This window comes from Panthera pardus, unplaced genomic scaffold (assembly GCF_024362965.1).
Source record: "Panthera pardus isolate Hobbes unplaced genomic scaffold, ASM2436296v1 HiC_scaffold_27, whole genome shotgun sequence".
Lineage (NCBI taxonomy): Eukaryota > Metazoa > Chordata > Mammalia > Carnivora > Felidae > Panthera > Panthera pardus.
In genome coordinates this window covers 77,848,693-78,137,050 of record NW_026526843.1, presented here as the reverse complement: position 1 = coordinate 78,137,050, position 288,358 = coordinate 77,848,693, and the positions used below count along the sequence as shown (strand labels likewise).

At 39.6% G+C, this 288,358-nt stretch overlaps 5 protein-coding genes, 1 non-coding gene and 1 pseudogene across 15 annotated transcripts; 5 read left to right on the top strand and 2 right to left on the bottom strand.

The window, feature by feature from the left end:
• The first annotated feature begins 3,500 nt into the window (after positions 1 to 3,500).
• LOC109259227 (endogenous retrovirus group K member 7 Env polyprotein-like) lies at positions 3,501 to 11,025 on the top strand. Its single transcript, XM_053891578.1, has 2 exons — positions 3,501 to 3,559; positions 9,627 to 11,025. The coding sequence occupies exon 2, from the start codon at positions 9,671 to 9,673 to the stop codon at positions 10,862 to 10,864; it is 1,194 nt and encodes a 397-aa protein (XP_053747553.1). The 5' UTR covers positions 3,501 to 3,559; positions 9,627 to 9,670; the 3' UTR covers positions 10,865 to 11,025.
• Positions 11,026 to 67,174: 56,149 nt separating this feature from the next.
• LOC109259223 (elongation factor 1-alpha 1-like) lies at positions 67,175 to 68,628 on the top strand (annotated as a pseudogene).
• Positions 68,629 to 77,768: 9,140 nt separating this feature from the next.
• On the top strand, positions 77,769 to 88,176 carry TRO (trophinin). The gene is made up of 12 exons (XM_019436670.2): positions 77,769 to 78,031; positions 79,335 to 79,407; positions 79,701 to 80,891; positions 81,542 to 81,646; positions 81,762 to 81,825; positions 82,082 to 82,161; positions 82,675 to 82,766; positions 83,478 to 83,557; positions 83,651 to 83,693; positions 84,112 to 84,174; positions 84,745 to 84,859; positions 85,867 to 88,176. Exons 2-12 carry the CDS (start codon positions 79,363 to 79,365, stop codon positions 87,775 to 87,777), a joined length of 3,789 nt encoding a protein of 1,262 aa, XP_019292215.2. The 5' UTR covers positions 77,769 to 78,031; positions 79,335 to 79,362; the 3' UTR covers positions 87,778 to 88,176.
• Positions 84,379 to 84,507, top strand: LOC128774014 (small nucleolar RNA SNORA11). Its single transcript, XR_008418494.1, has one exon. It is a non-coding gene; the product is annotated as a small nucleolar RNA SNORA11 (small nucleolar RNA).
• A 1,360-nt stretch (positions 88,177 to 89,536) lies between the features above and the next one.
• Positions 89,537 to 202,808, bottom strand: PFKFB1 (6-phosphofructo-2-kinase/fructose-2,6-biphosphatase 1). 7 transcript variants are annotated; one of them, XM_019436667.2, is made up of 15 exons: positions 202,499 to 202,808; positions 154,310 to 154,424; positions 135,191 to 135,316; positions 130,664 to 130,757; positions 129,767 to 129,833; positions 128,804 to 128,878; positions 128,237 to 128,293; positions 125,448 to 125,569; positions 121,414 to 121,621; positions 118,638 to 118,784; positions 114,763 to 114,867; positions 94,130 to 94,259; positions 91,389 to 91,451; positions 90,260 to 90,324; positions 89,537 to 89,903 (listed from the first exon to the last, which is right to left on the bottom strand). In XM_019436667.2, the coding sequence occupies exons 2-15, from the start codon at positions 154,353 to 154,355 to the stop codon at positions 89,844 to 89,846; spliced, it is 1,365 nt and encodes a 454-aa protein (XP_019292212.1). In that variant the 5' UTR covers positions 154,356 to 154,424; positions 202,499 to 202,808; the 3' UTR covers positions 89,537 to 89,843. The 7 variants fall into 7 exon arrangements, with proteins under 7 accessions (XP_019292212.1, XP_053747548.1, XP_019292213.1 ...); XM_053891573.1 differs by lacking the exon at positions 135,191 to 135,316 and having other exon boundaries at positions 202,499 to 202,807; XM_019436668.2 differs by lacking the exon at positions 154,310 to 154,424 and having other exon boundaries at positions 202,499 to 202,804.
• Positions 202,809 to 204,088: 1,280 nt separating this feature from the next.
• Positions 204,089 to 213,450, top strand: APEX2 (apurinic/apyrimidinic endodeoxyribonuclease 2). Of its 3 annotated transcripts, XM_019436644.2 has the most exons (6): positions 204,089 to 204,668; positions 205,685 to 205,768; positions 207,778 to 207,958; positions 208,489 to 208,635; positions 209,378 to 209,447; positions 212,170 to 213,450. In XM_019436644.2, the coding sequence occupies exons 1-6, from the start codon at positions 204,512 to 204,514 to the stop codon at positions 213,073 to 213,075; spliced, it is 1,545 nt and encodes a 514-aa protein (XP_019292189.2). In that variant the 5' UTR covers positions 204,089 to 204,511; the 3' UTR covers positions 213,076 to 213,450. The 3 variants fall into 3 exon arrangements, with proteins under 3 accessions (XP_019292189.2, XP_019292191.2, XP_019292190.2); XM_019436646.2 differs by lacking the exons at positions 204,089 to 204,668; positions 207,778 to 207,958; XM_019436645.2 differs by lacking the exons at positions 204,089 to 204,668; positions 205,685 to 205,768 and having other exon boundaries at positions 207,882 to 207,958; positions 208,401 to 208,635.
• Positions 213,451 to 214,226: 776 nt separating this feature from the next.
• Positions 214,227 to 240,427, bottom strand: ALAS2 (5'-aminolevulinate synthase 2). 2 transcript variants are annotated; one of them, XM_019436642.2, is made up of 11 exons: positions 240,330 to 240,427; positions 234,189 to 234,384; positions 233,380 to 233,502; positions 231,729 to 231,839; positions 228,401 to 228,623; positions 227,662 to 227,846; positions 223,301 to 223,480; positions 220,635 to 220,799; positions 219,780 to 220,048; positions 218,507 to 218,669; positions 214,227 to 214,516 (listed from the first exon to the last, which is right to left on the bottom strand). In XM_019436642.2, the coding sequence occupies exons 2-11, from the start codon at positions 234,367 to 234,369 to the stop codon at positions 214,353 to 214,355; spliced, it is 1,764 nt and encodes a 587-aa protein (XP_019292187.1). In that variant the 5' UTR covers positions 234,370 to 234,384; positions 240,330 to 240,427; the 3' UTR covers positions 214,227 to 214,352. The 2 variants fall into 2 exon arrangements, with proteins under 2 accessions (XP_019292187.1, XP_019292188.1); XM_019436643.2 differs by lacking the exon at positions 231,729 to 231,839.
• Positions 240,428 to 288,358: the final 47,931 nt, after the last annotated feature.

Below are 288,358 nucleotides of genomic sequence, written 5' to 3'. Positions count from 1 at the left end.
AAATAAACTCAAAATGGATAAAGGACCTGAATGTGAGACAGGAAACCATCAAAACCTTAGAGGAGAAAGCAGGAAAAGACCTCTCTGACCTCAGCCGTAGCAATCTCTTACCCGGCACATCCCCAAAGGCAAGGGAATTAAAAGCAAAAGTGAATTACTGGGACCTTATGAAGATAAAAAGCTTCTGCACAGCAAAGGAAACAACCAACAAAACTAAAAGGCAACCAACGGAATGGGAAAAGATATTTGCAAATGACACATCGGACAAAGGGCTAGTATCCAAAATCTATAAAGAGCTCATCAAACTCCACACCCGAAAAACAAATAACCCAGTGAAGAAATGGGCAGAAAACATGAATAGACACTTCTCTAAAGAAGACATCCGGATGGCCAACAGGCACATGAAAAGATGTTCAACGTCGCTCCTTATCAGGGAAATACAAATCAAAACCACACTCAGATACCACCTCACGCCAGTCAGAGTGGCCAAAATGAACAAATCAGGAGACTATAGATGCTGGAGAGGATGTGGAGAAACAGGAACCCTCTTGCACTGTTGGTGGGAATGCAAATTGGTGCAGCCGCTCTGGAAAGCAGTGTGGAGGTTCCTCAGAAAATTAAAAATAGACCTACCCTATGACCCAGCAATAGCACTGCTAGGAATTTATCCAAGGGATACAGGAGTACTGATGCATAGGGACACCTGTACCCCAATGTTTATAGCGGCACTCTCAACAATAGCCAAATTATGGAAAGAGCCTAAATGTCCATCAACTGATGAATGGATAAAGAAATTGTGGTTTATATACACAATGGAATACTACGTGGCAATGAGAAAAAATGAAATATGGCCTTTTGTAGCAACATGGATGGAACTGGAGAGTGTGATGCTAAGTGAAATAAGCCATACAGAGAAAGACAGATACCATATGGTTTCACTCTTATGTGGATCCTGAGAAACGTAACAGAAACCCATGGGGGAGGGGAAGGGAAAAAAAAAAAGAGGTTAGAGTGGGAGAGAGCCAAAGCATAAGAGACTGTTAAAAACTGAGAACAAACTGAGGGTTGATGGGGGGTGGGAGGGAGGGCAGGGTGGGTGATGGGTATTGAGGAGGGCACCTTTTGGGATGAGCACTGGGTGTTGTATGGAAACCAATTTGACAGTAAATTTCATATATTAAAAAAAAATAAAATAAATAAAAAAAAAAGAAGATGTTGTTTATATATACAATGGAATACTACTTGGCAATGAGAAAGAATGAAATCTGGCCATTTGTAGTAACATGAATGGAACTGGAGGGTATTATGCTAAATGACATAAGTCAGGCAGAGAAAGACAGATACCATATGTTTTCACTCATATGTGGATACTGAGAAATGTAACAGAAGACCATGGGGGAGGGAAAGGGGGGAAAAAGTTACAGAGAGGGAGGGAGGCACACCGTAAAGACTCTTAAATACTGAGAACAAACTGAGGGTTAATGGGGGTGGGGGAGAAGGGAAAGTGGGTGATTCAGGGGGGCACCTGTTGGGATAAGCACTGGGTGTTGTATGAAAACCAACAATAAATTATATTTAATAAAATAAAATAAAACTAGAAAAAATGAAACAGCTTTGCTGGATGTAAAGTTATTGATTTACAATACTTTTGTTTAAGTACTCTCCATATTTTATCCCACTGCTTCATGGCTTGTATTGTTTCTCCTGAGATGTCATTTATTAATCTTTCTGAAGTTTCCTCTTAAGAAATCATTTTTATCCGGTTGCTTTCACAATTTTCTTCTTGCCTTTGACCTTCAGCATTTTTACCATGGTTTGTTTTTAGACACAAGACCACACAAATGCCATTCTTATAGACATGCTGCAGTTCCCATAGAGTATTTTCAGTTAAAACTATTTCCTCTAGACCATACACCTGTTTATTTTTTTCTCACTACAATGGAAACTTCTGTGTATAACTTTTTAACTGGCACAATTTCAGTTTGGAATTTCAGCGGCTACTTGGGAATCTTTTCAGATATGACGAAACTTGTTCATTTGAGAGGTGTTTTAGAAAAAAAAAGAACGAAGTGCTGACTGCATTTGTGGTATGCTTTCTTTAATTGATATGAGAAAGCTTCTAAATGCAATTTGGACTAAAAAAATGCCTCTTTAAAAGATTCTTTATATAAAGCTAATGCAAAAAAATGAGAAAGTTAAAATTATTTCCCTTCTGGATATATCAAATACCAATTCAATTCTCCCCATTCCTTTTTTTACCCACTTTGCCTTCACCATCAGAATCTTTTTCAGCTATCAAGTAATCATTACCTGTATCTCTTTTCCCTTTAAATCAGTTGTATTACCTTTTCCTCAATGTCCTTTAAAATTACAACCATCATGGAAGAGAGATCCTCAAAGTGCCTGGTATGCATATTTTAAACCTTGGTCACCTTCATATCTCTATGCAATTTTTAAAGACTTACTTAATTCCAGAGATAAAGAAAAGAATTCAATAAAGGATGTAGACTTATTTTTGATATCTTCAGCCCAGTCCTCTTTGAGCTCTACCAACAAATCTACTTTTTTTATTGGGCCAGGAGATATAAAGATGTGGTTGAAAAAGGTTATTTCAAAACACCCACAAGATTATTTTAAAAAATGAGGAAACGCATTTTAATCCATTTAAGGATATCTTGAAGCACAGCAAATAGGCTGGAGCCTTTTGAAAACCATAACACAAGTTTTTCTAGTCCAAGCAGAAAAACAAGTTCCCTGAGCCACCAACAAAATATTAAACACACCCTCTCTTGGCCAAAATGAATGGCGGCTACATCTTTACAACTTTATCCTCACTCTGGTCTCTCCTTCTTATAGATTTAAAACTGCCATCCCTCCAATGGATCATATATCTTTCAAAAGAATATTCAGAAGCTTCCAGAATGAGGCTAGTGCATTCTATTTAGGAAAGCCCAGGAGGCATAACTGTGGGGGACCGGCCCCGGTGACAGGCTGAGACCGGGTCGACCAACGTTCCCTGTAGACTTAGCCAACCTGGTGGTTCCCCCTCCCATTCCCCCACTTTCAAGGGCATACGAAAGCCTTGTCAAGGCTGAGAAAGTTAATTCCTGAAGCCTGTGGTCTACAGGTGTTGGCAGTAATGCTACCTCCCTTTTTCTAACCCGAGTCAGATAGAAACAAACATGGGAATTGTGTTTTGCTAGCAATCTTATCAACAAGGTCTTGTTGTGACCCGTCTAGAAAATGCACAAGAAACACAGAACTAAATGTTTTGGTTGGCAGCAATTATGTGAAACCTGTTTATTCTTAGAATGGCCTGACCCATAAGAGTCTGGATATAAAAGATTGTGTACAGCAACAATAAAGCCGTCACTTGGGCCATCAGCCCAGGGGACCCTCTTGTTCCCAAACTTTCTCTTCTCTCTTTTTTCTTGCATTCCCTTACCCTCAGGACCCTGACCTCGGTGTTTGTCGTGCCGGTCGTGACAAGTGGCGCCCGAACAGGGACCTGAGACAACAAGGAGGAAAGCGAAAGCAGACTGCGCGGCGTCTAATTCAGGTAGGGGAACTGTGCCAGCAGCACAGACGACGGGAGTAAAACTATGGGACAGAAACAGTCTATGGAACAGGGATATTTTATAACTGCCTTGCAGGCTCTTATGAAGGAAAAGGGAATTAAGGTTTCTCAGTCAGCCCTTAGGGAATTTTTTGACATAGTGCATGATTATTGCCCATGGTTTCCAGACGGGGGTACAGTTGATTTAAAGGATTGGCAGCGTGTTGGTCAGGAACTTAAAAATCAAATGAAGATTCGTGGAGCTGCAGTTCCAGGGACTTTGTGGTCTACTTGGACCTGTATTAAAAAGGTCCTTGATCCTGGAGGTCCTTGATCCGCAGGATTCTATTGAAATAGTTTCTCTTAGCTCAGAAGCAGCCCAACCCTTAGTGACTTCAGATGCTCCTCTCCCTCCAGAAACTACTTTCAATGCCCTTTCGGGACAGTCACGGGTGCCTTCACCTTTACTTCCTCTCCCCCTCCTAGAACAGTTATCTGTGCAAGATCCAGAAAATAATGATTACTTTCCTTTTGGGGATCAGGGAGATGATGGGCCATATTTGGAAGATCAGAGGAAGCCTGCCTTCTTGACCCCTCTGGTCCAGAAGGTACCTTTCAAACGACCTTCTTTTCAGGCACAAGATAGAGGCTTACCTCGGCTGGCTTTCCCTATTACTCAGAATCAACAGTCCACTGAACCTTACCCCATTATGGGAGCTACTCCTTTGCAGCAGACTCTGTATCAAGCAACACAGTATGGGGAAGACACCTCTGCTTTTCACCCTTACCCTGTTATTCAGCAGGGGGGACAGAGAGTGTACTCCACCCTAAGTTTTAAATTGCTGAAAGATTTGGAATCCTCTACAGCCCAGTATGGTCCAACAGCTCCCTTTACCCTGTCTATGCTTGATAATTTGAGCAGGGAGGCATTATGCCCAGGAGATTGGAAGGTCATTGCTCAGGCTTGTTTGAGTGTGGGAGATAACCTCTTGTGGAAAGCAGAATTTGCAGAGAATGCTGAAAAACAGGCTATGTATAATAAAAGAACTAACATACCAGTGGGTTTCAGCATGCTCACAGGTACAAGACAATATTATGATGTGGGCCTCCAACTGAATTATCCTGAAATTGCATATAATCAAATTAATACCTGTGCCATTACAGCTTGGAAAAAACTCCCCTCCACAGGGGGCAGAACTGAGGAATTGTCTAAAATTAGGCAGGGCCAGATGAGAAGTACCAGGATTTCGTTGGGCGCCTTTTGACTGCAGTCAGTTGTATCGTTACTGATGGGGAGGCAGGTACCATTATTGTAAAACAACTGGCTTATGAAAATGCTAATTCTGCATGTCAGGCAGCCATTCGTCCTTGGAAAAATCAGGGTACCTTGGAGGATTATATCAGGCTATGTGCTGAGATTGGACCATCTTATATTCAGGGCATTACCTTGGCAGCCGCCTTAAAGGGAATAGACCCCTTACAGGTGCATGCCCAGCTTCAGGGTAAAAACGTAAAAACTAATCCAAGGAAGTTGGGTGGAATAGTGTGTTTCAAATGTGGCCAAAAGGGCCATATGAAGGCCCAATGTCGTAGTACAGAAATAATTCCAACCACCCCCGGTTTGCCAAGTGGCCCTAACATTAATAATAAGGCGGCAATTATTTGTCCCAGATGTAGATGGGGGTATCACTGGGTCAATGAATGCCGCTCTAAAACTGATTGTAATGGCAAATCTCTTCAGGGAAACTGGAAGCGGGGCCAGCCGCAGGCCCCTCAAACAATTGCGGCAATGTTCCCACAGGTGCCTTCCCACCCATTGTGTCCAACACTGGAGACCTCCCAGGTATTAGCCAACTACACTGCGGTACCCCCGCCAGTGCAGGACTAGATCTTACCCCAGCTCAGTCCGTTTACCTAGAAGGAGAACAGCCCCCTAAAGCCATCCCCACAGGGATATGGGGGCCTCTACCCAGGAATACTTGGGGGTTATTATTGGGAAGATCCAGCTGGACTCTTAAGGGACTGATGATCTATCCTGGAATTATTGATGAAGATTACACTGGAGAAATAAAAATTTTGGCCAGCTTAACTGTGGGAACTTTGGTGCTTGAGCCCAAGACTCCCATAGCACAATTGATCTTGATACCCCGGATATCCTCCAATAATAAGGTTGCTAAACCTTATCGGGGAAATCAGGGATTCAGCTCCACAGATCTTTATTGGGCTAAAGTGATCTCTGTAGAAAAGCCCATGCTTACATTGCATATCCAAGGAGTCCCTTTTGAGGGACTAGTGGATACAGGTGCAGATGTCTCAGTTATTGCTCAAAAAAATTGGCCTGTCACATGGCCTACTCAAGTGACTAATATTCCAGTTAAAGGTGTTGGTTATGCCTCTGCTCCGTTGCAAGGCTCTGATTATTTACATTGGAGACTGCCTGATGGTATGACTGGAACTTTTCAGCCTTTTGTTTTGAATATAGATCTTACTCTCTGGGGCAGGGACATATTAACTGCAATGAATTTGACTCTGGAGACTAAGGCAGTCCCGATTCAAAAACAGACTAATCTTGCTATGCACCTTATGAAGGAAATGGGCTATATTGAGGGGAAAGGCTTAGGGAAGGAGTTGCAGGGGAATCCTGAGCCATATGTCCCCGAGCCTAAAAGAGACCATTTTGGATTGGGTTTTTCCTAGGGCCATTGGAAACTCCCCACGCTATGCCTCTCCAGTGGATGACATCCACTCCAGTGTGGGTTGACCAATGGCCCTTACCTACTGTTAAGAGGGAGGCTGCTGCTTACCTCATAGAGGAACAACTGCAATTAGGTCATTTAGTTCCCTCCACCAGTCCCTGGAACACCCCAATCTTTGTGATTAGAAAAAAGTCAAATAAATGGAGGTTGCTGCAAGATTTGAGAGCAATTAATGCTGTCATGAAGCCCATGGGGGCTTTGCAACCTGGCCTCCCTTCCCTATCGGCCATTCCTTTACAATATCAATTACTAGTTTTGGACTTAAAAGATTGTTTTTTTACCATTCCGTTGGCCCCTGGCGACGGAGAACATTTTGCATTCTCCCTGCCTTCCACTAACTTACAGGAACCTGCTAAGCGGTATCAGTGGAAGGTCTTACCGCAAGGCATGGCTAACAGTCCGACTTTATGTCAAGAATTTGTGGCCAGAGCAATTACCCCTTTTAGACAGAGTTTTCCCCATGTATATCCTATCCATTATATGGATGACTTACTTTTGGCTGCTGAAACTGAGGAATTATTACAGGAGGCTTTTATTTCTCTTCAAAGATGCCTTAAAGCATATAATTTGTTTTTTTTTTAATTTTTTTTCAACGTTTTTTATTTATTTTTGGGACAGAGAGAGACAGAGCATGAACGGGGGAGGGGCAGAGAGAGAGGGAGACACAGAATCGGAAACAGTAAAGCATATAATTTGATTGTTGCCCCTGAGAAAGTTCAAAGGGAAGCACCTTTTGAATACCTAGGGTATCTCATCTCCAAATCAACTGTCTAACCTCAGAAAGTATCAATTAGAACCGGACATTTGACTACTCTAAATGATTTTCAGAAATTATTAGGAGATATAAACTGGATTAGAAATACACTAGGGGTCACCACAGAACAATTACTGCCTTTGTTTAATATTCTAAAAGGAGATAGTTCTCCAGCGTCCCCGCGAAGTCTCACTCAAGAAGCTAAAGAAGCTATACGACATATAGAACAGGCCATTCAGCAGGCCCAAGTCACTAGAATTGACCCTTCTCAGCCTTTGTATCTAATAATATTAAAACCTCAGGTCATCCCCTTTACAATTCTGTGGCAATCTCATGGCCCACTTGAATGGCTACATTTAGCCTTACACTCTGTATGTCATTAATCCTTTACTATTTATGGTTTGTCTTCTCATCATTAGAGGAAGATCCCGAGCTGGACACAATCCAGAATTTATTGCATGTGCCTTTCTGACACAGAAGCTGGTGGACGCTGCTTTTGCTCAGTCCATCGAATGGCAACTTGCCTTGGCTAATTTTACAGGTCAAATTAAATTTCATTTACCTTCTGATTCTTTAATACAAGGTTTCAATCTTATAGATATTTTGCCCTATAATCCTATTGTTTGTCAGCCAATTGAAGATGTTGCTTCCATTTTTGTGGATGCTAGTAAAGAGGGTAAAATTGCAGTGTATTATGTCACTTCTCAACATAAAAATTTGATCACTTTAAATTATACGACTAAATCTGTCCAAAGGGCCGAGCTTTATGCTGTACAGGTAGCCCTAAAAACTTACCCAGAATCTATAAATGTCTATTCTGACAGTCAATACGTTGTCAAAGCCGTGTTGCAGCTTCCCACTGCCTTTATACTGATAGCAGATGAGGAACTTTATCATCTATTTCATGCTATACAAAAACTTCTTAATTTACGGCACAGTCCAATTTATATTTCCCACATTCGAGCTCACACCGATCTGCCTGGTCCCCTAGTTGCTGGGAATCAGATAGCCGATGCAGCAACCCATTTATTGCAAGCTCTGCCCATTACCACTCCTTTGGAAACAGCCAAAAGGAGTCATGATAATTTTCATCAGAATGCGGCAGCCTTTCGACGAGAATTCAAAATATCTCGTGAAGCGGCCAGACAAATTGTTAAACAATGCGGCATCTGTCCACAATTCTTCCCACAGCCGGTCTATGCCATTAATCCCCGAGGTCTTCAGCCCAATGATTTGTGGCAAATGGACGTCACCCAATATTTACCTTTTGGGAAATTGCAATATATACATGTGTCTGTAGATACTTGCTCAGGCTATATACATGCTTCAGCCCACTCAGGAGAAGCATTTGTTGATGTTCAAAATCACCTATTTTCTGCCTTTGCAGCAATGGGCAAACCTCATAAAATAAAAACTGACAATGGTAGTGCTTATACTTCTAAATCTTTTACAGAATTTTGCCGCCGACTCCAAATTGAGCATACAACTGGCATTGCTTATAATTCCACAGGACAAGCTATTGTTGAGCGAGCTCATCTGACTCTAAAACAGTATCTGCAAAAACTTAAAGAGGGAGATATTAAAGGGAAAGATAAAGTACTCCCCACATGTACATCTCACTCTTGTGTTGTATGTTTTAAATTTTTTAAATGTCAATGAAGCAGGGATGACTGCCGCAGATCGTCGCTGGGGAAGGAATCAAGAACCTCTCTTGATGGCTAGATGGAAAGTTATGCTGGAAGGCATTTGGCGAGGCCCAGACCCAGTCCTTCAAAAAGGGGGAGGGTGTGCTTGTGTTTTTCCACAGGATGAGGAAGCGCCACGCTGGGTCCTGCTTCGGCTCCTCAGAGACATTATGGTTGCGCCGAAAAATGGCCAAATTGACAGTGACAGAGCCCCCCCCAGAAGCGACAACGGCGGAGTCATAAGGTGGGTACACCCACCTGGGGACAGATAAAGAACCTGCTGACCCAGGCCACTGATGTAGTGATGGCCTCAGGTAGAGAGGTAATGGTCACACATGTCTTCTTGGCATGCCTGTGCATTTTCAATACAACCGGGGAGTCTGCTCTCTATTGGGCATACATGGTAGGTCCTCCTACAGTACAACCTGTAACATGGAGAGACCCCACACCCATAGTATACACCAATCTCACCTTTATGGGAGGGGAAGATGCAGGGTTTTTGCCCACTGTGTCGGCCTCTATAAATTGGACGGCACTCTCTGCAGGAGTACCCATCTGCCTGCAAAGGGAGTCTATGCCGTACAAACTTGTTTATGGGTGTTTGGGTACAAAACCAGTAGGGCGGTCTATTACTTATACTATGTGGCAAAATGGCAATCGTCCTTCTGAATGGGTACCCCGCTCCATTGCTGCTTATTGGCAAAAGAGAGAATTATTAGGAGAATGGATGTTTTTTGGACCGCGTGATCCCCCTCAGAGTCTTCCTATATGTCCCTCAGCTGGTCAAGGCCTTACTGGGGACTCACTTTGGGGTAAATGTGCCCAATCCTCTTCATTGAGGATGACTCCTAAAGGCATAAACTATACCATTACAGATTATTCCTGAAAGGCCTGGCATTCATTCCTTCAAGAAACACCTATGGCTATTTTGGAAGTGCAAAGGGAAACAAGGAGACCTTTAGTGGCTCCTTTAAGAGATATGGGTCCACCTCCTAACAAGGTACAGGTACACCACAAGATTATCCCACAAACCATTTTGCAATCCCCTGAAGGAAGAATTCATTCTGATCTTTGGAAATTATATGCTACCTTTGATAAAATATATACTAATGACAGCTTTAGTTTTCCAGAATATTATGTTTCTCCAGTTCTGCAATTGCGTGCCTGTGTTCCTCCACCCTACTATCTGATTGTTGGAGATGGGACCATTACTCCAGTGAAAGAAGATGGTCATCAGTTATACCGGCTGACGTGTCCTGCTTGTGCTTTGACCAATTGTCTACCAGTAGATGGACCCTCTAGAAGTGAAATGAAGGTTTATCTGGTCTTACAACCTCCCTATTGGATGTTGCCAGTAAATGTTACAGGACCTTGGTATCCTAATTATGGGATGCAATTGGCCTTAGAAATCAGTAAACGGCTACTCAGGACCAAACGGTTTCTTGGACTCTTAATTGCTGGACTCATAGCAGCAGTGACTGTAATTGCCTCTGCAACTGTATCTGTAATATCCTTACTTGAAAGTGCCCAAACGGCATCCCATGTAAATGAATTGGCTCATAATGTATCCAAGGTGTTTGCCACTCAAGAACGAATAGACCGTAAATTGGAAGCCCAATTAGAGGCACTACAAGAAGCATTAATGTATCTTGGTGATCAGTTTGCTGTTTTGCATACCAGACTTTCTTTAATTTGTCATGATGCATATAAGCATATCTGTGTTACCCCTTTAGAGTATACCAATATGACATGGGGACAAGTGCGTCGTCATTTACAAGGGGTTTGGCATGATGCTAACACTATCTTAGACCTCTTACAGCTACAAGAAGAGATAAATGCTGTTGCAAGTAGCTCACTCAGTTTCCCTGACCCTGGAGATCTCGCTGAAACCATATTGCACCAACTTAATGGGTTTAATCCATTTAATATTCTTCAGCATTCCTTTTGGATCTTTATTGGAATTGTTTCTGTAATATCTGTTATACTTGTCTTGCTGTGTTATTTCTGGAGATGGGGTCTTACTGCCTTTACCACATACCAAGCCAGGATGCACATGTTGCAATTACAAACAATAGGGGGACATGTGGGAGGCCGGGCCCCGGAGCCAGGCTGAGACCGGGTCGAGCAACGTTCCCTGTAGACTTAGCCAACCCGGTGGTTCCCCCTCCCATTCCCCCACTTTCAAGGGCATACGAAAGCCTTGTCAAGGCTGAGAAAGTTAATTCCTGAAGCCTGTGGTCTGCAGGTGTTGGCAGTAATGCTACCTCCCTTTTTCTAACCCGAGTCAGATAGAAACAAACAAGGGAATTGTGTTTTGCTAGCAATCTTATCAACAAGGTCTTGTTGTGACCCATCTAGAAAATGCACAAGAAACACAGAACTAAATGTTTTGGTTGGCAGCAATTATGTGAAACCTGTTTATTCTTAGAATGGCCTGACCCATAAGAGTCTGGATATAAAAGATTGTGTACAGCAACAATAAAGCCGTCACTTGGGCCATCAGCCCAGGGGACCCTCCTGTTCCCAAACTTTCTCTTCTCTTTTTTCTTGCATTCCCTTACCCTCAGGACCCTGGCCTCGGTGTTTGCCACGCCGGTCGTGACACATAACTGATTCCTTCTTTATTGTACTCTATAAACTGGAATTTTCACAGTTGAAACAATACAACTAGAAGAAGTTGTTTGAAACTTGGGACTTACTAAGATATCCAGTTGTAGAATTGCACATGCTTTATGACAGCATCTAATCTAGGGTGGAGACCCATTCCTTAGACTTCCCACACCATCCATCCAAAGTCCAAATCCTATAATAGGTTCTTTTTAGCATCCTTCTACTGAACCATCCCATAATTCCCTGCTGTGTGTGTTCTCCTTCCTTGAAATGAATAATAAACCACAGCTGCATTCCTGGTAGTCTTTGGCTGGAAGATGTTGTCAGGTATTCCCTTTTCATATGGGCCTCAGAGAAAGTCTCTTTCCATACTCTTTTGCTTTTCCCAGCAGTAAATTGCTGTTAGTTGTTATTTAGCATGTGCGAGTCTATTTGGGGGTGGGGGAGGCATTCTCTGTTGTTCTGATTCAGCTGTTGTTTTAGGCATGCACTGTGTCCCTGCCATGTAGTGTGAACTTCTCACTTATTCTTCCCTCTCCCAAATGTAGGACACCTCTAATCATACTCAGTACACATTCCTGACTATCTCTAGAGGTAGAGGCTTTTTATCTATGTTCCTTTCTCCTAGAATCAGAGTCTTCAATCGTGCTCTATGGACATCAAGATTTTTTTTTTTGCCCTTCTAGCAGCTTAAGATTTTTGTTCTGTATTTATATTAGGGCTGAAAGATTTAAGATCATGTGTTGCCTTTACTGTTCATGTCTGTCTCTTTTAATCTGAGCAGTTAATTAATTATTCATTACCTTGATAGATGTGAGAACTACAGGGCATTTTTTAGTAGAATGTCTCTCTTTATTTTAATGAACTTTCCTTGCAATTAAATCCAGGAAATACATTTTTTTTTGTAGCAGGAATATCACGCAAGGAATGTTGTGTCATTGATGCATCATATCAGGAGGTACATGATGTCTACTAGTCTCATTATTAGTAATGTTAAATTTTATCACTTGATTAAAGTGGTATCTTCCATGTTTCCCCATTCTTTGTCACTAATAAATATCTTTTTACCTTTGTGATTAATAAATATCTTGTGTGAAGTTGAGGTTATTTACATATCTTGTTTCTCGTCAAACTTTCCTCTACTGAGGAACACCTGGACCCAAGGAAACAAAATCAAAACCAGGAAGCAAATCTCTATCTCCTCACCTCTGCAAGGTCTGGGCTCCTTGGAGAGCTGTCTTTCCTCCCTACCACCCTGCTGAGCCAGGCATCCTCCTTCTGTATCCTGGAGTGCTGCTGACAGATGAGGGACTCTGTGAAGATTAGAAGACAAGAACCCCAGATGAGCTTTTCACTCCCTCCTTGGCTGGGTCCCTGACCAAATGGCTGTGGTGCTTCACCTCTGACCAAATCTCAGGGTGTGCTTCTGGACTAGGAGAGGCAGGTGGCTGGCACAGAATGATCACCATCTCAGGAAAATCAGGGGTTTGCTGAGGGCTCCATTATTCCCTACCTGCCCTTTCTGTCTCTTGAAAATATTCCCACGCCCAGCCCTTGGCTTCAGCTGCTGTTATGCCCTCTTTTCCCCTCTTTTCAGAAGGGATGGCAGGGGGGTAGCCAAGATGGCAGAACACCATAGAATTTTTGTGTGTGTCTCGTGTCCATGAAATATAGCCACACCAACACCAAACCATTCTGCACACCTAGAAAACTGATTTGAGGATTAACACAACAATTTGCATTACTTGAACCACAGACTTCAGCAGGTATGCAGTACAGAGAGGTGAATTTGGAGAGCGAGAAGCCACGGTGGGCAGGGAACTGCTTTTGTGGGGGAAAGAGGATGGAGATGGGGGAAGGAGAATACAGGAAAAGAACCCTTCCCCAAAATAGCAGGAGAGAAAGTGGAAAACTGGAAACAGCTGCAGGGCCTAAACTAAAAAGGGAGAAAGGAGAAAGGAGAGGGTTTAAATTCCATTAAGACTGTAAACAAGGGGAGTGAAGAGTCTGCAACTCCGCAGCTCAATACCTGGTGGTGCTCTGGTGGAAAGGCAAATCCTCAGGATAAGAGTGGGGTATGGGAAGTTCTTGGGCCACATGGGAAAAGGTGGATCCACTGCTGGAAGGACATTTGGTAGAGACTGTTGAGGCCACCTGGTCCCAGCAGACCCCAGAGAACTCCCACATTCACTGGTGCTGGAACAAGGTTGTTAAGGGTGAAGCCTGGTGCCAGATGTGTGTTGTGATTTTACATAATCCCTGAAATGCTGCTGCTACACTATCTCGTGAACTTTTTCTGGGGCAGGCTGGCACCTGGACATAGTCTTGGGACACAGGCAACAGCAGGGTCTAGCAAACATTCCTGGATGCATCCCACATTCGGCCATTGCTATGTGAGACCCTCCTACAGAGGGGCTGAAGAGGTCAAAGCTGCAGTCCTTCAGAAGTAAGGGGACAGGGAAAACAGTCGCATCTGAGACAAAACTTGGGAGAGAGGTACTGCCTGGGGCTTGGTCACGGACAGTGAAAAAGCAGGGAGTGGACGAAAGCTGAAGACAGAGGACGGGTGTGCAATTGCTGATTGGGGAGAATAGAGTTCTGATACTAGAGGCTGGGTAGCTGGGTGACCCCATTTTCATCACTCCCACGCATGTGCATACCCACCTACAAGTGCCACAACAATCCACCCCAGTAGGCTAAGAGCTCCATCTAGTGGAGAACGGAGTCCTTACACTAGGCCCTGCCCAACTGGGCCAACCTCACTCTTCAAGAACACAAGTCTCACTGCTTAGTTTATGGACTATAAAGCACTTCATAGTCTGACTTTTAGGGGAAAAAGGAAATAATTTCAGTCGTATTTCAATCTGTTAGCAGGTCCATCTATTCAATTTTCTTTTTTTCCCTCTTTTTCACTTCTTTTCTTTATTTTGAATAAAGAGAAAAAATTCTGTTTTATATTCAGTTTTTATTAAAAATATTTTTCTTTAATTTTTTACACTATATTTTTTACTATTGTGTAATTTTTTTCAAATTCTATTTTACTTCCATCATTGTATCTTAGTTTACCTCAGTGTATTCACTTTTTCAAATTTTCTTTTTTTTTTTTCTTTTTTTTAATTTTTTTTTATTTTTTAATATATGAAATTTACTGTCAAATTGGTTTCCATACAACACCCAGTGCTCATCCCAAAAGGTGCCCTCCTCAATACCCATCACCCACCCTGCCCTCCCTCCCACCCCCCATCAACCCTCAGTTTGTTCTCAGTTTTTAACAGTCTCTAATGCTTTGGCTCTCTCCCACTCTAACCTTTTTTTTTTTTTTCCTTCCCCTCCCCCATGGGTTTCTGTTACGTTTCTCAGGATCCACATAAGAGTGAAACCATATGGTATCTGTCTTTCTCTGTATGGCTTATTTCACTTAGCATCACACTCTCCAGTTCCATCCATGTTGCTACAAAAGGCCATATTTCATTTTTTCTCATTGCCACGTAGTATTCCATTGTGTATATAAACCACAATTTCTTTATCCATTCATCAGTTGATGGACATTTAGGCTCTTTCCATAATTTGGCTATTGTTGAGAGTGCCGCTATAAACATTGGGGTACAGGTGCCCCTATGCATCAGTACTCCTGTATCCCTTGGATAAATTCCTAGCAGTGCTATTGCTGGGTCATAGGGTAGGTCTATTTTTAATTTTCTGAGGAACCTCCACACTGCTTTCCAGAGCGGCTGCACCAATTTGCATTCCCACCAACAGTGCAAGAGGGTTCCTGTTTCTCCACATCCTCTCCAGCATCTATAGTCTCCTGATTTCTTCATTTTGGCCACTCTGACTGGCGTGAGGTGGTATCTGAGTGTGGTTTTGATTTGTATTTCCCTGATAAGGAGCGACGTTGAACATCTTTTCATGTGCCTGTTGGCCATCCGGATGTCTTCTTTAGAGAAGTGTCTATTCATGTTTTCTGCCCATTTCTTCACTGGGTTCTTTGTTTTTCGGGTGTGGAGTTTGATGAGCTCTTTATAGATTTTGGATACTAGCCCTTTGTCCGATGTGTCATTTGCAAATATCTTTTCCCATTCCGTTGGTTGCCTTTTAGTTTTGTTGGTTGTTTCCTTTGCTGTGCAGAAGCTTTTTATCTTCATAAGGTCCCAGTAATTCACTTTTGCTTTTAATTCCCTTGCCTTTGGGGATGTGCCGAGTAAGAGATTGCTACGGCTGAGGTCAGAGAGGTCTTTTCCTGCTTTCTCCTCTAAGGTTTTGATGGTTTCCTGTCTCACATTCAGGTCCTTTATCCATTTTGAGTTTATTTTTGTGAATGGTGTGAGAAAGTGGTCTAGTTTCAACCTTCTGCATGTTGCTGTCCAGTTCTCCCAGCACCATTTGTTAAAGAGACTGTCTTTTTTCCATTGGATGTTCTTTCCTGCTTTGTCAAAGATGAGTTGGCCATACGTTTGTGGGTCTAGTTCTGGGGTTTCTATTCTATTCCATTGGTCTATGTGTCTGTTTTTATGCCAATACCATGCTGTCTTGATGATGACAGCTTTGTAGTAGAGGCTAAAGTCTGGGACTGTGATGCCTCCTGCTTTGGTCTTCTTCTTCAAAATTACTTTGGCTATTCGGGGCCTTTTGTGGTTCCATATGAATTTTAGGATTGCTTGTTCTAGGTTCGAGAAGAATGCTGGTGCAATTTTGATTGGGATTGCATTGAATGTGTAGATAGCTTTGGGTAGCATTGACATTTTGACAATATTTATTCTTCCAATCCATGAGCAGGGAATGTCTTTCCATTTCTTTATATCTTCTTCAATTACCTGCATAAGCTTTCTATAGTTTTCAGCATACAGATCTTTTACATCTTTGGTTAGATTTATTCCTAGGTATTTTATGCTTCTTGGTGCAATTGTGAATGGGATCAGTTTCTTCATTTGTCTTTCTGTTGCTTCATTGTTAGTGTATAAGAATGCAACTGATTTCTGCACATTGATTTTGTATCCTGCAACTTTGCTGAATTCATGTATCAGTTCTAGCAGACTTTTGGTGGAGTCTATCGGATTTTCCATGTATAATATCATGTCATCTGCAAAAAGCGAAAGCTTGACTTCATCTTTGCCAATTTTGATGCCTTTGATTTCCTTTTGTTGTCTGATTGCTGATGCTAGAACTTCCAGCACTATATTAAACAGCAGCAGTGACAGTGGGCATCCCTGTCGTGTTCCTGATCTCAGGGAAAAAGCTCTCAGTTTTTCCCCGTTGAGGATGATGTTAGCTGTGGGCTTTTCATAAATGGCCTTTATGATCTTTAAGTATGTTCCTTCTATCCCGACTTTCTCAAGGGTTTTTATTAAGAAAGGGTGCTGGATTTTGTCAAAGGCCTTTTCTGCATCGATTGACAGGATCATATGGTTCTTCTCTTTTTTTTTGTTAATGTGATGTATCACGTTGATCGATTTGCGAATGTTGAACCAGCCCTGCATCCCAGGAATGAATCCCACTTGATCATGGTGAATAATTCTTTTTATATGCTGTTGAATTCGATTTGCTAGTATCTTATTAAGAATTTTTGCATCCATATTCATCAGGGATATTGGCCTGTAGTTCTCTTTTTTTTACTGGGTCTCTGTCTGGTTTAGGAATCAAAGTAATACTGGCTTCATAGAATGAGTCTGGAAGTTTTCCTTCCCTTTCTATTTCTTGGAATAGCTTGAGAAGGATAGGTATTATCTCTGCTTTAAATGTCTGGTAGAACTCCCCTGGGAAGCCATCTGGTCCTGGACTCTTATTTGTTGGGAGATTCTTGATAACCGATTCAATTTCTTCGCTGGTTATGGGTCTGTTCAAGCTTTCTATTTCCTCCTGATTGAGTTTTGGAAGAGTGTGGGTGTTTAGAAATTTGTCCATTTCTTCCAGGTTGTCCAATTTGCTGGCATATAATTTTTCATAGTATTCCCTGATAATTGTTTGTATCTCTGAGGGATTGGTTGTCATCATTCCATTTTCATTCATGATTTTATCTATTTGGGTCATCTCCCTTTTCTTTTTGAGAAGCCTGGCTAGAGGTTTGTCAATTTTGTTTATTTTTTCAAAAAACCAACTCTTGGTTTCGTTGATCTGCTCTACCGTTTTTTTAGATTCTATATTGTTTATTTCTGCTCTGATCTTTATGATTTCTCTTCTTCTGCTGGGTTTAGGCTGCCTTTGCTGTTCTGCTTCTATTTCCTTTAGGTGTGCTGTTAGATTTTGTATTTGGGATTTTTCTTGTTTCTTGAGATAGGCCTGGATTGCAATGTATTTTCCTCTCAGGACTGCCTTCGCTGCATCCCAAAGCGTTTGGATTGTTGTATTTTCATTTTCGTTTGTTTCCATATATGTTTTAATTTCTTCTCTAATTGCCTGGTTGACCCACTCATTCGTTAGTAGGGTGTTCTTTAACCTCCATGCTTTTGGAGGTTTTCCAGACTTTTTCCTGTGGTTGATTTCAAGCTTCATAACATTGTGGTCTGAAAGTATGCATGGTATAATTTCAATTCTTGTAAACTTATGAAGGGCTGTTTTGTGACCCAGTATATGATCTATCTTGGAGAATGTTCCATGTGCACTCGAGAAGAAAGTATATTCTGTTGCTTTGGGATGCAGAGTTCTAAATATATCTGTCAAGTCCATCTGATCCAATGTATCATTCAGGGCCCTTGTTTCTTTATTGACTGTGTGTCTAGATGATCTATCCATTTCTGTAAGTGGGGTGTTAAAGTCCCCTGCAATGACCACATTCTTATCAATAAGGTTGCTTATGTTTATGAGTAATTGTTTTATATATCTGGGGGCTCGGGTATTTGGCGCATAGACATTTATAATAGTTAGCTCTTCCTGGTGGATAGACCCTGTGATTATTATATAATGCCCTTCTTCATCTCTTGTTACAGCCTTTAATTTAAAGTCTAGTTTGTCTGATAGAAGTATGGCTACTCCAGCTTTCTTTTGGCTCCCAGGAGCATGATAAATAGTTCTCCATCCCCTCACTCTCAATCTAAAGGTGTCCTCAGATCTAAAATGAGTCTCTTGTAGACAGCAAATAGATGGGTCTTGTTTTTTGATCCATTCTGATACCCTATGTCTTTTAGTTGGCGCATTTAATCCATTTACATTCAGTGTTATTATAGAAAGATATGGGTTTAGAGTCATTGTGATGTCTGTATGTTTTATGCTTGTAGTGATGTCTCTGGTACTTTGTCTCACAGGATCCCCCTTAGGATCTCTTGTAGGGCTGGTTTCGTGGTGACAAATTCCTTCAGTTTTTGTTTGTTTGGGAAGACCTTTATCTCTCCTTCTATTCTAAATGACAGACTTGCTGGATAAAGGATTCTCGGCTGCATATTTTTTCTGTTTAGCACACTGTAGATATCGTGCCAAGCCTTTCTGGCCTGCCAAGTTTCAAAGGAGAGATCAGTCACAAGTCTTATAGGTCTCCCTTTATATGTGAGGGCACGTTTATCCCTTGCTGCTTTCAGAATTTTCTCTTTATCCTTGTATTTTGCCAGTTTCACTATTATATGTCGTGCAGAAGATCGATTCAAGTTACGTCTGAAGGGAGTTCTCTGTGCCTCTTGGATTTCAATGCCTTTTTTCCTTCCCCAGTTCAGGGAAGTTCTCAGCTATAATTTGTTCAAGTACCCCTTCAGCACCCTTCCCTCTCTCTTCCTCCTCTGGGATACCAATTATGCGTATATTATTTTTTTTTAGTGTATCACTTAGTTCTCTAATTTTCCCCTCATACTCCTGGATTTTTTTATCTCTCTTTCTTTCAGCTTCCTCTTTCTCCATAACTTTATCTTCTAGTTCACCTATTCTCTCCTCTGCCTCTTCAAGCCGAGCCATCGTGGATTCCATTTTGTTTTGCAATTCGTTTAAAGCGTTTTTCAACTCCTCGTGACTGTTCCTTAGTCCCTCGATCTTTGTGGCAAGAGATTCTCTGCTGTCCTGTATACTGTTTTCAAGCCCAGCGATTAATTTTATGACTATTATTCTAAATTCACTTTCTGTTATATTATTTAAATCCTTTTTGATCAGTTCATTAGCTGTTGTTATTTCCTGGAGATTCTTCTGAGGGGAATTCTTCCGTTTGGTCATTTTGGAGAGTCCCTGGAGTGGTGGGGGCCTGCAGGGCCCTTCCCCTGTGCTGTGGTGTATAACTGGAGTTAGTGGGCAGGGCCGCAGTCCGACCCGATGTCTGCCCCCAGCCCACTGCTGGGGCCACAGTCAGACTGGTGTGTGCCTTCTCTTCCCCTCTCCTAGGGGCGGGATTCACTGTGGGGTGGCGTGTCCCGTCTGGGCTACTTGCACACTGCCAGGCTTGTGTTGCTGGGGATCTGGCATATTAGCTGGGGTGGGTAGGCAAGGTGCACGGGGGCTGGAGGGGCAGGCTTAGCTCGCTTCTCCTTAGGTGATCCACTTCAGGAGGGGCCCTGTGGCAGCGGGAGGGAGTCAGATCCGCTGCCGGAGGTTTGGCTCCGCAGAAGCACAGAGTTGGGTGTTTACGCGGAGCAAGCAAGTTCTCTGGCAGGAACTGGTTCCCTTTGGGATTTTGGCTGGGGGATGGGCGGGGGAGATGGCGCTGGCGCCTTTGTTCCTCGCCAAGCTGAGCTCTGCCGTCCGGGGGCTCAGCAGCTCTCCCTCCCTTTGTCCTCCAGCCTTCCCGCTTTCCGAGCAGAGCTGTTAACTTCTGACCTCCCAGACGCTAAGTCGCGCTTGCTGTCGGAACACAGTCCGTCCGGCCCCTCCGCTTTTGCCAGCCAGACTCGGGGGCTCTGCTTGGCCGGCGAGCCGCCCCTCCGCCCCGGCTCCCTCCCGCCAGTCCGTGGAGCGCGCACCGCCTCGCTGCCCTTCCTACCCTCTTCCGTGGGCCTCTGGTCTGCGCTTGACTCCGGAGACTCCCTTCTGCTAATCCTCTGGCGGTTTTCTGGGTTCTTTAGGCAGGTGTAGGTGGAATCTAAGTGATCGGCAGGACGCGCTGTGAGCCCCGCGTCCTCCTACGCCGCCATCTTCCGGAACCCCCACTTTTTCAAATTTTCAAACAATTTCCTGTTTTTCTTTTTATTTTTTCTCTTTCTCACTTCTTTTCTTTTTCTTGAATACAGAAAGAGAAAAAAATCATTTTTATTTTCAATTTTTATTAAAAATACTGTTATTTGATTTTTTTCTACTATATTCTTTACTTCTGTGTAAATATTTTCAAATTCTATTTTACTTCCATCATTTGATTTAGGTCTACTTCAGTGTATTCATTTTTTTCAAATTCTCAAATGATTTCCTTTTTCCCCCTTTTTTCTCTAATCTATCAAACTACTTTCAACACCCAGACCAAAACACATCTAGTATCTAACATCATTTATTCAATTTTGTGTGTGTGTGCTTAATTTTTAATTTTAATATTTTTTAAAATTTTAATTGTTTTTAATTTTAATTTTTCTACCTCATTAATTCTTTTTCTCCCTTCAAAATGATGAAACAAAGGAATTCACCCCAAAAGAAAGAGCACGAAGAAATGACAGCCAGTGATTTAACCAACACAGATACAAGCAAGATGTCTGAACCAGAATTTAGAATCACAATAATAAGAATACTAGCTGGAGTCAAAAATAGACTAAGATCCCTTTCCGCAGAAATTAAAGAAGTAAAAATAAGTCAGGATGAAATAAAAAATGCTATAACTGAGCTGCAATCATGGATGGATGCAGCAGCAGCAAGGACAAGAATTAGCGATATAGAGGACAAACATATGGAGAATAATGAAGCAGAACAAAAGAGGGAGATTAAGGCAAAAGAGCATGACTTAAGAACTAGAGAAATTAGTGACTCATTAAAAAGGAACAACATCAGAATCATAGGGGTTCCAGAAGAGGAAGAGAGAGAAATAGGGGTAGAAGGGTGATGTGAGCAAATCATAGGGGAAAACTTTCCTAACCTGGGGAATGACACAGACAGCAAAATCCAGGAAGCACAGAGGACCCCCATTAGATTCAACAAAAACCGACCATCTAAAAGGTGCGTGATAGTCAAATTCACAAAATACTGAGGTAAGGAGAGAATCATGAAAGCATCAAGGGAAAAAAAAGTCCCTAACCTACAAGGGAAGACAGATCAGGTTTGCAGCAGACCTATCCACAGAAACTTGGTGGGCCAGAAAGGAGTGGCAGGATATATTCAATGTGCTGAATGAGAAAAATGTACAGGCAAGAAGTCTTTATCCAGCAAGGCTGTGATTCAAAATAGAAGGGGAGATTAAAAGTTTCCCAGACAAACAAAAATTAAAGGAGCTCGTGACCACTAAATCAGCCTTGCAAGAAATTTTAAGGGGGACTCTCTGAGGGGAGAAAACATTAAATAAATAAATAAATAAATAAATACCAAAAGCAACAAAAATTAGAAAGGAGCAGAGAACACCACCAGAACTCCAAATCTACAAGCATCATAATGGCAATAAATTCATATCTTTCAGTACTCACTTTAAATGTCAATGTATTCAATGCTCCAATTAAAAGACATAGGGTAACAGAATGGATAAGAAAACAAGATCCATCTATATGCTGTTTACAAGAGACCCACTTTAGACCTACAGACACCTTCAGATTGAAAATGAGGGGATGGAGAACCATCTATCATGCTAATGGTCAACAAAAGAAAGCTGGAGTAGCCATACTTGTATCAGACAATCTAGACTTTAAAATAAAGACTGTAACAAGAGATATAAAAGGGCCTTATATCATAATCAAGGGGTCTATCCACCAAGAAGATCTAACAATTGCAAACATTTATGCTCCAAATGTGAGAGCACCCAAATATATAAATCAATTAATCACAAACATAGAGAAACTCATTGATAATATGCCATAATAGTAGGTGACTTCAACACCCCACTTACAACATTGGACAGATCATGTAATCAGAAAATCAACAAGGAAACAAAGGCAGTGAATGACACACTGGACCAGATGGACTTCACAGATATATTCAGAACATTTCATCCTAAAGCAGTGGGATATACATTCTTCTCCAGTGCACATGGAATGTTCTCCAGAATAGACCGCATACTGGGGCACAAATCAGCCCTCAACAAGTACAAAATGATCGAGATCATACCATGCATATTTTCAGACCACAATGCTATGAAATTCGAAATCAACCAGAAGTAAAAATTTATAAAGGTAACAAAGACTTGGAGACTACAGAACATCCTACTAAAGAATCAATGGGCTAACCAAGAAGTTAAAGAGGAAACTAAAAAGGACATGGAAGCCAACAAAAATAACACCACAACTCAAAACCTCTGGGATGCAGCAAAGGTGGTCATAAGAGGGAAGTATATAGTAATTGCAGGCCTTCCTAAAGAAGGAAGAAAGATCTCAGATACACAACCTAACCTTACACCTTAAGGAGCTGGAAAAAGAATAGCAAATAAAACCTCAAACCAGCAGAATATAGAAATAATAAAGATTAGAGCAAATTAATGCTATCAAAACCAAAAAAAAAAAAAACACAACAACAACAACAAAAACAGTAGAACAGATCAATGAAACCAGAAGCTGGTTCTTTGAAAGAATTAACAAAATTGATAAACCACTAGGCAGTTTGATCAAAAAGAAAAAGGAAAGGACCCAAATAAATGAAATCAAGAATTAAAGAGAAGAGATCCCAACCAACACCAGCAGAAATACAAACAATAATAGAGAATATTATGAGCAATTATATGACAATAAAATACGCAATCTGGAAGAAATGGGCAAATTCCTAGAAACATAACACTACCAAAACTGAAACAGCAAGAAAATTTTAACAGACCCATAACCAGTAAAGAAATTGAATTAGTAATAAAAAATCTGCCAAAAAACAAGAGTCCAGGGCCAGATGTCTTTCCAGGAGAATTCTACCAAACATTTAAGGAAGAATTAACACCTATTCTCTTGAAGCTGTTCCAAAAAATAGAAATGGAAGGAAAACTTCCAAACTCTTTCTACGAAGCCAACATTACCTTGATTCTGAAACCAGAGACCCCACTAAAAAGGAGAACTATAGACCAATCTCCCTGATAAACATGGAAGCAAAAATCCTCAACAAGATATTAGCCAACCAGATCCAACAATACATTGAAAAAGTTATTCACCATGACCAAGTGGGATTTATTCCTGTGATGCAGGGCTGGTTCAATATATGAAAAACAATTAGCATGATTTATCACATCAATAAAATAAAGAACAAGAACCATATGATCCTCTCAATAGATGCAGAGAAAGAATTTGACAAACTACAGCATTCTTTCTTGATTAAAACCCTCAAGAAAGTAGGGATAGAAGGATCATACCTCCAGATCATAAAAGCCATATATGAATGACACAACACTAATATCATCCTCAATCGGGAAAAACTGAAACATTTCCTCCTAAGGTCAGAAGCAAGACAGGGATGTCCACTCTCACCACTGTTATTCAACATAGTATTGGAACTCTTAGTCCTGCAATTAAACAACACAAAGAAATAAAAGACATCCAAATTGGCCAAGAAGAGGTCAAACTTTCTCTCTTCACAGATGAAATGATACTCTATATGAAAAACCCAAAAGATTACACCAAAAAACTGCTAGAACTGATTCATGAATTCAGCAAAGTTGCAGGGTATAAAATCAACGCACAGAAATAAGTTGTATTCCTATATGCCAACAATGAAGCAACAGAAAGAGAAATCAAGGAATTAATCCCATTTACAATTGCACCAAAAACCATAAAATACCTAGGAATAAATCTAACCAAAGAGGTGAAAAATCTATACACTGAAAACTATAGAAAGCTTATGAAAGAAATTGAAGAAGACACACAAAAAATGGAAAAATATTCCATGCTCCTGGAATGGAATACAAATATTTTTAAAATGTTGATACTACCCAAAGCAATATACATATTCAATGCAATCATATCAAAATAACATGAGCTTTCTTCACAGCGCTAGAACAAATAATCCCAAAATTTGTATGGAACCAGAAAAGACCCTGAATAGTCAATCTTGAAAAAAACAAATCAGGAGGCATCACAATCCCGGAGTTCAATCTACACTGCAAAGCTGTAATCATCAAGACAGTATGATTCTGGCACAAGAACAGACACTCAGGTCAATAGAACAGAATGGAGAACTCAGAAATAGACCCAGAAACGTATGGCCAACTAATCTTTGACAAAGCAGAAAAGAATATTCAGTGGAATAAAGAGTCTTTTCAGCAAGTGGTGCTGGGAAAAGTGGACAGCGACATGCGGAAGAATGAACCTGGACCACTTTCTTACACCATACACAAAAATAAACTCAAAATGGATGAAAGACCTAAATTTAACACAGCAAGCCATCAAAATCCTCAAGGAAAAAGCAGGCAAAAACCTCTTTTATCTTAGCTGCAGCAACTTCTTACTCAACACGTCTCTGGAGGCAAGGGAAACAAAAGAAAAATGAACTATTGGGACCTCATCAAAGTAAAAAGCTTCTGCACAGTGAAGGAAAAAATCAGCAAAACTAAAAGGCAATCAACAGAATGGGAGAAGGTATTTGCAAATGACATATCAGATAAACGGTTAGTATCCAAAATGTATAAAGAACTTATCAAAGCCAACACCCCCAAAACAAACAATCCAGTGAAGAAATGGGAAAAAGACATGAATAGACACTTCTCCAAAGATGAAATCCAGATGGCTAACCGACACATGAAAAACTGCTCAACTTTGCTCATCATCAGGGTTATACAAATCAAAAAAACAATGAGATACCACCTCATATCTGACAGAATGGCTAACATTAACAACTCAGGCAACAACAGATGTTGATGAGGATGCAGAGAAAGAGGATCTTTTTGCATTGTTGGTGGGAGTGCAAGCTGGTGCAGCCACTCTGGATAACAGTATGGAGGTTCTTCAAAAAACTAAAAACAGAACTACCCTACCACCCAGCAATTGCACAACTAGGTATTTATCCAAGGGATACAGGTGTGCTGTTTCGAAATGACACATACACCCCAATGTTCATAGCAGCACTATCAACAATAGCCAAAGTATGGAAAGAGCCCAAATGTGCATCGATGGATGAACGGATAAAGAAGATATGGTATGTATATACAATGAGTATTACTCAGCAATCAAAAAGAATGAAATCTTGCCATTTGCAAGTAGGTGGATGGAATTGGAGGGTATTATGCTAAGTGAAATTAGTCAGTCAGTCAGGGAAAGACAAATATATGACTTCACTCATATGAAGACTTTAAGAGACAAAACAGATGAGCAGAAGGGAAGGGAAACAACAATAACATAAAAAAAGGAGGTGGAAAAAACAGAAGAGACTCATAAATATTGAGAACAGATCCTGGGAAGATGGTGGTGTAGGAGGACACTGGGCTCACCGTGCGTCCTCCTGATCACATAGATTTCACCTACACCTGCCTAAATAACCCAGAAAACTACCAGAAGACTAGCAGAATGGCATCTCCGGAGCCAAGCACAGACGAGAGGCCCACAGAAGAGGGTAGGAAGGGTGGAGAGGTGGTGCACGATCCATGCACTGGTGGGAAGGAGCCAGGGCGGAGGGGCGGCCCGCTGGCCAAGCAGAGCCCCCTAGTTTGGCTTGCAAAAGCTGAGGGGCAGGAAGGAGTGTGTTCTGACAGCAGGTGGGACATGACATCTGTAAGGTTATAAGCTAACAGCTCTGCTTGGAGAATGGGAGGGCTGGAGGACAACGGGAGGGAGAGTTGTTGAGCCCTGGACGACAGAGCTCAGCTTGGCAGGGAACAAAGGAGCTCGTCAGCGCCATCTCCCTCGCCCATCCCCCAGCCAAAATCCCAAAGGGAACCAGTTCCTGCCAGGGAACTTGCTTGCACCACGCAAACACCCAAGCTGTGCTTCTGTGGGTCCATCCCTCTGGCGGGTCTGACTCCCTCCTGGTGCAACAGAGCCCCTCCCGAAGCAGATCTCCAAAGGAGAAGCGAGCTGAGCCTGCCCCTCCCGCCCCTGTGCACCTTGCGGATCCACCCCAGCTAATATGCCAGATCATCAGCACCACAAGCCTGGCAGTGTGCAAGCAGCCCAGACAGGCCACGCCACCCCACAGTGAATCCCACCCCTAGGAGTGGGGAAGAGAAAGCACACACCAGTCTGACTGTGGCCCCAGCGGTGGGCTGGGGGCAGACATCAGGTCTGACTGCAGCCCCGCCCACCAACTCAAGTTATTCAAGACAGCACAGGGGAAGTACCCTGCAGTCCCGCACCACTCCAGGGACTATCCAAAATGACAAAAGGGAAGAATTCCCCTCAGACAAACGTCCAGGAAATAACAACAGCTAATGAACTTATCAAAAATTATTTAAACAATATAACAGAAAGTGAATTTAGAATAATAGTCATAAAATTAATCACTAGGCTTGAAAACAGTATAAAGGACAGCAGAGACTCTCTTGCTACAGAGATCAAGGGACTAAGGAACAGACAGGAGAAGCTAAAAAATGCTATCAACGAGCTGCAAAATAAAATGGAGACAACTACGGTTCGGATTGAAGAGGCAGAGGAGAGAATAGGTGAACTAGAAGATAAAATTATGGAAAAAGAAGAAGCTGAGAAAAAGAGAGATAAAAAAATCCAGGAGTATGAGGGGAAAATTAGAGAACTAAGTGATGCACTAAAGAGAAATAATCTAAGCATAATTGGTATTCCAGAGGAGGAAGAGAGAGGGAAAGGTGCTGATGGTGTACTTGAAGAAATAATGGCTGAGAACTTCCTGGATCTGGGGAAGGAAAAAGGCATTGAAATCCAAGAGGCACAGAGAACTCCCTTCAGATGTAACTTGAATCAATCTTCTGCACAGCATATCATAGTGAAACTGGCAAAATACAAGGCTAAAGAGAAAATTCTCAAAGCAGCTAGATATAAACGTGCTCTAACATATGAAGGGAGACCTATAAGACTCGTGACTGATCTCTCTTCTGAAACTTGGCAGGCCAGAAAGAATGGCAGGAGATCTTCAATGTGATGAACAGAAAAAATATGCAGCCGAGAATCCTTTATCTAGCAAGTCTGTCATTTAGAATAGAAGGAGAGATAAAGGTCTTCCCAAACAAACAAAAACTGGAGGAATTCGTTACCACTAAACCAGCCCTACAAGATATACTAAGGGGAATCCTGTGAGACAAAGTACCAGAGACATCGCTACAAGCATGAAACCTAGGGGCATCACAATGACTCTAAACCCACATCTTTCTATAATAACACTGAATGTAAATGGACTAAATGCGCCAACCAAAAGACATAGGGTATCAGGATGGATAAAAAAAAACAACAACAAAACCCATCTATTTGCTGTCTACAAGAGACTCATTTTAGACCTGAGGACACCTTCAGATTGAGAGTGAGGGGATGGAGAACTTTTATCATGCCACTGGAGGTCAAAAGAAAGCTGGAGTAGCCATACTTATATGAGACAAATAGACTTTAAATTAAAGGCTGTAACAAGAGATGAAGAAGGGCATTATATAATAATCACAGGGTCTATCCACCAGGAAGAGCTAACAATTATAAATGTCTATGCGCCGAATACAGGAGCCCCCAAATATATAAAACAATTATAAACACAAACATAAGCAACCTTATTGATAAGAATGTGGTCATTGCAGGGGACTTTAACACTCCACTTACAGAAATGGATACATCATCTAGACACACGGTCAATAAAGAAACAAGGGCTCTGAATGATACATTGGATCAGATGGGCTTGACACATATATTTAGAACTCTGCATCCCAAAGCAACAGAATATACTTTCTTCTCGAGTGCACATAGAACATTCTCCAAGATAGATCACATACTGAGTCACAAAACAGCCTTTGTAAGTATACATGAATTGAAACCATACCATACATACTTTCAGACCACAATGCTATGAAGCTTGAAATCAACCACAGGAAAAAGTCTGGAAAACCTCCAAAAGCATGGAGGTTAAAGAACACTCTACTAAAGAATGAATGGGTCAACCAGGCAATTAGAGAAGAAATTAAAAAAATATATGGAAACAAACGAAAATGAAAATACAATAATCCAGATGCTTTGGGATGCAGCGAAGGCAGTCCTGAGAGGAAAATACATTGCAATCCAGGCCTATCTCAAGAAACAAGAAAAATCCCAAATACAAAATCTAACAGCACACCTAAAGGAAATAGAAGCAGAACAGCAAAGACACCCCAAACCCAGCAGAAGAAGAGAAATCATAAAGATCAGAGCAGAAATAAACAATATAGAATCTAAAAAAACTGTAGAGAAGATAAACAAAACCAAGAGTTGGTTTTTTGAAAAAATAAACAAATTTGATAAACCTCTAGCTAGGCTTCTCAAAAAGAAAAGGGATATGATCCAAATAGATAAAATCATGAATGAAAATGGAATTATTACAACCAATCCCTCAGAGATACAAGCAATTATCAGGGAATATGATGAAAAATTACATGCCAACAAACTGGACAACCTGGAAGAAATGGACAAATTCCTAAACACCCACACTCTTCCAAAACTCAATCAGGAGAAAATAGAAAGCTTGAACAGACCCATAACCAGCGAAGAAATTGAATCAGTCATCAAAAATCTCCCAACAAATAAGAGTCCAGGACCAGATGGCTTCCCAGGGGAGTTCTACCAGATGTTTAAAGCAGAGATAATACCTATCCTTCTCAAGCTATTCCAAAAAATAGAAAGAGAAGGAAAACTTCCAGACTCATTCTATGAAGCCAGTATTCCTTTGATTCCCAAACCAGACAGAGACCCACTAAAAAAAGAGAACTACAGGCCAATATCCCTGATGAATATGGATGCAAAAATTCTCAATAAGATACTAGCAAATCGAATTCAACAGCATATAAAAAGAGTTGTTCGCCATGATCAACTGGGATTCATTCCCGGGATGCAGGGCTATTTCAACATTCGCAAATCAATCAACGTGATACATCACATTAATAAAAGAAAAGATAAGAACCATATGATCCTGTCAATCGATGCAGAAAAGGCCTTTGACAAAATTCAGCAAACCTTTCTTAATAAAAACCCTCGAGAAGGCCGGGATAGAAGGAACATACTTAAAGATCATCAAAGCCATTTATGAAAAGCCCACAGCTAACATCATCCTGAATGGGGAAAAACTGAGAGCTTTTTCCCTGAGATCAGGAAAACGACAGGGATGTCCACTCTCACCGCTGTTGTTTAACATAGTGTTGGAATCCTAGCATCAGCAATCAGACAACAAAAGGAAATCAAAGGCATCAAAATTGGCAAAGATGAAGTCAAGCTTTCACTTTTTTGCAGACGACATGATATTATACATGGAAAATCGGATAAACTCCACCAGATGTCTGCTAGAACTGATACATGAATTTAGTAAAGTTGCAGGATACAAAATCAATGTACAGAAATCAGTTGCATTCTTATACACTAACAATGAAGCAACGGAAAGACAAATAAAGAAACAGATCCCATTCCCAGTTGCACCAAGAGGCATAAAATACCTAGGAATAAATCTAACCAAAGATGTACAAGATCTGTATGCTGAAAAATATAGAAAGCTTATGAAGGAAATTGAAGAAGATATAAAGAAATGGAAAAACACTCCGTGCTCATGGATTGGAAGAATAAATATTGTCAAAATGTCAATACTACCCAAAGCTATCTACACATTCAATGCAATCCTAATAAAAATTGAACCAGCATTCTTCTCGAAACTAGAACAAGCAATCCTAAAATTCATATGGAACCACAAAAGGCCCTGAATAGCCAAAGTAATTTTGAAGAAGAAGACCAAAGCAGGAGGCATCAGAATCCCAGACTTTAGCCTCTACTTCAAAGCTGTAATCATCAAGACAGCATGGTATTGGCACAAAAACAGACACATAGACCAATGGAATAGAATAGAAACCACAGAACTAGACCCACAAACGTATGGCCAACTAATCTTTGACAAAGCAGGAAAGAATATCCAATGGAAAAAAGACAGGCTCTTTAACAAATGGTTTTGGGAGAACTGGACAGCAACATGCAGAAGATTGAAACTAGACCACTTTCTCACACCATTCACAAAAATAAACTCAAAATGAATAAAGGACCTGAATGTGAGACAGGAAACCATCAAAATCCTAAAGGAGAAAGCAGGAAAAGACCTCTCTGACCTCAGCCTTAGCAATTTCTTCCTTGACACATCCTCAAAGGCAAGGGAATTAAAAGCAAAAAGGAACTCCTGGGACCTTATGAAGATAAAAAGCTTCTGCTCAGCAAAGGAAACAACCAACAAAACCAAAAGGCAACCAACGGAATGGGAAAAGATATTTGCAAATGACATATCAGACAAAGGGCTAGTATCCAAAATCTATGAAGAGCTCACCAAACTCCACATCCGAAAAACAAATAACCCAGTGAAGAAATGGGCCGAAAACATGAATAGACACTTCTCTAAAGAAGACATCCGGATGGCCAACAGGCACATGAAAAGATGCTCAACGTCGCTCCTCATCAGGGAAATACAAATCAAAACCACACTCAGATATCACCTCACGCCAGTCAGAGTGGCCAAAATGAGCAAATCAGGAGACTATAGACGCTGGCGAGGATGTGGAGAAACGGGAACCCTCTTGCACTGTTGGTAGTAATGCAAATTGGTGCAGCCACTCTGGAAAACAGTGTGGAGGTTCCTCAAAAAATTAATAATAGACGTACCCTATTTCCCAGCAATAGCACTGCTAGGAATTTACCCAAGGGATACAGGAGTACTGATGCATAGGGGCACTTGTACCCCAATGTTTATAGCAGCACTCTCAACAATAGCCAAATTATGGAAAGAGCCTAAATGTCCATCAACTGATGAATGGATAAAGAAATTGTGGTTTATATACACAATGGAGTACTACGTGGCAATGAGAAAGAATGAAATATGGCCTTTTGTAGCAACGTGGATGGAACTGGAGAGTGTGATGCTAAGTGAAATAAGCCATACAGAGAAAGACAGATACCATATGTTTTCACTCTTATGTGGATCCTGAGAAACTTAACAGAAACCCATGGGGGAGGGGAAGGAAAAAAAAAAAGAGGTTAGAGTGGAAGAGAGCCAAAGCATAAGAGACTCTTAAAAACTGAGAAGAAACTGAGGGTTGATGGGGGGTGGGAGGGAGAGGAGGGTGGGTGATGGGTATTGAGGAGAGCACCTTTTGGGATGAGCACTGGGTGTGTATGGAAACCGATTTGACAATCAACTTCATATATTGGAACAAAACAAAACAAAACAAAAAAACACAGCCAACACAATGTCAACATACAAAAAAAATATGGAGAACAAACTGAGGGTTACTGGAAGGGTTGTGGGAGGGGGGATGTACTAAATGGCTAAGGGACACTAAGGAATCTATTCCTGAAACCATTGTTGCACTATATGGTCACTAATATGGATGTATATTATAAAAAAAATTAAAAAGAAGGGAGGACATCATTCTCCACACGTTAAAAAACAACAACAAAAAACCTTTCATCTACTAATTCTACCATTCATTAGTGATTCATGCCTGATACACCTAGCACTATGATAGTTGTCAAATAGTGATTTTCTAATTTCATCATTTGTTATACATTTATTAGTTCACATTTTACTATAAGGAAGAGCTTTTCTTTATCCTCCATTTATTTATTTTTTAATTAATTTATTTAAATTCAAGTTTTTTAACATACAGTGCAGTATTGGTTTCAGGGTTAGAAGTCAGTGATTCATGATTTACAAAAAACACCCAGTGCTCGTCTCAACAAGTGCCCTCCTTAATGCCCATCACCCATTTTCCCCACCCTCATCAACCCTCAGTTCTCTGTATTTAAGAGTCTCTTATGGTTTGCCTCCCTCTCTGTTTTTATCCCATTTTTCCTCCCCTTCCCCATGTTCATCCATTTTGTTTCTTAAATTCCACTTACGACTGAAATCATATGATATTTGTCTTTTTCTGACTGACTTATTTTGCTTATTCATTTATATATTTTTAAACAGTGTGGGTTCATATATTTCTATTTTAGTCAATGTGTTTTAAACCATTGTAATTATTATTTTGATGCTCAAATTACGCAGATTTGGCTATTATGGGATCCTTTCAGGCTAATACTAGTGTTCTTTTGACATGTCCCCATCATTATTTGAGCATCTCCTTAATTTTTGTACAGGAAGTTTTTCTATCTTCATTTTATATTTCATAATCTCAGCCATGATATCAGCCATTTCTTTAGGGAGCAATGGTTAGTTTTAGAGGAGGCTGATATAAAAAATAAGGCCAGATCATTGGCAATGCTCACAGCTTTTGGGAGTTTAAATGCTCTTATGCTCTCTTAACAGACAGAAAATAGTAAATATATACCAACATTCACATATACTTACATCCTCTTCACATCTCATATACCCTTATTGGTGTCTGAATGTATGCATGCTTGTATTATGTATCATCTACCTACCTACCTACCTACCTACCTACCTACCTACCTACCTATTATAATCTTGTTATTAAAACCATGATTTAATGGAGCACCTAGGTGGCACAGTTGGTTGAGTGGCCAACTTTGGCTCAGGTCATGATCTCGTGGTCCGTGAGTTCGAGCCACGCTTCGGGCTCTGTGCTGGCAGCTCGGAGCCTGGAGCCTGCTTTAGATTCTGTGTTTCCTTCTCTCTCTGCTCCTCCCCTGCTTGTGCTCTATCTCTCTCTGTCTCTCAAAAATAAATAAATGTTAAAAAAACACGATTTAATAACAATATCCTCAATTCCAATCCAACACCTGAGGGTTCGTTGTAGTTTCTTTTTATTTGTTACCCTCACAGTAAGATACTTGGCCCTTATTATAAACAATATTATATTTACTTATTTTCTCAATGTTACAATCTATTAAAAAGAGTTTTAGAATTTCTAACTCATACAATTAAGGAAAACAATGGAATTTAGTTCTCATTATTTGTTTATAGTTTCTTTTATCTTTATCATGGGAGTCAAAATAAGATATGCATAATGTTATTTGAAAAACAAGTTCATTTGTTTCTATATACATTTTCAAATTTAGGATTTTTCCTTGTCCTTATATAATTTTATTTTATCTTTTGGCTCTGTGAAATAGTAGCATAGTACCAAAAGTCAGAAAAAATACAAAAAAGTACATTGAGAGATGTGTCATTTTCCCCTAATCTCTTTACCCCATCCCCAATCTTCAATATACCATCATTTCTACCCTACACCCACCCATTAGATAACAAATCTCAGTATTTTCTGATTAATCTTTCCTGCATTTATTTTTCATAAATGGACAGGTGCATACCTATTTTCTTATCATCTTTACCTTTTTTATTTTTATTCTTTTTATGTTTTTTCCTAATTTCAATTAGCTAACATACAGGGTAATATTAGTTTCAGGTGTACAATGTAGTGATTCAACACTTCCATATAATGCCTGGTGTTCAACACAAGCGCACTCCTTAATCCTCATCACTTATTTAATCCATCGTCCAACCCATGTCCCCTTTGATACCATCAGTTTGTTCTCTATAGTTGATTCTATTTCTTGGTTTGTCTCTGTCTCACTTTTTTCTCTTTGCTCACTTGTTTTGTTCCTTAAATTCCATGTATGAGTGAAATAATGTGGTATTTGCCTTTCTCTGGCTATTTCACTTAGCATAATACTCTATAGCTCTCTCAATGTGATTACAAATGGTAAGATTTCATTTTTTATGGCTGAGTAATATTTTTTTGTATACATATACTGTATCTTCATTATCAATTAATCAGTAGATGGACACTTGGATTGTTTCAATGTTTGGCTATTGTAGATAATGGTGCTATAAATACTAGGGTTCATGCATACCTTTGAATTTGTATTTTTGTATCCTTCTGGTAAATATCTAGAAGTGCAATTGCTGGATCATAGGGTAATTCTATTTTTACATTTTTGAGGAAGCTCCATACTGTTTTCCAGAATGGCTGCACCAATTTGCATTCCCACCAACAGTGCAAGGAGTTCCTCTTTCTCCACATCCTTGCCAACACTTGTTCTTTCTTGTGTTACTGATTTTAGCCATTCTGACAGGTGTGAGCTGATATCTTATTGTGGTTTTGATTTGCATTTCCCTCATGATCGGTAATGTTGAGCATCTTTTCATGTACCTGTTTGCTATCTGCATATCTTCTTTGGAAAAATGTCTATTCATGTGTTCTCCTCCATTTTTAAATTGGATTATTCAGTTTTGGGGTGAAGAGTTTTATAAGTTTTTAAATATATTTTGGATACTAACCCTTTATCAGATATGTCATTGCAAATATCTTCTCCCATTACATAGGTTGCCTTTTAGTTTTGTTGATTGCTTCATTTGCTGTGCAGAAGCTTTTTATTTTGATTAAGTCCCATAGTTTACTTTTGTTTTTGTTTCCCTTGCCTCAGGAGACATATCTAGAAGGAAGTTGCTATGCCTGGTGTCAAAGAGGTCTTCCTGTGTTCTCCTCTAGAATTTTTACGGTGTCATGTCTCACATTTATGTGTTTAATACATTTTGACCTTATTTTTATGTATGGTGTAATAAAGTGGTCCAGTTTCATTCTTCTGTATGTTGCTGTCCAGCTTTCTCAACACCATTGGTTGAAGACACTGTCTTTTTCCTATTGGATTGTCTTTCCTGATTTGTCAAAAATTAACTGGCCATATAGTTGTGGTTTCATTTCTAAGTTTTCTATTCTGTTCTATTGATCTATGTGTCTATTTTTGTGCCAGTACCATATTGTCTTGGTCACTACAGCTATGTAATATAAATTGAAGTCCAGAATGATTATGCTTCCAGCTTTGCTTTGCTTAAGATTGCTTGGCTATTTGGGGTCTTTTTTGGTTCCATACAAATTTCAGGATTGTTTGTTCTAGCTCTGTGAAAAATGCTGTTGGTATTTTGATAGGGATTGCATTAAATGTGTAGATTGCTTTGGTAGTATACACATTTTAACAATATTTGTTCTTCCAGTCTATGAGCACAGGATGTCTTTCCATTTCTTTGTGTCATCTTCAATGTCTTTCATCAGTGTTTTATAGTTTTCAGAGTACAGGTGTTTCACCTCTTTGGCTAGGTTTATTCCTACGTGTCTTATTTTTAGAGCAATTTTAATGGACTTGTTACTTCATTATTAGTGTATAGGAATGTAATAGATTTCTGTACATTTATTTTGTATCCTGTTTATCAGTTCTAGCAGGGTTTTTTTGGTGGAGTCTTTCTGGTTTTCCATATAGAGTATCATGTCATCTGCAAATAGTGAAGGTTTGACTTCTTTCTTGCTGATTAGGATGTGTTTTATTTATTTTGTTGTATGATTCCTGTGACCAGGATTTCCAGTACTGTTAAATAGCAGTGGTGAGAGTAGACATCCTTGTCTTGTTCCTGACTGTTGAGGAATAGCTCTCAGTTTTTCCCTATTGAGGATAACATTATCTGTGGGCTTTTCATATATGGCCTTTGTCTTGTTGAGGTATGTTCCCTTTAAACGTACTTTGTTGAGGGTTTTTATCATGAATGGTTGTTGTGCTTTGTCAAATGTTTTTTTCTGCATAATATGGTTCTTATCCTTTCTTTTCTTGATGTGGTGTATCACATTGGTTGATTTGTGAACATTGAATGAGCCCTGAAGCCCAGGAATAAATCCCACTTGATTGTGGTGAATGATTTTTTTAAATGTATTGTTGGATTAGATTTGCCAGTGTTTTTTAAAGAATTTTTGTATTTGTGTTCATCTGAGATATAGGCCTGTAGTTCTGTTTTTTAGTGGAGTCTTTTTCTGTTTTTCATATCAGGGTAATAGTGGATGCATAGGATGAATTTGGAAAATTTCCTTCCCTTTCTATTTTTGGAATAGTTTGAAAAGCATAGTATTCAACTCTTCTTTAAATATTTGCTAAAATTCATCTGTCAATCCATCTGATCCTGGACTTTTGTTTGTTGGTTGATTTTTGATTACTGAATCAATTTCTTTGTTAGTTATCAGTCTGTCCAAGTTTTCTATTTCTTCCTGTTTCATTTTTGGTAATTTATATGTTTCTAGGAATTTATCAATTTCTTGCAGTTGTCCAATTTGTTGGCATACAGTGTTTCATAATATTCTCATATGATGTTTGTATTTCTGTGGTTTTGGTTATTTCTCCTCTTTCATTTGTGATTTTATTTCTTTAGATCCTTTCTCTTTTCTTTTTGAAAAGTCTGGCTTGAGGTTTATCAATTGTATTAGTTTTTTTCCTGCTCCTGGTTTTGTTGATCTGTTCTGTTGTTTTCTTAGTTTTTATATCATTTATTCTCTAATGTTTATTATTTACTTCCTTCTGCTGGCTCTAGATTTTATTTGTTGCTTGTTTTCTAGTTCCTTTAGGTGTAAGATTAGGTTTTTTTTTTTTTTCTGGCTGTTCTTGCTTCTTGAGGTAGGCCTGTATTGCCATATACTTCCCTTTTAGGACCACTATGCCTCATCTGATTGGTTTTGTACTGTTTTCTTCTCATTTGCATTTATTTTTTTTATTTCTTTGATTTCCTAGTTGACCAATTCATTGTTTAGTAGCATGTTGTTTAATCTCCAAGTATTTGTGAACTTTCCAGATTTTTTTCTTGTGGTTGACTTCCAGTTTCATAGCATTGTGGTCAGAAAATGTGCATGGTATGATGCCAATCTTTTTGTATTTTTTAAGACCTTTTTTGTGATCTAATATGTGATCTATTCTGGAGAATGTTCCATGCACTCTGAAAAGGATATTTATTCTGTTATTTTAGGATGGAATGTTTTGAATAATTGTTAAGTCCATATGGCCCAGTGTGTCATTGAAAGCCATTGTTTCCTTGTTGATTTCTGTTTAGATGATCTGTCCATTCATATAAATGGAGTGTTAAAGTCCCCTACTATTAATGTATTATTATCAGTTAGTTCCTTTATATTTGTTATTAATTGATTTATATATTTGGGTGCTCCCATATTATGTCTGTAAATATTTATAGTTGTTATATCTTTTTGTTAGATTGTCCCCTTTACAATCATATAGTGCCTTTCTTTATCTTCTCCTACAGACTTTGTTTTAAATTTTAGTTTGTCTGATATAAATATTTCTCCTCTGGGTTTAAATTCTTCATCAGGCATGTTATTTATATATGTTTCACTTAGATCTCTGGCAGTGGCTTTATCTTTTTTTTATTATTTGGTGTATATTTTTCTGTCTTGGCATTTTATCTGTCTCTACCTTCTTCTATGTGTTAGAAAAACCGGTTATGTCTCCTGCTTCTTTATGAAGAAAAAGTCATGTAGTGCCCAGGGTATTTTGCTTCAGGAAGTGTCTCTGGTGTGAGTTGTGTGTGCTCTGCTGTTGTGTTTTGGCTTCTCTATGTTTCGGGCTGTTATCTACAGAAGCTCTCTTTGGCTGCTCTGGGCAATGTTTGGTCCTTTACCTGAAAATGGCGAGTTTAACTAGGTGAGCTCTGATCTACTTGTGAAATGAAACTGACACTCCCTCCACCAGAACTGAGGTTCTGTAGAACTCTCTGATTGGGAGGCATGGCGTGGGCATGTGTTTGTACTGGTCATATGTGGGGTCTTTTGTGTTGAGACTGAGGCAAGCTTGATTGAGAAGAAAAGCCCCACCACTGCACAGGTGGATGGGCATTGGTGTATGCAAGTTAGGCAGCCAGTGTTGGCACTGTGTTCCTTCCTGCAGATGACTCTGTGTTTGTGCTGAAGGTCAAGAGAGGGGAATGGCAACAGCCAGCTCCTTTTGTTCCCAGAGGGATATATCCATAAAAGCTGCCTTTCAGGGACATGCTCTGAGAAGAGCAAATAATCTCCCCTCTTGTGTGCCCCATGTGCTCTTCAGATGGCTATTTCCATGCTCTGTGCCCTCAGGTTGTTTGCCTGCCTTCTCTTTAAGAGAAGCAAAGTGCATTCTGGGCTCTAGCCCAGTCAAGCTCACTGACCTTTAAAACTTCATGCTTTAAGCCCTGCTGGTTGCAAGAACTCTTGATATTCAACCTCTGTCATTTTCCAAATCAATAACTTTGGGAAACACTTTTCTTATGTGTTCTCCTCTGTGCTTCTTTCTTTCTCTCTCATCCTTCTCTACAACCATGGTTTCCTCCCCTCCACAGCACCCATGATCTATTTGTCCCATAAATGATGTGTCCATACTTTCTAACTTCTTTGATGTGGTCTCTTCTTTCCCTTTTGTTGTGGAGTTTGCTCTTCAGGTCTATTTCTGTGGTATATAAGATGATTTGATAATCATCTAGCTGTGTTCATGGGAAAAGGTGAACCTTGGGTTCTCTTACTCTACCACCATCTTCTCCTGCCCCAATTTTTTAAATCTAATTTTAAGGGTCTCTCTGATGCCTTTAACACTTTTCTTTTCCTTTTTTCCCCTTATTTTTATTTTGAGAGCAAGAGAGAGGTACAAGCGGGGGAGGTGCAGAGAGAAGGAGAGACAGAATTCCAAGCAGGCTCTGCACTAATAGATGTGGGGCTCAAACTCATGAACCATGAGATCATGACCTGAGCTGAGATCAAGAGTCGGATGCTTAACCGACTGAGCCACCCAGGTGCCCTCACTCTTTTCTAAAGTCCAGTGAGTATGTTTATGATAATTACTTTAAATTCTCCATCAGGGATATTACTTGTCCCTGTTTTGCTTAGTTCTCTTGCTGTGATTTTGTCCTGTTCTTTCATTTGGGACATGTTCTTTTATCTCCTCATTTTGTCTACCTCTTTGTGTCTACGTGTGTGTGTGTGTGTGTGTGTGTGTGTGTGTGTGTGTGTTAGGAAATACAGCTACATTTCTGGCACTTGAAAGTAATGGCCTTGTGGAAAAGATGTCCTTTAGTGCCCTGCAGTGCATTGTGCCATGTTCACCTTACTTGGCACTTCAGGGTTGTTCCCTATGTGTGTTGTGTTCACCCTGCTGTTGTGGTTGAGCTGGTTTTTGCTTCAGTCTAGTCATTTGTAGTGGCTCTATTTTACTGTTTTTGGCAGTGTTTAGTCAAAACGTTAGTGGGCCAGTGTGGAGCTACCTCGTCCTTGAGTTGTCAGACCAGGTGTTTGCCAGAGATGCAGTAGCACCAAACTGTAGGGCACTTTCCTCCTGTTTTGTCCTCTGAGAAGCTTTTATTGGTGGGTGGGGTTTTCAGTCATATCAGTTGTCTGTCCCCAGCCCATTGCTGGGGCAGCAGTTTGACTGGTGTGTGGGCTTATCTTTTTCTCTCTTTAGGTCAGGAGTGATGCTGGGCCCTTTAAGTCCTTGTACCCTAGTAGGCATGTGATACTGCCCTGGATGAGCTCTGACCAAGAGCATATTGGAGGTGTTGGATCTGCAATATGTATGAAGGAGGGGATGATGAGGCAGTGTGGCAGTGTTAGTAAGGTTTATGTGCCACAAGTCCTCTGTTGGAGGACCCTGCAGTGCCAAGACTGAGGCTGGCCTGGCTGGAGGGGGTTGATCCACCAAAGCAGGAGGGAGGAGGGATGGTGTTTGCAATTTAGGTAGCATGATGCTGTTTCCCACAGATCACTGTGTTTATATGCTGAGATGTTGGGGAAGGAAATGTTGCCTGCCAGATCTTCTTCTTCTGGACGATCTCTGTCCTACCGGGACATGCTCTCAGATTAGTAAATAACTCTCCTTCCCATATGTCTCATGTGTTCTTCAAACTGCTGCTTCTATGCTATATCTCCATGGATTGTTTACTGTACTCTCTCAATTAAGGGCATGGGCTCAGTTTTTTCTTGCTCTCTTAGCTCTAAGACCCCTGACTTTTAACATCCTAGGTTTTAAGTACCACTGTTTGTAAGAACTCATGAAATTCAGAAAAATTCTATGGGAGATTCCTCTTCCCCATTCAGGTTCCTCAGTGTGAGGGTCTTTTTCTCTGCTCTTTCCATGACCTTGGGTCCTTCCCTCCTTTGCACATCGCTGCAGGTCCACTTAATTCCCAACCTTGTCTCCACCCTTTCTACCCTCTTTGATGTGGCCTCTTTTCTACATTTAGTTGTGTCATTTGTTCTGAAAATCCTCAGCTCATTTTCTGGGTAATTTACACTGATGTGAGTGTTATCTAGTTGTATCCATTGGACCATGGGACGAGGTGAACTTAGGTTCCTTTTACTTTACCATATTCCCAGCAATTGTAAACCTTTCTTGTTTCTTGATGAGGTCTGCATTGCTATATATTTCCACCTTAGAACTGTTTTTGCTGCATCTAAAAAATTTTGGATTGTTTTGTTACTGTTTTCTTTTTTCTTCTTGTATTTTTTTATTTCTTCTTTGATTTTTTTATTGATCCATTTGTTGTTTAGTAGCATGTGGTTTAACCTTCATATGTTTGTGGGTTTTTTTCCAGTTTTATTTTTTGTAATTGATTTATATTTTCATAACGTAGTTGGATAGATGCAAGTTAGATTTCAATTTTCTTAAATTTATTAAGAGTTGTTTTGCCTTCATAGTAATGGTGATGTAACCTTTATTAGTTATGTACTTTTCTTGTAATTAAATTTATCATTTATTTTGGCTTTATAACTCCATTAAAACTATAAGCATAAGGAACTTAAACTTTGTTTTATATTTATACATATTTAAGTAACAATGATAATAAAATAATTTAATATTGAAAAAAAAGAGTTGTTTTATAGCCTAACATGAGATATATTCTGGAGAATGTTACATGTTCACTCGAAAACAATATTTATTCTGTTATTTTTCAATGGAATGTTCTGTATATATCTATTATTTCCATCTGGTCTAATGTGTCATTCAAAGGCACTCTTTCCTTATTGATTTTCTGCCTGGATGATCTACTCATAGATGTAGGTGGGGTGTTTAAGTCCATTACTATTATTGTATTACCATAAATTTCTACTTTTATTCTGCTGATAATTAAGTATTTGTGTGCTCCAGTGTTGGGTGCTAGGCATTTGCAATTGTTATTGAGCTGATATCTCTTATTTGATCAATCCCTTTATCATTATGTAATGTCCTTCTTAGTTTTTTATTATAGTCTTTGTTTTTAATCTATTTTTTTCTGATATATGTATTGCTACCTTGATTTTTTTTCCCCTGCTTTTATTTGCTTGCCAAACGTTTTTCCATCCATTCATTTTCAGTTTGTATGTGTCTTTAGGTATGTGTTGCTTCTCTTGTAGGGAGTATATACATGGATCTTGTTTTTTTCATCTATTCTGTTCTCCTATGTTTTTTTTTTTTTTTGAAGCATATAAGTCATTTATATTTAGAGTAATTATTTATAGATATGAACTTATTGCCATTTTGTTAATTCTTTTCTGGTTGTTTTGCAGTTTTTCTCTGTTCCTTTCTTCTTCTCTTACTGTCTTTGTTTTTGATTAATGCTTTTTTGTAGTGCTATGTTTGACTTTCATTCTCTTTTTTTAGGTGTTTTATAGGCTTTGGGTTTGTGGTTACCACAAAGTTTATAACATCTCAAATGTATAACAGTGTATCTTAAGTTGATGGTCTTTTGAATTCAAACACATTCTAAAAATACTTTTTTTTAACTCTCTCTTCAATGTTTTATGTATATGCTGTCGTATTTCTATCCTTTTATTCATAATTTTCTTATATCTAATTATAGCCTTTTCTTTTCCACTTTAAGAAGCCCCTTTAGAGGTGCCTGCCTGGCTTAGTCGGTAGAGCATGCCACTCTTGATCTCGGGGTCATGAGTTCAAGCCCCATGTTGGGTGTTGAGCTTACTTAAAAAAAAAAAAAAGATGTCCTTTTAACATTTCTTGTGAGATTATTTTAGTGGTGATATCCTCTTTTAACTTTTGCTTGTTTAAAAATCTTTTTTACCTCTTTTCCAAATCTGAATGTTAACCATGCTGGGTATTCTTGGTTATAGGCTTTCTCCCTGCAGTATTTTGAAGACATCATGCCACTCCCTTCTGGCTTGCAAAGTTTCTGCTGAGAAATTAGCTGATATAGGGTTTCTTTTGTATGCAACTTTTTGCTTCTCTATTGCTGCTTTCAAAATTTTCTTTATCATTAAACTTTAACATTTTAAGTTTTATGTTTTGTGGTATAAACTTCCTTGGGCTCATCTTGTTTGCAACTCTATGCTTCTTGAACCTGGATGTCCATATACTTCCATAGGTTAGGGAAAGTTTTTCACAACCAGGGGTTTCTAGGGTACCCTACATAGGGGCAACCTGATGGGGCAGATATATCTGAAGCAGATGTCACCCAGAAGGTCTCAGAGTGCCCTGCATTGAAGGTGCCTTAGCAAGCTATCTGAAGCCAAAGTGATGTGGACCTGAAGTGTTCCAGGGTGCTTTATTCCTGTGTCCTTTGGTGCAAAGGCTGGAGCTGTAGTGAGCAATGACCAGGGATGTCCCAGTGTGCACTGTCCTGTGGCCACTTCAGTGGAATGGCTGGGTCTAGTGTGGGCCAGGGGCCTAGGCACTGAGTTGGCAGGCTAGTTGGAGTGCCCAGGCTCTGTTCCTGTTTACATTATTAAGATAAAGGGGGAACATAAACTGTGTCCTCAAACTCATCCCACCAGAAGAGAGTGCTAGCAGTTTCCTCATCCTCTGATGGAGTTTTAGGGCTGGCTCTTTTATATGCTAGTTGCTCTTAATTTACAGCTTTTTTTTCTGTGCCAGTATGTCCAGGTCCAGTGTGGGCTAAGTATCTGGGCATCACTGAAATATAAAAACAGCTATGGTGTCCAGACCCTGCTCTGGTCTGTAGTTTGAGGGTGGTGGGGAAGTCTAAATTGTGTCACTCGCCAGTCCCTCTGACTCAGAGAGAGTTCCAGCAGCTTCTCAGCCATTTGGCAGAGTTCTAGGGCTGGATTTTTATAAAATACTTGCTCTTTTAAGCTGTGGCTTACTTTCTGTACCCAAGGACAAATGAATCTGCTCCTGGTGGCTATGTACTATCACTTTCCCAGTTTGCAGCATCAGGGTTTGTGGTTCCCATAATTGTGTCTCCCTCTCTCTTGCTGTTCTGTCTTTTGTTGTGAAAAAGTTATTCAGTCAACCCTCAGTTCTTCAGGAGTAATTGCCCCATAAATAGGTATGATTCGGTGTGTTCCATGGGCGAGGTGAATTCAGGAACTTCCTACATCACCATCTTGGACAGGAACTACCAACACTTGTTATTTTTTGTCTTTTGATACTAGCCATTCTCACTGGTGTGAGGTGGTATCTCATTGTGGCTCTGATTTGCATTTCCCTGATGATTAGTGATATTGAGCAAATTTCATTTGTTTGTTGACCATCTGTATGCCTTCCTCAGAAAAATGTATATTCAGGTCCTCTGCCTTTTTCTTTTTCATTGGATTATTTGCATTTTTTGTATCATTATATAAGTTCTTTGCATATTTTGGATCTTAACCTCTTATTGGATATATTATTTGCAAATATATTCTTCCATTGAGTAGGTTGCCTTTTTGTTTTGTTGATGGTTTCCTTTGCTGTGCAGAAGCTTTTTACTTTGGTTTGGTACCAATAGTTTATTTTTACTTTAATTTCCTTTGCCTGATGAAACATATCCATAAATATGCTGCTAAGGGGGATGTCCAAAAAGTTACTGCTTAGTTACTTTTAGGAATTTTATGGTTTCAGGTCTCACATTTATGTCTTTATACTAGTGTGAGTTTATTTTTGTGTATGCTGTAAGAAAGTGGCCCAGTTTTTTCTTTTGCATATAGCTTTCCAGTTTTGCCAACATTTATTGAAAGACTATCTTTCCTCATTGTAATTATTGTCTCATCTGTTGTAGATTAATTGGCCATATAGATATGGGTTTAATTCTAGGCTCTGTATTCCGCTCCATTGATCTATGTGCCTATTTTTCTGCAAGTACCATACTTTTTTGATTGCTAAAACTTTGTAGTATATCTTGAAATTTGGTATTGTAATATTTCCAGCTTTGTTCTTTCTCAAGATTGTTTTGGGCATTCAAAGACTTTTGTGATTCCATACAAATTTTAAGATCATTTGTTCTAGTTCTATGAAAAATACTATTGGTTTTTTGATAGGGATGGAATTGAATGTGTATCTTGCTTTGGGTAGTATGGATATTTTAACCATATTAATTATTTCAATTAATTAGCATTGTATAGCTTTCTATTTGTTTCTGTTGTCTTCAATTTCTTTCATCAGTGCTTTATAGTTTTCAGAGAATAGGTCTTTCTAGTCTATGGTTAAACGTATTTCTAAGTATTTTATCCTTTTTTGTGTAATTTTAAATGGGATTGTTTTATTAATTATTATTTCTGCTACCACATTAGTGGTGTATAGAAATACAACAGATTTATGTATATTAATTTTATATCCTGCAACTTTACTGAATTCATTTATAAGTTCTAATAGTTGGGTTTTTTTGGTGGAGTTTTTAAGGTTTTTCTATATGTAGTATCATGTCATCTGCAAATAGTGACAGCTTTACTTCTTTCTTTGGTTGCCTTTTAAAATTTTTCTACTCTGATTGCTGTGGTTAGTACTTCCAGCACTATGTTGAATAAAAGTGTTGAGAATGGACATCCTTGTCTTGTCCCTGATCTTAGAGGAAATACCCTCAGTTTTTTTTTTATTGTTGAGTATGATGTTCACTGTGAGTTTTCATATATGGCCTTTATTATATTGAGATATGTTCATTCTAAAGCCTCTGTTGAGAATTTTTATCATGAGTGAATATTGTATTTTGTCAAATGCTTTTTCTGTATCTATTGAGATGATTATATGGTTTTTACCTTTTCTCTTGCTAATGTGATGTGTCACATTGATTGATTTGCAAATAGTGAACCTCCCTTACATCTCTGGAATAAATCTCACTTGACTGTAGTGAATATTTTTCATTAAGTTTTTAATTATATTTCTAGTATAGTTGAATACAGTGTTATGTTAGTTTGAGATGCACAATATATGATTCAACAATTTTATACATTACTCAGTGGTCAGTATGATAAATTAATACCCATAACCTACTTCACCTGTCCCCAAACCCACCTCCCCTCTGGTAACCATCAGTTGTATATATGTATATAATACATATATATGTAATATATATTATATACATAATGTTTATATGTATAGTTTTCCTTATATACATATAATACATATGGTATTATATATATACATATTATACATATATACTATATACATATTATATATGTATATATACATATTATATATATGTATATACGCATATTATATAATATGTATATATACATATATAATATGTATATAGTATATATGTATAATATATATACATATGTATAATATATATATATATATACATATTATATATGTATATGCACATATAATCTTTTATTTATCCATGGGCACTTGGGCTGCTTCTATAATTGACTTTTGCAAATAATGCTGCAATAAACATAGGTGTGCATATATCCCATTGAATTAGTATTTTTGTGTTTTGGGGGTAAATACCCAGTAGTGTGATTACTGTATTATAAGGTAATTCTATTTTTAACATTTTAAGGGAACTCCATACTGTCTTCCACAGTGACTGCACCCAGTTTGCATTCCCACCAACAGTGCATGAAGGTTTCTTTTTCTCCATATCCTTGCCAACACTTATTGTTTCTTATGTTTTTGATTTTATCTATTCTGACAATTGTGAGGTGATACATTGTTGTTGTTTAGGTTTGCATTTCCCTGATTATAAGTGGTGAATATTTTTTGAATGTATTATTGGATTTGTTTTGCTAATATTTTGTTAAGGCCCTTACCATGTATTTCCATGAAGGATACTGGGCTGTAGTTTTGTTTTGCAATGTATTTATATGGTTTTGGTATCAGGGTAATGCTGACATTATGGAATAAATTTGGAATTTTTCTTTCCTCTTCTTCTTCTTCTTCCTTTTTTTTTTTTTTTTTTTTTGTATTCGTTTGAGAAGAATTGGTATTAACTCTTGTTTAAATATTTGGTAGAATTCTCCTGAAACCAAATGATTCTGAACTTGTTTGTTTGTTGAGAGTTTTTTGTTTACTGATTCAATATTATTACTACTAATTGGTCTGTTCAAATTTTATATTTCTTCCTGATTCAGTTTTGAAAGATTGTTTGCAGGATTTTACGCATTTCTTCTAGGTTGTCTAATTTGTTGGCATATAACTTTCATAATATTCTCTTATAAGTTTTATATTTCTGTGGTGTCGGTTATTATTTTTCTCCTTCATTGGGTTTTTCTACGTGAGTTTCTATCTCTCTTTTTCAATGAGTCTGGGTAAAGGTTTATCAATTTTATTTATCTTTACAAAGAACCACCTTTGGGTTTCATTGATCTTTTCTATTGTTTTTCCTCTCCATTTTATTTATTTCTTTTCTAATCTTTATTTCCTTTATTCTACTATATTTGGGCTTTATTCTTCCTTTTCTAGCTTTTTTACGTGTAAGGATAGGTTGTTTATTTAAGATTTTTCTCGTGTATGGAGGTAGGCTCATAAGCTATAAGCTTTCCATATAGAACTGCTTTTGGTGTATCCCAAACATTTTGGACATGTTTTCATTTTCATTTGTCTCCATGAAATTTTTGATTACCTCTTTGAATTCTTGGTTTACCCATTTGTTGTTTAATAGCATGTTCTAAATGAACGATGTGTTCGTGTTTTTTCCAGATTTTTTTCTTGTGATCTATTTCTAGTTTCATACTGTTGTGTTTGGAAAAGTTGATGGATATGATAAATTTTGTTTTTTAACAAAAAAATTATACGGAGACAAATGAGAACACAATGGTCCAAAATCAGCCTACCAGTGTTGTCTGCTGACATCTGAATTAGGAGAAAGTGCAGTGCTAACTAGCCTTGTCATGCACTGCCTGTTCAATTTTATTGATGTTAGCTGGGGGTAGAAGCTAAGTTTATTGCTGAATCCTACTGACACTACCTTGTTTGGGTGACTTGGAACACCACCACGACTTAGTTCCACCAAGTAGGAATGGAAGATCAGCTTTCCCTTCATTACTCTGACAGGGAAATTGGAGAGCTGTATTCTGCTAAGAAGGGAATGAAAGATTAGTTCACAGTTTGGTCCTGTTGACACCACCAGTTGAGGGAATTGGAGCAATGCTGTCTGCTCCCATGAATGGGATGGAATAAGGTAAAAAATAAGCTCCCTGCTTAGCTCTGTTTACATTATGGCAAGCCTTTGTGGGGGAGCAGGGAGAGTGGGGTTTGGCTGGAGTGGAATAGTCATTGCTAAAACAAGTTATCTGTTGTAAGGTCATCCTTGTTTCAGTTCTTTGTCTAGAGATAATAGGCTTTTCTCTGAGTTTATCTCTCTTTTTCTTTTTCTTGTGTGTGTGTGTGTGTGTGTGGTTTTTTTTTTGTCTGTGTTGGTGGGCTGCAGGATTCTGCAGTGCCATGTTTGGGATATATGGGAGCTAAAACCCAGAGAACTCACAGGAATGTTTATCTTAAGTCTGGAGGTGCTTAGGCAGTTTGTCTTCTTTTGATCTTGCAGAATCTTTCTATGCTTCTTTTCTGTATTATGCCTAAGGATCTTTAGTTGTAAGAGGAAAAATCCGGAAGGAAAAGGTCTATTCCATATTGACTTAAACCAGAAGTCCATCTCACAGATATTGATATGTTGTACTTTCATTTAGTTCAAATTATTTTTCAATTTCCCTTGAAACTTTTTTTGACAGATGCTTATTTTAAAGTGTGATTTAATTTTCATATATTTTGTTATGCTAGATATCTTTCTGTTATTGGTTTCTAAGTTTTATTGTGGTTCAAGTGAATATTTTCCACAATTTATATTTTTAGTTTTTTAATTTAATGAGATTTGTCTTATGGGCCTGAATGTGTTTTGTTTTTAAAAATAAACTTTCTGTGGGAATTTGATAAGAAAATGTTTTTTTTCCCTGTTATTGGTCTATTGTTTTCTATGATTTTGAATTATATCTAGTTGATTAGTAATGTTGTTCAGGTCTTCTATATCCTACGTGTTCAACCAGTTATTGAGAAATAAGTGTTAAATTCTTCAACTATTATCGTTGGTTTATCATTTTTATTTTAAATTCTATAATTTTTTGTCTCATATTTTTTGAAGCTCTGTTGTGTTTTGCATACAAATTTAAATATGTTATATATTTTTGAAGAATTAGTTTCTTTATGATTTTATAACATTATTCTTTATCTCTGATAATATTTGTGGTTCTGAATTCTGCTTTTTACCATTGTTTCATAACAATTTGTTGATTAGGCTTTTCTTTCTCTATTGAAATATCTTGGCACCTTTATTAAAAACTAATTGACCATTGGGAGAGTTGGAGAAGATAGTAACAGAACAGGTGGGCTCTAGGATCACCTCGGCCCACGAACACAACTAGATAACTATCAAATTATCCTAAATACTCAAGAAATCAACCTAAAGACTGACAACAAAAGGGAGAGAAGAGGCCACATTGAAGAAGGTAGGAAAGCTGGAGATGTGTGTTAGGGGAGAAACAGATAACAGGTGCTATGGAGGGGAGGGAGCTATGGTCATGGAGAAGGACAACAGAGGTGCACACAGGAAAATTCACAAGGAGAATGTTTCCCTGAAGCCATGGCTTGGAAGATGAGAGGGACTGAATTTCATGAGTTCTTACAAGCAGCTAGATTTAAATATGGAGTTGTAAAGGTCAGTGGGCTTGGCTGGGATACAGTCCCAAGGGCACTTCTCTGCTCCTGGAGAGAAGGCAGATAACCCACAGACAGTATAGAAACAGCAATCTAAAGAATGCCTGGGACACAAAGTGGGGAAATTATTCTCAGAGCACATCCTTAAGTTGCAGGATTCACGTCAACCACTCTCTGGGAACAAAGGAGCTATCTGGTGTCATTTACTTCTTCTGCTTTTCAGCATAAGCACACAGCCAATTGTAGGAAGAAGCACATAGCCAACACTGGCTGCTAACTTGCATACACCAAGCCCCAACACCTGTACTCTGATTAAATGCCTTTCTCAGTCACACTTGCCTCAGTCCCAGTGTGGTGGGCCTCTCCCTCAGAAGACCAGCACAAACCCCTGTCCACACCATGTTTCCTGACCAGAATTATGTAGGCCACAGTTCTGGTGGACGTAGTGAAAGTTCCCATTTTTAAGCAGACCAGAGCACACCTAGTTAAAACTCACCACATTCAAGCCAGGGACCAAACACTGCCCACAGCAAGCAAGAAAAGCCTCTACACATGACTGGCCTGAAAGAGCAGCCAAAACCACAACAGCAGACCACAAGCAGCACACACCAGAACCACTCCCTGAAGCGCCAGGCCCTGGGCACTAACCTGTACTTTAAGGCCATTACTTTTAGGAGCAGGAGATATGACCAGTTTTTCTAACACACGGAAGAAGGTAGAGACTTACAAAAAATGTGAAAGTGGGAAAATTTATCACAAATGAACGAACAATATAAGGTCAAAGCCAGAGATCTAACCAAAACAGATATAAGTAACATGACTGATAAGAAATTTAAAGCTACAATCAAAAGAATACTCACTGAGTTTGAGAAAATAATAGAAGGCATCAGGGAGACCAGGGAGACCATTATCACAGAGATAAAAGAGTTAAAAAAAGAATCAGTCAGAGATGAAGAGTGCAATAAAAGGAGACTGGAAATAGGCTTGCTCCAATAAACAACAGGCTGGAAGAAGCAGAGGAATAAATTAGTGAACTAGAAGATGAAGTAATGAAAAGTAATGAAGCTGAACAAAAGAGAAAAAGAAGAATGATGCAACATGAGAATAGACTTAGGAAACTCAATGATTCCATCAAATGTGATAACATTCATATTATAGGAGTCCCGACCAGACAGTTCTGCAGGGCCATAGAGGTGGTATCAGATCTCATTTCACAAACAGAGGTTCCGGAAGATGGCGGCGTAGGAGGACGCGGGGCTCACAGTGCGTCCTGCCGATCACTTAGATTCCACCTACACCTGCCTAAAGAACCCAGAAAACCGCCAGAGGATTAGCAGAAGGGAGTCTCCGGAGTCAAGCGCAGACTAGAGGCCCACGGAAGAGGGTAGGAAGGGCGGCGAGGCGGTGCACGCTCCACGGACTGGCGGGAGGGAGCCGGGGCGGAGGGGCGGCTCGCCGGCCAAGCAGAGCCCCCGAGTCTGGCTGGCAAAAGCGGAGGGGCCGGACAGACTGTGTTCCGACAGCAAGCGCGACTTAGCGTCTGGGAGGTCATAAGTTAACAGCTCTGCTCGGAAAGCGGGAAGGCTGGAGGACAAAGGGAGGGAGAGCTGCTGAGCCCCCGGACGGCAGAGCTCAGCTTGGTGGGGAACAAAGGCGCCAGCGCCATCTCCCCCGCCCATCCCCCAGCCAAAATCCCAAAGGGAACCACTTCCTGCCAGAGAACTTGCTTGCTCCGCGCAAACACCCAACTCTGTGCTTCTGCGGAGCCAAACCTCCGGCAGCGGATCTGACTCCCTCCCGCTGCCACAGGGCTCCTCCTGAAGTGGATCACCTAAGGAGAAGCGAGCTAAGCCTGCCCCTCCAGCCCCCGTGCACCTTGCCTACCCACCCCAGCTAATACGCCAGATCCCCAGCAACACAAGCCTGGCAGTGTGCAAGTAGCCCAGACGGGACATGCCACCCCACAGTGAATCCCGCCCCTAGGAGAGGGGAAGAGAAGGCACACACCAGTCTGACTGTGGCCCCAGCAGTGGGCTGGGGGCAGACATCGGGTCGGACTGCGGCCCCGCCCACTAACTCCAGTTATACACCACAGCACAGGGGAAGTGCACTGCAGGTCCTCACCACGCCAGGGACTCTCCAAAATGACCAAACGGAAGAATTCCCCTCAGAAGAATCTCCAGGAAATAACAACAGCTAATGAACTGATCAAAAAGGATTTAAATAATATAACAGAAAGTGAATTTAGAATAATAGTCATAAAATTAATCGCTGGGCTTGAAAACAGTATACAGGACAGCAGAGAATCTCTTGCCACAAAGATCGAGGGACTAAGGAACAGTCACGAGGAGTTGAAAAACGCTTTAAACGAATTGCAAAACAAAATGGAACCCACGATGGCTCGGCTTGAAGAGGCAGAGGAGAGAATAGGTGAACTAGAAGATAAAGTTATGGAGAAAGAGGAAGCTGAAAGAAAGAGAGATAAAAAAATCCAGGAGTATGAGGGGAAAATTAGAGAACTAAGTGATACACTAAAAAAAAATAATATACGCATAATTGGTATCCCAGAGGAGGAAGAGAGAGGGAAGGGTGCTGAAGGGGTACTTGAACAAATTATAGCTGAGAACTTCCCTGAACTGGGGAAGGAAAAAGGCATTGAAATCCAAGAGGCACAGAGAACTCCCTTCAGACGTAACTTGAATCGATCTTCTGCACGACATATCATAGTGAAACTGGCAAAATACAAGGATAAAGAGAAAATTCTGAAAGCAGCAAGGGATAAACGTGCCCTCACATATAAAGGGAGACCTATAAGACTCGTGACTGATCTCTCCTTTGAAACTTGGCAGGCCAGAAACGCTTGGCACGATATCTACAGTGTGCTAAACAGAAAAAATATGCAGCCGAGAATCCTTTATCCAGCAAGTCTGTCATTTAGAATAGAAGGAGAGATAAAGGTCTTCCCAAACAAACAAAAACTGAAGGAATTTGTCACCACGAAACCAGCCCTACAAGAGATCCTAAGGGGGATCCTGTGAGACAAAGTACCAGAGACATCACTACAAGCATAAAACATACAGACATCACAATGACTCTAAACCCATATCTTTCTATAATAACACTGAATGTAAATGGATTAAATGCGCCAACTAAAAGACATAGGGTATCAGAATGGATAAAAAAACAAGACCCATCTATTTGCTGTCTACAAGAGACTCATTTTAGATCTGAGGACACCTTTAGATTGAGAGTGAGGGGATGGAGAACTATTTATCATGCTCCTGGAAGCCAAAAGAAAGCTGGAGTAGCCATACTTATATCAGACAAACTAGACTTTAAATTAAAGGCTGTAACAAGAGATGAAGAAGGGCATTGTATAATAATCACAGGGTCTATCCACCAGGAAGAGCTAACTATTATAAATGTCTATGCGCCAAATACCCGAGCCCCCAGATATATAAAACAATTACTCATAAACATAAGCAACCTTATTGATAAGAATGTGGTCATTGCAGGGGACTTTAACACCCCACTTACAGAAATGGATAGATCATCTAGACACACAGTCAATAAAGAAACAAGGGCCCTGAATGATACATTGGATCAGATGGACTTGACAGATATATTTAGAACTCTGCATCCCAAAGCAACAGAATATACTTTCTTCTCGAGTGCACATGGAACATTCTCCAAGATAGATCATATACTGGGTCACAAAACAGCCCTTCATAAGTTTACAAGAATTGAAATTATACCATGCATACTTTCAGACCACAATGCTATGAAGCTTGAAATCAACCACAGGAAAAAGTCTGGAAAACCTACAAAAGCATGGAGGTTAAAGAACACCCTACTAACGAATGAGTGGGTCAACCAGGCAATTAGAGAAGAAATTAAAACATATATGGAAACAAACGAAAATGAAAATACAACAATCCAAACGCTTTGGGATGCAGCGAAGGCAGTCCTGAGAGGAAAATACATTGCAATCCAGGCCTATCTCAAGAAACAAGAAAAATCCCAAATACAAAATCTAACAGCACACCTAAAGGAAATAGAAGCAGAACAGCAAAGGCAGCCTAAACCCAGCAGGAGAAGAGAAATCATAAAGATCAGAGCAGAAATAAACAATATAGAATCTAAAAAAACTGTAGAGCAAATCAACGAAACCAAGAGTTGGTTTTTTGAAAAAATAAACAAAATTGACAAACCTCTAGCCAGGCTTCTCAAAAAGAAAAGGGAGATGACCCAAAGAGATAAAATCATGAATGAAAATGGAATGATTACAACCAATCCCTCAGAGATACAAACAATTATCAGGGAATACTATGAAAAATTATATGCCAGCAAATTGGACAACCTGGAAGAAATGGACAAATTTCTAAACACCCACACTCTTCCAAAACTCAATCAGGAGGAAATAGAAAGCTTGAACAGACCCATAACCAGCGAAGAAATTGAATCGGTTATCAAGAATCTCCCAACAAATAAGAGTCCAGGACCAGATGGCTTCCCAGGGGAGTTCTACCAGACATTTAAAGCAGAGATAATACCTATCCTTCTCAAGCTATTCCAAGAAATAGAAAGGGAAGGAAAACTTCCAGACTCATTCTATGAAGCCAGTATTACTTTGATTCCTAAACCAGACAGAGACCCAGTAAAAAAAGAGAACTACAGGCCAATATCCCTGATGAATATGGATGCAAAAATTCTTAATAAGATACTAGCAAATCGAATTCAACAGCATATAAAAAGAATTATTCACCATGATCAAGTGGGATTCATTCCTGGGATGCAGGGCTGGTTCAACATTCGCAAATCGATCAACGTGATACATCACATTAACAAAAAAAAAAGAGAAGAACCATATGATCCTGTCAATCGATGCAGAAAAGGCCTTTGACAAAATCCAGCACCCTTTCTTAATAAAAACCCTTGAGAAAGTCGGGATAGAAGGAACATACTTAAAGATCATAAAGGCCATTTATGAAAAGCCCACAGCTAACATCATCCTCAACGGGGAAAAACTGAGAGCTTTTTCCCTGAGATCAGGAACACGACAGGGATGCCCACTGTCACCGCTGCTGTTTAATATAGTGCTGGAAGTTCTAGCATCAGCAATCAGACAACAAAAGGAAATCAAAGGCATCAAAATTGGCAAAGATGAAGTCAAGCTTTCGCTTTTTGCAGATGACATGATATTATACATGGAAAATCCGATAGACTCCACCAAGAGTCTGCTAGAACTGATACATGAATTCAGCAAAGTTGCAGGATACAAAATCAATGTGCAGAAATCAGTTGCATTCTTATACACTAACAATGAAGCAACAGAAAGACAAATGAAGAAACTGATCCCATTCACAATTGCACCAAGAAGCATAAAATACCTAGGAATAAATCTAACCAAAGATGTAAAAGATCTGTATGCTGAAAACTATAGAAAGCTTATGCAGGTAATTGAAGAAGATATAAAGAAATGGAAAGACATTCCCCGCTCATGGATTGGAAGAATAAATATTGTCAAAATGTCAATACTACCCAAAGCTATCTACACATTCAATGCAATCCCAATCAAAATTGCACCAGCATTCTTCTCGAAACTAGAACAAGCAATCCTAAAATTCATATGGAACCACAAAAGGCCCCGAATAGCCAAAGTAATTTTGAAGAAGAAGACCAAAGCAGGAGGCATCACAGTCCCAGACTTTAGCCTCTACTACAAAGCTGTCATCATCAAGACAGCATGGTATTGGCATAAAAACAGACACATAGACCAATGGAATAGAATAGAAACCCCAGAACTAGACCCACAAACGTATGGCCAACTCATCTTTGACAAAGCAGGAAAGAACATCCAATGGAAAAAAGACAGTCTCTTTAACAAATGGTGCTGGGAGAACTGGACAGCAACATGCAGAAGGTTGAAACTAGACCACTTTCTCACACCATTCACAAAAATAAACTCAAAATGGATAAAGGACCTGAATGTGAGACAGGAAACCATCAAAACCTTAGAGGAGAAAGCAGGAAAAGACCTCTCTGACCTCAGCCGTAGCAATCTCTTACTCGGCACATCCCCAAAGGCAAGGGAATTAAAAGCAAAAGTGAATTACTGGGACCTTATGAAGATAAAAAGCTTCTGCACAGCAAAGGAAACAACCAACAAAACTAAAAGGCAACCAACGGAATGGGAAAAGATATTTGCAAATGACACATCGGACAAAGGGCTAGTATCCAAAATCTATAAAGAGCTCATCAAACTCCACACCCGAAAAACAAAGAACCCAGTGAAGAAATGGGCAGAAAACATGAATAGACACTTCTCTAAAGAAGACATCCGGATGGCCAACAGGCACATGAAAAGATGTTCAACGTCGCTCCTTATCAGGGAAATACAAATCAAAACCACACTCAGATACCACCTCACGCCAGTCAGAGTGGCCAAAATGAAGAAATCAGGAGACTATAGATGCTGGAGAGGATGTGGAGAAACGGGAACCCTCTTGCACTGTTGGTGGGAATGCAAATTGGTGCAGCCGCTCTGGAAAACAGTGTGGAGGTTCCTCAGAAAATTAAAAATAGACCTACCCTATGACCCAGCAATAGCACTGCTAGGAATTTATCCAAGGGATACAGGAGTACTGATGCATAGGGGCACCTGTACCCCAATGTTTATAGCGGCACTCTCAACAATAGCCAAATTATGGAAAGAGCCTAAATGTCCATCAACTGATGAATGGATAAAGAAATTGTGGTTTATATACACAATGGAATACTACGTGGCAATGAGAAAAAATGAAATATGGCCTTTTGTAGCAACATGGATGGAACTGGAGAGTGTGATGCTAAGTGAAATAAGCCATACAGAGAAAGACAGATACCATATGGTTTCACTCTTATGTGGATCCTGAGAAACATAACAGAAACCCATGGGGGAGGGGAAGAAAAAAAAAAGAGGTAGAGTGGGAGAGAGCCAAAGCATTAGAGACTGTTAAAAACTGAGAACAAACTGAGGGTTGATGGGGGGTGGGAGGGAGGGCAGGGTGGGGGATGGGTATTGAGGAGGGCACCTTTTGGGATGAGCACTGGGTGTTGTATGGAAACCAATTTGACAGTAAATTTCATATATTAAAAAAGAAAAAAAATAAATAAATAAACGTTAAAAATTAAATAAATAAATAAAGGCTAAGTTTGGGGGAAAAAAAAAATCTCATTTCACAAACAGACCAGAGCACACCTAGTTGAAACTCACCACATTCAAGCTAGGGACCAAACACTGCCCATAGCAGCCAAGGAAGTCCCTGTAAATTATTGGCCTGAAAAATAGAGCGATCAAAACAAAACAGCAGAGTGGATGCAACACAAACCAGAGACACTTCCTGAAGTGTAAATCCCTGGGCACTACATGACCTCTTCTTCATAAGGCAATAATTACAGGAGCCAAAGACATAACTGGCTTTTCTAACACAGAGAAGAAGGCAGAGTTGTAGACAAGATGCCAACACAGAGGAATACACCCCAAATAAAAGAACAATATAAGTCCACGGGCAGATATTTAATTGACAAAGATGTAAGTAACATGCTTGATGGAGAATTTAAAGCAACAATCATAAGAATACTCACTGGTCTTGACAAAAGAATGGAAGACATGAGTGATACACCACAGAGATAAAAGAATTCAAAAAGAATCAAAGATAGAGTGCAGTAAAGTAGATTGGAAACAGGGTTGATGCAATGAACAGCAGGCTACAAGAAACAGAGGAATGAATTACTGACTTAGAAGATAAACTAATGGAAAGTAATGAAGCTGAACAAATGAGAGTAAAAAGAATAGACTTAGGGAACTTACTGACTCCATCAAACATAAAAACAGTCATATTATAGGAGACCCAGAACACGAGAGAGAAAGGGGGGGGGGGAATTTTAATGGAAAAAAATATTAGCAGAAAACTTCCCTAATCTGGGGAAGGAAACTGACATCTAGATCCATGAGGCACATAGAACTCCCATCAAAATAAACAAAAGCAGGACAACACCAGGATATATTGTAATTAAATTTGCAAAATATCATGATAAAAATAAATCTTTTAAAAAAGCAAGAGAAGAAGTCCATAACTTACAAGGGAGAACAAATAAGGCTAGCTGGAGATTTTCAAAGAGATACTTGGAAGCCAGAAGGGAGTAGCATGATATATTCAAAGTGCTAAATAGGAAAAATGTGCAGCCAAGAATTCTCTATCCAGCAAGGCTATCATTGAGAACAGAAGGTGAGATAAAAACATTATCTCAGGCAAACAAAAAATAAAGTATTTCTTGGCCACTAAAACAGGCTTGCAAGAAATATTAAAGAGAACTTTTGAGTGGAAAGGAGAGAACAAATGTGAAAAAGACAAGAAAACATTAGGGAAAATCTCCAGAAACAATGACAAAACAAGTAATAAAACGGCAATACATATATATCTATCAATTATTACTTTGAATGTAAATGGACTAAATGCTCAAATCTAATGACATAGGGTATAAAAATGGATTAAAAAAAAGATGCATCTATGCTGCCTATAAAGTTTGATTTTGGACCTGAAGTCACCTTCAGAATGAAAGTGAAGGGATGGAGCATCATTTATCACACAAATGGATGTCAAAAGAAAACCAGAGCAGCAAAACTTATATCAGACAAACTAGACTTTAAAGTTTGTTTTGATTTTTTAATGTTTATTTATTTTGAGAGAGAGAGAGAGAGACAGAGCATGAGCAGGGGAGTGGCAGAGAGGGAAACAGAATGAGAAATAGGCTCCAGGCTCTGAGCTGTCAGAACAGAGCCTCATGCAGGGCTTGAACTCACGAGCTGTGAGATCATGACCTGAGCCAAAGTTGGACACTCAACTGACTGAGCCAACCAGGCACCCAAGACAAACTAGACTTTAAAACAAAACCTGTATCAAGAGACAAAAAAGGGCACTGTAGGAGAGTAGTCAACATGGCGGAGAAATAGGGGGATCTGAAGTTCACTCGTCCCTAACACAGCAGTGTTGAGGCCAGAGGACTTGGAATTCCAAGAGTCCAGGCTGCAGACTGGCAGAGACATCTCCAGGGGCCCACAGGGATAACTTGGCAAGTCATAGGTGCATGATTGCAAACTGAAAGAAATAAAAGAGGCCACATAAGCACAGAGGGCAGGCATCCCCTTCCACGGAGAGACAAAAGGAAGAAAAAGAAAGGGTGTGGAAGTGTAGGATTGTATTTGGAAAAGAGAAAAACCATGGACCAGGGATAGGAAAAAATGGAGAAAGTTCCAATTTATTTATTTTTATTTTTAATTTTTTTCATTTTTTGGAGAGAAAGACAGAGCATGAGCGGCAGAGGGGCAGAGAGAGGGAGACACAGAATCTGAAGCAGGCTCCAGGTTGTCCGAGCTGTCAGTGAAGAGCCTGATGTGGAGCTTGAACTCACAAACCGTGAGATGATGACCTGAGCCGAAGTTGGATGCTTAACTGATTGAGCCACCCAGGTACCCTGGAAAGTTCCAATTTCTGAGAGTCTCTGGATTGACAGCCCTGTTTGCACTCCTGGGGATTAGGGGAGCCAGACCCGGGTCAGTAACTAGCTCAGAGGTACAGTCCACAGTGGGAGAAAGCAATCCCCTCTCCTGAGTGCTGTGGGAAGAAGGTATATAGCTGTTCCAAGGACAAAGGGCCCTGCCTGCATTTGCCAGCCAGAGGCCCTTTATTGACAGGATGGAGCGGCACTTTCTCAGAACTGGGGCATGTGGAGTGAGATCCTTTGAGACATCGGGGCTTGAATCCCTGCAGAGCGGCAGGGAGGTGCAGGAGTGGGTGGAGTGAGACAAACTGTGCCTGTGCAGCATTGTAAGGAGCAAGAGGTCCTTTGTCAGCAAGGTGGAGTGGCTCTACCGTGGAAGCAGGGTGTGCAGAGCAGGATCTTTTAAGACTTTGGGGTTTGAATCCAAACCAAGAGCCTGGGAGGCATGGGAGACTGTGGAGCAGGAAAACAAAACAAAACAAAACAAAACAAAACAAAACAAAAAAACAGCCCAATCGTGCCCACGCAGTACCGTGAAAACAGCTTGAACAGAGTGGTTTGGGACACCCAGTCTGGGGAGGAGAGACTGAGGTGTCACCATTTTTCTCCCTATCATCAATAAGGCGGGGCTTCAGGGAATAGACAAGGGGCCACAGTGGAAGTGGGGCCCACCTGCACCAAACCACGCCCATCCACACCTGGTAACCATGTATATACCAGAGCAAGACTGACACTGACCAACCAGACAGCCCCTCTTCCAGACCAGTGCAGTCACTGGTTCCAAGGCACCCAGCGGTTTTGCATTTTCTGACTTAATTCTTGGTCAATTCTTATTTTATACACACACACACACACACACACACACACACACACACACTTCCTTTTCTTCCTCTTATTTCTTACCTTTTCTAGTCTAGTTATTCTGGTTGTTGGTTTGTTAAAGCAAACATATTTAATCTATTCTCCTTACACGTGTTCTGTATCTCCTTCTTTATTTTCCTCTCTCTCTCTGGATTAAGCCATATAGTTTCTCAATTTTCTTTTCTTTTCTTTTCCCCAACCCCTGTCATTTCTGTCTTTCTATGGGAAAAGGCTTCTTCCACCACGACCACCCCCCTCTTTTTAAAAACTATTTTTTCAGGGTTATTTTAATGAGCAAATCAAAGCACACATAGTGGAGGGTCCAAATCACCACTATGAGTAGAGAGAGAAAGCAACCAGTCACAACAACAGAGAACATGAAACATGCTTCAAACACACCTACTGAAGGGCCAGGCCCTGGAGTGTGTGACCTCTCTTTAATATAGTAGTGCTCACAGGTGCAAGACACGTAACAAACTTTTTAAAACACACAAGGGACAGAAAACTAGACAAAATGATGAAATGGAAGAATTCTCTTCAAAAGAAATTCCAGGAAGAAATGACAGCTAAAGCATTGCTCAAAACTGATATAAATAATATACCTGATCAAGAATTTAGAATAATAGTCATAAGATTAATTGCTAGGCTTGTAAAAAGCATAAAAGACAGCAGAGAATCTACTGCTACAGAGATCAAGGAACTAAAAGATAGTCATAATGAATTAAGAAATGTTGTAAATAAGGTGCAAAATAAATTGGATGTGGTGACAGCGAGGATGGAAGTGGCAGAGAGGAGAATAAGTGAAACAGATATAAGTGAACTAGAGAATAAGTGAAATAAATTATGGAAAATGATGAACCTGAGAAAAAGAGAGATAAAAACATATGAGAACACTAGGGCAGAATAGAGAAATAAGTGATTCAATGAAACATAATAATATCTGTATTATAGGAATTCCAGAAGAAGAAGAGAAAGAGAAAGGGGAAGAAGTTTTACTTGAATAAATAGCTGAGAACTTCCCCAATCTGGGAAAGGAAGTGGATATCCAAATCCAGAAGGCACAGAGAACTCCCTTCAGACATAACAGAAATAGGTCTTTTCCATGACATATTATAGTGAAACTAGCAAAATACAAAGATAAAGAGAGAATTCTGAAAGCAGCTGTGTACAAATGGGCCTTTACATACAAGGATAGACACATAAGTGCAGTAGCATACCTGTCCACTGAACCTTGGCAGGCCAGAAGGGAGTGGCAGGAAATATTCAATGGGATGAATAGGAAAAATATGCAGCCAAGAATCCTTTATCCAGCAAGGCTGTCATTCAGAATAGAAGGAGAGATAGTCTTTCCCAAACAAAAACGGAAGGAGTTCATGACCACTAAACAAGCCCTACAAGAGGTCCTAAGAGGGACTCTGAGTGGAATGCTGCAAAGACTACAAAGATCCAGAGACATCACCACAAGCATGAAACATAGAGATAACACAATGACACTAAATCTTTCAATAATAACACTGAATGTAAATGGACTAAATGCTCTAATCAAAAGACACAGGGAATCAGAATGGATTAAGAAACAAGATTCATCTATATGCTGTCTACAAAACACCCATTTGAGACCTGAGGACACCTTCAGATTGAATGTGAGGGGATGGAGAACCATCCATCATGCTACTGGAAGTAAAAAAATAGCTGGAGTAGCCATACTTATATCAGAAAAATGAGATTTTAAACTAAAGGCTGTAATAAGAGACAAAGAAGGACATTATATCATAATTATGAGGTATTTCCATCAAGAAGAGCTAACAATTATAAATGTTTATGCACCGAAACTTAGAGCACCCAAATATATAAATCAGTTAATCACACACATAAGCAATCTTATTGATAATAATACAGTAATTACAGGGGACTTTAATACTACACTAACAGCAATGGACAGATCATCCATGCAGAAAATCAATAAAGAAACAATGGCCCTGAGTGATAGACTGGACCAGATGGACTTGAGAGATATATGCAGAACTTTTTATCCAAAAGAAGCAGAATACACATTTTTCACTAGTGCACATGGAAGATTCTCTAAGATAGATCACATACTGGGTCACAAAACAGCCCTCAATAAATATAAAAGAATTAAGATCATACCATGCATATTTTCAGATCACAATGCTATGAAACTTGAAATCAACCATAAGAAACAGTTTGGAAAACCTCCAAATGCATGGATGTTAAAGAACATCCTACTAAAGAATGAATGGGTCAACCAGTCAATTACAGAAGAAATTAAAAAGTATATGGAAGCAAATGAAAATGAAAAAATGACAGTCCAAATGCTTTGGGATTCAGTAAAGGCAGTCCTCAGAAGAAAATACTTTGCAATCCAGGCCTATCTCAAGACACAAGAAAAATCCCAAACACAATATCTAACAGCACACCAAAAGGAACTAGAAGCAGAGCAGCAAAGACACCCCAAAACCAGCAGAAAAAGAAATAATAAAAATCAGGGCAGAAATAAACAATATAGAATCCAAAAAGCAGTAGAAAAAAATCAATGAATCTAAGGGCTGGTTTTTTGAAAAAATAAACAAAATTGATAAAGCCAGACTTCACAAAAAGAAAGAGGGCCCAAATAGATAACATCATGAATAAAAAAGGAAATATCACAATCAACTTCACAGAAATAAAAATAATTATCAGGGAATACAATGAAAAATTATATTCCAACAATTAGACAGCCTGGAAGAAATGGACAAATTACTAGACACCCACAAATTACCAAAATTCAAACGGGAAGAAATGGAAAATTCGAACAGATCCATAACAAGTGAAAAAATTGGATCAGTTATCAAAAACCTCCCAACAAATGAGAGTCATGGGCCAGATGGCTTCCCAGGGGAAATCTACCAAATATTTAAAGCAGAGTTAATACCTATCCTTCTCAAGCTGTTCCAAAAAATAGAAATGAAAAGAAAGTTTCCCGAATCATTCTATGAATCCAGCAATACCTTGATTCCCAAACTAGACAAAGACCCCACTAAAAAAGTACAACTATAGGCCAATATCCCTGATGAACATAGAAGCAAAAATTCCCAACAAGATAATAGCAAATTGAATTCAATAGCACATGAAAAGAATTATTCACCATGATCAAGTGGGATTCATTCTTGGGCTACAGGGCTGGTTCAATATTTGCAAATCAATCAATGTGATACATCACATTAATAAAAGAAAGGATAAGAACCATATGATCCTGTCAATCGATGCAGAAAAGGCCTTTGACAAAATACAACATCCTTTCTTAATAAAAACCCTTGAGAAATTCGGGATAGAAGGAAAATACTTAAACATAATAAAAGCCATATATGAAAAGCCCACAGCTGATATCATCCTCAATGAGGAAAAACTGAGAGCTTTCCCCCTGAGATCAGGAACACGACAGGGATGTCCACTCTCACCACTATTGTTTAACATAGTGTTGGAAGTCCTAGCATCAGCAATCAGACAACAAAATGAAATAAAATGCATCAAATTTGGCAAGGAAGAAGCCAAACTTTCACTTTTTGCAGATGACATGATATTCTATATGGAAAACCCGAAATATTCCACCAAAAAGCTGCTAGAACTGACACATGAATTCAGCAGTCTCAGGGTACAAAATCAATATACAGAAATCCGTTGCATTTCTATACACCAATAATGAAGCAACAGAAAGAGAAGTCAAGAAACTGATCCCATTTATAATTGTACCAAGAACCACACAATACATAGGAATAAACTTAACCAAAGATGAAAAAGACCTATATGCTGAAAACTATGGAAAACTTATGAAGGAAATTGAAGAAGACACAAAGAAACGGAAATACATTCCATGCTCACGGATTGAAAGAACAAATGTCAAAATGTCAACACTACCCAAAGCTATCTACACATTCAATGCAATCCCAATGAAAATTGCACTGGCATTCTTCTCAAAGTTAGAACAAAAAATCCTAAAATTTGTGTGGAACTACAAAAGACCCCAAATAGCCAAAGTAATATTGAAGAAGAAGACCAAAGCAGGAGGCATCACAATCCCAGAATTTAGCCTCTACTACAAAGCTGTAATCATGAAGACAGTATGGTGTTGGCACAAAAACAGACACATAGACTAATGGAATAGAATGGAGAACCCAGAATTGGACCCACAAATGTATGGCCAGCTAATCTTTGACAAAGCAGGAAAGAGTATCCAATGGAAAAAGACAGTCTCTTTAGCAAATGGTGCTGGGAAAACTAGACAGCAACATGCAGAAGAATGAAACTAGACCACTAGACCACTTTCTTACACCATACACAAAAATAAACTCAAAATGGATGAAAGACCTAAATGTGAAACAAGAAACCATAAAAACCCCAGGGGTGAAAACCGGCAACAACCTCTTTGACCTCAGCCACAGCAATTTTCTGCTTGACACATATCCAAAGGGAGAGGAAATAAAAGCAAAAATGAACTATTGGGATCTCATCAATGTAAAATGCTTCTGCACCGCAAAGGAAACAATCAACCAAACTAAAGGCAACTGATGGAATGGGAAAAAAAAGTTGCAAATGACATATCGGATAAAAGCTAATATCTAAAATCTATAAAGAACTCACCAAACTCCACACCCCCAAAACAAATAATCCAGTGAAGAAATGGGCAGAAAACATGAATAGACACTTTTCCAAAGAAGACATCCAGATGGCCAACAGACACATGAAAAGATGCTCAATGTCACTCCTCATCAGGAAAATACACATCAAAACCACACTGAGATACCACCTCACGCTGGTTAGAGTGGCTAAAATGAACAAATCAGGACATTATAGATGCTAGAGAGGATGTGGAGAAATCGGAAACCTCTTGTGCTGCTGGTGGGAATGCAAACTGGTGCAGCTGCTCTTCAAAACAATGCGAAGGTTCCTCAAAAAATTAAAAGTAGAACTACCCTATGGCTCAGCAATAGCACTAATAGGAACTTATCCAAAGGATACAAAAGTGCTGATTCATAGGGGCACATGTACCCCCATGTTCATAGCAGCACTTTCAACAATAGCCAAATTATGGAAAGAGCCTAAATGTCCATGAACTGATGAATGGATAAAGAAGATGTGATTTATATATACAATGGGATACTACTTGGGAATGAGAAAGAATGAAAACCTGCCAAATGCAGCAACATGGATGGAACTGGACAGTATTATGCTAAGTGAAATAAGTCAGTCAGGGAAGGACAGATATATGTTTTCATTTATCTGTGGAACTTGAGAAACTTAACAGAAGAGCATGTTGGAAGGGAAAGGGAAAATTGTTACAAACAGAGAGGGACGGAGGCAATCCACAAGAGACTCTTAAATACAGAGAACAAAATGAGGGGAGATGGGGGTGGGGGAGAGGGGAAAATGGATGATGGGTATTGAGGAGTGCACTTGTTGTGATGAGCACTGGATGATGTATGTAAGTGGATAAATCACGAGAATCTACACCCAAAGCCAAGAGCACACTATATACACTATATGTTAGTCAACTTGATAATAATGTATATTTTAAAAAGGCACTGTATAATCCTAAAGGGGATGATCCAACAAAAATTTATGGCAATTATAAATATTTAAGAATCCAACTGGAAATACCCAAATATATAAATCAATCAATAACTGATATAAAGGAACTAATTGATAGTAATATAATAATAGTAAGAGTCTTTAACACCCCCCCTACATCAATGGGAAGATATCTAAACAGAAAATCAACAAGGAAACAAAATGAGAACCACACTTGATGGAATGAAAAGTATGATAGAACACGCTAAGAAACAAATTAGTACTTAGAAGACAGAGTATGGAAAATAAGCTGAACAAAATAGTGAGAACAGAATTGTGCAAAATGAGAGTAGGCTAGGGAACTCAGTGATTCCATCAAACATAATAACATTTGTACTATAGGAGTCTCAGAAGAAGAAGACAAAGAAAGGGGGACAGAATATTTATTTGAGGAAATAATAGTTGAAAATTTCCCTACTCTGGGGAAGGAAACAGATATCCAGATCCAGGAGTCACAGAGAAGTACAATCAAAACTAACAAAAGCAGACTGACAACCAGACATTTTAATTAAATTGGTAACATTTGGTTATAAAGAAAAATTCTAAAAGCTGCAAGAGAAGGCCAGTAGCTTCCAAGGGAAAGCCCATGAGGATACTGGAAGATTTTTTAGCAGAATCTTTACAAGCCTGAAGGGAGTGCCTGAATAGGAAATGTCTGCAGCCAAGAATACCCTATCTAGTAAAGCTATCATTCAGAATATAAGGAGAGATAGAGTTACCCAGACAAGCAAAAACTGAAGGATGTCATGACCACTAAACTACGCCTGCAAGAAATATTAAAAGGGATATTTTGAGTGGAAAGGATAAATCAAAAGTGACAGTAAATGTAGGAAACACAAAAAATTAAAAATAGAACTACCTTACAACCCAGCAATTGCCCTACTAGGTATTTAACCAAAAGATACAAAAATGCTGATTTGAGGGGCATGTGCACCCCAATGTTTATAGCAGCGTTATCAACAATAACCAATACTATATATATATATATATATATATATATATATATATATATATAGTATACTATATATATATAGTATACTATATATATATATAGTACATATAGTATGTACATATATATACACACACACACATATATACTATACTATATGTACAGATACTATATATATACATACTATACATATATAGTATAATATATATATATGTACATACAGTGGAATACTACTCAGCAATCAAAAAGAATAAAATCTTGCTATTTGCAACAACGTGGATGGAACTAGATTACTATGCTAAGCAAAATAAGTCAGGCAGAGAAAGACAAGTATCAGATGATTTCACTCATATGTGGAATTTAAGAAACACAACAGATGAACATAGGGGAAGGGAAGCAAAAGTAAGATAAAAAGAGTGAGGGAGGCAAACCATAAGAGACTCTTAAATACAGAGAAAAAACAGGGTTGCTGGAAAAGTGGGTAAGGGGATGGGCTAAATGGGTTATAGGCATTAAGGAAGGCACTTGTTGGAATAAGCACTTACATATATAAGTAATGAATCACTGGATTCTACTCCTGAAACCAATACTGCACTGTATGTTAACTAGCTTGAATTTAAATAAATAAATTTCAAAAAAAAAAGATGTAGGAAACATAAAATCTAAATGGAATATTTCTGTAAAAAAATAATCAAGGAACTCACAAAATAAAAGGATATAAAATATAAAGACAGGCATCTAAAATGTGGGCAGGAAGGAGTAAAGAATGGGTTCAAACTTAAATAACCAAGTTAATAGAGATGGTTATATGCAGAAGAGGTTATATACAAACCTAATGGTAACCATATATAAAAACCCACTAATAAATATGCAAAGGATAAAGAGAAATAAATTCAAATATATCACTAAAGAAAATCAGCAAAACATGAAAAAGGGAAAGACAAGGAAGAATCAGAGATTTCTTCAGAAACAATCACCAAAAAATAATAAAATGGTAATAAATACATGTCTATCAATAATTGTTCTGAATGTAAAATAAGATAAAAACAAGACCCATCTATCTGCTGTCTACAAGAAACTCATTTCAGACCTAAAGACAAGCATTAAAAATGAGGGCATGGAGATTTTTCGCAATGGGTTTGCCACTAGAACACAGGTGTCATGAAAACCACCGCTAAACCTAAACCAAAATGGGAAAGGAAAAGACTCATACCAACATCGTCGTCATTGGACACGTAGATTCAGGCAAGTCTACCATTACTGGTCATCTGATCTACAAATGTGGTGGGATCGACAAAAAAACTATCGAAAAATTTGAGAAGGAGGCTGCTGAGATGGGAAAGGGCTCCTTCAAGTATGCCTGGGTCTTGGATAAACTGAAAGCCAGACGTGAACGTAGTATCACCATTGATATCTCCCTGTGGAAATTCGAGACCAGCAAGTACTATGTGACCATCATTGATGCCCCAGGACACAAAGACTTTACAAAAAATATGATTACAGGCACATCTCAGGCTGACTGTGCTGTCCTGATCATTGCTGCTGGTGTTGGCGAATTTGAAGCAGGTATCTCCAAGAATGGGCAGACCCGTGAGCATGCCCTTCTGGCTTACACACTGGGTGTAAAACAACTTATGGATTAACAAAATGGATTCCACTGAGCCACCCTACAGCCAGAAAAGATACGAGGAAATCGTTAAGGAAGTCAGCACCTACATTAAGAAAATTGGCTAAAACCCCAACACAGTAGCATTTGTGCCAATTTCTGGTTGGAATGGTGACAACATGCTGGAGCCAAGTGCTAACATGCCTTAGTTCAAGGGATGGAAAGATGGCAATGCCAGTAGAACCACACTGCTTGAAGCTCTGGATTGCATTCTGCCATCTATTCGTCCAACTGACAAGCCCTTGAGTCTGCCCCTCCAGGATGTTTACAAAATTAGTGGTATTGGTACTGTCCCTGTGGGCCGAGTGGAGACCGGTGTTCTTAAGCCAGGCACGGAGGTCACTTTTGCTCCAGTCAATGTTATAACTGAAGTAAAGTCTGTTGAAATGCACCATGAAGCTTTGAGTGAGGCTCTACCTGGGGACAATGTGGGCTTCAATGTCAAGAACGTATCTGTCAAAGATGTTAGTCGTGGCAATGTGGCTGGTGATGGCAAAAATGACCCACCAATGGAAGCAGCTGGCTTTACAGCTCAGAAGATTATCCTGAACCATCCAGGCCAAATCAGTGCTGGATAGGCACCTGTGCTGGACTGTCACACAGCTCACATCTCCTGCAAGTTCGCTGAGCTGAAGGAGAAGATTGACCGTCATTCTGGAAAAAAGCTGGAAGATAGTCCCAAGTTCTAGAAATCTGGTGATGCTGCCATCGTTGATATGGTTCCTGGCAAGCCCATGTGTGTTGAGAGCTTCTCTGACTACCCTCCACTGGGCCATTTTGCTGTTCTTGACATGAGACAGACGGTTGCTGTGGGTGTCATCAAAGCAGTGGACAAGAAGGCAGCTGGAGCTGGTAAGGTCACCAAGTCTGCCCAGAAAGCTCAGAAGGCTAAATGAATATTATCCCCAATACCTGCCACCCCAGTGTTAATCACTGGTGGAAGAACAGTCTCAGAACTGTTTGTGTGAATTGGCCGTTTAAGTTTAATAGTAAAAGACTGGTTAATGATAATGCATCATAAAACCTTCAGAAGGAAAGGAGAATGTTTTGTGGACCATTTGTTTTTGTGTGTGTGTGTGTGTGGCAGTTTTATTAGTTTTTAAAATCAGTAATTTTTAATGGAAACAACTTTGATCAAAAATCTGTCACAGAATTTTGAGACCCATTAAAGCAAAAGTTTAATGAGAAAAAAAAGTGAGGGCATGGAAAAATATTTATTATGCAAATGTATGTCAAAAGAAAGCTAAGGCAGCAATACTTATAACAAACTAAAGAGGTGTTTCCTAAATTCAAATTTTAGTTAATATACAATGCAATATTGGTTTCAGGAGTAGAATTCAGTGATTTATCACTTACATACAACACCCAGTGCTCATTCCAACCAGTGCCCTCCTTAATACCCATCACCCATCTAGCTCATCTCCCACCCATCAACCCCCTCCATCAACCCTCAGTTTGTTCTCTACTGGTAAGAGTCTCTTGTGGTTTGTATCCCTCTCTTTTTTCCTCCCCCCCATGTGTTTATCTGTCTTGTTTCCTAAATTCCACATATGAATGAAATCTACGGTATATGTCTTTCTCTGATTGACTTATTTCACTTAGTGTATATATATATATATATATATATATATATTACATTCTAGCTCCATTCACAAACTAAGCAAACTTTAAAAGACTGTAATAAGAGACCAAAAAAGACACAATATAATCATAAAGGGTACAATCCAACAAGAAGATATAACAATTATAAATATTTACTCACCCAACGTAGAAGTGATCAAATACATAAAACAGTTAATAACAAACATAAAGAAACTAATCAATAAGAATACAATAATAGTAAGGGACTTTAACATTCCACTTACATCAATATAGAAATCATCTAAACAGAAAATGAACAAGGAAACAATCAATGGCTTTGAAAGACACATTAGAAAAGATGTACTTAACAGATGTATTCAGAACATTCGATCCTAAAACAGCAAATACACATTCTTTTCTTCTGCACATGGAACATTCCCCAGAATAGATTGCATATTAGCCCACAAAAGAAGCCTCAAGAAATTCAAGAATATTGAAGTTATACCGTGACTCTCCTCTGACCACAACACTATGAAATTAGAAGTCAACCACAAGAAAAAATCTAGAAAGACCACAAACACATGGAAGTTAAATAACATACTAGTAAACAATGAATGGGTCAACAAAGATATATAAGAATAAATAAAATGAAATTTGAAATGAAAATAAAAACACAATGCTCCAAAACATCTGGAATGCAGTGAAAGTGGTTTTAGAAGGGAAGTATACAGTCACACAGGCTTACCTCAAGAAGCAAGAAAAATCTCAAATAAACAACTAACCTTACACCTAACAGAGCTAGAAAAGGAACAACAAATAAAATCTGAAAGCAGCAGAAGGAAGTAAATAATAAAGATTAGAGCAGAAATGAATGGTATAGAAAATAAAAAAATAAACAAAACAGATCAATGAAACCAGGAGCTGATTCTTTGAAAAAATATAAAAAATAAATAAACCTGTAGCTAGACTTATGAAGAAAAAAAAAAAGAGAAAAGACTCAAATAAATAAAGTCACAAATGAGAGAGGAGAAATAACAACAAACATCACAAACATACAAAATTAGAAGAGAATATTATGAAAAACTATATGCCACCAAACTGGGCAACCTGGAAGAAATGGATAAATTCTTAGAAACATATAAGTTACCAAAAATGAAAGAGGAGAAACTAGTAAATTTGAACAGACTGATAACCAACAAAGAAATTAAGTTAGTAATCAAAAAACTCCCAACAGGGAGTGGTGGCTCAGTAGGTTAAGCATCTGACTTCAGCCCAGGTCATCTCATGGTTCATGGGTTTGAGCCTTGCATCAGTCTATGCTGACAGCTCAGAGCCTGGAGCCTGCTTCAGATTCTGGGACTCCCTCTCCTTCTGTCCCTCCTCCACTTGTGCTCTGTCTCGCTCTGTCTCTCAAAAATAAACATTAAAAAAAAAATCTTCTCTAAAGATATAAAGAAATGGAAAAAAGTTCCATGCTCATGGATTGGAAGAATAAATATTGTCAAAATGTCAATACTACTCAAAGCTATCTACACATTCAATGTAATCCCAATCAAAATTGCACCAGCATTCTTCTTGAAACTAAAACAAGTAATCTTAAAATTCATATGGAACCACAAAAGGCCCCGAATAGCCAAAGTAATTTTGAAGAAGAAGACCAAAGCAGGAGGCATCACAATCCCAGACTTTAGCCTCTACTTCAAAGCTGTAATCATCAAGACAGCATGGTATTGGCACAAAAACAGACACATAGACCAATGGAATAGAATACAAACCCCAGAACTAGACCCACAAACGTATGGCCAACTAATCTTTGACAAAGCAGCAAAGAATATCCAATGGAAAAAAGACAGTCTCTTTAACAAATGGTGCTGGGAGAACTGGACAGCAACATGCAGAAGGTTGAAACTAGACCACTTTCTCACACCATTCACAAAAATAAACTCAAAATGGATAAAGGACCTGAATGTGAGACAGGAAACCATCAAAACCCTAGAGGAGAAAGCAGGAAAAGACCTCTCTGACCTCAGCCGTAGCAATCTCTTACTCGACACATCCCCAAAGGCAAGGGAATTAAAAGCAAAAGTGAATTACTGGGACCTTATGAAGATAAAAAGCTTCTGCACAGCAAAGGAAACAACCAACAAAACTAAAAGGCAACCAGTGGAATGGGAAAAGATATTTGCAAATGACATATCGGACAAAGGGCTAGTATCCAAAATCTATAAAGAGCTCACCAAACTCCACACCCGAAAAACAAATAACCCAGTGAAGAAATGGGCAGAAAACATGAATAGACACTTCTCTAAAGAAGACATCCAGATGGCCAACAGGCACATGAAAAGATGCCCAACATCGCTCCTCATCAGGGAAATACAAATCAAAACCACACTCAGATATCACCTCACGCCAGTCAGAGTGGCCAAAATAAACACATCAGGAGACTATAGATGCTGGAGAGGATGTGGAGAAACAAGAACCCTCTTGCACTGTTGGTGGGAATGCAAATTGGTGCAGCCACTCTGGAAAACGGTGTGGAGGTTCCTCAAAAAATTAAAAATAGACCTACCCTATGACCCAGCTATAGCACTGCTAGGAATTTACCCAAGGGATACAGGAGTACTGATGCATAGGGACACTTGTACCCCAATGTTTATAGCAGCACTCTCAACAATAGCCCAATTATGGAAAGAGCCTAAATGTCTATCAACCGATGAATGGATAAAGAAATTGTGGTTTATATACACAATGGAGTACTATGTGGCAATGAGAAAGAATGAAATATGGCCCTTTGTAGCAACATGGATGGAACTGACGAGTGTTATGCTAAGTGAAATAAGGCATACAGAGAAAGACAGATACCATATGTTTTCACTCTTATGTGGATCCTGAGAAACATAACAGAAACCCATGGGGGAGGGGAAGGAAAAAAAAAAGAGGTTAGAGTGGAAGAGAGCCAAAGCATAAGAGACTGTTAAAAACTGAGAACAAACTGAGGGTTGATGGGTGGTGGGAGGGAGAGGAGGGTGGGTGATGGGTATTGAGGAGGGCACCTTTTGGGATGAGCACTGGGTGTTGTATGGAAACTGATTTGACAATAAACTTCATATATTGAAAAAAAATCTTCTCTAAACACAAACAAGCAAACAAAAAACTCCCAACACACAAAGCACATAACCAGATGGCTTTAAAGGTGAATTCTATGAAACATTTAAAGAAAAATTAACACCCTTTTTCCTTAAAATATTTCAAAAAAATACAAAAAGAAGGAAAGCCTCCAAATTCTTTCTATGAGGCCAGTATTATTCTGATTTCTAAACCAGATAAAGACACTACTCAAAAGGAGAACTACAGGCTGATATCCCTGATGAAAATAGATGCAAAAATGCTCATAAACCAAATATAATACAATTAAAGAATCATTCATCATGTCAAGTGGGATTTCTTCCTGGGTGGAGATGGTGGCTCAGTATTCGCAGATCAATCAACATGATACATCACATCAATAAGAGAAAGGATAAGAACCATATGACAATTTCAATAGATACAGAAAAAGCATTTGACAAAGTACAACATCCATTGACGATAAAAACTCTGAACCAAGTACATAATCAGGGAACATACCTCAAGATCATAAAGGCCATCTATGAAAAACATACAGTTATCATCCTTAATGGGGAAAAACCGGGAAATTTTCCTCTAAGGTCAGAACAAGGATGTTCACTCTCACCACTTGTACTCAACATTGTACCAGAAGTCCTAGCCACAGAAATCAGACAACAACAAGAAATAAAAGGCATCCAAACCAGTAATAAAGAAGGAAAACACTCACTATTTGCATATGACATGACACTATATATAGAAAACCCAAAAGATTCCACCAAATAATTTCTAGAAGTGATAAACGAATTCAATAAAGTTGCAGGATAAAAAAATAAATGCACAGAAATCTGTTGCATTTCTATACACCAATAATTAAACAGCAGAAGGAGAAATTAAGAAAACAATCCCATTTACAACTGCACCAAAAATAATAAGATACCTAGGAATAAATCTAACCAAAGAGGTAAAAGACCCGCACTGTGAAAACTACAAAACACTGGTGAAAGAAATTGAAGATGACACAATGAAACGGAAAAATATTTCATGCTCATGGATTAGAAGAACAAATATTGGTAAAATGTCTTTACTACCCAAAGCTATCTACACATTCAATGCAATCCCAATCAAAATTACACGAGCATTCATCTCGAAGCTAGAACAAGCAATCCTAAAATTCATATGGAACCACAAAAGACCCCGAATAGCCAAAGTAATTTTGAAGAAGACCAAAGCAGGAGGCATCACAATCCCAGACTTTAGCCTCTACTACAAAGCTGTAATCATCAAGACAGCATGGCATTGGCACAAAAACAGACACATAGACCAATGAAATAGAATAGAGACTCCAGAATTGGACCCACAAAAGTATGGCCAATTAATCTTTGACAAAGCATGAAAGAATATCCAATGGAATAAAGACAGTCTCTTTAACAAATGGTGCTGGGAGAGCTGGACAGCAACATGCAGAAGGTTGAAACTAGACCACTTTCTTACACTATTCACAAAAACAAACTCAAAATGGATAAAGGAAACCATCAAAACCCTAGAGGAGAAAGCAGGAAAAAAACCTCTCTGCCCTCAGGCGCAGCAATTTCTTACTTGACACATCTCCAAAGGCAAGGGAATTAAAAGCAAAAATGAACTATTGGGACCTCATGAAGATAAAAAGCTTCTGCACTGCAAAGGAAACAATCACCAAAACTAAAACCAACGGAATGGGAAAAGATATTTCCAAATGACATATCGGACAAAGGGCTACTATCCAAAATCTATAAAGAGCTCACCAAACTCCACACCCAAAAAACAAATAATCCAGTGAAGAAATGGGCAGAAAACATTGAAGAGACACTTCTCTAAAGAAGACATCCAGATGGCCAACAGGCACATGAAAAGATGCTCAACGTCGCTCTTCATCAGGGAAATAAAAATCAAAACCACACTGAGATACCACCTCACGCCAGTCAGAGTAGCTAAAATGAACAAATCAGGAGACTCTAGGTGCTGGCGAGGATGGGGAGAAAAGGGAACACTCTTGCACTGTTGGTGGGAATGCAAACTGGTGCAGCCGCTATGGAAAACAGTGTGGAGGTTCCTGAAAAAATTAAAAATAGATCTACCCTATGACCCAGCAATATCACTGCTAGGAATTTACCCAAGGAATACAGGAGTGCTGATGCATAGGGGCACATGTACCCCGATGTTTATAGCAGCACTTTCAACAATAGCCAAATTATGGAAAGAGCCTAAATGCCATCAACTGATGAATGGATAAAGAAATTGTGGTTTATATACACAATGGAATACTACTTGGCAATGAGAAAGAATGAAATATGGCCTTTTGTAGCAACATGGATGGAACTGGAGAGTGTTATGCTAAGTGAAATAAGTCATACAGAGAAAGACAGATACCATATGTTTTCACTCTTATGTGGATCCTGAGAAACTTAACAGAAGACCATGGGGGAGGGGAAGGAAAAAAATGGTTAGAGAGGGAGGGAGCCAAAGCATAAGAGACTCTTAAAAACTGAGAACAAACTGAGGGTTGATGGGGGGTGGGAGGGAGGGGAGGGTGGGTGATGGGTATTGAGGAGGGCACCTGTTGGGATGAGCACTGGGTGTTGTATGGAAACCAAGTTTTCAATAAATTTCATATTTAAAAAAATAATAAAAAACAAAATAAAAATCAAAAATAACATTAAAAAAAATAAAATAAAATCCAACAGCATTTTTCACTGAACTAGATCAAAGCATCATAAAATTCATAATGAACCACAAATGACCCTGAATAGCCAAAGTAATCTGAAAAAGGAATAGAAAATCTGGGGGCATCACAATATCCAACCTCAAGTTATATTACAAAGTTGTAGTGATCAAAACACTATGGTACTGGCACAAAAACAGACACATGGATCAATGAAACAGAATAGAAAATCCACAAATGAACCCGCAACTATAGTCAATTAATCTTCAGCAAAGCAGGAAAGAATATCCAATGGCAAAAAGACAGTTTCTTCAACAAATGGTTGGAGGGTAACATACAAAAAAATGAAACTGGATCACTTTCTTACATCAGATAGAAAAGTAAATTCAAAATGGATTAAAGACCTGAATCTGAGACCTGAAATAATAATAATCATAGAAGAGAACACAGGCAGTAACTTCTTTAACATTGACCATAGGAACATCTTAATAGATATGTCTCCTGAGGTGAGGGAAACAAAAGCAAAAACAAACTATTGGGACTACATCAAAATAAGAAGTTTCTGCACAGTGAAGGAAACAGTCAACAAAACTACCAGGCAACGTGCAGAATGGGAGAAGACACTTGCAAATGACATATCAGATAGAGGGTTAGTATCTAAACTATACAAGGAACTTATACAACTCAACACTCGCCCCCCAAAACACCAAATAATCCAATTAAAAATTGGGTAGAAGACATGAATAGACATTTCTCCAAAAATGACATATAGATGACCAACAGACACATGAAGAGATGCTCATCATCACATATGATGGGTGAAATGCGAATCAACACTACAGTGAGTTATCACCTCATATCTGTTAGAATGGCTAAAACCTACAACACAAGAAACAACAGGTTTTGGTGAGGATGTGGAGAAAAAGGAACACTAGTGCAATGTTGGTGGGAATGCAAACTGGTATAGCCACTGTGGAAAACTGTATGAAGGTTCCTCAAAAAGTTAAAAATAGAGCTACCTTACAATCCAACAATTGTACTAATGGGCATTTACCCAAAGAATACAAAAACACTAATTCAAAGGGATACATGCACCCCTATATTTATAGTAGCATTATTTACAATAGGGAACATATGAAAGCAGCCTAAGTGTCCATGGATAAAGAAGATGTGGATAAAGAAGATGGAATATTATTCATCCATAAAAAGAATGAAATCTTACCATTTGCATTGACATGGATGTATCTAGAGAATGTAATGCTAAGTGAAATAACAGAGAAAAACAAACACCATATGACCTCACTCATATGTCTATTTAAGAAACAAAACAAACAAAGGTAAAAAATAAGAGAGGAGAGAGAGAGAGACAGAGAGAGACAGAGAGAAATCAAGAAACAGACTCTTAATTATAGAGAACAAACTGATAGTTACCATAGAGGAGGTTGGTGAAGGGATTGGTTAAAGAAGTGATGGGGATTGAGGAGTGCATGTGTGATGAGCTCATGGTGATGTATGGAAATGTTGAATCACTACATTATACACCTGAAGTTAATATCACACTATATGTTAACTAACTGGAATTAAACTAAAAATGTAACAAAACAAATTAATTAAAATAATATTTAGAAAAAAAGAATAGATTTGAGATCTTTGAAGACAGCTACTATCGTTTTTTAAAATTTTTATTTAATTTATTTTTTTAATTCACATCCAAGTTAGTTAGCATATACTGCAACAATGATTTCAGGAGTAGATTCCTTAGTGCCCCTTACCCATTTAGCCCATCCCCCCACCCACAACCCCTCCATTAACCCTCTATTTGTTCTCCATATTTAAAAGCCTCTTATGTTTTTGTCCCCATCCTTGATTTTATATTATTTTTGCTTCCCTTCTCTTATGTTCATCTGTTTTGTACCTTAAAGTTCTCATATGAGTGAAGTTATATGATATTTGTCTTTCTCTGACTAATTTTGCTTAGCATAATACCCTCTAGTTCTGTCCACCTAGTTGCAAATGGCAAGATTTCATTCTTTTTGATTGTCGAGTAATACTCCATTGTGTGTGTGTGTGTGTGTGTGTGTGTGTGTGTGAGTGTGTGTATAGCTATCCTATCTTACTTGTCTTTGCCCACATCCAACAAGCACCTTGACACAGCTGTGTGCTCAACATATAATTAATGATTGAACGAATAAATAAATGCCCAAGAACTCTTTGCTGAGGAGCAGTGCTCCATTTCACAAGAGAGAGAAAGAGTCTAAGTATTTGTTTAGTGCACCTGTAAAGGGAGAACATGGTCCTAATAAAGCTTTTCAGATAAGTTGATATTCTTTGAAAGCATCAATATAGTCATCAGGGATAAATTTAAAAACGTTGGTAGGTTTTCTTACCCTTCCTGTTTTTATTCTGAATTGCATATGATGTGGCACACCCTATTTTTTAGTGTTTAGAGATTCTAAATGTTTTAATCTGGTCATACTTGAGAAGGAAATGAATATGACCTAGACCTCTGGCCCCAGAACAGCTCCCAGGGCGAGAGACCCAGACACACACTACAACAACACACTCTGTAATTAGTGTTGGCATGCGGGGGTGCTGTAGGAAGGATTGGTATGGGAGCTCAGAGAAGCACAGTCCTCTTAGGGGGAACAGAGGAGTCAAATAAGAATGGGGATACAGAGTGGGGGATAGAGAAATCAAATGGAGAATAGGAGAGAGCGATAGCTGAATTAGAGGTAGTATGCAGAAAAGCGACCACACTGAGGAGAATGGAAGGTTGAAAGTAGTGAGTAAGGGTGGAGGTTGACAGGCAAGGAAGGAGACCCCTCTGGAGGTGGAAAAAGGCAGGACCACTTCCGGCTGGGGAGGGGAAGCTGACAGGCTCAGACCTAAGGAGAGGCTTGAAGAGAGCGGACGCCTTCTGGACTCCAGAGCACAAGGTGAGCTAAGGTGCCCAGCTTTAGTGAAGACCCTGCGGGGGCCTGTGGGCTGTGGCTTCAATGTGTTTGACTCCACACACCCTAAGCCTTGAAGAAAACCTGCTACGGGTTTGGAAACTAACCACATTAAAGTGGTCTGGTTCAGAGGTGCCTGGACCCTATTCATAAGGGAGATAGAGGGGGCAGAATCCCCTTTGGGCCTTATTAATGGAGGGATCTGGAATCTGTTCAAGCCGCAGAAAGGAGGGATGCAGACCCGGTTCGGACTGCAGAAAGATCAATCAAAGGTTCAGGCAGTAGAAAAAGAAGCAGCACCCGAGTCGGGAGGGAGATAAGCTATGGCAGGACTCTAGTAGGCTGGCGAAAGGGGACAGGATCCGGTTTGGGCCACCGAAGTAGTGATCAGGACCCAGAAATGAGGGGCAAAATCTATTTTGAATAGCTAAAACGACCTAACTCAGACGGGCAGAAAGAGGGGCTAGGACCTGGTTGATTATGGTTTGAAATGGGAAGGGATAGAACCTGGTAGTATTCGGGAACAAGGAATACACTATAGCGTAATATCGTTGGATGTGTGGGTGGGGTATCCATGTCGCAGAAAGGGCGAACCGGTCACTTGTAAACGTGGAAGTGTGGGTGCGGTTTGGGGGAAGGGGAGGTGCAGGGACATACTGCAGAGAGAAGGGAAGGGGCGTATTAGGGAAAGAGGAGGTGTGGAGAAATACTGCAGGACGGAGGGAGGGGGCATATCAGGAAGGGGCGGGTGCGTGTCTGTACCACAAAGAGGAGGTGGGCTGTGTTGGGGAAGGGGCGGTGCAAAGTAGTCCTGCAGGGAGGGAGCGGGCTGGTGTTGGGGGATCGTTTGGACTGAAATATGATGCAGTTAGGAATAGGATGCAGTTAGGCTGGCCGAGATGTTCTGCTGCTCTGAGAGGAGGGGGTGTCTGTGGGATTGAGGTGGTCTGACTGTCCAGTCCACCAAAGCGCATGTGCATGAAAGCATGAATACATACTACTCTTCCCACCCCCGCACCACTTGGTGCGCATGCGCACTATTTAGTTGCAGTAGGGGGCGTGTGTAAGCTAACGGGGCGGGGCTGTATAACTGACTTGCAGTTTCTTGGAGGCAAAAGGAGCTAGGGTTTGGATAGGTGGTCTGGGTTTCTAGGTGTGAGAACCCAGTCATTGAAGGGTTTGGGGTCCAAAGTTAGATGAGATTCCGCCTTCCTTCAGGATAGGCAGGAAGTCAGGTGAATCTCCCTCTTCTTCTCATTCTTCCCTAACTCAGACCCCTTCCCCTCAGGCTCAGCTGTTACTCGGCCTTTCAGAAAATGGATAGGAGAAATGACTACGGTTATAGGATGCTCCCATTCCAGGTGAGGTCTCTTTATATTCTCACCAGTCCATCTGTCCCGTACTGAGTTCATTTATTGCTCTTGAGCCCCCTACCACTCTATAGTTGAAGAATTTCCTGCCTAACCTGTCTCAGCCCTCCCCCTATCAGGGGAAGGAGGAGGGGAGGAAAACCTGCTTTACTCTATCTCCTGCTCCCTTTCTCTTCCCTCATGCTCCCCTTCAATCACTGCGCAGAGGAAGGGGAGGCCTTCGTGGAAAGGGTGGGCTGTAGGGAGGCCAGATGGCTCAGCAGATCATAATCCTAAGTGTGTAGGGCCCTCTGTTTCCCCCTGGGAGCCTGGGGCTTCACTTCCCTCCAGATATACAGACTGGGACGACAGAAGAAGACAGAGTCTTGCTGATGCATACCCTCTTGGCAGCAACCAAGGACCCTCTGGCCATGGACCCACCAGTTGCCAACCAGCCTAAGAAAAGCAAGACCAAGAAGTCCCCTAGTAAGGCTATTACTAAGACCATACCTGCTGCCCCTACAGTCTCATCTACCAATGTGATTCCCACTATCAAGCCTAAAGTAACTTTGCAGGCTTTAAACCTGCCTGCCATCCCCCAGATCAACCAGGCTGAAGATACCACTGAAACAGCCAATACTCAGGCTTCTTCAGTCACTGCTCAGCCTACGAAAGCCAATAAGACAAAGAGTGTTATGGCTAAGGCAGACCAAGTCTTCCAATCTCTAACTGGCAATGAGAGTGTTACTGCACAGATCAAGACACCCTTACAGGCCCTCAACCTACCAGACATCCTGAAGGCTATCCAGGCTCCAATTACCATTGAGTCAGCCAACTCCCAGGCCTTGATAGCCCCCACTAAGCCCAAGAAAGCTTCTAAAGCTAAGAAGGCTGCTGATAAGGCTATAACTAGTGCTACTGATATCTCACTGGCTTTAACCACCACCCACACAGCTATTACCCAAGGCAGAATTACTAATGAGGCAGCTACTACTCATGCCACAGCAGCCTGCATTAGAACTAATAAAGCCTCCAAAGCCAAGAAGGCAACTGTTAAGGGCATACATAGTGACACTGAATTTCTAGAGGCCCCAAATGCCACTGAGACAGCTACCAGGCAGATTGAGGCCACAGCAGCAGCTATCTGGCCCAAAAAATTCAAGGGCAAGAAGACTGCCATTAAAGGCCCAAATTCTGCCTATGAGGCCTCTGAGGCTCCACCTGCCACTCAAATGGTCACAAACCAAGCCCTAGCAGCCACCCTCCAGGTCAAGAGAGGGTCCAGGGCTCATAAGTCTGCCACTAAGGCCAAGATAGATGAAAGCCAGACTAAAATTGTTGACCAAGGGGCCCAGGCCAAGATGGCCACCTTTAAGACCAACATAAATGCCCTTGAGACTCAGGTTGCTGCTGCTGTCCAGGCCCTGGCAGATGACTACCTGGCTCACTTGAGTCTGGAGCCTACAACCAGGACCCGGGGCAAGAGGAAACAAAAGGTGAGATCTCTGACATTACCACCCTTAATTTTCATTTCTTTCCCATTCCTATCCTCATAGTTTGTTCATTTGTTCTATAAAAGTTTACTGAGACTTTTTAGTCTGAGCCAGTACCTGTGTTCAGATAGGCTGTGAGAGATGCTGAGAAGAATGCAATATAGTTCCTGCTCCCTGACGGTTCATAGATTGGTGGGGAAATAATACATCCATACACTTAGCTACAACCTGGATATAATTCAACTTGTATTTTCATAATAGTTACCATGAAGCAGGCTTTATCTTGGGTACAGTCATATAGGTTCTGTCTTTATGTTTTGAAAGTAACTTTTGCTATCTGGGGATCACAGATACAGTGTTACAGATAAGAAAGCTGAGTTTCAGAGAGGTGAAGTGACTTGTCCAGTCAGTGGTGGCCAACGAAGAGGAGGAACCCCAGGTCCTGCCCTTGGGTGGCTTCTGTCCTGATAGGGAAATGAAACTCCTGCCTGGAAGACAGTGAAAGACAAATCTGGGACTCAGGGTCGCTAATTGTAAGGTCAAGACCCATTACAGGGAGGGTTTAGGGGATTTTTAGGAGGAGGTAGGATAAGGATACAGAGCTGTCTCTTTCACCTGGTGACTCTGGACCTTCCTTCTTTCTAATGATGTAGTCCAAGCATCTGAATGGGGATGAGAGAGGTGGCGATAATTACAGGTTGGTCCCATGGGGCTGGAGGCCTCCGCCACCCCGAGATGTGGCTCTTTTGCAAGAAAGGGTAAGACTCCAATGCTGTCCAGTCTCTTCTTTTTTTCACCTTTCTTCTTTTCTGTCATTCTTCCAAGTTTTCTAAAAACATATTGAGATCTCCCCATGTATTCCTCTTCTCCCAGGCAAATAAGTTGGTGAAATACCTGTTGGTTAAGGACCAGACAAAGATCCCCATCAAGCGCTCAGGTAGAGTCATACCAACCCTCCTCCCTGAAATCTCCTGTCGATTCCCATCTCTCCCATGCCCTGGGGTAACCATTTACTTTATAGCTCCTCATTCTCTCATATGTCTTCCTCTTTCCTTCTTACACTGTGCCATGGCTGGCATCTCCTGTTAACATAGTTCAGAACTCAAACTGCACTGAGCCCACAGGTTGTCAAAAGGGCTGCAGCTCTGTGGCCCCTGCTTAGCCCAGCTGCTCCTACCTTTCCCTTCTTACAGACATGCTGAAGGATATCATCAAAGAATATGATGAATATTTTCCAGAGATCATTGAACGAGCAAGCTACGCTCTGGAGAAGGTGAAGGGGCAGCCCTGGGGGATGGGCGCAACGGGGAAGCCTTGAATCAAAGACATACATGTCCCTTCCGGGATAGACCACAGAGACTCACTAATCCAACCCCATCACTGTCCATATGGGCAGACAGTGGCCTAAGTGGGAACATAGACTAGCCCAGGGTTACACAGCAAGTCAGTGGTAAAAGCACAGTTAGGACCCATGCCTCCCAATTTAGTCCTGTCTGCTGCTAGACATGTCCTGTAATGTATTTCAGATGCTCACCTCTCCCTTTCATTCCCCATTCTCTGTATCCCTACATCCCCACTAATTACAAAGGTGATGCTGATAATAATAGTACATTTCTTACCTGCTTGCTGTAGTGGTGGCAACTTAGCTAAGTGCTTTGCGTGCATTATCTCACTGATTTTGCACACACACTTGAAACTCTACACAGGGAAGTGTGGGATGCTCAAGAAGATCATTGATGCCTAGGCTGAATTTTGTGATCTCACAGGCTATTCTTTTACTTGGCAGATGTTTCGAGTCAATCTGAAGGAAATTGATAAGCAAATTAGCTTGTATATTCTGATCAGCACTCAGGAATCCTCTGCAGGCATACTGGGAACGTAAGCTGGGAAAGGGCTGGGATGGGAGGGAGGCTCTTCTTCTGTCTATGGCCCTATCCCATCCCTGTCATCCCTCCCCATATCTCCTTGGAGAGGCAGGAAGACAGGGCTGAAGAAGTCCCCGTTCCAGCTCCTACACCCAGTTGGAGCCCTGCACACGGTAGTGGTGCTTGATTATGATTGAATGAAGGTGTAGAAGCCTGAAGCAGTGCATTCCTACTGTCAGGTTTTCTGTTTCTTCAGAAGCTTCCCAGGAAAGTAGACCTGTCATTGCTTGTCTCTTCCTACTGGCTTTGGTAGAGTGATTCTCAAAGGAGGGTTTCCTAGGGTAGGTGAATCATGATTCTTAAAGGACAGGGGCCACCACTGGGGCCGTTCCTAGAATTCTCTTGGAGCATAAGGATCTGGGAGAAAAAGAAGGGACTCACATTGGCTGGGTACCTGGGTTGTACCAGTTTAACAAGCATTCTTCCATCTTATTAGAAACCTGAGGCAGGGGAAGATTGGATTCTCCCATTTTACTGAATAGGAGACTGGGACTCAAGAGTCTAAGTGCCTTGCCCAGGGTCACATAGAGCTTGAAGCATAGACTGGGCAGATTTCTCTCATGTCTGAGGAATCTGGGAGAGGCTAGCTTAGTGAACTGACTGGTGTGTTATTTGCAGATGGCTGCTAGACATAAACCTCCTCTCTACCCTGTTATTCCCCTAGGACCAAGGACACACCCAAATTAGGTCTTCTCATGGTGATTCTGAGTGTCATTTTTATGAATGGCAACAAGGCCAGTGAGGGTGAGTGGCTGAGCATGCACCTGAATGGGTGGCCACAGTTGGAATTCCACATGTTCATTTTCTGTCCCTGTCTCCTCTTGCCTCCCCTTGCAGCTGTCATCTGGGAGGTGCTGCGAAAGCTGGGGCTGCGCCCTGGGTATGATTGGGCTCTTTCAGTGCTTGCTGTCCATGTTGTCCTTTGACAAGAGAGGAATCCCAGGAATTCATCAGTCTGGTGGTCTGGTGGAGTGGGCAAGGGTGCTGGACTGGGTAGAGGGTCCAGGGTTCTGACCTGGGTGGATGATGAAATGGTCCTGCACTCTCTGGAGTTCATTCTCCCTATGTAATTCCTATGTCATTCTAAGCTGAGATATAAGATAGAACTTCAGGGGCATCCCTGACAAAGAACCATCTGGCCTCAATTTCTTGCTTCCAGCGACCATGTGTTCACTACTCTCCCGGCTTCATTGGGACTGCTGCATGTGCTAGAGAGGTCTCTTCCATGTTGAGAAATGCCTCTGCTCTCATTTGGGAAGTTTTCATCTCTGTTTATGGGTTATTTTTCCCATTGTCAGGGTGAGGCACTCTCTTTTTGGGGAAGTGAGGAAGCTCATCACAGACGAGTTTGTGAAGCAGAAGTAAGTGGTATTTGGGGGCTTTGTTTGGCCCTGAAATGTTCTGAGTGTGCTGGCTTGGTTAATAAATTGCTTTATCAGCCATTTTATTATACTAGCTTTAGATGTAATAAGAGCATCCTATGCCCTAGAACTGAGTTCTGTCCACCATTCCTATAAGTGGACAATTCCAGGACTGGGCTAGACCAAAGACAAGACCCTTGCTTTGGGGTGTGCTCAGAGCAGGGTGCCTGAAGAATGGCTCCTCTGTTTACAACACACCCAACAGGAACTTGGGTTTACTCCTCACAGGTGGCAAGATACTTTGGCCTTCCTGTGACACCATGCCCTATACATTCCTTCTCTGAAGCATCAAGTGACTGCTTTGCACAGAGCCAATGGGAAATGACTCCATATTAGAGACCAAGATCATGAACTAGGTTTGGGAGTGAGTCTGGGGAAGACGGGTCTTAGAAATCCTTCTCCAGGAGCTGAGTTTAGTATTTGTTTCAAAGAGGTTGCCATCTAGTGCCCAGTGGTTACACAGCAGATTTGCTTGGTTAGAAGAAGCAAGTTTCATTTCCTTTCTCCAAGGTACCTGGAGTACAAGAAGGTCCCTAACAGCAGACCACCTGAATATGAGTTCTTCTGGGGCTTGCGCTCCTACCATGAGACTAGCAAGATGAAAGTCCTCAAGTTTGCATGCAAGGTAATAGGAGAGAATTCTGACTTGTTATATTAAGGGTACTGGATGCCCCCAGCTGGGGCAGGCTACATGCAGGGATGGTCAGGCACAGGGTAGCCTGCAGTTCATATACAAACATATGTGGAACTTCATTGATGTTTGAGAATGCTGCTGAACATAAAGTTTAATTGTTTCATTCCTTTTTCATACTTTGTGTTAGTCTGCTTGCACCGCCATAGCAAAATACTACAGACTAGGTGACTTAAACAATAGAAATTTATTTTCTCACAGTTCTGGAGACTGGAAGTCCCAGATCAAGGTCCAGTAGGGTCAGTTTCTGATGAAGCCTCTTTCCGGCTTGCAGATGAATGTCTTCTTGCTGTGTTCTCATGTGGTAGAGAGCCTCCTCTTTTCTTAAATGTTTATTTATTTTAAGAAACAGAGAACACGAATGGGGGAGGGGCAGAGAAGGAGGGAGGGAGAGAGAGAGAGAGAGAGAGAGAGAGAGAGAGAATCCCAAGCAGGCCCTGTGCTGTCAGCACAGAGCCTGACACAGGGCTTGATCCCACGAACTATGAGATCATGACCTGAGCTGAAATAAAAAATCAGATGCTTAACCGACTGAGCCACCCAGGTGCCCCAAGAGAGAGAGCTTCTTTTTATAAAAACACTAATCCTATTGGAGTAAGGCCCCGCCTTTATGACCTCATTTAGCTCTACTTCCATAAAGGCCCAATCTCCAAATACAGTCACATTGGGGGCTGGTGCTTTAACATATGAATTTTAGGGGGACACAAACATTTAATCCATAACTTACTCTCTTATCATTTTCCATCTTTTCCATGAGGTTAAGTAACTCGTCCAAGATCACACACAGCACCTTAGTTATCAGAGCTGAAATGGATATCAGGACTGACCCATGATTAGAAAAAAAAAATACTACTATTGCTTTTATACAAAGCCCATAGTATGTACTTAATATATAATTACAAATGTTATTATCCTCATAATGATTATCATCCCCATTTCAGGTGCAGAAGAAAGACCCCAAGGACTGGGCTGCTCAGTACCGGGAGGCAGTAGAGATGGAAGTGCAAGCTGCAGCTGTGGCTGAGGCTGAGGCTGAAGCCAGGGCTGAGGCAAGAGCCCAAATGGGGATTGGAGAGGAAGCTGTGGCTGGGCCCTGGAATTGGGATGACATGGATATCGACTGCCTAACAAGGGAAGAGTTAGGCGATGATGATCAGTCCTGGAACAGATTTTCATTTGAAATTGAGGCCATAGCCCAAGAAAATGCAGATGCCAGCACCAACATCAACTTCAGCAGAGGAGCTAGCACCAGGGCTACCTTTAGCAATAGTGCTAATATTAGCTTCAGTGATGCAACCAGCCCCAGTGGTGGCTTTGGTGGCAGAGCTGGCATTAACTTTGGTGGCACACCCAGCACCAGTGCCAGCTTTAGCAGTACAGCCAGCATTTGCTCTAGTGGCACACCCAGCACTAGCACTAGTTTCAGTGGTGCAGCCAGCATTAGCTTCAGTGGTGCAGCCAGCACCAACTCTAGTTTCAACAGTGAAACCTGCATTAGCTTTGGTGGCACATCTTGTACCAGTGCCAGCTTTGGTGGTGGGATCAGCTCCAGTTTCAGTATCCCACTCAGCACCAGTCCCAATTTCAGTGGTGGACTCAGCTCTGGCTTTGGAGGGACACTCAGTACAGCTGCTGGCTTCTGTGGTGCACTCATTACCAGTAGCAGTTTTGGCACTATACCCAGAACCAGCACAGTCTTTAGTGGTGCACTCAGCACCAACACTGGATTTGGTGGCACACTCAGCACTAGTATCTGCTTTGGTGGCTCTTCCAGCTCTGATGTCAGCTTTGGTGGCACACTTAGTACCAGTATCTGCTTTGATGGCTCTCCTAGCACCAGCACTGGTTTTGATGGAGTACTCAGCACCAGTGTCTCCTTTGGTAGCTCTTCCAGCACCAGTGCTGACTTTGGCGGTACACTAAGTACCAGCATTTGCTTTGGTGGTCCTTCCAGCACTGGTGCCAGGTTTAGTGGTTCATTCAGCACCAGTGTTGGCTTTGGCAATGCACTCAACACCAGTGCTGGTTTTAGCAGTGCTGTTAGCACTAATGCCAGCCTCAGCAGTGCACCTAACACCATGTCTGGCTTTGGCGGTGTGTTCAGCAATAGTACAGACTTCAGTGGGGCACTTAGCACTACTACTGACTTTAGCATTTCTCCCAGTGCCAGCATTGGCTTTGGTGGACTTCCCAGCACCAGCCTCTGCTTTGGCAGTGTATCTAACACCAACCTATGCTTTGGTGGCCTTCCTAGCACTAGCACTTACTTTAGTGGTGCTACCAGTGCTAGTTTTGGTGATGGATCCAGTACCACTGCCGGTTTCATCTTTGGCAATGGCTTAAGCACCAGTGCTGGATTTAGTGGTGGACTGAGCACCAGTGCTGGCTTTGGTAGTGGACTAGGCACCAGTGCTATCTTCGGTAGTGGACTGAGTACCAGTGCTGGCTTTGGTGGTGGACTGATCTCAAGTGATGCCTTTGGTGGTGTACTGGGCACCAATGCTGGTTTTGGCAGCACACTTGGCACCAGTGCTGGCTTTAGTGGTGGCCTCAGCATCAGTGATGGCTTTGGTGCTGGGCCTAATACCAACTTCAACGGAGGACCAAGTACCATCATTGGCTTTGGCAGTGGTTCCAACACCAGCACTGGCTTTATTGGTGAACCTAGCATCAGCACCAGCTTTAATGGTGGACCCAGTTCTATCATTGGCTTCAGCAGTGGACCAAGCACAGGTTCTGGCTTCAGCAGTGGACCAAGCAGTGGTGATGGCTTTGGCGGTGGACCAAGAAATGGTGCTGGCTTTGGTGGTGAAGCCACCAGCCTTGTTGCCTGTAGCTTCTCCTATAGCTAGTGAGGTTTCAGGTAATTACAACATTTCCACAGCATGGCCTATGGGAATGGGTATAATAGCTGGGAAATTTTAAGAAACCTTAAAGTAGGAGGGTTGGGTAGGGAGATGAGGACAATGATGGAAGTATGAGAAAACATTTGTTGCTAAAATGTGCTTCTGTTTGGTGTTTTGTTTTCAGATCCCAGGTTTACAGATAATGCTAATTAATTGCAGCAGTTCTTCCCATGGATCCAAGGTACATCCTTGGAATCTTTGTCCATACAGCAGTATAAGCAGATATTATCAATCAGCTGAGGGTGACACACTATGAAAAATCTGCTTGCTGATCCTGCTTTATTGTTTGCTTTTTGTGTGCTGTCATATTTTGGTATCGGAGTTATATTAAATTTGCAAAATGAATTGGAGTTTTTTTCTGTCTTTTAATGTGCTTAGGTTGTTGTGAGGGACATTTTAGGTTCATAAAAGAAAGATATCAGCATAGCTTTTCAGAGATGGTGGGCTCCAGCTTTAGGTTAAAATGAAAGTATGATTTCAATGGGATAAAGACCTGGGGAAAGCATGGCAGGCAAGAAGATTATAGCTTGAGCAAAGATGTCAAGGGGGAAATGCTAGAACAGAAACTTGAGGGAGAGGGTTCTGGAAGTAAATATAGATTCATTTTTAGACATTTGTATGGGAATGGAGAGATAGAGTGAGACTAGAGGTAGACACGGGAGCAAGGGAGGGTTTTCTTGAGATAGGAGAGAGACATATGAGTATGTTGCAGAGACATATAAAGGACATATAAAAGCCAATAAAGGACAAGAGATAGATAAGGAACAGTCAACAATTGACTGAAGTAGCCCATGCCTGAGAAGGTGGGATGAGATAGAGTGCCAGAGAATAGAGGGTGACCTTGACTTTGAATAGGATTTAAGGGTGGCTGTGGAAGCAAATAAATGTAGGTTTGTTTCAAGTGGTAGATTCTCCCCCCAAAAAGGTAATATGTATTATACAAGGTTTGGGTCTTGCTGGAGGCTATGATGGAAGAACAAAGGAATCAAAGCAGTGAGTATACGAGTCTGTCTCTTCACCACTGGGTTGCCAATACCTAGGTGCATAGAGAGTGGTTGAAGAAATGGAATATAGAATCCAAGCTGGTTAGGAATGGAAGAACAATGAGGAGGAAGAGGACTTGTCGATTAGGAGACAATGGAGGAATCCAAAGATTATACTCTTGATGCAGTATAAGAACAAATGTTGTTCATTCAAGAAATATTACACACATGCCTCCTATGTGGGAGGCATGCTGCTAGGGATCCTATGGATGATACAGAGTTGTAAGGACTGGGGGCCAGTGGTCAGATAGCAGGATCCTTGTACTTAAGAAGTCATACTGGGAGAGGGGTGTCTAGATGATGCCAAGGTCTATGGAATGGGTAGCTGAGGGGGAAATGATCACTGGAGTTGAGGGAGTCAGGGGACTTGGAGGTCAAGGTATGGTTTGGATAATTTATATGAACATGAAAATCACTAAGGATGGCAGCAGGAGTTGGAAAAGAGAGGAACACTATGGTCTAGGTGCAGATTCTTCTGAGTGTATGAATGAAGGTATCATGTCCTCATCCATGCTGCCCACCAAGGAACAAGGCCCATAGGTACTCACAGAGACCTATATCCTCCCTCACTTTTAGAAGTGCTACCCCAAAACCCTACCCTTCAGGAAGCCCTCATCCATTCCACACCCCACAGCAACAGAGGCATTTCACAAAGTAAGATCTTAAGAAGATCTTGTAGGAGAAGTCTCACAATGACTTCCTCTCCCTCCTTGTAGGCAGCAAGAGAAGGCTTTATTGATAAGGAACTAGGAATTAAGAAAGAAAAAGCTTCATTCATAACTAGACAGCTCCTTGGTTGTAGTTGGAAATTGAGACCTGTTTTGGAGATGCTGAGGGCTTCTTCACTAGAAGCAGGGGTCTTCTAGTAAGACCAAGTCCAGCGTCTTGAGGTAAGAGAAGTGCAAGGTAAGCAGCACTTAAAGGTGGGAAACAGTGGAGACAAAGGCAGTTTGACTTCTTGGAAAGGGCTCAGTAATGGGCAGGGACAGTGTCCAGGGCTTCCTCAGGTTCTCGGGTGATGTCCACATTCTGGGGGAAGAGAGCCCAGGATTAATAGGAAGGAGATACCACTATGGAGCCCCAGACCCACCCCTGCCTCTTGTCCTTTCGTCCCAGGCTCCTCTATTTCAGCCAGGCATGGATCCTGACCCTTTTCTCAGGCAAGCCTCTGGGGAATCTCAACCTGAGGTATTTTGGGTAAGGGTTGCTCTAGTCCCTCATCTTCAAGTCACCTCAGGCCTGGGCCATGGTTCCTGCATTTCTGGGTGCTGGTTATTCTACCTGTTGGTATGAAACATCCAAACTATGTGGGATTGGAGTGGTCTTTCTGTGCAGGTGGGTGCTTTCACTATGTGCCAGCTTAGGCCATAGAATCCCTCACCTACCTCAGGTTTCTCCCGGTGTGTGTTTACAGCTTCCACATTCAGGTAGATGGACTCCACTTTGCAGCCTCAGAAAAGAACAACCAGTCCATCCATAAGCCCCCAAGGTAAGCACAGGTCTTTCCTAAGGTGTCATTCACTCCCATGCCCATCACCACCGATACCCCCAGCTCCACACTGTGTGCAGATTGTGACTGGGCTGTAGGGAGGAGAATGTAGACCAGCTGTGTGACATATGGGGAAGACACCAAGTCTAAGAGGAGTCAATGGGGTGTCCTCCCACCTGTCCCTGATAGTCTTAGAGTTCTCTGAGCCTCAGTTGCTCAACTGGGAATGGGAAGGAGATGAGAATACATGATCTCTGGGGCCTCCTTCAACTCTTGTGGTCTATGAGGCAGCAATCTAATATATATAATAATGATGGAGTTCTGTGGATCTTCTAAGCTGTGTTAAATGCTGAAGTGGTGGAAGAGTTCTGGGGCCATTGCCTTGGGGCAATCAATCCCAGGTAAAGTTCATTTAGAGGCAAAATGATTATGGCAACACCAGAGGTGTGGAAGGTCACAAGGGAGTTCTGGGAGCCTGAAGAAAAAGGAGAGTGATATCACTGGGGTCTGGGGCTGGCAGAAGAAGCCTAATGCCTGTAGAAGCCCCCCCTTAGCTCCATCTCTGTGGATTGCACCCTGCTCAGGGCTTCAGTGTGCTGTTTGCCCTGCTCACATCCTAGAAGATAGTAGAGTCTCTGTCTCTCTCCTGCTCATGAATATTTCATAGAAAACTAATGCCCCAAGAGATAGTCTAAACTGACCAGGCCAATCTTTGAGCCCTTTCTTCAATTTGGTCCCAAACTACACTTATTCCTCTGGTCCCCTTTGGGGACCTCTTCTACAGCTAGTTCTCCATGCTCAGTGCTTTGATAGAGCCAGAGAAAGTTGAGGCCAAGCCCTGGATTTAGAGGCCATCCCCGTTCTTCCCTGTTCTCATTTTATTACTGCTAATCTTTCCTTCACCAACACATCCAATTACATACCCAAGAAACCTCCCCAAGGTCTCTGCTGTACAAATGGTATGCACTGGAGGTATGCTCATGCTCTCTATGTGCCTTTCCTCAGATGAGGGTAGGGGCACTCACCATAAGCCACAGGTGTGAGTTTAAGCACTGTGTGCAAAGGACACTTGAGATATGGCAACTCATCTAGAAAGGAGGAGAAAACAGCCATCAGAGACAGGGTAGTGTGGAGGGTACCACCTCCCCAGGCTTCTTCTGCCACAACCCCTTCCTTATGGTCAGCTTCATCAAGGGCACACTCCCCACACTCTGCAGTGGGTAGTGCTGAGAGTAGGGTGGGCAATGACAAAAAACGCAGAGAGGTGGCCTCTAGAACAGGGAGAAAAGAGGTCCCTGGGGAATGTGGACAGATTGTGAGTTCTCCAGGAGGGACAGGCTGGTCATCTGGGAAGTGGTTGGTTTATCTCCTCATTAACAGGGCAAACATGAGACTAAGGCAGACCTCTATCCTGCCCCAGCCTCAGGCTTTCCACAGGCCTCTAAATGAAGGCACACAAATGTATGTCAGCAAGTTTTCTGAGACCTTGCTATGTGCCAGGACCCTTGGATAGGTGTACATGCACCTTCACAGCTCCCACAGTTTTTGCTCCAGCCCAGGCCTGTGCTCTCTGATTCCTCTCACACTTGTTGATGGACAAGCATTTCTTGATTCACTTGTTTCCAGTTGTAGACTATTGTTCATAAAGTTGTTTTGAATATTCATGTACCATTTCTTATGTGGGCCTAGGTTTTATTAGACATCCCTGAGAGGAGGAGTTGATCAGGCCCAATTCAATGGATGAGGACATTAAGCCTCTGAGAGGGAAGACATTTGCCTTATGTCACCCTCAGGAAGTGGCAGCACTGGGACTTGAACCTAAGACCCTCAGAGACTAAATGCGTGCTCTGCCCACTGCAGCCAACTACCATTGCCTTGGAGGGGCTCATAGTGTCATGGGAATGGCACCCTCATTTGCCACTATTCTCCAACGACAGTCACTCTCACTCACCCAGCATGCACTTACCACTTCCCATCTCCCTTCACTGAGCCAGAACCCCACCCCTCATGGCTTCCCTGCCCCCAAGGTTGATCCTGGTCTTTTAAGGTCACCACCACCCTCCTAGCCTCCTGAGGCATCAGGTTTGGTGATATCCTGGGCATCTATCCTGCTCCTCCTCATCTTTGTCATCATCATTGTCAGGCTCTGGGCCCTCTGGTTGCATTTGGTGCAACATCTCATTCCACCCTTGCTGATACTCTGCAGGGGTTACTGTTCCCCTGCACACATGACACACATGGCACACATGACAACTGGACTCAGAGAAGGGAAGTGACTGACTTGTCTGAGGTCTCTGACCTAGCTCTGCCACCACCTGGACAACTGACCTTGGCCCAGCCTTTTCTCTCTCTAGCCTTCAGAGTTCCCATCTCTCATAGGACAGGATTGGACCAAATGTACTCTGAGCGTGCCCCAGCTATGAGGCTCCTGGGGGGTCTGCTTCCTGAGTCACATCATCTCTCTGGGCCTTAAGTTTCCTCACGGAGTAATAGGGGTAAAAGCATGCCCCGAGCACTGCCTGGCCCAACTCCCAGGGCCTCTGTGAACAACTGGTATGTCCTGTGCATGAAAGCATGTAGGAAGTGGGTGAAGCAGTGTGAGAATGACAGGTGAATGTACCACTCCCCACCCCACCCCCTACAAATCTATGCATTAACTGGGAATCCTCTGGAAAGCACCTGAGATTGACACCCCTCACTGACCCTCTGAGCCCATGATCTTGGGTAAATCACTTTACCTCTCAAAGCCTCCATTTCCTCATCTGCACAGAGTTACAGTGCTTGCCTCATGGTCTCAAAGACAGTACCAAGCAATGGAGATTGGAAGCTGTCAGAAATCTAGTAGCACAAGAACCCTCACCCCAAGCCCCATCATGTTTTCCAGTGAGGAGACTGAGAACCAGGCAGAGGAAATGACTTGTTCAATGTCAAGTTCTCAAGTTCCCTAGGTTTCGATTTTTGATGACTTGATATTATAAGTGCCCTTTATTTGGAAACTACCATAGTAGAAAATATTCAAGTCTGCAGGACATCGCACAATATAACTTTCAAGTATAACTTTTCAATGTCCTCACATACTCAGAGTATCCTGGAGATGCTCATACTTCAGCATCCACATCAGAAATGGACTCTTACACCCAAGGTTAACCTAACAGTCCCTTTCTAGGCTCTCTGCCCTAATTTGCATTGCAGCATATGTTGTCAGTGTATAGATACTCTGTAAATTATAATGTCTAGATATATTTTTAAAAAGAAATTATTTAAGAAATAAAATGGAAATATCACTATCTTGGGAGAAATCATCCCCACAACAAAGACAGAAACCTATAATCAGGATCATTAGGCAACAAAAAGTTCCATTACCACCTGACGACAGCATGCTTCATAGAAAAACTGGCTCAGCTTTTTCATGTTGATGCATACTGTTAGTGTTGGCTTTTAAAACATTAGCTCAAAATAATACTAATAGCAGCAGCTAACACATATAGCCCATACTATGTGTCATGAATTGCCCTCACCTCTTTACATATGTTAATGTATTTAAACTTCATCATTATTTCCCCATTTTACAGATGAGAAAATTGAGGCCAGAGAGGCTAAAGTAATTTGCCAAAGCTAGTATGTTACAGAGCAAGAATCTGAACTCAAGCATCTTTGTTCTAGATACTGTGCTCTTAACCACTAAGGTATAAACCACAGACTGCTGGTGTAAGGGTTCCAAATCATACCCAGCTCCCTATGCCAGGAACAGAGAGGAGAGTGGTACCTGAGCTCTTATCCAAGAAGTAGGCCAGGAGGCACCGCATGACAGCCTGGTGGCAGATCACCAGTACATTTTCCTGCCGTTCTAGCTCCATTATAACTGGCTCCAGACGCTGAACCAGATCCTCATAGGACTAAAAATGAGAGAACATTTGGGTTAAAAGAATAGATGAGGCACATTTGCCCAGAGAACTCAGGACTAGAAATCAGGAAAAGTTGGATCTGGTGCCAGTTCAGTTATTGACCCAACAATATTGTCTTAGGCAACTCACTTCTTTTTAGGGTCTTAGTTTCTCATGTACTAAATGGGGACAATCAATACAGTGGACTAAATAACAATAACAATAATAAAACTTCTTAATATAAAATTCCTAGAAAAACCACATAAAATAAATGGTTGCACTGCTGACCTTTTAACAAAATAAAGGAAATATGAATGAAGGATTCCAAAATGAAGAAAAACTTGGGGAAAAAGAGAAATAAGTGGATAGAGAAGCCACAATACTCTGGGGGCATTTTTCAATCACAATATCTAAGAGGCTTGAGATTTTAAAACCTCATAGAGACAGAAGACAAGGTCTTAGGTGTGTAGACGGTGGAGAATCAGGACTGAAACTTTCACATACATCTGAGACCCTCAAAGGGCTACATCTTTTTTAATTTTTTTAAATTTTTTTTCAATATATGAAGTTTATTGTCAAATTGGTTTCCATACAACACCCAGTGCTCAACCCAAAAGGTGCCCTCCTCAATACCCATCACCCACCCTCCCCTCCCTCCCACCCCCCCATCAACTCTCAGTTTGTTCTCAGTTTTTAAGAGTCTCTTATGCTTTGGCTCTCTCCCACTCTAACCTCTTTTTTTTTCCTTCCCCTCCCCCATGGGTTTCTGTTACATCTTTTTAAAAATTTTTTAACCTTTATTCACTTTTGAGAGACAGAGAGAGACAAAGCATGAGCGGGGTAGGGACAGAGAGGGGGACACAGAACCGAAAACAGACTCCAGGCTCTAAGCTGTCAGCACAGAGCCTGACGCAAGGCTTGAACCCACAAACCATGAGAGCATGACCTGAGCCAAAGTCAGACGCTCAACCGACTGAGCCACCCAGGCACCCCAGGGATACATCCTTAATAGAAGTGTAAACCAGAAAAAAAATATCCATAGGAGGAGGGGCAAACATGGCAGAGAAGTAGGGGAATCTGAGGTTCCCTAATCTCTCAAATAAAGAAGTGTTGAAGCCAAAGGGCTTTGAACCCTAAGAGTCCAGGAGGAACACAGACAGAGTCGCTTCCAGGGAACCACCAGGACAACCTGATGGGCCATAGATGTGTGATTGGAAACTGGGAGAGATAAAATGAGTGGAGCGGTGGGATCCCCTTCTGCAGAGGGGAGGGATCCCCTTTTGCAGAGAGACAAAGGGAAGAGAAAGAGAGGCTGGGGAAGCATAGGACTGTATCTGGATAAGAGAAAAAACCACGGACTGGGACAAAGAAAGATCCAATCTCTGAGGGGCTTTCTCAAGACTGGGGCTGGCTGCCCGGTTCATGCACCTGGGGAGGAGAGGAGCTGGTTTGGGCTCGGTGGCTAGGTCAAGGGCACAGTCTGTAGTAGGAGAAAGTGATCCCCTCTCTGGAGTGCTGTGGGACAGGACAAAGCCTGCCTGCATTTACCAGCCAGAGACCACATATTGGGTGGTGCAGAGTGGCACTTCTCCAGTACCGGGGTGTGCAGAGTGAAAGTTTGAATCCCAGTCAAGTGCCAGGGCATGGGAATAAGCAGAGCGAGACAAACCACCTTGTTTGTGCCCACAACAATGATGACGGCTTGAACAGAGTGGTTTGGGACTCCAGGTCAATGGAGGAGGGACTGGAGTGTTGCCATTTTTCTCCCCACCACCACCAAAGTGGGGTCTCAGGGATAGGATTGGACAGTGTGGCCCACAGTGGAAGCGGGACCTGCCTACAACCAAACCTCTCCTGCATGTGGCAACTGCATATCTACTGGAGCAGGATTGATGCTGATGAACCAGACGAATCCTCCTCCAGACCAGTGCTGTTGGATTGCCTGGTTTAATTCTTGGATAATTCTTATTATATAGATATATTCTCCCTTCCTTTTCTCCTTCTTATCTCTTCCCCCCTCTAGTCTGGTTACTCTGGTTGTTGGTTTGGTTAAGCAGACATATTTAGTCCATTCTCTTGATACATGTTCTACAGCTTCTTCTTTATTTTCTTTTCTCTCTCTCTGGAGTAATTAAGCCTTATAGTTTCTCTGTCTGGACAACATTATCTTCTTTTCTTTTTCCCCGCCTCCTTTTTTTCCTTTCTCTCTGTATTAAGCTGTATAGTTTCTCTGCCTGATTAATGTTTATTTTTTTCCCTGCCCCTGTCATTCTCTCTTCATATGGCATGAGGCCTCTTCCATCATCACTGCTTCCACCCTGTGGTTTGCTTGTAGCTGGTGCTTCTGTTTTGTTTTTGTTTTTGTTTTTGTTTGTGTTTGCGTGTTTTTGTTTTCTGTTTGTTTTTTGTTTGTTTTCTTTCCCAGGGCTACTTCAATGAACAAATCAAAGCACACTTGGTGGAGGGTCCAAAACATCACTATAAGTAGGGAGATAAAATAACCAAAGTCACAACAGCAGAGAGCAAGTAACACTCTCCAAAAAACACCTCCTGAAGGGCCAGGCCCTGGACAATGTACGACATCTCTTTAATATAGTAGTGCTCACAGGTGCAGGGTACATAATAAGCTTTTAAAACACATAGGGACAGGAAACTAGCCAAGATGATGAAACAGAGGAATTCTCTTCAATAGAAACTCCCAGAAGAAATGACAACTAAAGAATTGATCAAAACAGATATAAACAATATAACTGAACAAGAATTTATAATAATAGTCATAAAATTAATCTCTGGGCTTGAAAAAAGCATACAAGACAGCAGAGAACTTATTGCTGCAGATTTCAAGGAACTAAAAAACCCTAGTGATGAATTAAAAATGCTATAAATGAGGTACAAAATAAAATAGAGGCGGTCACAGTGAGGATTGAAAAGGAAAAAGGGAGAATAGGTGAAATAGAAGATAAAATTATGGAAAAAGAGGAAACGGAGAAAAATAGAAACTAAAAAAATTCTGGATCACAAGGGGAGAATTAGAGAACTAAGTTATTTATGAAATGGAACAATATTGGGGTGCCTGGGTGGCTCAGTCAGTTGAGCGACCGACTTCAGCTCAGGTCATGATCTCACGGTTCATGGGTTAGGACCCCGCATCGGGTTCTGTGCTGACAGCTCAGAGCCTGAAGCCTGGTTTGGATTCTGTGTCTCCCTCTCTCTCTGCCCCTAACCCACTCGCATTTTGTCTCTGTCTCTCTCAAAAATAAATAAGCATTAAAAAATTTTAGAAATGGAACAATATCCGTATCATAGGAGTTCCAGAAGAAGAAGAAGAAGAGAGAGAAAGGGGCCAAAGGTGTACTTGAACAAAACAAAGCTGAGAACTCCTTAATCTGGGGAAAGAACCAGGCAATGAAATCCAGGAGGCACAGAGACCCCCTTCAGACATAACTTGAATCAATATTCTGCATGACATATCATCATGAAACTGGCAAAATACAAAGATAAAGAGAGAATTCTGAAAGCAGCTACAGATAAATGGGCCTTAACATACAAGGGTAGACACATAAGGGTAGTAGCAGACCCATCTACTGAAACTTGGCAGGCTATAAACGAGTGGCAGGAAATCTTCAATGTGATGAACAGGAAAAATATGCAGCCAAGAATCCTTTATTCAGCAAGCCTGTCATTCAGAATAGAAGGATAGGTAAAGGTTTTCCCAAACAAATAAAAACTGAAGGAATTCATCACCACCATACCAGCCTTACAAGACATCCTAAGGGGGCCTCTGTGAGTGAAATGTTGCAAGGACCACAAAGGACCAGAGATATCACTACAAGCATGAACCCTACAGATAACACAATAACTCTAAATACATATCTTTCAATAATAACCCTGAATGTAAATGGAATAAATGCTCCAATAAAAAAAAATAGGGTATAAGAATGAAGAAAACAACAAGACTCATCTATTTGCTGTCTATAAGAGACACATTTTAGACATGAGGACATCTTCAGATTGAAAGTGAGGGAATACCATCTATCATGCTACTGGGAATCAAAAGAAAGATGGAGTAGCCATACTTATATCAGACTAACTAGATTTTAAACTAAAGGCTATAACAAGAGATGAAAAAGGAATTTATATAACAAATTACAGGGTCTGTCCATCAAGAAAAGCTAACAATTATAAATGTCTATGCAACCAATTCAGGAACACCCAAATATACAAAACAATCACAAACATAAGCAATCTTATTGGTAAGAATGTGGTTAATTGCAGGGGACTTTAATACTCCACCTATAAAAATGGACAGATCATCTAGACAGAAAATCAATAAGAAACAGTGGCCCTGAATGATACACTGGACAAGATGGACTTGATAGGTATATTTAGAACTTTCCATTGTAAAGCAGCAGAATATACATTCTTCTCAACTGCCCATGGAGCATTCTCCAAGATAGATCACACACTGGGTAACAAAACAGCCTTTAATACATATACAAGAATTGAGATCATACCATGCACTTTCAGATCACAATGCTATGAAACTTGAAATCAACCACAGGAAAAGGTCTGGAAAACCTCCAAATGCATGGAGGTTAAAGAACATCCTACTACAGAATGAATGGGTCAACCAGGCAAAGAAGACATTAAAAAATATATAGAGGGGCACCTGGCTGCCTCAGCCGGTTGAGCGACTGACCTCAACTCAGGTCATGATCTCATGGCTTGTGAGTTTGAGCCCCACATCAGGCTTTATGCTGACAGCTCTGAGCCTGGAGCCTGCTTCAGATTCTGTGTCTTCCTCTCTCTCTGTCCCTCCCCCACTCATGCTCTGTCTCTCTCTGTCTCAGAAATAAATAAACATTAAAAATATTTTTAAAAAAATATGGAAACAAATAAAAATGAAATCATGACAGTCCATACTCATTGGGATGCAGCAAAGGCAGTCCTAAGAGGAAAATACATTGCAATCCAGGCCTATCTCAAAAAAAAAAAGAACAATCCCAAATAAAAAATCTAACAGCACACCTAAGGAAACTAGAAGCAGAACAACAAAGAAAGCCAAAACCGAGCAGAAGAAGAGAAATAATAAAGATCAGAGCAGAAATAAAGAAATAAGGAATAAAAAAAATAAAACAGTAGAACAGATCAATGAAACTAAGCGTTGGTTTTTTGAAAAAATAAAATTTATAAACCTCTAGCCAGGCTTCTCAAAAGGAAAAGAGAGAGGACCCAAAGAGATACAATCATGAAAGAAAATGGATTCATCACAACCAATCCCTCAGAAATACAAGCAATTATCAGGAAATACTATGAAAAATTATATGCCAACCAACTGGACATCCTGGGAGAAATGGACAAATTCCTAAACACCCACACACTTCCAAAACTCAAACGGGAAGAAATAAAAAATTTGATCAGACCCATAACTAGTGAAGAAATATAATCAGTTATCAAAATCTCCCAACAAATAACAGTCCTGGACCAGATGGCTTCCCTGGGGAATTCTACCAGACATGTAAGGCATAGTTAATACCCATCCTTCTGAAGGTGTTCCAGAAAATAGAAATGGAAGGACAACTTCTGGACTCATTCTATGAAGCCAGCATTACTTTGATTCCCAAACCAGACAGAGACCACACACACAAAAAAGTAGAACTACAGGCCAATATCCCTGGTGCATATGGATGCAAAAATTCCCAACAAGATACTAGCAAATCGAATTCAACCATATAAAAATAATTATTCACATGATCAAGTGGGATTCATTCCTGGGCTGCAGGGCTGGTTCAATATTTGCAAATCAATGTGATAGATCACATTAATAAAAGAAAGGATAGGAACCACATGATTCTTTCAATAGATGCAGAAAAAGCATTTGACAAAATACAGCACCCTTTCTTAAAAAAACTCTCAAGAAAGTAGGGAAAGAAGGATCGTACTTAAACATCATAGAAGCCATTTACGAAAGCCCACAGCTAATATCATCTTTAATGGGGAAAAACTTAGAGTTTTCCTCCTGAGATCAGGAACATGACAGGGATATCCACTCTCACTACTGTTGTTTAACATAGTGTTGGAAGCCATAGCCTTAGCAATCAGGCAACAAAATGAAATAAAAAGCATCAAAATTTTCAAACGAGAAGTCAAACTTTCACTTTTTCAGACGACATGATACTCTACATGGAAGACCTGAAAGACTCCACCAAAAGATTCCTAGAACTGATACATGAATTCAGCAAAGTCGTAGGGTACAAAATCAATGTACAGAAATTGGTTGCATTTTTATACATCAATAATGAAGCAACAGAAAGGGAAATAAAGAAACTGATTTCATTTACAATTGCACCAAGTACCATAAAATCCCTAGGAATAAACCTAACCAAAGACGTAAAAGATCTGTATGCTGAAAACTATAGAAAGCTTATGAAGGAAATTGAAGATACAAAGAAATGAAAAAACATTCCATTCTCATGGATTGGAAGAATAAATCTTGTTAAAATGTCAATACTACCCAAAGCAATCTACACATTCAATGCAATCCCAATCAAAATTGCACCAGCATTGTTCTGAAAGCTAGAACAAACAACCCTAAAATTTGTATGGAACCACAAAAGACCTCAATAGCCAAAGTAATATTGAAGAAGAAAACCAAAATGTGAGGCATCACAATCCCAGACTTCAGCCTCTACTACAAAGCTGTAATCATCAAGACAGTATGGTATTGGCAGAAACCAGACATATAGACCAATGGAATAGAATAGAGACTCCAGAATTTGACCCACAAAAGTATGGCCAACTAAACTTTGACAAAGCAGGAGAGAGTCTCCAATGGAAAAAAGACAGTCTCTTTAACAAATGGTGCTGGGAGAACTGGACAGCAACATGCAGAAGATTGAAACTAGAACACTTACACCATTCACAAAAATAAACTCAAAATGGATGAAAGACCTGAATGTGAGTTAGGAAATCATCAAAATCCTAGAGGAGAAAGCAGGCAACAACCTCTTTGACCTCAGCTATAGCAATTTCTTGCTCCACACATCTCCAATGGCAAGGTAATTAAAAGCAAAAATGAACTATGGGACCTCATCAAGATAAAAACCTTCTGCACTGCAAAGGAAATGATCAACAAAACTCAAAGGCAACCAGTGGAATGGGAAAAGATATTTTCAAATGACATATTGGACAAAGGGCTAGTATCCAAAATCTATAAAGAACTCACCAAACTCCACACCTGATAAATAATCCAGTGAAGAAATGGGCAGAAGACATGAATAGACACTTTTACAAAGAAGCCATCCAGATAGGCAATAGACACATGAAATGATGCCCCATGTCATTCATAATCAGGGCAGTACAAATTAAAGCCACGCTGGGATACCACCTCCCACTGGTCAGAGTGCCGAAAATGAACAAATTGGGAGACTCTAGATGCTGGCAAGGATGTGGAGAAACGGGAACACTCTTGTACTGTTGGTGGGAATGCAAACTGGTGCAGTCACTCTGGAAAACAGTGTGAAGGTTCCTCAAAAAATTAAAAATGGAACTACCCTACCACCCAGAAATAGCGCTACTAGGAATTTACCCAAGGGATACAGGAGTGCTGATGCATAAGGGCACATGTACCCCAATGTTTATAGCAGCACTTTCAACAATAGCCAAATTGTAGAAAGAGCCTAAATGTCCATCAACTGATGAATGGATAAAGAGGATGTGGCTTATATATACAATGGGATACTACTTGGCAATGAGAAAGAATGAAATCATGCCATTTGCAGCAACGTGGATGGAACTGGAGGGTATTATGTTATGTGAAATAAGCCAGTCAGAGAATGAGAGATACCATATTTTTCACTCGTATCTGGATATTGAAAACCTTAACAGAAGACCATGGGGGCAGGGAAGGGAAAAAATAGTTATAGAGAGGGAGGGACACAAACCATAAGAGACTCTTAAATACTGAGAACAAACTGAAGGTTGATGGGGGCTGGGGGAGAGGGGAGAATGGGTGATGGGCATTGAGGACGGCACTTGTTGGAGTGAGCACTGGGTGTTGTATGGAAACCAATTTGATAACAAATTATATAAAAATTAAAGAGAAAATATCCACAGGCAAAAGGAACAATGGCATTTATCTGTCTCTGCTTGACTCTTGGTGGAAAAATAAGGAAAATATTCCTGTAGTAATATATTAACCACAAACCTACCATCAGGTGTGTTTGTGGTTCAGAATTACAATACCCATGTGCTTTGGAAAATGCTAAGATGAGAGTTTAACAAAAAGTGACTTCAAGTCATTAGTTCCCAGGATTTTATGGAAGAAGCAAATGGGAATTATCCCTGAATTCTCTCAATGTAGGCTGTGGGATTCTTACATATAAATTTTGCCCATAGAAGCTCACCTAACGCACAAGGGAAATAAGCTACCATGAATGAAAATAAGCAGAAACAATAAGAGAAGAACTCTAAAAACTTAAGATAAAAGATCCAAAACATAAAATAAATGTTTTAAATTTATAAAGAAATAGAAGATGGAAGAAAAATGTAAGGAAGAAAGAAGATGCTATTAAATATAATGTAGATTTTTAAAAAGTAACAGAATTTCTAGAAACAAATTATATATTTATTAAAACCGAAAACTCATTGCATTGAGTAAACAAAAGATTAGATACAAATTAAGAAACAGTGATTTAGAAGATAGTCCTGAAGAAATTACTCAAAATGCAGCAAAGACTTTAAAAATAATAATAATTTAGGAAACATAGAGTAGAGGGGCAGGATTCACACACATTAAACTGTACTTCCAGAAGGAGAAAATATGAAAAAGGAGTAAGACATAATGTCTTAGAGTTTTCTAGAATTGATGAAGAATCCCAATCCTCAGATTCAGGAAGTTTAATCCCAAGCAAAATAAATGAAAAAATATTCAGACATATCACAGTGGAACTTCAAAATAATGAAGATAAATGACATTAAAGGCAGCCAGAGAGAAGAGAAGCAGCAATTAACCTGAGTGGAGACTTCTTAGCCACATTAGAACACAGAGGACAGTGGTGGCAATATCTTCAAAATGCTGAAAGAAAACAACGGTCAAGGTACAGTTTAATTTTTTTAATTTGTATTTCAGTTGCTGTACAGAGCAAATTGATTTTACAAGTACAATTCAGTGATTCATCACTTACATACAACACCCAGTGCTGATCACAAGTGTCCTTCTTAATACCGATCTAGCCAATCTCCCTCCCACCTCCCTCCATCATCCTTCAGTTTGTTCTCTATCACTAAGAGTCTCTTGTGCTTTGTTTTCCTTTATTCTCTCACCCCTCTTTCCTATATGTTCATCTGTTTCATTTCTTAAATTCCACATATGAATGAAATCATATTGTATTTTTCTTACTCCGATTGACTTATTTCGCTTAGCATAATACATTCTAGACCTATCCACATCATTGCAAATGGCATTTTTTGATGGCTAAGTAATATTCCATTGTGTATATATACCACTTTTTTTTTATGCATTCATTGGTCCATGGACATTTGGGCTCTCTCCATAGTATAGTCATTGTTAATGATGCTGCTACAAACATAGGGTGCGTATAGCCTATCGAATCTGTATTTTTGTATCCTTTGGGTAAATACCTAATAGTGCAATTGTTGAATCTTAGGGTTGTTCTATTTTTAGTTTTTTGAAGAAACTCCACACTGATCAAAGTGGTTGCACCAGTTTGCACTCCCACCAGCAGTGCAAAAAGGTTCTCCTTTTTCCATATCCTTGCCAACACCTGCTATTTCTTGTGTTGTTAATTTTAGCCATTATGACAGGTGTGAGGTAGTATCTGATTGTGGTTTTGATTTGTATTTTCCTGATGATGAGTGATGTTTAGCATCTTTTCATGTGTCTGTTAGCCATCTGGGTGTCTTCTTTGTAATAGAGTCTAGTAATGTCTTCTACCCATTTCTTAACTGGGCTGTTTGTATTATGGTTGTTGAGTTTGATAAGTTCTTTACAGATTTTGAATACTAATCATTTATCAGATATGTCATTTGCAAATATCTTCTATTCTATGGGCTGCCTTTTAGTTTTGTTGATTGTTTTTTTTTCCTTTCCCTATGTGGAAGCTTTTTATCTTGATAAATATCATTTTTGCTTTTGTTCCCCTTGCCTTCAGTGACGTGTATAGTAAGAAGTTACTCTGGCCAAGGTCAAAGTGGTTGCTGCCTGTGTTCTTCTCTAAGATTTTGATTGTTTCCTGTCTCACATTTAGATCTTTCCTCCATTTCGAGTTACTTTTGTGTATGGTGTAAGAAAGTAGTCCAGTTTCATTCTTCTGCACATTGCTGTCCAGTTTTCCCAACATTTATTGAAGATACTGTCTTTTCTTCATTTGATATTCTTTCCTGCTTTGTCAAAGACTACCATATAGTTGTGGGTCCTCTTCTGGGTTTTCTAATCTGTTCCATTGGCCTATGTGTCTGTTTTTGTACCAGGACCATCCTGTATTTATGACTACAGCATTGTAATATAGCTTGAAATTCGGAATCATGATGTTTCCAGTTCTGTTTTTCTTTTTCAGGATTGCTTTGTCTCTTTTGGGTCTTTTGTGGTTCCTTACAAATGTTAGAATTGTTTGATCTATGTCTGTAAAGCATGCTGGTGGTGTTTTGGTAGGGATTGCATTAAATGTGTAGGTTGCTTTGGGAAGTATAGACATTAATTTTTTTAACATTTATTCATTTTTGAGAGACAGAGAGAGAGACAGAGCATGAGCAGGGAAGGGGCAGAGAGAGGAAGACACAGAATCTGAAGCAGGCTCCAGGCCCTGAGATGTCAGCACAGAACCTGACACAGGGCTTGAATTCATGAACTGCGAGATCATGACCTGAGCCAAAGCCGGACACTCAACCAACTGAGCCACCCAGGCGCTCCAGTATAGACATTTGAATAATGTTTGTTCTTCCAATCCAGGAGCATGGATGCCAGAGTAGCCATACTTATATCAGACAAACTAGATTTTAAAACAAAGACTGTAACAAGAGATGAAAAAAGGCGTTATATCATAATTAAGGGGTCTCTCCACCAAGAAGATCTAACAATTGTAAATATTTATGCCCCCAATTGGAGAGAACCCAAATATATAAACCAATTAGTAGCACATATAAATAAACTCATTGATAATAATACCATAATAATAGGAGACTTTAACACCCAACTCACAGTAATGGACAGATCATCTAAGCAGAAAATCAAGGAAACAATGGCTTAGAATGACACACTGAACTAGATAGACTTAACAGATATATTCAGAACATTTCACCCTAAAGCAGCAGAATACACATTATTCTTTGTGTGTGGAACATTCTTCACAATAGATTACAGACTAGGTCACAAATCAGCCCTCAACAAATACAAAAAGCTTGAGATCATACCATGCACATTTTCATATCACAACACTATGAAACTTGATGTTAACCACAAAAAAAAAAAATTTGGAAACTCTTCAAATACACGGAAGCCAAAGAACATCCTACTAAAAAATGAATGGGTTAACCAGGGAATTAATGAAAAAAAATTTAAATACATGGAAGCAAATGAAAATGAAAACACTACAGTCCAATCTCTTTGGGAATGCAGCAAAGGCAATCCTAAGAGGAAAGTGCATTCCAATTCAAGCCTATATCAATAGGCAAGAAAGGTCCCAAATACACAATCTAACCTTACATCTAAAGAAGCTAGAAAAGCAACAGCAAATAAAGCTTAAAGCCAGAATAAGGGAAATAATAAATATTAGAGCAGAAATAAACAAAATAGAAACAAACACACAAACAAAGAAACAAAAACAATGGTAGAACAGATCAATTAAACTTAATAGCTGGTTCTTTGAAAGAGTAAACAAAATTGATAACCTCCTAACCATACTTATTAAAATAAGCAAGGACCCAAATAGTTAAAATCATGAATGAAAGAGGAGAGATTACACCTAACACCACAGAAACATAAACAATTAAAGAGAATACTGTGAAAAATTATATGCCAACAAACTGAGCATTCTGGAAGAAAGGGACAGGACAAATTCCTAGAAACTCACAAACAAACAACACTGAAACAGGAAGAAATAGAAAATTTGAATAGTCCCATAACCAGCAATGAAATTGAATTAGTAATCATAAAGCTCACAAGAAACAAGAATCCTGGGCCAGGTGGCTTCCCAGGGGAATTGTAACATATATTTAAAGAAGACTTAATACATATTCTTCTCAAGGTGTTCCAAAAAAGAAGAAATGGAAGAAAAAGTTACAAACTCATTTTATGAAGCCAGCATTACCTTGATTCCAAAACTGAAGACCCCGCTAAAAAGGAGAATTAAAGACTGATATCCCTGATGAAAAGGATGCAAAAATTCTCAACAGGATACTAGTATACCTAATTCAACAGTACATTAAAAATATTCACCACAATCAAGTGGGATTTATTCCTGGGCTGCAGGTCTGGTTCAAAACTCATAAAACAATCAAAGTGACACACCACATTAATAAAAGACAGGATAAAAACCACACGATCCTCTCAATGCATGCATAAAAAGCATTTGACAACATAAAGCATCCATTCTTGATAAAAAAACAAAAACAAAAACTAGGGACAAAAGAAATATATCTCAAGATCATAAAGGCCATATATGAAAGACCCACAGCTAATATCATCCTCAATGGGTAAAAACTGACAGCCTTTCCCCTACAGTCTTTAACAAGACAAAGATGCCTCCTCCCTCCATTACCATTTAATATAGAAGTGGAAGTCTTAGCCTCACCAATCCATCAACCTCGAGTTTTATGCTCAGGCAAATTATCACATGGTATTGAGGACTTCCCCAAAGACACTTATAGACAGAAAGATTACTTTGTTGCCAATAAATCCTCACTGAAGTAATTTTTGTAAGTTTATTTGTTTATTTTGAAAGAGAGAGCAGAGGAGGGGCAGAGAGAGAGAAAGAATCCAAAACAGGCTTGGCAACAGCAGCACTGAGACTGATGTGGGGCTCAAACCCACAAACCACAAAGTAAGGACCTGAGCCAAATCCAAGAGTCAGACACTCAACTGACTGAGCCACCTTGGCTCCCATCACTGAAGTAATTTCTGAAAGATGGAAATTGAACACAGAAGGAAAAACTTGAGATACAAGAATAAAGAATGATTGGACTCAGAGGGGAAAATGGTGGCATAGGAGGGCGCTGGGCTCACCTCGTCCTGCTGATCACTTAGATTCTACCCACATCTGCTTAAATAACCCAGAAAACCTCTAGAAGACTAGCAGAATGGACTCTCCGGAGCCAAGCATAGACAAGAGGCCCACGGAAGAGGGTAGGAAGGGTGGAGAGGTGGTGCATGCTACACAGACTGGTGGGAGGGAGCTGGGGCCATGGAGGGTCAGCCCACCTGGCAAGGCAGAGCCCCTGAAGTCTGGCTTGCAAAAGTGGAGGGGCCTGATTCCGTGAGTTCTGAAAGCCAGTGGGACTTAACATCTGGAATGTTAAAAGTCAAGAGCTCTGCACTCAGAGAGCAGGGAGGGCGAGAGGATGCTGGGAGGGAGAGTTGTTGAGCCCCAGAACAGGGATTAGTTCGGTGGGCAAACAAAGGTGCTAGCAAGTGCCATCTCCCTCTCCCATCCCCCAGCTGAATTTCCAAAGGGAACCAGTTCCCGTCACCAAACTTGCTTGTACCAAGCAAACGCCCAATGCTGTGCTTCTGTGGATGCATCCATCAGAGGGGCCTGCCTCCCTCCTGGTGCTGCAGGGCCCCTCCCGCAGGGGACCACCAATGGCAAAGCGAGCAAAGCCTGCCCCTCCCACCTGTGCACACGTCTGATCCATCTCGGGTAATATACCAGATCCCATAAGCAATACCACAAGCTGGCAGTGCGCAAGTAGCCCAGACAGAGGCCACACCACTCCACAGTGAGTCCTGCCCCTGGGAGAGAGGAAGATAAGGTACACACCAGTCTGACTGTGGCCCCAGCAGTGGGCTGAGGGCAGACATCAGATCTGACTGGGGCCCCACCCACCAACACAAGTTACTCCGAACAGTACAAGGGAAGTGCTCTGCAGTTTGGAGCCACCACAGGGACTACCCAAGATGACAAAAGGAAGTAATTCTCCTCAAAAGAAACTCCAGGAAGTAGCGATGGCTAACGAAGTGATCAAAAATGATTTAAGCAATAAAACAGAAAAAGAATTTAGAATAATAGTCATAAAATTAATCACAGGGCTTGAAAAAAAGCATAGAGGACACCAGAGAATCAATTGCTACAGAGATCAAGGGACTAAGAAATAGTCATGAGGAGCTAAAAAATGCTATACATGAGATGCAAAATAAAATGGAGGTGTCCATAGCACAGATTGAAGAGGCAGAGGAGAGAATAGGTGAATTAGAAGATAAAATTATGGAAAAAGAGGAAGCTGAGAAAAAGAGAGATAAAAAAAATCCAGGAGTACGAGGGGAGAATTAGAGAACTAAGTGATGCAATGAAACAGAACAGTATCTGTATCATAGGAATTCTAGAAGAAGAGGGAGAGAAAGGGGCTGAAGGTGTACTTGAACAAATCATAGCTGAGAACTTCCCTGATATGGGGAAGGAAAAAGGCATTGAAATCCAAGAGACACAGAGAACTCCCTTCAGACGTAACTTGAATCGATCTTCTGCATGACATATCATAGTGAAACTGGCAAAATACAAGGATAAAGACAATATTCTGAAAGCAGCTAGGGATAAATAGGCTCTAACTTACAAAGGTAGACCCATAAGAGTAGTGGCAGACCTATCTACTGAAACTTGGCAGGCCAGAAAGGAATGGCAGGAAATCTTCAATGTGACAACAGAAAAAATATGCAGCTGAGAATACTTTCTCCAGGAAGTCTGTCATTTACAATAGAAGGAGAGACAAAGGTTTCCCCAAACAGACAAAAAACTGAAGGAATTCATCACCACTAAACCAGCCCTACAAAAGATCCTGAGGGGATTCTGTGAGTGAAATGTTGCAAGGACCACAAAAGTACCAGAGACTTCACTACAAGCATGAAAACTACAGACATGACAATGACGCTAAACCCATCTCTTTCTATAATAACACTGAATGTAAATGGACTAAATGCTCCAACCAAAAGACATAGGGTATCAGAATGGATAAAAAAAGAAAAAAAAAAAAAACAAGACCCATCTCTTTTCTCTTCACAAGAGACTCTTTTTAGACCTGAGGACACCTTCGGATTGAAAGTGAGGGATGGAGAACTATCTATCATGCTACTAGAAGTCAAAAGAAAGCTGGAGTAGCCATACTTATATCAGACAAACTAGACGTTAAATTAAAGGATGTAAAAAGAGATGAAGAAGGGCATTATATAATAATTACAGGGTCTAACCATCAGGAAGAGCTAACAATTATAAATGCCTATGTGCTGAATATGGGAGCCCCCAAATATATAAAACAATTAATCACAAACATAAGCAACCTTCTTGATAAGAATGTGGTAATTGCAGGGGATTTTAATACCCCACTGACAACAATGGCTAGGTCATCTAGGCACAGGATCAATAAAGAAACATGGGCCCTGAATGGTACATTGGATCAGATGGACTTGACAGATATATTTAGAACTCTACATCCCAAAGAAGCAGAATATACTTTCTTCTCGAGTACACATGGAACATTCTGCAAGATTGATCACATACTGGGTCACAAAACAGCCCTTCATAAGTATAAAAGAATTGAGATCATACCATGCACACTGTCAGACCACAATGCTATAAAATTTAGAATCAACCACAGGAAAATGTCTGGAAAACCTCCAAAAGCATGGAGATTAAAGAACACCCTCCTAAAGAATGAATGGATCAACCAGGCAATTAGAGAAGAAATTAAAAAATATATGGAAAAAAATGAAGATGAGAATACAACAATCCAAACGCTTTGGGATGCAGTGAAGGCAGTCCTGAGAGGAAAATACATTGCAATCCAGGCCTATCACAAGAAACAAGAAAAATCCCACATACAAAATCCAACAGTACACCTAAAGAAACTAGAAACAGACAGCAAAGACACTCCAAACCCAGCAGAAGAGAAATAATAAAGATTAGAGCAGAAATAAACAATATAGAATCTAAAAAACAACTGTAGAGCAGATCAATGAAACCAAGAGTTGGTTTTTTGAAAAAATAAACAAAAATGATAAACCTCTAGCCAGGCTTCTCAAAAAGAAAAGGGAGATGACTCAAATAGATAAAATCCTGAATGAAAATGGAATGATTACAACCAATCCCTCAGAGATACAAGCAATTATCAGGGAATGCTATGAAAAATTACATGCCAACAAACTGGACAACCTGGAAGAAATGGACGAATTTCTCAGCACCCACACACTACCAAAACTCAAACAGGAAGAAATAGAAAACTTGAACAGACCCATAACCAGCGATGAATTTGAATCAGTTATCAAAAATCTCCCAGCAAATAAGAGTCCAAGACCAGATGTCCTCCCTCGGGAATTCCACCAGGCATGTAAAGCAGAGATAATACCTATCCCTCTCAAGCTGTTCCAAAAAACAGAAAGGGAAGGAAAAGTTCCAGACTCATTCTATGAAGCAAGCATTACTTTGACTCCTAAACCAGACAAAGACCCAACAAAAAAAGAGAACTACAGGCCAATATCCCTGATGAATATGGATGCCAAAATTCTCAATAAGATACTAGCTAATCGAATCCAACAGCATATAAAAAGAATTATTCACCATGATCAAGTGGGATTCATTCCTGAGTTGCAGGACTGGTTCAATATTCACAAATCAATCAATGTGACACATCACATTAATAAAATAAAGATAAGAACCATATGATCCTGTCGATCAATGCAGAAAAAGCATTTGATAAAATTCAGCATTTTTTAAAATAAAAAAACCTCAAGAAAGTCGGTATAGGAGGAACATACTTAAACATCATAAAAGCCATTTATGAAAAGCCCACAGCTAATATCATCCTCAATGGGGAAAAACTGAGAGTTTTCTCCCTGAGATCAGGAACACGACAGGGATGCCCACTCTCAGCACTGTTGTTTCACATACTGTTGGAAGTGCTAGCATCAGTAATCAGACAACAAAATGAAATCAAAGGCATCAAAATTGGCAAAGATGAAGTTAACCTTTCACTTTTTGCAGATGACATGATATTATACATGGAAAATCCGATAGACTCCACCAAAAGTCGCTAGATCTGATACATGAATTCAGCAAAGTCACAGGATACAAAATCAATGTACAGAAATCAGTTGCATTCTTATATACTAATAATGAAGCAACAGAAAAACAAATAAAGAAACTGATCCCATTCACAATTGTACCAACAATCATAAAATACCTAGGAATAAATCTAACCAAAGATGTACAAGTTCTGTATGCTGAAAACTATAGAAAGCTTATGAAGGTAATCGAAGAAGATATGAAGAAATGGAAAAACTTTCCATGCTCATGGATTGGAAGATTAAATATTGTTAAAATGTCAATATTACCCAAAGCTTTCTACACATTCAATGCAATCCCAATCAAAATTACACGAGCATTCTTCTTGAAGCTAGAACAGGCAATCCTAATTTGTGTGGAACCATAAAAGGCCCCAAATAGCCAAAGTAATTTTGAAGAAGAAGACCAAAGCAGGAGGCATCACAATCCCAGACTTTAGCCTCTACTTCAAAGCTGTAATCATCAAGACAGCATGGTATTGGCACAAAAACAGACACATAGACCAATGGAATAGAATAGAGACTCCAGAATTGGACCTACAAAAGTATGGCCAACTAATCTTTGACAAAGCAGGAAGGAATATCTATTGGCAAAAAGACAGTCTCTTTAACAAATGGTGCTGGGGGAACTGGACAGCAGCATGCAGAAGAATGAGACTAGAGCACTTTCTTACACCAGTCATGAAAAAAAAAACTCAAAATGGGTAAAGCATCTGAATGTGAGACAGGAAACCATCAAAACCCTACAGGAGAAAGCAGGAAAAAACCTCTCTGACCTCAGCCGCAGCAATTCCCTACTTGACACAATCCCCAAAGGCAAGGGAATTAAAAGCAAAAATGAACTATTGGGACCTCATGAAGATAAAAAGCTTCTGCACTGCAAAGGAAACAATCAACAAAACTAAAAGCAACCTATGGAATGGGAAAAGATATTTGCAAATGATATATCAGACAAAGGGCTAGTATCCAAAATCTATAAAGAGCTCACCAAACTCCACACCTGAAAAACAAATAACCCAGTGAAGAAATGGGCAGAAAACATGAATAGACACTTCTCTAATGAAGACATCCAGATGGCCAACAGGCACATGAAAAGATGCTCAACGTCACTCCTCATCAGGGAAATACAAATCATAACCACACTGAGATCCCACATCGTGCCAGTCAGAGTGGCTAAAATGAACAAATCAGGAGACTATAGATGCTGGCGAGGATGTGGAGAAACAGGAACCCTCTCGCACTGTTGGTGGGAATGCAAACTGGTGCAGCTGCTCTGGAAAACAGTGTGGAGGTTCCTGAAAAAATGAAAAATAGATCTACCCTATGATCCAGTAATAGCATTGCTAGGAATTTACCCAAGGGATACAGGAGTGCTGATGCATAGGGGCACTTGTACCCCAATGTTTATAGCAGCACTTTCAACAATAGCCAAATTATGGAAAGAGCCTAAGTGTCCATCAACTGATGAATGGGTAAAGAAATTGTGGTTTGTATATACAATGGAATACTACGTGGAATGATAAAGAATGAAATATGGCCTATGTAGCAACGTGGATGGAACTGGAGAGTGTTATGCTAAGTGAAATAAGTCATACAGAGAAAGACAGATTCCATATGCTTTCACTCTTATGTGGATCCTGAGAAACTTAACAGAAGACCATGGGGGAGCGCAAGGGAAAAAAGCAGTTAGGGAGGGAGCCAAACCATAAGAAACTCTTAAAAACTGAGAATAAACTGAGGGTTCATGGGTGGTGGGATGGAGGGGAAAGTGGGTGATGGGCATTGAAGAGGGCATCTGTTGGGAGGAGCACTGGGTGTTGTATGGAAAACAATTTGACAATAAATTTCCTATTATGAAATGAATAAAGAATGATTAAAGGAAGTGGTTAATGTGGTTAAATCTAAATAGGCATTGGCTGCATAAATAGTTTAATTATAACAATATAATTCATTTGAGGATTAAGACACAAGGTTGAACTAAAATACAAAACAATTAATATGTAATTTAGGTGAGGGAAGGACAAGAGTTCTGAAGTTATTATATTGTTTTAGGGGAAAAGTGAAGATACTGATTTTAGATTTTGTTGATCATGTATATAAAAATTTTAAGAGAAATCTCTAAAAGAATGAAACTGATTATATATCTTAAATATAGATGTAAAAACTCAGGAGCACAATTGTAAAGAAGAGAGAAACAGAAAAATAAACTAAGCATAAAGAGCTCAAAATAAGAGACTAGAAATAAGGTCAAATAATTCAGTCATTACAATAAAAGTAAATGTGCCAAAATTACCATTCAAAAGGCATATATTTTCAGTTTGTATTAAAAACAACAAAAGCCAAGTATATGCTGTTTACAAGAGACATTAAACAAAAATAAATAGAGAAGTTGAATGTAAATGAGTAAATAAAGATTAAATTGGCAAATACTAAGCAGAAAACAATTATATAGCTGTATTAATCTTACATAAAATACACTTTTAAGCAAGGAATATTATTAGGGAAATATTATTATTAATAATAAAACATGCAATTTGGTCAAAAGATATAATTACTTTAAATTTGTATGCCTCCAATAATATAGCCTTCAAAATATGTAAAGGAAAATAAAGGCAAACTCAGACTGACTTTAGAATGTCATTTCAAAGGATGAGGATAAAAATGTGAAATGTTGTTTGTAACATATGATATCTGTTGTTTTACCTTCGCTGGTGTCCTGCTTTTCTGATAATTGTTCCCAGGAATTTATTTCAGAAATGGAGTATGACTAATAAATAATTTCCAGTGTGGAACTGGCTAAATGGAGTCTGGGTTGAAAGCAATAAGGACCCACCTGATATGGGAATAGGGAATTGATGGTCTGGTTCATGTGGTGGCAAAGAATTTAGTTAAACTATTAGCCATTGTTCCTTGGGTCTTCAACCCACTTCCCAGAGTGACCGGAGCTTTAGGCAACTTGGCAATAATATGTCAGGAGTATGCTGAACTATATGAAGTGTCTTTAGTGAAAATAAACTAGAGACAACATGTAGGATAAAGTGAGCCCTCCTGAAAGCAGATGGAAAAGAAGCAGGCAAGAGCCAGATTATCATGTGCCTTGTGGGATGACAGCTGCTACAAAATATGCTTTACTCTACTTCTAAAGCTGTCCAGGAGACTGTGGAATTCTGGTAGTTGGAATGAAGATACTGGCAGGTGTTCTAGGAGTCGGGCAGCCCTTCCAACCCTTACCTCTCCCTTGGGATAGCGGTAGCGATATTTATCTTGGTCCCGTAGTGCAAATTCCTCAGGGTAATGTTCCTGGATTTCTTCATAGGTCATCTCCTCACAGACACCCTGGAAAAAATTATTTGGGAACAAATTCACAAGGTGAAACCCACAAGCCTTTACCATAGTTCTGAGGCCAATGATTGTGAAACAACAGCACACAATAACCTGGGTTTCTGTAAACACAGATCTAAGTTTGTGCCTGTTGTCTGAGTGTGTGTGTGTGTGTGTGTGTGTGTGCATGAGGTGTGTGGATGTGAGACTGTGTGCATATGTACAGATGTGTTCATGGTTGAGCATATAGTATATGGTAGGTACCTGTGGTGTTTCTTTGTGGTTGTCCCAATAGGTTTGTATATGTACATTGTATAAGTATTTTTTTGTAAATATATGGGTTTAAGGATTTGTAACTGTATTTGTGTGTGTATGTGTAGCATGCTGGTATGTTTAAGGACCTATGTCTTGTGTTTGTGTATTTGTCTCAGTATTTTTAGTGTGTTTGTGTGAGTGTGTGTGTGTGTGTGTGTGTGTGTGTACAGAGTGTCTAAGCATCTGAGAATGTGCTCGTGTGAGTGTCTGTATGGTTTGTCTCTCCATTTGGGTCCCAGTGTGTCTGTGGCATGTGTTTCTGTGAGTGTGTATGTCTCTGATTATGTCTCTGGTGTCTATGTGTGAGTATCTGTGTGCTTATGTTGGAGGTCATGTGAATTTGTGGTAATACACTTGAGGTTATGCATCTGTACTACATACATTTCCAACCATAGTATGCTTCTCCGTGTCTATGTGATATAGTATCTTTGTATACAAAGACTGAATGTATGTCTATGGTGAGTTTGTCTATATGTATCTCTAGGTGTCTCTATCTGTGAGTGTGTATGTGTGTGCATGCATGGTGTGGGTGTAGATTGGTAGATGTGTCTGAGAGGGATTCTATGTCTGACTAGAATGATCAATGTGTCTGTGAAGTGCATGTCTGTGAGTGTAAGCATATTTATGGAGGGTGTGAGCATATTTGTGGTGGGTGTCTATGACTGTGTATGGAAGCACACACATGTGCTCACATACACAACAGTATGCTCCCATTTTATAGCAGTTCCCATCTCCTCTGCTCCTACATCTGCTTCAGAACCGCTGGCAGATAAAGAAATAGGTATCCACAGACATATCAGAAGGCAAAAATTAATGAATTCTTAATGCTTTCAGAATGGGCCTTGGGAAGATATGGTCTCCTCACCCAAAGAAGGAATCCAGAGATAAGAGGAGTTTCTCAGGAGCACTTGAGAGCTTCCCAAGTTCACTGAAAAATCCCCAGAAGTGAGGTGGCTGCTGGGAGTGGGGGTGGGAAGCATTTAGGTTTATAAAGTTTCCTTTTGATTGTGTGCATTCCGATTAGACTTTCCTGTAAGGGGGCAATTGGCTCTTGTTTTTGTCTTTTGAATCATCTAACAGCCTTCCATTAGGGGTGAAGTTTGCCCCTGACACAGCTCACAAACAGCTGTGCAGTGTCAAACTTCTCCATCGACACTGTCCATGGGAGAAAGCATACCCTAATGGATACACAAGGTCCTTCCAGATTGGTTTTGACTTTCTATTCTGACACATACCTGGAGCCTTTTTCCTGTGGAAATGGTGGAAATGGCCACTGACTTAAAAAAAAAATTAATGTTTATTTATTTTTGAGAGAAAGAAAGAGAGCACTAGCAGGGGAGGGGCAGAGAGAGAGGGAGACAGAATCCGAAGCAGCTCTAAGCTCAGAGCTGTCAGCACAGAATCTGATGCTGGGCTGGACCTCACAACCTGAACCACGAAATCATGACCTGAGCTGAAGTCGGGCACTGAACCGACTGAGCCAACCAAGTGCCCTATGGCCACTGACTTCCTATTGACTTAAGGCAAATTGCCTACCTCTCAGAATTTTATTTTCCTCTACTGAAAAATGAGGAGAATTACAGCTACCTCACAAATGTGTTTTGAATATTAGAGATAAAATATATAAAAGAGATGAGCACAGAATGTACAAGTCTCATTTTAAAGACTCAATCAGTAGTACTAATTGTTAATATATTATTGATCACAGAAAATAAACCAGAAACTTAAGCATTATTTTAAATTCTTACTTCTTCCTTACCCCTCTCCCATAGCCAGTTTCTAAGATTCTATCTGCTAAATTTCTCTAAAATCCATCCCTTTTTCTTTCCTGTCTCCACTGTTACAATCTTAGCAGATCTACACACACACACACACACACACACACACACAACCTTTTTTAATTATTATGATTTCTCCTGACATATCATTCCTGATCTTCTCTACCTGGCTCACTGTTAATTAACTCTTAGCTAGGTATCACTTCTTCCAGGCAGATCCTGTGTGGCTCAGATGCCCTGCCCTGACATCTGTGCATAGATGGTCTAGCCTATAGCACACATGCTGTTTTGTATTCCTCTGTTTTTTTTTAAATCAACACTGTTTAGACTGAAAACTCAGTGAAGACAAGAATCAATCTCTGTCTCCAACACCACCCCAGAGCCTGAAACAAAGTAGGTACCCAATAAATGTTTACACCACATATACACCAGAAACAAGTAGTGACTGATCTCTTTATATATTTGCTTGAATGTATTTTACAGCAAATATATGTGATTTGTAGAGCAATACTATATATTCTTTTTCTAAATATGCATATCTCTGTACATCTATATCTAAGTACATATGTATGTATGTATACACACATATACCTCCCTGTATTTATAGAAGTGTATCTACCAGGCAAGCAAGTTAACCTACCTACATGCAAGTTATCTATGTTTGTGGTAAAGCTTTTACTTTAAGGCCTAACAATCATAACCTATGGGATGCTACCTGATGTCAGTATACCTATAGTGCAGATGAGATAATGGGGAGGAAAAAATGCCTTCTTAAAGAGCTCATGGGAAAACCTGACCCTGAAGAGAGATTGCCATGTCAAGAGAGTCAGATGAAGTTTTTCTTTGATCTATCTTCAATGCCACTACTCTAGTCCCTCATACCTTCACCTCTTGCCTGGACTAATGCAGCCATCTCCATACTAATCTACATGCTTATTCTTGCCCTCTTCCCACCTAGTTTCCACACATGACCAGAATGGTCTCTTATTTATTTATTTATTTATTTATTTATTTATTTATTTATTTATCAAGTATCATTAACACACAGTATTATATTGGTTTTAGGTGTATAATATTCAAAAATTCAACAATTGAATATAGAATATTCAACAACTCTATACATTTCTCAATGCTCATGAAGATAAGTGTACTCTTAATACTCTTTATCTATTTCACTCATCTGCCCACCCACCTCCCCTCTGGTAACCATCAATTTGTTCTATTTAAGAGTCTGTTTTCAGTTTATCTCTTTTTTTCTTTGTTCATTTGTTTATTAAATTCCACAATTTATTGAAATAACATGGTATTACCTTTTTTTTAAAAAATGTGAATTACATTCATGCCACTCTTCCTTGACTTAGACTACATCATTGGCTTCCCATTTTTAAAGCAGTATCCAAATCCCTGAACATTAATTACAAAACTCTATGAGCTGCCTTCCTTTCCAACCTCATCTCCCTTGTACTTCCTTTGTTACAACACTTGTCACAGAAAATGCAATGTCTTATTTATGGCCTGCCTTTGAGCTCCATGAGGACAGAGAACATGTCTGTTCTGGCCTTCAATGGATCCCCCAACACACAGAACAGTGTATGGAACATGGCTGGTTGTTAAGCAGCAGAAGCAATCCAGGGGATAATCCCAGAATCAGGTCCTATAAATCACCAGGAAATCCATCCCCTTCCATCTTACCGCATCAATTTCGTTCAGGGCCTTCCACTGCTCATAAGGAACACCCAGGGCCTCAGCTGTCTGGATAGTCCTCTTCATGTGGCTGGTCCACACCTTCAGGGAGCTGATGCCCTGGGACTGAATGAAATTGGCCAGGGCATAAGCATACTAGGAGGTGGGGATGCAGAGAAGGAGGAGGGGAGAAAGAGAGAGATGAAAGAAGACAGAGTAGCTGTAAGAATAAACTCAGATCTACCACAAATGGTGAAATAATAATGAACAAGAAAGTATAATTTAAAATTTTCCAATTTATAAACAAGGATATGACAAGGATTAAGGGAATAGAAAAGGGTATGTGTGCTTATGTGTGTATATGTTTATATGTGTGTGTGTTCATTGATGCTTATTAAACCCCCTACTTGATTGTTCATTCAAATAGCCCAACTCTGGCATTTCTGGAGCCTAGGACAAGAGTACAAATGAAGGCAGTCCACAGTCAACCTCTCTTCTATTCCCATTTCTGCCTCCATCCTGCACTTGTAGATGCCTTGAGTACATGTTTGTACATGACAAAGTTCTGTCCACATCCTATCTTCACTGATTCCCATGATCCACAAACAGTGACCCCTTGGCTATCCCTTTGCCTAGGGGTAAACACTACTGTGACATGGTCTGCTCTCAGGTGAACAGACTCTGGGATAGGCCCATACAGACATGGAAAAAAGACTCCAGTACAGAAGGACAGGAGATTCTGGGTTCTGGATACTCACAGTGTGGTCTAGAATTAGGGGATATTGGATTTGGGGAACATTTCTTTTTGACCATGGGGGTCTCAGTATTCAGCTTCTAAGGGCATTCAAACATCCATAGTGTGTGTGGTCATGTGTGGGTATCAGGATGTCCTGTTCTCAAGACACAAGTCCAGTGAGGGAAATGATGACAGCACTGAGAGGAACCAGGAAGAGCTGTGGGACCCCAAATGATCAAGTGATTCACTCTTCTTCTGCATTTAGGCATGTTATTAGTCACAGAGGGTGTGTGAGGAATATCAACACAAATGCAAAAATCTATATACATATGCATATGTACAAATATAGGCATTGTGTACACACATTCTAATTATGGATGTGAGTCAGCAGTGTTCTCTGGTGGAAAAAGCCTCGTAGCTCCTGCCTGTAAGATGCAAACAGCATTAACTCATCAGCCTGATTCTATGAGTGTCATGTTAGATAGTGAACAAGGAGCACACAGAATGCTCCCTGACACACACAAGGTGACAGACTCTGTGATTTATTATGGATGACAGTCAATGGTAAAGTGCTTTGTAAACTGTTATGATTCACTGTTCCCATAAGCATAAGGTTGGTGCCAGGCATGTGCATGTATATGCACATGTTTGTGTGCAAAGGTGATATGCATGGTGGAGGTGGCATGTGTCCAAAATGGGCATTGTGCTGTGTAAGTAGGGAATTAGCTGGGCAGGGCAATAGCTGGCCCCAGCCAAAAGACTCTGGTTGCAGGTGGTGCCATGTGGCAGGGGTGGGTGATGCCACCAATACCCTCTATTCAGCTCTAAGGAGTGAGAGGGGTAGGAGTCAGAGGTCTGAGTCTACCTCAATGGGAGGCTGCCAGTCTGAAGGTAACAGAAAAGGAGTCATGGGCCTTCCAGTGCAGTGCCTTGCCTAGGACACCACCACCTCTGCAGTGGAGAATGCTGAGGGGCAGGCAGGAAAGCATGGTTTCAAGTCCTGGCTCTCTCTTCTACTGGCTGCATGACCTGGGACTGCTCTTTGCTCCTCCTTGGGCCTTAGCTTCATCAGGTTTCATAAACCATTAATGGTAATGCCCACCCCACAGAGCTGTTGTGAAGATTAAATGAGGCTCATAGCAGATGGTGCTGTGACTGTACACAGGTACCCAATAAAAGATAGTGCTCCCTCCCTCCTGCACCTCATTTCCCATTTGTCTTACCCAAGCCATCCTCCCAGCAAGAACAATAGCTGTGTTAACAAGCCCAGGCACAGGGCCAGACACTAAGGCAAACATGTGTCTTTATTTTATTTTATACCCATAATGTACAGGTTTACTATGCTTGGCTGGAGAGAAGAGACTAATGCCACAGAGTCAGAGATGAGCCAGGACTGGGAGATATGGGGCCCAGGGCACAGTGACCTGCCTGGGAGGGCAGGGGAGGACAGGGGAGGGTTTCCTGGACCAAACCATGGAGCAGGAGCTATACCTTGGAAAGGGGTGGGGGATGGAGGGCAGGAAAAGAGCTGTAACTGGTGGGGGACAAGTTCTGACAGTGAAATAACCTGTAATGGGGGCTGGGGGCTGTGGCATCAGCCCTAAGTAAGGGAGGAGAAGATGAATTCAAGGATCCAGGGAAGCTGTCTGTGCAAGTGATGATGACCAGATGACAGAGGAGGGCAGGCTAGGTGGGAGAAATTGTACAAGCAAAGGCACAGAGTTGTGAGAAAGATGAGAGGACAAGTCAGGCAGGAGTGAAGTGTTCTCACTGTAATGGGGCTGGAGGTGCAGCCAGATCTGAGCAGGCCTTAAGTGCCAGGACCAAGTTATCAGACTTGCAGATGCTGTTGATACATGGAAGCCATTCAAGGTTGGGACAACACTGAGTGGATGATGGAGTGGAAGAGTGGCTGTGACCAAAAACTGCTTTTACTCTGCCACTGAGTCTCCCTCCCATCCTCAGGGCCCAGCCAGTGGCCACACCACCCACCCATGGCCCACCTGGGCCAGATCAGTCAATGCCTTGGATACATGGGGCCCTTCCTACCTGCTTGCCCCGAGCTGAGAGGCCAGAGTCACCTCCAATGCGGCCTCTGAGGTTGAGTTCACTCTCACCATGCCGGCATAGGTAGATGGAGCGGGGTGTGACGTGGATGTTCATGAGATAGTAGACTGTGCGGCTCTGGATGTGGTCTTGCACTCGGTTCACCATGTAGCGTGTGCCCACATCGAAGATCTTGATGTAGGAGAGGTGGCTGGGCCAGCCCAAGCAGGAGCAAGCAGCTCAGGGGATGACAGTGGAGAGGTTGATCCCAAGACAAAGCCCCAACCACACACCCTGCTTTCAAGCTTCCTGTACAATGAAGCTTTCACTTAACTTTTTCCTCTAACAAAATGCCATGCCTTGCCCTGTTCTAGGTACACATTCTAGAGACTAGGCTCTTGGCCACCCCAAAGAGCTCACTGCCTGCTACCATCTCCCTCTGTCTCCTTTCCTCAGTTTCATCTTAATACAGGATATCTCCTAACATTATTTTTTTACACTCCAGGCATCTGGGCTCTCTTCTCTGTGGTTCACACTCTTGACATACTCAGAGAAAAGCAGTAGTCCTCTGTGTCCCTGGCTGCCTTCCACATCTCACTGGCAGCTCCTCAATTGTCCATTCACTCTTTTAAATCTCAAGCTGACCTCTGCATCTCTATTATTTAAGCCTCTGATATGATATATTGTATTTGACATTCTACAAGTAGCTACCAGATTGTGTCTGGGTGCACTTGTGTCTGTGTATATGTCTCTCTCTTCACTCAGAAAGGGAAAAGGATTGGGATTTCTCTCCCCATCTGTCATGCAGTCAACAAACACACCCTCTTCTGTTCTAAGCATTGTGCTTGAGGTGGTGACTCAGCATCTGCCCTTTGGGAGCTCTTAGGCTAGTCAAGAACACACACTTGGAAACGCATCATCAATGCTCAACACCCCTTCCATAAACAGTCATTTACTCATAGGTGTGCCAAGTATTGGGGTATGGGGATGCAGAGGCTCTCCACAACATTAGTGGGAATCTTGTGGTCCTTGCTTCAAGCCTCTTTTTTATCCCCTCAATTCTCTGTTCTAGGCATGAACTAATAACTACACACAGAGTGATAATCAAACTATTCAACAACCTGTCTGCAGAGAAGCTGGGAATGGGCAACACTGACTAATCAGAATACTAGAACCATGGAGTAAGTCTTCTGAGGACCCTGACAAACCAGGTATGAATCCTTTAGTTGCTGGACTATAAGGAGGTAAGATCCCTGGGAAGAGGTGAGGAAGGTTGCAGCAATGGGGTGACACACCAGCAACCCTGGGTACACACTAACAAAACCAAGTAAATAGAAATAGCTGCACTACCCCAAATCATGTAAAGCAGTGGCTGAGGGGTTTGGTTTCAGAAAGCCTCTCCTCTGATTTTCCTAGAGAAGGCCTTTTTTAGCTGCTCATTAAGCATGAGCTTAATCATGCCCATCCCTGTCATCTATGTCCAATGGTTCCCAAAGGACACTTGCACTTGCTGAGAATTTTCTTTTGTGCATTTTCTTTTGTCCCACTCCCTGGGGACTTCAAACTACATGAATCATTATAATCATCCTAGGACTCAGAGATTATTAGCTTCATTTTATAGGAGAGGAAACTAAACACAGAAAGAGGAAGTGATTTGCCTAAGGTTAACCTCTCCAACTATCTTGTCTAGGATCTCAGAACCTAGGGGTAGAAAATATCTGGTGTAGCTTTTTTGCCTAATTACTGACTGTTCCTGAAACTAGGTCCTGGGTGGCTCTAGGAGAACTTCCTATTTGCTCAGTTTAGTCTGACATTCCAGGTGCCTTCAAGCATTGGCCCCACTTGGCCTGACATCATGGTCCCATGACCTCATCCATGCCATGATTTCTCTGTTTCAATCTAGCTTTCATGCTTTTGCTGGAATATTCTCTGCACCCTCTACTTTCATTCAGATTTAACTAGGCCATTCCAAAATGCTGTTCTCTTTGCTTGAAAAGGCATTCTTTGCCTGCTTTCCAAAGCTGAGCTCCTGTGCAACCATCCTTCAAAGCCAGCACATTCACTCTCTCTAAGTTTTCGTTGAGTCTAGGATCATGTGAAGTCATTTAGAGGTGTTTCCCACCAAAAGTATTATATTAGTTAATGCCCACCTCTACCATGTGTAATGTAAAGTAAAAATTATAAACTGTATGATAATATGATAAGGTCCTATGAAATTCTGTTTTTTTTCCATCTTGATCACATTGATGCTGGTTTGGAATTAAAATATAAAAAAGCTTTCCAGATTTTTTTGTTATTTTTGGTAGCCTCCACCCTTCTGGTACCCCAAACATGTGTCTTTTCTACTTATACTAGGTAAACCTGCTCTTTCAGATTTTTTCCAAACTGTGCTGGGTCTTCCCCTCTGTGTTCTTCTAGCCCACTTGGTTTATCATTTCCACAATTCTGATCAACTGCACATTGTGTATCATCTTCTCCAACCAAGCGGGTATTTTGTCAAAGCAGGGACAGCCCTTTCCTCTTTGGATTCCTGGGGCACAGGTTTGGTTGGACCCTGATGCATGGGCTGTAAATGTCTGTTGATGTAAAAATGATTAAATAAAACCAACCTTCAGAATCTGTCACCTTCAGGCCCAAACTGATTAATAAAACACTAACTGAACACCTGCAGGAGTCTAGGCTGAAGGCTAGGGGCTTTCTTAATGCCATTATTTCACTTTAACTCCCCTTCTTCAAGCTTCTTTCACCACATGGTGCTAGCCTATATGGTGCATTTATGGACACTTGAAAAAGTTACACTGTCATCAGGGCAGAAACAGCCTCACTCCAGCACACATGCTTGGGGGAAAAAAGAAAGTGTGCCCTTGACCTGGTTGTCCTTGTACAGTGAACAATTTTTACAATTGTACATAAAGGTCTTGCTCCTTGCACTGAGTGTCTAAGCCTGATGTGACACTTCTTTATGATTAAGGAATATGGGAGGGGGAGAACCAGTCTGGAAGTTTGAAGATAAGGGTTTGAATAAATATTCTAGTGACTCATTATGTGGCCTCAGGTAAGTCCTTTCCCTGCTCTGGGTCTCAGTTTACCCACCTAAGGACTGAGGCAGTAACAATTCTTGCCTCATAAGACTTTGGCTGGGCAAAGCAGTAAGGCTGCTCTTTAAACTTCCTAAGGTTTGAATGACTATTTGAAGCCTCCTTATACTTCTCACTTGGAGTCCAAAGGATATGGATGACCAGAGTCTCTGATCATCACAGCCCATTTTGAAGAGTAGGATTCTGGTAATATCCTGGTACACATTCCCTGTACTACCAGATAACATCTTTCTAATTTTTAGCTGGCATTATGAATGAGAGTTTCATATTTTTTATGTATCTTCCCATATGTCAAGTCATGATGGAAGCTACCTGAGGATAGAAACCACCTCTCTTACCATTATTTATACCCCCTATGTACACCACAGCCCAAAAGGGCAAAATACTTATTGACTGAAAAGGTACGTGGGTTTTGTGAAAAGAGATATGAGTAGGAGACAAAATATATTGTTAGAATCTGAATTCTATCCCCTGATTTGTGCCAGAAGCTTGAACAATTTCCTCTTCTTGAAAATTTATGAACATAAGATCTATTTTGGCTTCCTTTATAGGGGTGGTGAGGGTATTTGATGAAACAAAGAAGGTGAACATATTTGGAAACTTAAGTGTCACCCATGTGTGAGCAATAATTTTGAAAAAATAATAGCAAAAACCATAGGAGGGGGGCATTTGTTACCAGAGATCAGCATCCTGATCTATCCATATCGTTCAGGAAGGCACTACTTTAACACTTCAACGGACGTTTTACATATCAAGGAATCACCACCTCAGATAATTAGAACTTGGAGGGTTCTTGAAGACAAATCATCAAATCTAGCTCCCTGATTTTACAGATAGAGAGGTTGATGCCCAGAGAGGGAAGTTATTTTCCCAAGTCCTAAAGGACATCACAATAGGGTTAAGGATCCAGTCCTGGGCTTTAGGGTTCTGGGTTCTTACCTGTCCAGTTCATCATCCAAAGGTTGGTAGTTGATCTCATAGCACTCAATTCTCTTTAGAAAGTCTTCCAGAACCTTTTCCCGGTCACAGTCTATGTAATCAGGGCTTCCAAGTTTTACTTGCTAAGAAAAGGTAGAATAGAGGAACTATGAAAGACAGAGACTCAAACAGTGCCCTTTGGAAGTGCCCTTAGAAATCATTGAGTACAACATCCTTCATAACAAAAATGAGGAAATTGAGACTTGGACAAAGGGTCTTGCTCAAGTTTACAAAGTCAGTCATTTGAAGAAAATTTGGACTGTGTAACTCCTCATTTCTTATCTCTATGTGATTAAACAAGGCCTGTTATATTGTACTCAGTTCCAGAGAACACACTGTTTAAGAGGAACACTTAAAAGAGGAGCAGAAATTGTGATGTGAGAAATGGATGAAGAGGGACAGAAGATTTTGGCCAAGGTTCATAATGGCTTACATGCGTTGAGTGTTTAATGAGAGAACATAGCATGTTGGCTTTAAATTTCTGAAGGATTCACATCTCTTAATCCCCCAATGCCTATCTTCTCCATCTACATTTACTATCTCAGTGAATGGCACTATAATCCACTCAGTTACCTGAACGTAAAAGGAATATAGGAGTCATCCTTGATGTGTCTTCATCCCCCACCTCTCAGTAGGCTGTATCTTCATCCCCCATCGTCTTCACTTTATCTTCTAAATATCCTTCCTATTGATTTCCATTCTCTTTTGCCTGGATGCTTACTCTAGCTTTTGGCTAATTACTCTTGTCTACAGTCTTGTTACTTCTGATGTATTCCTCAAACTAGTAGCCAGAAAGATATTTTTTAACACGCACATCTGACCATGGCATTTCCCTGCTTAAAACTGTGCACTATTTCCTTATATCTTTTAGGGAACAGTATGAACTATTTCACTGGGTGACCCATTTGTCATAATTGAGCCCCAAATTATTTTTTCATCTTATCTCCCAATTCTCTCTCATTGCTTTGCTCTAGCTAACTTAAACTACTTATAGTTCCCTGGAGATACCATAATTAATATATGCTGTTCCCTTATGTCCAATTCTTCACCTGCCAAATTCCTATGCATTCTTTAAGATTCAGGTCAGCTATTGCTTTCTTTGAGAATTCTTCCCTGATATACCTCTATCCTTCCCATGCAAGGTTAGTTTCTCAACAATGTTCTCCCACAGCCTCCTTTATTTCTTCATCTCAGCACTGATCTTATAGTTATGTCTATAAACTTGCCGCTATCTCTCATTAGACTGTGAGCTCAAGGTCAGGACTCTCCTCTATGTCTCTAATACTCAGAATAGTTCAGTTCAGTTGTATAGATTCAATTCGTGTTGAATCAGTAAATGGGTAGAAGGGTGGATGAAGAAGAAAGGGATTGTAGATGGTCTATGCTCCAAGAAGCAAAAATAGGACCAATCAGTGAAAATTTCAGGGAGGCATATTTCAGCTTCAACTGACTGAATTTGATGAAGGCAATGAGTCTCTTGTCACTGGAGGTATGAAAAGAAAATATAGGCAAACATTTAGCTGAAATTACAAGTATCTGAGGGAGGGTTGAAGGGGGTGACCTTTAAGGTCTCTTCTGTCCCCAAAATCCAGTAATTTCATGAAATAGGGGAAAACAAAATGTGGTGGGCAATCCAGTTCTAGGCTATGGGCCTAGAATCTAAAGGCAGTTCTTAATGCAATTGTGAATGGGATCAGTTTCTTTATTTCTCTTTATGTTGCTTCATTATTGGTGTATAAAAATGCAACCGATTTCTGTACATTAATTTTGTACCCTGTGACTTTGCTGAATTCAGGTATCAGTTCTAGCAGTCTTTTGTTGGTGTCTGTTGGGTTTTCCATGTTGTCTGCGAAAAGTGAAAGTTTGACTTCGTCTTTGCCAATTTTGGTGCCTTAACAGAAGACCACGGGGGAGGGGAAGGGGAAAGAAAAAGTTACAGAGAGGGAGGGAGGCAAACCATAAGAGACTCTTAAGGAGTGAGAACAAACTAAGGGTTGACGGGGGGTGGGGGAGAGGAGAAAGTGGGTCATGGGCATGGAGGTGGGCACTTGTTATGATCAGCACTAGGTGTTGTATAGAAACCAATTTGACAGTGTATTATATTTAAAAAAATAAAAGCAGATATATTCCTGATACAAGCCTGAGCTCCAGTCCCAGTTCTACCTCTTTCTAGTTGTATGAATCCTTGACATGTCGCCTATCTTGGAACCTCTATTTTTCTCTCTCCAACAATGAAATGATTCCTAACATGTAGGTTTTTTGTCACAAATCAGTAAGAGTCAAGCTTGGTGCCTAGTGCATGTTAAGGACTTTATATTACATTGGCTTCTTTTTAAAAGTTTATTCATTTATTTTGAGAGAGAGAAAGACAGAGAGGAAGAGAGAGAGAGAGAGGGAGAGAGAGAGAGAGGGAGAGAGAGAGAGAGAGAGAAAGAGAGAGAATCCCAAGCAGGCTCTACACTGCCAGCACAGGGACCCATGTAGGGTTCAAACTCACAAACCATGAGATCATGACCTGAGCTGAAATAAAGAGTTGGACGCTTAACCAACTGAGCCACCCAGGCACCCCACATTGGCTTCTTTAAATTTCTTAGGATCATTGTAGGCAAGGATGGCCAGGGAATACTTCCTATAGGAAGTAGAATAGAGAACCTCAGAGAAGAATACCACCTTTAACCTAATAGAGGTATTTTTATACATTATCCAAGCCAGAGGAAAAGTAAGGAGGAAAGGTAACAGGTGTTCCTTACCCTGATGTTTTCTGCAATGATGCCAGGGTCATTACAGATGGACTCAATGAAAAAGACCTATAAGAGAAAAAGAAGAGAGATTTCTGGCAGAGAATTATGTTTGGTATGGCCAAACGTAGCTTGACTTCTTCTTGGTGGCTCTGAGTCATATCTAGAGGCATCTCTGACAACATAATTTCATTCGGTGGTGCTTTCCATGATTCTGAGTTTTATGAGGCATATTGACTCTAAACTGAATAGCCCTAGATTAATTTTTATGTTTTTACTGGTTTTTAGTTCTTATATATTCTTATATATCCACTATAAGTGGCTGTCTTCCCTCCTTCTTCATTTCCACCCCCCACAGTGTCAGCAGCCTGTCAGCAATTATCTTCCATTGCCTAATGTAACACCTCTTCTTTCTTATTCTGTTTCTTTGCTTCTGTGATATGAAAAACCATATAACCAAATTAAAATGTTGAGCCTGATTTGTAGCTGATTTGGCATCTTGGAGTTCTCTGGTTTGCCTTTCTTTTGAGTTTGTACTAGATAAGTAGGCCTTAGATAAGAGTGGGAATGTAACTATACCTTGTAACCATGTTCTTTCGCAAACTGCAGAATTAGTGACCGTCGTTCTCTAGTAGTGTTGGTGGCATCAAAAACCTAGAGGCAAATGATGAGATTGATTTACTCTGAATATAGTGCTGAAAGAACACCTACTCCTTGACTATCCTTGTGCTAAGTGGAGGACTTCCAGGGTGAGATAGAACTTGAACTGAGTTTTGAAGGATAGGAATGATTTGGAGTTGACTTATGCCGATTTCTCAAGCATTCATTGAGCCTTTGTTGTCTGTCCAGAAATGTAGCAGACTTTAGGTATAAATAAGAGGAGAATTGTAAATTTTTATTAAGGTCATTTTATAGGTAAAATAGCTGAGGCTTAGATGAAATATTTGCCTTGATCAAGGCCACCAAGAGTTGCTGACAGAGCAAAGCTAGAATAGATTTTTTCAACTCCTAGTTGAAGCTTCTTCCTTCCCCAACACTTTGGAGCTCTTCAAGAACAGGAAACTCTTTACCCTCAGCACTTTAGATGGGACCATTTGAGGATTTATTCCCCTTTTAGATTTCACAAATCTTATGCCCAGGGTCTATGGGATTAAATTGAATAGATATTTAGGTAAATCTCTAGAACTAAGAAATATTTGTATGGTACTCTTAAACTCTAGTGTAGTCTTACTGAATTCTTGGAGGTAGAGTGGTAAAGCATAGTGGTTAAAGGTATAGATTTTAGAGCTATACAACCTGAATTCTAGTTTTGGCTTTGCTGCAAACACGCTATGCCACCTTGGAAAATTATTTAATCTCTGTGTCATTCTTCTGTGCTATACCATGGAGTATAACAACAATGCCTGCCTCTTGGAAGAAGGCAGAATTAAATTAATATTTGCAAATTACTTAGAATAATGTGTGTAACATAGTAAATGTTCAATACATATTAGCTGTCATTCATACCAGCAGAAACTTTAGGAAAAATGCAAATTTCTTTACCGCAACATGACCTTCCTCACGGCTGAGATAGTTATGGACATCCTTCAGGGCTGCCAGGGCACACTGCCTGAAAAAGATGGAAAAAGAAACAGAGACAATCACTATCCCCAAGATGAGTTCCTCTGTATTTTTCTCCATTATCTTTTACACCATCTGTAAGATGTTCCACATTATTCATCTATGAAACATCTACACAGGGTATCCTATGTTCTAGGCACTATGAAGAGCACAGACAGGCCACACAGTTGAGTGGCTCTGTGTGCACATCTTAGGGGCAGGGATAAAGTGGAATACCCAGGAAAAGTAGACTAATGACAGATGTCATAATATTAAAAGATCTATCCCTTGAACTGACAGACCTCAAGTAGAACTGGTCCTTAAACCCAAGAAGAGTTCGGGTATATGGTCTGTGAAGTAGAAGGCATTCCTGGAATGGGTACAAGCACAGGTATGATGGTGGCAATGTATTTATGTCTTTGGCAAGAATCTATCTAGTGATTACTCTTTGATGGGTTATATTATAAGGACATGGATCAATGTATGAGTACTGGAAGTGCTCAGTGTCTTGTAGAGGAGAGAGACCTTGAGGTTGAATAGATAGGGTTGGAAAGACTGGAATGGACCAAGCTATTGAGACTTTTAAATGTTAGGCTTAGAATTTTCCACTCTCTCTTGTAAGGAGTAGGGGATTATTTGTTCCTAAGTTCTTAAGTAGGGGATGGTTACGACCAGAGACAGACTTTGGGTAGGCTAATGGAAGGGCTTTCCCAACCACCCTTTGAGAGTCTAGAAGACCTCCTTACTAACCTAAATTGCTCTCCCCCATGTCCCCATCATCTGAAAAAAGCCCTCCTTCAGCCATTGGCAGTACTGATCTCTAAAATGTTAGTCACTTACTTCCTGATAAGTAGGGCCTCCATGTTGTCTGGAAGGAAGAATTCATAGTTCTTGTAGCTCACTGCCTCTCGTCGGTACTGGCCTAAATTAAACACTGAAAGCAGGGAAACCTGGTGAAGAGGTTGGAAAGAATCTAGTGGAATAAAATATGTCCTTTCTAGTATGGATTTCAAAAATAGAAGATATGATTTAGATATAGGGAATATGTTTATAAAGGTTCAAATTATGGCTACCAGATTACTTATTCCTCACACATAAGAATTATGATCCCATTTTACAAATGAAGAAACTGAAATTCAGAGATAGGAAGTAACTTTCACAGTTAGTAAGTGGAGAGCTTGGATTCAAAACCAGGTCTGTTTGGCTCCAAAACTAGTCACTTTCCATTATTCTATTTTATTAGAAACCCCAACCCTTTCAATGCCTTACTCTATTGGAAAGGTAAGGAAACAAATCCAGTGAGTAAAATCAATCATAAAGGATAAAATAGTGAGTCACCAGGTAGCAGAACTAGACTGGGCCTCCTGAATCCTAGTCTAATGTTATTACATTTTCCTGTATAATGACAGAGAATCCGAATTTTTTGCCCTCTCTAAGCCATACTTTGTCATCAGTAATAGTGAAAAACCTGAGAGAAGGTAAGGAAAGGAAGAGAAAGAGTATAAAAGGCTAATGCAATATTTCATTCCCCCATTAAATAAATACTTTCTGATGCACACTCTATAAAGCAGGACATGAGTTCAGAAGTCTCCAAGATAGACCAAATATGCATGATGGGGCCCCAAGGAGGTCACAATCCAGCAGGTAAGACAGACAGTAAACCAGTAAATGTAGAGTTCCCATCCAGTTTGTTAAATTCTCTGACAGACCCATGGAAAATAATAAGGGGGATGGACAGATTAATTAAACTTGGGTAAATCTGAGATTGTTTCTTGTAGAAAGCAGCATTTGAACCAGCCCTTTTAGGAAGGAAGGCCTTTTATAGGCAGCCATGGAGAGTGGAAGCGGGTAACAGACATTCCACGTAGAGGAACACCATAAGCAAAAGTATGACATTGGCATAAGGCAGAACATGTTTGGGGTATGTTAAGTCATTCTCTATGACTGAAGACTGAGAGACTGGTAGGGGAGGATTGTGGAGTGCCTTGAACAATAAGCTAAAAGGCTTGGTCTGAAACTTGCAGGCCAAGAAGACTCTTTGAGGCTGTAAGTATGATAAGCTTTGTGCTTTGAAACATGACTCTGAGGGCTTCTGTGAGAATGGACTGGACTGGAGCAGATGAAAAACATGTGCATTAGAGCAGAGATCCATCCACCACCATCTCATGTACCCCTAACATCCAACAGAGGTTCCTTGGAGCCTCCAGTTCTCCACCAGAACCGTTCTTTCTCTCCACTTCTGCCAATATTCTACTCCTCCCACAGGACCAAGCTTAAATATACCCTATCTGGAAGCTTTCACTGCCTTCCAGTTGATGATTTCTCTGTGAACACCTTAGTACCCTGCTGTAAGATTCTTTATGTGACACGAGGTATTGAGGTATTCGTATGCATCCCAGACAAATAGAAAACTCTTCAAGGGTAGGGCATGAATCTCATTCATTTTTGCATCTTTTAATGCCTACCATGGGTTTTGGCACATAAAAAATAGACATTGGAAAACCCTTCACCAGTGAATTAGAGAAATTGCATAAAGGGAAAGGAAAAGCAACAGAAAGAAAGGAAGAGAATTGAAGAGAGAGAGGGAAGGAGGGAGATAAATAAGGTGCTGGGATGGATAAGAGAAAGGAGAGGAAGAGGATGGAGAAAAAGAAAGTATAAGACCAATGTGGGATTCTTTTCTCTTCCCATCAGTAGAACCAAGTATCAGACCTGCACAGTGAGTATCAGGCTTTGGAATCAACCGGATGTGGGTTCATTTCCTGGTTCTGTCACTCATTGGCCATGTGCCTCTAGACAAGGCACTTAACTTCTTGGGCATTAATTTCATCAACTGTGAAATGATGATATTTTTTGAGGAACCTCCACATTGTTTTCCAGAGTGCTGCACAAATTTGCATTCCCACCAACAGTGCAAGAGGGTACCCATTTCTCCACATCCTCTCCAGCATCTATAGTCTCCTGATTTGTTCATTTTAGCCACTCTGACTGGCATGAGGTGATATCTCAGTGTGGTTTTGATTTGTATTTCCCTGATGATGAGTGATGTTGAGCATCTTTTCATGTGCCTGTTGGCCATCTGGATGTCTTCTTTAGAGAAGTGATGAATGGATAAAGAAGGTGTGATTTATATATACAATGGAATACTACTTGACAATGAGAAGGAATGAAATATGGCCTTTTGTAGCAACGTGGATGGAACTGGAGAGTATTATGCTAACTGAAATAAGTCATACAGAGAAAGGCAGATACCATGTTTTCACTATTATGTGGATCCTGAGAAATTTAACAGAAGACCATGGGGGAGGAGAAGGGGGAAAAAAGTTACATAGAGGGAAGGAGGCAAACCATAGGAGTCTCTTGAAAACTGAGAATAAACTAAGGGTTGATGGGGGGGTAGGAGGGAGGGGAAAGTGGGTGATGGGCATTGAGGAGGGCACCTGTTGGGATGATCACTGGGTGTTGTATAGAAACCAATTTGACAATAAATTTCATATTAAAAAAAAGAAATGATGATAATACTAGTTTCTCTTTGATGGGCAGTTTAGAACTTAAGAATAGATGTTAGTACTTTGAAGACAGACATCCTCTTATTTTTATTTGTTTGCCCAACATCCAGCAAAGGCTTTGCCACAGCTGTATGCTCAATGAATAATTAATGATTGAATGAATAAATAAATTCCCAAGAACTCTTGGCCGCACTGGGGAGCGGTGCTCCATTTCACAAGAGTCTAAGTACTTGCTTAGTGTACCAGAAAAGGAGGGACATGGTCCCAGAAAAAAATTTCAGGTAAGTTGATATTCTTTAAAAGCTTCAATATAGTCATCAGGGATAAATTAAAAAAATGTTGGTAGACTTTCTTACCTTTACTGTTTTTATTCTGAATTGCATATGATGCGGAGGCACCCTATCTCGTAGTGTTTAGAGCCTCTAAATGTTTTAATCTGGTCATACTTGGGAGATAAATGAATATGACCTAGTACCCTGACCCCAGAACAGCTTCTGGGGAGAGAGACCCAGGCACACACTACAACAATACACTCTGTGATTAGTGTTGGCATAGAGGGGGCTGTAGGAAGGGTTCGTATGGGAGCTCAGAGAAGCACAGTCTTCGGGGGCAAAAAGGAATCAAATAAGAATGAAGATACAGGGTGGGAGATAGAGAAATCAAATGGAAAATAGGAGAGAGCAATTACCAAATAAGAGGTAGTACGCAGAAAAGAGACCACACTGAGGAGAATGGAAAGTTGAAAGTAAGGAGTGAGGGAGGAGGTTGACAGGCAGAGAAGGAGACCCCTCTGGAGGTGGAAAAAGACAGGACCACTTCCAGCTGGGGAGGAGAAGCTGACAGGCTCAGACCTAAGGAGAGGCTTGGAGAGAGAGTGGACGCCTTCTGGACTCCAGAGCACAAGGTGAGCTAAGGTGCCCAGCTTTAGTTGAGACTCTGTAGAGACCTGTGGGCTGTGGCTTTAGTGTGCTTGACTCTGAAATCCCTAAGGCTTGAAGAAAATATCTTAAGATTTTGAATAAATGGTAATGCTAATCAAAATAGTAATGTTGTTGTTGTAATAACAGTAATGGTAATAAAAAGTAGTTTATTAATAATAGGGATGTTTGTGGGGAAATAGGTTCTACTTACATAAATGGGTTAGAAAAAAAGCTTAGGGCAGAAATCCACCACCATGGGGCAAAAGTGCCTGAGGTTACCTAGCAAGATATTGAAATGGGATCAGGAGTAACTTCTTATATAACTGCAGGAAATTACTTTCCATCTGACACCAATATACTATTGTATTTTGATCACAAACTCCACTTGCTCACCCCCACCCTTTGCTTCTTACACAAGTTAATGATTACTATCTGATTATTTCTTCACGTTCACCATGTTTGTAAGATCTTGTTTTCTTCACGTTCACCATGTGGGTAATATTTTTGAGCTCAATAAATACAGAGATGAAACCCCTGTTTGGGGCTCTTGTCTCCTCCTGAACATTAGCCTCTCTCGGATTGCATGTCCATTCTCTTGCTGGACAAGAGAACTCCAGACTCATAGTGTGCAACAGTTGTTTTAAAGTCTTGCAAAACTAGAGTTCCCTGAGAATAGACATTTAATCTTACTAGTTTTCCTGTGCCTAGTACCTAGAATACAGTTTAGGCACAGAGCATGTGCTCATGAAATTATAAAACTTATAAAAGTGTAATGCTAGTGGTGGTAGTAGTAGTAGTAGCAGCAGCAGTCATCCTAAGACTGGTAATGTTTTGAGGCATTCCTAGTACTGAAGTAATGTCTTTTCTGACATGCTACCTTACTTTCTTCAGTCAGTAGCCTGTAGGGAGCTGTAGAACAAAGGGTGTCACAGACATACCTTTAGTTGGTGTTCCTATCCAGTTGAGATATCGCGTGAGCTTCATGGAGATGTAGGTCTTTCCTCGAGCTGGTAAGCCAACCATGATCACCATTGTGGGGGAATTGGTAAACTGGGGTACTGATGCTGGAAGATAAGCAGAGCCTTAAAAGCTTATCCCCAGGCTCCCATGATCTACTGGTATCAGCTCAGAGACACAGAATTGGAAAATTATCTTTCCTACCATTATAACAGCAACAACAATGACAAATACCTGAAAATTTTCTAACTGACTTATGAATTCATCAAAAACTGCTGCAAACAGGAATCTGATAGGCCAAAATGGTGGAGAAGAAGGGGGATCCATATTTCCCACATCTCTCAAACAAAGAAGTGCTGAAGCCAAAACTTTGAACCCCAGGAGTCTGGGAGGAAAAGAGGTTGAATCTACCAGGAAGAAAATGAGACAACTTGAGAAAAGATAGGTGGGTGATTGCGAACTGGGGGAGATAAAATGGGCCAAGTAAGCATGGAGGGGAGGGATCAAAGGGAAGAGAAAGGGAGAGACAAAGGGAAGAGAAAGAACAGGTGGGGAAGTGTAGGATAAGAGAAAAATCTCGGACTGAGACTGAGAGGGATCCTGTCACTAACTGTGGAACTTTCTTCGGCCTGGGGCAGGCTCCCTGTTCGTGCACTTGGGGATGAGGGGAGCAAGCCCTGGGTTGTGTGGTAGATCAGGGGTGCAGTCTGCAGTAGGAGAAAGCGGCTCCCTCTCTGGAGTGTGGTGGGACAGAACAAAGCCTACCTGCGTCCGCCACCCCCAGGCTTGGCGGCAAGGTCAGCGGTGCAGTCCGCAGCAGGAAATGGCGGTCCTCCCTGAAGTGCAGTGGCACAAAGAAAGCCAGCCAGGACCACATATCAAACCATACAGAGAGGCTCTTCCCCAGTACCAGAGCACACAGAACAGATCTGTGAATCCTAGCCAGGTTCCCGGGCAGGGGAGTTGGTGGAGTGGGAAGGATTGCCCCATCTGCTCCCATAGCACAGTGAGGACAACTCGAAAGAAGTCCAGTGGGTCATGGAGAAAAGACTGGGGTGTCGCCATCCCCCCCATCAACCACCAAGGCAGGGCCTGAGGGATCAGTCCTAGGGCCCATAGTGGAGATGGGACCAGCCTACACCAAACTATGCCCCTCTGTGTCTGGTAACTGCGTTTCTGCTGGAACCAGATAGATGCTGTGCAACCAGAGAGCTCCATCATCCAGACCAGTGATGATGCATAGCCTAGATTAATTCCAGGAAAATTCTTGTTATTTAGATATATTCTCCCTTCCTATATCTTCCTTAATCTAGGCTTATAACTCTGATTGTTGGTTTAAGCAGATGTATTTAATCCATTTCCCTGATACATGTTCTACATCTCCTTCAGTACTTTCCTCTCCCTCTCTTGAGGATAATCAAGCCATATAGTTTCTATGTCAGTAACTTTACCTTCATTTTTTTTTTTTTTTGCTGCCTCCTTCTTTATTTTCCTTTCTCTCCTTCTGGATTAAGCCGTTTAGTCTTTCTGCCCAGTCAATGTTTATTTTCTCTTTGTCCCCACTGCCTCCGTCATTTCTCTTTTTATATGTGCTCTTCCATCAGCACTGCCTCCACCCTGTTCTTTACTTGGAGTTGCTGTTTCTTCTTTTTCTTTCTTTCTTTCTTTCTTTCTTTCTTTCTTTCTTTCCTTCTTTTTTGCTTTTGGACTGTTTTTGTTTATTTGTGTGTGTGTGTGTGTGTCCATTTGTTTGTTTTATTTGTCTGTGTGTTTGCAAGTCTCTGTTTCCTCTTAGTTTGTTTGTTTTCCTTTCCAGGGCTACTTTAAGGAACAAATCAAAGCACACTTTGTGGAGTGTCTAAAATATCACTACAAGCAGAGAAATAAAATAACCAAAGTCACAACAATAGAAAGCAAGTAACACTCTCCAAAAAACACCTCCTGAAGGGCTAGGCCCTGGACAGTGTATGACACCCCTTTAATATAGTAGTGCTCGCAGGTGAAGAGCTAAAACAAGCTTTTAAAATTCATAAGGGACAAAAAAAATAGCCAAAATGATGAAATGGAAGAATTCCCCTCAAAAGAAATTCCAGGAAGAAGTGACAGTTAAAGAATTGATTAAAAAAGATGTAAACAATATAGGTGAACAAAAATTTAGAATAACAGTCATAAGATTAATTGATGGGCTTGAAAAGGGCATAGAAAACAGCAGATAATCTATTATTGAAGATATCAAGGAACTAAAAAATAGTCATGATGAATTAAAAAATGCTATAAATGAGGTGCAAAATAAACGGAGGCAGCCACAGCACAGACGGAAGAGGCAGAGGGGAGAATAGGTGAATTAGAAGCTAAAATTATGGGAAAAGAGGAAGCTGAGAAAAAGAGAGATTAGAAAAAACCAAGGATCAAGAGAGGAGAATTAGACAACTAAGTGATGCAATCAAATGGAACAATGTCTATATCATAGTAATTCCAGGAGAGACAAAAGGGCTGAAGGTATGCATGAACAAATCATAGCTGAGAGTTTCCCCAATCTAGGGAAGGAAACAGACATTGAAATCCAAGAGGCACAGAGAACTCCTTTCAGATATAACTTGAATCGATCTTCTACACAACATATCATAGTGAAACTGGCAAAATACAAGGATAAAGAGAGAATTCTCAAAGAAGCTAGGGATAAACAGGTTTTAACATACAAAGGTAGAAGCATAAGGGTAGTAGCAGACCTATCTACCCAAACTTGGCAGGCCAGAAAAGAATGGCATGAAATCTTCAATGTGATGAACAGGAAAAATATGCAGTCAAGAATCCTTTATCCAGAAGGCCTGTCATTCAGAATAGAAGAAGAGATAAAGGTTTTCACAAACAAACAAAAACTGAAGGAATTCATCACCACTAAACCAGCCCTACAAGAGATCTTAAGGAGTACTCTGAGAGTGAAATGTTCCAAGGGCCACAAAGGACCAGAGACATGAATTCAAGCATGAGCCCTACAGACAACACAATGACTCTAAATACCTATCTTTCAATAATAACACTGAGTATAAATGGACTAAATGCTCCAATCAAAAGACATGATATAAGAATGGACAAAACAAGACTCATCTTTTTGCTGTCTACAAGAGACCCATTTTATACATGAGGACATCTTCAGATTGAAAGTGAGGGGGTACCATCTATCATGCTACTGGGAATCAAAAGAAAGCTGGAGTAGCCATACTTGTATCAGACAAACTAGACTTTAAATTAAAGGCTGTAACAAGAGATAAAGAAGGGCATTATAGAATAATTACAGGGTCTATCCATCAGGAAGAGCTAACAATTATAAATGTCTATGCACCAAATATGTGAACCCCAAAATATATAAAACAATCACAAACATAAGAAGCTTTATTAATAAGAATGTGGTAATTACAGGGGAATTTAATACCACACGTATAGCAATGGAAAGATCATCTAGACACAGAATCAGTAAAGAAACAATGGTCCTGAATGATACATTGGATAAGATGGAATTGACAGATATATTTAGAACTCTACATCCCAAAGCAGCAGAATACACTTTCTTCTCCAGTGCACAATAAACATTCTCCGAGATAGATCACATACTGGGTCACAAAACATCCCTTAATAAGTATACAAGAATTGAAATTATACCATGCACACTTTCAGACCACAATGCTATGAAACTTGAAATCAACCACAGGAAAAAGTCTGGAAAACCTGCAAAAGCAGGCAGATTGAATAAAATCCTACTAAAGAATAAATGGATCAACCAGGCAATTAGAGAAGAAATTAAAAGTTTTATGGAAACAAATGAAATGAAAATACAACAATCCAAACCCGTTAGGACAGCAAAGGCAGTCCTAAGAGGAAAATACGTTGCAATCCAGGCCTATCTCAAGAAAGAATAACAATCCCAAATACAAAATCTAATAACACACCTAAAGAAAATACAAGCAGAAAAGCAAAGACACACCAAACCCCACAGAAGAAGAGAAATAATAAAGATCAGAACAGAAGTAAACAATATAGAATACCAAAAAACCCAGTAGAACATATCAATGAAACCAAGAGTTGGCTTATTGAAAAAAAATAAACAAAATTGATAAACCTCTAACCAGTCTTCTCAAAAAGAAAGAGAGGGAGGACACAAATAGATAAAATCACGAATGAAAATGGAATTATTACAACCAATCCCTCAGAAATACAAGCAACTATCAGGGATTACTATGAAAAGTTATACGCCAACAAACTGGACAACTTGGAAAAAATGGAAAAATGCCTAAAGTCCCACACATTATCGAATTCAAATGGGAAAAAATCAAAAATTTGAGCTGACACATAACTAGCAAAGAAATTGAATCAGTTATCAAAAATCTCCCAACAAGTAAGAGTCCTGGACCAGATGGCTTCCCTTGGGAATTCTACCAGACATTTAAAGCAGAGTTAATACCTATCTTTCTCAAGCTGTTCCAAAAAATAGAAAGGGAAGGAAAACTTCTGGTCTCATACTATGAAGCCAGCATTACTTTGATTCCCAAACCAAACAGAGACCCAGAAAAAAAAAAAAGGAACTACATTCCAATATCCCTGATGAATATGGATGCAAAAATTCTCAACAAGATACTAGTGGATCGATTTCAACAGCATATAAAAAGGTTTATTCACCATGGTCAAGTGGGATTCATTCCTGGGCTGCAGGGCTGGTTCAATATTTGCACATCAATCAATGTGATACATCGCATTAATAAAAGAAAAGATAAGAACCATACGGTTCTGTCAATATGCACAAAAAGAATTTGACAAAATACAGCATCCTTTGTTGATGAAAACCCCCAAGAAAGTCGGGATAGAAAGAACACACTTAAACATCATAGAAGCCATGTATGAAAGCCCACAGCTAATATCATCCTCAATGGGAAAAAACTGAGAGCTTTCCCCCTGAGATCAGCTAAACGACAGAGATGTCCACTATCACCACTGTTGTTTAACATAGTGTTGGAAGTCCTAGCATCAGCAATCAGACAACAAAATGAAATAAAAGGCATAAAAATAGGTAAAGATAAAGTCAAACATTCATTTTTTACAGACGACATGATACCCTACATGGAAAACCCGAAAGACTCCACCAAAAGTCTGCTAGAACTGATACATGAATTCAAGAAAGTCTCAGGGTACAAAATCAGTGTACAGAAATTGGTTGCATTTTTATACCTCAATATGAGCAACAGAAAGAGTAATAAAGAAACTTATCCCATTCACAAATTGCACCAAGAACCTTAAAATATCTAGGAATAAACCTAACCAAAATGTGAAAGATCTATGTATGCTGAAAACTATAGAAAGCTTATTAAGGAAATTGAAGAAGATACAAAGAAATGGAAAAATATTCCATGCTCATGGATTGGAAGCATAAATGTTAAAATGTCAATACTGCCCAAAGCAATCTACACATTCAATGCAATCCCAATCAAAATTTCACCAGCATTCTTCTGAAAGCTAGAATGAACAATCCTAAAATTTTTATGGAACCAAAAAAGACCCTAAATCCCCAACGTAATATTGAAGAAGAAGACCAAAGCGGGAGGCATCACAATCCCAGCCTTTAGCCTCTACTACAAAGCTGTAATGATGAAGACAGTATGGTATTGGCAGAAAACAGACACATAGACCAATGGAATAGAATAGGGACCCCAGAATTGGACCCACAAATGCAAGGCCAACATGCATGCCATTTGACAAAGCAGGAGAGAGTATCCAATGGAAAAAAGACAGTCTCTTTACCAAATGGTGCTGGGAGAACTGGACAGAAACATGCAGAAGAATGAAACCAGACCACTTTCTTACACCATACACAAAAATAAACTCAAAATGGATGAAGGACCTGAATGTGAGACAGGAAAGCATCAAAACCCTAGAGGAGAAAGCAGGAAAAAAACCTCTCTGACCTCAGCCGCAGCAATTTCTTACTCAACACAACCCCAAAGGCAAGGGAATTAAAAGCAAAACTGAAATATTGGGACCTCATCAGGATAAAAAGTTTCTGCACTGCAAAGGAAACAATCAACAAAACTAAAAGGCAACTGAAGGGAGGGTGGGTGATGGGTATTAAGGAAGGCACCTTTTGGGATGAGCACTGGGTATTGTATGGAAACCAATTTGACAATAAATTTCATATTAATAATAAATAAATAAATAAATAAATAAATAAATAAATAAATAAAAAAGGCAACTGAAGGAGTGGGAAAAGATATTTGCAAGTGACACATTAGATAAAGGGCTAGTATCTAAAATCTATAAAAAACTCACCAAACTCCACACCTGAAAAACAAATGATCCAGTGAAGAAATGGGCAGAAGACATGAATAGACACTTTTCCAAAGAAGACATCCAGATGGCCAACAGACACATGAAAAGATGCTTAACGTCACTCCTTCTCAAAGAAATACACATCTTTTGTAGCAACGTGGATGGAACTGGAGAGTGTGATGCTAAGTGAAATAAGCCATACAGAGAAAGACAGATACCATATGGTTTCACTCTTATGTGGATCCTGAGAAACTTAACAGAAACCCATGGGGGAGGGGAAGGAAAAAAAAAAGAGGTTAGAGTGGGAGAGAGCCAAAGCATAAGAGACTGTTAAAAACTGAGAACAAACTGAGGGTTGATGGGGGGTGGGAGGGAGGGGAGGGTGGGTGATGGGTATTGAGGAGGGCACCTTTTGGGTTGAGCACTGGGTGTTGTATGGAAACCAATTTGACAATAAATTTCATATATTAAAAAATAAAAAAAAATTTAAAAAAATTAAAAAAAATAAAAAAAATTAAAAAAAAAGAAATACACATCAAAACTACAATGAGATATCATCTCATGCCAGTCAGAGTGGCTAAAATGAACAAATCAGGAGACTATAGGTGCTGGCAAGGATGTGGAGAAATGGGAACCCTCTTGCACTTCTGTTGGCAATGCAAACTGGTGCAGCTACTCTGGAAAACAGTGTGGAGGTTCCTCAAAAAAATTAAAAGTAGAACTACCTTATGACCCAGCAATAACACTGATAGGAATGTACCCAAAGGATACAGGAGTGCTGATGCATAGGGGCACTTGTACCCCAATGTTTATAGCAGCACTTTCAACAATAGCCAAATTATGGAAAGAGTCTAAATGAACATCAACTGACGAATGGATAAAGAAGGTGTGGATTATATATACAATGGAATACTATTTGGCAATGAGAAAGAATGAAATCTGGCCATTTGTGGCAACGTGGGTGGACCTGGAGGGTATTATGCTAAGTGAAATAAGCCAGGCAGAGAAAGACGGATACCATATTTTTTCACTCATATGTGAATCTGGAAAAACTTAACAGAAGACCATGTGGGAGGGGAAGGGTGAAAAATAGTTACAGAGGTAGAGGAAGGCAAACTCTAAGAGACTATTAAGGACTGAGAACAAACTAAGGGTAGATGGGTGTGAGGGAGAGGAGAAAGTGGGTGATGGGCAGGGAGGAGGGCACTTGGGATGAGCACTGGGTGTTGTATGGAAGCCAATTTTACAATAAATTATATTTTTTTAAAAAGTGTTGCAAACAGCTAACCCTTAATCTGTATAAACAGTTAAACATCTGCAGGGAGCAACAAAGTCCAGGTATTTGCTTATTTTTCATAGATCCTACTGCTCAACATACACTCATAAGTAGACTCAGCTAAAACTTTTTAATAAATTGCTAACGTGGTTGTGGGCTGGTATGAGAATGTGAAGCCCCTGGGGGCTGAAGACCTAGGTGGTTTTGCATCCTCTTGCAGACTTCCTCTACGAATTCCACCAGGTGCTGACAGGGAAGACAGAACAATCCTGAGATGTCCTATAGTTCTGGTTTGGGGAGTAAAACAGAATAGCAGCTATTGCTGAAATTGTGCCCAGACCATTCTCCTTTTATATCCTATGAAACAAAAGCTTTAGTCTTCACAGAGAAAGACAATGCAACTGTAACTTGAGAGTGGTAGTGGAAATTAACTGCAGCTGACAGAGGGAGTAGCCAACACTACTGAAACTCTGCCCAGACCAATCTACTCCATCTCCCCTAAAGCAAATAAACCTTAATGTGAAGGAAGAAGGGTGATGTGCTGGGCCTACCACTGTAGTTAGAGAAGAGGCAGGAACACATGGGAAGGTCACACCTCCAAGACTGAGGATAAGCATGCCTAAGACTGAGGCTTAATCAGACTAACATGAAATGTCATTAGTCACTTATTCCCTACTACCAGGGTAAAAAAAAAAAGTAGAATAATAGATTACATCTTCACACAAATAGAAGATTCACCTTCATACAAAGACAAATTGTCTCCAGAGAGAAGCAGAAAGGGAAGAATCAAGGCAAGAAAGAAATAGTCTGAAGAGAAAAATAAATCATCAGGACCAGATTCAGGTATAATACACATATTGGAATTATCAGGCAGGGAATTTAAAATAGCTATGATTGATAAATTTAGAAAAAACTTTATTGGAAAAGGTAGACAACATGAAAGATCAGATAATTTCAGTATATGGATGAAAAGTATAAGAAGGAATCAAAGGAAAATCAAGAGAAAAAAAACTACAGTAATAGATCTGAAGAATATCTTCAATGTGTTCATAAGTGAACTTAACATAGCTGAGGAATCAATGAACTTGAGGATATATTACTAGAAATTAAACACATTAAAATGCAGAGAGAAAAATTAGTAAAAAAAAAAAAAAGAAAAAAGAATAAAACATCCAAAAATTTTGGGAAAGTATCAAATAGTGTAATATATATGTATATATTAAATATATGCAATATATAATTAGAATGACAAAAGGAGAAGAGGGAGATAATGGGAAAGAAGAAATATTTGAAGAAAAAATTGTAAAAAATTTCTAAAATTGAGTTATTGATACCAAACCACAGATCCAAGTATCTCAGAGAACACCAAGCAGAGTAAATAAATTTTAAAAAGAACCACACAACACCCAGATGTATCAAATTCAAATTGTAGAAAATCAGACAAAAATAAAATATTGAAGGAGGCCAGGAAAAAGGAGTGGCAGAAACACCTTACCTACAGAAGAACAAGGAGAAGAATTATGCTAGACTTCTTGTCAGATGCCACATAAACAAAAAGACAGTGGAATAAAAATTTTAAATTATTGAAAGCAAACAACAGTGACAACACCACAAACCCTGCCAACCCAGAATTCTAAATTCAGCAAAAATGTCCTTCAAAAATAAAGGCAAAGTAAATGCTTGTATTTCAGACATACAAAAACAGAAAATTCATCACAGGCAGAACTGACTTATAAGAAATATTAAAGAACAATATTTAGAAAGAAAGGATATGATATAGGTCAAGAAACTGGATTTACATAATTAAAGAAGAGCATTGGAAAAGGAATAAGTGAAAGCAATATATACCTTTTATTTTACATATTCTTAATTGTTCTAAAAGATAATTGTTTTAAAAATTGTTAATGCTTATTTATTTTTGAGAGAGAGAGAGAGACGCAGAGCATGAATGGGGGAAGGGCAGAGAGGGAGGGAGACAGAATCTGAAGCAGGTTCCAGCCTCTTAGCTGTCAGCACAGAGCCCAATGTGGGACTCAAACCCACAAACCATGAGGTCATGACCTGAGCCAAAGTTGGATGCTTGACTGACCCCAAAAGATAACTGCTTAAAGCAATACTAGTAATAATGTATTGGGTGTTTATAACATATATGAAAATTAAATAAGTACAACAATGACACAAAGAAAGTGAAGAAGATTCTGGGAATATTCTGTTATAAGGTGCTTGTTCTACATGTAAAACAATATAGTGTTATTTGAAGGTGAACCCAAATTACTTTAAAATACACATTGTAAACCCTAGGGGAACCACTAAAAAGTTAAAAGAAGAGAGATAAATAAATAAATAAATAAATAAAATGGAATCATAAAAATTCTCAAATCAGATGAGAAAAAGCCAAAACAAAATATTAAAAAAGAAGCAAAGAGGTCTGGGAAGATGGTGGTGGAATACGAAGACTCTAGGCTTGCATTTCTTTGTGAATGCTACTAGATAACTATCAAATCATCCTAAATGACCCAACAATAAACCTAAAGACTGGCAGAACAAACTCCACAACTAAAGGTAGAGAAGAGGTCACACCAAAGAAGGTAGGAGGTGTGGAGACATAGTTTGGTAGAGAAACGGATCATGGCTACCATGGTGGGGAAGGAGCTGAAGTGGTAGAAAAGGGTAAGAGACAGACTAGCACACTGAGAAGCCCATGGGGAATACAAGCCACCATAGAAATTGGCTTGGAGAGCAAGACAGGATGAATTTTGTGAGTTCTTGCAACCACCTGGGTTTAAAGTCTAGAGATTTAAAGGTCAGGAGGCTTTGGCTCTGGGAAAGCACAGAGGGCATTGGGGCTGTTCTTGGAGAGAAAGCAGGGCAGGTAACGTGTGGACATACAACATGGAAACAGCAATATGAAGAGTACCTGGGGTACACAGTGGGGGAGGATATCTGCATATCTTGTAGTGTGTCAGCATTCAGGGAAAGACCCCTCTGGTAACAAAGGGCAGGCACCATTTTCCTCCCCAGCTTTTCAGTTTAAACACAAGGTCACTTGCAGGAACCAATTAGACTATACTTGACACAAAACTTGCTTACACCAAGCCCCAACCCACCCCCCCCCCATGCTGTGGTGGAACCACCCTTCTCAGTCATGCTTGCTTCAGTCCCACTGCAGTGGGCTCCTTCCCCTAGAAGACCAGCTTAAAGCCCTGTCCATACTGCATCTATCAAACCAGGAGTTTTTCAGGACCTTGGTTTTAGTAGCAGTGGTGAAAGGTCTTATTTCACAAGGAGACCAGAGCACATCTAGTTAAAACTTGTCACATTCAGGTAAGGATCACATATTGCCCACAACAGACAAAAAGAGCCTCTGCAGATGACTGGCCTGAGGGTAGAGCACCCAGGACACAATGGCAGAGCACTTGCAGCATACATTAGAGACACCCCCTGAAGCACTAAGCCATGGGGTACTATACTACACTACAGAGCACTACATCATAAGACCATTCTTCATAAGACCATTACCCTCAAGAACAGGAGAAGTAGCTGACTTTCCTAAGACATTGAAACATGCATAAAGACTTAGAAAAAATGAGAGGACAGAGAAATCTATCCCAAATGAAGGAACTGTATAAGGCCATGTTGTATTTAAACTGCTGAGTGGGAAAAAAACTGCAGCCAAGATACTCTACCCAGCAAGGCTACCAACATTGGAAGGAGAGATAAAAAGTTTCTCAGACAAACAAAAACTAAAGGAGTTACTGATCACTAAACCAGCCAGCAAGAAATATTAAAGGGGACTCTTTGAGTGGACAGGAAGAACTATAAATGAGAATATGAAGATAGGAAGCACAAAAGCAGTGATAATTAATGTTTCTGTTAAAAAAATCAGTCAAGGAACCCACAAAATAAAAGGTTGTCAAATATGACACCATATACCTAAAACGTGGGAAGGAGTGGAATAAAGAATCAGTTCAAATTTAAATGACCATCAAATTAATACAGATTGCGATATACAGAAGATGTTATGTACAAGATAATTGTTTTTTCTTAATATATGAAATTTATTGTCAAATTGGTTTCCATACAACACCCAGTGCTCATCCCAAAAGATGCCCTCATCAATGTCCATCACCTACCCTCCCCTTCCTCCCACCCCCCATCAACCCTCAGTTCTCAATTTTTAAGAGTCTCTTATGGTTTGGCTCTCTCCCACTCTAACCTCTTTTTTTGTACAAGATAATTGTAACAATGAATCAAAAACCACTAATAGGTATGCAAAGTATAAAGAGAAAGGAATATAAATGTACCACTAAGAAAAAACAGCATATCATAAAAGAGAGAAAGAATAGTAAGAGAACTTCAGAAACAACCACAAAACAAGTAATAAAATGCCAATAGATACATATATATCAATAATTAGTTTGAATATAAATGGACTAAACATTCCAATCAAGACACAGGGTGATAGAATTGATTAAAAAGCAAGACTCACCTATATGCTGCCTACAGGAGATTCATTTTTAGACTAAAAGACACCTGCAGATTAAAACTGGGAATATGGAAAAAAATATTTATCATGCAAATGGATATTAAAAGAAATCCAGAGGAACAATAATAATGTCAGACAAAGTAGATTTTAAAACAAAGACTGTCAGAAGAGACAAAAACAGACTCTGTCTATATAATCATAATGGGGACAATCCAACAAGAAGATATAACAATTGTAAATATTTATGCACCCAATATGAGGGAACCCAAATAAATAAAACAGATAACAAGTATAAAGGAACTAACTGGTAGTGATACAATAGTAGTAGGGGATTGTAACATCCCACTTACATCAACGGACAGATTATCTAAACAGAAAATCAACAAGAAAACTATGACTTTGAATGGCACACTGGACAAAATGGACTTAACCAATATATTCAGAACATTCCATCCTTAAACAGAAGAATACACATTTTTTTCAAGTACACATGAAACATCCAGAATAGATCACATATTAGACCACAAAATCAGTCTCTACAAATTAAAAAAAAAAAAATCAAAGTCATACCATGAATCTTTTCTGACCACAACTTTATGAAGTTAGAAATAAACCACACACACACACACACACACACACACAAATTGGGAAAGATCATAAATACATGGACATTTGATAACATGCTACTAAACAACTAATGGGTAAAATAAGAAATCAAAACAGAAACCAAAAAGCACGTGGAAACAATTGAAAATGAAAACAAATGGTCCAAAACATTTTCGATGAAGGTAAAGCTGTTCAAAGTGTGAAGTTTATAGCAATACAGGTCTACCTCAAAAAGAAAGAGAAATCTGAAATAAACAGCCCAACCTCACACCTAAAGTAACTAGAAAAAGAAAAACAAACAAGGGGAACCTGGCTGACTCAGTCGGTAGAGCATGTGACTATATTGGGGACATGAGTGCGAGCCCCATGTTAGGGGCAGAGATTATTTAATAAATAAAAGTTTAAATTTTTTTAATTTAATTTAATTTTTTAAAAAATTTTAATGTTTATTTCTGAAAGAGAGAGAGACAGAGTGCTAGTGGGAGAGGGGAAGAGAAAGAGGGAGAGAGACACAGAATCTGAAGCAGCTCCAGGCTCTGAGCTGTCAGCACAGAGCCCAACGTGGGGGTTTGAACCCATGAACTGTGAGATAATAACCTGAGCTAAAGTCAGACGCTGAACTGACTGAGCCACCCAGGCACCCCTAAAAACTTTTGAAAAATGAAAATATCTTTAAAAAAAGAAAAAGATAAACAAACCTTAAAATAGCAGAAGGAAGGAAATAATAAAGATTAGAGCAAAAATAAATGGTACAGAAACTAAATAAACAATAGAACAGATCATTAAAAATAGGAGCTGGTTCCCTAAAAAAAATCAATAACATTGATAAACCTGTTGCTAGACTTATCAAGAAACAAAGAGAAAGGACTCAGATGAATAAAATTACAAATGTAAGTGCTAAATAACCAACACAACAGAAATACAATCATAAAAGAATCTTATGTAAAATTATATGCCAACAAATGGGACAATCTAGAAAAAATTGATAAATTCCAAGAAACATATAACCTACTAAAGCCGAAACAGAAAAAAAATAGAAAATTTTCATAGACTTATTACCACCAAAGAGATTGAATCAGGAATCAAAAACCTCCCCACAAAAATCCAGTACCAGACATCTTCACAGGTGAATTTTACCAAACATTGAAGAAGAGTTAATACCTATTCTTCTCAAACTATTGCAAACAGAAGAGGAAAGAAAACTTCCAAATTCATTCTATGAGGTTAGAATTACCCTGATACCAAAACCATATAAAGACATCACAAAAAAAGAGTACTAAAGACCCATATCTCTGATTAACATAGATGCAACAATCCTCAACTAAATACTAACAAACTGAATCCAACAATGCATTAAAAAAGCATTTGCCATGATCAAGTGGGATTTATTCCTGGTATGCAGAAGTGGTTATGTGGGGAAATAGGTTCTACTTACACAAATGGGTTAGAAAAAAGCTTAGGGCAGAAAGCCGCCACCATGAGGCGAAAGCACCCAAGGTTAGCTAGCAAGATATTGTAATGGGATCACGAGTAACTTGTTATATCACCTGCAGGAACTTACTTTCTGGTGCCAATATACTATTGTGCTTTGATCACAAGCTCCACTTTCCCCCCAAACCCTTTGCTTCTTACACACACAAGTTAATGATTACTATCTGATTTCTTCACGTTCATGTGTAAGATCTTGAGTGCTCAAAATACAGAGATGAAGCCCCTGTTCAGGGCTCTTGTCTCCTCACGGACATTAGCCTCTCTTGTATTCAGTTATGTGTCCACTCTCTTGCTGGACAAGAGAGAACTCCAAACTCATAGTCTGTGACATGGTTCAATATTCAAAAACCAATCAACATGATACATCATACCAGTTAAGAGAAAGGATAAAAACCATATGATCATTTCAATAGATGCAGGAAAAGTATTTGTCAAAGTACATCTATTCATAATAAAAAGCCCTAAATAAAGTAGGTTGAGAGTGAACACACCTCAACATAATGAAGGCCATATATGAAAAACCCACAAAGAGCATCATACTCAATAGGGAAAAAACAGGGCTTTCCCCCTAAAGTCACGAACAAGACAAGGTTGTACACCCTCACCTCTTTTTTTGAACATAGTAATGGAAGTCCTAGCCACAGCAATTAGACAATGAAAAGAAATAAATGGTATCCAAATTGGTAAGAAAGAAGTAAAACTTCACTATTTGCAGATAACATGATACTATATATAGAAAACCCAAAAGACTCCATCAAAAAATGACTAGAACTGATAAACAAGTTTAGTAAAGTCACAACATACAAAAACAATAAACAGAAATTGGTTGCATTTCTATACACAATAAGGAAGCAGCAAAAAAAAAAAATTAAGAAAACAATCCCATTTACAATTGCACCCAAAATAATAAGATATCTAGGAATAAACCTAACAAAAGAAGTTAAAGACCTGTACTCTGAAAAATAAAAAACAATGACAAAATAAGTGGAAGAGGACATAAAGAAATGGAAAGACAGGGACACCTCTGTGGCCCAGTCGGTTGAGTGTCTTGCTCTTAATTTTGGCTCAGGTCACAATCCCAAGGTGATGGGATTGAGCCCCATGTTAGACTCCACACTGATTGTGGTACCTACTTAAGATTTTCTCTCCCAAACCCTCAGCCCCAATTCCCCACTCACACACTCCCTAAAAATAATTTAAAAAAAGAAATGGAAAGACATTCCATGCTCATTGATTGGAAGAACAAATATTGTTAAAATGTCCATAATACCCAAAGCAATCTACACATTTAATTCAATCACTATCAAAATACAAATAGCATTTTTCACAGAATTAGAAGGAAAAAAGTCCTAAAATGTCTATGGAACCACAAAAGACCCCAAAGAGCCAAAGCAACTTTGAAAAAGAAAATCAAAGCTGGAGGCATCACAATTCTGTACTTCAAGTTATATTACAAAGCTGTAGTCATTAAAACAGTATGATAGTGGAACAATAATAGATACAGAGATCAATGGAACAGAATAGAAAACCCAGAAGTAAACCCATAATTTTATGGTCCATTAATCTTTGACAAAGCAGGAGAGAATATCCAATGGGAAAAAAGTCTCTTCAACAAAAGATATTGGGGAAACTGGTCTGCTACATGCAAAAAAAATGATACTTGACCACTGTCTTACACCATACACAAAGATAAATTCATACCAGCATAAAAATCTAAATGTGAGACCTGAAACTATAAAAATACTAGAAGCGCACACAAGCAGTGAGGTCTCTGACATCAACCATAGCAATATTTTTCTAAATATGTCTTTTGAGACAAGGGAAATAAAAGCAAAAATGAACTATTGGGACTTCATCAAGATCAAAAGCATTTGCACAGCAAAGGAAACAATAACCAAAACTAAAAGGCAGCCTACAGTACAAATGAAGATATTTGCAAATGACATATCTGATAAAGGGTTAGTATCCCAAATCTATAAAGAATTTATCAAATCCAACATCCAAAAAACAAATAACCAAATGAAGAAATGGGCAAAAGATATGAATAGACACTTTTGCAAAGAAGACATACAGATGGCTAACAAACACATGAAAAGATGCTCAACATTACTCATTATCAGGAAAATGCAAGTCAAAATCATATTGAGATACCACCTCACACCTAAAATGGACAACTCAGGAAACAACAGATATTGACAAGGATGCACAGAAAGGGGATCCCTTGTGCACTGCTGGTAGGAATGCAAACTGATGCAGCCACTCTGCAAATTAGTATGGAGGTTCTTCAAAAAATTAAAATTAGAACTACTCCATGACCCAGCAATTGTACTACTAGGTATTTATGCAAAGGATATAAAAATGCAGACTCTAAGAAGCACGTGCACCCCAGTGTTTATAGCAGTGCTATCTACAATAGCCAGAGTATGGAAAGAGTCCAAATGTCAATCAACTGATGAATGGATAAAGAAGATGTGGTGTATATACATACAATGGAGTATTACTTGGTGATCAAAAGGAATGAAATCTTGCCATTTACAACTACATGGATGGAACTAGAGTGTATTATGCTAAGTGAAATAAGTCAGTCAGAGAAAGACAAATATATGATATCACTCATATGTGGAATTTAAGAAACAAAATAGATGAACATAGGGGAAGGGGAGAAAAATAAGATAAAAACAGAGAGGGTGGCAAACCATAAAGACTCTTAAATACAGAGAACAAACTGAGGGTTGCTGGAGGGGTGTTGGTTGGGGGGATGGGCTAAATGGGTGATAGGTATTAAGGAGGGCACTTGTTAGGGTGAGCACTGGATATTTTATGTAAGTGACGAATCATTGACTTCTACTCCTGAAATAGTTATTACACTATATGTTAACTACCTGGATTTAAATAAAATTTAAAAATTAAAAAAAAAATCAGTTAAGAAATGGGCAGAAGACATGAATAGACACTATTTCCAAAGAAGACACCCTGATGGCTTACAGACACATGAAAAGATGCTCAACATCACTCTACATCAAGGCAATACAAATCAAAACCACGATGAGATACCACCCTATACCTGTCAGAATGGTTAAAATTAATAACACAGGAAACAACAGGTGTTGGTTAGAATGTGGAGAAAGGGGAACCCCCTTGAACTGCTGGTGGGAATACAAACTGGTGCAGTCACTCTGGAGAACAGTATGGAGGTTCCTCAAAAAGTTAAAAATAGAACTACCCTATGATCCTGCAATTGCACTATTAGGTATTTACCTGAAGAATACAAAAATATAGATTCAAAGGGGTACATGCACCTCAATGTTTATAGCAGCATTATCAACAATAACCTAACTGTGGAAAGAGCCTAAATGTCCATCAACTGTTAAATGGATAAAGAAGAGATGGTGTGTGTGTGTGTGTGTGTGTGTGTGTGTGTGTATGTATATATATACATTACTAGTATGTATATATATATTATATTATATTATATTATATATATATTTATATATTATACATATATACATACACATCATATATTATATATATTGTATAACATATATAATATATTATATTATATATAATACACATTATATATTATAACATATGTATTATATATATATTATATATATTATATATATACACACACACATAGTCATCAAAAAGAATGAAATCTTTCCATTTGTACCAACATGAATGGAGCTAGAAAGTATTATACTAAGTGAAATAAGTCAGTCAGGGAAGACAAATTTCATATGATTTCACACATAAGTGGAATTCAAGAAACAAAGCAGATGAACCTATTAGAGAAAGAAAAACAAACCACGAGTCTCTTAATGATAGAGAACAAACTGAAGATTGATGGAAGGATGAGGTGGGAGATGGGCTAGACGGGTGATGGGTATTAAGGAGATCATTGTTATGATGAGCACTGGGTGTTGTATGTAAGTAATGAGTCACTGAATTCAACTGAAACCAATATTGTACTGTATGTTAACTAAGTACAATTTAAGTAAAAATTTCAAAAGAAAGAAAAAGAAAACAGAAAACAATGGAAAAAAAGGAACAAAGCAAGGATATCTACTTTCATCACTTGTATTCAATAGCACTAAAACTCCTAGTCAGTATTATAAGCCAAAAACAAACAAATAAAAGGTATACAGATTGTATACAGATTGTACAAAATTCCAGTAAATCTGCAAAAAATTCTGTTGAGGAACATCATCAAAATACATGATAGCCAATTGCTCCATGAGCTGGACCTAAGCACTCAGAGGCTCCTCACTCCCTCCTCTGTCCTAGGAATATGGGTTCCACTTGTTTTCCCACTCCCAGAGGCTGCTCCAAGGACAAAATTGAGATGGTGATGTGTTGGAAATACCTGCATGGGGAGGGGGGTGGTGTCTGGGCGGCTAAGTCAGTTAAATGTCTAACTCTTGATTTCAGCTAAGGTCATGATCTCACGGTTTGTGAGATCATTGGGCCCTGTGGTGACAGCGAGGACACTCCTTGGGATTCTCTTTCTCACCCTCTCACTCTGCACCTCCCTCTGTCTCTCAAAATAAATACACATTTTTTAAATGAAAATACCGGGGTGTCTGGGTGGCTCAGTATGTTGAGCATCTGACTCTTGGTTTCTGTTTAGGTCATGATCACAAGATCGTGGGACAAGCCCTGCATCAGGCTCCATGCTCAGTGTGGAGTCTGCTTAAGTTTCTCTCTCTCCCTCTGCCCCTCTCCCTCACTCACGCTCTTTCTCTCTAAAATAAAGGGAAAAAATAAAGGAAAACACCTGCATAGTATGTTACTGAGCCAGTTAGGGCCTCATGATAAACTTTTAAGATTTGGAGACCAGGTGCAGGGATCCATTTTTCTTGCTGCCAGCCAAGACGAGCCTTGTATGTAGGTTCCCATTATTATTATTAAAAATTTCCGCCTACCCACCTGGAATGGCCTGCCTCTTTCTTTGATCTTTCCCTGCCTTCTTCATAAGGGGTCTAGGTTCATATTACACCTGGGAAGCTCCTGAGAGGGTTCCAAGCAACAAATACTCCTAGAACTAATAAGTGATTTTATTAATTTCACAGGATACAATGTCAACACAAAAAAGTCAATCATATTCTGATAAATAAGCAATTAATAGTTAAAGAACAAAATTAAGGAAAAAAACTATAATACTTCTAATAAGATAAAAAAAATACTTAGGTATAATACTAACAAAACCTGTATAAGATCTGTATGCTGAAAACTGCAAAATGCTCCTAAAAGAAATCAAACAACTAAATAAATACGCATATCGTGTTCATGGATTGAAAGACTCAACATAGTAAATATGTCCATTTTCTCCAAAATGACCTACAGATTTAACAGAATATCAATAAAAACTATCATCAGGATTTTTTGAAAATATAGACAAACCAACTCCAAAGTTAATATGGAAGATCAAAGGAACTAAAATAGTTAAAATAATTTGCAAGTTAATAACAATTTTGGAGGAAACTCCGTACCTGATTTTAAGATTTACTATAAAACTACAGTGCTCAAGACAGTGTGGTATTGTCAAAAGGATAGACATATATGTCAATGGATTAGAATAGAGAGCCCACAAATAGACCCACACAAATACAGTCAATTGATTTAGGAAAATCGAAAGCAATTCAATGGAGAAAATAGAGACTTTTCAAAAGTGGTGCTAGAACAAATGGAACTCCCTATACAAAACATGAACCTCAACACAAACCTTGTACTTTTGCAAAAAGGAACTCAAAATAGATTATTGTGCTAAATATATAATGTAAATATATAAAACTTCTAAAAGATATTTCATCCAGTTTTAATTTATTTTTGTGTACGGTGCAAGAAAGTGGTCCAGGTTCATTTGCTGAAGAGACTGTCTTTTTTCCATTGGATATTCTTTCCTGCTTTGTCAAAGATTAGTTGGCAGATGTGTGTGGGCCCATTTCTGGGTTCTCTATTCCATTGTATCTATGTGTCTGTATTTGCAAATGAAATATCAGATAAAGGGTTAGTATCCAAAATCTATAAAGAACTTATCAAAGTTAACACCCCAAAAAACAAATAACCCAGTGAAGAACTGGGCAAAAGACATGAATAGACACTTTTCCAAAGACATACAGATGGCTAACAGACACATAAAAAAATGCTCAACATCACTCATCATTAGGGAAATACAAATCAAAACCACAATGAGATACCACCTCACACCAGTCACAATGGCTAAAATTAACAACCCAGGAAACAACAGATGTTGGTGAGGATGCTGAGAAAGAGGATCCCTTTTGCATTGCTCATGGGAATGCAAACTGGTGCAGCCACTTTGGAAATTAGTATCGAGGTTCCTCAAAAAATTAAAAATAGAACCACCCTATGACCCAGCAATTGCACTACTAGGTAGTTATCCAAAAATACAGGAGTGCTATTTCGAAGGGACATATTTTATGTCCCAGTGTTTATAGCAGCACTATTGACAATAGCCCAAGTATGGAAAGAGCCCAAATGCCCATTGACTGATGAATAGATAGAAGATGTGGTATATATATGTATATATGGAATATATGGAATATATGTGTGTGTGTGTGTGTACACACACATATATATACACATACACACAATGGAATATTACTCAGCTATCAGAAAGAATGAAATCTTGCCATTTGCAACAATGTGGATGGAACTAGAGTGTGTTATGCTAAGCAAAAGTAGTCAATCAGGGAAAGACAAATATCATATGACTTCACTCACATGTGGAATTTAAGATACAAAGCAGATGAACATAAAGGAAGGGAAGCAAAAAAAATATTAAAACAGGGAGGGGGACAAACCTAAAAGACAAATAATACAGAGAACAAACTGAGGGTTGCTGGCAGGGTTTTGGTGGGGGGATGGGCTAAATGGGCAAGGGGCATTAAGGAGGACACTTGTTAAGATGAACACTGGGTGTTATATGCAAGTGACGAATAACTAAATTCTACTCCTGAAACAATCATTACATTATATGTTACCTAAATTGTATGTAATTAAAAAAAATAAATTAAAGGGTGCCTGGGTGGCTCAGTCGGTTAAGTGTCTGACTTCAGCTCAGGTCATGATCTCCCAGTTTATGGGTTTGAACCCGGCGTCAGGAACTGTGATGACAGCTCAGAGCCTGGAGCCTGCTTTGGATTCTGTGTCTCCCTGCTTTAAAGGCCCTCCTATGCTCATGCTTTGTCTCTCTCTGTCTCTCAATAATAAATAAATGTCAAAAAATAAAAATAAATTAATTAATTTAAAAATAATTTAAAAAACTTAACACCGAAAAAATATATAATCCAATTAAATAATGAGCAGAAGACATGAATAGACACTTTCCCAAAGACATAGAAATGGCCATCGGGCACAGGAAAAGATGTGGTCAACATCACTGATCATCAGGGAAATACAAATCCACACTATAATGAGATTCATCTCATACCTGTGGGAATGGATAACACCAACAACACAAGAACAACATGTGTTGTTAAGGATGTGGATAAAATAGAACCTTCTTGCACTGTTGGTGGGAGTGCAAACAGGTGCAGCCACTGTGGAAAACATTATGGGGGCTGGGCTCCTCAAAATTTTAAAATTAGGACTATCATATGATCCAGCAATTGTACTCCTAAATATTTACCCCAAAAATACAAAAATATTAATTCAAATGGATAAATTCACCCCAATGTTTATAGCAGCATTATCTACAATTGCCAAATTATGGAAACTGCCCAAGTGTTCATTGACACAGTAATGGATAAAGAACAAGATATATATATGTATATATATATATATATATATATATATATATATATGTAATATTACTCAGCCATAAAAGAGAATTAAGTCTTGCCATTTGCAACAACATGGATGGCAGTAGAGAGTATTATGTTAAGTGAAATAAGTCAGTCAGAGAAAAAAAAACATACGATTTCATTCATATGTGGAATTTGAGAAACAAAACAACTGAGCAATGGGGAACAAAAGAGAGAGAGGAAAACAAAGAAAAAGACTGTTAACTATAAAGAACAAATTAAGGTTTTTTAGATATATGGCGAGGGAGAAGATGGCAGTGAAGGAGGATGCTGGACTCACCTCGTCCTGCTGATCACTTAGATTCCACCCACATCTGCCTAAATAACCCAGAAAACCACCAGAAGACAAGCAGAATGGACTATCTGGAGCCAAATGTAGACAAGAGGCCCACAGAAGAGGGTAGAAAGGGTAGAGAGGCAGTGCGTGCTACACGGACTGGTGGGAGGGAGCTGGGGCAGTGGAAAGGCAGCCTGCCTGGCAAGGCAGAGCCCCTGAAGTCTGGCATGCAAAAGCGGAGGGGGAGGACTCCATGAGTTCTGATAGCCAATGAGACTTAACATCTGGAATGTTATAAGTCAACAGCTCTGCTCGGAGAGTGGGAGGGTGAGAGGACATTGGGAAGGAGATGTATTGAGCCCTGGAAGACAGAGCTCAGCTCGGCAGGGAACAAAGGCGTTGGTCACCGCCATCTCCCTCTCCCATTTCCCCAGCCAAAACCCCAAAGGGAATCAGTTCACCAAACTTGCTTGCACCGCGCAAACACCCAATGCTGTGCTTCTGTGGATCCATCACTCTGACGGGTCGGCCTCCCTCCTGGTGCTGCAGGGCCCGCAGGGGACAACTGATGGCAAAGCAAGATGAGCCTGCCCCTCCTGCCCCTGTGAAGCTTGCTTATCCACCCCAGCTAATATGCCAGAGCCATCATAGCAGCACCACAAGCCTCCAAGTGTGCAAGTAACCCACACAGGGTCCACACCACTCCACAGTGAGTCCTGCCCCTGGGAGAGGGAAAGATAAGGTACACACCAGTCTGACTATGGCCCCAGCAGTGGGCTGGGGACAGACATCAGGTCTGACCGTGGTCCCGCCCACCAACACAAGTTACTCCAGACAGCACAGAGGAAGTGCCCTGAAGTTCTGTGGCACCCCAGGGACTATTCAAAATGACAAAATGGAAGAATTTTCCTCAAAAGAAACTCCTGGAAGTAGCGATAGTTAACAAATTGATCAAAAATGATTTCAGCAATATAACAGAGCAAGAATTTAGAATAATAGTCATAAAATTAACCTATGGGCTTGAAAAAAGTATAGAACACAGCACAGAATCTGTTGCTACAGAGAACAAGGGACTAAGAAATAGTCACAAGGAGCTAAAAAATGTTAAGATGAGGTGAAAAATAAAATGGAGGTGACCACAGCTCAGATTGAAGAGGCAGAGGAGAGAATAGGTGAATTAGAAGATAAAATTATGGAAAAAGAGGAAGCTGAGAAAAAGAGAGATAAAAGATCCAGGAGTACGAGGGGAAAATTAGAGAACTAAGTGATGCAATTAAACGCAACAATATCCGTATAATAGGAATTCCAGAAGAGGAAGAGAGAGAGAAAGGGGCTGAAGGTGTACTTGAACAAATCATAGCTGAGAACTTCCCTGATCTGGGGAAGGAAAAAGGCACAGAAATCCAAGAGGCACAGAGAACTCCCTTCAGATGTAACTTGAATTGATCTTCTGCACGACATATCATAGTGAAACTGGCAAAATACAAGGATAAAGAGAAAATTCTGAAAGCAGCTAGGGATAAACACGCTCTTACACATAAAGGGAGACCAATAAGGCTAGTGACAGACCTATCTACTGAAACTTGGCAGGCCAGAAAGGAATGGCAGGAAATCTTCAATGTGATGAACAGAAAAAAATATGCAGCTGAGAATCCTTTATCCAGCAAATCTGTCATTTAGAATAGAAGGAGAGATAAAGGTCTTCCCAAACAAACAAAAACTGAAGGAATTCATCATGACTAAACCAACCCTACAACATATCCTAAGGGGGATCCTGTGAGTGAAATGTTGCAAGGACCACAAACTACCAGAGGCATCACTGCAAGCATGAAACCTACAGACATCACAATGACTCTAAACCCATATCTTTCAATAAAACTGAATGTAAATGGACTAAATGCTCCAACCAAAAGACATAGGGTATCAGAATGGATAAAAAAAACAAGACCCATCTATTTGCTGTCTACAAGAGATGCATTTTAGACTTGAGGACACCTTCAGACTGAAAGTGAGGGGATGGAGAACTATCTATCATGCTACTGGAAGTCAAAATAAAGCTGAGTAGCCATACTAATATCAGACAAACTAGAATTATTTTCTTTTACATTTATTTATTTTTGATAGACAGAGAGAGACAGAGAACAAGTGGGGGAAGGGCAGAGAGGGAAGGAGACACAGAATCCGAAGCAGGATCCAGGCTCCGAGCTGTCAGCACAGAGCCTGACGCAGGGCACCAACTCACAAACAGAGAGATCATTACCTGAGCCAAAGTCGGACGGTTAATCGACTGAGCCACCCAGGTGCCCCTGGAAAAATCAGACTTTAAATTAAAGGCTGTAACAAGAGGTGAAGAAGGGAGTTATATAATAATTACACCGTCTATCCATCAGGAAGAGCTAAACAATTATAAATGTCTATGTGCCAAATACAGGAGCCCCCAAATATATAAAACAATTACTCACAAACATAAGCAACCTTATTGATAAGAATGTGGTCATTGAAGGGGACTTTAATACTCCTCTTACAGTAATGGACAGATCTAGACACAGGATCAATAAAGAAACAAGGGCCCTGAATGATACATTGGATCAGATGGACTGTACAGATATATTTGGAACTCTGCATCCCAAAGCAACAGAATATACTTTCTATTCAAGTTCACATGGAACATTCTCCAAGATCGATCACATACTGGGTCACAAAACAGCCCTTCATAAGTATAAAAGAATTGAGATCCTACCATTCACACTGTCAGACCACAATGCTATGAAATTTGACATCAATCACAGGAAAAAGTCTGGAAAACCTCCAAAAGCATGGAGGTTAAAGAACACCCTACAAAAGAATGAATGGGTCAACCAGGCAATTTGAGAAGAAATTTAAAAACATATGGAAACAAATGAAAATGAAAATACAACAATGCAAACGCTTTGGGATGCAGCAAAGGCAGTCCTGAGAGGAAAATACATTGCAATCCAGGCCTATCTCAAGAAACAAGAAAAATCCCAAATACAAAATCTACCAGCACACGTAAAGGAAATAGAAGCAGAAGAGCAAAGACACCCCAAACCCAGCAGAAGAGAAATAATAAAGATCAGAGCAAAAATAAACAATATAAAATCTAAAAAAAAAAAAAAAAACTGTAGAGCAGATCAGTGAAACCAAGACTTGGTTTTTTTGAAAAATTAAACAAAATTGATAAACCTCTAGCCAGGCTGCTCAAAAAGAAAAGGAAGATGACCCAATTAGATGAAATCATGAATGAAAATGGAATTATTACAACCAATCCCTCAGAAATATGGGCAATTATCAGGGAACACTATGAAAAAATATCTGCCAACAAACTGGACAACCTGGAAGAAATGGAAAAATTCCTCAGCACCCACACACTTCCAAAACTCAAACATGAAGTAATAGAAAACATTAATGGATGCATAACCAGAGAAAAAATTGAATCAGTTATCAAAAATCTCCCAAGAAATAAGAGTCCAGGACCAGATGGCTTCCCAGGGAAATTCTATCAGACATTTAAAGTACAGTTAATACCTATCCTTCTTAACCTGTTCCAAGAAACAGAAAGGGAAGGAAAACGTCCAGACCCATTCTATGAAGCCAGCATTACTTTGACTCCCAAACCAGACAGAGACCCAACAAAAAAAGACAACTACAGGCAAATATCCCTGATGAATATAGATGCAAAAATTCTCAATAAGATACTAACAAATCGAATTCAACAGCATATAAAAAGAATTATTCACCATGATCAAGCAGGATTCATTCCTGGGCTGCAGGGCTGGTTCCACATTCGGAAATCAATCAATGTGATACATCACATTAATAAAAGAAAAGATAAGAACCATATGATCCTGTCAATCGATGCTGAAAAAGCATTTGATAAAATTCAGCATCCTTTCTTAATAAAATCCCTCGAAAAAGTTGGGATAGAAGGGACATACTTAAACATCAGAAAAGCCATTTATGCAAAGCCCACAGCTAATATCATCCTCAATGGGGAAAAACTGAGAGGTTTCCCCCTGTGATCAGGAACACGACAGGAATGTCCACTCTCACCGCTGTTGTTTCACATAGTTTTGGAAGTGCTAGCATCAGTAATAAGACAACAAAATGAAATCAAAGGCATCAGAATTAGCAAAGATGAAGTCAAGCTTTCACTTTTTGCAGATGACATGATATTATACATGGAAAACCAGATAGATTCCACCAAAATTCTGCTAGAACTGACACATGAATTCAGCAAAGTCGCAGGATTCAAAATCAGTGTACAGAAATCAGTTGCATTCTTATATACTAATAATGAAACAAAAGAAAGACAAATAAAGAAACTTATCCCATTCACAATTGCACCAAGAAGCACAAAATACCTAGGAATAAACCTGACTAAAGATGTAAAAGATCTGTATGCTGAAATCCATAGAAAGCTTATGAAGGAAATTGAAGAAGATATAAAGAAATGGAAAGACATTCCGTGCTCATGGATTGGAAGAGTAAATATTGTCAAAATGTCAATACTACCCAAAGCTATCTACACATTCAATGCAATCCCAATCAAAATTGCACCAGCATTCTTGTCGAAGCTAGAGCAAGCAATCCTAAAATTCGTATGGAACCACAAAAGGCTCCGAATAGCCAAAGTAATATTGAAGAAGAAGACCAAAGTGGGAGGCATCACAATCCCAGACTTTAGCCTCTACTACAAAGCTGTCATCATCAAGACAGCATGGTATTGGCACAAAAACAGACACATAGACAAATGGAATACAACAGAAACCCCAGAATTAGACCCACAAAAGTGTGGCCAAATAGTGTTTGACAAAGCAGGAAAGAATATCCAATGGAAAAAAGACAGTCTCTTTAATAAATGGTGGTGGGAGAACTGGACAACAACATGCAGAAGATTGAAACTAGACCACTTTCTTACACCATTCACACACACAAAAAAAAACTCAAAATGGATAAAGGACCTGAATGTGAGACAGGAAACCATCAAAACCCTAGAGGAGAAAGCGGGAAAAAAACTCTCTGACCTCAGCCGCAGCAATTTCTTACTTGACACATCTCCAAAGGCAAGGGAATTAAAAGCAAAACTGAACTATTGGGACCTCATGAAGATCAAAAGCTTCTGCACTGCAAAGGAAACAATCCACAAAACTAAAAGGCAACCAACGGAATGGGAAAAGATATTTGCAAATAACATATCGGACAAAGGGCTAGTATCCCAAATCTATAAAGAGCTCACCAAGCTCCACACCTTAAAAACAAATAATCCAGTGAAGAAATGGGCAGAAAACATTGAAAAGACACTTCTCTAAAGAAGACATTCAGATGGCCAACAGGCACATGAAAAGATGCTCAACGTCGCTCCTCATCAGGGAAATAAAAATGAAAACCACAATGAGATACCACCTCATGTCAGTCAGAGTGGCTAAAATGAACAAATCAGGAGACTATAGATGCTGGAGAGGATGTGGAGAAATGGGAACCCTCTTGCACTGTTGGTGGGAATGCAAACTGGTGCAGCCGCTCTGGAAAACAGTGTGAAGGTTCCTCAAAAAATTGAAAAATAGATCTACACTATGACCCAGATATAGCACTGCTAGGAATTTACCCAAGGGATACAGAAATGCTGATGCATAGGGGCCCTTTACCCCAATGTTTATAGCAGCACTTTCAACACTAGCCAAACTATGGGACGAACCTAAATATCCATGAACTGATAAATGGATAAAGAAATTGTGGTTTATATACACAATGGAATACTACACGGCAATGAGAAAGAGTGAAATATGGCCTTTTGTAGCAAGGTGGATGGCACTGGAGAGTGTTATGCTAAGTGAAATAAATCATACAGAGAAAGACAGATACCATATGTTTTCATTCACATGTGGATCCCGAGAAACTTAATAGAAAACCATGGGGGAGGGGAAGGGAAAAAAAAAGGTTAGACAGGGAGGAAGCCAAAACATAAGAGACTCTTAAAAACTGAGAACAAACTTCGGGTTGATGGGACGTGGGAGGGAGGGGAGAGTGGGTGATGGTATTGAGGAGGGCACCTGTTTGGATGAGCACTGGGTGTTGTATGGAAACCAATTTGACAATAAATTTCTTATTAAAAAAAAGAACAAATTGATGGTTAACAGAGGGGAGTTGATTGAGGGTTGGGTAAATAGCTGATGGCAATTAAGGAGTGCAGCCGTGATGAGCACTGGGTATTGTATGGCAGTATTGAATCACTATATTGTATATCTGAAACTATTACTACACTGTATGTTAACTAACTTGAATTTAAATAAAAGTAGTGCAATTGTGGGTCGTGGGGTAGTTCTATTTTTAATTTTATGAGGAACCTCCATACTGTTTTCCAGAGTAGCTGCACAAGTTTGCATTCCCACCAGCAATGCAAAAGAGATCCTCTTTCTCCACATCCTTGCCACACCTGTTGTTGCGTGAGTTGTTTATGTTAGCCATTTTGACAGTGTGAGCTGGTATCCCATTGTGGTTTTGATTTTGATTTCCCTGATGGTGAGTGATGTGGAGCATTTTTACATGTGTCGGTTGGCCATCTGAATGTCTTCTTTGTAGAAGTGTCTGTTCATGTCTTTTGCCCATTTCTTCACTGGATTATTTGTTTTTTGGGTGTTGAATTGGATAAGTTCTTTGTAGATTTTGGATACTAACCCTGTATCTGATATGTCATTTGTAAATATCTTCTCCCATTCCGTTGGTTCCCTTTCAGTTTTGCTGATTCTTTCCTTCACTGTGCAGATTTTTATTTTGATGAGGTCCCAGTAGTTCATTTTTGCTTTTGTTTCCCTTGCCTCCAGAGACATGTTGAGTAAGAAGTTGCTGCAGCCAATATCAAAGAGGTTTTTGCCTGCTTTCTCCTCGAGGATTTTGATAGCTTCCTGTCTTACATTGAGGTATTTCATCCATTTTGAGTTTATCTTTGTGTATGGGGTAAGAAAGTGGTCCAGGTTCATTCTTCTGCATGTCGCTGTCCAGTTTTCCCAGCACCACTTGCTGAAGAGACTGTCTTTATTCCATTGGATATTCTTTCCTGCTTTGTCATAGATTAGTTGGCCATAAGTTTGTGGGTCCATTTCTGGGTTCTCTATTCTGTTCCATTGATCTGAGTGTCTGTTCTTGTGCCAGTACCATACTGTCTTGATGATTACAACTTTTAGTATAGCTTGAAGTCTGGGATTGTGATGCCTCCGGTTTTGGTTTTCTTCTTCAACATTGCTTTGGCTATTCGGGTCTTTTATGGTTCCATACAAATTTTAGGATTATTTTTACTAGCTCTGTGAAGAATGCTGGTGTTATTTTGGTAGGGATTGCATTGAGTATGCAGATTGCTTTGGGTAGTATTAACATTTTAACAGTATTTGTCTTCCTATCCAGGAGCATGGAATCTTTTTCCATTTCTTTCTGTCTTCTTCAATTTCTTTCATAAGCTTTCTATAGTGTTCAGTGTATAAATTTTTCACCTCTTTGGTTAGATTTATTCCTAGGTATTTCATGGTTATTTGTGCAACTGTAAATGGGATCAAGTCCTTGATTTCTCTTTCTGCTGCTTCATTGTTGGTGTATAGGAATGCAACCGATATCTGTGTGTTGATTTTATATCCTGCAACTTTGCTGAATTCATGAATCAGTTTTAGCAGTTTTTTGGTGGAATCTTTTAGGTTTTCAATATAGAGTATCAAGTCATCTTCTATGAGTGAAAATTTGACCTCTTCCTGGCCGATTTGGCTGCCTTTATTTCCTTGTGTTGTCTGATTGCAGAGGCTAAGACTTCCAATACTATGTTGAATGACAGTGGTGAGAGTGGATATCCCTGTCTTGTTCTTGACCTTAAGGGGAAAGCTCTCAGTTTTTCCCCATTAGGGATGATATTAGTTTTGGGTCGTTCACATATGGCTTTTATGATCTGGAGGTATGATCCTTCTATCCCTACTTTCTTGAGGGTTTTTATCAAGAGACGATGTTGTATTTTGTCAAGTGCTTTCTCTGCATCTATTGAGAGGATCATTTGGTTCTTGTCCTTTCTTTTATTGATGTGATGAATTACGTTAAATGTTTTGCAGATATTGAACCAGCCCTGCATCCCAGGTATAAGTCACACTTGGTCATGATGAATAACTTTTTAAATTTATTGTTGGATCTGGATGGCTAATATCTTGTTGAGGATGTTTGCATTCATGTTCATCAGGGAGATTGGTCTATAGTTCTCCTTTTTAGTGGGTCTCTGTTTTCAGAATCAAGGTAATGCTGGCTTCATAGAAAGAGTTTGGAAGTTTTTCTTACATTTCTATTTTTTTGGAACAGCTTCAAGAGAATAGGTGTATACTCCTCCTTAAATGTTTGGTAGAATTCCCCTGGAAAGCCACTTAGCCATGGACTCTTGGTTTTTGGGAGATTTGTGATTACTAGTTAGATTTCTTTACTGGTTATGGGTCTGTTAAAATTTTCTATTTCTTCCTGTTTCAGTTTTTGCAGTTTATTTCTTTCTAGAAATTTGTCCATTTCTTCCAGATTGCCCATTTTATTGACGTATAATTGCTCATAATATTCTCTTATTATTGTTTTTATTTCTGCTGTGTTGGTTGTGATCTCTCCTCTTTCATTCTTGGTTTTATTTATTTGGGTCCTTTCCTTTTTCTTTTTGATCAAACTGCCTAGTGGTTTACCAATTTTGTTAATTTTTTCAAAGAACCAGCTTCTGGTTTCATTGACCTGTTCTACTGGGTTTTGTTTGTTTGTTTATTTGTCTGTTTGTTTCAATAGCATTGATTTCTGTTCTAATCCTTATTACTTCCTCTCTTCTGCTAATTTTAGATTTTATTTGCTGTTCTTTTCCAGCTATTTAAGGTGGAAGGTTAGGTTGTGTCTGAGACCTTTCTTCCTTCTTTAGGAAGGCCTGCAATTACTATATACTATATACTTCCCTCTTGTGACTGCCTTTGCTTTTCAAAAACGAGGATGAAATAAACACATTTTCAAGAAAACAACTGAGAGAATTTATATTCTCTGGCCTGCCAAGTTTCAGAAGAGAGATCAGTCACGAGTCTTATAGGTCTCCCTTCATATGTTAGAGCACGTTTATCTCTAAGTGCTTTCAGAATTTTCTCTTTATTCTTGTATTTTGCCAGTTTCACTATGATATGTTGTGCAGAAGATCGATTCAAGTAATGTCTGAAGGGAGTTCTCTGTGCCTCTTGGATTTCAATGCCTTTTTCCTTCCCCAGATCCAGGAAGTTCTCAGCTATTATTTCTTCAAGTACACCTTCAGCACCTTTCCCTCTCTCTTCCTCCTCTGGAATACCAATTATGCATAGATTATTTCTCTTTAGTGCATCACTTAGTTCTCTAATTTTCCCCTCATACTCCTGGATTTTTTTATCTCTCTTTTTCTCAGCTTCTTCTTTTTCCATAATTTTATCTTCTAGTTCACCTGTTCTCTCCTCTGCCTCTTCAATCCGAGCCATAGTTGTCTCCATTTTATTTTGCAGCTCGTTGATAGCATTTTTTAGCTCCTCCTAGCTGTTCCTTAGTCCCTTGATCTCTGTAGCAAGAGATTCTCTGCTGTCCTCTATACTATTTTCAAGCCCAGCGATTAATTTTATGACTATTATTCTAAATTCACTTTCTGTTATATTGTTTAAATCGTTTTTGATCAGTTCATTAGCTGTTGTTATTTCCTGGATGTGTTTCTGAGGGGAATTCTTCCATTTCTTCATTTTGGATAGTCCCTGGAGTGGTGTGGGACTGCAGGGCACTTCCCCTGTGCTGTCTTGAATAACTTGCATTGGTGGGCGGGGCTGCAGTCAGACCTGATGTCTGCCCCCAGCCCACCACTGGGGCCACAGTCAGACTGGTGTGTGCCTTTTCTTCCCCTCTCCTAGGGGTGGGATTCACTGTGGGGTGGGGTGGCATGGCCCGTCTGGGCTACTTGCACACTGCCAGGCTTGTGGTGCTGGGGATCTGGCATATTAGCTGGGGTGGATCGGCAAGGTGCACAGGGGCGGGAGGGGCCAGCTCAGCTCGCTTTTCCTTCGGAGATCCGCTTCGGGAGGGGCCCTGCAGCACCGGGAGGGAGCCAGACCCACCGGAGGGATGGATCCGCAGAAGCACAGCATTGGGTGTTTAAATAAATAAATAAATAAATAAATAAAATATCAAAAGCAAGCAAGTTCCCTGGTAGGAACTGGTTCCCTTTGGGATTTTGGCTGGGGGATGGGCGATGGAGATGGTGCTGGCAAGGGCCTTTGTTCCCCGCCAAGGTGAGCTCTGTTGTCCAGGGCTCAACAACTCTCCCTCCCGTTGTCCTCCCGCCCTCCCGTTCTCTGAGCAGAGCTGTTAGCTTATAACATTCCAGATGTCAAGTCCCGCTTGCTGTCAGAACACACTCTGTGCGGCCTCTCCACTTTTGCAAGCCAGACTCGGGGTCTCTTCTTGGCCGGCGGGCTGCCCCTCTGCCCCAGCTCCCTCCCGCCAGTTCGTGGAGTGTGCACTGCTTCACAGCCCTTCCTGCCCTCTTCCTTGGGCCTCTCATCTTCGCTTGGCTCCGGAGACTCCGTTCTGCTAGTCTTCTGGCAGTTTTCTGGGTTATTTAGGCAGGTGTAGGTGGAATCTAAGTGATCAGCAGGACACATGGTGAGCCCAGTGTCCTCCTAGGCTGCCATCTTCCCTGTTTCCTTCATACGGTTTTCCATAGGAGCTGCACCATTTTACTTTTCCACCAACAGTGTAAAAGGGTTCCAGTTACTCCACATTTTCTCCAAAACTTGTTATCTTTTTAAATATGTAATAGGCATCCTAACAGGTTTGAGATGAAACCTGTGGTTTTGATATGCATTTCTCTGATGATAAATAATAACAAGTATATTTTTATGAGCATCTTTACATAAATCCATTGGCCATTTGTATGTCTTCTTTGAAGAAATTTCTATCCAAGTACTTTGACCATTTTTTTAAAACAGGTTTTTCTTTTTTCTTTTTTTTTCTTTTTTGCTATTGAGTTGAAGGTGTTTTTTATATATTTTGGATATTAACCCCTTATATGATATATGGTTTGCAAATATGTTTTCTCATTCCATAGATTGCATTTTTCTCTCTGTTGTGTTTTATTTTTGTTTTTATTTTTTGTTTTTGTTTTTGCCATGCAGAAGCTTTTTAGCTTGAGGTAGTCTCACTTGTCTCTTTTTCTTGTTGTTGCTTGTGCCTTTGCTGTCATAGCCAAGAAATCACTGCCTAGTCTAATGTCCAATTTTGGTAAAATATCAAAGAAAATACCATTATCTAAAAACAAAGTCTACTACCATATTGCTGTGTTTCCAAGCTATTGTATGTGAGGATAATTTTTCTATATATATTTCGCCAAGGTAAAACATTGCAACAGATTGAATGCAGAACATATAACAATACACCTAACTTCTATTAAGCCACACATAGAAGAGACTTGCAAATATGGAAAATAAATTTTCTTTCCCATTTTTTAAAATAATTATTAAAATTGTTTTAATGTTTTATTTATTTCTGAGAGCGACAGTGCAAGCGGGAGAGGGACAAAGAGAGAGGAACAGAAGATTGTAAGTAGAGTCCACACTGACAGCAGCAAGCCCAATGTGGGACTCAAACTTAAAAACTGTGAGATCATGACCTGAGCTGATGTTGGATGTTCAACCAACTGAGCCACCCAGGTGCCCCTAAAATTATTTTTAATGAAAAAATATGCTACTTATGTTAACATGTAATGGGCTTATTATTTTCATATTTAAATGCATTAATAAATGCATGTTTTAAACAAAAAATAATATACCTTACAATCATTAATTTACAAAAAAAAAAAAAGAAACAGTGGCTCAATTAATATCCAGTAATTAGACTTCAGCACAAAGAAAATTACTACATACAAAAAGGGGCATTACATAGTGATAAAATGATTAATCCCTAGGAAGTTATGACAATCCAAAGTGCACACCAGAAAAACAGACTCAAAATAAATGAAGCAAACCTGATAGAGATGAAAGAAGAAATATACACAACTACAAGTATATTTGAAGACTCCAACACACACTCTCAGTAATTGATAGGATTATTAGAATTAGCAAGAACATATAACTAAACAACACAATCAATCAAAATATCTCATTGACATATATAAAACACCACACCTAGAAACACCAAAAGAAATGTTTTGTTCAAGTACTCATGGTTCATTCACTGTGTTCTGGACCATTAAACAACACTCAGTAAATTAAAAATGATTGGAATTATACATAGTGTGTTCTTTTGTCACAATGAAATCACAGTAAAAATCAAAAGAAAGAAGAGAGGAAGGTCTCTAAACACTCGAAAATTAAAGTACATACTTACAGATAATCCATGGCTGAGAAAAAAAGTCTAAAAAGAACATTTAAAAATATACATAGAACCAATGGAAAGTAAAAATACAACTTTGACCAAAAATACAACTCATATGAGCGATGCAACTAAAGCAGTACTGATGGGAATTTGTAGCACTAAATGCTAACACTGGAAACAAGAAAAAGTCTCAAATCAATGATCTAAGTTCTAACTTCAAAAAACTAGAAAAATGAGAGCAAAATAAACAAAAGCAGGCACAAGAAAAAGAATAATAGATAAAAGCTGATTCCTAACAAAAAAAATTGGTTAAATAAACTTCTAGCTTGAATGACAAATATAAAAGGGAAGACACAAACAGCAATATAAAAAAAAATGAAATAAAGGACATCACTATATATCTCACAGTCACTAAAAAGCCAGTAAGGGATACTATCAACTGACAAATGGATAAAGAAATTGTGGTTTATATACACAATGGAATACTATGTGGCAATGAGAAAGAATGAAATATGGCCTTTGGTAGCAACGTGGTTGGAACTGGATTGTTATGCTAAGTGAAATAAGTCATGCAGACAAGGACAAATTCCATTTGTTTTCACTCCTATGTGGATCCTGGGAAACTTAGCGGAAGACCATGGAGGAGGGGAAAGAAAAAAAATGGTTAGAGAAGGAGGGGAGCCAAAACAAAGAGACTCCTAAAAACTGAGAACAAACTGAGGGTTTATGGGGGGTGGGAGGGAGGGGTGGGTGGGTGATGGGTATTGAGGAGAGCACCTGTTGGGATGAGCAGTGGGTGCTGTATGGAAACCAATTTGACAATAAATTTCATATTTAAAAAAAAAAGACAATAAGGGAATACTGCAACCAATTTTGCACTCATAAATCTGACTTCTTAGAGTTCCTTAGAATATTAATTCTTTGAAATGCACAACCTCCCACAACTCAGCCAAGATAAAATAGACAATCTGAATATTCCTATAACCAATTAATTCCTATAATTGAATTAAAAATAAAATCTCTAGAAATAGAAATTCCTAAGCCCAGATATATTAGTTTGAAAAATATCACACATTTAAAGAAGTAACACCAATTTTACATAATATCTGTAAGAAAACAAGAGAAGGGAGCATTCCCAACTAATTTTATGAGGCCAGAATTACCCTGATACCAAAACCAGACCAAAAGAGCACCAATTATAATAATAATAATAATAATAATAATAATGATAATGATAATGATAATAATAATAACTACCATGAACTTAAATGCAAAAATCGTCAAGAAAATACTGCCAAATAGAACCCAACATCGCATAAAAAGAATTATATGCAATGATTAAGTAAAACTCAGTAAAGGTATGCAAGGCTACCTGTACTTTTTCACATTCAAAAAATTCAATGTAATTCACAATATTGACAAACTAAAGAAGAAAATATATCAACTTATGCAAAAAAGCAATTCATACACCCATTCATGATAAAAATGATCAGCAAGTTAGGAATAGAGGTGAATTACTTAAACTTGTAGAAAACTGTACAACAAATAATCTGTTCCCCACTACCCTTAAAACTGACTGAATGCTTCCCCTACTAATATCAGAACCAATGTAAGGATACCCACCCTCCTGATTCTTTTGACATGGTACTGGAAGCTCTAACCACTGCATTAAGGCTGAAAAAAGAAACAAAAGGCATACAGTTTGGAAAAGAATAGATAAAATACTCCAGATTTGCCAATGTCATAATTATCTTCAGTTGAGCCTTGAACCACACAGGTTTGAAATGTGTGGGTTCACTTATATGCAGATTTTTTTGATAAATACTCTACAGTACTTTAAATTTATTTTTTCTTCCTTGTGATTTTCTTTTTTCTTTTTTTTAGTTCTCTTTTTTGTTTTTATTTATTTTTAATATGAAATTTATTGCCAGATTGGTTTCCATACAACAACCAGTGCTCATCCAAACAGGTGCCCTCCTCAATACCCATTACCCACCTCCCATCAACCCTCAGTTTGTTCTCAGTTTTTAAGAGTCTTTTATGTTTTGTCTCCCTCCCTCTCTAGCCTTTTTTTTAGTTCCTTATCATTTTCTTAATAACATTTTCTTTTCTCTCGTTTACTTTATTATAAGAATACAGTATATAATAAAAGTAGCACACAAAATATGTGTTAAGCAACTTTTTATGTTATTGGTAACGCTTCTGGTCAACTGTAGGCTTGGGGAGTCAGATTTTTGGGGAACCAAAAATTATATATAGTAGATTCTCAGTTGTGTGGGGAGGATTCATGACCTTAACCCCAACGTTGTTCAAGGTCAAATGTACATAGAAAACCCCCTAAACTATAAAAATTCCTAGAACTAACAAGTGAGTTCATCAAGGTTGCAGGATACAAGATTAACACATAAAAATCAATTGTGAGACTTTTACTTCCATCATTAGGAGCTCCATGAACCCATTCCCCAGTTAAACAAGCAAAATTGATAAATATTATTAAAAAAAAAACTTTCAAAGTCTCTAGAAATTTCCCTAATGGGACATAGCACATGAAGAAGCATTTATTCAAGAAAATCTACTAAAATTCAGTAAGAACAAATAAAAGTATTTGACATTTGTGCCATGACCTTCACTACTACCCAAGCTTAGCTTGATGGAACCTCCACTCCAGGTATCTGTGGCCAAGAAGGTGAAGCTCCCTTTCTCCTTGAGGAGGTCACCCAATCAAGTGATATGGTACCTCAGTACATGGAGCTGACAGCCAGCACTTCACATCCTTTTCAGCTCTAAGTTGCAATGGCAAGTGTGGCTAAGATGTTGGAGATTCCCTTCCCTCCATCTAGCTCCCACCTATAGGATGAAGGATATTCCCCAGGTACAGCAGGTTCAGAATACTGGGGCCCTGGTCAACCTCACTCCAACTTGCTCATATGTGGGAAGTTTCACACCAGGATAGGCAAATGAAGAAGACTGAAGGCCACCGCCCTACTCAACACTCACAGCAGTGGTTCAGGGAGTTTGCCCATGGAGAGAGGCAATACAAAATACAAGAGAGCTCTGAAACTTTCCCCAAAGGAAATGACTTAACTAGAAATAGAACACAGAGAAGCTCAAGCCTAAGGGTGCTCTTAAAAACAATAAGTCCACTTAATTAAGAGCAATAAGCTAAACTATAGGCCAGCTAGTTCACCCCAAAGAACCAAAGAAAGAGGGACTTAAGAAGAAGCCTCCTGGGGCCAGAACAAACCTCAAAGACTCACTTCAAAAACCAGGAGTGCACTGTACACACTGTATGTTAGCCAATTTGACAATAAATTATATTTTTAAAAAGTACCTTTGCCAGGGTTTGATTGGATAACACTGCTGATTAATTTATACCTTGGGGCATTGTGTGTGTGTGTGTGAGAGAGAGAGAGAGAGAGAGAGAGAGAGACAGAGACAGAGAGAGAGAGAATGCAAGAGAGCATGAGCAAGCAATGGAGCCTATAGTGTAATACAAAGTGAAGTTGACAGCTTAATACAAAAATCAGGTAAAAATATAGTTAAAGTGAGCCCGGGAATGAATGAACAGAACTAGAGAGTAAATATATATATTACTATATATATTACTGTATATATTTACTATATATACATATATATTTGACTATAAATATATACATGATTTCCTTAATTTTCTCAGCTTATTAAACACATAAAAATGGTGTAAAATAATAATCATAACACTATATTGTTGGGATTTTAGCATATACAGATATGATATGCATGAAATAATAGCACAAAAAAAGATAAGATGGAATCAAGTTATATAGAGGTAACATTTCTATTTCTCATTGGACTTAGCATAAACCTGAAGTAGATTCTGATAGTTGAGATGTATATGGAAAGACCTAGAGCAACCAATAAAAAAAAGTCAAAAATAGAAAGTAAGCTATTTGGAGTTAAGATGGTGGAGGATTAGTGGGACTCTGAACTTGCCTTGTCCCTCAAGCACAGCTAGATAAATATAAAATCATTCTGAACATTCAAGAGATTGATCTGAGGACTAAGAGAACAAACTGCACATCTAAAAGTGTAGAAATGGCAACATCATGGAAGGTGGGGGCTTTGGAGAGTTGATTTGGGGAAGAAAGGAATTGTGCATGCTATGGAAGGGAGGGAGCAATGGCCGTGGAGAGAAGATCAAGAGAGAGAGGGAGAGAGACAAAGGAGTGAGAGCAGGTTGGAGGGGACTACATGAGAAAAACTATTCCCCAGAACCATTGACTGGGAAAATAAAAGGGGATGACTACCATAGGTTTTTATAAGCAGTGGAGCTCAAACTCTGAAATTTTACAAGTCCATGCCATCATCAAGACAATGCCTGGCAGGTTTAGTGGTGCTCTGGTGGGGAGTAAGGGCAGAGGCCCAGGAACTGGCAGGGTGGTCTGAGGATCCCCTGGTCACAGAAGTAGAAACAGTTTATACTTGGAGTGTATTTGGGAGTGATGACATGGGGACAGAAATGCTACTGGACATCAGCGAGTTGCCCTGTTCACTAGCAAAGGAAAAGAGTCACCTGCTGGGGAACTAAGCCTTGGCGCCAGCTCCTTGATGTACTTTACCATAAACTCTGAATTTCTGCCTGGTCCTACAACTGCTTTTCTGGGACAGGTCAGCCTCAGCCACACAGCAGCAAGAACCTCCCACAGAGGATCAGCAGGGGTCCACGTCACACAGATCCCTAAAATCATGAGTTTTGAAACACAGCCAAGAGCCTTGCTGCCTGGCAGATAGATAGTTTGGACATGGACAAGGTGAAGGCAGAGATCTGACAGAGGCTGGAGACACAGAAAGTGGAATTGTTTGCTCTTTTGTGAGGATTTCCTTAAGAGTGCGGGCATGAATACACAGACATGGAAAGAACCCTAAAAACAGCAAAGGAAGAAAAGTCCTTAACCTACAAAGGAAGAAAAACCAGGTTCACAGCAGATCTATCCAGACACTTGGCAGGCTGGAAGGGAGTGGCATGATATATTCAACATGCTGAATTGGAAAAATATGCATCCAAGTATTCTTTATCCTGCAAGGCTGTCATTCAGAATAGAAGGAGAGATAGACTTTCTCAGACAAACAAAAACTAAAGGAGTTTGTGACCACTAATCCAGTCCTGCAAGAAACTTTAAAGGGGACACTTTGAGAGGGAAAGGAAAAACAAAAGCAACATAGGCTAGAAAAGGAACAGAGAACATGACCAGAAACACCAACTTTACAGGTAACACAATGGCACTAAATTCATTATCTATCAATAATCACTCTCAATGTAAATGGACTAAATGCTCCAATCAAATCACATAGTGTATCAGAAAAGATGAAAAAATAAGACCCATCTCTATGCTGCCTATAAGAGACCCGTTTTAGACTGAGAGATGCCTACAGATGGAAGGGGAGGGTATGGGGAACAATCTACAATGCTAATAGATTTCAAAAGAAAGCCAGAGTAGCCATACTTCATCAGACAAACTAGATTTTAAACCAAAGATTCTAACAGGAGATGAAGAAGGGCACTATATCATAATAAAGGGGTCTATCCATCAAGAAGGTCTAACCATTGTAAATAATTATGCCCCCCAAATTTTAAGCACCGAAATATGTAAATCAATTAATAACAAACATAAAGAAACTCATTGATGATAATATAATAATACTACGGGATTTAACACCCCATTCGCAGGAATAGACAGATCATTTAAACAGAAAATCAACAAGGAAACAATGGCCTTGGATGACATACTGGGCCAGATGGACAACAGGTAAATCCAGAATATTTCATCCTAAAACTACAGAATGCACATTTTCTCAAGTGCACATGGAACATTCTTCACAATAGATCACATACTAGGTGAAATATCAGGCCTCAACAAGTACAAGAAGACTGAGATCATTCCATGCATATTTTCTGACCACAACACTATAATATTTGAAGTCAACCATAAGAAAAAATTGGAAAGACCACAAATACATGGAAGTTAAAGAACATACTACTACAAAATGAATGGGTTAATCAGGAAATTAAAGAAGAAATTAAAAAAAAATACATAGAAGCAAATGAAAATGAAGATTCAACAGTCTAAAACCCGATGAACCTGGATGCAAAATTCTCAGCAAAATACTAGCAAATTGAACCCAACAATACATTAAAATAATTATTCATCATTATTAGTGGGATTTATTCCTGGGCTTCAGGGGTTGTTCATATTTCCAAATCAATCAACATGATACATCACATTGCTAAAAGAAATATAATAACCATGTGAATCTCTCAATACGTGCAGAAGAAGCATTTGACAAAATAGAGAGCATCCCTTCTTGATAAAAATCCTCAATAAAGTGGTATAGATGGACATACCTCAACATCATGCATGCCATATATGAAAAACCCACAGCTAATGTCATCCTCAATGGGGAAAAACTGAGACCTTTTCCCCTACAGTCAGGAATATGACAGGGATGTCCACTGTCACCATTACTATTCAACATATTACTGGAAGTCTTAGACTCAGCATTCAGACAACAAAAAGAAATACAAGTAATCCAAATTGGCAAGGAAGAAGAACATTTTTCAGAATTCGCAGATGACAAGATACTTTATGTCAAAAACATGAAAGATTCCACCAAAAATTTGCTAGAACTAATAAACTAATTCAGCAAAGTCACAGGAAATAAAATAAATGTACTGAAATCTGTTGTATTTCTATACACCAATCATGAATCAACAGGAAAAGAAATCAAGGAATCAATCACATTCACAATTTCAATAAAAACATAAGATACCTAGGAATAAGCCGAACCAAAGAGATAAAATATCTGTACTCTGAAAACTATAGAACACTTATAAAAGAAATTGAAGATGGGGCACCTGAGTGGGTCAGTCAGTTAAGTGTCCAACTTCAACTCAGGTCATGATCTCACAGTTGGTGGGTTCAAGCTCCACATCAGGATCTGTGCTGACAGCTTGGAGCCTGGAGTCTGCTTAAGATTCTCTCTCTCTCTCTCTCTGTCTCTCGCCCTTCCCCTACTCGTGTTTAGTCTTTCTTTCTCTCACAAACAGATATACATTTAAAAAATAGAAAAGAAATTGAAGATGACACAGAGAAATGGAAAAATATTCCATGCTGAGAGATTGGGAGAACAAAAATTGTTAAAATGAGTATGCTACTTAAAGCCATATACACCATTAATGCAATCCCTATCAAAATCCCACCAGCATTTTTCACAGAGCTAGGAAAACAATCCTGAAATTTGTATGGAACCACAAAAGGCTCTGAATAGACAAAGCAAATATAAAAAAGAAAAGCAATGCTAGAGGCACCATGATTCCACACTTAAAGCTATATTACAAAGTTGTAGTCACCCAGACACTATGGTATGGCACAAAAAAAAACCAAAACATAGATCAAGGGAACACAGTATAAAACCCAGAAATGGATCCACAACCATATGGTCAACTAATTTCCAATAAAGTAGGAAAGAATATCTATTGACAAAAGGACAGTCTCTCCAACAAATGGTGTTGGGAAAACTGGACAACACCATGCAGAAGAATGAAACTGGACCACTTTCTTACACCACACACAAAAGTAAATACAAAATGGATGAAAGACCTAAATGTGAGACACTAATCCATTAAAATCCTAGAGGAGAACATAGGCAGCAACCTCTTAGATTTTGGCCACAGCAACTTCTTTTTTGAAAAAAAAAATGTTTATTCATTTTTGACAGAGAGAGAGCACATGAGCAGGGGAGAGGAAGAGAAAGTGGGAGACACAGAATGTGAAGCAGGCTCCAGGTTCTGAGCTGTCAGCATAGAGCCTGATGTGGGGCTCAAACTGTGAGATCATGACCTGAGCTTAAGTCAGACACTTAACCAACTGAGCCACCCAGGCACCCCTGCAGCAACTTCTTATTAGACATCTAGATGTAGGCAAGAGAAACAAAATAAACATGAATTCCTAGGATTAAAATCTTCCCATGAATTACTGGGAAGATTAAAATATTCTGCACAGCAAAGGAAACAATCAACAAAACTAAAAGGCAGTCTACAGAATTATAGAAGTTATGTGCAAATGAATGTCTGATAAACAATTAGTATCCAGGAGTGCTGATGCATAGGGGCACTTGTACCACAGTGTATGTAGCAGCACTTTCAACAATAGCCAAATTATGGAAAGAGCCTAAATGTCCATCAACTGATGAATGGATAAAGAAATTGTGGTTTATATACACAATGGAATACTACGTGGCAATGAGAAACAATGAAATATGGCCTTTTGTGGCAACGTGGATAGAACTGGAGAGTGTTATGCTAAGTGAAATAAGCCATACAGAGAAAGACAGATACCATATGTTTTCACTCTTATGTAGATACTGAGAAACTTAACAGAAGACCATGGGGGAGGGGAAGGAAAAAAAAGTTAGAGAGGGAGGGAGCCAAACCATAAAAGACTCTTAAAAACTGAGAATAAACTGAGGGTTGATGGGGGGGGAGGGAGGGGAAAGTGGGTGATGGGCATTGAGGTGGGCACCTGTTGGGATGAGCACTGGGTGTTGTATGGAAACCAATTTGACAATAAATTTCATATTAAAAATTAAAAAGAAATAAAAAAGATTATCCAAAATCTATAAAGAACTTATAAAACTAAACACCCAAAAAACAAATAATCCAGTTAATAAAAGGGCAGAAGACATGAATAGATACTTTTACAAAGAAGACATCCAAATGGCTAACAGACACATGAAAAGACGCTCCACATCACTCATCATCAGTAAAATACAAATCAAAACCATAATGAAATAACACCTCACACCTGTCAGAGTAGCTAAAATTAACAATACAAGAAACAGCAGGTGTTGGAAATGAGGTGAAAAAAGAGGAACATTCTTGCACAGTTGGTGGGAATGCAAATGGGTGCAGCCCCTCTTGAAAACAGTATGGAGGTTCCTCAAAAACTTAAAAATCGAGGGGCACCTGGGTGGCTCAGCCAGTTAAGCATCTGACTCTTGGTTTTGGCTCAGGTCATGATCTTGCGGTTTCATGAGTTTGAGCCTTGCATCCGGCTCTGCACTGGCAGTGTGGAACCTGCTTGAGATTCTCTCCCTCTCTCTGACCCTGCCCCATTCACACTGTCTCTTCCTCTCTCAAAATAAATAAATAAACTTTAAAAAAAATCTTAAAAATAGAACTACTCTATGACCCAGAAATTACACTACTAGGTATTTACCCAAAGGATACAAAAATATAGATTCAAAGAGGTACTTGCACCCCGATGTTTATAGCAGCCTTATCAACAATTTCCCAAATGTCCATTGACTGATGAATGGATAAAGACGATGTGGTATTCATATGCAATTGAATATTACTTACCCATCAAAAAGAATGAAACCTTGCCATTTGGAATGACATGGATGAAGCTAGCATTTATTATGCTAAGCACAATATGTCAGTCAGAGAAAGACAAACACCATATGATTTCACTCACATGTGGGATTTAAGAAACAAAACAGTTGAATATAGGGGAAGGGAAGGAAAAATAAAATAATATAAAAGCAGGGATGTAAGCAAACCATAAGACACTCGTAATACAGAGAACAAAGTGAGGGTTGCTGGAGGTGCAGTGGGTGGGGGATGGGCTAAATGGGTAATGCTCATTAAGTAGGGCACTTGTTTTGAGCACTGTGAGTTATATGTAATTGACGAATCACTAAATTCTACTCCTGAAACCTTACTACACTATGTGTTACTAACATGAATTTAAATTAAAAATAATAAAAATTTTAGAAATGAAATAACACCTGAAACTTCCTCAATCTAGGAAATAGATAATGAGCTCCAGGAGGCAGAGTGACCACCCCAAATATCAACAAAAGCAGACACACACCAGGACATATTATAATTAAATTTGAAAAATATAATGAAAAAGAAAAAATTCAAAAGTGGTAAGGCAAAAGAAGACAATAACTTACAGGGGAAAACCCATACGGCTAGCTGCAGATTTTTCAGCAGAAACTTTGCATGCCAGAAGGGAGTAGCATGATATATTCAATGTTCTGAATGGGAAAAAATCTGTAGCCAAGAGTACTCTATCCAGCAAAACTATCATTCAGAATAGAAGGAGAGACAAAGATTTTCTTGGACAAGGAAAAACTAAAGGAGTTCATGACTACTAAACCAGCTCTGCAAGAAATATTAAAAGGGACTCTTTGAGTGGAAAGGAGAGACCAAAAGTGACAGTTTAGAGGTAGGATACACAAAAGTAAACATAAACATATAAAAAATAAGTCAAGGAAATTACAAAAAATATACAAAATATAATAACATATATCTAAAATGAGGAGGAGAGGAAAAAAGAATGGGTTCAAACTTGAATGACCATCAACTTAATATAAACTGCTATATGCTAAAGAGGTTATATACAAACCTAATGATAAGCACAAATCAAACACCAGGAATAAATATACAAAAGGTAAAGAGAAAAAAATCCAAATATAGCACTAAAGAAAATCAACAAAATTTGAATGAAAGACAAGAAAGGATTAGAGGGGTGCCTGGGTAGCTCAGTCAGTTGAGGTTCCAACTCTTGATTTCAGCTCAAGCCATGATCCCAGGATTGTAAGATTGAGCCCTGTGTCAGACTCTGCACTGGCAGCATGGAGTCTGCTTGGGATTCTGTCTCTCCATCTCTCTATGCCCCTCCCCTGCCCTCTCTCTCTCTCTAACATAAATTAATATTTTTAAAAAGAAAGGATCAGAGAAAACCAACAAAAACAAACACAAAACATGTAATAAAATGTCAATACATACATATCTATCAAAAATAACTTTGAATACAGGGGCACCTGGATGGCTCAGTTGGTTAAGCATGCAGCTGTTGGTTTCAGCTCAGGTCATGATCTCATGGTTTATGAGTTCAAGCCCTGCATTAGGCTCTGTGTTGACATTGCAGACCCTGCTTGAGATTCTCTCTCTCCCTCTCTATGCCCTTCCCCTGATTGCTCTCTCTCTCTGTCTCAAAATAAATAAATGAACTTTTAAAAATTAAATTAAATAACTTTGAATATAAATGGACTTGGATAAAATAAACAAAATGTATGTATATGCTACCTATACGAGACACATTTTAGAGCTACACACACCTGCAGATTGAAAGTGAGAGGACGGAGAACCATCTATCATACAAATAAATGTCAACATAAAGCTGGAGTAGCAATAGTTTTTTTGTACAAACAAAACTGTAAAACAAAAACTGTAACAAGAGAGAAAGAAGAACAGTATATCATAATAAAGGGGATTATCCAACAAGAAGATATAACAATTGTAAATATTTATGCACTCAACATAGGAGAACCCAAACATATAAAACAGTTAATAACAAAGATAAAGGAACTGTTTGTTAATAAGACAATAATAGTGTGGGACTTTAATATCCCACTTACATCAATGGACAGATCAATAAACAGAAAATGAACAAGGAAACAATAGTTTTCAATGACACACCAGAACAGATAGATTTAACAGATATATTCAGAACATTCCATTCTAAAACAGCAGAAAGCACACTCTTTCAAAACGCACATGGAACATTCTCCAGAATAGGTTGCACATTAGCCCACAAACGAAACCTCAACAAATTCAAAATCAAAACCATACCAGGCATATTTTTTAACCACAGTGCTATGAAACTAGAAGTCAACCACAAGAAAAAACCTGAAAAGACCACAAATACATGGAGGTTAAATAATATGCTACTAAACAATGAATGGGTCAATTAGAAATAAAAGAGGAAATAAAAAATTACGTGGAAACAAATGAAAATGAAAACACAAAGGTCTAAAACCTTTGGGATGCAGTAAAAGTGGTCCTAAGAGAGAAGTTTATAGCAATACAGTTCTACCTCAAGAAGAATGAAAAACGTCAAATAAACAAGCTAGAAAAAGAAAAAGCAAAAAACGCTAAAGGCAACAGAAGGAAGGAAATAATAAAAGATTAAAGCAGAAATAAATTACATAGAAAATAAAATCCAATAGAATAGATCAATGAAAACAGGAGCTGGTTCTATGAAAAAATCAATAAAATTGATAAAACTCTAGCAAGACTCACCAAGAGGAAAAGAGAAAGGACTCAAAAAAATAGAAGCAAATAAATAGAAACAAATGAGAGGGGTGAAATAACAACCAACATCACAGAAATACAAACAATTATAAGAGAATATTTTTTTCATATTTTACTTTATTTTTTAAATGTATTTATTTTTATATTTACATCCCAGTTAGTTAGCACCTAGTGCAACAAGGCTTTCAGCAGTAGATTCCAGTGATTCATACCCTATATATAACACCCAGTGCTCATCCCAACAAGTGTCTTCCTTAATGCCCCTTACCCATTTAGCCTATCCCTCCTCCCACAACCCCTCCAGCAACGCTCTGTGTTTATAAGAAAATATTATGAAAAACTATATGCAAACAAATTGGACAACCTAGAAGAAATAAATTCCTCCAAACTTATAAACTAGCACAACTGGAACATTAAGAAATGGAAAATTTGAACGGACCAATAATCAGCAAGGAATTGAGTTAGTAATCAAAAAACTGCCAAAAAACAAAAGACCAGGACCAGTTGGCTTCACAGGCAAATTCTACCAAATATTAGGGAAGAGTTAATACCTATTCTTCTCAAACTATTCCAAAAAATAGAAAAGGAAGGAAAACTTCTAAAGTCATTCCATGAGGCCAGCATTACCCTGATACCAAAACCAGATAAAGACTTCACCAAAAAAGATAACTAGAGGCTAATATCCCTGGTGAACATATACTCAAAATTTCTCAATAAAATACTAGCAAATCAAATTCAACAATATGTTAACAAATCACCCACCACGATAGAGGGGGATTCATTTCTTGGTTGCAAGTATGATTTGATCTTCTTAAATCAATTAATGTGATACATCACATCAATAAGAGAAAGGATAAGAACCATACTATCATTTGAATAGATGCAGAAAAAAAAACATTTGACAAACTACAACATCCATTCTTGATTTAAAAAAAAATCTCTCAACAAAGTAGGGATAGAGGGAACATACTTCAACAAATTAAAGGCCATATATGAGTAGCCCACAGGTAACATCATCCTTAATGGGAGAAATTGAGAACTTTTCTCCTAAGGTCAGGAACAAAATTAGGATGTCTGCTCTTACCACTTCTATGTAACATAGTACTAGAAGACCTAGTAACAGCAATTAGATGGTGAAAAGAAATAAAAGACATCCAAATCAAGGAAGAGGTCAAACTTTCACTATTTGAAGATGACATGATACTACATATAGGAAACCCGAAAGACTCCACCAAGAAATTGTTAGAGCTAATACATGAATTCAGTAAAGTCACAGGACCCAAAATCAATATACAGATATCTGTTGCATTTCTATACAGCAATAATGAACAGCAGAATGATAAATCAAGCAATCAGTTCCATTTACAATTGTACCAAAACCATAAGATATCTAGGAATAAACTTAACCAAAGAGGTAAAAGATCTGTATTCTGAAAATTTTAAAACACTGATGAAAGAAATTGAAGATGACACAGAAAAGGAAAATATCCCAAGCTCAAGCACTTGAAGACCAAATATTTTTAAAATGTCTGTACTAACCAAAGCAATCTACACATTTAATGCAATTTTCTATCAGAATACCACCAATACTTTTTGCAGAACTAGAACAAACAACCCTAAAATTTGTATGTGACCACAAACAACCCCAAGTAGCTGAAGCAACCTTGAAAAGGAAAAGCAAAGTTAGAGGCATCACAATTCTGGACTTCAAGTTATATTACAAGGCTGCTTAAACAAAAGAGTATGGCTCTGGCACAAAAGTAGACACATAGTTCAATGGAACAGAATAGAAAACCCAGAAATCAACCCACAATAATTTGGTCATCTTTGACAAAGCAGAAAAGAGTGTCCAATTAAAAAAAAAAGTCTCTTCAACAAATGAGTTTGGGAAAACTGGACAGCAACATGCAAAAGAATGAAACTGGAATTTTGGGGGAAGATGGTGGCATAGGAGGACGCTAGGCTCACCGTGTCCTGCTGATCACTTAGATTCCACCTACACCTGCCTAAATAACCCAGAAAACCTCCAGAAAACGAGAAGAACAGAGTCTCTGGAGGCAAGCGAAGACGAGAGGCCCACGGAAGAGGGTAGGAAGGGCAGCAAGGCGGGACTGGCGGGAGGGAGCCGGGGCGGAGGGGCGACCCGCCAGCCAAGCAGAGCCACCGAGTCTGGCTTGCAAAAGCAGAGGTGCCTGATGGAGTGTGTTCGGACAGCAAGCGGGACTTAACATCTGGAAGGTTATAAGTTAACAGTTCTGCTCAGAGAGCGGGAAGGCTGGAGGACAACGGGAGGGAGAGTTGCTGAGCCCCGGGACTACAGAGCTCAGTTTGGCAGGGAGCAAAGGTGCTCGCCAGTGCCGTCTCCCTCGCCCATCCCCCAGCCAAAATTCCAAAGGGAACCAGTTCCTACCAGGGAACTTACTTGCACCCAGCAAACACCCAACGCTGTGCTTCTGCAGAGCCACCCCTCTGGGCGGCGGGTCTGACTCCCTCCCGCTGCCACAGGGCCCCTCCTGAAGCGGTTCAGCAAAGGAGAAGTGAGCTGAGACTGCCCCTCCTGCCCCCGTGCACCTTGCTGATCCACCCCAGCTAATATGCCAGATCCCCAGCACCACAAGCCTGGCAGGGTGCAAGTAGCCCAGACGGCCATGCGACCCCACCCCAAAGTGAATCCCGCCCCTAGGAGAGGGAAAGAGAAGGCACACACCAGTCTGACTGTGGTCCCAGCGGTGGGCTGGGGGCAGACATCAGGTCTGACTGCAGCCCCGCCCACCAATGCGAGTTATTCAAGACAGCACAGGAGAAGTGCCCTGCAGTTCCACACCACTCCAGGAACTAACCAAAATGACCAAACAGAAGAATTACCCTCAAAAGAATCTCCAGGAAATAACAACTAACGCACTGATCAAAAATGATTTAAACAATGTAACAGAAAGTGAATTTAGAATAATAGTCATAAAATTAATCGCTGGGCTTGAAAATAGTATAGAGGACAGCAGAGAATCTATTGCTACAGAGATCAAGGGACTAAGGAACAGTCAGGAGGAGCTAAAAAATGTTATCAACGAGCTGCAAAATAAAATGGAAACGATCATGGCTAGGATTGAAGAGGCAGAGGAGAGAACAGGTGATCTAGAAGATAAAATTATGGAAAAAGAAGAAGCTGAGAAAAAGAGAGATAAAAAAATCCAGGAGTATGAGGGGAAAATTAGAGAACTAAGTGATGCACTAAAGAGAAATAATCTACGCATAATTGGTATTCCAGAGGAGGAAAAGAGACGGAAAGGTGCTGAAGGTGTGTGTACTTGAAGAAATAATAGCTGAGAACTTCCCGGATCTGGGGAAGGAAAAAGGCATTGAAATCCAAGAGGCACAGAGAACTCCCTTCAAACGTTACTTGAATCGATCTTCTGCACGACATATCATAGTGAAACTGGCAACATAAAAGGATAAAGAGAAAGTTCTGAAAGCACCTAGAGATAAACGTGCTCTAACGTATGAAGGGAGACCTATAAGACTCGTGACCGATCTCTCTACTGAAACTTGGCAGGCCAAAAAGGAATGGCAGGAAATCTTCAATGTGATGAACAGAAAAAATATGCAGCCGAGAATCCTTTATCCAGCAAGTCTGTCATTTAGGATAGAAGGAGAGGTAAATGTCTTCCCAAACAAACAAAAACAGAAGGAATTCATCACCACTAAACCAACCCTACAAGGGATCCTAAGCGGGATCCTGTGAGACAAAGTAGCAGAGACATTACTGCAAGCATGAAAACTACAGACATCACAATGACTCTAAACCCATATCTTTCAATAATAACACTGAATGTAAATGGACTAAATGCTCCAACCAAAAGACATAGGGTATCAGAATGGATAAAAAAAACAAGACCCATCTCTTTGCTCCTACAAGAGACTCATTTTAGACCGGAGGACACCTTCAGATTGAAAGTGAAGGGATGGAGAACTATTTATCATGCTACTGGAAGTCAAAAGAAAGCTGGAGTAGCCATACTTATATCAGACAAATCAATCAATGTGATACATCACATTAATAAAAGAAAAGATATGAACCATATGATCCTGCCAATCGATGCAGAAAAGGCCTTTGACAAAATTCAGCAACGTTTCTTAATAAAAACCCTCGAGAAAGTCGGGATAGAAGGAACATACTTAAAGATCATAAAAGCCATTTATGAAAAGCCCACAGCTAACATCATCCTCGATGGGGAAAAACTGAGAGCTTTTTCCCTGAGATCAGGAACACGACAGGGATGCCCACTCTCACCGCTGTTGTTTTACATAGTGTTGGAAGTTCTAGCATCAGCAATCAGAAAACAAAAGGAAATCAAAGGCATCAAAATTGGCAAAGATGAAGTCAAGCTTTCACTTTTTGCAGATGACATGATATTATACATGGAAAATCCGATAGACTCCACCAGAAGTCTGCTAGAACTGATACACGAATTTAGCCAAGTTGCAGGGTAAAAAATCAATGTACAGAAATCAGTTGCATTCTTATACACTAACAATGAAGCAACAGAGAGACAAATAATGAAACTGATCCCATTCACAATTGCACCAAGAAGCATAAAATACCTAGGAATAAACTTAACCAAAGATGTAAAAGATCTGTATCCTGAAAAATATAGAAAGCTTATGAAGGAAATTAAAGAAGATATAAAAAAAATGGAAAAATATTCCATGCTCATGGAGTAGAAGAATAAATATTGTCAAAATGTCAATACTACCCAAACCTATCTACACATTCAATGCAATCCCAATCAAAATTGCACCAGCATTCTTCTAGAAACTAGAAAAAGCAATCCTAAAATTCATATGGAACCACAAAAGACCCCGAATAGCCAAAGCAATTTTGAAGAAGACCAAAGCAGGAGGCATCAGAATCCCAGACTTTAGCCTCTACTACAAAGCTGTAAACATCAAGACAGCATGGTATTGGCACAAAAACAGACACATAGACCAATGGAATAGAATAGAAACCCCAGAACTAGACCCACAAATGTATGGCCAACTAATCTTTGACAAAGCAGCAAAGAATATCCAATGGAAAAAAGACAGTCTCTTTAACAAATGGTGCTGGGAGAACTGGACAGCAACATGCAGAAGGTTGAAACTAGACCACTTTCTCACACCATTCACAAAAATAAACTCAAAATGGATAAAGGACCTGAATGTGAGACAGGAAACCTTCAAAACCCTAGAGGAGAAAGCAGGAAAAGACCTCTCTGATCTCAGCCGCAGCAATTTCTTCCTTGACACATCCCCTAAGGCAAGGGAATTAAAAGCAAAAGTGAACTACTGGGACCTTATGAAGATAAAAAGCTGCTGCACAGCAAAGGAAACAACCAACAAAACTAAAAGGCAACCAACGGAATGGGAAAAGATATTTGCAAATGACATATCGGACAAAGGGCTAGTATCCAAAATCTATAAAGAGCTCACCAAGCTCCACACCCAAAAAACAAATAACCCAGTGAAGAAATGGGCAGAAAGCATGAATAGACACTTCTCTAAAGAAGACATCCGGATGGCCAACAGGCACATGAAAATATGCTCAACGTCGCTCTTCATCAGGGAAATACATATCAAAACCACACTCAGATATCACCTCACGCCAGTCAGAGTGGCCAAAATGAACAAATCAGGAGACTATAGATGCTGGAGAGGATGTGGAGAAACAGGAACCCTCTTGCACTGTTGGTGTGAATGCAAATTGGTGCAGCCACTCTGGAAAACAGTGTGGAGGTTCCTCAAAAAATTAAAAATAGACCTACCCTATGACCCAGCAATAACACTGCTAGGAATTTACCTAAGGGATACTGGGTTTTTTTACCCAAGGGGTACTGATGCATAGGGGCACTTGTACCCCAATGTTTATGGCAGCACTCTCAACAACAACCAAATTATGGAAAGAGCCTAAATGTCCATCAACTGATGAATGGATAAAGAAATTGTGGTTTATATACATAATGGAGTACTACGTGGCAATGAGAAGGAATGAAATATGGCCCTTTGTAGTAACGTGGATGGAACTGGAGAGTGTGATGCTAAGTGAAATAAGCCATACAGAGAAAGACCGATACCATATGCTTTCACTCTTATGTGGATCCTGAGAAACTTAACAGAAACCCATGGGGGAGGGGAAGAAAAAAAAAAGAGGTTAGAGTGGAAGAGAGCCAAAGCATAAGAGACTCTTAAAAACTGAGAACTAACTGAGGGTTGATGGGGGGTGGGACGGAAGGAGGGTGGGTGATGGTTAGTGAGGAGGGCACCTTTTGGGATGAGCACTGGGTCTTGTATGGAAACCAATTGGACAATAAATTTCATATATTGAAAAAAAAGAATGAAACTGTATTATTTTGTTACACCATGCACAAAGAAAATTAAAAATGGATTAAAAACCTAAATGTTAGACATGAAATCTTAAGAATCATAGAAGATACCACAGGCCATAACTTCTCTGACTTTGGGAATAGTAACTTCTTTCTAGATAAATCTTCTGAGGCATGGGAAACAAAACCATAAATGAACTATTTGGACTTTATAAAAATAAAAAGCTTCTGCACAGTGAAGGAAATAACAAAACTGAAAACTAACCTATAGAATTGGAGGAGATATTTGCAAATGACATATCTGATAAAGAGTTAGTATACAAAATATATAAAGAACTTATGAACTTGGCAACCAAAACCAAATAATTCAATTTAAAAAGGACAGAAGCCAACACACACATGAAAAGATGCTCAACATCACTAATCATCAGGGACATACAAATCAAAACCATGGTGAGATTCTACCTCACACCTGTCAGAATGGCTAAAATTAATAACATAGGAAACAACAGATGTTGGCAAGGATGTGTAGAAAGGGGAACTTTCTTATACTGTTGGTGGGAATGTAAACTGGTGCAGCCACTCTGGAAAACAGTATGGACGTTCCTCAAAAAGTTAAAAACAGAACTACCCTATGACCTAGCAATTGCACTACTATGTCTTTATCCAAAGGATACAAAAATACTGATTTGGTGGGGTACATGCACCCTGATGTTTATAGCAGCATTATTAACAATAGCCAAATTATGGAAAGAGCTCAAATGTCCACTGACTGATGAATGGATAAAGAATTGGTACACACACACACAGGAATATTGCTCAGCCATCGAAAAGGATGAAATCTTCCCATTAGCAAAGATGTGGATGGAGCTAGAGTATATTATGTTAAGTAAGCAAAATAAGCCAATCAAAGAAAGACAAATACCATATGATTTCACTCATATGTTGAATTTAAGAAACAAAACAGATGGACATATGGGAAGGGACAAAAAGAGAGGGAAGCAAACCATAGGGCCTTTTAACTATATAGTACTAAGGGTTGCTGAAGGGGAGGTGGCTGGAGGGTTGGCTAAATGATTGATGGATATTAAAGAGGAAAGTTGTGTGGAGCACTGTGTTTTACATGTGAATGAATCGCTAAATTCTTCTCCTGAAACAATATTACACTATATGTTAACTAACTAGAATTTAAATAAAAATTTGAAAAAAATAAGTAAAAATATAAAAAATGTATTTATTATTTTTATTTTTTTAAATGTTTATCTATTTTGAGATTGGAAGAGAGAGAGAGAGAGAGAGAGAGAGAGAGAGCCGAGGAGAGACCCTGAGAGAGATGGAGGGAGAGAATCCCAAGCAGGACCCACACTGTCAGCACAGAGCCTGACATGGGGCTCGAACTCACAAACTGTGAGATCATGACCTGAGCTGAAATCAAGAGTCAGACGTTCAACTGACTGAGCCACCCAGGTGCCCCTACAATTAAAAAGTTTTTAAAGAAATGTAAGGAAGAAAATATAAGAAATTGAACACTGAAGCAGAAAAAAAAAATGGGCAGAAGACATGAATAGACATTTTTCCAAAGAAGAAATACACATGACCAACAGACACATATAAAGATGTTCATCATCACACACCATCAGGGAAATGCAAATCAAAACTACAACAAGATACCACCTCACATCTGTCAAAATGGCTAAAATCAATAACACAAGAAACATGTGTTTGTGAGGACCTGAAGAAAAAGGAACCCTCTTGGACTGTTAGTGGAAATTAGTGGCTCAGTCTGTTAAGCATCCAACTTCAGCTAGGTCATGATCTCACAGTTTGTGGGTTCGAGCCCTGCATCAGGCTCTGTGCTGACAGCTCAGAGCCTGGAGCCTGCTTCAGATTCTGTGTCTCCTTCTCTCTCTGCACCTCCCTCCTCACACACTCTCTCTCAAAAATAAATGTTAAAAAAATAAATAAAATTTCAAAAAAAAATCAACTGTAATAAAAAGACAAATAACCTAATTTAAAAATAGGCAAAGAATTTAAATAGACATTTCTCCAAAAAGATATACAAATGGCCAAGTAGTTTATGAACTAGTTTATAGTTATAGAACTAGTTTATAGTCATTAGTGAAATGCAAAGGAGCATCATGAGTTATACTTTCATACCCACTTAAGATGGATATACTTAGAAATGGACAAAAACAAGTGCTAGTGAGGACACAGAGAAATTGGAACCCTCAAATATTGTTTTTGGGAATGTAAAACTTTAAAAAACTGTTTGGCCACTTTGAAAAATATTTTGGCAGTTCCTCAAAGCATCATAGATTGAGTTACTAGATGACTCAGCAATTTTATTCCTAGGTATATATCCAAGAGAAATGAAAGCATATATCCACACAAAAACTTGTACAATGATGTTCGTGGAAGCATTATTCATAATTGCCAAAAGTGGAAACAACCCAAATGTCCATCAATTTATGAGTAGATAGATTGTATATCCATACAGTGAAATATCATTCAGTTATAAAGGGGAATGAAATATCTACACATGCTACAACATGGATTAACCTTGCAAATATTATGTACAATGAAAGCAGGCAGGTAGAAAAGGCCACATATTGTATGATTCAATTTATATGAAATGTCCAGAACAGGCAAATCTATAGAGACAATAAACAGATTAGTGGTAGCCAGGGGCTGAGGGGAAGGGGGAACTGGAATGACTCCAAAGGGTATGAGGTTTCTTTTGAGGGTGATGAAAATGTTCTGGAATTACTGGTAATAGTATACAACCATGTGTATATGATAAAAACCACTAAGTTGTATACTTTAAAAAGGTATGTGAATTAAATCTCTATCAAAAACAATCTTTAGAAAGTATAGAAAAGATATACCAAGCAACTAATAAACTAAATGTATTAATATCAGAAAAAATTTTGCTTGTAGGGCAAAATGCCAAAGATACTAAATAACCAGAAATTATTTCCTTACACATTGATAAGATATTAAATTCACCAGGAAGATATAACAATTGCAAATTTATTTACAATTATTCAAAATTGACATAGTTACCAGGAGATAGCAACAATTTTTTTCATATCAACAATTAGACAAAAACCCAGAAGAATGTAGAACATTTGAACCAGATTAACAAACATGACTAATTGAAGGATATACTACACTAAAATGTATATTTTTTTCAAGCACTTATGGAATGTTTACCAAAAATGACCTTCTTTGGTACAAAAAGCAAATCTCAGTATGTTTCAAAGAATTGAAATCATAAAAGTTTGTTCTCTGAGAAGAATGTAAGAAAACTGGAAATGGCAGGGGCACTGATCTGTCAAAACAGAAGCTGGCCCAAGGACTGGCATCAAATTACTGAAGGCCTCCTGCTGTGTCAGGCATTAACCCTTTAGTTGTTAAATGGTGATTAGTAGGTCCCAGCCGTCCTGAGAAAGGGACTGAAGTGGCCAGGGCAATGAGGTAAGTGGTGGGGAAACTAAGAAAGCCAGGAGCAATGTCTATTTACCAAATAATCTGGAAAGACTTTAAAAATCCTTATGTCCATACAATTGTGCATCTGAGGAACATCAGTCCTATTTACTAGGTCATTTATAACATCAGGTGCTGGTACTCAAATATGAGATGAGCATCCAACTCCAGACGTTATAAAAATCAAAAGAAATTGAAAGAAATAGTATAATTATATGACTAAATAGAAAACAAAGACATAACAGAAAATTAAAAAGCCAAAAGTTCATTATTTAAAAAAACTTATAGAAGTGATAAACTTTTGGCAATATTGATCAAGAGGAAAATGAGAAAGTACAAATAAACAATATCAGAACAAAAGAGAGGATATAATTGCAAATGTAACAGAGATTTTAATGTTTAAAAAACATTTTTTAACGTTTATTTATTATTGCGAGACAGAGAGACACAGAGCATGAGCAGGGGAGGGGCAGAGAGGGGAGACACCGAATCTGAAGCAGGCTCCAGGCTCTGAGCTGTCAGCACAGAGCCTGATGCAGGGCTTGAACTCACGAACCATGAGATCATGACCTGAGCAGAAGTCAGTTGCCTAACCAACTGAGACACCCAGGCGCCCTGCAACAGAGATTTTAAAAATCCAAAAATAAGAACTTCAAGCAAATAAATTTGAAAAGTGATATGAAATAGAAAAATTCCTAGAAAACCATAACTTAACAATATTAACAATTAGAAATAGCAAACTGGAATAATTCTATAACTATTTAAAAGATTGTATCAGTTAAATTTTTTCTTGCAAAGAAGACAGGCGTCTAAAATGGTTTTATCTGAAAGTTGTGCCAAATGTTTAAAAACATATAGTTTCTTGTATGACCTCTGTCAGAAAATAATATGAAAGGAAATCGTTCGCACTTCATTTTATGACACCAAAATCAAACAGAAACATGAGAATGGAAAAATTACAAACCAATCTCATTCATGAACAAAATGCCAAATTCCTAAATATAATGTTAATGAACTAAATCCAGCAGTTTTTATTTATCCTAAGACTGTGAGATGAGTGCAACATGAGAAAAATCTCTAATGTAATTCACATTAACAAATTCAAATAGAAAATTAACATGTCATCTTAATGAATACAGAAAACACATTTAATGAAAGTACTCATTAAAAAAAATCCTATTGACAAACTAAGAATGAACTGGAACTTCCTTAACCTGTTAAATGGTATCTACAAAAAACTACTGCAAATGTATTCAATGGTGAAACTTTAAAAGCATTCCCTTTAAAAATTAGGATCAGGGGCGCCTGGGTGGCGCAGTCGGTTAAGCGTCCGACTTCAGCCAGGTCACGATCTCACGGTCCGTGAGTTCGAGCCCCGCGTCAGGCTCTGGGCTGACGGCTCAGAGCCTGGAGCCTGTTTCCGATTCTGTGTCTCCCTCTCTCTTTGTCCCTCCCCCGTTCATGCTCTGTCTCTCTCTGTCCCAAAAATAAATAAACGTTGAAAAAAAAAAAAAAATTTTAAAAAAAAAAAAAAATTAGGATCAACATAACAATGCGCATTGTTAACATTTCTATTCAACATTGTACTTAAAATGGTGTGTTTGTGTTGGAGGTGAGAGGTCCTAGGAGTCCAGTAATATAAGAAACGGAGATATAAAAATATAAAGATGGGTGGTGAAAAAAGAAAACTGTCATTTACATATAAATTATCAAAATTAATAAGAAAGTTTATCAGGTTTTCTAGTTACAAATGCAATATACAAACAACTATAATTATACTTGTAAACACTAGCAATAAATTGCTATAAAATATATTTTTCTAAAAAGGTATTATTTACAATAGCAGCAAGAAATAAAAGAATTTCTGGGGCACCTGGGTGGCTCAGTCAGTTAAGCATCTGACTCTTGATTTAGGCTCAGGTCATCATCTCGGGGGTCTAGAGATCCTGCCTCATGTCGGGCTCTGCACTGGGCATGGAACCTGCTTAAGATTCTCTCCTTCTCCTTCTGTCCCTCCCCCCACACGTGCACAGAGGCACTCTCTCTCACTCTAAAAAAAAGGAAATAAAAGAATTACTTATAATGATGTGCAAGTCCTTTCAAATTATAAAGCTTCACTTGAATAACATGGAAAGGGTTTAAATAGATGGAGAGACATACTATGTTTACAGAAGACTCCATGTCACAAAAATGTTAACTCTCCTTAAATCGATTTACACATTGAATGCAATTCCAATCAAAATCTCAAAAGGTTTGCCTCTGTGTGTGTGTGTGTGTGTGTGTGTGTGTGTGTGTGTATAACTTAAAAAGCTGATTCCTGGGGCACCTGGGTGCCTCAGTCATTTGAATGTCTGACTCTTGATTTCGGCTTGGGTCATGATCCCGGTGTCCTGGGAGAGCATGAAACCTGCTTAAGCTTCTCTCTCTCTCTCTCTCTCTCTCTCTCTCTCTCTCTCTCTCTCTCTCTCTCTCTCCCCCACTGCCCCTCTCCCCTGCTCGTGCATGCTCTCTCTCTCTAAAATTAAAAAAAATGAAAAGTTCCTTCCAAAATTTATGTGGACAAAAATTTTTATTGCACTATTGTTCATAACCAAAAGCTAGAAACTACCTAAATGATCATAAACAGTTAGATGGGTAAACAAACCATGAGATATTCACAAAATGTAGTATTGCATAGCATGGAGAATAAACAATGTAACTGCATGCACAATAATATAGATGGCACACAAAACGTAATGTTGAATGATGAAACAAGTGCAGATGAGCATACACAGCTTTTCAAGCACTTTACACATGTTAAAGAATTTAGTTCTCAGAATAGCATCATTGATTGTGTCCATCTTCTCACCCACTGGGGCGAGGCCAAGTTGGGGCCTTTGGGGCCAAGTAGGTCTTCTAGAGAGGATGCTCCAAGCAAAAGATGATTCAGGTCTTTCAGTGGTAAATAGACTCCCCAGCAAGGGAGGTGAGGCAGACATTGCCCAGGGCAGGATTTGGCAAACACTAAGTTTATTGCATCTGTGGTCTGACATAAGTCAGTCAATCACTAATGAGTAACTGTCTTGTGCAAACAGAGCCCATGCTTGCCTATGATAAGTGGTAGAGTGGAAGTAGAGCATTAAATACCTGCTATATGTGCCAGGCTCTGAGCTTGATGCTGAAGATATGATGGGCAAAAAGGTCACACACCTACCTTGTTTAAATAATACCTAACATTCATTGAGCGCTTATTTTAAGCCAGACAATTCTCTAAACATTTCATATACTTTAGCTCTCTAATCTTCACAACAACACTATTAGTCACTTCTTTTTACAGATGGAACAATGGAAGCACAGGGAGGTAAAGATACTCGCCCGAAGTCACAGAGGCAGGAGGTAGCCGAGCTGGGATTCAAACCTAGGTGGTCTGGATCCAGAACCTCTGAATCACTGAATCACCCCAACAACATGGTGTGGGGAGTAGTTATTAATCCTGTTTTGCAGTTGAGGAAATAGAGGCTCAGAACTAAAGAGAGCACACATTTGTTTTGTACCCTCTACATGACAGCGACTGTATTAAGTGATTTATGTATAATAGTTCTGCAACCTGAAAGAGTTCACAGGAATATAAAAGGCCTAACTCTGTAGGACCCAGGTGTGCAGAGACTAGCTTGCCTGCTTGCCAGCTAGACCCAACTGTCCCTTGGAAAGGATCAAAGTGGTTGACTGGACAGAAGTGAGATGTAATTCTCAGTCTCATCCAGGCTCCTAGATCTCTAGATAAGTGAGTGAAACTGCTGGTGGATAGAAGAAGGAAAGAGAGCAGGAGGCTGGGTTTTTTTCTGCCTCTTCCTCTTCTTCCTCCGTCTTCATCTTACATACTACATACCATATTTTAACATCCTACATCTTCCTGTATTCTCTAAGCAACTACATCTCTTCCCAATATCCCTGAGCCTGAACATCCTCGAACATTTGTATAGAGGAAACTTAGTCAGCTGTTTCTCAAGATGTCTGGGTCCCACGGTGCACAACTGTCTTAACTCTGCCCACCTCATGGCTCCTCAAGCCATATCCTTGGGCTGGAAGCACCTTGGTTCACAACCATCCCTGTTATCTATGGGGAATGGTATACTACAGTTTATATATATAAATATATATACATATATTTATTTATATATATAAATATATAAATATATTTATATATAGTATATATATTTATATGTATAGCATATATTGTGTATATATATAGTATATATATATTGTGTGTATATATATAGTATATATATTGTGTGTATATATATATATATATATATATACACACACAAGTTTTGTTTGATTCTCCTTTGTCCCTGCTCTTTAAGTTCTCCAAGTGAATATTTCACAGCAGGGTGTCCCTGAGAAGCTGAGTGTTTTCTCTCTCAAATTCCCAGAAAAGCAAAAGTGTCCATGTATGCCAAGATGGCAATGCAGGAGACAGGACATCCAGGGCATCAGACAGATAGAAACTTACCATAAGAGGCTTGAGAAAATGGAGGAGACAAACTGACCAATGACGTGGTACTGTTATGTATCCAGCACCTGTTCCCTGAGAAATTATGCCAGGAACCATCACCTTATTTCACCCAAGCACTATCAGACAAGACCAATTTCCAGACTCTTCACTGAGATAACCAAAATGAAACATTATAGGCCAGCACTGAACAGTTCCAAATTAGAAATGTGAAATTTCAAACAATAAGCATTTGAAATAAGCTCTGGATAAGAAAGAAAAAAGTGCCTCGTCAAAAATCACTCTGATTAAGATGGTCTTTACCTAATCTGCATTCTTTCTCTGTCCTTCATCTCTCTCTTTTTGTCTTTCTCTCTTTCTTTTTCTATCTTTTCTGCCATTAGCCTTTTGTTATTTTGCAGCTATTTAATTCAGCTGCTTGTCTAGTCCCACTTTCAGGTTGGGTTGGGGGTAGATGGGGAGCATGTCCTTTGCTCTTATATACCCCCTCTACCACCACCACCTTGAGACCCATGGAAGCAAATCACACTTACAGCCTCTCCTCCGTTGTAGCCCGCTGCTGCCATTGCTATGTGGAATCCAGATCTTCTGCAACCTGGTTTGGGTGAGCTCTTCCATCTCTCGAGACATCTTAGGCATCACAGCTAATGACACCACTGTCCACAAGGTACTGGGCCTCACTTCTGCCTTACTAGCTATCTCTTCTGTTGCTGTGGCCACAGCAGCAGGTGGACAGAGTTGGGACAGGGAGGTGCACTGGGCTTCTGAGCCCTCTGGCAGCCTGTATCCAGCCCCCTCTCCTTTTTCCTAGTCCTTGCCTGACTTGCCTGCCTCTGTGCCTGTATGTACCAGTGGGGGCTTGGGCGCAGAGTGACAGAGAGAGAGAGAGAGAGAGAGAGAGAGAGAGAGAGAGAGAGAGAGATTGGGAAGAGGTCAGCAGAGGCCTCTGAACTCCAAGGGCTGTGTACCTAGGAGATAAATTGGAGCCCAGCAAGGAAGGTAGCCAGCAAGATAGCCTAGGTCTGGCCAGTTACTTCCCTCCAATGAAGACAGGACTAGTAGAGTATGCAAATAAAAGACCAAAGATCATGTGCTTACATCCTGTGTGGGGTGGAAAAAGTAAAGGTGATGGAGACATGTCTCAGCAGCTTTCACAGCTTTGAAATAAAAATGCACCCAAGTAGAATGTTAAATTCTAACCCAGAAACCTCTAGAGATCCACATCACAAATTCAAGGTTCTCAAGTGCAAACAAAAAAATCCCTACTGAAAACTGCAATATTTTGAGCTAGCAATCAAAAACCCAAACTGGAAGTGGAAGGTTCATTGTCTCCCTGCTTTTCCCCACCCCCAAATGTTATTGCAACCATTGTCTTTCCCTGAATTCTGCTGCCTTTCCCACCACAGGGCCTCTCCCTTCTAAAATGTTCTGCTTAGGGAGCATACTTGGAGAGATGGACACAATCTGGTCATCTTTATGTTCTCCCCAACCAAGGCTAAACAAATTAGAGTAAACGTTTGGAAGAGGAGTGAATGCAGCCATTTTTGGGGGGAGAAATGGTAAGCACTGCCCACATGGCTTCCAGCTGCCATTAGGAACCCCAGGGAGAAAGGCATCATGATCTGATCCAGAACCTGACTACAGCTCTTCAAGCCAAGCTGTGAAGATGGTGGAGGCTTAGGGTGAAGGCTGAAGCAGGCTGAGTGTGGGGATCAGGGAGCAATGACCTCAAAGTAGGACAAGTCCATAGGCCAGAACCATCCCACTCAGATGTGTGTGCTCTACCTAGCCACCCCCCCTCCACGCCGGGTTGTTTTGAGGTTTTCATGTGTAGAACTCATGTAATGACACAGCTTACCTGGAAGATGTCCAAGTGTACTCTTACTTCATTCTTTTGCAACCTTCCCACCCCCTGATGAATCTCCAGTGATTGGCTACAAGGAAACTCAACTTTCTTCCACTGAACTGGGCTACACAGGAGCAAGCTTTTGGGGATAGAAATCTCTAATCACTTTCCTTCAATGCTCTCAGCTCCACTTTGCCTTTTAAGAAGTTCCTTAAAAATTTATTCTCAGCGTCCTGGTCTATTCAGAGGTTAGATTCCCTCCGGTTGTGTATAAATCATTCCAAACCTTTAATACATTTCAAAGCCTGCTCATCTAAATGAATCTATTGAGGCAGTGAATCACAGTGGTTAAGAGCAATGGGCTGTGGAGCCATACTACTTGAGTGGAATCCCACCTCTTCCTTCTGCTATGAGATCCTGGGCAGAAGACTTAACTTCTCAGTGCCTCATTTTTTTTCTTTAATCTGATAAGAGTATCTACCCGCTTAGGGTTGTTGAAGATTCAACATGTTAATACACATAAAGCAACCTAGAAATGCTCAAAATACACTACTTAACACCCATTCTCTTTATGTAGTAAATGATCAATCACCTCTTTAGCTAATCTGCAACTTCTAACATAATGCTGAGCATATAAGAAACAGTAAGGGGAACTTACAACAAGGGGTTAACATTTATAATAAATAAAGAGCTCCTGCTAATCAATTAGATAAATTCACTTTTACTTTTTTGGTCTTGTAGCAAACAAGTGACCAAGTCAGGAGTAAGACACTGGGGACCTGATTTTTCCCAGTCCAGGGCTTTTTTGTTGTTGTTAATTAATCAATTTAGCTTGATTTAAGAAGGTGGTCTTCCAGATGATCTCAGAACCTTGAGAGTCTCAGAAATAGACTTTGGAAGAGATACAACTCTCTTAATCCTAATAAGTCTCCTAACTGGTATCACTCTGCTAATGCTAATCTTTTTTTTTCCCCTCAGCATTGGCTTTGCTTGCTACTGAGTTGGGTTTTTTCTTTTTCTGACAGTGCAATATTACACATACTATATTTTGTGTTAGATTTTTTAATTGAAGTATAATTAGCATACAGTGTTATATTAGTTTCAGGTGTGAAATATAATAATTCAACAATTCTATACATTTCTCAGTGATCATCTAGATAAGTGTACTCTTAATCTTTTTTATTTATTCTATCCCTCCCCTCATCTACCTCACCTCTGGCAGCCACCAGTTTATATGTATTTAAGAGTCTGTTTTTGTCTTTTTTTCTTGTTTGTTTGCTTCTTAAATTCCACATGAGTGAAATCATATGATATTTGTCTTTCTCTGACTTATTTCACTTACATTATTATTCTCTAAGTCCATCCATGTTGTTGCAAATGGCAAGATTTTATTCTTTTTATGCCTGAGTAATATTCCATTGTGTATATATATGCCATATATTCTTTATCCATTCATCTACCAATGGACATTTGGGGTGATTCCATATCTTAGCTATTGTAAATAAGGCTGCAATAAACATAGGAGTGTATATATATTTTTGAATTAGTGTTTTCATTTTCTTTGGGTAAATACCCAGTAGTGGAATTGCTGGATCATATGGTATTTCTATTTTTAATTTTTTGAGGAACTTCTATAATGTTTTCCACAGTGGTTCCATCAATTTACATTCCCACCAGCAGTGTATCAGGGTTCCTTTTTTTTCCCACATGCTTGCCAACACTTGTTATTTCTTGTGTTTTTGATTTTAGCCATTGTGACAGGTGTAAGGTAATATCTCATTTTTATTTGCAATGCTAATAATCTTAACAATAACCTTTCACATGTATGTTTCCATGGAGCACAAAGCAACAACATATTCCATATCCTAGTTGTGCCTTATAAATATTCTCACTAGTCTCACAGGGAAATTGAGGTCTACAGAGGGGAAATAACTTGTCCAAAGTAATTGAGCCAGTCACATGAACCCCCTTCTATGTTTACAATTTTGTCCTCACAAACTTGCCAAGAGGCAGAAAGATAATTTTAGCAGCAGGAAATCTGAGATAGGAAGCAAACAGGCTATTGGCAAGGTCTGACAGGGTAAACCTGGATTCCAGGCTTGAAAACCCAAGTGAAAATTACCTGGAACTGGAACTAGCTAGCTGGTTGGTTTTGTTGTTGTTGTTGTTGTTTTGTTTTGTTTTTGTGGTTGTATGTGTGTTGTTTGGGTTTTTGTTGTTGTTGTTTACCACTGTTACCAATTTTGATACTAGAAGCAGGAGAACTAAACAAGCTTTATGGAAAAGTTTTAGAATGGCTCTTCTCAATCAAGTTCAACCTATTTCTGTAGCCATGTGTCTCTTTAGACCCTCATGCTTAAACTACACAGGCTGACTCACTGATTCCCCAAACATAGCATATGCCTCTTTTTTTTTTTTTTTTTTAACCTCTGGGCCTTTGCTCAGCCTGAAATGCCTTATCTTTCCTTCCATTCTCAATTAAATCTGACTAATTCTTCAAGACCTGGTTCAATGTTTGTCTCCTCTGGGAAACTTTCCCTGTACACTGGGACAGTCATTATCTTTGGTTCTCGTATTGTCTGTATGGTTCCATCTATCTGAGCAAGTATCCACCAGTGTTTGTTTGTATACTTCCCTACTAGACTGTGAGTTACTTGAGGATGGGGACTAGACCTCAGTTATCTGTGATCAGTGTTTCCAGTGTCCAGCTCAGGTCCTGGTCAAGAGAAGACACTTGCTCAGTGAGTATTTGTGCAATCTATATCTCTCTGCCCTAGATGAGATGACCATGTAGATGAATAATCCCCCATTCAGAAAGGTAAATGTTATAACTTACAGCTATGCAGGGAACTGGGGGGGGGGGGCAAACTAGGTCTAAAAGTAGAAGGTGGAATCTAGAAAGTTTCTCAACCTTGAATGGGGCAGAATAGAATAAACAAAAGAATGAAAGCCTTCCCTAAAAAAGTCCAGTTAACTGGTTTCAAAAAAAGAGTTCACTATCAGAGACTTACACAAGACCCAGATCTGAGTCACAAATTCTAAAATGAGGTTAACTGTAGGAAGAAAAATTACATAGTGTGACTTCCTGAGGCCCACCTATCCTGACTATCCTCCCAAAGTATGGGGTATGTGGGAGAATCCCATTAAAAGCAGTATTAAGACCATATTGATGGGGGGCGCCTGGGTGGCTCAGTCAGTTGAGCATCCGACTTCGGCTCAGGTCATGATCTCATGGTTCGTGGGTTCGAGCCCCGCATCGGGCTCTGTGCTGACAGCTCAGAGCCTGGATCCTGCTTTGGATTCTGTGTACTCACCTCTCTCTGCCCTTCCCCCACTCATGCTCTGTCTCGCTCTGTCTCTCAAAAATAAATAAATGTTAAAAAAAATTTTTAAAAAAGAAGACCATACTGATGGGTTACAAAATCACAAAATGGGATCTCCTTATTAGTAATGCTTGGGAGTATGTGAGTATGAATGCATTTATGGGCAGTAAGGGTGTAGAGGGGAGATTGGCTACATGCTTACAGTTTAGGTGTTTATATGTGAGTATCAGACCTTCTGTGGCAACAGCCTAGGTAACACTTCCTTCTTAGCCACTTCCCTGGCCCACTATCCCCCCCACTATATTCAGCCCCATGCCTAGGGCCCAAGGCTCACTGCATTGTAGTCCTAGGAGTGACTCTCCACAGACTATAGTCACTCAGGAAGAAGAGCAGCTGTATGGCTGTGGTGGTATTGCCTGTGGAGGCTAGAGAAAAAAAGCAGGATCACTAATCTCAAAGCATGGAAGTCCTGAAACATCTCCAGAAATTCAGTTCCTGTTCTCCCACTCCTCTTCACCTTGAGACAGCCCTCTGAAGGAAGTAGGCTAAGGACTTCAACTTCCATTATAGTAAGGAGGTTACTGAAGCTCAGAAAAGGTGAAAAGCTTGTTCAAAGTGCCACCGCAAACCAGACTTACTTTATACACCATTGGGGAGGTAAGAGATATAATTCCTACCATCCAGTTCACTCAAAACTGGAATAGACAAAGTTAGAGAGACTTTTCAAGGTGTTAGGGAACTGCATCTTTATGACAGCGTCCCACAAAGACAGGTGGGAATGGATGACAAATAGATAGATAGATACATACATACATACATACATACATACATAATTAGACATAGATATCCTCTTTTCTCCAACTCTCCCACACCCTTTGATCCACACTTCAAACAATCCCTATGTAAAGAAAACTTTCCGGAGAGCCTGAAGAATGGATTTGGGTTTGTGTAACCCCATCTATTTTTCCTTCTGTCTCACCTACCTGTTCTCCTAGAGGTTTTTTCTTCCATCGCTAATTATCCAACACACAGCTTTCTTGCATTTAGACCCTCAAAGCAAGTCCATGAGTGGCATCAAAGAGAGAGCCTGGAGGCATTGGTTGTTTCCTTGGAAAGGCTAGGAAAGTACCCTGGGTAAGAGCGGCATGTGTGCCCTCTGTTGAAATATCAGCTGTTAGTTATCAAAGAAGTTCGTGAGCCATCCGGAGCCTTTACTCTTCAGGCCAACCATGTGTTCTCCTTGCACCAAAGGTCAGAACTAATATTAACAAGCAACTGCAGAATGGGGAAATTAAAACCAGCAATGGAGACAGGCAAGATCTGGATTTCCTCGGGGCTGGGTTTCAAATTGGTCTTCAGTGTAAATGGACATGAACTCTTACTGGGCAGTGCTTTGGCAATACGAAACAAGAGCAATAAAAATGTTAATTTCCTTTGTCCTAGTTATCCCACTCCTGGGACTCAATCCTGAGCCAATAACCACCAAAGCATGAAAAAGCTCAAAGCAACAAATTTTTTATTTTAATTGCAGAGCTGTTTATCTTGATGGCAATAACTGGAAGGTAACCTTTAAGTCCTCTAGGAGGAAAAGCAGCTCTTTGGGTCTTTTCTGTAGACATTGAGGATTATGGCTCTAAGACTATAAAATAATTCTGGGGAAAAATAATCATGTTGCAATTTGGGGTGAGGAACCTAAGACTGCAAAGTCATGCTTTTCCTTGGACATTAGGCATGTCTATTAGTTACATTGTGTGTTCTGAAAAACATGTCACTAACATATTTTTGCGTTTGTTCTGTGTTTGTTCATTCAGTTAGGAAATATTTATAGACTCCTAATATATGCTGTCCCCTAGATTAGAGGATGGGGCTAACAAGATGAATCAGACATGGTCAATGCTGTAAAGTTGCTGGAAGTCGTGTGACAAAAACAGAAATCAATGGTAGCTGTGTATTGTGATAAGTGCTGTGACACAATGGACCAGAGGGAGCTGTGGGGGCCCAGAGGAAAAGATCTAACTGGGGAGGTGTGGTGTATGGGTGTTACGAAAAACTTATTCAGGAAAGTATTCCTTGAGGTGATTAAGGTAGTGTTTGAATCCTGGCTTTACCATTTCTGTGAGACAGATGAATTCACTCATTCTCTCATACTTAGCCTTAATACCCCTTACAGCGTTGCCCAGCGAATGAAACAAATAATGTATATGGAAGAGCTATGGGCTACACTGGGAAACAGTGCTGCTCTGGAGATTGGGTGGCCCACTTAAATTCTCTGGTCCTCGATTTTACTAATCTGAGAAATGGAGCCTAGAAAAAGTATGTGTTGGGCCATGTCCTTAGGAATGTCATAAGGCATTATAAGACACATAATGGCTATAAGGTGGGTTTGAGACAGCTTCCTCCCTTCCTCTCTCCTTGCCCTTTAAAGCTAGGGGCCTAATCCTAAATCTTATTCCACTAATGTACTTCTTCCTGTTCCCTCTAGCCGCGCAGTGTCCTTCCCGCCTCCCCTCTCCTACCCAAGCACAGTTACAGCCATTACTGCCAGGACGTCAGTGACACAGCCAGCAGCGCCCTTAGGGGGCAGTCGCACTAGGGAGGGGGCTTCAGTCGCAGCGCGGTTCCGTTCAAGGTTCCGCTGCTTAAAAAGTGGTGAAATCTCGTTTGTAAGTAATTGGCGGCACCCAGGGGGCTTTTGAGCAGCAAGGAAAGGAAGTCTGACGCCAGTGAACGACGGGAGTAGCATGAGCCTAACTGCTGAGCTTTCTCTTGTCATTCATTCCACCCAGGGATTTGCACCACACCCTTCAGCTTCCGCTCCTCCCGCCAATAAGAACTGAGGAACCCGAAGCCCCGCCCCACCGTCAACGACGCTGTTGTGGCGCGCAGGAGAACGCAGGCGCCATTACGCGCGGAAGGCAGAACTTGGCCAGGTTGAGGTTGTCCAGCCGACCTGTGGCCCCTAGGTTGGGCGCGCACTGTGAGGCGTTGCAGTCAAGATGTTGCGCGTGGTGAGCTGGAACGTCAATGGGATCCGGAGCCCTCTGCAAGGGATGCTATGCGAGGAGCCCAGCAACTATGCCGCCATGGTCGTGGGGCGCATTTTGGACAAGCTGGACGCCGACATCGTGTGTTTTCAGGAGACGAAAGTGACCAGTGAGCGCTCAGAAGTCCAGGACCCATACCATACTTTACCTTTTCTACTAACTTTTGCCCCCTACTTATTATCATTTTATTTTCCTATTTCTCTATCCGTAGAGTCCTCTTAGACACGGTTCAGAATCCTGATCCCCTCCCCCTTAAACTCCTATCTCTCACGCCAGCTTTATGTCTTAATTCCCACTTCATCTCCTGTCCTCCGCAGAACCTTAATTCCCTCACCCTTGTAACCTTCATCCTCGCTCAGATCCCCTAATTTCCACTCATTATCCTGTCCCAGATCAGTACTCCAAATTTACAATTTCCACACCCTGTCCAGCTCCAACTCTCAAATTAGAACCCCCAACTCCCCTTCCTTGCTCCCAGCTTAGATCCTTTAATTTCCACCCCACCTTTGCCCTCAGTTCAGATTATCTAATTCCTTCCTTTTTACCTCTCCTTCTCAGATCCTCAGCTCTCCCCTCACGTCCCCTATTTCTCTACCCCCATTTCTCCTTCCCAGACTCAGAACCTTATATCATTTTTATCACATGTCCCACCCCAAGATTAGATCCCCTAAGTTACCTCTCTCACACACCCTAGCTCAACACCCCCCATTCCTTCCCTCTCCCATGCACCCCCTCTAAGACCCTCTAACTACATTTCCCTCCATCCCCAATTCAGATCCTCTAATTGCCTCCTTCTCATACCTCCTATTCCTAGCTCAGATTCCCAGTTCCGTCTCCCATATTCCCATTCCCCACCTCCAGCTCCCTCCATTAACCTAATCATTAGCTTCCTCTCACCTAATTCCCTTCCTCACATTCCATAGCCTCCCCCTCCTTATATCAATTTCTTCTCTAGTCCCTACCTTTCTAGCTTCTCCTCTAATCATAGATATTTCCTCCCAACTCTGGCTCTGATGTGTTCAAGGAATTAGCCTACAACTGTTAATTACAGACCTTTGTGTATCTGGGGCTTTACTTTAGGTTTTTTTTTCCTTTGTTTGTTTATTTGTTTGTTTGTTTTTGCAGGGGATGTGCTGACAGAGCCCCTGGCTATCACTGAGGGCTATAACTCCTATTTCAGCTTCAGCCGCAGCCGCAGTGGCTATTCTGGTAAATGGGGCTTTCTGGGGACTTAAAATGAGTGATGGAGGCAGTTCCGGGGGAGTTTTCCAATATTTGATGAGAAGGTCGTAAGAAACTCGGGTTTTTCTTAAGTTTTTTTTGAAATTACAAAGCTACTTTTAATACTTTGGGGTGAGCCCCACAGGAATAAAAATACTGGGAAGGTGTAACCCCCTCACCCCCAGGATGATCCAGGGGAAAAAGAGGCTACCTGAGGGGAAGGAAGTACAAAAGGGACATGCTGCAAACTCAGGGCAAAGGGAATGCCATCTGTGCTGGAACCTGTGAGAAAAAGCAAACTTTGGTGGGGCTGGCTCCAGGCACACAGGGAAGGGCAAGAGGATTGGACACAAAGATACATGGATTCCTCCTTCTTCTCCTTAGCCTTTTTCTGCTTCTGCTGAATGATCTCAGAGTCCCTCTGCATGCGGGTAGCAGCAGAAGCCTGTCACTCTCATTCTTTGGACTTTCCCTTAAACCTATTCACTCTGCTTTTTCATATTCTGGCTGGTGAGCTAGCTGGTTACCATGGGTCATGGTGAGGGCAGTGGCTCTGGCCTGCGTCTTTTGCATCCCCTAATTCTGTTCAATGTTGAAGGTCCCCAGGCTGTTAATCCGCAGAGCTAAAGTCACATAAGATTATGTGAAGGATAGTTTTTATGTATAAAATTATTCTATTGGACTTTGGAAGCAATCATGTGGTAGTAAATTGTATGAGCTCTAGAGCCAGACTGCCTGGGTTTGAATCCTGTTTCACTTCCTAGCTGTGTACCCTCTGGCAAGTTACTCAACCTCTACATGCTTCATGTTTCCAGCTGAAAAATGGGAGATAATGCCTACCTCCTAGGGCTAGTATAGGCATACTTTGTTTTGTATGTATATATAGTATGCATGTATATTATATGTATATATGTATATATATATTATATGTATATATAATACTAATATATAAATTTCTATATAAATAAATATATAACATGAATTTATATATCTATATATAAATATACATACATATATAAAGTACTTCACCTTGTGTTTTGCAGGTATTGTGTTATTTATTTATTTATTTTAATGTTTATGTATTTTGAGACAGAGTGTATGTGAGCAGGGAGAGGCAGAGAGAGAGTGAGAGAGAGAATCACAGTAGGCTCCATGCTGACAGCACAGAGCCCAACATGGGAGGGCCTCGATCTCAGAAACCGTGAGATCATGACCAGAGCCAAAATCAAGAGTCAGACACTTAACCAACTGAGCCACCAGGTGCCCCAGATACTGCATTTTTTGTAAGTTGAAGGTTTTATGGCAATCCTGTGTTGCAAGTCCCTTGGCACCATTTTTCCAGCAACACTTGCTCACCTCATGTCTCTTTGTTAGTTTTTGGTAATTCCTACAATATTTCAAACATTTTTATTACATTTGTTATGGTAATCTGTGATCACTGCTTGCAGGTTGGTAAAAGCTCAGGTTAACAGGTTAGCACTTTTTAGCAATAAAGTATTTTTACGTAAGGCATATACGTTGATTTTTTTAGACAAAATGTTGTACATTTAATAGACTACAGCATAGTAACAACGTAACTTTTATCTGCACTGGGAAACCATAAATTTCATTTGACTCGCTTTATTACAATATTTGCTTTATTGTGGTCTGGAACTAAACTCGCAATCTATTGGGGTATGCCTATACAAGGATTAACAAATTAGTCCATGTGATAATAATAGCTAACACTTTTTGGGTATTTACCATGTGTCCATGTAAAACACTTAGAATATTAACTGTTATTAATTCTGTGGCTTTTTTAGATGAAGGAACTCAGACTCCATGGTTTGAGTAGAGTTGCCTTGGGCTCTTGGAGCCATCCATGGCCCTTGAGTTGGGAGGGTTGTCATTACAGCCACACTTGATGAAGATGTCTAAGATGACCTATGTGGGGACAACAAGCTGTGCAATAGGCTGCTGGCTTCTAGGTCTGCTCAGAGTACCCTGTCTGTCTCCAGGTGTAGCCACCTTCTGTAAGGACAGCGCTACCCCTGTGGCTGCTGAAGAAGGCCTCAGTGGCCTACTTGCCACTCAGAAGGGGGACGTGGGTTGCTATGGAAACATGGATGAATTTACCCAGGAGGAGCTTCGGGCTCTGGATAGTGAGGGCCGGGCCCTTCTCACACAGCACAAAATCCGGTAATAGTTCACATCCCCCTGTCACTGGCTTCTACTCTGAGTATGGTCATTCTGAGTCTTGCCTTAAAAAACATGTACTCATCATGGAAAACTTCCCAAATTTACCTTTCTTGGACTCTAGTTCTATCTGGGCTATTCCTGTGTGACATTGGGCCAATCATATTCCCTTCTGAGCTTTGAGTTCCCCATCTCTACAGTGGGGAACTGCAGGAGGTCCAGCTCTCTTATTACCCAGGCACCTCAAAAGCAATTTGGCAACTCATCACCCCCAGGTTGCTCTCTTTCTGGGTGTCTTGTTGTGAATGGCAGCACCATCATGTGGTTTACCTGGGGGTCATTCTAGATGCCCCTCTCTTTTGCCTTATCTGTAGTCAGTCCCCATGTCCTGTGCATGCCAGCTCATTCATGTCTTTCTGTTGCCTTCTTCACATCCATCCCACAGACAGCTATTAAATGGAATCCACATGGTATGGGGAGGGAAAGCTTGGAAATGACCTTTTTGGTTGGGGGGGGGGGTCTCTTCTCCCCAGCACATGGGAAGGGAAAGAGAAGATCTTGACCCTAATCAACGTGTACTGCCCCCACGCGGACCCTGGGAAACCTGAGCGGCTGGCATTTAAGATGCGCTTCTATAGCTTGCTGAAGATCCGAGCAGAAGCCCTCCTGGCAGCTGGCAGGTATTGTAAACCTGGGAAGTACTTGAGCTTGTTCTAGGTACACAGCCTATTTAGGTGTCAAGCTTTATTGGAAGGAATATGGGGTCTTTGTCTTTTGAGGTCCTTTAAAGCCTAGATGGAGACACCAGCATGCCTACCTGAATGGGCCCTGCTCTGTATGAGCTGTAAGGACCAGAAAAAGTGATACAAATACGGGTTTTATTCTCAAATATCTCTGAGCACCTATTCTGGTTCCTTTTACTCACTATGAGCCCCAAGTCTAGTTCTGGTTTTATTTTCTCTTTTGTTAAGTGAATGTATGAATTCCTACCTCACAGAATAGTTTTAAGGATGGAATGAGACAAAGAAAAAGTGCCTGGAAGCAAATGAAAAGTCTTGTCCCAGGGAAGGACAGGAAAGTGAGGGTGGGTTAGAGTAATCAAGGGATGCTTCCTAAAAGAAGTAGTACCTGAGCTCAACTTTGAAGGACCAGAAAGATGCCTTAGGTAGAGATCAGTGAGACAATCATGTCAAATAGGGAATGATGTCATCTTTGGAGATCAGAATTGGGTTGGTCAGACATAAAACGTGGTAATCTTGTGGTAAGATTGGAGAGGTAGGCTGCTATGCATTGCTGTGGGTTCCCACCTTGGCATCAAGGTGGGAAGTGGCCAATCTTGGGCCCAGGGGAAAGTACATGGGCCAGAACTATTGCTTCCCTTTCTTGAATGTCTAGTTGATAATCCCATATCATGTTTTTCAGCCATGTGATCATTCTGGGTGACCTGAATACAGCCCACCGCCCCATTGACCACTGGGATGCAGTCAACCTGGTAAGGCTCTTCTAGGCCCCTGCCTTATTTCTTTTTTTTTTTTTTTTTCTGATTGGGTTTCTGTTTAGCCAACCAACCAATGCTGGATTTTGGGGCCAAGGATAGCTTCCTTCATGGAAAAGCAGAGCTTAGTTTGAAATACTATTCTCAAAGCACTGAGGATTATTCATTCAGAAGACATTACTGATCTTGCCCTTGGCTTGGTCCTGAGCCATGTGCGGGGGACTCAGTTACCAGTCAATACTGGCTCTTGGACCCTCAGAGGGCTCAGCATGGTGATGGGCTATGGACATATGACCAGCCAATTACAGATAGGTATCTTCAGGCTGAAGCAGAGATGGCAGGCCAGGAGTCTAGGCGTGCCTGGAGAAATGGGATTCCTGAGCCAACATAGACATTAGGGAGGCACCTGGAAATGGTTGGATTTTAAAAGATAAGTAAAACAGAGCTTTGGGGTGGAGAAAGCAAAGCATTCTAGCATGAACAAAGGCTGCAAGGTGAGAATTTGCCTGGTGTGCATGGTGAACTGCAAGTCCCATTCTTGTTAGGCAGTGACATGGAAAGGGAGGTGAGTGGCCAGAGATGGGGCTGGAGAGTCCTTTGGGGGCCAGATTTCAAGGTCCTTGAACTCCACATTGCTTTGATCATTTCTCTAATACCGTACCTGGTTTCTTGCTCATGAACCTTCAATACCTCCCTGTTACTTGTGCAATGCAGAGAAAACATCTAGGCCTGGCATTGAAGACTTTTTCTGGTCTGTGCCCAGTCTCCATTTCCATCCTCAGTACTCCTACACACTCCATCCACCGTAGACAGATCGTCTCCTCTCAGTCCATTGCAAAAGTTATTCTCATTTTGGCCTTTCTCACTGTACCATTCTGTCTTTTTTTCTTGTATGAACGTCTCATCTCTGAGTGCCTCTAGGCTGATGGTTCTCACCCCGATAGCACATTAGAATGAGGAACTTTTACAAGAGTATCAATATCTTGGTGCCACCCAGACCGATTAAATCAGAATCTTTTGGGCGTGGGGCCAGAGCAGCAGTATGTTTTAAAAGGTCCTAGGCTGATTTTATTGTACAGTCAAGCTTGACTAGAATCTATAAGCCAGTTCCCAATTTGCCTTATAAGGGGAGTGATCAGTAACTTATGCTGGCATAGTCCAACTCAGTATTGGGTATGGCTCAAAGAAGGGGCTATAGGAAGATTCCTTGATTAGTTTGCAGAAGAGCCACATAAACATAGATGTGGCTTCTAGCTGGGAAAATGAACAGAAATGAGATAATGAACGAATGGTGGTGGTTGTGTGTGGTGGGGAAGAGAGTGTACATTACAAAGCCTTCAGTCCCTCCCTACCTTATTCCTCATCAGGCATTTACTCAGTCTGTTCTTTCTGCTTCCTGAGATAGTTTATATAACTTTATACCTTTTCTTCTTAGTTCAGAACTGTTGTAGATCTCAAAAGTGCACCTCTTCTTCCTTCTGGGTAAAGAGAATTAATAGTACCAGGTCACATGACAAGCACAAACTTTCCAAAATAGCAGAATATGTCCACTTCCTAAAAGACTGGCTCTTTTAGTCTTTTTTTTTTTTTTAATAAGCTCCATGCCCAACATGGGGCTTGAACTCAAGACCCTGAGATCAAGAGTCATATGTTCTACTGAATGAGCCAGCCAGGTGCCCCGGCTCTTCATCTCCCTAAATGGCACCATTATCCCCTTGGCTACTCCAACCAGAAGTCTGGGAGTTGTGTTAGTATTGTTCTTTTCTATCCCCCCCATCCCACATTCAGTTGATCAGTGAGTACTGTTGACTTTAGTTTCAAACCATCTCTTAATTTCATTTCTCTTTGTCTCCTCAGGCCCTACTCTAGTCTGAGTGATTATCCTCTCTTGCTTGCATGGACTATGATAGTTATCCTACTGGTCTGCTGGTCCCCAGTCTGGTCTCCCCTCAAGTCTTTTGGGTACACTGCTCCCTCTCTCCACAGGCCCATTACAGAGGCTGCCCTCTCAATTTATAACACCCTCTGCCTGGCTTGCTCTTGCTCAGCCTTCACTTCCCAGCTCTAGATCACTTTTCAGGATGAGTTCAGGTTTCTACTTTGTCCCTAGCATCATGCCTGGCAAATAATCTGTGTTCTTTGAATGTTTTTCATTGAATGAGTGGGTGGGCAGGGGGATTGGATGGATGGATGAGTTGGGGATCAGAGCCAAAGGAAATACTTAGGCATAGATTTGTGGAGCTCTTCAGGTGAGGAGTTGGTGGGGTAGAGGGAAGATGGTCTGTGAGGCTTCTGACACACACAAGATAAGGCAAATAGTTCCAGAGGGTTTAAATGAAAAGGGTAACAGTCTTCTTAACTCCTAATCCCAGTCCTACTTCCTAGAGGTAACCATTTTTAGCTTTCTGCTTTCCATCCTTTTGGGAGCAGTTTGAGAATTGCTTTGATTAAGCAAACAACAAGCTTTCAGATTTGGCATTTATGGATCAATGCAAGGCAAATGTAGCCTGATACAGAAGGAAAAACAAACATGGGCTTTTAAATAAGTAAGGATGGGAATTGAATCCCAGCTCTGCCATTTCTGGACTGTGTGACCCTGAGTATTAGTCTTCTTTGGAACAATCAAGTTTTCTCATCTGAAAAATGAAGCAGTTGGTTTTAAGTCTCTTCCAGGTCTAGGCATCTAGTTTTGCCTGTCTTCCTCTTTCCCCTTTGCCAGGAATGCTTTGAAGAGGACCCAGGGCGCAAGTGGATGGACGGCTTGCTCAGTAGCCTGGGATGCCAGACTGGGTCTCATGTGGGGCCCTTCATTGATAGCTACCGCTGCTTCCAGCCAAAGCAGGAGGGGGCATTCACCTGCTGGTCAGCAGTCAGTGGTGCCCGGCATTTGAATTATGGCTCCCGGCTTGACTATGTGCTGGGGGACCGGACCCTGGTAATAGACACTTTCCAGGACTCCTTCCTACTGCCTGAGGTGATGGGTTCTGACCATTGCCCTGTGGGTGCAGTCTTGAGTGTGTCCTCTGTGCCAGCAAAAGAGTGCCCACCTCTGTGTACCCGCTTCCTCCCTGAGTTTGCAGGCACCCAGCTCAAGATCCATCGCTTCCTAGTTCGTCTCAAAGATCCTGTGTTCAGGCATTCAGCACTGAAACTCAACAATAAAACCCAGGTACAGATGCACCAAAACAAAGCCCGTGTGCGCTCAACCAGGCCTCGGCCAAGTCAAGCTGGCTCCAGCAGAGGCCAAAAAAACCTGACAAGCTACTTCCATCCATCTTCCAGCCATCCCCAAGCTTCTCCTAACTTGGAACTTCCTAGTGTGGGTGCCCTCATGACCCCAAAGACGTCAGAAAAGGAGGTGATGACCAAAGTGGTAGAGGGGCAGGCCAGTGCTTCAGAGGCCAAGGATGAGAAGAAGATACGGACCTCTTTTTGGAAGTCTGTGCTAGGGGGGCCCTTGTCCATGCCCCTCTGTAGGGGCCACAGGGAGCCATGTGTGAGGCGAACTGTGAAGAAGCCAGGACCCAACCTGGGCCGCCACTTCTATATCTGTGCCAGGCCCCAGGGTCCTCCCACTGACCCTTCCTCCCGCTGCAACTTCTTTCTTTGGAGCAGGCCCAGCTGAATCAACTCAGGCCTAGGGATATCTATCATGGTTAACCCTGTATATACTCAGGCTAGCCCCCTCCTAGGCTACCTCTTCCTCCCCCAAGTCCTTCTCCTCTTCTTCCACTTTCCTCAAGGACCCTTCCCTTTCCTCTTTCTCTTCCTCTTCCTTCTTTAAGGCCTCTCTTACTCTTTCTTCTTCCTGCCTAGCTCCTCCTCATTGGTGAGCTACTTGTTTGTGCCCTGTTGCTGTGACCCAATTCCCCACTGTGCTTCCCACCTTCCTGTCAGAAGTACACAGGAACCAATTGCCGCAGAAAGTTGGTTTTAAACCCCTTTATTCCTTGCTGACAAATATATCTGTTCCTAAATAAAGTCTGTTTTTATTTTAGCATACCATGTCATGTACACAATTTGGATATGCTCCATGAAGTTGAGTTAGAGACATTATCTCAACACTGGATTTCCCAGCGGCCTGTAGCCTGATGATACAACTCCTAGAGAGAGGGGAGGAAGGAAGAGTGGTATTCACTATAACGGTGCTCTGTTGAGTTGTAGGGGTTCCTTGCACTGCTGAGGTTGGATCAGCAAGGGAGGTGGGTGTGGTGTGTTAGAAAGCTCAGGTGGATTGTGTAGCCTTAAACTGGCACTTCCCAACTGGTGTGTTCCACAGTTGCCACAAATGTATTATAGGGTGGAAAGAAATGGCCTTAGAGTTTCCAAGCAGGGCACAAATGTCAGGAGAGATTGCCTCCTAAGCAAGTGGTGTCATTAGTTCACCCAGGAGTCCCATGCAAATGTTTTCTGTGTGCTATGGCCTGGAAAGATTGGGAGCATTGCCTTGAAAAAGTTGCTTGCTATAGCCAAGTCTCTTTCCCACCTTGGAAAATAGAGCTGGTAAGTCCTGTTCTATAAGGTACTATGGAAAAGAAAGAGGACATCCATTCTATCTGCTGGATAATACCTCCAAAGTTTTGGGGAACTATTCCTCTCTTCCAGATAGTTCAGTTAGGGCTGATTCTATCTCCTGACTTCAGGGGCTACATGGGCCTATTGTGTCCAGGTCTACCATTAATGAGTCAGTCAGTCCCTGAATTTTCCTCATGGCGCTGCCACTCATCTGAAGGAGTCAGATATGCAGTTTTCTGTCTATTAAAGGGCTAAAAATGCTGCAGTTTGTTATCTGTTTATTTTTAGACTGAAGTCAGCTGGAGGCACACAATAAAGCAGAGGATAGGAGGAGGCTCAGTCCGAAGTGAAGTGCAGATGGGGTGGAGCTTTCAGGCAGCTGGCTTCTCAGGCATAGGTGGTGACATACTGGGGCCCCATGTTTCCAAAGTAGGAGCGTTCCCACTCACTCATAAGCTCAAAGTGCACAGGCCGGTGACAGAAATTGCAGGCAGCCATAGACACATCCTGGAGAGGCAGCCCCACCTCAGTCCAGGCTACCAGCAGCTTCTCTAAAGGTGGTAGGGGGTGGGGAAGGAAAGAATTGGTTAGACTAGGTCTTAATCCTTGTGTCACAATACAGATGTGCCAAGATAATGATCCCCTCAAACCTCTCAGATATCTTGGAGCCAGAAGTAACCTCTTCTGTTTGCTCCATTGTGTGCTATGAATGTTACCATTTGTGTGTGGGTGCTGTTATATACAAAAGATTGGGAAGCATCTGACACAATTTAAAGCTGCACTGGTCTGGTCTGGACCACTGTGTAAGTACAGGACATGCTGTGGCCTAAGAAGTGAATCCATCTGCTTGGAAACTCAGCCTGATAAGATAACACTGACAGTAATGAAACAGTGTCATCATTGTGACCTGGGAGCCTGGGGAAGAGGGGGTTCCTGGAGTGGGTGGGAACCCAGAGGAGAGAACCTGACCCTGTTGTTGGAAGTGCCTCAAGTGTGTGCCAGGGCTCTATCCTTGGCTTTGTTTTTATGCTTACTCCCTGGGAGATCTTGTCTAGTCTCATGGCTTTTAAATACCACTTATATGCTAATTCTGAACATTTCAACTCAGCCCAGACCATTCTGAATTCTAGATTTGTATATCCAATTTTCTTTCTGTATTTCCACCTGGATGTCTGATAAACATTTTTCACTTCACATGAACACAACTGAGCTAATGATCTCCCTACCTTCCATCAAGTCTAATTTCAACCTTACCTATCTCGCAGTTGATGGCAATTCCAGTTGCTCATTTGAAAAATTTTAGAGCCATCCTTTATTTTTCTCTTTTTCTCCTACCACACATCCAATTTATTAGCAAGTAACCACTGGCCAGCAAGTAACCACTGGCTTCACCTTCAATAATTAAAACACTTCTCATCACCTTTAATGCCATCATCAGGTCCTAGTCACTATCCTCTCTTACCTGGATTATTACAGTAGCCCCCAAATGGATCTCTCTGCTTCCACTCAGTCTCCCTTTCAGTCTATTCTCAACATAGAAGTTGGACCAGTTCTATTAAAATGTGAGTCAACTATGTCACTCTGCTCAAATCCTTCAAAGGACTGTCTATTTCAGAGTTAAAGCCAAAATCCTTCCACTGGACTACAATACCCTACACAGTCTGGCCTCACATTTCCCCTCACCCACTTTTCTGTCTGCCTCTTGCTTATACCACTTCATCTACACTCATCTCTTTATTGTTCCTCAAGTACAGAGGAAATACTCCTGTGGTTGGGTCTTCCCTGCCTTATGTTGTTCCATCTGCCTGGGATGACCTTTCCTTTGATATCTACCCAGCTAATTCCTTCACTTATTCATAGCTTTGTTCAAGTGTCACCTCAATGATCTCTACCCTTAACACTTTAATGCTACAACCCTCCAAACTAACTCCTCCCCAAAAGCACTTCTTATCCCCTTATCCTGCTTTTTTTTTTTCCATAACACTTAAAAGTACCATGCTATAATGCATTACTTATTTTTTAAAGTTTTTTGACTATCTCCTTCCACTAGAATATAATCTCCAGAAAGATAGTTATTTTACACCTTTTGTTTACTGCTATATCCCCAGCACCTAGAACAGTGTATAGCAACAGTACATACTCCCATACTCAATAAATATTTGTTGAAAGAATGAATGAAAGGATAGCTGATTTAAGTCTAGGAGGTAAAAGGAAGTAAGCCGGAGGGAAGAGTGAAGGAAAGCATTCCTATTAAAAGGGAGCATAATTGGCAAAGCACCAGAGGTAAGAAAGTACAGCAAAATGAGGTAACTATAAGTCACTCAGTGTAACTAGAGAAATAAAAGACATTTGGAAAAAAAGTGAGGACATAGAGATCACCAGGTTGAAGGCATTGAAGGCCATGCCAAGGAGCTTCAACTGTTCTATATGCCAGTGGTCTCCAAATTTTGGAGTGTACATTCTATCAATACAAACATTTTAGCACATACCTTCAATCTATGTATATTTTTTATATACTGAAACTTGTATCGTCAGTCTATATGTTAAAGATCCATATCAGTAATGCCTAATTTCCTATTTTTAATATATAAAAGGTAAACACAAGATTCTAATAGCCCTGCTCATCCTATGGATCATCTTGTATACCTCACATTGGAGACCACTTCTCTAGTCTAGGCAAATAGGAAACATGAAGAGGTTTAAGCAAGAGAGTTAGTCAAATGTTTACAAAAACCCCTCTGATGGTCATTATAGGGAAGAAATTAGGGATCAAGAGAGAAGCAAAATAATTAGGAAGAAATCACATTGACATACTCAAAAACTGGCAATAGAAAAAACAGATTAGGCTGTAGAGACCAGTTGCAGGATTTCAGGAAGGGTCAGCTGTGGGATTGAAAGATTGGTGGAGTCATCGTAGATGCTTCTCATATATCTTTCCTGCAAAAGCTCAGCGTAAATGGACACTCAGAGAACCGAGAGTACTGAGGACTCTATAATTGAAGCCCAGAACAATTTAGAGGACTGAGCAAAAGATCCAGGAGTCTGGATCATCAGCTGAGGTAGTAGACCTAGTGGTTATGGCAATGGAAGTAGAGACAGACTCCCCAGTTCAAATCTAGTAGCTGTGTGATCTTAGACCCATTGCTATATATTTTTATGCTTTGATTTCCATATATATATATATATATATATATATATATATATATATATCTGAAGAAGTTGAGAGAATGAATGCCATTCAGTTTAAAAGTTTATTTCTAGAATATCTATTGTGTGCCAGACCCTCTACTATGGTAATAAATGGATGAGAAATAGACCCATAGGGCTCTAGTTTGGTTGAGCCATATATATATGGCTCATATTATATATATATAATGGAAATGCTAATAGCATCTCTATCCCATGAGTATTAGATAAGTTAATACATGCAATGTTTGGAACATGTAAGTACTTAATAGATGTTGGCTAGCATATTTGGTGTTTTTAAATGAATGAATGGCACCTAACTATCTTGTCTTTCTTGAACTCTAATACTGCCTATGCTCCAGACATACAGAATGACTGTTGCCAATGTATGTCCTCTGTTTTCCTATCTCTAGGTCCTTGATCATGGGATTGCCTTATTCTGGAATGTCCTTACACTATACCACGTGTACTTCAAGGTGCAGCACAAGGACTTCCTCACCCACAAAGCCTTCCTAACTTCATGCTTCCTACTTTACCTAGCCCTACGTGATCACTCTCCCTCCAGCTCCCGGAGTGCTAGAGCTTATCATACTGGAGCAGTACTGTCTATGTCTGTCTCCTTTGCTAGACCATCACCTGTCTACATGTCTTTTGCCCAACAGAGTTGGAATACACATCTGCTCTATGCCAGGCCCCATGCTAAAAACTGCACCCAATGAGAATTCAGTAAACTTTAGGTGAATTGACTAAACTGGCATCATTCAGGATACAACTCAACCTACTCGGTAGTTCTACAGGTCTTTCAACTCATTCTCTGTCTTGTGTTGTCTTTGTAGCCTCATAGATTGACACTCTTCCACTTCATTCCTACTACCCTACTTTCCAGTAACACCTGCTTATTGTTCTTGATATATCTCAGGCTGCTTCCCACTATTCACCTTGCCTTTCTTCATGCTCTTCCCTTTGCTAGGAATACCACTTCCATACTCTTTCTTTTCTTGGTCCAATATCACTCACCTTGTAAGACTCAGCTCAGGTGTTACCTCAGTAGGAAGCCTGTCTTGAATCTCACATGTTGGGTCAGGCCCCTCGTTTCTGCTCCCACAACTCCCTGATGCACTCTGTTGAAATTTGATCACCCCTTAAAGTCATTGTTTGTGTCCACTATGGCTCAACCAAACTAGAGCCCTATGGGTCTATTTCTCATCCATTTATTACCATAGTAGAGGGTCTGGCACACAATAGATATTCTAGAAATAAACTTTTAAACTGAATGGCATTCATTCTCTCAACTTCTTCAGATCTTGGGGCTGAAGGCAAAGAGACTGCTATAGACACCCATATTGAGAACTTACCCACAAAGTCATCCATCATCTGAGGGCTGTGGTGGGGGGAGGGTGCCAGGCGCAGCAGCTCTTCACCTCGGGGGACAGTTGGGTAGTTGATGGCCTGCACATAGATCCCATGCTTGGAGAGCAGGAGATCACAGATCTTGCTGTTCAATGCTGCATCACCCACCTGGGGTCAGGAGAAAAGCCTGTCAGTATCTGCTAACCTAATAACTAGTTCCATTAAGCAGGTGGAGGGAGCCACATCAATGAACATCACTGAATTTTTGGACAGTTTTTTTTCCATAAGGGGCTTATAGTGGCAGCTCCAGAATTTCTATTAAGGAGTTTCTCAGAGGCAGCAATTAATTTGAAGGGGTTGGGATGGAGGTGGTGCTAGGTACCTTGTCTTGATTCTGTTTGCAGAGCAAGCACACTGGTTTTACCTAGATGGCATGTTAATTTGTGGTGGTTCTGGGTAAGAAGATACCCCCTCCCTAAACTACCTCTGTGGTGCTTTCATTGGGTTAATTTAAAAAAATATATCAAAATAGTCTTTCTCAGTATCCCCAATATTTCCCAATATCCCCAAAAAGGAATACTGGGTTAGTCCAAGGAGCAGTGACTATTTCTCATCCATAAAACAGTCACATAAAAAGTGTCCTTACCACACCCTGACATACTGACATATACAAATAGATGTTATTTAAGAAAGAAATAGCAATTCATTTCTAAAGGCAGTAAATTCTTAAACATAGTTGGGTATCCAAAACAGCTTCTTGTCCCATGATTTTTTATTTTCTATTTTCTGACTTTTTTTTTTTTACTTCAATTCTTATTAAGAAATGTTTCACATCATGACTGTATTATACATACACATATACACATATACAAACCTCAAACAAATGTCTCACAAAATGATACCTTCTCTATGTTTGATGTATTCCAACATTTTCTATTCTGTTTTTTAAAAATTTCTAATGCTAGTCATAACCTACTAAACTGATTTTGTGACCCACTAATGGTCTTGATCCATAATTTCAAAAACACTGAATTATAGGTCATGGGTACCTAATATTGTGAGGGTCAGGACAGTCTAATAATCATGAGATTATAGCTAATGCAAAAAGAGGTGGTTAATCCAGAATGGCTGATAATTTTTCAAAAAGGTAACAAAGTTCCAGATAAGGAGAGTAGGAAAGCAAAGAGTTGATGAGAAGAGCTGGTGTTGATTTGCTGGGTGTGGGAAGGTCCCAGAAGAGATAAGTAAGTAGGGCAATGGTCAGGGTTGGGCTCTCACCCGGATAGGGATGATGTGGCTGGGGCAGGGGATGACAGGAAGTCCCCTGTCCATTAGTAGCTGGCGCATGTGCTTGACATTTCGCTGGTGGGCTCGCCTCAGGGCTTGGCCCTCCTCTCCCTTGAGAAGCTGCACAGATTCCAGAGCTCCAGAGAGCACCATGGGAGGGAGTGAGGTGGTGAAGATGAAGCCAGCAGCATAGGAGCGTATCATGTCCACCAAGTCACTGGTGCTGGCGATGTAGCCCCCCACACAGCCAAAGGCCTTGCCTGGAGACAAGGAGAAGAAGGATATGCACAGAGACTATCATTAGTCTCTAGAGGAATAGGATCATATCCAGGTAACACAAGGATGTGCACCAGAAGCTGGAGCTCCAGACTCCTTTCTCAGGCCTCTGCTTATCTCTCTTGTCCATGACAAGACAGATAACTGATAATTCTGCTGCTTTGAGATAGGACTTTCAAGGTCTGCCATATGCAGTGACTAGATAGGCAGGAACTGGGTGGGGACCTTTAGCTGGTTAGGCCCAAAAGTGGAACTAAAATGAAATTTGGAGCTGGAGTAGGGAAGGAATTTAGAATCACAACTCTTCATGTACTGACTTGAACCCGGCTATTTGGCCCAGCTCAGCTTTTTTTTTTTTTTTTTTTTTTTTTTTTTTTGAGAAAAACCCTCCCAGACTTTCTCAGCATCTCTGCAGTAGGGTGGGAGTGGAAGGAGGGAATCCAGGAGTTCCATAGCCTGAAGCTGTGAATTCTACCCAAATATCTTTTATAGCTTTGGGGAGGAGGAAGGAAAGGGCCTTACAGGGGCCTTGTTTCTGGATTATATATAAAGGCAGCCCAAGGTACTCACCAAGAGTTCCAGAGACAATGTCAATCTTGTGCATAACTCCATCACGCTCCCCAATCCCAGCACCCCGGGACCCATATAGTCCTACAGCGTGAACCTCATCCACGAAGGTCAGAGCTCCATACTGGTGGGCCACATCACACAACTCCTCAAGGGGACAGATGGCACCTGAGAAAATAGAGGTAGGAGATTACAACCCTTCCCCAGGGTTTGTGACCCATAACTACTTTGGGTTGGAAAAGGATGAGGGTGTGTATACTCCGGACTATTTCAAACCTCTTTAAATGTGTTGAATGCTTCCACCTCATTCCCACTTAAAGGATGTGTGTGTGTGTGTGTGTGTGTGTGTGTGTGCGTGTGTGTGTGTGTGTGCGTGTGTGTGTGTGTGTGTGTGTTTGCGTGTGTGTGTGTGTGTGTGTTTGCGTGTGTGTGTATTATCCCTAGTTTGCAATCAAAGCTTACCTCTCTACTTTTTACTTCTGACAGTATCTGTCCTCTTGTTTAAGGCATTTTCCAGCCTCATTCAATTTTTTTTTCCCTCCTACAAGTCTGTGTATTTTCACTTAGGGTTGCACTGGCCCATATGATGCCTTTGTTTTAACAAATTTAAAAAAAAAGCAACTTTTTGATCTAGATTAATGCCATCCTGATTTCAGATCCAATTCATTCACTCAAGCAGGTGCTTTTGGAATCCCTGTCAATATCTTTATACTTCACTGGTCCTCCTTGTTTCTATCTTTCTGGATTTCTGTCATTATCTTTTTTTCATAACCATTTCCATTGTTATTTCTATGTCTCCATTTTTCTGTCTCTGCTTTTGTTTTTCTCTTTCTCTTTTTTTCTCTCCTTCCCTCCCTCCCCTTCCTCCCTAACTTAACCATCTCACTTCTTGTGTCCCTTTCTGTCTACCTCTTTCTGCTTCAGACTTTCTTTCTCTGTAAGTTTGTGTCTCTTTCTGAGTTTCCTTGTGCTTCTATCACTTTGTCTTTTCTGTGCCTCTGTGGGATTACGTTTCTCTCATCTATGTCAATACTGTTACCTGAGGGCACCCTCCCACAGGCACAGTCTCAGTTTATTGAATGAAAGAGAATTAGAAGTAATCTGTATGTTTCTCGCTATTCTTCATACAGATTTACCATTTTCCCACGTTATTCTAGACATCTTCTATGCTTATAGTTGTTTATAAGGTCTTCAAATGGCTATGAATCTCATATATAGACTTTGTGGCCACTCTGCATATATAAGAACTCATACATTCTGTCTTTCCCCATCTGGAAAATGCTGAGGTGCAGTCAGTTGGAATACAGAAGAACGTTCTTCAGGTGAAAACAGGGGCTCCAAACCAGGATTAAAGAATGTGAGCAACTCTTGGGACAATATGAGGGAAGAAAATCACAGGAAGTGGAACTCGAGATAAAGAGTAAGATGACTCAAGCATCATTTCAATGGGAGAAATTTAGCCCTAGAATTGATAGTTTAAGCAGTTTCTGCCAACAAAATAAGGAGCCATTCGCTTGCAAATGTAAGGAAGTTAAATGATCCCAAGATGGTTTCCACTAAAGACAATGAATTAGACTAGTTTCAGCTAGTTGTAGAACTGCAGTGGGCACAACAGTAAGTTCTTCACATATATCAACTAAATTCTCACAGCTACTCTATTATAACCTCCATTTTACAAATAAAGCAACAGACACAGAGCAATTAAAAAATTTGCCCAAGCTATTAAGTTGTCATATTGGGATTTGAACATGAATAGTCTGGTTCTGCTGTTTCAGCATCACAGTTACGTTATGCTGATGGCACTTATATTGGCTAAATCAGGTAATACTATGGACTCTCCTTTGTTTCAGTTGGAAAAACAACAAATTGAAATGAAGTGAGGGCATCTCTCTTTAATAAATCAAGAAGGTGATGCCTAAAACACATGATTTCTGCTAAAAAAGGTAGCAATAGAATAATTTGAGCATTGTTTTAGTTAGGGGAAGATCAGAGGAAGAAGGGTAAAGATGATTTATTTCTACTTAGATCATAATAAATGGGATGACTTCCATTGTCTCTAATTCTTGCAACCAAATATTTTATGTTGGGGAAAACTGAGACTCAGGGAGTTTAAGAGTTACCCAAGACCATAGAACCAGTAAGTGCCAGAGGTGAGGCTTGAGCCCAGGTCTGTCTCACTTGCAAACAAATTTTGATTCCAATGCTTCATACTAGACCTTGCAAAAACTCTCAGCCAATGGTTTGTAAAATTTTTTATTGCAGAAACCAGACACTTGGGTGATTGATATGCACATCATTTCTAATGGAGTATTGTGTGAAGGAATTGGAATCATATATCCTAGGTGCAAATACTTTGGCACCAATTTACTGATCCAACCAAGACAAGTTGAGTGCTGTCTCTGAACTTCAGTTTTTTAACCTATAAGATCAGTATAATAGCTGCCTCCATCCTTCAGCTTATACTGGCTATATGACCTTGGGCAAGTTACTTATTTGTGTCTCAGATTCCTCATATAAATAAGTAGAAATAATAATAGTACCTACCTCATAGAATTGTTGTGAAGGTTAAGTGAATTAATACATGTAAAATACTATAATTTTTCTTGACATATAAAAAATTCTATACGTGTCAGCTATTATTATCATCATGGTTTTTATGATGTACATACCATCCATGGAGTGAACGGTCTCAAAGGCCACAATTTTAGGTATCTTAGAGTTGGACTCTTTTAGAAGTTTCTTCAGGTGGTCAGGGTCATTGTGCCTGAAGACAAACTTGGCTGCTCCACTGTTGCGGATACCTTGGATCATTGAAGCATGATTGCCTGCATCTGAGTAAATCTTGCACCCTGGAGAACCAGAGGCATATTTCTTAAACTTCTGTTCTGGTATTTCTACTTCAACCTCAGGACTGACCTGACAGGGGCAGAGAGCCAACCCTCCCTCCCTTTGAAGATCCTGCTCTGCTTCCTTCTCCTCTGGAAGTCTTTTTAACACCTCTTCCTCCCTTGAAAGAACTACCCTGCCTGAAATTTTGACCCCTATGCCCTTCCCTTCAGTCAATTCTAACCCTGATTTGGCACTGACTATCTTGGGGTGGGCGAAATTTTAATTTCCCAAGAAGCCCTAGAGTTTCTTGAGGGCAGGGTCTAAATATATAAAATCAAAATATATAAGATCAAGCCGTGGAAAGGAGTTTATCCTAGGGAATGCTTGTTGACTTGGACTGATACTAGATTCTTCCTGGTCTAAATAAAATCCCACCTCCTTCAGGTAGCATCTCTCTGCTTATAGTTACAGGGTAGATACTTAGCAGATTTTTAGTTTGAATCATAAGCTCATGGCATGTCAGAGCAGAGCAGAAGAGCTAATACTTATTCTTCTCAAACTATTTCAAAAACTAGAAAAGGAAGCAAAACTTCCAAATTCATTCTATGCATCCAGCATTACCATGATACTAAAACCAGATAAAGACTCCACTAAAACAGAGAAATACAGGCCAGTATCCCTGATGAATATATATGCAAAGATTCTCAATAAAATACCAGCAAACTGAATCCAATAATATATTTTTAAAAAGTAATTCGCTATGATCAAGTGGGATTTATTCCTGGTTTGCAAGGGTGGTTTGATATTTGCAAATCAATCAATGTGATACACTACATCAATAAAAGAAAGGATAAGGATCATATGATCATTTAAATAGATGCAGAAAAAGCATTTGACAAAGTACAACATCCACTGATGATAGAAACCCTGAACAAAGTAGATTTATAGGGAACCTATCTCAACATAATAAAGGGCACATATGAATAAACCACAGCCAATATCATCCTCAGTGAGGAAAAACTGAGAGCTTTTGCTGTATGGTCAGGAACAAGACAGGGATGTACACTCTTACCACTCTTATTCAATACAGTACTAGAAGTCCAGGTCACAACAACCAGACAACAAAAAGAAGTTAAAGGAATCCAAATCAGTAAGGAAAAAGTAAAACTTTCACTCTTTGCAGATGACATAGTACTCTATATAGAAAACTGGAAAGACTCTGCCAAATAACTGCTTAGAACTGATAAATGAATTCAGTAAAGTTGCAAGATACAAAATCAACATACAGAAATCTGTTGCATTTGTATACACCAATAATGAAGCAGCAGAAAGAGAAATTAAGGAATCAATCCTATTTATAATTGCACCAGAAACAATAAGACACCTAGGAATAAACCTAACCAAAGAGGTAAAAGACCTATACTCTGAAAAGTTTAGAACACTGATGAAAGAAATTGAAGAGGACACAAAGAAATGGAAAGACATTCCATGCTCATGGATGCGAAGAACAAATATTGTTAAAATGTCTATACTACCCAAAACAATCTACACATTTAATGCAATCCTTATCAAAATACCACCAGCATTTTTCACAGAGCTAGAACAAACAATTCTAAAATTTGTATGGAACCACAAAAGACCACAAATAGCTAAAGCAACCTTGAACTGAAAAGCAGGGGCACCTGGGTGGCTCAGTTGGTTGTGTCCAACTTCAGCTCAGGTCATGATCTCATGGTCTGTGAGTTTGAGCCCCACATCAGGCTCACTGCTGTCAGCACAGAGCCCATTCCAGATCCTCTGTCTCCCCCCCCCGTCCCTCCCCTGCTCATGCTTTCTCTCAAAAATGAATAAACACATTTTAAAAAAAGAAAAGAAAAGGTGAAGGTATCACAATTCTGGACTTCGAAGTTATATTGCAAAGCTATAGTGATCAAAACAGTATGGTACTGGCACAAAAACAGACACATACATCAGTGGAACAAAATAGAAAACCCAGATATGATTCTGTTTGTCAATTAATTTTCAACAAAACATGATAGAATATCCAATGGGAAAAAGACAGTCTCTTCAAGAAATGGTGTTGAGAAAACTGGACAGCAACATGCAAAACAATGAAAGTAGACCACTTTCTTACACCATACCAAAAATAAATTCAAAATGGATTAAAGACGTAAATGTGAGAGGAAAAATCCCAGAGGAGAACACAGGCAGTAACCTCTTTGACCTTGGGTGTAGATTCTTACTAGATATGTTTCCTGAGGCAATGGAAACAAAAGCAAAAATAAACTATTGGGACTTCATCAGAATAAAAAGTTTATGTACAGGGAAGGAAACAATCAACAAAACTAAAAGATATCAGATATTTCTGTATCTTTCTGTCTCTGGTACTTAGTATAAGGCTAAGTACACAGTAGATGCTGAGTAAACATTTCTTGAATGAACAGATGGACAAATTACTTAATTATAAGTGAGTAAATAAATATGTTACTGAATGAAAGAGTGAGAGGAGCGGTATCAAAAGATGAGGCTGAAGAGGTAGAATGAAGCTAGATTATTGAGGACTTTAGAAGCCATGATAAAAAGTTTGGGTTTGTTCCTAAGTACAATAAGGATATACTACAGGGTTTTTGGCAGAAGGGTAATGAAGATAGGTTTGCATAAAAAAATATTATTCTGACTACCATGAAGAAAAGAATACAGGAGGGGAAAAGTGAATTTAGAAAATGATTTTGGTTTAGGCTAGGATGGTGGCAGTAGAAATGGAAAGAAGTTTAATTCTAATGATTGAAGAGGAGGTTCACTGAAAAAAATCCCAAAGAGGTTGGATTTGGTTGGGGTTATGTGTGATCTCACAAAAGTTTCTGAGAAGTAGTGGGGATGTTTACAGTGTGCTGAAGAATCAACAGAAGGTAGTAGATAGCAAGTGTGGAGACTTCTCTCAAGCAGTTTGTCTGTTATAGGGAAGATAGAGATAGGGCAGTAGCTAGAGACTGATGAGAGGACATTTTTTTAGATGAAAGAGACGTTAGCATGTTTAAAGAGGAGAGGCTGAAGACACAAGGAGAGAGGGAAGCGATAGATCAAGGTTCCTAAGGAGGCAGAGGAGAAAGAGACACAGAGCACCAGCAAAAAGGATTAGTCAACAAGAAAAAGGGCACCTCTTTCATTGTGACAGGAGAGAAAAAGTGAGGAGAGGACATGTGGGGATGTTTGAGTTTGTAGGTAGTTTTTGTCAAGGAGTTGAGGACATTGCTACCTAGGGTCTTCTATTTTCAGGGAGGAAGGAGGTGAAGTCACTTGCTATGGGTGAAGGTGAGGTGGAAGTGTGGGAAGGCTGAGAAGAATGGGGGATTTGCAAAACTGCTTTGGAGACTTGGAGGGCTGACCATGGAAATAGAATTGCCAGACACCATACAGGTCCTGGTAAAGGTTGGGTACCATGAATTTTTAGTGGCTCCCATCTGAGAAATTATATACACCTAGGATTGACATGGAAAAGGTTGAGAGTTATAGTCATCTGTGATTGGAGCTGTGATAGAATGACAGGCATATGAGTTGAGGACATTATTAACTAGAGAGTGGGAGATTGGGAAGATTAAGTCCAGATGGGATCCACTGGGATTGGCTTTAGGCAGAAGAGATGTGCCTTCAAATTGTAAAAGAAAAGAATGAAAGAAGGGCAGATGAAAAATTAGATAAATTTGTAGGTTTGGTGGCTGTAAGTTAAAATAATTTCTGTCTGGTGGCTTCTATTTTGTGTGTGTGTGTGTGTGTGTGTGTGTGTGTGTGTGTGTGATGTGAGATGTGAGGCTATTTGCTAAGAGTGAAAGAAAAGATAGTCACAGGTTTTAAAAGAGAAGAAAGTTTGAAAAAAGCTAGTATGGAGACATAATAGGACTGTTTATGAGTGTTAAGAGCCCAGTTGAGTTGGGAGGTGATAAATTTATGGTGTCAACCATCTGTGAGGTTGGGCACTACTATCACTACTACTCTGTAGTAGTCTTCAGCTTAAGTGCAGAAGGGGAGAAATGAGAAGGATATAGTATAGTCATCCAGTGCTGAGGATACACAAAGTGGGTAAGAAGAAAGGGCAATGGGAGGAAATGAACTCATAATAGACTGAAAAAGTGATGAAGGCAGTGAGGCTGCATGCTGTACTGCAGGATACCAACAATAAGCAGAACTCAGGCCCCAGGCTTACCTGGCAGGATCTTTGCCAGGGTGAATAGAGTAGAGTCATTGGCCACAAAGCAGGAAGAGAAGAGTAGGGCTGCATCTTTTTGGTGCAGCTCAGCCAGCTCCTGCTCCAGCTCCACATGAAACTTACTGGTACCTGAGATATTGCGAGTACCACCAGCTCCAGCTCCATGACGCTGCAGGGTCTCCCTGGCGAGGAGAAAACAGGGTAGACAAGGAGAGGGAAAGAAACCCTTGTCAGGCACGGAGGAACTGAGTAGGTTTCTCTTCATTGAGGACAGTGTTGAATTAGTGATGCTTATGAGCTATGTTCTATGTGTTCAAGTTGAGGGCAAGATGGAGAAAATGATGACACCTGGGTCCTCCTTCTCAGGCTGATGGCATTCAGGGATGGAGGGAGAAGCTAGGTTGAATGTAAACAGCTTGGAAGACCTTCTAGAGGAGATCACACGCTATCTCTGGCAATACTCATTCTGTAACCAGAGTAAGAGCTCATGGAAAGTGGGACTTGCTTGGCCTTTCATCTTCTCATAGAACTGGACAATTAGGACTTTGGAAATCATGGTTTGTTGATTGACATTGTTCATATCTGAGGATTAGATATGCTGGAAGACCATGAACAAAAGGGTTGGTAGGTAGAACCCAGGTTTCCACTGCTAGCTCTGCCTTTCCCATGTGTGGCTTTGATTCTTCTCTGTATTCCCTGTGTTCCCACAGCTCATGGCCCAGATCTTACTACTCACTGTGTAGCTTGCAAAACCCGAGGGTGTCGGCTCATGCCTAGATAATCATTACTGCACCAGACAGACACATCCTTTGAGGCCACAGAGGCCTCAGAAAAGTGTTGGGCAAAGGGGTATGCATCAGCCCAGCGGTTTACAGTCTTGAACACACGGTAGGTGTGGTCCTGTTTCTTCTCCATGATCTTGTGCCTGAAAAACTGGTCATAACCAAAAACATCGTTCCCTGCAGAAGTAGAGATGGAGATGAAAATAATTCATTTTAAATTACTTCCTGATTAGTCCATATTTCATTGGCACTGTTGATTTTGAGTTCTCCAGTTCTCTATTTATTCATTTATTTGATAAGTCATGAACTTACTGAGCCACAGTATCTCTCCACTATTTCATTCAACTATCCCTTTGCTTACTCACTTGCTTATTCACTCAGTAATTTATTCATACATCACTTGGGCTGCCTCCCCTGGCATGGCCTCCTCTCTTTTTCTAAGGTTAGCCTTCTTACTGAAATTACTACTTCTAGCTTCAGTAAAAAGAGTTTCGACAGATCTGGTCTCTAGTCATTTCTCTGCCACTTCCTAGTTATGTGACCTTGGGCAAGTCATAAATCCTCTCTTAGTTTTAATTTCCTCATCTGTAGAATGGGGCTAATATCTTCTTGCAGAATTGTGAGCATTTGATGACAAACAGAATGTAATACACCCAAACTAATGTCTGGTACATAGTAATATTATTGCAATGATAGTAGTAGTAGTAGTAGTCTTAGTAATAGTAATAGCCAATATTTCATTATATTATTATAACCAGTATTTAACAAGTGCCTATTACATGTAATGCCTTCTCTTAGGGACGTTATAAATATTATTTCATGTATTCCTCACAACAGGTTATTTTTTAAAATTTTTTTAATGTTTATTTTTGAGAGAAAGAGTCAGAGTGCAAGTGGGGGAGGAGCAGAGAGAGAGGGAGACACAGAATCTGGAGCATGATCCAGGCTCTGAGCTGTCAGCAGAGTCCAATGTGGGACTCAAACTCAGGAACTGTGAGATCCTAACCTGAGCCACAGTCAGATGCTTAACTGACTGAGCCACCCAGGTGCCCCTGGAGAGTTTTATTAGTATATTCATTTTACAGATGAGAAAATGGAGACATAGACAGTTTAGGTAACTTGACCAAGATTTTGCAGCAAGTAAGTGGCCTACAAGTAAGTGACCTAGAGTTTATTTTTTAAACTGCTACTACTACAAAATGGAGCAATACTATTTTCAGGATAAATTGACATAATGTATGCCAAAAGATTTGTTAAACTCTAGAACTCTATACATGAGACAGAAATCATGATTGTTGCAAATGACAACTTTCATGGTAGGGATGTAAGTTGGTAACATCTTTGCTGTAGGGATGTTTAGAAATATGTATCAAGAGTTTTTAAAATGCAAATGCTGACATACTTAGAGAAATATTTGCAGCATTTTTAACAGAAAAATGATTGACATCAAGAACTTATTTTTTAATTATTATTTTTTAAAAATTTATTTATTTATTGTGAGAGAGGGGGAGAGGCAGAGGGAGAGAGGGGGAGAGAATCCCAAGCAGACTCTGAGCTGTCAGTGCAGAGCCTGATGTGGGGCTCAGTCCCACAAACTGGGGGATCATGACCTGAGCTGAAATTAAGAATCCCACATTTAACCAAATGAGCAACCCAGGTGTCCCCAGAACTTATTTTTTAATAATTCTGAAAAATAACTATGAAAACTTTTCGCACCAGGAGAAAAATGGGCAAAGAATATAAACAGAAAATTAAATAAATGTGGAAGAGGATGCTTAATCAAGGAAAATCAAACTGCAAAATAAAATTTTTACCCATATTGATAATGATTTAAAAGTTTGATAATATCATAAGTGCTGGAGAGGGTGTGAGAATATGGATACTCTCTTTGATAACTGGTACACCCCTTTGGAGCACTAATTGACAATATTTATTAATATTGAAATTGTACACAACCTTACACCCTAAGAATTTTCACCTCTTAATGTTATCCTAGAGGAAAAAAAAAAACTTACCTATGTGCATGAGGAGTATATTCAACGTTGCTTGTTACATCACTGTTTGTAATAGGAAAAACTAAAAACAACTCAATAGGGGAATAGCTAAATAACCTCTAGTATATCCATACTGGGTCTAAGATAATACTATATATTATCATTGAGTACATTTATATGTACATAAAACCAACATACAATATAAACCAGAAGAAAGTTGAAAATTGAATAAAAATTGAATATAACAACCTGAATTATAAATGCTTGATTAACTTAATTGATGGTGTATCCATGCTACAGAAGACATTTCAACCATTAATAATTATTATGCAGCTCTATGCTTAGGGACATGAAATGATGCCCATGACATATTGTTAGGTAAACAAAGCAAGATAACAAAACTGATAGAATAAAATCCCATTCCTAATAAAAAAACATGCATATGGAGGGAAGCATAGGAAGTGTGTGGTGTGTGTGTGTGTGTGTGTGTGTGTGGTCAGTCATGGGAAGATATCTGGAAGAAAATACAACAAAAAGGTAATCGTGAATGGTGGAGCTCTGAGTGATTTAAATTTCCCTCTTTATATTTTCCTGTATCTGTTGAAAAATACAATGATTCGGGGTTCCTGGGTGGCTCAGTCGGTTAAACGTCCGACTTCGGCTCAGGTCATAATCTCACGGTCCGTGAGTTCGAGCCCCGCATCAGGCTCTGTGCTGACAGCTCAGAGCCTGGAGTCTATTTCAGATTCTGTGTCTCCCTCTGTCTCTGACCCTCCCCCGTTCATGCTCTGTCTCCCTCTGCCTCAAAAATAAAGAAACGTTAAAAAAAATTAAAAAAAAAGAAAAATACAATGATTCATATTCCTTTTATATTAGAAAAAGGCCAAATTGCGTTATGAAAAATTAATATAAACACTATAAACACATACAAAAAAGGGAAAAGAAAAGACTCTCAGTAAAGGATGAGTTTTTGAGGGAAACAAAGAGAAGAAATAATAGGAGTAAACCTAGTATTTAAAGAGCCTTCAAAACAGCTAGAAACATTTCCATAAACCTAATTTTATTTTTTCCTCATGATAACCTGTTGAGGCAGGTATTAAAATCTCACTAAAGGGAAGTGACTTACTTGCCAAACCACAAATATCCAGCAAGTGCCAGCATTAAAATTTAAACCTAGACTCCCTTTGGTTCCAAAGCACTTACTGACATTTCCTCTATCATTTCAGAAGCCTCTTCAGCACTTCTTCCACATTCCTACCTCTCTTTATATCCACCTCATCAAACTCACCAACCATGTTGTTCTGAACCAGGTGTGTGACCTTTTCTGAAATTAGCTCTGGCTCCGGAAGACTGGACAATGGATTTCTCAGGCTGGTTGAGGCCAGGGAGCTGTGCAGGTCTGACAGAGAGTGTGGGATTCATTGGCCATGAAGAGAGGGGAGAAAAAAGAAAGCATGTGCTGTCCTTTTAAAACTCAATACAACATGAAAATTCAAGTTTATGAAGTAGAGAAGCCTGCAGAGAGAAGAAATATTCTGTAAAGTGAGCCCCTACTCATCTCCCTAAGTGGAAACCTGTGTCGGGACACCTTCTATAAGGTGTTATATTTTCCTCATTAGAATTTTCCCTGGGGTTAAGTAACTGGGGCTGCCACCCTGCATCTTGCAGTTGGGAGGTATATGCAGGACAGTGTACCATACTCTTCTTTTCTGAATGTCATTAAAATTCAATTTTGAAATTTTTACCTTTAATATCCCAAAAGGGCCTATGAAAAATATCAACACTGTGATCATCTTTCAAATGTGATTATCTTGAATAGTCTGTGTGGGGAATAAGCTTAGGAATTCCCTGAGCCTGCACTGATGGGTTAACAAGGCATAAAGAATTATAAAGCCATAGGATGCTCACACTCATGTTTGGGTAAACAAGATTAGGTAAACAGGTATAGAGAGGGCGGGGCAAAAGCCCCAATACAAAGGTAGGTGAGGTGAATAAGATTAGGTATTCAGGGCGGATACGCCCCCCAAAAAAGCTGCTTTCACAGGAAGGAAGGACCAATTTAGGTGAATAGGCAAATAGGGCTATAGACCGCTACTGGGTGAAGTTGCCCAGAGGAGAGCTAATTGGCAAAAGAAAGGTGCCTTGTTAACCCTGAAGTAGCATGCTCTATCTGTCTTATCCCCTAGGCTAGCTAAGGTAGACAGACACAGCGTCTCCTGTCTGCCATTAACAACCATCTGCCTGGTGCCAGGATTTTGTTTTATATTGACCCAAACCCCTAACACTGCATATCTTTAAACCCCTCTTTCCCTCATGCCCATAAGTTAATGTTCACAGATTTATTGTCTCTTTGTGCATGTCCATCACTATGTTTGTAAGCCTCCTGATCCTAATAAAAATGGAACAAGGGCCCTTAATCAGGGCCCTTGTCTCCTCCTGGACCTTAGCCATCTCTCACATTTTAATCCTGCATCTCACTTTCTTGCTGGACAAGAAAGAACTTTAGACCCAGAGTCTACGACAAGTCTGCACCAATTGAGTTGACCTGGGGCTTCATGCCCTTCTGAAAGATGTATCTGCTTCTAGCACTTATTCTTTCATGCAAATCCAGATTATCATAGAGTGGTATTGCTTAAATGTGGGAACCCAAACTGTTGGGATCCATTTAGCCACTTGGGATAGAGGAGGAAGAACTCTAGAGGGCTCATTTTAGACTAATAGCTAAAAGTTACAAGAGCCTATGCACATATGTGTGTTGGGGAGGGTACATTTCAGTACACTGTCTAAGCTATTGCCTACCAGTGTCCCTTTGGAAAAGACTGGACTTCCCATCATGGGATGTGTACTAGCTGACCTTGAATTAGCCTAGCTGAGGACTGTGATGAAGTGAGTTCAAGCATTAGGAGTAGAAGCTGGATGAGTTGGCACTTGACTCCAACCTGTCTTGAAAGTCTTTACATCCTCCTGGACTTCTGGAGCTGCCTTCTGCACAATCTTGCTCTTCCCATCCTGGAGTTCTGACAGCATAAAGGGACAGTGGCTCTTGGCCCAAGATGGAGAGTCTATGCAAAGGCAAGAGAGTAAGTAGCAATGCATTTCCAACCATACGTTTAACAATGATTACTGCGACCTACTATATCCCAAAGCTCTATCTCAGGCTATGGTATATCTACATACCATATGTATGGTATATCTACAGAAATAGATAAGTCTTGGTCCCTGTGCTAGAGGAGCTTCTAGGCTGGCATAAATGGCATACACCGAAGACACATTATGAACAGTGCTGGAATGCGAGGGAGGACATGGGCTATGAAAGTCTAAAAGAGGGAGTGGACATGACCCAGAATTGGAATTGGACAGGCTGGAGGTATAAACAAGGCTCACAGAGGAGATAGATGATGCTCAAGTAAAGTGTCACATGAGAAGTATGAGATGCTGTAATACAGGGCATGGGTGAGGGTCATTTGATAGGAGTAAAGACTCAGAAGCTTGAGACAATAGAATTGATCCAGGTAATTTTAAGTAGTTTCAGCAAGACTGGATTATATAGAGTGTGAGAGGATGAGAGTGAGACTCTTGTGAGAAATATTGGCAGAAGTCAGACCCCAGGTGAATTTTGGGATTAACTTATTTGCCTTGACACTTTTCACATGAACTTTCCCATTTGTTAGGTAATGATGGCCAGTATGACTTCACACTTTGTCTCCAGGACTCAAACATTCTCTCCAATTTGCCATAAACTTCTTACCTCCTCCAGCCTTGGTTGCCTTAAGGTGGTTTTGAGAACTAGTTGGTCCTTGGGTGGTCAGGATAGGACAGCGTCCAATACCAAACAGGAACTGGTGAGTCTTTATCATCTTGCCCAGGAGGCCTATGTGGCCCCGGGAAAACACTGGACAGCACTGTAGCAACATGACTGCTGCTACCATACTGAGCCCAAAGTCCTGCAGAAGATGTGCAAGAGATGAGAGTCCATCATGAAGGCCTGGCCAAAAGCCAAGGGTCATTCCTGTGTTTGATCCTTCCCACCCAGTGCATGCTGCCCTCCCAAGAGATGTACTTATCATCCTTCCATGGCAAGAACTTTTCCCAATGTAAAAATGTTCCAATAGAGCATCAGGGAGGAATAAATAAGACAATGACCATTAGACAAAGTGATAAAGGAAAGTTCCAGCTGAAGGTCAGGAAGCCTGAATTCTGATTCAGACTGCCACTGACCCCTTCTGTGATGGTGAGGAGTACTAAAGTGTGATTGTGTGTGGCAGGATGAGAGCTGACAACTTACCAACTCTTTGATAACACTTAAGGCTAAAAATCTTTCTAAGAATATGAGCCTCAGCCAAGTTAATATTCAGCCTGCTAATGCAGACAGATGCCATTGGCCAGGGCTCCTGGTGCTTGGCTTAGAGTGTTTCCTGAGCAGACCCAGCCACCAAGGGAAAAGGAGTTTGAGACCACAGGTACCAGCTTAAGTAGATTCAGGGAAATAGGACAAAAAGGCGGGCTTTAGGCTCTACAGGCCATGTGCCACCAGACTGGTATTTTTCTTGCTTTGAGCTTGCAACTGGATTTTAGAAAAGGACAGTTAGAGAAGGAGATGAACACAAGACCCAAAGGGTCTGGGAAACAAGTCTATGGGCTAATGTAAGAGGCAGAGGCCATGACAGAGAAGAGAAAGGACAGAACGAAGATCAGAAAAAAGAAACCAAATACTTATAGTAGGCATTCAATAACTATTTGCTGAATTTAAGAGTAAGTTAATGAATGAACAGGGACTCAAGAGGAATAAAGAAAAGAGCAGGTGAAAGAAGAGTCAGAAGAAAAGAGAAATTGGGAAAGATAAAAAGAGGAAAGTAAGAGAGAACAAAGGTACAGTGATAGTGGTGAAGTTAGAAGACAGAAATTGTGGGGCACCTGGGTGGCTCAGTGGGTTGAGCATCCGACTTCGGCTTGGGTCATGATCTCACAGCTTGTGAGTTCGAGCCCCACATTGAGCTCTGCACTGATGGCTTGGAACCTGGAGCCTGCTTTGGATTCTGTGTCTCCCTCTCTCTCGGCCCCTCCCCCAATCGTTCCATGTCTGTCTCTGTCCCTCAAAAATAAATAAATAAACATTTAAAAATTTAAAAAAAAGAAGACAGAAATTGTGGGGAAGAAAGAGATCAACAACATAGGGAAAAGGGATAGGGTAGTTATATGAACAGGGAGAAGAGACTTATCCAGAAAAAAAAAAAAAAACAGAAAAAAGGATGATGGGAAATACAAAAGGATAAGGAAAGAGACTTAGATGAGAGAGAGAGAGAGAGAGAGAGAGAGAGAGAGAGAGATTGAGTGACAGCAGAGGTATAGGCAGAGACAGACAGAGGGATATAAAATGGACATGAGGAGAGATGGAAGTAACTACAGAAACTACAAAGACTAAAAAAACTGAGAGCAGGAGAGGAGAGAATACAGTAGGAGCAGAGAGTCAGCAGGGTTCAAAGATAAAGGAGAAATGCTTCCAGAGAGAGTCGGGGTGAGGGAGAGAAACACAGAAGAGTTACGGGAAGATGAAATCAACCTCACTGAGGGAGATGAGAGAGAGACTGAGCAAGAGAGAAAGGAGTAGAGACTAGATCAAAGAATACAGATGGAGAGGTGGTTAAGGTGGGTTTAGGATTAAGATGAGGGAGGGGTAAGAGATACAAAAGAGAAAGACAATGAACATGAAAGGAGAAATAGATTAAAAGGAAAAGGGCAAACTGGAGGTCCAATGTCAGCCGGTGAGACAAAATATGGGACAGGACAATAGGAGAGATATGGGGGAATGTGGAAAGACTAAGGCCCTGGCACCACCAGAAGAGATACTGAGTAGAATGTAGCAGCACCTCTAGTATACAGGACTTTATATTGGAAGGCAAAAATGAACAGGAGGAACTCATGGCCCTGTCCTCATACCGCAACCTCCTTCATATCTTACAGAGTATCATCCTTCCCCCCTAATTCACAAAGCAATCTCTTCCCCTTGTTTATCCAAGAATATTCTCTCTACAATATTCACAGGCTGTCATGGGAACATAGGTCAGTATGTGGGGCAAGGAGTATGGGCCCTGAAATTGGGAAAGGCCAAGGTATTGAAAAAACTAAATGAAACTCATGTTAAGCCTTTAGAACAATGCCTGGCACACAGTAAGTTTTCAATAAATGTTAGCTTTCCCTACTTCAATTTCAGCTTCCCAACTCCCTGTTGGATGTTCTTGGAAAGCCACTTCCCCTCTCTGGTTCATAGCTTTCATCAGCTGTCAAATGTAAGGCATTTATGGCTAGTTCATGGGGTAGGTAATGAATTGGATCTAATGCCTACCTCATATGTAGAGATATGAGTCCCCCTTTCCCCTGCCTGCCTGCAAAGGCCAAAGCACTTAGGGCTGAGTCTGCAGACCACAGATAAAGCTCCCAGTATTTATCACCATTGGGGTCTAACCACTCCCTAAGTTGGGACCAGGGTGTGGGAGAGGAGGGGAACTCCTTTTTAGAATCATTTCTGACCATCTGGATGGGGCTAGCTCTGGCTAAATTTGGTAAGGATGGGTGGATGGTCCAGGGAAAGGCAGGCAAAGAAAATGGCCAGGTTCCAGGCTCTTGAAAACTCCTTTTCCCAACATCGACACTGACAACAATAATGACAACAACATTGGGGTATGTAATGGGAAGAAAATCCCCCAAGATTGGAAGAAGGGTCCTGTCCTACCTTGGAATGATGGTGGATTATGGTCTACTCCCACCCCATGTATAAAAATGAAAGAAAACATATGGTATCTGTCTTTCTCTGTATGACTTATTTCACTTAGCATAACACTCTCCAGTTCCATCCACATTGCTACAAAGGGCCATATTTCATTCTTTTTCATTGTCAAGTAGTATTCCATTGTATATATAAACCACAATTTCTTTATCCATTCATCAGTTGATGGACATTCAGGGTCTTTCCATACTTTGGCCATTGTTGAAAGTGCTGCTATAAACGTTGGGGTATAAACAAGTGCCCCTATGCATCAGCACTCCTGTATCCCTTGGGTAAATTCCTAGCAGTGCTATTGCTGGGTCATGTGGTAGATCTATTTTTAATTTTATGAGGAACCTCCACACTGTTTTCCAGAGTGGCTGCACCAGTTTACATTCCCACCAACAGTGCAAGAGGGTTCCCCTTTCTCCACATCCTCTCCAACATATATAGTCTCCTGATTTGTTCATTTTAGCCACTCTGACTGGCATGAGGTGGTATCTCAGTATGGTTTTGACTTGCATTTCCCTGATGAGGAGTGATGTTGAGCATCTTTTCATGTGCCTGTTGGCCATCTGGATGTCTTTAGAGAAGTGATGGGGGGTGGGAGGGATGGGCATTGAGGAGGGCACCTGTTGGGATGAGCACTGGGTGTTGTATGGAAACCAATTTGACTATAAATTTCATATTAAAAAAATAAAAATGAAAGAAATTCAATACACTCATCATCTCTAAGGGACTTTTGACAATGATATTCTGAGTGACCTGGGAAAATACAGACTACTTCTTTGAATTTGTTGAATTATCAAGTTCTTTCAAGCTTCAATTCAAATTTCTCTGTTCCGATACTCCTTTCCTCAAGTTTGTCCAGCCTCACTCTGCCTGCCCATCTTTATGACCCATAATCTTATAGTCTAGTTACCTTCAGCTCTGTTTCCATTCCATCTCACTATCTATCATGGGACTGCAGTGTGTAAAATTAAATCAAGAAAGTATTTTAGGCAATTTAGGGTATTAAGAGCACAGCTTTGGGAGCCAGACATTTTTGAATCCTGGCTGTACCGCTCACTAGCTCTGAGACCTTAGAAAAGTTATGTCTCTTCTCTATATCTTATATCTGTAAAATGTAGATAATAACAAAGACAATTTACTTCACAGGGATGTTGTGAAGTTTTGGCAAAATAATCTGTACAAAGTATATAAAAGAGTGCCTATTTTAAATACTGAAAAATATGTTAGCTATTATTTTTATTTTTTATACTTTCTATGTAGAGAAAGTGAAGGTACATCCAAGTAAAGTCACATCATGAATACACTAGACTAGTTCATAAAAGTTGATTCTTGTCTCAATTCTGATTTTTGTCCTTATCATATTACAACATACTGTGTGAACTTGGGCTCTGTACTTTTCTTCTCTGGGCCTCAATTTCTCCATAGACATTGGACTAGATAACTTCATAGATTTCATCTGGTCCTAATAGTGAAACACTGTTGTAAATGCTTCACATGCACTGACTTATTTAATTCTAACAACAACACTGTGAGGTAGACACTAATATCAATTTTATTTCAAACCTGAGGAAACTGAGGCCCCCAAATATTAAGTAACCTGTCCAGGTGACCAAGCTAGTTAGTAGGAGAGGCACGATTCAAACCTAGGTCATCTGGCTCCAGAGACTGATACCTTAACCATTATGGATCTATGATTCAAATATTACTACATATTTTCTTTACTGAAAGCCTGACTCTAGATATCAATCCCCTCTGCTGCACTAGCAGGCCCCTTTCTGGGACATATGATTTTGGACTTTGACAAATGCCTTTACGAAAGGAACAGATTTCTAATTGTAGTGGAATTTCAGGCACCGGTGAGCATTCATTCATTCATTTCATTTAACTATGCACACATTGTGTGATAATCCTTGCCAAGGATCTTCTTAAAACAGTGCTTTTAACAAAAGTTATAATGGTAAAACTTCAGGCCACGTGACATATTATTACTTGAAGGTGTTCCCTGCACCTTAAAATCCCCTTTCATGTCAGCAACCAATCTTTAGTCCCAGAGATCAGAAGGGCCAACCACAACTCTATCCCAGAAGACAGTCAGAAACCACTCGTTGCCACATTACTTGCTATTTCCCCTTTGTGGCCTGCTTTGCAAGAATCAATTAAGTTTGGAGGAGATGTGATCACTTTTCTTCATGAATTGGAAGCATCAGGCCTTACTTCCCCTCCTAGTATCCTCCCACCATCATGGAAGAATCATAGAGAATTTTAGATACTTGGAATCATAGAACCAGAAATTTTTAGAAACGAAAATTTAGAAGACCACAAAATCAAAATCAGAAGAGGTTGTGGAAGTCATAAGACAAGCCCTCTTTTCAGAGAGTGCATGACTTGTCTAGGGTCTCACAGTGAATTGGGGTGAGAATACAAATCTATTGACTTTCAGCATAGGGCCCTTATAGTGACACAACATTCCTCTTCTACCTTCTTCCCTTTATGCTAATTATTCAATTCTCAGTTCCTTCAAATCTCTCTTTACCCAATTCATCCTTCCCATCATCCCCACATTCCCTCAATTTTCTCTCCCTACCTCTGGCCATCTAGGCACTGATCTGTTGAGCTCTGCCATCACTGAGAAGAGAGAAAGAGTCAAAGTGAAGGAGAAATGGAGAATTGGAAGAAATATCAAGACCTTTTTCTGGGAAACAGAGAAGAAAAGGAATATAGATACAGACAGAGACTGAGAGACACAGAGTATAAAAAAGAGAAAAAAAAGATTGAGAGAAGAATATACAGACAGAAATCAGACAAAGGAAAATTAAGAGAAAGCTAGAGTGTCAGAATTGAAGTGAAGTGAATGATCTTAAAAACCAACAAAGGAGGGGAAACAAGGGAGGAAAAGACCAAAGAAAGCCAAAAAAATATATAAAGAGAAAAAAAGAGAAAGAAGAGAAGGGGAAAAAGAAAAGAAAGAGAAAAAAAAAGAGAGAAAAGTGAGAGAGAAAATGACAGATTTTAAGGAACAAAGTTAGATCTAGTGAGGCCAGAGAGTCAGCGTATGCAGCCTTGAGGTGGGCAGAAGAGCAGAAAGAGTGCACCCAGGCTGAAAGCAACTCTTACCTGTTGCCCTGCACTGAGGACGAACGAACGACGGGTGGGTGCTGTGAGTCAGGACCTGGCATTTATCCCTTCCCCCTTGGCTCAGCTCCACCCTTCTCTCCTGCTGGCCAGGCTATTCATTGGCCCCAAAGGTATCTCAGGCTTTTGCTAGAGATAAAACCCAGTGTAGTCCCCTATCACCCAACCCCATCACTTAGCACTACCTCTCTCCTATTTTCTTTCTCTTCCTCCTCTGGAATAGTTAAATGAGCCTGCTGGGTTTTGGAATCAGATAATCAATATGTAGCTATAGCACCTTGAGCAAAATCACTTCTCTGACCCTTGGTTTCCCTCAACTATAAAAGGAGGACGATAAAACTCAGAAGCAACTGAAGCACAAGTGGGAATGGCCTCAGCTTTCATAGACTACATCCAGGTCGTTGTAACAATTTAATAACATCATCTACAGAAAACTTTGCACACTGCCTGGTTCAAAAAAAAAAAAAATAGCAGCTAGGGGCGCCTGGGTGGCTCAGTCAGTTAAGCCTCCGACTTCAGCTCAGGTCATGATCTCACAGTCTGTGAGTTTGAGCCCCGTGTCAGGCTCTGTGCTGACAGCTCAGAGCCTGGAGCCTGCTTCAGATTGTGTCTCCCTCTCTCTCTGCCCCTCCCCTGCTCAATGTCTGTCTCTCTGTCTCAAAAATAAATAAAAACATTTAAAAAATTAAAAAAAATTAAAAAATAGCAGCTAATGTTGATTGAGTGATTACTATGTACCAGAACCGTCATTAACTGCTTTACAGGGATTAATTTAGCACATCCCAATAAGGTGCTATTATCCCCATGTTACAGATGAAGAAACTGAGGATCAGAGAGGTGAGGTAACTATTTGATAATTACCGGGCTAGTAAGTACAGAGGCCCACTATGAACTCTGGCAGTCTTGTTCCAGAACTCACACTCTTTGGAACTCACATTCTTTAAGAACTATGCTCCCTTTCATTATATACAGTTAAAAATGTGAATTTCTCTATCTTCTCCTTTCTATTACCTTTTCCTTTTCCCTTTTTAATTTTTATTCTCCTCTTCTCACTATGTTCCCCTTTCCTTCTCAATTCTAGGGCAGCTAGACTATGTCATAATCAAGCAATTTCATCTGTGGAGCAGATTATCATCATTAGTATTATATTTACATATTATTTTTAAATATTACAACATTATATTTACATAAATGGGATCATACTCTACATATTGATCTGCAGTTTTCTTTTTTGCCATTTGACCATACACCAATACACTATGTAGATATTTCTGCATAAATTCTTTCTGTTATATATTCCAGAATCTGAAAATTACCATAAATTATTTATTTATTTTAATTTATTATTAAAGTATAGATGACATAGTTTATATTAGTTTCAGGTGTAGAATACAGTGGTTCAACAATCCTATACATTACCCAGTGTTCAATATGATAGATATAGTCACCATTTGTACCATACAATATTATTAAAATATTCTTGACTATATTCCCTATGCTGTATTTTTCATCTTCATGACTTATTTATTTTATAACTGGAAATTTGTACCTCTTAATACTCTTTACCTATTTTGCCTATCATCACACCCACATCTCCTCAGGCAACCACCAGCTGGTTCTCTGTATTTAAGGGTCTTTTTGTTTATTCATTTTGTTTTGTATTTAAGAGTCCACATATGAGTGAAATTATGTGGCATTTCTTTTTCATTGTTGGACTTCTTTTACTTGGCATAATATCCTCTAGACCCATCCATATTGTAGCAAATGGCACGATTCCATTCTTTTTTTTCTTTTATGCTTGCACCATATTCCATTGTATATATGTACCATATTTTCTTTCTCCATTCATCTATCAATGGGCACTGGGTGACTTCCATATGTGGCTATTGTAAATAATGCGGCAATAAACGTAGGGGTGCATATATCCTATCAAATTTGTGTTTTTGATTTCTTTCGGTAAATACCAACAGTGGAACAACTGGATTGTATGGCCTTTTTATTTATTTTTAAAGATTTATTTAAATTCAGTTAGTTATCATACAGTGTAATATTAGTTTCAGGTGTGCAATATAGGGATTCAACACTGCCATATACATCCAGTGCTCATCACAAGTGCACTCCTTAATCCCTATCACGTATTTAACCCATCTTCCCACCTACCTCCATTCTGGTAACCACCCGTTTGTTCTTTAAGAACAGTTAAGAGTCTGTTTCTTGGTTTGCCTCATTCTCTCTCTCTCTCTCTCTCTCTTTTTTCTTTGATCATTTGGCTTGTACCTTAGATTCCACACATTACTGAAATTACATGATATTTTTTTCTCTCTGACTTATTTCATTTAGCATAATACTATCCACTTCTATCTATGTCGTTGCGTATGGGAAGATTTCATTCCTTTTATGGCTAATATTCTATTGTGTACACTGTGTGTGTGTGTGTGTGTGTGTGTGTGTGTGTGTGTATGTATGCATATATACACACCTCTTCTTTATCCATTCATCAGTCCATGGACACTTGGGCTATTTCCAAAACTTGGCTATTGGAGATAATGCTGCTATAAACATTGGGGAACATGTATCCCTTTGAATTAATATTTTCATATTCTTTGCATAAATATCTAGTAGTGATATTGCTGAATCATAGGCTAGGGTTTTTTGGTTTTTTTTTTTAACTTTTTAAGGAAGCTCCATATTGTTTTCCACAGTGGCTGCACCAGTTTGCATTCCCTTCAACAGTGCAAGAGGTTTCTCCTTTACCAAATCCTTGCCAACAACTTTTGTTTATTGTCATGTTGATTTTAGCCATTTTGACAGGTGTGAACTGATACCTCATTGTAGTTTTGATTTGCATTACCCTGATGATCAGAACTGTTGAGCATATTTTCATGTGTCTGTTGGCCATCTGTATGTCTGCTTTGGAAAAATATCTTTTCATGTATTCTGCCCATTTTTCATTGGGTTATTTGGTTTTTGGGTGTTGAATTTTATAAATTCCTTATATATTTTAGATATAACCCTTTATCAGATATATCATTTTCAAATATCTTCCATTCCAAAGGGTTGCTTTTTGGAATATTTTTAATGTTTCCTTCACTGTACAGAAGGGTTTTATTTTGATAAAGTCCCAATAGTTTATTTTTGCTTTTGTTTCCCTTGCCCCAGGAAACTTATCTAGAAAGAAGTTGTTACATGCGATGTCAAAGAGGTTACTGCCTGCGTTCTCCTCTAGGATTTTTATGGCTTTGGGTCTCACATTTAGGTCTTTAATCCATTTTGAATTTATTTTTGTGTATGGTATAAGAAAGTGGTCCAGTTCATTCTTTTGCATGTTGCTGTCCAATTTTCCAAACATGATTTGTTGAAGAGACACTTTTTCCCATTTTCTTTCCGCTTTGTCGAAGATTCATTGACCTATAGTTGTGGAATTATTTCTGGGTTCTCTGTTCTGTTCCATTAATCTATGTGTCTAGTTTTGTGCCAGTACCATACTGTCTTGATAACTATAACTTTGTAATATAACTTTAAGTCTGGAACTATGATGCCTCCAGATTTGCTTTGCTTTTTCAATATTGTTTGGCTCTTCAAGGTTTCTTGTGGTTCCATAGAAATTTTGGGACTGTTTATTCTAACTCTGTGAAAAATGCTGGTGTTATTTTGATAGGGATTGCCTTAAATGTGTAGATTGCTTTCGGTAGTATAGACATTTTAACAATATGCGTTCTTCCAATGCTTGATCATGGAATGTATTTCCATTTCTTTGTGTCCTTTTCAAATTTTTTCATCAGTGTGTTATACTTTTCAGAGTACAGGTCTTTCACCTTTTTGGTTAGGTTTATTCCTAGGTATCTTATCATTTCTAGTGTAGTTATAAGTGGAATTGTTTCCTTAATTTCTCTTTCTGCTATTTCATTATTAGCATATGGAAATGCAACAGATTTCTGTATGTGGATTTGGATCCTGTGGCTTTACTGAATTCACTTATCAGTTTTTTTTAAATGCTTATTCATTAATTCATTTTTATATGCTTGTATCAATTTTAATGCTTATTCATTAAGCAGTTTTTCTGGTAGAGTCTTTTCAAGTTTCTGTACAGAGTATCATGTCATCTCAAATAGTGAAAGTTTTACTTCTTCCTTACTGATTTGGATTCCTTTAATTTCTTTTTGTTTGCTTGATTGCTGTGACTAGGACATCCAGTACTTCCAGTACTATGGTAATAAACAGTGGTGAGAGTGAACATCCCTGCCTTGTTCCTGTCCATGCAAGAAAAGCTGTCAATTTTTCCCATTGAGGGTAATATTGGCTGTGGGTTATTCATATGTGGCCTTTATTATGTTGAGGTATGTTCCCTCTAAATCTACTTTGTTCAGGGTTTCTATCATCAATGGATGTGTACTGCTTTTTCTTCATCTATTGAAATGATCATATGGCTCTTATCCTTTCTTTTATTAATGTGATCTATCACATTGTTTGATTCGCAAATCTGAAACACCTTTGCAACCCAGGAATACATCCCTCTTGATCATTGTGAAAGATTTTTGTAAATGTATTTTTGGGTTCAGTTTGCCAGTATTTTTTTTGAGAATTTATTTTGTGGTGTCTTTATCTGGTTTTAGTATCAGGGTAATGCTGGCCTCATAGAATGACTTTGGAAGTTTTCCTTTCATTTCTATTTTTAAATATAGTTTCAGAAGAATAGGTATTGTCTTTAAAAGTTTGTTTGGTAAAATTTACCTGTGAAGCTATCTATCCCTGGACTTTTGTTTGGTGGAGTTTTTTGTTTGTTTTGTTTGTGTGTGTGTGCGTGTGTTTACCAATTTATTTATTTATTTATTTATTTATTTATTTATAGACAGAGTACAAGCAGGAGAGGGACAGAAAGAGAGGGAGAAGCAGAATCCGAAGCTGGCTCCAGGTTCTGAGATGTCAGCATGAAGCCCAATGCAGGGCCCAGACCTATGAACCATGAGATCGTGACCTGAGCCTAAGTTGGATGCTTAACTGACTGAGCCACCTAGACACCCCTTTTTATTGATCTTTTCAAATTTTCTATTTCTTCCTATTTCAGTTGTGGTAGTTTATAGGTTTCTAGTAATTTATCCAATTTCTTCCAGGGCGTCCAATTTCATGGCATATAGTTTTCATAATGTTTACTTTTTTTTTTAAATTTACATCCAGGTTAGTTAGCATATAGTGCAATAATGATTTCAGGAGTAGAATCCAGTGATTCATCCCCTACATATAACACCCAGTGCCCACCCCATCAAATGTCCTCTTAACACCCTTGCCCATTTATCCCATCCCCCCACCCACAACTCATCCAGCAATGTCAGTTTGTTCTCTGTATTTACAGTCTCTTATGTTTTGTCCCCCTCCCTGTTTTTATGCTATTTTTGCTTCCTTTCCTTTATGTTAATCTGTTTTGTATCTGAAATTCCACATGTGAGTGAAGTCATATATTTGTCATTCTCTGCTAATTTCAATTAGTGTAATACAGTCTAGTTCCATCTATGTTGTTGCAAATGGTGAGGTTTCATTCTTTTTCATTGCTAAGTAATATTCCATCATATATATATATATATATATATATATATATATATATACACACCACATCTTCTTTATACATTCATCATTGGATAGAAAATAGAAATTTGGACTCTTTCCATACTTTGGCTACTGTCCACAGTCCTGCTATAAACATTGTGGTGTATGTGCCTCTTCGAAACAGCACTCCTATATTGTTTGGATAAATACCTACTAGTGAAATTGCTGGGTTGTAGAGTAGTTCTATTTTTAATTTTTTGAGGAACCTCTATACTGCTTTCCAGCGTGGCTGCACCAATTTGCATTCCCACCAGCAGTGCAAAAGGGCCCTTCTTTCTCTGCATCTTTATCAACATTTGTTGTTGCCTGAGTTGTTAATGTTAGCCATTCTGACAGGTTTGAGGTGGTATCTCATTGTGGTTTTGATTTGTATTTCCCTGATGATGAATGATGTTGAACATTTTTTAAAGTGTCTTTTAGCCATCTGGATATCTTCTTTGGAGAAGTGTCTATTCATGTCTTTTGCCCATTTCTTCACTGGATTATTTGATTTTTGGGTATTGAGTTTGAAATGTTCTTTATAGATTTTGGATACCTTTATCTGATATGTCATTTGCAAATATCTTCTCCCATTCTGTTGGTTGCCTTTTAGTTTTGCTGATTGTTTCCATAGCTGTGAAGAAGCTATTTATCTTGATGAGGTCCCAATAGTTCGTGTTTCCTTTTGTTTCCCTTGCCTCCAGAAACTTGTTCAGTAAGAAGTTGCTATGGCCGAGGTCAAAGAGGTTTTTGCCTGCCTTCTCTTTGAGGACTTTGATGGCTTCCTGTGTTATGTTTAGGTCTTTTATCCATTTTGAATTTATTTTGTATATGGTGCAAGAAAGTGGTCCAGTTTCATTCTTCTACATGTTGCTGTCCAGTTTCCCCAATACATTTGCTGAGGAGAGTGTCTTTATTCCATTGGATATTCTTTCCTACTTTGTCAAACATTAGTTGACCATAGGTTTGTGGGTCCATTTCTGGGTTCTCTATCCTGTTCCATTGATCTGAGTGTCTTTTTGTGCCATTACCATACTGTCTTGATGATTACAGCTTTGTAATACATCTTGAAGTCCACGTTTGTGATGCTTCCAGCTTTGGTTTTCTTTTTCAGGATTGCTTTGGTTATTTGGGGTCTTTTGTGGTTCCATACAAATTTTAGGATTGTTTGTTCTAGCTCTGACAAGAATGCTTGTGTTATTTTGATAGGGATTGGATTGGATATGTAGATTACTTTGGGTATTATTGACATATTAACAATATTTGTTCTTCCAATCCATGAGCATGGAATATTTTTCCATTTTTTTTGTATCTTCTTCAATTTCTTTCATAACCTTTCTATGGTTTTCAGTGTATAGATTTTTCACCTCTTTGGTTAGATTTATTCCTAGAGATTTTATGAGTTTTGGTGCAGTAGTAACTGGGCTTGATTCCTTGATTTCTTTCTGCTGCTTCATTATTGGTATATAGAAATGCAACCAATTTTTGTACATTGATTTTATATCCTACAACTTCTGAATTTCTGGATGAGTTCTAGCAGTGTTTTGGTGGAGGCTTTTGGGTTTTCCAAAAAGAGTATGAAGTCATCTGTGAAGAGTGAAAGTTTGAAATCTTTCTTGCTGATTTGGGTGCCTTTTATTCCTTTGTGTTGTCTGATTGCTGAGGCTAGGACTTCCAATATTATGTTGAATAACAGTGGCAAGAGAGGACATCCCTGTCGTATTCCTGAACTTAATGGGAAGGCTCTGTTTTTCCCCATTGAGAATGATATTAACAGTGGGTCTTTTGCATATTGCCTTTATGATCTTGAGGTATGATCATTCTATTCTTACTTTCTTGAAGGTTTTTATCAAGAAAGGATGCTGTATTTTGTCGAATGCTTTTTCACCATCTATTGAGAGGATCATGTGGTTCTTATCCTTTCTTTTATTGATGTGATGTATCACATTGATGATTTGTGGATATTGAACCAGCCTTGCATCCCAGGTATAAATCTGACTCGATCATGGTGAATAATTCTTTTAATTTATTGTTGGATCCGGATGGCTTTAATCGTTTTGTAGAATTCCCCTGGAAGGCCATCTGGCCCTGGACACTTATTTGTAGGGAGATTTTTGATTAGTGGTTCAGTTTATTTACTGGTTATGGGTTTATTCAAATTTTCTATTTCTTCCTGTTTCGGTTTTTGTAGTTTATATGTTTCTAGGTATTTTCCATTTCCTCCAAATTGCCCAATTTATTGGCATATAATTCTCATAATAGTCTCTTATTGTTTGTATTTCTGCAGTGTTTGTGATCTCTCCTCTTCCATTCTTGATTTCATTTATTTGGGTCCTTTCCCTTTTTTTTTTTTTTTTTTTGTCAATCTGGCTAGGGGCTTGTCAGTTTTGTTAATCTTCAAAAGAACCAGCTTCTGGTGTCATTGATCTGTTCTACTAGTTTTTTTGGGGGGGGGGATTTTGATATCATTGATTTCTTCTCGAATCTTTATTATTTCCCATCGTCTGCTATTTTGGGTTTTGTTTGTTGCTCTTTTTCCAGCTCTTTAAGGTGTAAGGTTAGGTTGTGTATCTGAGACCTTTTTTCCTTCTTTTGGAAAGCCTGGATTACTATATACTTCCCTTTTGTGACCGCCTTTGCTGCATCCCAGAGGTTTGGGCTTTGGTATTATCATTTTCATCAGCTTCCATGTATTTTTAATTTCTTCTTTAACTTCTTGGTTAACCAATTCATTCTTTAATAGGATGTTCTTTACTCTCCAAGTATTTATTGTCTTTACAAACTTTTTCTTGTGGTTGATTTTGACTTTCATAGCATTGTGGTCTGAACATATGCAATGTATGATCTTGTTCTTTTTGTACTTGTTAAGGACTGATTTGTGTCCCAGTATGTGATCTATTCTGGAGAATGTCCCATGTGCAGTTGAGAAGAATGTGTGTTCTGCTGCTTTAGGATGATGTATTCTGAATATATCTGTTAAGTCCATCTGGTCCAGTGTGTCATTTAAAGCCATTGTAAAGCCATTGTAAATCCTTGTTGATTTTTTGCTTAGAGGATCTGTTCTTTGCTGTAGGTTGGGTTTTGAAGTCCCCTACTATTATGGTAGTATTATCAATAAGTTTCTTTATGTTTGTGATGAATTGGTTTATATATTTGGGTCCTACCACATTTGCAACATAAATGTTTACAATTGTTAGGTCTTCTTGGTGGATAGACTCCTTAATTATGATATAATGCCCTTCATTTTTTTTTTACAGTCTTTATTTTGAAGTCCAGATTATCTGATATAAATATGGCTACTCCAGCTTTCTTTTGTTGACCATTAGCATGATAGATGGTTTTCTATCTCTGTACTTTCAATCTGAAGGTGTCTTTAGGTATAAAGTGGGTCTCTTGTAAACAGCATATAAATGGATCTTATTTACTTATCCATTTGGTTACCCTATGTCTTTTGATTGGAGTGTGTATTCCATTGACATTTAGAGTGAGTACTGAAAGATATGGACCTTTTGCCATTATGTTGTCTGTAGAGTTGGAGTTTCTGGTGGTGTTCTCTGGTACTTTCTAGTCTTTGTTCCTTTTGGTCTTCTTTGTTTTGTTTTGTCTTTTCTCCCCTCAGAGAGTCCCCCTTAAATTTTCTTGCAGGGCTCATTTAGCGGTTACAAACTCCTTTAGTTTTTGTTTGTCTGGGAAACTCTTTATCTCTACTACTATTTTGAATGACAGCCTTGCTGGATAAAGAGTTCTTGGCTACTTTTTTTTTTTTTTTACGATTCAGCACATTGAATATATCCTGCCACTCCTTTCTGGCCTGCCAAATTTGTGTGGATAAGTCTGCTGTGAACCTGATCTCTCTTCTCTTATAGGTTAAGAACTTTTTGTCCCTTGTTGCTTTCATAATTCTTTCCTCATCTGTGTATTTTGTGGATTTGACTATGAAATGCCTTGTTGATGGTCGGTTTTTGTTCAATCTAATGGGAGTTCTCTGTGCTTCCTGGATTTTGATGCCTGTGTCTTTTCCCAGGTTAGTAAAGGTTTCCACTATTATTTGCTCACATAAACTTTCTACCCTTTTTTTTCTCTCTTTTGATATTCTGTGACCCCTATGATTTGGATGTTATTCTTTTTAATGAGTCACAGAGTTCTCTCATTCTTATATCATGCTCTTTTGCCTTAGCTTCCCTATTTTTTTCTGCTTTGTTATTCTCCATAAGTTTGTCTTCTATATCGCTGATTCCCTGATCTGCTTCATCCATTCTTGCTGCCATGGCATCCATTTGCAATTGCATCTGTTTTTGCATTTTTAATTTCACCCTGACTAGATTTTTACCTTTTATCTCTGCAGAAAGGGATTCTATGCTTTTTTCAACGCCAGCTAGTATTCTTATTCTCTTGACTCTAAACTCTGGTTCAGACATCTTGCTTACATCTGTGTTGATTATTTCTTCCTTTTCTTTCTTTTGTGGTGAATTCCTTTGTTTCGTCATTTTGGAGGAAGAAAAAGAATTAATAAAATAAATAATAAAATCTAAAAAAATTAAAACAATACACACACACAAAAATAAATAAAGGAAGCTATATCCTAGGTGTGTTTTGGTCTGGTTGTTGAAAGAAGGTTGATGGAATAGAGAAGAAAGGGAAAGAATACAAAAGAAAAAAAGGAAGGAAAAAGAGAAAAAAGGTAAGCAAACGTTTAAAAATTAAAAAATAAAATAGAATAAAATTAAGTGAAGAAAGTAAAATAGACAAAAAAATTTACCAAAAAATCATTAAAAACATAGTAGAAAAAAATAAAGAAAAATCTTTTTATTAAAAACAAAAATACAAATAAATTTTTCACTTCCTATATCCAAGTATAAGAAAAGAAAAAAAAAAAAAGAATAGATGCACCATCTAACAGAATTAAATCCGAACATTACATCCATTTTCCCCTAGAAGACAAACTATGAAGCCCTTTATAGTCTGTACACTAAGCAGAGTGAGAGACTTGTGGTCGTCCTCTAGGGCTTGGTTGGCACAGTTGGACAGGGCTTGGTGTAATGGCTTAATTCTCCACTAGGTGGTGCTGCTTAGCTTACTGGGCTGGATCGGTGTGGCACTTGTACTTTTGTATGCTCAGGAGCAGGGGACATGAAAATAGCCACACCCACCTTCCCAGTCTCTAGCATCAGAACACTGTGCTCTCACCAAATAGCAATCAAGCACTCCTTTGTCTCCAGCTCCCATCCTTGCTTCTACACTGTCTGTGACCAATCCGTCAGTCTTCCAAGCAACACCTCCCTCCTGAATATTATTTCAGATTGGGCTGTATTTCCAAACCCCTCACTTCTGAGGGCCCTGCAGCTTGAACCTGCTCCAACCATCTGGGGGAGTGTTTCACCGAGCAATGACCAGGTCCTGGCCCACCCATTAGATGCTCACACAACTGCATGTCTGCAGAGGCCCCAGAGACTGTGGCCAGATGCCAGCCTGCCCCAGAAAAATTTCATGTGATCATGCAGCAGCAGCACTTTAGGGACTATGGTAAATCACAACACACATCTGGCACCAGGCTTCACCACACCCTAGCATCTTTGTTCCAACACCAGCAAACGTTGCTGTAATCTGGGGTCTTCTGGGACCTTTTATTGTGGGTAGGCTGCACGGGCTCTACCACATGTGCTCCTGGCGGGGGAATCGCCTCTCCCCGTGTGACCCCAAGCCTCCTCGGAGTTTGCAGTCTGTTCCTGGGGATTCACCCTTCTCACCAAAGCACTGCCAGGTATCGAGCTATCAAGTTTCCAACTCTGTGTTCCTTGTTTATAGAGTCATAATGGTAATGAAACTTCTCCTTTCTCCTTTCTCTCTTGTTCAGTTCCTTGCGGGTGTTTCCATTCTTTCTCTTCTCTTCAGCTGCTTTCAGGGGGAGTGCTTTTCCTGTACTCTACCCACTGTCCCTTCCCTTTCTACACAAACAAAAACAGCTCCCCACCCTCTGCAGCTTCTTTCTCCCCCAGTTCACCTCTCTGTGCCACATACCTGCTGAGTTCTGTGGCTCAAGTTATGCAGATTTTTGTGTAAGTCCTCAGATCAGTTTTCTAGGTGTGCAAAATGGTTTGGTGCTTGCTTCATTTCAGGGACAAAAGAAGCAGAGAGTTTCCATGCTGCTCCACCATCTTCTGTTGCATTTCTATACACCAATAATGAAGCAGCACAAAAAGAAATCAATGAATAAATCCCATTTGCAATTGCACCAAAAACAATAAGATACCGAGGAATAAACCTAACTAAAAATGTAAAAGATCTATACTCTGAAAACTGTAGAACACATATGAAAGATATTGAAAAGGACACAAAGAAATGGCAAAACATTCCATTCTCACGGATTGGAAGAGAAAACATTGTTAAAATATCTATACTACTCAAAGCAATCTACACAGTTAATGCAATCCTTATCAAAATACCACCAGCATTTTTCACAGAGGTAGAACGAACAATCCTAATATTTGTATGCAACCACAAAAGACTCCAAATAGCCAAAGCAATCCTGAAAAAGAAAAACAAAACTGGAGGCATCATGAGTCCGGATTTCAAACCATATTACAAAGCTGTATTCATCAAGACAGTATGGTACTGACACAAAAAACAAATACATCAATGAAGCAGAATAAAAAACCCAGAAATGGACGCAGAACCATATGGTCAACTAATCTTTGACAAAGCAGGAAAGAATATCCAATGGAAAATAGACAGTCTCTTTAATAAATGCTGTGGTGGTGGGGGTGGGGGAAGGCACCTGGATGACTCTGTCAGTTAAGGGTCTGACTTTGGCTCAGGTCGTGATCTCACAGCTTGTAGGTTCAAGCATCACATCGGGCTCTGTGTTGACAGCTCAGAGCCTGGAGTCTTCTTCAGATTCTGTGTCTCCCTCTCTATCTGCCCCTTCTCCACTCACACTCTATCTGTCTCTCAAAAATAAATAAACATTAGAAAAAATTTTAAAAAAATAAAAATAAATGCTGCTGGGAAAACTAGATGGTGACATGCACAAGAATGAAATTGGTTCACGTTCTTACAACATTCACAAAAATAAATTCAAAATGGAGAAAAGACCTAAATGTGAGACAGGAAACGATAAAAATCCTAGAGGAGAACAACCTCTTTGACCTTGGCTGGAGTAACTTCTTACTAGACAGGTTGCCGAATGCAATGGAAACTAAAGCAAACACGAACTATTGGGACCTTGTCAAGATATAAAGTCTATGCACAGCGAAGGAAACAATCAACAAAACTAAAAGTCAGCCTACAGAATGGGAGAAGATATTTCTGGACGACATATCTGATAAAGGGTTAGTATCCAAAATCTATAAAGAACTTATCAAACTCATCACCCAGAAAACCAAATAACCCAGTGAAGAAATGGGCAGAAAACGTTAAACTTTTCCACAGAAGACATCCAGATGGCTAAAAGACACATGAAATGATGCTCCACATCACTCATCATCAGGGAAATAAAAATCAAAACCATAAGGAGATACCACTTCACACCTGTCAAAATAGCTAAAATTAACAACACAGGAAACAACAGTTTTTGGTGAGCATGCTGAGAAAGGGGAACCCTTTTTCACTGTTGGTGGGAATGCAAACTGATGCAGCCATTCTGGAAAACAGTATGGAGGTCCCTCAAAAAACTAAAAGTAGAACTACCCTACGATCCAGCAATTGAACTATTAGGTATTTTTCCAAAGGATACAAAGATACATATTCAAAGGGATACGTGTAACCCAACGTTCATTGCAACATTATCAACAATAGCCAATGAAGAGAACTCAAATGGCTATTGACTGATGAATATATAAAGATGTGGTATATATATACAATGAAATATTAGCAATCAGAAAGACTGAAATCTTGTCATTTTCAATGATGTGGATGGAGCTAGAATGTATTATGTTAAGCAAAGTAAGACAATCAGAAAAAGAAAAATACCATATGATTTCACTTCTTTGTGGAATTTGAGAACAAAACACATGAACATATGGGAAGGGGGAGGAGAGAGGGAAACAAGCCACAAGAGACTCAAGGATAGAGAATAAACTTTGGGTTGATGGAGGGCAGTGGGTAGGAGATGGGCTAGATGGGTAATGAGTACTAAGGAGGGCAATTGTGATGAGCACTGAGTGATGTATGTGAATGATCAATCACTTATTTCGACCCCTGAAACAGATATTGCACTGTATGTTAACTAACTAAAATTTAAATTTAAACAAGGGTTAGTAAAGAGGAATATTATGAAAAGTGAATGTCAATAATTTAGATTATGTAAATAGAATTGACAAATTTGTGAAAAGACATAAATAATTGTTAAAAAACAAAATTCAACTTATAACTGAACCTACTAATGCTCGACACACAGCAGAGACAATCACTGAGAATGAATATGTTGCAAAGAGAGGGTTTAGTTTAAAGGCACCCAAACAAGGAGACAGGAAGACACGCCTTACCTGCACCTCCTCAAAGGAGGAGAGTTAGGGAAATTTTAAAGCAAATTTAAAAAGGTCTTAGAGTCTGTAGGGGTATGGCTGCACAGACAGTATTATGATTTATGGATTTGTTCATTGATCATTTTTCCCCAGAGTCTAGTGGCTATTGTGGCCAAGGCATGTTGAAAAAATGATTGCCCAGTTTTGGAGAATATAGGCCAAAGGGCTGCCTGTGGGGATCAAATTATAATTTCCATCTTCCAATTAGAACACAACCAGCTTTATTCAAAGATACCAAAAGCTGCAGCAACAAACCAACCAAAAGAAGCCCAGAGTATCTCTGTGAGCACTGGTTCCTCTCCAAAAGTTGGGACTTCACTGACTGAGCCAAATGACTTCCAAGTTTCTAGTTCCTCCCTAAAAATCAGAAGTTCACTGATTGAACAAAACAGTTTCCTAGTCAGCCTTTCCTTAATGAAGCAAGATAAGGAGGCTTAGAGAACTAAAAACCTCAATTTGGAGGTAACTTAATGGAAGGAAGAAATCTAAGAAAGCCAAGCCAAATAGGATGAAGAAATAAGCTCACATGCTTTTCACACAAAGTACTCAACAAGAAATTTTTGTCCAAAGCAAATCCAAAAACCATTTCCTTGCTACAATAGTTAAATGTACCAAATGTCAGCAGTGACCAGGTGATGTGTGGTCCCAGAGATGGTCCCTAAAACAAGAGCTTAGGCAGTTGCTTGGACTTGTCATCAGACCCCCATTACCAGCTGGAGGCTGACAAACCATGGACAAAGAGCTCCTGGATGGCTCACCAAATTTGTAACCAAACCCAATTTCATCTTCCCAGTGCACAGCCAAGACAAGCACTGAGATGTGGAATATGCAGCAAGGAAAGTGTTTATTTGAAAGGCACCCAAAGAAGGAGACAGAAGGGAAGAGTTCAAATCTGCCTTCTTGAAGTAGGAGAGTCAGGGAAATTTAAAAGCAAATGAAAAAGGCCCTGGTAAAAATTGCAGTTGTGCTAATTAGTCTGCAGCAGCGCTAATTAGTCCCATTAACCCTTTGGTTACCAGTTTTTCTTTTCCAATATATGAAGTTTATTGTCAAATTGGTTTCCATGCAACACCCAGTGCTCATCCCAAAAGGTGCCCTCCTCAATACCCATCCCCCACCCTCCCCTCCCTCCCACCCCGCATCAACCCTCAGTTTGCTCTCAGTTTTTAACAGTCTCTTATGCTTTAGCTCTCTTCCACTCTAACCTCTTTTTTTTTTCCTTCCCCTCCCCCATGGGTTTCTGTTAAGTTTCTCAGGATCCACATAAGAGTGAAACCATATAGTATTTGTCTTTCTCTATATGTCTTATTTCACTTAGCATAACACTCTCCAGTTCCATCCATGTTGCTACAAAGGGCCATATTTCATTTTTTCTCATTGCCATGTAGTACTCCATTGTGTATATAAACCACAATTTCCTTATCCATTCATCAGTTGATGGACATTTAGGCTCTTTCCATAATTTGGCTATTGTTGAGAGTGCTGCTATAAACATTGGGGTACAAGTGCCCCTATGCATCAGTACTCCTGTATCCCTTGGATAAATTCCTAGCAGTTCTATTGCTGGGTCATAGGGTAGGACTATTTTTAATTTTATGAGGAACCTCCACACTGTTTTCCAGAGTGGCTGCACCATTTTGGATTCCCACCAACAGTGCAAGAGGGTTCCCGTTTCTCCACATCCTCTCCAGCATCTACAGTCTCCTGATTTGTTCATTTTGGCCTCTCTGACTGGCTTGAGGTGATATCTGAGTGTGGTTTTTATTTGTATTTCCCTGATGAGGAGCGATGTTGAGCATATTTTCATGTGCCTGTTGGCTAAATGGATGTCTTCTTAGAGAAGTGTCTATTCATGTTTTCTGCCCATTTCTTCACTGGGTTATTTGTTTTTCGGGTGTGGAGTTTGGTGAGCTCTTTATAGATTTTGGATACTAGCCCTTTGTCCGATATGTCATTTGCAAATATCTTTTCCCATTCCGTTGGTTGCCTTTTAGTTTTGTTGGTTGTTTCCTTTGCTGTGCAGAAGCTTTTTATCTTCATAAGGTCCCAGTAGTTCATTTTTGCTTTTAATTCCCTTGCCTTTGGGAATGTGTCAAGTAAGAAATTGCTACAGCTGAGGTCAGAGAGGTATTTTCCTGCTTTCTCCTCTACGGTTTTGATGGTTTCCTGTCTCACATTCAGGTCCTTTATCCATTTTGAGTTTATTTTTGTGAATGGTGTGAGAAAGTGGTCTAGTTTCAACTTTCTGCATGTTGCTGTCCAGTTCTCCCAGCACCATTTGTTAAAGAGACTGTCTTTTTTCCATTGGATGTTCTTTCCTGCTTTGTCAAAGATGAGTTGGCCATACGTTTGTGGGTCTAGTTCTGGGGTTTCTATTCTATTCCATTGGTCTATGTGTCTGTTTTTGTGCCAATACCATGCTGTCTTGATGATGACAGCTCTGTAGTAGAGGCTAAAGTCTGGGATTGTGATGCCTCCTGCTTTGGTCTTCTTCTTCAAAGTTACTTTGGCTATTCGGGGCCTTCTGTGGTTCCATATGAATTTTAGGATTGCTTGCTCTATCTTCGACAAGAATGCTGGTGCAATTTTGATTGGGATTGCATTGAATGTGTAGATAGCTTTGGGTAGTATTGACATTTTGACAATATTTATTCTTCCAATCCAGGAGCATGGAATGTTTTTCCATTTCGTTATATCTTCTTCAATTACCTGCATAAGCTTTCTATAGTTTTCAGCATACAGATCTTTTACATCTTTGGTTAGATTTATTCCTAGGTATTTTATGCTTCTTGGTGCAATTGTGAATGGGATCAGTTTCTTTATTTGTCTTTCTGTTGCTTCATTATTAGTGTATGAGAATTCAACTGATTTCTGTACATTGATTTTGTATCCTGCAACTTTGCTAAATTCATGTATCAGTTATAGCAGACTTCTGGTGGAGTCTATCGGATTTTCCATGTATAATATGTCATCTGCAAAAAGTGAAAGCTTAACTTCATCTTTGCCAATTTTGATGCCTTTGATTTCCTTTTGTTGTCTGATTGCTGATGCTAGCACTTCCAACACTATGTTAAACAACAGCAGTGAGAGTGGGCATCCCTGTCGTGTTCCTGATCTCAGGGAAAAAGCTCTCAGTTTTTCCCCATTGAGGATGATGTTAGCTGTGGGCTTTTCATAAATGGCTTTGATAATCTTTAAGTATGTTCCTTCTATCCCGACTTTCTCGAGGGTTTTGATTAAGAAAGGGTGCTGAATTTTGTCAAAGACCTTTCTACATCGATTGACAGGATCATATGGTTCTTATCTTTTGTTTTGTTAATGTGATGTATCACGTTGATCGATTTGCGAATGTTGAACCAGCCCTGCATCCCAGGAATGAATCCCACTTGATCATGGTGAATAATTCTTTTTGTATGCTGTTGAATTCGATTTGCTAGTATCTTATTGAGAATTTTTGCATCCATATTCATCAGGGATATTGGCCTGTAGTTCTCTTTTTTTACTGGGTCTCTGTCTGGTTTAGGAATCAAAGGAATACTGGCTTCATAGAATGAGTCTGGAAGTTTTCCTTCCCTTTCTATTTTTTCGAATACTTGAGAAGGATAGGTATTACCTCTGCTTTAAATGTCTGGTAGAACTCCCCTGGGAAGCCATCTGGTCCTGGACTCTTATTTGTTGGGAGATTTTTGATGACTGATTCAATTTCTTCGCTGGTTATGGGTCTGTTCAAGCTTTCTATTTCCTCCTGATTGAGTTTTGGAAGAGTGTGGGTGTTTAGGAATTTGTCCATTTCTTCCAAGTTGTCCAGTTTGTTATCATATAATTTTTCATAGTATTCCCTGATAATTGCTTGTATCTCTGAGGGATTGGTTGTAATGATTCCATTTTCATTCAGGATTTTATCTATTTGGGTCATCTCCCTTTTCTTTTTGAGAAGCCTGGCTAGAGGTTTATCAATTTTGTTTATTTTTTCAAAAAACCAACTCTTGGTTTCGTTGATCTGCTCTACCGTTTTTTTAGATTCTATATTGTTTATTTCTGCTCTGATCTTTATTATTTCTCTTCTTCTGCTGGATTTAGGCTGTCTTTGCTGTTCTGCTTCTATTTCCTTTAGGTGTGCTGTTAGATTTTGTATTTGGGATTTTTCTTGTTCCTTGAGATAGGCCTGGATTACAATGTATTTTCCTCTCAGGACTGCCTTCGCTGCATCCCAAAGCGTTTGGATTGTTGTATTTTCATTTTCATTTGTTTCCATATATGTTTTAATTTCTTCTCAAATTGCCTGGTTGACCCATTCATTCTTTAGTAGGGTGTTCTTTAACCTCCATGTTTTTGGAGGTTTTCCAGACTTTTTCCTGTGGTTGATTTCAAGCTTCATAGCATTGTGGTCTGAAAGTATGCATGGTATGATTTCAATTCTTGTATACTTATGAAGGGCTGTTTTGTGACCCACTATATGATCTATCTTGGAGAATGTTCCATGTGCACTCGAGAAGAAAGTATATTCTGTTGCTTTGGGATGCAGAGTTCTAAATAGATCTGTCAAGTCCATCTGATCCAATGTATCATTTAGGGCCCTTGTTTCTTTATTGACCGTGTGTCTAGATGATCTGTCCATTTCTGTAAGTGGAGTGTTAAAGTCCCCTGCAATTACCACATTCTTATCAATAAGGTTGTTTATTTGTACTTGTTTTATATATTTGGGGGCTCCTGTATTCAATGCATAGACATTTATAATTGTTAGCTCTTCCTGATGGATAGACCCTGTGATTATTATATAATGCCCTTCTTCATCTCTTGTTACAGCCTTTAATTTAAAGTCTATTTGTCTGATATAAGTATGGCTACTCCAGCTTTCTTTTGACTTCCAGTGGTATGATAAATAGTTCTCCATCCCCTCACTCTCAATCTGAAGTTGTCTTCAGGTCTAAAATGAGTCTCTTGTAGGTAGCAAATAGATGGGTCTTGTTTTTTTATCCATTCTGATACCCTATGTCTTTTGGTTGGTGCATTTAGTCCATTTACATTCAGTGTTATTATAGAAAGATATGGGTTTAGAGTCATTGTGATGTGTGTAGGTTTCATGCTTGTAGCGATGTCTCTGGTACTCTGTCTCACAGGATCCCCCTTAGGATCTCTTGTAGGGCTGGATTGGTGGTGATGAATTCCTTCAGTTTGTGTTTGTTTGGGAAGACCTTTATCTCTCCTTCTATTCTAAATGACAGACTTGCTGGACAAAGGATTCTCAGCTGCATATTTTTTCTGTTTATCACATTGAAGATCTGCCATTCCTTTCTGGCCTGCCAAGTTTCAGTAGAGAGATAGGTCACGAGTTTTATAGGTCTTCCTTTATATGTTAGAGCACGTTTATCTCTAGCTGCTTTCAGAATTTTCTCTTTATCCTTGTCTTTAGCCAGTTTCACTATTATATGTTGTGCAGAAGATCGATTCAAGTTATGGCTGAAGGGAGTTCTCTGTGCCTCTTGGATTTCAATGCCTTTTTCCTTCCCCAGATCCGGGAAGTTCTCAGCTATTATTTCTTCAAGTACACCTTCAGCACCTTTCCGTCTCTCTTCCTCCTCTGGAATACCAATTATGCATAGATTCTTTCTCTTTATTTTTATTTTTTATTTTTTTTATTTTTTATTTATTTATTTATTTTTCTTTTTTAATATATGAAATTTACTGTCAAATTGGTTTCCATACAACACCCAGTGCTCACCCCAAAAGGTGCCCTTCTCAATACCCATCACCCACCTTGCCCTCCCTCCCACCCCCCATCAACCCTCAGTTTGTTCTCAGTTTTTAACAGTCTCTTATGCTTTGGCTCTCTCCCATTCTAACCTCTTTTTTTTTTTTTCCTTCCCCTCCCCCATGGGTTTCTGTTAAGTTTCTCAGGATCCACATAAGAGTGAAACCATATGGTATCTGTCTTTCTCTGTATGGCTTATTTCACTTAGCATCACACTCTCCAGTTCCATCCACGTTGCTACAAAAGGCCATATTTCATTTTTTCTCATTTCCACGTAGTATTCCATTGTGTATATAAACCAAAATTTCTTTATCCATTCATCAGTTGATGGACATTAAGCTCTTTCCATAATTTGGCTATTGTTGAGAGTGCTGCTATGAACATTGGGGTACAAGTGCCCCTATGCATCAGTACTCCTGTATCCCTTGGATAAATTCCTAGCAGTGCTATTGCTGGGTCATAGGGTAGGTCTATTTTTAATTTTCTGAGGAACCTCCACACTGCTTTCCAGAGCGGCTGCACCAATTTGCATTCCCACCAACAGTGCAAGAGGGTTCCCGTTTCTCCACATCCTCTCCAGCATCTATAGTCTCCTGATTTGTTCATTTTGGCCTCTCTGACTAGCTTGAGGTGATATCTGAGTGTGGTTTTGATTTGTATTTCCCTGATAAGGAGCGACGTTGAACATCTTTTCATGTGCCTGTTGGCCATCCGGATGTCTTCTTTAGAGAAGTGTCTGTTCATGTTTTCTGCCTATTTCTTCACTGGGTTATTTGTTTTTCGGGTGTGGAGTTTGATGAGCTCTTTATAGATTTTGGATACTAGCCCTTTGTCCGATATGTCATTTGCAAATATCTTTTCCCATTCCGTTGGTTGCCTTTTAGTTTTGTTGGTTGTTTCCTTTGCTGTGCAGGAGCTTTTTATCTTCATAAGGTCCCAGTAGTTCACTTTTGCTTTTAATTCCCTTGTCTTTGGGGATGTGCCGAGTAAGAGATGGCTACGGGTGAGGTCAGAGAGGTCTTTTCCTGCTTTCTCCTCTACGGTTTTGATGGTTTCCTCTCTCACATTCAGGTCCTTCCTCCATTTTGAGTTTATTTTTGTGAATGGTGTGAGAAAGTGGTCTAATTTCAACCTTCTGCATGTTGCTGTCCAATTCTCCCAGCACCATTTCTTAAAGAGACTGTCTTTTTTCCATTGGATGTTCTTTCCTGCTTTGTCAAAGATTAGTTGGCCATACGTTTGTGGGTCTAGTTCTGGGGTTTCTATTCTATTCCATTGGTCTGTGTGTCTGTTTTTATGCCAATACCATGCTGTCTTGATGATGACAGCTTTGTAGTAGAGGCTAAAGTCTGGGATTGTGATGCCTCCTGCTTTGGTCTTCTTCTTCAAAATTACTTGGGCTATTCAGGGCCTTTTGTGGTTCCATATGAATTTTAGGATTGCTTGTTCTAGTTTTGAGAAGAATGCTGGTGCAATTTTGATTGGGATTGCATTGAATGTGTAGATAGCTTTGGGTAGTATTGACATTTTGACAATATTTATTCTTCCAATCCATGAGCAGGGAATGTCTTTCCATTTCTTTATATCTTCTTCAATTACCTGCATAAGCTTTCTATAGTTTTCAGCATACAGATCTTTTACATCTTTGGTTAGATTTATTCCTAGGTATTTTATGCTTCTTGGTGCAATTGTGAATGGGATCAGTTTCTTTATTTGTCTTTCTGTTGCTTCATTGTTAGTGTATAAGAATGCAACTGATTTCTGTACATTGATTTTGTATCCTGCAACTTTGCTGAATTCATGTATCAGTTCTAGCAGACTTTTCGTGGAGTCTATCGGATTTTCCATGTATAACATCATGTCATCTGCCAAAAGCGAAAGCTTGACTTCATCTTTGCCAAGTTTGATGCCTTTGATTTCCTTTTGTTGTCTGATTGCTGATGCTAGAACTTCCAGCACTATGTTAAACAACAGCGGTGAGAGTGGGCATCCCTGTCGTGTTCCTGATCTCAGGGAAAAAGCTCTCAGTTTTTCCCCATTGAGGATGATGTTAGCTGTGGGCTTTTCATAAATGGCTTTTATGATCTTTAAGTATGTTCCTTCTATCCCGACTTTCTCTAGAGTTTTTATTAAGAAAGGGTGCTGGATTTTGTCAAAGGCCTTTTCTGCATCGATTGACAGGATCATATGGTTCTTATCTTTTGTTTTGTTAATGTGATGTATCACGTTGATCGATTTGCGAATGTTGAACCAGCCCTGCATCCCAGGAATGAATCCCACTTGATCATGGTGAATAATTCTTTTTATATGCTGTTGAATTCGTTTTGCTAGTATCTTATTGAGAATTTTTGCATCCATATTCATCAGGGATATTGGCCTGTAGTTCTCTTTTTTTACTGGGTCTCTGTCTGGTTTAGGAATCAAAGGAATACTGGCTTCATAGAATGAGTCTGGAAGTTTTCCTTCCCTTTCTATTTTTTCGAATAGCTTGAGAAGGATAGGTATTATCTCTGCTTTAAACGTCTGGTAGAACTCTCCTGGGAAGCCATCTGGTCCTGGACTCTTATTCGTTGGGAGATTTTTGATAACCGATTCAATTTCTTCGCTGGTTATGGGTCTGTTCAAGCTTTCTATTTCCTCCTGATTGAGTTTTGGAAGAGTGTGGGTGTTTAGGAATTTGTCCATTTCTTCCAGGTTGTCTAATTTGTTGGCATATAATTTTTTATAGTATTCCCTGATAATTGTTTGTATCTCTGAGGGATTGGTTGTAATAATCCCATTTTCATTCATGATTTTATCTATTTGGGTCATCTCCCTTTTCTTTTTGAGAAGCCTGGCTAGAGGTTTGTCAATTTTGTTTATTTTTTCAAAAAACCAACTCTTGGTTTCGTTGATCTGCTCTACCGTTTTTTTAGATTCTATATTGTTTATTTCTGCTCTGATCTTTATGATTTCTCTTCTTCTGCTGGGTTTAGGCTGCCTTTGCTGTTCTGCTTCTATTTCCCTTAGGTGTGCTGTTAGATTTTGTATTTGGGATTTTTCTTGTTCCTTGAGATAGGCCTGGATTGCAATGTATTTTCCTCTCAGGACTGCCTTCGCTGTGTCCCAACGCGTTTGGATTGTTGTATTTTCATTTTCTTTTGTTTCCATATATGTTTTAATTTCTTCTCTAATTGCCTGGTTGACCCACTCATTCGTTAGTAGGGTGTTCTTTAACCTCCATGCTTTTGCAGGTTTTCCAGACTTTTTCCTGTGGTTGATTTCAAGCTTCATAGCATTGTGGTCTGAAAGTATGCATGGTATAATTTCAATTCTTGTAAACTTATGAAGGGCTGTTTTGTGACCCAGTATATGATCTATCTTGGAGAATGTTCCATGTGCACTCGAGAAGAAAGTATATTCTGTTACTTTGGGATGCAGAGTTCTAAATAGATCTGTCAAGTCCATCTGATCCAATGTATCATTCAGGGCCCTTGTTTCTTTATTGACCGTGTGTCTAGATGATGTATCCATTTCTGTAAGTGGGGTGTTAAAATCCCCTGCAATGACCACATTCTTATCAATAAGGTTGCTTATGTTTATGAGTAATTGTTTTATATATCTGGGGGCTCCGGTATTCGGCGCATAGACATTTATAATTGTTAGCTCTTCCTGATGGATAGACCCTGTAATTATTATATAATGCCCTTCTTCATCTCTTGTTACAGCCTTTAATTTAAAGTCTAGTTTGTCTAATATCAGTATGGCTACTCCAGCTTTCTTTTGGCTTCCAGGAGCATGATAAATAGTTCTCCATCCCCTCACTCTCAATCTAAAGGTGTCCTCAGGTCTAAAAGTAGTCTCTTGTAGGTAGCAAATAGATGGGTCTTGTTTTTTTATCCATTCTGATACCCTATGTCTTTTGGTTGGCGCATTTAATCCATTTACATTCAGTGTTATTATAGAAAGATATGGGTTTAGAGTTATTGTGATGTCTGTATGTTTTATGCTTGTAGTGATGTTTCTGGTACTTTGTCTCCCAGGATCCCCCTTAGGATCTCTTGTAGGGCTGGTTTAGTGGTGACAAATTCCTTCCATTTTTGTTTGTTTGGGAAGACCTTTATCTCTCCTTCTCTTCTAAATGACAGACTTGCTGGATAAAGGATTCTCAGCTGCATATTTTTTTCTGTTCATCACATTGAAGATCTCCTGCCAATCCTTTCTGGCCTACCAAGATTCAAAAGAGAGATCAGTCAAGAGTCTTATAGGTCTCCCTTTATATGTTAGGGCTCATTTATCCCTTGCTGCTTTCAGAATTTTCTCTTTATCCTTGTATTTTGCCAGTTTCACTATGATATGTCGTGCAGAAGATCGATTCAAGTTACGTCTGAAGGGAGTTCTCTGTGCCTCTTGGATTTCAATGCCTTTTTCCTTCCCCAGTTCATGGAAGTTCTCAGGTATAATTTCTTCAAGTACCCCTTCAGCACCTTTCCCTCTCTCTTCCTCCTCTGGGATACCAATTATGCGTATATTATTTCTTTTTAGTGTATCACTTAGTTCTCTAATTTTTCCCTCATACTCCTGGATTTTTTTATCTCTCTTTCTTTCAGCTTCCTCTTTTTCCATAACTTTTTCTTCTAGTTCACCTATTCTCTCCTCTGCCTCTTCAATCCGAGCTGTCGTCGTTTCCATTTTGTTTTGCATTTCGTTTATAGCGCTTTTCAGCTCCTCGTGACTGTTCCTTAGTCCCTTGATCTCTGTGGCAAGAGATTCTCTGCTGTCCTCTATACTGTTTTCAAGCCCAGCGATTAATTTCATGACTATTATTCTAAATTCACTTTGTGTTATATTATTTAAATCCTTTTTGATCAGTTCATTAGCTGTTGTTATTTCCTGGAGATTCTTCTGAGGGGAATTCTTCCGTTTGGTCATTTTGGATAGTCCCTGGAGTGGTGAGGACCTGCAGGGCACGTCCTCTGTGCTGTGGTGTATAACTGGAGTCGGTGGGCGGGGCCGCAGTCTGACCTGATTTCTGCCCCCAGCCCACTGTTGGGGCCACAGTCAGACTGGTGTGTGCCTTCTCTTCCCCTCTCCTAGGGGCGGGATTCACTGTGGGGTGGTGTGGCCTGTCTGGGCTACTTGCACACTGCCAGGCTTGTGGTGCTGGGGATCTGGCGTATTAGCTGGGGTGGGTAGGCAAGGTGCACGGGGGCAAGAGGGGCAGGCTTAGCTCGCTTCTCCTTAGGTGATCCACTTCAGGAGGGGCCCTGTGGCAGTGGGAGGGAGTCAGATCCGCTGCCGGAGGTTTGGTTCCGCAGAAGCACAGAGTTGGGTGTTTGCGTGGAGCGAGCAAGTTACCTGGCAGGAACTGGTTCTCTTTGGGATTTTGGCTGGGGATGGGCGAGGGAGATGGCGCTGGCTAGCGCCTTTGTTCCCCGCCAAGCTGAGCTCTGCCGTCTAGGGGCTCAGCAGCTCTCCCTCCCTTTGTCCTCCAGCCTTCCCGGTTTCTGTTCAGAGCTGTTTACTTCTGACCTCCCAGACGCTAAGTCGCGCTTGCTGTCGGAACACAGTCCGTCTGGCCCCTCCGCTTTTGCCAGCCAGACTCGGGGCCTCTGCTTGGCCGGCGAGCCGCCCCTCCGCCCCGGCTCCCTTCCGCCAGTCCGTGGAGCGCGCACCGCCTCGCCGCCCTTCCTACCCTCTTCCGTGGGCCTCTCGTCTGCGCTTGTCTCCAGAGACTCCGTTCTGCTAATCCTCTGGCGGTTTTCTGGGTTATTTAGGCAGGTGTAGGTGGAATCTAAGTGATCAGCAGGACGCGCGGTGAGCCCAGCGTCCTCCTACGCCGCCATCTTCCCTCTCCAGATTCTTTCTCTTTAGTGCATCACTTAGTTCTCTAAGTTTCCCCTCATACTCCTGAATTTTTTTTATCTCTCTTTTTCTGAGCTTCTTCTTTTTCCACAGTTTTATCTTCTACTTCACTTATTCTCTCCTCTGCCTCTTCAGTCCAAGCCGTAGTTGTCTCCATTTTATTTTGCAGCTCATTGATAGCGTTTTTTAGCTCCTCCTGACTGTTCCTTAGTCCCTTGATGTCTGTAGCAAGGGATTCTCTGCTGTCCTTTATACTGTTTTCAAGCCCAGCAATTAATTTTATGACTATTATTCTAAATTCACTTTCTGTTATATTGTTTAAATCATTTTTGATCAGTTCGTTAGCTGTTGTTATTTCCTAGATGTTTTACTCAGGGGAACTCTTCCGTTTTGTCATTTCGGAGAGTCCCTGGAGTGGTGCAGGACTGCAGGGCACTTCCCCTCTGCTGTCTTGAATAACTTGAGTTGGTGGGCGGGGCTGCAGTCAGACCTGTCTGCCCCCAGCCCACCGCTGAGGCCACAGTCAGACTGGTGTGTGCCTTCTCTTTCCCTCTCCTAGTGCCGGGATACACTGTAGTGTGGCGTGGCCTGTCTGGGATACTTGCACACTCCAGGCTTGTGGTCCTGGGGATCTGGGGTAATAGCTGGGGTGGATCGGCAAGGTGTAAAGGGGTGGGAGGGGAGGCTCAGCTTGCTTTTCCTTCGAGATCCGGTTCGGGAGAGCCCTGTGGCACAGGGAGGAAGTCAGACCCCCCGGAAGGATGGATCTGCAGAAGAACAGCGTTGGGTGTTTTAGCGGTGCAAGCAAGTTCCCTGGCAGGACCTGGTTCCCTTTAGGATTTTGGCTGGGGGATGGGCGGGGGAGATGGCGCTGGTGAGCGCCTTTGTTCCCAGCCAAGCTGAGCTCTGTTGTCCAGGGCTCAACAAATCTCCCTCCCGTTATCCTCCAGCCTTCCTGTTCTTGGAGCAGAGCTGTTAGCTTATTACCTTCCAGATGTCAAGACCTTCTTGCTGTCAGAACACACTCCGTCTGGCCCCTCCACTTTTGCAAGCCAGACTCGGGGGCTCTGCTTGGCCCGTGGGCCGCCCCTCTGCCCCGGCTCCTTCCCGCCAGTCTGTGTAGAGCATACCGCCTCTCCGCCCTTCCTACCCTCTTCCGTGGGCCTCTCGTCTTCACTTGGCTCCAGAGACTCCATTCTGCTAGTCTTCTGGTGGTTTTCTGGGTTATTTAAGCAGGTGTAGGTGGAATCTAAGTGATCAGCAGGATGCGCGGTGAGCCCAGTGTCCTCCTACGCCACCATCTTCCCAGGATCCCTCTTCATTTTGTATTTTTAAAAAGCTTACACTCACATCTGTGCTATGACCCGCCCAGACAACAACTGAAGGGGCGGGGAAGATGGGGGCCAGGACCCAGGCTTGGCAGAAAAACCGCCTGAAGCTTCCGGAATGCTGCAGCTGCTTGGGACACCGCGGCCGCTGCTGCTCCTGGCTGCTGACTTCCTCCCCCTTAGGTTACCTGTTTTAAAATGAGGAAATTTGAAGATCTAATTGGTTTTATTTAGCAATTCATGAATTAGGCAGCATATTATCTAACAAATTGAAGGAAGCCCTGAGAAGCTGTACAAAATGGAAGGTTTTTATAGACAGGAGAGAGGGACAAGGAAGTCATAAGCAAAACAAAGATCGTTTTAGGCAAGATCACCTTCCTTTGACTGAAGTACAGGGATCTATTATGCAAATTACCTCACTGCTGTTGATCAAAATCTTAGAGAGTTGTTGATTTTAATTCCAATACTGTAAAAGGATGAAACTGCAGTTAGGTTAGGTGTTAAGTCTTGGTTTGCTGCCATGGAACGTAGCACAAATGACTCCATTTGGGGGCCTGTTGTGTGTTTTGTTTTGTTTTGTTTTGTTATTTTACAATTTCTCCCTCTTGATCAGATTCTAAGCCTAACCAAGAAATGTGATCAAAATTTAAGGTATTAGTGTCCCTCTAAGTTCAGTAGTTCTTGAAGCTGTTATTGATCCTCTGGGTGACATTCACAGGTCATGTTTTTCTTTGCTGTTTCTCTGTGGTACACATAGGTCATGACTTTAGGCTCACAATTTTTTAGTTTGTCATTCTCTTTGTTCTATGTCTACATTCCAGTCTTAGGGATATCATTTGCTTTGTGGTTATTGGTTGCAAACATGAATTTAAATATTTTGAGAGAATTCAATGTGCCAGAGAGGTTGCTGTGACTATCACGAAAAGGATAATTACCAATATTTGTAGTGCACTTTGGAGCTATGTTCCCCAAGACACAAACCAATAAAAATCAAATATGTCAAAGACTTTGTTGAAGGAGTAACCTCTTTAAGCCAAGTGGGATGCTCAGTGATCTTCAAGTTCCCAGAAGTGTTAATCCAGGAACAGCAGGTGGTGATGACAACAGCACAGACACCTCCCTTTTCAGCTAAAAGATAACAAGATACAGCAAAGGCAGTCCTGAAAGGGAAATACATTGTAATTCAGGCCTATCTCAAGAGGCAAAAAAAGGTCCCAAATATACAACCTAACATTCCACCTAAAGAAGATAGAAAGGCAGCAGTGAAGAAAGCTTAAAACCTGGAGAAGAAGAGAAATAACAAAGATTAGAGCAGAAATAAACAATATAGAATAAAAAAAAAAGTAGAATAGATCAATGAATCTAAAAGCTGGTTTTAAAAAAAAAATAAACAAAATTGATACTCCCCTAGACAGACTTCTCAAAAAGAGAGATGACTTAAATAGATAAAATCACAAATGAAAGAGGAGAGATCACAACCAACACCACAGAAATATAAACAATTATTAGAGAATACTATGAAAAATTATATGCCAACAAACTGAACAATCTGGAAGAAATGGACAAATTCCTAAACACACACTCCCAAAACTCAAACAGTAATAGAAAATTTGAACAGACCCATAAGCAGTAGAGAAATGGAATCAATTATGAAAAAGCTCCCCCAAAACAAGAGTCCTGGGCCAGATGGCTTCCCAGGGGAATTCTACTAGAAATTTAAAGCAGAGTTAATACCTATTCTTCTCAAACTGTTCCAAAAAATAGAAATGGAAGGAAAGCTTCCCAACTTGTTCTATGAAGCCAGCATTACCTTGATGCCAAAACCAAAGACCCCACTAAGAAGGAGAATTACAGGCCAATATCCCTGATGGACATGTTTAGCAAAAATCCTGAACAAGATACTAGCGAATTGAATTCAACAGTACAGTATAATAAATTATTTACCATGATCAAATGGGATTTATTCCTGGGCTGCAGGGCTGGTTCAGTATTCATAAATCAATCAACACGATACATCACATTAATAGAAGAAAGGGTAAGAACCATATGATCTTGTCAATAGATGTAGAAAAAGCATTTGACAAAATACAGGATCCTTTCTTAATAAAAACCCTCAAGAAAGTTGGGATAGAAGGAATATAGCTTAACATCATAGAAGTCATATAGAAAAGGCCTATAGTTAATATCATCTTCAACGGGGAAAAACTGAGGTTGCCCCCTGTGATCAGGAACATGAGAGGGATGTCCACTGTCACCACTGTTGTTTAACATAGTGTTGGAAGTCCTAGCCTCAGCAATCAGACACCAAAACGAAATAAAAGGTATCCAAATTGGCAAAGAAGAAGTCAAACTTTCACTCTTCACAGATGACAATACTCCACACGGAAGACCCAAAAGACTCCACCAAAAAACTTCTGGAGCTGATACATGAATTCAGCAAAGTCTTAGAATATAAAATCATTGTACAGAAATCAGTTGCATTTCTATATACCAATAATGAAGCAACAGAAAGAAATATCGGGGAATTAATCCCCTTTACAATTGCATCAAAAACCATGAAATACCTGGGAATAAACCAACCTTTTGGTTGGCAGTCTGAGAACGACAGATATCACATGATTTCACTCATATTTGGAATTTGAGAAAGTTAACATATGAACATAGGGGGAGGGAAGCAAAAATGAAATAAAAACTGAGGGGGAGGCAAACCATAAGAAACTCTTAAGGACTGAAAACAAACTAAGGGTAGATGGGGGGTGGGGGAGAGGGGAAAGTGAGTAAAAGATCTGTATGCTGAAAACTATAGAAAGCTTATGAAAGAAATTGAAGAAAACACAAAGAAATGGGAAAAAATATTCCATGCTCATGGACTGGAAGAAAAATATTGTTAAAATGTTGATACTACCCAAAGGAATCTACATATTCAATGAAATTCCAATAAAAAATATCACCAGCATTCTTCACAGAGCTAGAACAAACAATCCTAAAATTTGTATGGAACCACAAAAGACCCCAAAGAGACAAAGTAATTTTGAAAAAGAAAACCAAAGTTGGAGGCATCATAATCCCAACTTTAGCCTGTATTACAAGACAGTATGGTATTGGCACAAAAATAGAAACATAGATCAATGGAACAGAATAGAGAACCCAGAAATGGACCCACAAATATATGGCCAACTGATCTTCGACAAAGCAGGAAAGAATATCCAATGGAAAAAGGGCAGTCTATTTAACAAATGGTGCTGGGAGAACTGGACAGGAACATGCAAAGAATAAACCTGGATAACTTTCTTATACCATACACAAAAATAAATTCAAAATGAATGAAAGACCCAAATGTGAGACAGGAAACCATCAGGATCCTAGAAGAGAAAACAGGCAGCAACCTCTTTGACCTTAGCCACAGCAACTTCTTACTTAAAAGCAAAAATGAACTATTGGAACCTTATCAAGATAAAAAGCTTCTGCACAGCAAAGGAAACAATCAACAAAACTAAAGGCAAATAATGGAATGGGAGAAGATATTTGCAAATGACAGATCAGATAATGGGTTAATACAAAAAATTTATAAAGAACTTATCAAACTCAACACCCAAAAAATCAAATAATCCAGCGAAGAAATTGGCAGAAGACATGAATAGACACTTTTCCAAAGAAGACATCAAGTTGGCTAACAGACACATGAAAAGATGCTCAACATGACTCCTCATCAGGGAAATACAAATCAAAACCACAATGAGATGCCAACTCACACAGGTCAGAGTAGCTAAAATTAACAATTTGGGCAACAGTAGACATTGGTGAGGATGTGGAGAATGGGGAACCCTCTTGCACTGTTGGTTGGGAATGCAAACTGGCACAGTGACTTTGGAAAACAGTGTAGAGTTTCCTCAAAAATTAAAAATAGAATTACCCTATGACCCAGCAACTGCATTACTAGAATTTATCCAAAGGATACAGGATGCTGATTCAAAGGGACACATGCACCCCAATGTTTATAGCAGCACTATCAATAATAGCAAAATTATGGAAAAAGCCCAAATGTCCATGATCTGATGAATTAATTAAGATGTGATACACACACACACTGGAATGTTACTCAGCGATGAAAAAGAATGAAATCTTGCCATTTGCAACAACTTGGATGGAACTGGAGGGTATTATGCTAAGCAAAATAAGGCAGTCTGAGAACAACAGATATTACATGATTTCACTCATGTGGAATTTGAGAAACTTAACATATGAACATAGGGGAAGAGAAGGAAAAATGAAATAAAAACTGAGAGGGAGGCAAACCTTAATAAACTGTTAAGGACTGAGAACAAATTAAGGGTATATGGGGGGTGGGGGAGAGGGGAAAGTGGGTGATGGGCAGAGAGGAGGGCACTTGTTGGGATGAACACTGGGAATTGTATGTAATTGATGTATCACAGGATTCTACTCCTGAAGCCAAGACTACACTGTATGTTATCTGACGTGAGAATAAAAATAAAATAAAACAAAAGGATAATAGAGGGCTATCCTATTATAAATAATAACTTTTTTCCAGAGAATCTAAAGATATTTGTTGGGCAGACATTGCTTTCCAGGGGATTCTGAAATATTTTCAAGAATCTAGAGGTTCCTGATTACAGCCTCATTTACATTTACAGCCTCATTTACATTTACATAACCAGGGAAGTAGAGCCCTGACAAGGGAAAGGATTCAGGAAGGATTCACAATGGCCTTCTGGTAATTCCTATTTGAATCTGTGGCTCAAGACTAAAAGGATCATCCATGGAGGCCAGTAAAATGTTGAGAGTCCATAGGCTGTTCAGGCAGTTTTATTTTAGTTAACCCTTGCATTATGTCCTTTTCTATGCATACAGCCTGAACACAACATTCCTCCAAGTTTGGGAATGTTAACCAGAGACAGGGAAATAAACCAGGGGTCTCTAGCATTATGCACAGGTCAGGGTTTATAATGACAAATTCAACAGTCTGAAAGGTTACCTCTTTATCAATAGTCTGGGAGATTACTATGATGGTGTTATCTTTCCAGGCCAATGCCAGAATAAAGGGAAAAAAGAAATAAAGTATTTAATGTTTAAAGCAGAAAAGCTCTATTCATTGTCTTGGCAGGAGCAGCCTACCTTGCTGTCAGCTACTTTTATTTTTACTCGTTTTGATTTGAAGTTCTCCAGCAATTGCACAGCTCCAGATGCCATGTGAAGCCTTCTTCATGCAGGATGTATATCCAAGGTTCGTCTCTTAAGTTTAGTGAGGAGGACTTTGTATAGTCCTTTCCAAGAAGATTCAAGAGCAGTCTTCTTAGTGATTTAAAATCAAAACAAGAGAGGGGCGCCTGGGTGGCTCAGTCGGTTAAGCGTCCGACTTCGGCTCAGGTCATGATCTCATGGTCCGTGAGTTCGAGCCCCGCGTCGGGCTCTGTGCTGACCGCTCAGAGCCTGGAGCCTGTTTCAGATTCTGTGTCTCCCTCTCTCTCTGCCCCTTCCCTGTTCATGCTCTGTCTCTCTCTGTCTCAAAAATAAATAAACGTTAAAAAAAATAAAAAAATAAAATAAAATCAAAACAGGAGAGAAATTTGGAAATATTAGAGAGTTGTAGCCAGATATTTGAGGAAATTAGAAGAATTCAGGATCCAGTCCAGTTTACAAGTACATAATAAAATCCTCAAGACATCAACAGGATTAGAATCCAATAGCCACAAAGGTGCTAACAAATTTTTCTCCCTACAATCACACCTGTTTTTTAACCAAAGATAATCACAGTAAAACTAATTTGTTTGCATTAAATTTGAACTGATTAACATAAGTTTAGCAAGAATAGTGATTGACCATATGAGTTATTTTTATGACTGCTTTGCTGGTACTTTTAATAAGGAACTTGGATTGTACTCTTAGAAGCCTCTGAAGTCAGGAAGCTTAGCCAAGGTTAAACCAGTTTATTAAATCTGTCTGACCATATCTGAATCTATGCATATCTCTCTGCAATATGACATTCCAGTCAAAAGCCTTGGTAATAAAGCCAATGTTTTCAATTGTGTACTGTGACAAGGAGGAATATTCTTATTGAATTTATGCAAATAATTAACTATATTGCAATGAAAAGAATACTCAAGTGTTTTTGAATTCTGGAGGGATCAGGTAGGGAGAGAAGTAAATGTTTTATCTTTGCTTACAAAGGTTTACTTTACCAAACTGCTGTAAGCCAATAGTAAGAGAAAAATATTTCCTTAAATATGAAAAAAAAAGCAAAACATGAATAAACCAGCAATGTTTCAAATAAAAAGTTATAAAAAATTATAATCACCCTCATCAATTCATTCAGTCCCATGTTATTAATTCTTGTTCTCCTTGAATACAATTTTTTCATTAGTTCTGTATATTCTTACCCAGTTCATTTTTATGATCCTAAAGTTATCAGAAATCTATATTCTATAGTACGTTCCATCAGTCTCCTTAAAAATGAAGCACTCTTGCAGAAATAATTTTGTAAAACCATGAGAGTAAAACAATAACTCTCTGTTAATTACAAAGACTTAAAAGTGTCCATTGTTAAAGATCTTATGAGAGTTCATTATAATGGAATTGACAGAGGAATTTGACTATTTCAGTGACACAATATTTTTAGATGATGACTGAAATTATTATGGTAATATTGTACCAGAACATATCAGACTTTAGGCATGTCATACAATTTCTAGAACACTTATATATAAATATGACAAAGAAAGCTTAGTATTACTTCTTGTTTGACAGTGCTTCCCATGTAACTTAATATACCAAATTAGCCTAATTTATTTAGCATCTCCCTTTTTATAAAGAGAAAGAACAAATCCCTTGAGATTTCCAGAGAACTTCTGATAAATCCCAAAGTTAGTTGGAGTTCAAAGAGACTTTATTTAAAATTGGATTTGGGGGAAGTTTATCAAAAATATCAAAAGGTTTTAAAATACTTGGCCAAATAGGATAATAGATTACTGTGAAACAATACTTAGTTATCTATTTAACCAAAGTGACAGTTAAAGACTTTATAGTAAAATATAGATTTCATAGTTATGAGCAAAAGAGCTCTTTCAGTATCCAGAAGACTAGGTTTAAGTAATCAAAACTTAATAGAAACAACAAACACGGGAAATTGTTTTGATAGAAACATCACATAAAAGATGAAACAATTTGCTTACAGTTTCGTATTAAGAGTGGAAGAACAAGCCAATAAATCTTGTCCTTTCAGCAGTTGAAAAATTTTAAGGTTTACATTTACATAAGCACCTTGTAGATATTAAACTTATTTTTTTAAAAAAGAAACTTTTAAGTTTATTTAACTTGTCCAGCATAAAAGTCCTTTCCCAAGTTTCATTTTCACAAACCTTCCCCTACTTTCTTTATGCATTCAGACCTTGTCCTGTTTTTCCTCTTTAAACAATGAACTTCATTTTTAGACAAAATTACTTTCCTTTTCCTCATGAAAAAAATGCAGCACATTCCTCATACCTTCTCTTATTCAAAACAACCATCTTACTTTCCTTGCATTTAGATAAGTTTTCCTTATAATTTCTAGTAGCTTATGTATGTATTACAAAATTTAACCCTTAAATGCCTTAATTTAATGTGAAAATAAAGAAGCAAACAATTGTGAAATATCTGTTATTCTATCATTCTATAGATTGGCAAGTTTATGAATACATTTATACATTAGAAAAAGTCAACCATCGTCTCAAGATATTTTTCTTACTGACAAATTTTGTAAGAGATAACATTTATTTGACCTTTATTTATTTATCTATTTATTTATTTATTTTTTACATTTTACTTATTTTTGAGAGAGAGAGAGACAGAGACAGAGCACAAGTGGGGGAAAGGCAGAGAAAGAGAGAGAGACACAGAATCCAAAGCAGGCTCCAGGCTCTGAACTGTCAGCACAGAGCCCGACGTGGGGCTCAAACTCACAAACCACAAGATCATGACCTGAGCCAAAGTCAGACGCTTAACCGACTGAGCCACCCAGGTGCCCCTAACTTATTTGACCTTTAGTAATCCTAGGTAGAATACAAGGTTTTTATATTATTATATAATGCTGATACATATATTAACATTATTATATTTAATGCTGATAACCCTAAAGCCATGCTTTAAAAAATCAAACAAACTTAAACTAGCTTTAATATTAAATATTTTCCAGATTATGTAAAACTGAAATTCATTTGAATTAAGTTTTTGTTATATTTCTGGGAATTTAATTTATACAAACATTTCATTTTTATTTATTTTTTAATTTAAAAAATTAAGTCTATTTATTTATTTTTGAGAGAGACAGAGACAGCATGAGCAGGGGAGGGGCAAAGAGAGAGAGAAAGAGAGTCCCAAGCAGGCTCTACACTGTTAGCGCAGAGCCCCACATGGGACCCAGACCCATGAAACCATGAGATCATGACTTGAGCTGAAATCAAAAGTCAGATGCTTAATGCACTGAGCCACCCAGGAGCCCCTAAACACTTAATTTTTAAAATTCAATTAAATATTTTGGGATGAGCACTGGGTGTTGTATGGAAACCAATTTGACAATAAATTTCATATATTGAAAAAAAATTCAATTAAATAGAGCTCTTTTATAATTAATGTTGGCAATGCTACCTGGACATAGAAAATATCACACATCTGTACACACATATATAAACACATATGAACAGACAGACAGAGTCCTTGAATCTTCCACTGTAAGATTTTTGTTATGAAACAGTCATTTGCGGAGAAGACACAAGTTTTTTTTTTTTTTAATTTGCTTAAGTTTCAAATAATCTTTCCCTTTTTTTTCTCCTAAGAATTACCTTCCTGAAGTTGATATTTTAGAGATCACCTAGATAAGAATTCCTGGAAAGGACCAGGTGAGGTATTTACATGTCAAAGGCACTGGGACAAGCCTCTTGAGAAAAATAGGGGAGGCTTTGTGGTTTTGTGATTGGTAAAAAGGATTGGACTTTGAATTGTTTCTGGAACCACATCTCTGGTCCTATAAAGAGTAGATTTGTAAATCAGGAACAGCTGTTTTTAGTTATTCAAAAATTGGATTGCTATCTGAAGGATATCAAAGGAGTAACACACACATCCATATATGTTGGAATGTCTATTCCCCACCTCTGAGTACATTTGGCTTAGTGGAGAAAGCCTTTGAAAAGTTCTTATCAGGGGCACCTGGGTGGCTCTGTTGGTTAAGCTTCAGACTTTGGTTCAGGTCATGATTTCATGGTTCATGGGTCTGAGACCCACATTGGGCTCTGTGACAGCTGCAGCCTGGAGTCTGCTTCAGATTCTGCATCTTCTTCTCTCTCTGCTCCCACGCTGCTTATGCTCTGTCTCGCTCTCTCTCAAACATAACTAAACATTAAAAAAAAAATTAAAAGTTCTTATCAGGATCTGAATTTCAGCATCCATGTTTGCTAACCTCCACAAACAGAGCTACTTAAAAATTCTTTTAAGTCAGTTTTCAACTGAGATGAAACAGAAAAAACTGGCACTGTTAACCCCATGGACCCAAGAAGCATCTTTCAAAGAAGGTGCAAAAGATATTATCTTCACCAGATCTAGAGGCACTCCCAAAGATCAATAACCAATGACCTGAATTTGGAAAGGGAGGTGCAATGTGCCTTAGATTAGCCTTTGATCTAGAAGTGAAGGATAAGGAGAATCATCTATAGTCTTGGGGTGGTCCTTTTTCAAAAGGTAACTTTACTAATGTTTTCAGAGTGAGAAGGCAAATTATACAGAGGATTACTAGAATGTGTGCTCAAATAAATGAGGATGCAGGGAGCAGTAGAAGTTACCTCAGTCTTATCATCTTTCATTTTAGGTATTTTAATATTGAATTAGCCTTTTGCAATGAAGATTTTAATGAAGTTATTTTGGAATTTTGAAACCTCTTGGAGGCTCCTGCATGAAAATTAAATAGGTATCCCATTATGTTTGTTCAATTTGGGAAACTTTACTTTTAAGTGAACTTCCTCTTTTTTTGATGAAATTAAAGGAATTATTGTCAACTTTATTGGATGTTTAATGGCATAGATTTTTCTTTTTTTAAATATTTAAAAATATTCTCATCAGTTAGAAAAGCATGTTAAACTGTTTACAGAAGAAATGACAAAATATCTTGAATTTGCTTTAAAACAATTCAGTACAAATAGAAGAGGGGATAGATAAAACAACACTGGCAAAATGTTAATAATTGTAACTGAGTGAAGAGTATATATGAGTTTATTAAACTTCTCTATCAACTTTTGTACATTTGAAGTTTTCTGTAATAAAAAGTTAAAAGACAAGCCATAAAAAAAAGGACTTGCACTCTTGTTCTGATTCTGTCATTAACCTCTAAACTTGAGCAAGTCAGATTCACCTTCCTGGGTTTGTTTCCTTATCTGTAACATGTCCATCGAAATGACAAACTTCTGATTTCTGTGGTTCTTTATCTTCCCTTCAATTTGAGATAACTTTTTAAATGTTTTCCAGTTATGTCCATGAGGGGAGGCATTCATAGTATAGGTTGTGTGGAAAGTGTGGAGAGTTCCAGAGGGAAATGGAATCAGAAAAAAACAAGAATTAAATGACTATAATCCAGAGTTTGTGTTATTTTTCTCTGATTGTCTTGAAGTTTTCATTTTATGTATTTATTTTAAGTATCGTTGATATATACTATTACATTAGTTTCAGTTAGACAACCTTGTGATTTGACAATTATAGATGTTACAAAATGCTCACTATGACAAATGCAGTTATGTTTCACCACACAACATTATTACAATGTTATTGACTATATTTCCTATGCTGTACTTTTTATCTTCATGACTTATTTATTTTATAACTGGAAGTTTGTACCTCTTAATCTCTTTCACCTATCTTGCCTGTCACCCAACTCTCCTCCCTTCTGGCAACTACTAGTTTATTATTTGTATTTATGAGTCTATTTCTTTTGTTTGTTCATTTTGGTTTTAAATTCTACACATAAGTGAAATAATATGGTATTTCCCTTTATTTGTCTGATATATTTTACCTAGCACAACACCTGGAAATGGAATTATAGGATCGTATGGCACTTCTATTTTCAGTTTTTGAAAAACCTTCATATTGTTTTCCATAGTGGCTGTATTATTTTACATTCCCATCAACAGTGCACAAGGGTTCCCTTTTCTCCACATCCTAATCAATATTTGTTCTTATTTTGATATTATCCATTTTGATTAGCATGAGGTTATATCTCATTGTGGTTTTGATTTGTATTCCCCTAATGATTACTGATGTTAAGAATCTTTTCATGTGTCTCCTGGCTATCTATATTTCTTTGGAACACTGTCTATTCAGTCGCTCTGTCCATTTCCTAATCTTAATATTGCTTTTTTGGTGTTGAGTTGTGAGTTCTTTATATATTTTTGCTTTTGTTTCCCTTGCCTGAGGAGATATATCCAGAAACACATTGCTAAAGTTGATGTTCAAAAGATTACTGCCCATGTTTTCTTTAGGATTTTTATGGTTTGGGGTCTCACATTTAAGGAGTTAATCAATTTTGAGTTTATTTTGACTTATTTTTTTATTTATTCACTTTTTATCACTTTATTTTATTTCATCATGACATGTGTACTCTTTAATCCCCATCCCCTATTTCCCCCAATCCCCACTCATCTCTCCTCTGGTAACCATCAGTTTGTTCTTTATAGCTAGGAGGCTGATTCTTGGTTTGTCTCTTTCTCTCTTTTTCCCTTTCCTCTTTCATTTTGTTTCTTAAATTCCACATACAAGTGAGATCGTATGGTATGCCTTTCAATGACTTATTTCACTTAGCATTATACACACACACGCACACCACATCTTCTTTATCCATTCATCAATCAATGGACACTTGGGCTGCTTTCATACCTTGGCTACCACAAATAATGCTGCAATAAACATAGGTACATGCGTATGTCTTTGAATTAATGTTTTTGCATTTTTTGGGTAAATGCCCAGTAGTGCGATTCCTGGACCATTAGGTAGTTAGTTCTATTTTTAATTTTGAGGTACCTCCATACTGTTTTCTGCAGAGGCTGCATGAATATGCATTCCTATTAATATTGCAAGAGAATTCCTTTTTCTCCACATCCTCACCAAGACTTGTTGTTGCTTGTGGTGTTGATATTAGTCATTCTGACAAGTATGAAGTAATACCTCATTATAGTTTTGATTTGCATTTGCCAGATGACAAGTGAAGTTGAGCATCTTTTCATGTGTCTGTTGGCCATGTATAGGTCTTCTTTGGATAAATGTCTGTTCATATCTTCTGCCCATTATTAAATTGGATTATTTGTTTTTTGGTTATTGAATTGTATCAGTTCTTTATATATTTTGGGTACTAACCCTTTATCAGATATGTCATTTGCAAATATCTTCTCTCATTCAGTAGGTTGCCTTTTAGTTTTTTTTGTTTGTTTCCTTCACTGTGCAGAAGCTTTTAATTTCAATGTAGACCCAATAGTTTATTTTTTGCTTTTGTTTTCCTTGCCTCAGGAGACATATCTAGAAAAATGTTGCTATGGCTGATGTCAGAGAAATCACTGCCTGTGCTTTCTTCAAAGATTTTTATGGTTTCAGGTCTCACGTTTAGGTCTTTAATCCATGTTGAGTTTATTTTTGTGATTGGTGAAAGAAAGGGATATAGTTTCATTCTTTTGCATGTGGCTGTCCAGTTTTCCCAACACCATTTGTTGAAGAAACTGTAATTTTGCATTGGATATTCATTCCTCCCTTGTCAAAAGTAAATTGACTATATAATTGTGGATTTATTTACGGGTTTTCTATTCTGTTTCATTGATCTATGTGTCTACTTTTATGCCAGTAGCATACTGTTTTAATTACTACCACTTTGCAATAAAATTTGAAATCTGTAATTGTGATACTTCCCGTTTTGTTTTTCTTTTTCATAATTGCTGTGACTATTCGAAGTCTTTTGTGGTTTCATATAAATTTTAGGATTGTTTGTTCTAGTTCTGTGAAAAATGCTGTTGGTTTTCTGATACAGATTGCATTCAATGTGTAGATCACTCTGAATAGTACACACATTTTAACAATATTTATTCTTCCAAACCATGAGCATAAAATGTCTTTCCATTTCTTTGGGTCATCCTGAATTTCTTTAATCAATGTTTTATAGTTTTCACAGTGCAGATCTTTCACCTCTTCAGTTAAGTTTATCCCTAGATATTTCATTGTTTTTGGTGCAATTGTACATGTTATTGTTTTCTTTATGATAGAGAACAAACTGAGGGTTGATGAAGAAGGTGGGTGGGGGATGAGCTAGATGGGTAATGGTATTAAGAAGCGTACTTATTAATGATGAGCACTGGGTGTTGTAAGTCATGAATGACTGAATTCTACTCCTGAAACCAATATTGCACTATAAGTTAACTACAATGTAAATAAAATTTTGAAAAAAAAATTAAAAAGATAAATAAAGTTTAAGTTTCTATTTACATTCCTGTTAGTTAACATACAGTGTAATATTAGTTTCAGGTAAAAAATTTAGTGATGTGACACTTACATACAACATCCAGTGTGTATCACAACCAAGTGCACTTCTTAACTCCCATCACCTATTTAACATATCCCCCTACCTACCTCCCCTCTGGTAGCCATCAATTTGTTCTCTGTAATTAAGAGTCTGTTTCTTGGTTTTCCTCTTTTTTTCCCCCTATGATTATTTGTAGTTTCTTAAATTCCACATATGAATGAAATCATATGGTATCTTTCTCTGACTTATTTCCCTTAGCATATTACTCTCTGACTCCACCCACATAGTTGCAAATGGCAAGATTTTATTCTTTTTTATGGCTGAGTAATATTACATTATATATATATATATATATATATATATATATATATATATATATAGTGCCACCTCTTCTTTATCCACTCATCAGTCAATGGACACTTGGGCTATTTACAAAATTTGGCTGTTGGAGATAATGTTGCTATAAACATTGGGAAGCATGTATCCCTTTGAATTAGTATTTTTTATCCTTTGGGCAAATACCTAGTAGTGCAATTGCTGAATCATAGGGTAGTTATTTTTTTTTAACTTTTCAAGGAACCTCCATACTGTTTTTCACAGTGGCTGCATCAGTTTGCATTCCCACCAACAGTTAAAGAGGTTTCTCCTTTCTCTAAATCCTTGCCAACAACTGTTGTTTCTTGTGTTGTTGATTTCAGCCATTCTGACAGATGTGAGGTGATATCTCACTGTAGTTTTGATTTATATTTCCCTGATGATGACTGATGTTGAACATCTTTTCATGTGTCTGTTGGCCATCTGTATGTCTTCTTTGGAAAAATCTCTATTTATGTCTTCTGCCCATTTTTTTTTTGAGGGAGTTGGGTATTGAGTTTTATAAATTCCTTATGTAAATGTGATTGTTTTCTTAATTTCACTTTCTGATGCTTGATTATTAGAGTATACGAATGCAACAGATTTCTGTACATTGACTTTATGTCCTGCAACTTTATTAAATCCATTTTTCAGTTTTAATACGTTTTTGGTAGAGCCTTTCAAGTTTTCTATATATAGTATCATGTCATCTGCAAATAGAATTTTTCTTCTGCCTTACCAGTTTAGATGCCTTTTATTTCTTTATGTTGTCTAATGTCTATGGCTAGGACTTCCAGTACTATGTTCGATAAAAGTGGTGAGAGTGAACATCCTTGTCTTGTCCCTGATCTTAGAGGAAATACCCTCAGTTTTTCACCATTGAGTAAGACGTTGGCTGTGAGATTTTCATATAAGGCCATTATTATGTTGAGGTATATTCCCTTTATATATCTACTTTGTTGAGAGTTTTTATCATGCATGGAGGTTGAATTTTGTCACCTGCTTTTTCTGCATCTATTAGATCATCATATTTTTCCCTTCATTTTGTTTTTGTAGTGTATCGCATTGAATGATTTGCATATACTGAGGCATCAGTTCATCGCTAAATAAATCATACTTGATTGTGTTAAATGATCATTTCAATGCATTTTTAAATTCACATTGCTAATATTTTGTTGGGTATTTTTCCATCTCTGTTTATTGGAGATATTAACCTGTAATTTTTTTTTCTTGTACTTTCTGACTGGCTTTGCTATTAGAGTAATGCTGGCCTCATAGAATAAATTTGGAAGTTTTCTTTTCTATTTTTTTTTAATGATTTGAGAAGGGCAAGTATTCACTTTTCTTTTAATGTTTGTTGGAATGCACTTGTGAAACCATCTGGTCCTGGACTTTATGTTGGGGATTTTAAGAGTACCAATTCGATTTTGTTACTAGTAATTTTTCTGTTCAGATTTTTTCTTTTTGATTCTTTTTGATTCAGTTTTATGTTTCTAAGAATTTATCCATTTCTACTAGGTTTTGCAATTTGCTGGCATATAATTTTCTATAGTAATCTCATAATTCTTTGTATTTCTGTGGTGTTAATAACTCCTCACCTTTCACTTCTGATTTTATTTATTTGAGTATTCTCTCCTTTTTTCTTGTTTAGAGTATGGCTAAACATTCTCAATTTTATCTTTTCAAATAATGATCTCTTAGTCTCAATGATCTTTTGTATTGATTTTTTATTCTCTATTTGATTTATTTCTGTTCTTACATTTATTGTTTCCTTACCTGTACTAACTTTTGGCTTTGACTGTCCTTTTTCTAGTTTATATCATGTGAAGTTATATCGTTTATTTGAGATTTTTCATGTTTCTTAAGGTAGACTCCAATTGCTATAAACTTCTCTCTTAGATTTGCTTTTGTTGTGTCCCAAACATTTTGAACTGCGTTTTTTTTTCTGTTTTCATTTGTCTTCAGATATTTTTTCTTCACTGATTTCTTCATTGACCATTTTTTATTTAGTAACATGTTATTTATCCTCCATGTACTCATCTAGACACAGGATCAATAAAGAAACAAGGGCCCTGAATGATACATTGGATCAGATGGACTTGACAGATATATCTAGAACTCTGCATCCCAAAGCAACAGAGTATACTTTCTTCTCGAGTGCACGTAGAACATTCTCCAAGATAGATCACATACTGGGTCACAATACAACCCTTCATAAGTATACAAGAATTGAGATCATACCATTCACACTGTCAGACCACAATGCTATGAATCTTGAAATCAACCACAGGAAAAAGTCTGGAAAACCTCCAAAAGCATGGAGGTTAAAGAACACCCTACTAAAGAATGAATGGGTCAACCAGGCAATTTGAGAAGAAATTAAAAAATATATGGAAACAAATGAAAATGAAAATACAACAATCCAAATGCTTTGGGATGCCGCGAAGGCAGTCTTGAGAGGAAAATACATTGCAATCCAGGCCTATCTCAAGAAACAAGAAAAATCCCAAATACAAAATCCAACAGCACACATAAGGAAACTAGAAGCAGAACAGCAAAGGCAGCCTAAACCCAGCAGAAGAAGAGAAATCATAAAGATCAGAGCAGAAATAAACAATATAGAATCTAAAAAAACTGTAGAGCATATCAATGAAACCAAGAGTTGTTTTTTTGAAAAATAAACAAAATTGATGAACCTCTAGCCAGGCTTCTCAAAAAGAAAAGGGAGATGACCCAAATAGATAAAATCATGAATGAAATGGAATTATTACAACCAATCTTTCAGAAATACAGGCAATTCTCAGGGAATACTATGAAAAATTATCTGCCAACAAACTGGACAACCTGAAAGAAATGGACAAATTCCTAAGCACCCACCTACTTCCAAAACTCAAACAGGAAGAAACAGGAAACTTGAACAGACCCATAAACAGCAAAGAAATTGAATCAGTTATCAAAAATCTCCCAATAAGAGTCCAGGACCAGATGGCTTCCCTGGGGAATTCTACCAGACATTTAAAGCAGAGATAATACCTATCCTTCTCAAGCTATTCCACAAAATAGAAAGGGAAGGAAAACTTCCAGACTCATTCTATGAAGCCAGCATTACTTTGATTCCTAAACCAGACAGAGACCCAGTAAAAAAAGAGAACTACAGGCCAATATCCCTGATGAATATGGATGCAAAAAATCTCAATAAGATACTAGCAAATCGAATTCAACAGCATACAAAAAGCATTATTCATCATGATCACTTGGGATTCATTCCTGGGCTGCAGGCCTGGTTCAACATTTGCAAATAAATCAAGGTGATACATTACATTAATAAAATAAAGATAAGAAACATATGATCCTGTCGATCAATGCAGAAAATGCATTTGACAAAATTCAGCATCCTTTCTTAATAAAAACCCTCGCGAAAGTTGGGATAGAGGGACCATACTTAAACATCATAAAAGCCATTTATGAAAAGCACACAGATAATATTATCCTCAATGGGGAAAAACTGAGAGCTTTCCCCCTGAGATCAGGAACACGACAGGAATGTCCACTCTCACCGCTATTGTTTAACATAGTGTTGGAAGTTCTAGCATCAGCAATCAGACAACAAAAGGAAATCAAAGGCATCAAAATTGGCAAAGATGAAGTCAAGCTTTCACTTTTTGCATATGACATCATATTATATATGGAAAACTCGATAGACTCCACCAAAAGTCTGCTAGACTGATACCTGAATTCAGCAAAGTCACAGGATACAAAATTAATGTAAAGAAATCAGTTGCATTCTTATACACTAATAATAAAGCAACAGAAAGACAAATAAAGAAACTGATCCCATTCACAATTGCACCTAGAATCATAAAATACTTAGGAATAAATCTATCCAAAGATATAAAAGATCTGTATGCTGAAAGGTATAGAAAGCTTATTAAGGAAATTGAAGAAGATATAAAGGAATGGAAAAACATTCCATGCTCCTGGATTGGAAGAATAAATTTTGTTAAAATGTCAATGCTACCCAAAGCTATCTACACATTCAATGCAATCCCAATCAAAATTGCACCAGCATTCTTCTCGAAGCTAGAACAATAAATCCTAAAAATTGTACGGAACCACAAAAGACCCTAATCAGCCAAAGTAATTTTGAAGAAGAAGACCAAAGCAGGAGGCATCACAATCCCAGACTTTAGCCTCTACTACAAAGCTGTAATCATCAAGACAGCATGTTATTGGCACAAAAACAAACACATAGACCAATGGAATATAATAGAAACCCCAGAATTAGACCAACAAAAGTATGGCCAACTAATTTTTGACAAAGCAGGAAACAATATACAATGGAAAAAAGACAGTCTCTTTAACAAATGGTGCTGGGAGGGCTAGAGAGCAACATGCAGAAGGATGAAACTAGACCACTTTCTTATACCATTCACAAAAATAAACTCAAAATGGATAAAGCAACTGAATGTGAGACAGGAGACCATCAAAACCCTAGAGGAGAAAGCAGGAAAACATCTCTCTGACCTCAGCCGCAGCAATTTCTTACTTGACACATCCCCAAAGGCAAGGGAATTAAAAGCAAAAATGGACTGTTGGGACCTCATGAAGATAAAAAGCTTCTGCACTGCAAAGGAAACAATCAACAAAACTAAAAGGCAACCAATGGAGTGGGAAAAGATATTTGCAAATGACATGTCGGACAAAGGGATAGTATCCAAAATCTAGAAAGAACTCACCAAACTCCACACCTGAAAAACAATCCAGTGAAGAAATGGGCAGAAGACATGAATAGATACTTCTTTAAAGAAGACATCCTGATGGCCAACAGGCACTTAAAAGGATGCTCAACGTCACTCTTCATCAGGGAAATACAAATCAAAACCACACTGAGATACCACCTCATGCCAGTCAGAGTGGCTGAAATGAACAAATTAGGAGACCCTAGATGCTGGAGAGGATGTGGAGAAATGGGTACCCTCTTGCACTGTTGGTGGGAATGCAAATTGGTGCAGCCACTCTGGAAAACAGTGTGGAGGCTCCTCAAAAAATAAAAATAGATCTACCCTATGACCCAACAATAGCACTGCTAGGAATTTACCCGAGGGATACAGGAGTGCTGATGCATAGGGGCACTTGTACCCTAATGTTTATAGCAGCACTTTCAACAATAGCCAAATTATGGAAAGAGCCTAAATGTCCATCAACTGATGAATGAATAAAGAAATTGTGGTTTATATACACAGTGGAATACTACGTGGCAATGAGAAAGAATGAAATATGGTCTTCTGTAGCAACGTGGATGGAACTGGAGAGTGTTATGCTAAGTGAAATAAGTCATACAGAGAAAGACAGATACCATCTGTTTTCACTTTTGTGTGGATCCTGAGAAACTTAGCAGAAGGCCATGGGGGAGGGGGAGGGAAAAAAAGTCAGAGACAGAGGGAGCCAAACCATAAGAGACTCTTAAAAAACTGAGAAGAAACTAAGGGTTGATGGGGGGGGTGGGAGGGAGGGGAAAGTGGGTGATGGGCATTGATGAGGGTACCTGTTGGGATGAGCACTCGGTGTTGTATGGAAATCAATTGACTATAAATGTCATATTAAAAAAAATGTTTGGAAAGCTAGAAAAAAATGTCTATTTTGTCTGATGTAAGTACCAAAACTGGCTGAGTTTTAAAGCTCACAAAGTTAAGTCCCACTAAATCAGTGTATGCAATGCGATACATTATGGGGTCTTGCTTTCTCAGGGCAGGTACCCAGGGCCAGGGTGCTCAGTATGGTGTGTGAATTCCTCACTACTCCATTCTTACTATATCCCTTCATTTGTGGGTAGTTGCATTGGGTGTTTGGTTCCTGAGTGCATCTCCTCACCTCTTACCCTTTTTCATATGGCCTTTTTTCCATGACTAGCTGTGAGACATATATTTTCTAGTCTTTCGGTTATTTTCAGAGTTAGTTGCAGTACATGTAGTTGTTGCCTTGGTGTGCCCATGGGAGGAGGTGAGCTCAGGACCTTCCTACTCCACTATTTCCTTCTCTCTCTCTCAAGTGTCCTTCTTAAATAAGTGATCTTATCTAATTGGATTGTTCCTAATTGTGGCAATTTAATTCTAGGTTGTTTTTAGTAAGACTTTGCTGTTTTTGTAGATATTTACAGCTTCTGGGACCACAGTTTCTAGACATAAAATAAACAGTTTTGCCTAAAGGTGGCACTCTCAACTCTGGATTTTAAGATTTTATTCATTTACTTATTTATTTATTGCTAAGGCTTTGAGTCTCTGACAGTTGAACTATTACATAAAAGTGATGTGCCACCAAGCTGGAGACTGTGTGGTGTTTTACAGTGTACCTATTTGCATGGGCATTTTCTTGAGGTTAGGCTGTGTCAACCTAACTCATTCCATGATCAACTTATCCTAATATAAGGGTCTTTTTGTTAAGTGGTATACACACTAACAGCTCTTAAATGCTTGATCAATGCCACCAATTTTTTCAAGTTTTTCTTTTTACTCCTTTTTTTTTAGTTTTATTTATTTAGAGAGAGAGAGAGTGTGTGCAGGGAAGGGGCAGAAAGAAAGGGAGAAAGGATCCCAAGCAGGCTTCATGTTGTCAGCATGGATCTTGACATGGGGCTCAAAACCATGAATTGTGAGATCATGGTCTGAACTGAAATCAAGAGTCAGACACCTAACCGACTGAGCCATCCAGGCACCTCTCTTTTTACTTCTGATATTCCCATTAACAATTATTTTTTATTTCCAAAAAATAAGAGAAATAAACATGTGTACCTTAATATATCAGCAGTAATCAAGAGATTTTTACTACTTCCTGGCCACAGATTAAGGCCCTGTGCACACCAACAATTCTTTTAGAATCTTTAACTGGGGAATGAATTTATCCAGCAGAACTCAAGAAATTCAAGCTAAAGACTGGGGGCTCCACACTGCCACTAACAGTTCCCACATGGATCTTCTGGCAGATTTAAAAGCTGAGAGTTTTTCACTCAAAAACTAGGGATTTGCAGTCTGAAACACTAAGGACTTGACTCTTGGTACAGTCATCTACCAGCTAAAGCTGACCTGCCCTGTATTGGAAAGCCA

Excerpts from the sequence above, each read along its gene's own strand:
- LOC109259227 (XM_053891578.1), top strand. The coding sequence starts at position 9,671 with ATGGCTATTTTGGAAGTGCAAAGGGAAACAAGGAGACCTTTAGTGGCT.
- TRO (XM_019436670.2), top strand. The coding sequence starts at position 79,363 with ATGGATAGGAGAAATGACTACGGTTATAGGATGCTCCCATTCCAG. Across the intron at positions 80,892-81,541 it reads GGGGCAAGAGGAAACAAAAG|TCCAAGCATCTGAATGGGGA; the intron begins GTGAGATCTCTG and ends CTAATGATGTAG. Across the intron at positions 82,767-83,477 it reads TCTGCAGGCATACTGGGAAC|GACCAAGGACACACCCAAAT; the intron begins GTAAGCTGGGAA and ends TTATTCCCCTAG.
- PFKFB1 (XM_019436663.2), bottom strand. The coding sequence starts at position 136,209 with ATGGGAGCAGATGGGGCAATCCTTCCCACTCCACCAACTCCCCTGCCC. Across the intron at positions 129,834-130,663 it reads GAGGCCCTACTTATCAGGAA|GCAGTGTGCCCTGGCAGCCC; the intron begins GTAAGTGACTAA and ends CATCTTTTTCAG. Across the intron at positions 118,785-121,413 it reads TCTCAGCTCGGGGCAAGCAG|TATGCTTATGCCCTGGCCAA; the intron begins GTAGGAAGGGCC and ends CCCACCTCCTAG.
- APEX2 (XM_019436644.2), top strand. The coding sequence starts at position 204,512 with ATGTTGCGCGTGGTGAGCTGGAACGTCAATGGGATCCGGAGCCCTCTG. Across the intron at positions 205,769-207,777 it reads CAGCCGCAGTGGCTATTCTG|GTGTAGCCACCTTCTGTAAG; the intron begins GTAAATGGGGCT and ends GTCTGTCTCCAG. Across the intron at positions 207,959-208,488 it reads CTCACACAGCACAAAATCCG|CACATGGGAAGGGAAAGAGA; the intron begins GTAATAGTTCAC and ends TCTTCTCCCCAG.
- ALAS2 (XM_019436642.2), bottom strand. The coding sequence starts at position 234,369 with ATGGTAGCAGCAGTCATGTTGCTACAGTGCTGTCCAGTGTTTTCCCGG. Across the intron at positions 231,840-233,379 it reads TGTAAAGACTTTCAAGACAG|ACCTGCACAGCTCCCTGGCC; the intron begins GTTGGAGTCAAG and ends ACTCTCTGTCAG. Across the intron at positions 218,670-219,779 it reads GCCACATCATCCCTATCCGG|GTGGGTGATGCAGCATTGAA; the intron begins GTGAGAGCCCAA and ends TCCTGACCCCAG.